The following is a 281763-nucleotide window of genomic DNA, read 5'->3' on the forward strand; positions in this document are numbered from 1 at the left end:
TTCTCCTGATGCTCTCTGGATGGGACTCACAGAATCCCAGTGTGGGGAGTGCTAGAGGATCTGGAGATCATCCAGTGCAACCCCTCTGCTTGAGCAGGACACCCACAGCAGCTTGCCCAGGATCACAATGGCCAGGGGGGATTGGAATCTCTCCAGACAAGGAGACTCCACAACCTCTCCAGGCTGCCTGCTCCAGGGCTCCAGCACCCTCACAGCAAAGAGTTTCTCCTTTGTGCTCACTGCTCCTTGAACTGTCACTGGGCACCACTGGGCCCCAGCCTCTTGCCCCCCACAGGTGCTTTAGCTCTCACTGAGCATTGATCAGAACCCTTCCCAGGCTGCTCTTCTCCAGGCTCAACAGCCCCAGGTCTATCAGCCTTTCCCCCTCACAGAGATGCTCCAGGACCCACAGTGTGTTCACAACCCTCTGCTGTACTCTCTCCAGTCCAGTTCTGGGAGCCCAGAAATGGGCTCAATACTCCACAACCACTCTGAGCTCATGAGAACCCTACAATCACTCAGGCTCACAGGGACCCTCAACCTCACTTAGCACAGCTTCCTTCACACCCTCTCACCCAGGAGACCAGCACCACAAAACTCAGGGTCCTGCTGATGATCTCCATTGCTGCTGATGGGGTTTCCTGGGACAGTCACCTTTTGCCCAGTCAGGCTGTGGCACTGGGAGTTCCTCACATCACACCACAAAGCTTTTGGCTGATGGCCTTTGAGAAAGCTCATTCCTGAGGTTTCAGAGAAAGGATGAAACATCTTCAGCTGCTCTGCAGCAGGTCAAGTCAAAGAGAGCTGTCTCAATGACCAGGACCTCAGTACCAACCATTTCCATTTCAGGTTGGATGTTAGGAAGAAGTTCTTCCCAGAAAGAGAGATTGGCCATTGGAATGTGCTGCCCAGGGAGGTGGTGGAGTCACCATCACTGGAGGTGTTTAGGAAGAGACTGGATGGGGTGCTTGGTGCCATGGTTTAGTTGATTAGATGATGTTGGGTGATAGGTTGGACTCAATGATCTCAAAGGTCTTTTCCAACCTGGTTTATTCTATTCTATTCCCAAGAAAAGGGAGTTCTCCACACCGGGTTTAGTGTCTGTGTTTCCCAAGGATCCCACATCCAAGCCCCGTGGTCCAGTTCTTCACTGGTGAAGCAGAAGTGTTTGATGCTCATTGCCCATTCCAGAGGGATGCCCTCACTCCCAGAAGAGGTCTCATGAAGCCACCCCTCCACTGTCAGCATGTAAGATGAGGAGATGTAGCTGAAATCAGAACAAAGCCCCTCGAGATCCAGGATAACCACATCACTGGCAGCAGACAGGTAACCCTTCCCAGGAGTTACCACCACCACTCTGGGGACCTTTATCCACCCTCAGCCCACTGAGATACACCTGCTCACACTAACCAATCCCACCTACTCCCACAGAACTCATGAATCTACCCAGACAAAGCCTCCTTGGGTTCTTCAAAGACAACCTTGACTCTTGTGCCAAAGCACTTTCCCTTTTCACCTCCATCTAAATTACTGTGTGCAAAACCCCAAGCCAATTAAGAGGGAAAACGAGTTCTGAAATATTTCCCTGTGCAGAAGCAAACCTCATTCTGGGGAGATTTGCAAGCTTAGCAAGAGCCACACAGAAGGTTTTCCACCCCACCGACTGCAGGAGCATTTGGGGAATGGGACACGTGTTGCTGTGCAGAAGGGGAAATGGGGACAGGAGTGAAGGTTGTGGAGGGGATAAAGAGGCTTTCTTCACTGCAGGAGTGCTCAGGCCTTGGAACAGGCTGCCCAGGGAGGTGGTGGAATCACCATCCCTCAGGGGTTCAAGAAATGTGTGGTCACGGCACTTTGGGACAGGGTTGGAGGCCATAGTGGTGCTGGGTTGATGATCACAGAATCACCAAGGGTGGAAGAGACCTCAAAGATCATTGAGTCCAACCTGTCACCACAGACCTCAGGACTACTAAACCATGGCACCAAGTGCCACATCCAATCCCCTCTTGAACACCTCCAGGGATGGTGACTCCACCACCTCCCTGGGCAGCACATTCCAATGGCTAACAACTCTCTCTGGGAAGAACTCTCTCCTCACCTCCAGCCTAGACTTCCCCTGGCACAGCTTGAGACTGTGTCCTCTTGTTCTGGTGCTGGTTGCCTGGGAGAAGAGACCAACCTTAGAGGTCTTCTCCAACCTTAGTGTTTCTACAAGTCTAAGCCTTGCACTTGCTCCTTTAGCCCTGCAGAGCCATTGCTGTGCCACATATCCCCATCAGCAGAGCTGGTGACAAGGGTTTCCACTGCAGGTTGCTAAAGCCTGAAGATATTTGAGGTCAGGCTCCACAAGGCTCTGAGCAGCCTGATCTAGTGGAGGATGTCCCTGCTGACTGCAGGGGGGTTGGACTGGATGACCTTTGGAGGTCCCTTGTAACCCAAACCAGTCTAGGATTCTATGATACTTCCCAGCCATTTTCAGTGGTAGTGTCTTAACTCATCATTTAGGGGCTTGATACATAACAACAAAGAGACAAAGCCCTAGGGACTGGCAGTGCCACCAACCTACCGAGCTCAACTCATCTGCAGACTCCAAAGGCTGCAGCAACCTCAGACAAACAGAGAATTACTCTGAATCCTGGGGCTTGCAACAAGCTTGGCCAAGAGCAACCTGATAATTTTCATAATCCCTTTCCCCTAGAGTTACCAGCACTGCCTAATTACATGAGTAATGAGAGACAACAAAGCCCTTCTTCTCTCACTTTGAGGGCTGTGGAAATGCTCTGCCATGCAGCAAGGAAGGGTTTACAGAAAATAATGAAGACGGACATCAATGAAAGCAAGAATGGGCATGAGCTGCAGGAAGTGTGCCAAACCACTGGGGCTGCTGGCAGAACATCCTGAACATCTGGGACCTGCTCCCTCAAACAGGGGTGTCAGGTACTGGAACAGGCTGCCCAGGGAGGTGGTGGAGTCCCCATCTCTGGAGGAGGTCAAGAAACCTGCAGGCATGGCACTTGGGGACGTGGTTTAATGGCCATGGTGGTGTTGGGTTGATGCTTGGACCTGATGATCACAGAATCACCAAGGGTGGAAGAGACCTCAAAGATCATCAAGCCCAACCTGTCACCACTGACCTCATGACTACTAAACCATGACACCAAGTGCCATGTCCAGTCCCCTCTTGAACACCTCCAGGGATGGTGACTCCACCACCTCCCTGGGCAGCACATTCCAATGGCTAACAACTCTCTCAGTGAAGAACTTTCTCCTCACCTCCAGCCTAAACCTCCCCTGGCACAGCTTGAGACTGTGTCCTCTTTTTCTGGTGCTGATTGCCTGGGAGAAGAGACCAACCCCCACCTGGCTGCAACCATCCTTCAGGTAGTTGTAGAGAGCAAGAAGGTCTCCCCTGAGCCTCCTCTTCTCCAGGCTAAGCAACCCCAGCTCCCTCAGGCTCTCCTCACAGGGCTGTGCTGGAGGCCTCTCCCCAGCCTCGTTGCCCTTCTCTGGACATGTTCAAGAGTCTCAATGTCCTTCTTAAACTGAGGGGCCCAGAAGTGGACACAGGACTCAAGATGTGACAGGTCCTTTCCAACCAAACCAGTTCTATGATTCTATGAGCATGGCAGCAGAAACACCTCATGCAGGTGATCAGTGACCACATGAGACTCCAGGACAGCAGCTGCCTCCTGCTGCCCTTCCCGGTTAGCTGGGCAGCTTCAGCTTGAAGGCAGCAATGGCAGAGAAGCTGAAAACAGGCAAGACAAATTCTGCAGCAAACAGCCCTGAGAGAAGCTACCAGAGATGCCCATCTGTATGTCCCAGCAATTGTGGTGGCTCTAGCTCCATCCTTCCACCTCTAGAAGGGCTCACAAAGCATGCCTGAAAACACAGGCAGATAGAGATGGCACTAAAAGTTGAGGTGTCCAAGAGTGTCTTGTTTCCCCCTACCCCCAAACACTCAGGTGAAATCAATGAGGAACAATCCAGCTTTCCTCTACCTGTGCCCTGAGATCACCATGGCTGCAGCAGCCTCCTGCTGCTCCACACCTCCACAATACCAACACCCAAAGTTTTCACTCCTCTTAAACCTACTGAAGGCAAATGATTGCCTTCTGCTCAGCAGGGAGGGCTGTAGGCCAGCTCCTAACTGCTTCTTGTGCCTCCCGGGAATCCCAGCTCATCCCTGGTGAGGGCGGAAAGGGAAAGAGACAAACGGTTCAGCCTGGATCCTCAGTGGATTTCCATGGGGTAGTGGTGAGTTAAAAGAGGAGATAATGCCACCAACAGGTCAGCCCGTGCTTGACTCACACCAGACACGGAGGAGATTCACCAGCAGCAGGCAAATCATCAGGGTGTGGATGAGACCTCCTCAGGTACCTGGTGACCTCAGGGCATTGTGGTTCTGACTGGTTGTGTGTGCTGGGTCCTGGGTCCAGCTTCCCAAGGTGTTTTGAGAAGAACAAGCATCCTTTCTACAAGCTCAGCTCCTTTCCCCAGGAGCAGAGCCTGCAGCACAGCCCCAAGCAGAAAGCACATTGAAGCCTGCAGCCGAGCTCAGGAAGCAGCTGCCGGAGCACACAGGTCTCCCATGCTCTATTCAGCCACATCCTGTCCCCTCCACAGCTCAGCTGAAGCCCCCACCCCAGGCTGCTCACTAAAACTGCAAGTCACAGACAGAACAAGAAGCAGTGGGGAAGGCACAGGAGGACTTCCCACCAGCAAACTGCAGCTTTCCACACCAAGACCATCCAGGAAACAACTGATACAAGATGTGCTCCTCAAAGCAGCTCCTCTTGCAAGCCCTCTTCAGCCAGCCAGCCACATCCCTTATCCCCTGCTGCCACCTCACCCCCAGCAGCTGCTGTGGATCCACTCCCCCCCAGGTCTGCCACCAAAGGCCTCTTTCACACCTTGGGTTTCCCACACCAGTGTCACCGTTCCCAGTACTTACTGGAATCCAGCAGTGCCAACCCACGCTCCTCCTGGCCAGCTGCCCGAGGCTGCTGCCATCTCCCACATGCTTTTGATCCACATCTTCAGCTCCTTTAGATCCTTTCCAGCTCAGAGCTGCACCACAGAAGCAAACTGTCCCGAGTCACCCCTCAGGGCTCTGGAGTTTGGAGAGGAGCCTTCCCCAGGTGAGCCCACTTACAGTTATTGGATGAATAAGACATTTCAGCTGGGGAGTCCCCCACCTCTCTGCTGCTCAGAACATTACCTGGCACCTGTGCCTGTTGCTGTGGGCTTTCCTCCAGCTCCACAGCACCAATTAGACCAGTTGGGCTGCATTTGAACCTCCACCTTGGCTCTGGAGCATCAGTTGTGAACCATGGACCGTGTAGCCCACACCCTGGTGTTGTTCAGGGTGGCTAAACGTGCAACATTCTTCCAAAGTGCTGAGCAACAGCTACTGAAAGGGCAAGAAGGCTGGTGAAGGGTCTGGAGAACAGGTCTGGGGAGGAGCAGCTGAGAAACCTGGGGAAAACTAGATGGTTGGACTGGATGATCTTCAGGAGTCCCTTCCAAATCCTACCATTCTGTAATTCCCTGACCCAGCCAGGCTGTGGCATCTCATTCCACCCCCCCATCCCTGAGCAACCTGATTTAGTTGGAGATGTCCCTCCTCCCTGCAGGGGAGTTGGACAGGAAGGCTTTCAGGGGTCCCTTCCCACCCCAATGCATTCTGTGATTCTGTGAACTTCTAGATCACTACAACTCCCTGACAGGAGTCACAACTCCAGCTGTGGCCTCACTAGGGCAAGGTAAAGGGGAGGAGAACCTTCCTCAACCCGCTGGCCACACTCTTCTTCATGCAGCCCAGGAGCCCATTAGCCTTCTTGGCCGTGCTCACAGTGTCAACACTGAAGGATTGCCAAACAAGCACTTGGTGTCACCAGCCCAGAGGGAAGGGCTCTGGGTAGGGCAGGACACAGGTCACCAAAGAGGGAGTCAGGAAAGGTTTGCAGGAGCTGTGCAGCTCCAAGGGCATGCCCACATAGAAAACACTGTTGGGGGGCTCTGCCAGCAAGCCATCCAAAATCAAAGGACTAGAAACCAGTGTTGGAGAAACTCACTGGAGACAGCTTGCCTTCTCCTGCTGGGTTTTCCGCGGGTGGGGAGTTCCAAGGGTGGGGAGAGTCTTTCCCCTCTCCCTTCCTCCACAAGAAAACCCCCACAAACCACAGAGTGGCAGTGGTGAAGGAGCCCCAGAGCTCATCAAAGGATTGTGGTGGATCCTCTTTCACTGTCAAATATAAACTGAGATCAGAGAACTTCCTAGAAATGAGGCTGAGTTTCAGGGTTTGGAGGAGAGAAGGCTCTGCGGAGACTTTGGAGCAGCCTTCCAGTACTTAAAGGGGGTCTGCAGGAAAGCTGGGGAGGGACTCCATCAGGGAGTGTAGAGACAGGTCATGGCTTCAAACTGGAAGAAGCTCCATTTGCATGAGAGATTAGGAAGAAATTCTTCCCCAGGAGGGTGGTGAGGCACTGAAATAGGTTGCTCAGAGAAGCTGTGGAGGCTCCAAGCCTGGCAGTGTTCAAAGGCAGGTTGGATGAGGCTGTGAGCAAACTGGTCTGGTAGGAGGTGTCCCTGTCCATGGCAGGAGGTTGGAACTAGATAATCTTGAAGGTCCTTCCCAACCCAAGTCAATCTATGAGTCTGTGATTTCACAATTCCATCATTAATCTGGGGAAGTCCATGTGCTGATGACCCCAGGTCCTTGGGCTGCCCTGGACAAGGTTTGTCCTGGTTGGCAGGCAAAGGTTGTCTTCTTGACAGGCAGAGAGGAGATGAGACATGGGAAGAGATGAGTATAGAGGGGGAAGGGAAAGGGAGGGGGTCAGAACACTGTGGGGGAGAGGTGCAGAAACACAACCTTGAACTGATAGCATCCTCCGTGGAAGAAAAGAAAGAGCTGAGAAGAACCAACAGGCTGGGGAGCAGAGCCTGTGAGCACAGAGCAAGAAACTGGACGCAGAGAGCAGCTGAGGAAAGCCAGAAAGGAGATGAGATGAGGGAAGAAATGGGCTTCGCCCCTGCCCCGAGCGCTTCCCGGAGGGAGAAGGGGCTGGACCAGGAGCAGTGGGTGGTCGAGACGGACCGTCGGGGCGGTCAGGACACGCCATCTAGTGAGGTGCCACCAGGCAGCCCCAGCAGCAATCCGCCCTGGGCTGCAGCTGCAGGTTTGGATGGACTGGGGGCAGATGGTTTGGGTTCTTTTGTGGGGGGCAGGGTTCTCTTTCGCAGCTTGCGTGCCGGTGTTTTCCTGTGGTGGGAACCCTGGGGGGATGCTGGTCCCTGTGGCCAGACAAGAAAACTCACTCTCCCTCTAGATGTCTGCAAAAGGCAGGTGAGATGCAGCTGCTTTAGCTGCCACTGGGACAGTGCTTGGTAAAAGGAAACACAGAGATAGGAGAGAGATGTCCAAGACTTTACCCTGCCCCCTTCAAGTGCCCGAGGTTCACCAAAGGCTTCAGCAGAACTATCAAGCCTGGTGGTACAACATCCCAGAATCCCAGCGTGGTGGAGCTTGGAGAGGACCTCTAGAGGTGATCCAGTCCAACCCCCTCTGCTAAAGCAGCTCACCTGCAGCATCTTGCCCAGGATCACAATGTCCAGGTGGGTTTGGAATCTCTCCAGAGGCAAAGACTACAACCTCTCTGGGCAGCCTGCTCCAGGGCTCCTGCACCCTCACAGTAGACTTTTTGTTATGTTCAGTTGGAACCTTCTGGGTTCCAATTCATGCCCCAACAATCTGGTGGCTTCTAGTCTGGAGCTGGCTGCAGATGCCCAGGCTGTCTGTGTAATGGCTTAATTCCCACCTTAATTTAATAAGCCTCTTAGAACTTTTCCAGTTATTCTTTTGGTTGCCCACCTCTCAGCTGGCCTTCAGCTTCTTGCAGAAGCTCTCCTTGGGATGGGCTCTGAAGCTCTCGCTCAACCAAGGGTCTGCAAACCCTAAAGGAAATGCTGAGGAAGGAACTGGGAGGGTCCTGGGGCTGGAGCCGAGACAAAAGGAGGGGGAGGGAGAGTCTGCAGCCGCTCGCAACGCAACACACACACGGGAGACCTGACATCTTGAACTGCTGCCTGCAGCATTTGCTGGGACATAAATCAGGCCAGGCACGGAGGGGTCTGCTCTGCCAACACCCATAAAGAGAAACACTAGAAGGAAAGAGGCAAAGCTGAATTAGATCCATCCCTTGCAGAGCAGAAATCCTTCACGCCACTCAGACGAGAGAAACTGATGTTGGAAAACCACAGAAGGTTTGGCCAAGGGTAAAATCTTACATGCTAATGAGCCCCCGAAGAATTCTGTCCTGTGAAGGATATTGAACTACTGAGAAAGATTTATTTCCAATAATGCACAGAAATGGAAGTGAGCACAGAGCAGAGGGGGCTGGAAACACACTGCAGAGATCCTCCTGCTCGCTGCAGAAGAACAGCAGAAGTGTTTTTCCCTCTGTAAGCAGTGGGAGAAGTCAGCTTCCTTGGGCAGAGAAACTGCTTGGTGTGGTCTGCAACCGCCTGCTGCAGCATGGAGAAGCCTCATCACTGCACAACAGAGTGCCAGGGTGAAAGGGACCCCAAGGCCCACCTGCTCCAGCCTTTCTAGGTGAAGGTGTATTTGCAATGAGCTGGCCCAGCACCCTGCCAAGATGAGGCATTAAACTGCCCAATGCAGGGGACTCTGCTGCTTCCCCTGGGAGCTGATTCCAATGTTCAGCTGTTCTTATGGGGAAACATTTTCTTCTGGAGCCCAATGGGAATACTACACCAGTGCAGAGGTGGAGTCCCCATCCCTGGAGGGGTTTCAAAGCTGTGGTGCTGAGGGACCTGGTTCAGTAGTGACCTGGCAGTGCTGGGTGAGCGGTTGGACTCCATGACCTGAAAGGTCTTTCCCAGCCAAAACAATTCTGTGACCTCTGTTTGGACCGGACCTCAACCTTTCCATTAGCTCTTTCCAGTGAAGAGTACACAGCTCTCCACCTGCACACTAGAAAGGATGGTTGAGCACAATTCATTGGTCTGGCCAAGCACTCTCACACTTGCTCCAAGCATTAATACCCCTCCAGATCCCACACCACCCACCCTGGTTTGAAGATTTGTCCTTCACTTGCCACCTTCTACCCCACACCACTTCACTGGTAACACTCAGCTCATCAGTGCCCATCTCTGTGCCTGGCATCTCCTCTGGACAGCACTAGTGAGGCCACACCTTGAGTACTGTGTCCAGTTCTGGGCCCCTCAGTTTAAGAAGGACATTGAGACACTTGAACGTGTCCAGAGAAGGGTAACAAGGCTGGGGAGAGGCCTCCAGCACAGCCCTGTGAGGAGAGGCTGAGGGAGCTGGGGTTGTTTAGCCTGGAGAAGAGGAGGCTCAGGGGTGACCTCATTGCTCTCTACAACCACCTGAAGGGTGGTTGCAGCCAGGAAGGGGTTGGTCTCTTCTCCCAGGCAATCAGCACCAGAACAAGAAGACACAGTCTCAAACTGTGCCAGGGGAGGTTTAGGCTTGAGGTGAGGAGAAAGTTCTTCACAGAGGGAGTTGTTAGCCATTGGAATGTGCTGCCCAGGGAGGTGGTGGAGTCACCATCCCTGGAGGTGTTCAAGAGGGGACTGGACGTGGCACTTGGTGCCATGGTTTAGGAGTCATGAGGTGTTGGGTGACAGGTTGGACTTGATGATCTTTGAGCTCTCTTCCAACCTTGGTGACACTGTGAATCAACCCTTAAAGAATCACAACTAACAAGAGAACTGGCAGAGAGAGGAGGTTCCAAAATGACATTTTTTTATTAGGACTAAACAAAGGACACAAAGCTCCAATTAACTTAAAAATTTGATGCTGGGTGATGGCAAACACAGGACCAGGATGCTCAGAGCACAGACACAGGATTCTCAACTGAAAGTTTACAACCTGGGCTGAAATTCTGCCAAGTGGGGGGGAAAAAACCAAAAGCAAAACCTGGGATCCACACAAAGGAAACCTGTTTTTAATTAAATGTACCCAATCATCTGACAGCAATGATTGGAAAGCATTGAAGTGCATTCTGAAGCAGCTCAGGGTTCAAGGCTTAGCAAGGTTTGCAGGTAGAAAGTTCCAAGGGTTTGGGAACTGTAGAAAAGGTGTTAACTTTTGCCCCCCAGACCAAGCCCAAGCAGAAGGGACTCTCCTGCCAAGAGATGGTTCTCCACCTGCCTGCAAGCCCTCCTGACAAAGCAGCTCTGACATGAGCTGGTTCTTAATTTGCAGGCAGCTTTCCTGTCAGTGACAGGAATCAGTGACAGGAACCTCAGTAAAAACAAAACAGCCTATTTGTTTTCTGTGCTAAGAGGAAATGGAAGCAAGGTTTTCCCCATCAAACAGACCCTACAACCTGCTTGTTTTGAAGGGGGGAAAAGAAACAGCATCCTGCTTTGCTTCTCTTCCCTGTTGATACATGGATTTTGTTAAAAGCTTTTGACATTTCCCCCCTCCTGATCAGTTCAGAATCATCAGCCTGCTCTGATGGGAACCTACAACTCCAGCTGCCCCTGGCCTGACTCTGAGCTTAGAGGCTTTGCCAGTGTAAGTCACCAGCTCACTAATGTCTCCTACACCCTTTAAATTATTTAAACAAATATTTACATCTCCTGCTGCAATCCTCACTCAGGAACAAGGTCTGAGCAGTTACTGTACACTCCAAGCCATCTCTCCTCTCAGAGTCCTGCAGCTTCTGGGTTTTTTTTGGTCAACACAAAAGACAGCAAAGCGTTATCTGAAGCCAGCCTCGAGTCAGCTGTTTGCTGGAGCTGCATCTATCACCTGGAGAGAGCTGCTCAAGAAGGTTCCAAAGGAAATGGGAATCACTAAGGGCTTCCAAAGCTTTTTCAGCTTGGAAAAGAAGTGTTGAAGGTTCAGGTCCAACCGTCATGGGTTTGCCTGCTTTCAACAGCAGGAGGAGAACTTTCCCTCATCGCTGTGGTTGAGGCTACATCCTCAGAACGCTTTAGTGACATTTGTGACTGATATTTCATGGAATGCTTTGGGTTGGGAGGGACCTTCAAGATCATCCAGTTCCACCCACCCCTGCCCTGGGTAGGGACACCTTCCACTAGCCCAGGTTGCTCGAGGCCTCATCCCACCTGGCCTTGAAAACCTGTGGGGAGGGGGCATCCACAACCTCCCTGGGCAACCTGTCCAAGTGTGTCCCCACTGGAAAGACTTTCCTCCTCATCTCCAGGTCATGAAATGTTTCATGCCACCTGGTGCCATTTCACAACACTCCACATTTCAAACAACTCCACCAGCCTAGAAAATGTTCAGTAAAAGGCATCACAATCATTTAAATCAGGACATTCTTCATTTACATAAAAAGCAGTAGGGAAGAAAAAAAACCCAAAATCAGCTGCTTTAGCTCCCTCCTTGTTCAATCCCCAGAAAATCTCAGTGGAGAGAGAACACAGAAAAGGAACAGCAGCAAAGTTTAGGGTTTAGTTTGAGATGAGCCACAAGGAAGAAATTCTTCCCCATGAGAGTGGTGAGGCACTGGAAGAGCTTGCCCAGAGAAGCTGTGGAGGTTCCAAGCCCAGCAGTGCTCAAAGCCAGGTTGTGGAAGCTGCTCTAGCAGGAGGTTTGGAACTAGATGGTCTCGAAGGTCCCTTCTAACCCAAACCATTCTAGGATTCCATGGCAATGTCTTAAAGTCTCCACTACTGCAAATCAGATCATTTTCTGTAAGGAGAGGTAAAAGCTCTGTAGAACTTCAATTAACAAATCCTTGAGAACAGCTTTTTCTGCTCCTTCCCTGGTTTCAAACTTGCATGCCCTCAAGTGCAGGCAATTCTTGGGTTGTTCAGGCTCCACGACAGGCAGCAGACAATTTGAGTAGCTTTCAGGCAGCAGTGTCAAGTCTTTTTGCTCTTAACACCTAGTTTTCAAGCTGAAGACCTGCAACTGCAAAAATTCAGTCTCCTTCAAAGCCCATTAGCTCTGACTCAGAAATTAAAAGTGGTGTTTTGGTGAAATGAGTTTTGCTCTGCAATTTTCACCTCAAAAAAGCACCCAGCCAAGTCCTGCCCTCAAAAAGCTACAAGGTGATTTCCATGCTAAAAAGTCTAAGTTAATCACAATTAGAGGAGAACAGGAAGGAAGAACTCGATCTAAAAGGTCTTTTGCAACCCTCATGACTGGAGAGGGACTGCTTCCAAAGGCCTGCAGTGATGGGATGATTTGAAATCAGAGAGGAGCAGATTTAGATTGGACATCAGGAACAAGTTCTCCACCATGAGGTTGATGGAACACTGGAAGAGGTTGCCCAGGGAGGTAGTTGAGGCCTCATCCCTGGAGATATTCAAGGTCAGGCTCGACAAGGCTCTGAGCAACCTGATCTAGTGGAGGATGTCCCTGCTGACTGCAGAGGTCCCTTCCAAGCCAAACCATGATTCTATGAACAGCTCCCTCTTTGGGGATATTCCAACTCCACAGCAGGTGCTGCTGGGGCATTCCAGCTGTGTCACAGCAGCTTCCCACCTCAGCTACAGGAGGAGCTGACTCAGGGTCAGCTGCTTTTGTTTTATGCAAACTGTACAGAACAGGAACTAAACACTGGAACCAAACACTGCTCCCTTCTCTGGAACTCATGGTGCTGTACATCTTGCTTTTTAAACAACAACTAAGTACAATGGTCCATCAGGCAAGCCATGAGACTATCAAACTCTTGGGTGAGGGGTTGGTTTGGGGTATTTTTGTTCCACTAAGTTCAAATAAAAGCTTTTTGGTTGTTTGGTTTGTTTTTTTTCCTGTACAAATAATTTAACCAATCTAGATAAATACTGACCATGGAATTCTGCTGAAATATGCTTGGGAGTCAGCATGTTCTACCCAAAACAAGCAACTGTGACTAAAAGCATCAAGTACTGACTGCCCACCTCAGGATCACTGTGTACAGTGCCACTGTTTGTGCACAAAAGATCAAATCAAGAAGGTTCAGTGACTTTAGGACACAAAAGAAAGATAAGAAGAGAAGCTCAAACCTCAAGCCTGCTGGTTCAACTCACACTGTGTGTGTCTCAGAGCAGGTTTTAAGGAAGAGTGGAAAAAACTCAAGACTACCAGGACTTATGGCACAGCTCAGAGTTGGTATTTTGGGTTTCAAACTGGAAAAAACAATCACTACTAAGGACAGATATTCATGGGTAAACCTTGACCTTTTAGGGTCTGGAGGACAGGTCTTGTGAGAAGCAGCTGAGGGAACTGGGGTTGTTCAGCCTAGAGGAGGCTCAGGGAGACCTCATTGCTCTCTACAACTCCCTGAAAGGAGGTTGCAGTGAGGTGGGGGTTGGTCTCTTCTCCCTAGTAACAAATGAAAGGACAAGAGGAGTTGTACCAGGGGAGGTTTAGGTTGGACATTAGAAGAAAATTCTTCCCTGAAAGGGTTCTCAAAGACTGGAAACAGGCTGCCCAGGGAGGTGGTTGAATGCCCACCCCTGAAGGTGCTGGAAAGAGGCAGAAATTTGGTGCTTAGGCCCATGGTCTAGCACCAGCCTTGACAGAGTTAAAGAACAGTTGGACTGGATGATCTTAAAGGTCTTTTCCAACCCAAACCATTCTGTGACTCCATGACCTACTGTCAGTGTTTGACCACACAGCTAAAGACAGTAACTACAAGCAATTACTGATGCAGTTGCAGCACTGGCACTACCCTTGGCACCACCAGCCATCACTCACTGACTGCACAGTGAGATCCAAGTATTGATGTCCTTTGACTACATCCCTTAGTGATTTTGAACCTGAGATGAAAACTGAGAGGTAATGGGGGTAAATCATCATCAGATGGACATCAACAAACATGTGAAGAAAACTCATTTGTAACAACTACATGGAAAGAGACCACAACTGACATTCCCTCTTTCTGCTATTGAGACAGACACTTCAACTCCCTTTCCTGCCAGACACCACTTGAAAGGCTCCTGTGATTCCAGTGCTTTCCTAACTCATGGAATTGTGAGTAAGAGCAACACCCTCTACTCCCTAGTCTTAAGAAATTTAAGGCACCCATAAGAAGCAAACTTCATGGGAAGTTTCCATTCTAGGGAAAGAAAAACAAGAAGAATCCTCATGAATCTATAAAAGTGATTAGAATGCCACATTCTCTGTCAGTGAGGCAACAGCTCTGTGATATTTAGCTCAAATAAACCTCAAAAAAAGCTACTACTGAAGCCACATGATCTTCACTGAGAGCTTACAAAACAGGTAATATTGAAGGGAAAGTTTGTACTCAATTCTGAGAAGCCTAAAAAAGTAAAGGTAGAAGCAGAGCAAGGTTGGGCCCCATGTAATGTTGAAAGAAAAATCAATGGGAAACACTTTTTTCCCCACCCCCTCCCCATGATAGCTACACTTAATTTATACAGCAAACTTACAAGTGTCATGGATCACTGTACCACAATGAGTGCAAATGGATGATTCTGTGGGCAGAAGCACTGCTAAAAGAAGCAGGGTTTGTTTTCATCTGTATGGAATGACAGTAAACCACTTCTCTGATGAGCAGAAATCTCATTCCATAAGTCAGAAAACATAGCTAGGATTTATTACTAGAATCAGCTCAAAACACTTCCCATAAATCATAAAGCTCAAGTCATATGTAGCCATTAGACACACAGAGAGATAGACAAGGTTTTGGTTACAGTTGGGATCAGCTTCAGATTCTGAAGCTTAATTCTTTGCTTCTGCAGCTTCTTTATCATGCTTTTCCTTTGCTTTCTCTTTCTCTTCCAGTTTTTCTTCTTTCTGAAGCAGTGCCATAATCTCAGCAACCTGACTGGTGCCAATATCAACATCTTCTTTGTCAATCAGTTCTACTACCTAAAGGAACACAAAAGGAAATGCAGAGCATTCAGTTTTTACATGATGGAGACATTTATGTGCTTGAGGCCAGCTTCAGCACAGGAGAGACCTGGACCTGTTGGAACAGGGCCAGAGGAAGGAAACAAAACTGATCTGAATGTGGAAGCCCTCTGCTGTGAGGCCAGGCTGGGAGAGTTGGGGTTGTTCAGCCTGGAGAAGGGAAGGCTCTTTGAAGGCCTTTCAGTGCTTAAGGGGGTTAATCAGAAAGCTGGGGACAGACTCCTTAGATGGTTCTGCTGTGACAGGACAAAGGGTGATAGTTTGGAACTAAAAGAGAGATTTAAGCTGGAGAGGAGGAGGAAGAAATTTTTATATAAGGAGGATGGTGAGATCCTGGCCCAGTGTGCCCAGAGAGGTGAGAGATGCCCCAGCCCTGGCATCATCCCAGCTCAAGTTGGTTGAGGCTCTGAGCCACCTGCTGTAGTTGCAGATGTCCCTGCTCACCTGCTGGACTAGGTGACCTTTAAAGACCCCATCCAACCTAAAGTATTCTGTGACTTCATAACAAGGACAAGACAAAAAAAAAGAAGGGAAAAAGGGGAAAAAAAACCCAAACCAACAGACTTCAGCTCTTTCCTGCTCAGGAAAAACCAGCCTTTATTTCTTCAATGAAACCAATTCAAACCACAATCAGTGCCTCAAACATACCCAGAGCATTTAAAACAAAAAAAAAAACCCCAACTAAAATTTCTAGTAAATCTCTAGAACTTTTTGGCCTCAGCACACAAGGACTCACATTTGAAGGCATTAGGAAAGCCAGACCCATTTATTGTGCCTGTTCCAATGGAAAGCTCAGATTCAGCATCTGCTGACATAGCATTCAAGAGGGGATTTATTTTTCTGGGCTTAATTGTATCCAAAAGAACCCAGTGTACTAAACAGGCACAAAGTGACAGAGCCTGCAAGGTAGAGGGGGTTTAGATCTTTCAGAAAGCAAGCTGAAAAAATAAATTCAGCAGGTGATTCCAAATTCCTTGATGCAGCTTTTCTGTGCAAATGGAGTTCCTGGCATAGCTCCTCCAGTTCCTAGAATTATTCTGTGTTCCATACAGAGTGCAGAAGGACATTTTACCTGTTCTGCAACATGTCCAGCTGCTCTGTCAGAGCAGGGAAATAATCACCACTGGAACAACTTCAGGAGAGAGAAAAAAACTTGCTTCAAAAGGTTTTTTCTATGTGCTCACAGTGTAAGAGTGACTTCTGTGTGGAGGAGGAAAATTGTTTGCAAGGAAGTAATTTCAGGGCATCTCTAAATTGACCAAGTTAAAAAGAAAGAAGAGAATGTATTAGAAATGCAGGGAAAATTATAGACTCTTAGAATGGCTTAGGTTGGAAGGGGTCTCAGAGATCATCTACTCCAAACTCCCCACCACAGGCAGGGACACCTCTCAACTAGGCTCAGCTGCTCAAGGCCTCATCCAACCTGGCCTTGAACAACCCCAGGGAGGAGGCATCCACAACCTCCCAGGGCAGCCTATTCTAGAGTCTCACCACCCTGAAGAACTTCTTCCTAAGATCCAGTCTAGCCCTACTCTCCTTCAGCTTCAAACCATTGCCCCTTGTCCTGTCAAGCTGAAGTCAAAAGAGGAACAAATGTTTGAAGGCTGGTTAGCTTCATTTTCTCCAGCTGCTCCACAGACTTACCTTTACAACATTATCTATGTCAATTTTGCCATCCTTGTTTTCATCCAGGGCCTCTGCAATCCTGGTTAGCTTCTCCTCTGGAATCTTCTGGATTTGCTTCATGGCGTTAATGAGCTCGGCGATGCTGATGAGATTCTCCCTGGAGGGGAAGCAAATTCTGTACATGGCAAGCAGTTACTCCAAAGGAGTACAGCTGACAAAAGGCATCACTGAAAGGCACTGCACTGCAGTTCCTTTCTAACAATATTCATTAGTTACTGCTCCAGAGTGGTTTGGCACTTCAACAGGCTGCCCAGAGAAGCTGTGGAGGCTCCAAGCCTGGCAGTGTTCAAAGGTGGGCTGGATGGGGCCTTGAGCAAGCTGCTCTAGCAGCAGGAGGTGTCCCTGTCCATGGCATGGGCATAGAGGGGAACTGGATGATCTTCAAGGTCCCTTCCAGCCCAAAGCATGCTAGCATTCTATGGTTAGACCTGTTCTCCCATTTTGAACTGGAGCAGGGTAGATTTAGACTGGACATCAGGAGGAAGTTCTTCACAATAAGAGTGGTGGAACACTGGAACAGGTTGTCCAGGGATGTGGTTGAGGCCCCATCCCTTGAGACATTCAAGGCCAAACTTCACAGAATCACCAAGGCTGGAAGAGACCTCAAAGATCATCAAGTCCAACCTGTCACCACAGACCTCATGACTAAACTTGATGTGGTCCTGAGCGACCTGACCTAGTTGGAGGTGTCTCTGCTGAGTGCAGGAGGGTTGGACAAGATGACCTTGGAGTGACCCTTCAAACCTGATGCACTCTGGGTGGTTCTGATTCTCTCCAGAGACACACCAGACTTTATTGTCCTTCTCCCCTCACTACTGACAAACACCAAACATGGAACCTGCTCCACAAAATGTTGCACATCTTCTGTATCAGGGCAAACGCACTGCCTGAGGAGCAGGGCTAAAGGCAGGATTTCACCTGCATCACTGTGAACAAGACAGTGAGAGATTAACTGACTCTGACTTCCAGAACCCCCCCAGGACTAGCACCTGGGGAATTGTATCTGCTTTTTGCCTTCCTCATTCCAACCATGTTTAACATACCTTAGAAGAGAGAAGCTCCACAGGACAATTCTGTGAGGTTTATTTTTAGAGTACATCATCCTAACATTTTAATCACAGAATTGTTTCAGCTGGAAAAGCCCTCTCAGATCATCCAGGCCAACCATCAACCCAACACCACCACAGCCATTAAATCATGTCCCCAAGTGCCATGCCCACTTGCACACCTCCAGGGATAGTGGCTCCACCACCTCCCCGGGCAGCCTGTTCCAACAACGACTGATGTGCCAATTCTTTTTGAATCACCTTGCCGGGAAAAGTGAGGCTGAAGATGAACAGTCAGACACAGAGTCACTGTGACACTTACCCAGCAGGAGGACTGGCCCCACTGTCCAGCTTCACATCCACTGTCTTTTGATTAGTCTCCAGTTCAGTAATAATTTTGTCTATCTGACCAATCATTCGGTTCACTCTCTTGGTCAGTCGCTTGCTTGCCTTTGACTCTTCCACTGCCTCTTCCTGGGCAGCTTTAGAGAGTTCTTTTATCTCTTGCAAATCCTACAAGAAAGAGAGAAAAAAAGCTTTTGTTGGGATGATGTCTTCACAAGCAGCACCACTGACTCCGACTGACACTTTGGGACAGGAGCCATTTGTAAATGAAATGCAAAGAAAGGCAAACTGGAACCAGGCTCAGACATTCTAACACTTGCACCTCTGTCTGTCTGTAATCAGAGGATCAATAAGGTTGGAAAAGACCTCAGAGATCATCAAGTCCAACCTGTCACCCAACACCTCATGACTACTAAACCATGGCACCAAGTGCCACGTCCAATCCCCTCTTGAACACCTCCAGGGATGGTGACTCCACCACCTCCCTGGGCAGCACATTCCAATGGCTAACAACTCTCTCTGGGAAGAACTTTCTTCTCACCTCCAGCCTAAACCTCCCCTGGCACAGCTTGAGACTGCATCCTCTTGTTCTGGTGCTGGTTGCCTGGGAGAAGAGACCAACCCCCACCTGGATACAACCTCCCTTCAGGTAGTTGTAGACACCAATAAGGTCACCCCTAAGCCTCCTCTTCTCCAGGCTAAGCAACCCCAGCTCCCTCAGCCTCTCCTCACAGGGCTGTGATGGAGGCCTCTCCCCAGCCTTGTTGCCCTTCTCTGGACACATTCAAGAGTCTCAGTGTCCTTCTTAAATTGAGGGGCCCAGAAATGGACACAGTAAAATCCTCCAGAGATGGTGACCATCAGAAGAGACCATCCCCTGGAAACTTTCTAATTGATAAACCATAGCTTTCTAATACATAAATTAACTTTCTAATCAATGAATTATAATTTACAGTATGCAAGAATTCTGCTTGCTACCTTGGATCAGCTGTCCTGGCTTTAGCCCCTCTGAGCTTTAGCAGCTGGCCAACTCAAAAACATTGAGTACTCTGAAGACTCAACCATGGCTGGCCACCAAGTGTCTTCCCAGCTTCGTTCTCACCTGCAGTCTTGCCAAACCCCCCAGCTTTCCTGAACAGAAAACTGATTCTATCCTAGCAAAACTAGGACAACCCCTTCAACGTTATTTTCCACGTGGAACCCTAGAGGAGTTTGGTTTGGAGGTCACCTGCAATACTGACATCTATGCTTGGTAAGAAAGAACTGCAGCATGCAGCAGTTACTCAGCACCTGTGGAGGAGTCCCTGGGAGTGACAAGATGCCCATCTGATGGGAACTACTCCAATGATTTTATCTTGGCTTTAAACATGTTCCACAAACAAGGCCCTGCATTGTCCCACACAGAGTTCATTCCCTCAGCTACCAGCTAACAGATACCCCAGCAAGGCAACCTTTGAAGTTTTGGGTCATTTATGCTATAACCTGACAGGAACTGAATTAAAAATGTAAATTCCATGCCCCCCCTCTTCACCTCATTGTACTCCTGGACATCACCCTTCAGCTCCTCCAGCTCCTCCTTTTCCTTTGTTAGTGCTTTCTTCTGCTCCTGCAGCTTGGTGCAAGCATCACTCAGCATGTCAATCTCCTCCTTGGTGATCTCCTCACCCTGTCACAGAAAACATTTACAAATCAGTGATTTCCCTCAAATATTTTGGCTCTTCCAACCAAACTGATTCTGTGCTTCTGTGGTTGCAAGGAGAGTACAGAAAGAGACAGGCAAAAAAAGGATGCCAGAAACACAGAGCAGGGGGGTGGTGACTCCAAAACAAAACCACCAAGTTCACAAAGCAGGCATCCAGCTTCTCCAACTCAGCTTCACTGCACTGTTAATACCAAGGCATCAACCTCACTTCTGATTTTAACACAATAGTTTGGTAAAAACCAAACCCAAGCAGCACAGTTTGAGAACAAATTCCTCTGCCTCAAATAAAAGCACACAGCTTCAAGAAGCTGGCAGCCTCACATTTTTCCTCTAAGAGGCAAGAATGCATTCCATGGGGTTTAAAACCTTTGGAAGCATCTTCTGGGGACAGATCACACTGTAACTTAAGAAATACCACTCTAATTCTGCTTCTTGTTTTCCTTCATCAGTTGGGGCTGCTGAAGTTCTGCTTGTGGCCTGGAGTCTGCCTCCCTCCCATGGCCCTCCTGATGGCTGCACTGTCACAGCTGACTCACCACAGAGCACTGAGAGTCCAGTGTGGATTAGTTCCATTTGCTTACTACCATTAAAACCTCCTTGGCAGCATTCTGAAGTAAACAAGGTTAGAACAATAGCAAATAGATCAGGATGCTGCCCAGGGAAATGGAAAGCATTATTTCTACTTAAAATGTTGTTGTGGATCAAGCCCAGCTGGTCACTTAGCACCACATGGATGCTTGCTTGCTTGCTCCTCCCTGCCTGCTGCTGAGGTGGGGAGGAGAGTCAGGGAACAAAAGTGCAACTTGTGGGTTAAGAACAGTGTAATAATTGAAATAAAATAGTAATAACAACAACAGTAATAAATAATAACAATAAAGAATAGCCAAAAATAAGAGTAATTATTAAAAGTACCAAATAAATACTGAAAGTACCAAATGACAACAAGAAGAATATAATCTTAAAAAGAGGGGAAGCCAGCAGCAGTGAAAATAGTAATGAAAAGAAGATAATAAAAGGAGAGAGAAAATAACAACAGTAGTAATGAAGGCAATAGAAAGAGGAAGAAATCAAACCCAAGGATGAAAATTGCTGCTGATTGTGCACCTCCTTACTGGCAGAGAATGGGGAACTGAGAAATCCCGGACTCAAGGTAAGCACCAACTAAACCAGCAGTGTGTGATCAGCTCTGTTCTCAAGCTAAATCCAAACCACATCACTCTGCCAGCTCCTAGGGAGAGAATTACCACTAGCCCAGTCAAAACCAGGACAAACATTTCCAAGTGATGCTGTTATTCTGCAGGTACACTGGGGCTGAGAGAAATGCTGACATCAAGCCTCATGGATTACCTTCAGACCTTCCAGCACTGGCGCTGTATCCTTCAAGGTCTCCGAGTGCATCGCCAGCTCTGCCCTGGCCAGCTCTTGCTCAGTAGCCACAGCTATTGGGCTTGTCTTAACTTGCAGGGCAGCTGCTTCGAGATCTACTGCTGAGTCCACCTCTTTCTACATGAGAAAACACCCAAGAAGTTTGAATTCAAACAAGGATAATATTATCTGTGTTATCATCAGTAAAGAATGACTTCTTCAAGCAGAACTAGCTGCTGAAGTAGGTGCAGACAGGAGAAGGCAATGTTAAAAGACTGCAGTCTAAAATGAGAGAATCCTAGAATGGTTTAGGTCTTGAAGGGGCCTTCAGGATCACCTGAGTTCCAAACCCCCTGCCATGGGCAGGGACAGCCTCCACTAGCCCAGCTTGCTCAAGGCCTCATCCACCCTGGTCTTCCAACACCTCCAGGGAGGGGACATCCACAACTTCCCTGGGCAACCTGTTTCAGCATCTCACTGCCCCCCACTGTCAAGAAGCTCTTTCTCGTATCTAGCCTCAATCTACATCACTGACATCTGTTTCTCAGTGGCTGAGAGCAGAACTTACCATTGCTGCAACCTGAAGGGTTTCTTTGGCTTTCTCTGCAGCTTCAGACAATCTCTCCATCTCTTTCTCCTCGTTTTCTTTCCTGATGGCTTCCTCTTCTTGAAGCGTCGCTTCCAGCCGTGCTTTGTTATCCACTTTTTCCCCTTCAACTTCTGCCACTTTGACTTGAGCCTCTTTGGCCTAAAAATCATGTTAAGAAGCCAATGAATTCTCTGTGTTTGCATGGTTTGGTGTCTTCATAAAGCAAGTAGTGCACATATCCTTCTTGAGACAGGTGCTACAGGTGTGCCAGTGGACACAACCCCCCTACCAGTGACCCTGCTTTTGTGTTTCTCAGACAAAGGTGATCCTCTCTCTTTGAGCACAACTGAAATTCCACCCTGAAATCCTACATTTCTTCATTATTTCTCTTTAAGACAACCACTCCTTTACTCAGATCTCCTCTTTCTCTCCACAACATGAACATTTTCATCTATTAATGTCTTTATATAGCCTGAGCATAGAGAATCTTTCATGTCAGTACAAAAGTCATTCTGTATCTTCTTATGCTACCACTCTCTGCTGTCATGCAAGGAAATGGTGCTTAGTATTTGCTTTATTTTCAGCTCCCTCCTCATATAACCCACTTCTGTGCTTGAAGGTCACTCAAATCTACCCATGGTTTAGCTGCCCAAGGAAAAGAAAGGAGCCAGGAACACCTGCATCTCTGAATGGACTTTGAGTGACGATGCTGAAAGTTACAGACCCTGCCCAGCAATACTCACAGCACTCTCTGGTAGAGTCTGAAGTGTTGTTTTGAGCTGATCAGCTGGAGAAAGGGTATCTGGCAGATACATGGCTCTGGATAAAATAAGCAATGATGTTGGGATTTCCTGGTTCAGGTGCAGATCTAACCACTAGAAATGAAACACAAAGCAGATCTTCAACTTCTGCACTGTTTTCTTCTTTAACAGATCAAGCCAAGCATAGACAAAAGAGTAAAGAAAGGATGAGGGGATCAAGTAAGTTTGCAGATGACAGGAGGCTAGGAGGGAGTGTTGATCTACTAGAGGGTAGGGAGGCTCTGCAGAGGATCCTGGTCAGGCCGGATTGATGCACCAAGGCAAACTGTGTGAGGTTCAACAAGGCCAAGTGCTGGGTCCTGCACTTGAGTCACAACACCACTATGAAGGCTCCAGGCTTGGGGCAGAGTGGCCTAGCAGAGGAAGACCTGGGGGTGTTGGTTGACATCAGGCGAAGATGAGCCAGTGTGGGGCCAAGAAGGCCAACAGCATCCTGGCCTGGATCAGCAATAGTGTGGCCAGCAGGACCAGGGCAGGGATTGTCCCCCTAGACTAAGTACTGGTGAGGCCACAGCTTGAGTGCTGGGATCAGCTTTGGGCCCCTCCCTCCAGGAAGGACACTTAGGTGCTGGAGTGGGTCCAGAGAAGGACAACTAAGCCAGTGAAGGGTCTGGAGAACAGGTCTTGTGAGGGACCTGGGGTTGTTCAGCCCAGAGATAAGGAGGCTGAGGGGAGACTTCTGCTTCTCTACAACTTCCTGAAATGAGGTTGGTCTCTTCTTTCTAGTAACAAGTAAAAAGGATGAGAGGAAACAGCCTCAGGCTGTGCCAGAGGAGGTTTAGGTTGGACACTAGGAAGCCCTGAAACAGGCTTCCCAGGGATGTGGTGGAGACTCCATCCCTGGAGGTATTTCAAAGTGGTGCTGAGGGACGTGGTTTAACACCAGACTTGGTAGTGTTGGGTTAATGGCTGGACTTGATGATATTAAAGGTCTTTTCCAGCCTCTGAGAGTCCATGAATTGCAAGCAGATATGTTTAAGTCTAAGCATCTAATTTGCGTCATCAAAACCTCACAGCCCAGCTAAAAGGCAGAAACCCACTGGTGCTATGTATTTACACAGCACATGTGACAACAGCTCATTAAGGAGGAGGACTATTTTAGCCAAGCCTCTAATGAAAATGGAAGCAAAATGACTTCTCAGAATCCTGACAAGAGTCAGAGCTAGGAAGTGAAGCTAGAAAGTGAAGTGGGGTCTGGGAGTTCAGGCTGGCAGCAGCATACCTGTTTGAGCTGCTCCTTGAGACGCTCCTCTGTCACACCAAGAGCTCTCATTCCTCGGGCACGACAGGCTGCCTGCAGTTCTTTCACGGTCAGGGTGTCCACTCCTTCTTCAGCAATCATCTGCACAAAGCATAGAACAAACTTCAGCATCCAACATCTCAAAGCTGAAGGCTCACCACCAACACACCCCCAGACATTGCTGTTTTCCCAGCGGCCACTAGAGGCTGCTGGGAGAACACAGAACAGTCTGCACTTGCCGAACAGTGAATCACAGACGGGCAGGAGTGGGAAGGGACCTCCAGAGATCATCGAATCCAACCACCCTGACAGAGCAGGGTCACCTAGGGCAGGTCACACAGGAACACATCCAGATGGGGCTTGAAAGTCTCCAGAGAAGGAGACTCCACAGTCTCTCTGGGCAGCCTGCTCCAGGGCTCCACCACCCTCACAGCAAAAATGTTTTTCCTCATGTTGAAGTGGAACTTCCTGTGTTCCAGTTTGTGTCCACTGCCCCCTGTCCTATCACAGAACATCACTGAAAAGAGCCCAGCCCCATCCTCTTGCCCCCTGCAACTTAGCTCTTGATCCCAGGCCTCTCAGCCTTTCCTTATCACACAGATGTTCCAGTCCCTTCATCATCCTCGTGCCCTCCATTGGGCTCACTCCAGTATCATAGTATCATAGTATCTGTCAGGGTTGGAAGGGACCACAAGGATCATCTAGTTCCAACCCCACTGCCATGGGCAGGGACACCCCACACTGGATCAGCCTGGCCAGAGCCTCAGCCAGCCTGGGCTTAAACACCTCCAGGGACGAGGCCCCAACCACCTCCCTGGACAACCCATTCCAGGGCTTCACCACTCTCATGGTGAAGAACTTCCTCCTCACATCTAGCCTGAATCTCCCCACCTCCAGCTTCATTCCATTCCCCCTAGTCCTATCACTACCTGAGATCCTGGGACATCCCTCCCCAGCCCTCTTGTATATCCCTCTCGAACTGGGATGTCCAGAAGTGGACACAATACTCCAGGTGAGGCCACACCAGGGCAGAGTGGAGTGGGAGAAAAACTTCCCCTGACCTGCTGCCCTGGTCCCCACTCTACTTCTCAATGCAGCTGAGAATACCATTGTCCTTCTTGGTCACGAGGGCACATTGCTGTCCTGTGGATAAGTTATTGTCCACCAGGACTGCAAGGTACTTTTCCATGGAGCTGCTTTCCAGCAGGTGAACCCTATATCTGTACTGGTGCAGGGGGTTCTTCCCCCCAGGTGCAGAACTCTACACTCAGTGCTGACAATGTCAGTCTCCCTCTAGTTAACATTTCTACCAGCTCCCTGCCAAGTGGCAGTTCCATAGCAGTGCTGCACATCAGCACTTCCACTGCAGTTAAGGGTAGACAGAAAAAGGTTAAGCTTTCTCTTTACAAATAAGGACCCTTCTGATCTGAAGCCTTTTCATTCCAAGATAGCTCCAAGAGAAGTCACCCAGCCATCCACACACACTCATTCAGGAGTGCCCACCAGAACGACTCACCTTGTCATCTGCTTTTATGCTTCTCAACCTCATGGTCAGCTGGAAGCGGAGAAAGTTGTTTGTCCCAATTGACTGAAGCTCCAGCAGTTTACAAAGTGCCACCAGCTGAGGTCTGGTTAGGTTGTCCAGAGTCAGCTCATCTTCAAAGAGTTTGGAGAACCTCAGGATCTCCTCGTTACTGGGTCGTTCACCGGTCTCCCTGATCTGGAAGAAGAAAACAGAGGCACACAGAGACTGTCAAAGCAGGTGATGTGGTTGAGCATAATCTGGAATGACATTCCCATCTGCCAAGCTCTTTGCATCAGTTTGGGGATAGGAAAGAGGGCACAAGGGAGACATGAAGGAAATTTCAATGAAACCAAACAACAGACAAACTTCTCGATGGTGCTGGTAACTTCCAACAACACTGCGTGACACAGGATCATAGGGTCAGCTGGGCTGGAAGGGACCTCCAAAGGTCATCTAGTCCAAGCCCCCTGCACTCAGCAGGGACATCCTCCACTAGATCAGGTTGTTCAGACCCTTGTCAAGCCTGACCTTGAGTATCACCAAAGATGGGGCCTCAACCAGCTCCCTGAGCAACCTTTATTTAGAATAAACCAAACCAGGTTGGAAGAGACCTTCAAGATCATCGTGTCCAACCCATCAACCAATCCAACCCACCCAAACAGCTAACCCATGGCACCAAGCAGCCCATCCAGTCTCCTCCTGAAAACCTCCAATGAGGGTGACTCCACCACCTCCTTGGGCAGCCCATTCCAATGGGCAATCACTCTCTCTGTATAGAACTTCTTCCTAACATCCAACCTGAACCTCCCCTGGCGCAGCCTGAGACTGTGTCCTCTTGTTCTGGTACTGGCTGCCTGGGAGAAGAGACCAACCTCTGCCTGTCTACAACCTCCCTTCAGGTAGTTGTAGAGCGTGATAAGGTCACCCCTGAGTCTCCTCTTCTCCAGGCTAAGCAACCCCAGCTCCCTCAGCCTCTCCTCATAGGGCCTGTTACAGTGTTCCACCACCCTCACGGTGCAGAACTTGTTCCTAACATGCAGTCTGAATATACTTATCCAAACCCAACCTCAGATGCATTTGCCCACTAATGAGCAGGCACTGCCACCAGATACCTCAAACAAAGTAGTATCTGAGCAAATAAATAGTTGCTAGAGAAGTCCCACTGGCAAGTATCCTTCCTGATGCTAACCTTACTGAACAAAAAAGCATGTTAAAAGCATCACCCTGTGAAGACAAAGTGAGAAGTCCACCTGATGGCCAAGATTTTGCAGTGTTAGTGTTCCTGTGAAACAGGGATTTGGACACTGACCTACCTACATTCTCCCCACACTCACATTTGTTCCAATACTGCTTTGTTTCCAGTTCCTAGCTGTTCTGCACCACCTCAATGCAAATGCACTTGGAAGTTACTGCAAAGTATGAATCACTTACTGGTGAGATCACAGAATCCAAACCCTACACAACTCAACAATCAAGTCCTTCCAGTCATAGAATCAATAAGGCTGGAAAAGACCTCAAAGATCATCAAGTCCAACCTGTCACCCAACACCTCATGACTACTAAACCATGGCACCAAGTGCCATGTCCAATCCCTTTTGAGCACCTCCAGGAATGGTGACTCCACCACCCCCCTGGGCAGCACATTCCAATGGCTAACAACTCTCTCTGGGAAGAACTTTCTCCTCACCTCCAGACTAAACTTCCCCTGGTGCAGCTTGAGACTGTGTCCTCTTGTTCTGCTGCTAGGTGCCTGGGAGAAGAGACCAACCCCACCTGGCTACAACCTCCCTTCAGGTAGTTGTAGAGAGCAATAAGGTCTCCCCCGAGCCTCCTCTACTCCAGGCTAAGCAACCCCAACTCCCTCAGCCTCTCCTCACAGGGCTGTGCTCAAGGCCTCTCCCCAGCCTCACTGCCCTTCTCTGGACACATTCAAGAGTCTCAATATCCTCCTTAAATTGTCACCTAACACCTTCAGGCTACAGTAAGAAGGATTGCCAGAAGTGTTTTTCACTTTCTACCTTTCTTTAAAGAAAACTAAGTGACATAAACCACAGCTATGAAAAAGTCTGATTTCTTCTGCCTGTTTTACTTGCCAGCTCAAATCTTGTAGTGAACATCTATCAAGTACAGGAAAAGTCAAAAATGCAGAAGACAAGATGGTCTTGAGTCCATTCACCTCCAAGATACTTGTGGAACAACGTTAACCAACATGGAGAAAGAGAGGTCAAAGGCCTTGTTGTTCCACTTCACCAGCTCCTTCACTGCAGGAGCCACAAATGGATCTTTTAAACTGCAGGAAGTATTTCCTTCCTTGTTTGCAGCTGAATCTTGGCACTCAGGCATGTGTTTGGGAGTGTAAACTGGAACTTTCTAGAACAACAACAGCTACAAAGCAACACAGCTAAAGCCAGGAATTCTGCAGCAAGCATAGATATAGAATGGTCTGGGCCGGAAAGGACCTTCGAGATTACCTAGCTCAAACCCCCCTGCCATGGGCAGGGACACCTTCCACCAGCCCAGCTTGCTCAAGGCTTCAGCCAACCTGGCCTTGAATACTTCCAGAGATGGGACATCCACAAACTGCCTGGGCAACCTGTCCCAGTGTCTCACCACCCTCACTGGAAAGAATTTCTTTCTTATCTCCAGTCTAAATCTCCCCTCTTCCAGCTTCAATCCGTCTTCTCTCATCCTCTTACTACAAGTCCTTGTGAAAAGCCCCTCTCCAGCTCTCCTGTAACCCCCTTCAGGTACTGGAAGGCTGCTTTAAGGTCTCCCTGGAGCCTTCTCTTCTCTGGGCTGAACAGCCCCAACTCTCCCAGCCCTGTCTGACTCCAGAGCCACTCCAGAAGGCAGCCATGAAGACGATCAGAGGGCTGGAGAACCAACAGACCAGGCCTCAAAGAAGTGGCTCTTGCAGCATCAAAAACTTCACTGCAGAAGCAGCTATAAGGGATCAGCAGAAGAGGTGTGAAACATGAAAGCTTTGACGTGTCTTGCTCTGACATTTATTATCTAAGTGAAATGAGATCAATGGGAGAAACACTTCACTGTGGAAAGCACACCCACACATAAGAAACACAGGCCTTGAAGCTTCTTTTTAGTCATCAGAGGAACTTGGGACTTCCTCCAGCACCTGTGCAGTGCTAGGGCACCAATTTCCACAGAAAGCAACTGCCAAGTGCAAGTTCTCAGAAGCAGTTCCTTCAGCACAAAATGAGAAGTTCCAAACCTGAACCACAGCAGTGGCCTGCTCCCAGGGGCTGCAGCTGGACTGCTTCAGCTACCAACCACTCTAACCAGTTACCATCATCTACAGGTGAACCACACTGATGAGGGTACAGAAGCTTCACAGTACAAGGACTCTGCAAGCACGTATCAACTGGTAAAGCTCACCAGGATCAGTATTTGAGGTCACCTACACAGCACCATCACAGAAGACCTTTGGTTGGAAGAGACTTTCAAGATGACCCAGTCCAACCCAAAAAAGAAATCCCCAAAAGCCCCAAATCTTCCAAAACCCCCAAATCCCCTCCCCCCACCCCCCCAAAAAAAGAAATCCCCCAAACCCAACCACATTCTGCTTCTAAGATCCAAGAGAATCAAGGGATCTGCTGATTCCCACAGTCCAAAAGGCAAATCCACCTTCTCATGCTGTTTACCTTCTGAAAGAACATTGAAAAGTCTTTTGTAGCATTTCCTTTGGCTGCTTTGTTTTTCAAGGCCATCTCCTCGATGGTGTCTTGAAGGAATTTGGCCAGTTCAAGCTTTACTCTCAATTCTTTCTTCAATCTCTCTTCCTGTTAAAAGAAACACCTGGGTGTAGAAGCTCCTTCCAGAAAGATGCAGACTAAAAACCTCCTCTTCTGCCCTCAGACAAATCACAAGGAGTCACAGGATTGTTTTGGTTGGAAAAGACCTCTAAGATGAAGTCCAACCATCAACCTAACACCACCATGGCCACTAAACTGTGTCCAGGGAGGTGGCAGTCTCACCACAGTATCATTCAGGGTTGGAAGGGACCACAAGGATCATCTAGTTCCAACCCCCCTGCCATGGGCAGGGACACCCCACACTGGATCACCCTGGCCAGAGCCTCAGCCAGCCTGGGCTTAAACACCTCCAGGGATGGGGCCTCAACCACCTCCCTGGACAATCCATTCCAGGGCTTCACCACTCTCATGGTGAAGAACCTTCTCCTCACATCTAGCCTGAATCTCCCCACCTCCAGCTTCATTCCATTCCCCCTAGTCCTATCACTACCTGAGATCCTGAGCAGTCCCTCCCCAGCCTTCCTGTAGGCCCCCTTCAGATACTGGAAGGCCACAATTAGGTCACCTCAGAGCCTTCTCTTCTGCAGACTGAACAGCCCCAACTCCTTCAGTCTGTCCTCATAGGAGAGGTGCTCCAGCCCTCTGATCATCCTTGTAGCCCTTCTCTGGACACCTTCCAGCACCTCCACATCCCTCTTGTAATAGGGGCTCCAGAAGTGGAGGCAGTACTCCAGGTGGGGTCTCACCAGGGCTGAGTAGAGGGGGAGGATCACCTCCCTCGACCTGCTGGCCACACTTCTCCTGATGCAGCCCAGGATCTGATTGGCTTTGCGGGCTGCAAGTGCACATTGAGAGCTCCTGTTGAGCTTCTTGTCCACCAGCACCCCCAAGTCTCTCTCCTCAGGGCTGCTTTCCAGCCAGTTACTGCCCAGCCTGTATTTGTGGCATCCCTAGAGGTGTTCAACTGGTGTGTGAACCTGGTGCACAGGGACAAGGTTTAGGGCTGACCATGCAGTGCTGAGGCAAGGGCTGCACTGGATGATCTTGAAGTTCTCTTTTAACCAAAGATTCACAAAACTGCTTGGGTTATAAGGGACCTTCAAGATCACCCAGTTCCAGCCCACTGTCATGGGCAGGGACACCTCACACCAGCTTCCTCAAGGCTTCATCCAACCTGGCCTTGACCACCTCCAGGGAGGGGGCACCCACAACCTCCCCGAGCAACCTATTCCAGTGTCTCACCACCCTCACTGGAAACAGTTTCTTTTTTATCTCCAGTCTAAATCTCCCCTCCTCAAGCTTCAATCCACTCCCCCTTGTCCTACCACTCCAAGCCCTTGTAAGAAGTTCCCACCTAGCTTTCTTGGAGCCCCCTTCAGGTACTGGAAGGCTGTCTTAAAATCTCCCTGAAGCCTTCTCTTCTCCAAGCTGAACAGTCCCAACTCTTCCAGCATTTCTCCATAGGAGAGGTGCTCCAGAGCCTTTTGATCTTCCTTATAGCCCTCTTCCAGACCCACTCCAGCAGCTCCATGTCCCTCTTATGCTAGGGGCACCAGAACTGGACGCAGTGCTGCAGGTGGGGTTGGCTCAGTGTTAAATACTCTGGGGGGGGCTGGTTCAGTGTTAAATACTCCGGGGGGGTGGGGTGGGGTTGGCTCAGTATTAAATACTCCGGGGGGGGTGTGTGGGGGGGTGTTGCCTCAGCATTAAGTACTCCAGGTGGGGCTGGCTCAGCATTAAGTACTCCAAGGGGGGGTGGGGTTGGGTGGCTCAGCATTAAGTACTCCAAGGGGGGGTGTGGCTCAGCATTAAGTACTCCAGCAGGGGGCTGGCTCAGCATTAAGTACTCCAGGGGGAGGTTGGCTCAGCCTTAAGTACTCCAGGAGGGGGCTGGCTCAGCATTAAGTACTCCAGGAGGGGGTTGTCTCAGCATTAAATACTCCGGGGGGGGGGGGGGGTTGGCTCAGTATTAACTACTGCAGGTGGCTCTGTGATTCTGTGGTTCATTATTAAATCTTAACAATGAGACCATCAAACCCACAAAGAAAACCAAAGCATTACCCAAATAGAGGAAGAAATAATGATCTGGGTTCCCCCCACCCCACCCCCAACAGATTATGAGCTGATAAATTCAGACTTGCTTACCTTTTTAGACTTTGTCTCAAATGTAGAGGGAAGCATATTAGGGAACAACTTCAGAGCTACTGGAAGCAAGAATTCCATGAAAGGGACAACAAGGAAAACCAGGAAAGGGACCAGGCGGAAAAGGTCGGCACAGATCCGGAGGAACTGGAAGGGAGAAAGAGAAAGGAGCTGAGGAGAACAACTTCAAGCACTCAGTTTCAAACCACTTTATATCACCACTACCACTTAAACTCACATGTTATTTTTATTTCTTTTTTCACCCAGCAATGAAATGTAAACCAACACAGCAAAATGCTGTGCCCAAGGGAGCTTGCAGGGTCTGCAGGCCGCTACACAGCAGAGTGCCACAGTTTCGGCACCTTCCAGCACTCCAGAAAGCATTTCCAAGGCCTGCCTCTGTCTCAATAGGATTATTGAACAAGTATCTCATTTAAACCTCTTAAAAGCACCTGAAAACAGGAGGTGGTCATTTGTTGTCCCTAAAGCTGCTTAACTCCTTTTGTTCATCTTTATTTGTGCTCCACCACTTCTTACATGCATGAGCTACTATGGACTAAGTAATCAAGAAGAAAATGAAAGCTGCCTCCCCCTCTGCCTCCTAACAGTTGCAATGGACTTTGAAATCCAGGGTAATGAGCCCAGCTTGCTGGATTCCCTTTGTTCACTCACTCCTTTTCCTGAGCAGCAGTCCTCTGAGGCAGCTACATGCCTTAGCTACTGAATTCTCAACTGCAAAAAACCCCCACGTCAATATTGCCCTTGGGGTCTCTCTACACCCACCAACTACAGAATCCTGCAAGGGTTTGGCTTGCAAAGGACCTTCAAGATTCACAGACTGCATTGGGTTGGAAGGGACCCTCAAAGGTCATCCTGATCTTCCTCCTGCCATGGAGAGGGACACCTCCTACTAGAGCAGCTTGCTCAAAGTCCCATCCAACCTGCCTTTGAACACTGCCAGGCATGGAGCCTCCACAGCTTCTCTGGGCAGCCTCTTCCAGGGCCTCACCACCCTCATGGCACAGAATTTCTTCTGTCTTACCTCAATCCAGCTTCTTCCAGTTTGAAGCCATCACCCCTCAGCCTGTCACTCCATGCCTTTGTACAAAGTCCCTTTCCAGCTCTCCTGTAGCCCCCTTCAAATCCTGGAAGGCTGCTCTAAGGTCTCCCCAGAGCCTTCTCTTCTCCAGGATGAACAACCCTAACTCTCTCAGCCTATCTTCACAGCAGAGGTGCTCCAGCCCTCTGACCATCTTTGTGGCTTCCTCTGGACCCACTCTAATAGTTCACATATTTCTAGTGCTGGGAGCCCCAGATCTGGACAAATTAGGCAGTAAAATCTCTAATCAACTATTTCAGCACCTGTTGGAAGTTGAACAACTTGGTTTATACCAGCAAGTGCAGATTTTAGTGTGGGGTGACCCTGCCCATGGCAGGGGGGTTGGAACTAGATGATCCTTGCGGTCCCTTCCAACCCTGAATGATACTATGATACTATTCCACCTCATTTTACACAGCAAAGAATCATTTCTGGGGAATTAAGTCAGCTTCTGAACCAGAGAGGGAGAGCTAGATGTAGAGCATCTACTGTCACCTCAATATCATGATTTGATAAACACTGGCAAATAAAACTGGCAACAGAAATGTTCTAAGAGAAACAAACACATCCCCTTGCCATAGCTCAGACCAGCCCAGGGGAACACCAGCAACAACCAGTATGGATTTCATGTCCCCAGGCCTGTTTTGCTGGGATACAAACCCAGTAAAACCTCAACCATGACTTTCTTAGCCTAAAAGCAGCCTAGTTCCTCAATGCTGCCTGAGGAATGCACAAAATCCACAGAGCCAAAGCTCAACATTTTCCTTTGTGTATAGAAGAAAATTCCGTTTCCCTGAAGGGCTGCTTTGGTCCATTGTTTCCAGACCCAAAGATTTTTTTCCATTCATTCCAACAACTGAAGGAAAAAAAAAATGGCTGCAGAGGCATTCAAAGAGATGTAGAAAAGGCTGGAAGGAAATTTGAAGGCAGAGGAACATTCTCCCTGAGAAAAGCCTCTCCAAGGTCTGCAGAGTGCTGCAAGGTTCCTATTTCTCTGCAGGAGTTGTTTTTTAGAGGGCAGGTGCAAGCAAAATGCAGACTTAAAGAGTAGTTTTACAACAGGACTCAGCTAACCTGAGACAAGGTATTGGGAGTGCTGAAGGTGCACCAGCATGGGGTGGTGTAGAATGCTCAGTATGCAGCAGCAACCACAACGTGAAGATGCACCATGGAGCCACCACAAGCTAACCCAGAAACACAGAGGGTCAATGCACACCAAGAGGAGCAGGGGGAACCCAAAAGCACTGTCCTGAAGAGGGTTACAGACACCATGAAACTTTTAAACCTTATTTTAGGTTTGTTTCACAGACTGAGAATCATTTTGGTTGGCAAAGCCCTTTAAGATCATCGAGTCCCACCATTCCCTAACTCTACCAAGGCTGGTGCTAAAGCCTCAGCATCACACCTCTACCTCTTTCTATACCTTCAGGAAGGGGGATACAACCAGCTCCCTGGGCAGCCTGTTCCAGCCTCTGGAAACCCTTTCAGGGAAGAAGTTTCTGCTAATGCCCAACCTAAACCTGTCCTGGGGCAACTTGAGGCCATTTCCTCTAATCCTCTCCCTTGCTAATAGAGAGAAGAGACCAAGCCCCACCAGGCTCCAACTAAAACAATCGGTTCCTAACAGCCTGGATCAGATTTGGTATGTTTTCACCTTCTCCTGCCTCCTCTCCCAAGTGCAGGTATGTGATCCAGATGACTCTAAACCACACCAGTAGCTGCAGAAGCACCATTTTGCAGGTACCTTTTGGTTACCATAAGCAGCAGCTCCCTCCCCAGCAGTAGCCAGGCTGCAATAGCTTGTTGATGCGGTTAGATTGCTTGGCTATCTTTCCATTATTGCCTCCAAAGAGGAAGGAAAGGGCAAACAGAAAGAACTCATTTGTCACTCTGGGGGAAGATGAGGTTTCTCTCTGTCAGTTCATGTGCAGTTTCAGACATTTACAGCACTTTGTACTGCCAGCTTTATAATTGGTTGGTTGGGTTTCTGAGTTCAGGAGCAACTTCTGCAGAGTTGCAGCTAATCTGGCATCCTGATTTGAAGACTTCTTTCCATCAGCCAGTGTAATACAATGTAAGGTTGAACTGTGCTGAAACAAGGCCTGTGAGGAGCACCTGAGGGAACTGAGGTTCTTTAGCCTGGAGAAAAGGAGGCTGAGGGGAGACCTCATTGCTCTCTACAACTCCCTGGAAGGACACGAATGGATGCTGCCTGCTGCTAGGCAAGAGGAAATGTATCAGGCATGAAGGGTCTACACTGCAGAAGAGACAAACTCTTCCAAACTCATTTTTTTCTCCATGAGAAGCATCATGTATTTTAATGCTTCATGTTGTTAAAATGCCCAACACAGCCTGACAATTTCTGTTCTGCAGGAGCCATGTCCCAGTTTGGATGCACACAGCTTGCCCTAGCACAAGCACCCAGCAGCAGTGCCAGCATCTCCTTGCTCCCTTCCCCAGAACCTCCTTGCATTTTAGGTTGGACATTAGAAGAATCTTCTTCCCTGGAAGGGTTTCTAAAGACTGGAACAGGCTGCCCAGGAAGGTGGTTGAATCTCCATCCCTGAAGGTGTTGAAAAGATGTGTAGATGCAGTGCTGAGTTTCATGGTAGGGTTGGGTTAATGGTTGGACTAAATGATTCAATGGAACTGAGAAGTAAGACTTAAATAAAGCAGTTGTGAAGGGTTTTGTTCAGCTGGTATTACTTCCACAGGTTCATGCCTCCTAGAACACAGTCCTGATCTTTCAGCAGGAATATTTCCATGCTATCTATTTTTTTTTACTACTGTTTGTGTTTTGGCTTGTAATTTCTCAGTATGGCTCAGTGAACATGAAGCAGGCAGGAAAGCCAAAGCTTCCAGCCTTGGCCTCTGCTGGGCTTCTTATTCTGTTTTAAAGCATGAATTAATTTGTTTCACTTGGTTTTGCAAGTTTCCCTCAGCTCTCAGTAAGCCAGCAGAATCCACAAGTGCTACTTGCAGAAGGCCTGCAGTCCTTATTCCCCCCTATCCTCAGATCCTCTTCCTTGGCGCTGCATAATCCCCTCTCACGTCAGCACAGACTCTGTGCTTATAGGTGAGCAACACTTCAGCTGGATCAGCTGCCAAGTGTCTGCCAGGAGCCTTCTCTTTTCCAGGCTGAACAACCCCAACTCTCTCAGCCTGGCCTCACAGCAGAGGTGCTTCAGCCTTCAGGTCATCTTTGTGGCCTCCTCTGGCCCCATCTCTAACAGCTCCTTGTCCTTTTTGTGATGAGGACTCCAGAGCTGGCCCCAGCACTGCAGGTGGGGTCTCAGCAGAGCAGAGGGTCAGAATCCCCTCCCTGCCCCTGCTGCTCACACTGCTGGGGACCAGCCCAGGACAAGGTTGGTTTCTGGGCTGTGAACTCACAGTGCCAGCTCATGGTGAGCTTCTCATCACCCAGTACCCCAAAGTCCTTCTCCTCAGCACTGCTCTCTGCTCAGCCTGGGTTTGTGTTTGGACTGGCCTAAACCACCTCACAAATGTGAGATAGCAGCACTAACATCTGATTGTCAATCACATGTTTCACCCTGCAGGGTTTTGTCTGTTTAAAATGAAACCAACAAAAGCCAACAGAACTGGCACAAATCCAATCTGTCCTGGATGGGTTTGCCCTCTCTTTTCCCAGTTGGAGTGAAAAGCAGAGAAAGTGACCATGGAAACAAGTACAGCATATGGATGGGAACTTGAGAACCAAGCACAGCTGTTGTCCACATGACAAAACAGAAGAATCCTCTGCTGTTCCAACTACAACATTACAAATTTGTCTTCAGTCACAGGGTACAAGAATAAAATGTTTTAGAGTCATATTCAAAATGACTACTGGCCACATTAGGAGAAGGAGGAGGGAAGAAACACCTAGCCAGGTTGGAACTAGCTGGTCCTTAAGGTCCTTTGCAACTCAAACCATTCTATGATTTGAATTCTAGGAAGAGAAGACAAGAAGAACCTTTATTTATTTAGAATAAACCAAACCAGGTTGGAAGAGACCTTCAAGATCATCGTGTCCAACCCATCAACCAATCCAACCCACCCAAACAGCTAACCCATGGCACCAAGCACCCCATCAAGTCTCCTCCTGAACACCTCCAGTGATGGCGACTCCACCACCTCCTTGGGCAGCCCATTCCAATGGGCAATCACTCTCTCTGCATAGAACTTCTTCCTAACATCCAACCTAAACCTCCCCTGGCACAGCCTGAGACTGTGTCCTCTTGTTCTGGTGCTGGCTGCCTGGGAGAAGAGACCAACCTCTGCCTGTCTACAACCTCCCTTCAGGTAGTTGTAGAGAGTGATAAGGTCACCCCTGAGTCTCCTCTTCTCCAGGCTAAGCAGCCCCAGCTCCCTCAGCCTCTCCTCACAGGGCTGTGTTCCAAGCCCCTCACCAACTTCGTTGCCCTTCTCTGGACTTGTCAACCTCCTTCCTAAACTGAGGGGTCCAGAACTGGACACAGGACTCGAGGTGTGGCCTAACCAGTGCAGTGTACAGGGGCAGAATGACCTCCCTGCTCCTGCTGGCCACACTGTTCCTGATGCAGGCCAGGATGCCATTGGCCCTCCTGGCCGCCTGGGCACACTGCAGGCTCATGTTCAGCCTACCATCAACCAGCACCCCCAGGTCCCTCTCTGCCTGGCTGCTCTCCAGCCACTCTGACCCCAGCCTGTAGCACTGCATGGGGTTGCTGTGGCCAATGTGCAGAACCTGGCACTTGGATGTGTCCAGTCTCATGCCATTGGACTCTGCCCATCTGTCCAGCCTGTCGAGGTCCCTCTGCAGAGCCTCTCAGAACCAACTCAGTTCAAAGAGAAGAGAGCCATTGCCAAGGACAGCCCAAAGCAATGGGTCCCCTGTCAGTACCTGTCTCCGCTCTCGACGGGACAAAGTGGTGCCGTGCAGTATCCTCCAGAGCATCCTGGCAGCTATCTTGGTGTCAATCCACAGCAACCTAAAGCCATGGTAATAGTGCTTCAGTTCATCCACAACCCTCTGCCCGAGGGACTTCTTTACAACTTCCACTTCTGTTGGGCTATATACAGGACCACCTTCTTCCAACTTCTTGTTCTTGTCCTTTAAGGACTTCAGGGACTTCTCCACTATGGAGTCGTCTTGAAGGGGCCGTGACGAATGCCACCATCTAACTGGAAGGTACTGGGGACCTAAAACACCCATGGTGGCTAGTGGTGTCCATGAGGCAGAAGGGCTGGTGAGAGTAAAGTGGATTTGTTGAGATCCTTTAGTCCAACAACAGTAGTGAGTTTTTCTGGAGTAGGTGTAAACAGGAGGGACGCTAGTGCAGTATTTGAAGTGTACAGTCCTGCAAAGGAAAAGAAAAACAGCCCAGAATTAGCACCAGAACACAGAGATTTGCACAGCTACAGAAACCTCTGCCATCTATAAAATGCATAATTTGAGATGATCTCTACCACATGGTGAAGGAAACAGCCCCAAACCTGTGGCTCTCCAGGTCGGTGTCTGTACCCGAAAAGAGTTCTTGGCTTTACTTCAGGACAGAAGAGGAACCTGCAGGGAATTCTCCATGAAACAACTGTATCAAGAAGCCTCTCCTAATGAATGATACAGTCACAGAGAACTAAGGTAACTAAGGATGAGCAGAGGGCTGGAGCACCTGTCCTGTGAGGACTGAAGGAGTTGGAGCTGTTCAGTCTGCAGAAGAGAAACCTCCGAGGTGACCTCATGATGGCCTTCCAGTATCTGAAGGGGGCCTACAGGAAGGCTGGGGAAGGACTTCTCAGGATCTCAGGTAGTGATAGGGCTAGGGGGAATGGAATGAAGCTGAAGGTGGGGAGATTCAGGCTGGATGTGAGGAGGAAGTTCTTCCCCATGAGAGTGGTGAAGCCCTGGAATGGGTTGTCCAGGGAGGTAGTTGAGGCCCCGTCCCTGGAAGTGTTTAAGCCCAGGCTGGCTGAGGCTCTGGCCAGGCTGATCTAGTGTGGGGTGTCCCTGCCCATGGCAGGGGGGTTGGAACTGGATGATCCTTGTGGTCCCTTCCAACCCTGACTAATTATATGATACTGTAAAGAGAAAGGAGTTAGTTTGCTTTGAATTCAAGGGTTATGTCTAGAGAGACATCCTGATGTTAAAAAGGAAACCCAGGAACCTGAAGAACAGTCACTGCTTCCTGAGCAGTTAGCACCATAAATCAGCCAGAGAATATAAATTCCAACATCCCTAGGAAAGGAGTGAGGAAATTCACATCCACGAGTATGCCTGTGAGCCATGGCAGGAGCAGAGAATAGATGCTGCCAACACCCAGCAACTTGGGCTCCACAAAGGCACACAGGGGCTGGATTTGTTCTCAGGAGAGGGCATCATCCCTTGGGAAAGCTCCACCCAAGGCTGTAATATCAACTACCGTGCTTTACTGAAGATCCAACTCAGATGATCTGCTTTCACGTGTTAACTAAGTCAACTACTCCCATGTCAACTATGTTTAACTATGTCAACTATTCCCATGTCAATTATGTTAACTATTCCCACCTCAACTGTGTTTAACTCTGTTAACTACTCCCACACTAACTATGGTTTCCCAACTAGCTGTGATTGGATGATTACTCACAGTATCACTAAGGTTGGAAGAGAACTCAAAGATCATCGAGTCCAACCTGTCACCACAGACCTCATGACTAGACCATGGCACCAAGTGCCCCATCCAATCCCCTCTTGAACACCTCCAGGGATGGTACTCCATGGAACTCCAGAGAGAAAGCATGCAAGAAGCCTACAACACCCCATGCTGTCACCTGGAATCCCTCAAGGACATCCCTCTATGGCTTGCAGACCATGAGACAGAAAGGGAGGAAGTGGGTGAGCAAAGGAAGGTCTCTCTTCTCCCATGCACAACCAAGCAGGTGAAGAGAAACTGCTCAGACTCCCTTTCATCTGTCAGTAACAGGAGCTGGAGCTGATGCATTCACACTTTGGAAGATTTAAAGCCCAGTTCTCTGAGAGCACACCAGCTGATGGGTCTGGATGGCTTGGAGTGTGGAAAGCAGCTCTAATGTACTCACATGTTGTTTGCCAGCCTCAGGGATGTACAGCTCAGGCACGCCCGGTCTCCCAGGTTCCCTAGAAGAAGACCAATAACGACCATGAATATTGGAAGTCACAGAGCCATTGTCTATCTCCTGATATGAGGGAGAAGAGACCAACCCTCATCTAACTCCAACCCCTTTCAGGGAGTTGTAGAGAGCAGTGAGGTCTCCCCTCAGCCTCCTTTTCTTGACTAAACACCCCCAGCTCCCTCAGGTGCTCCTCACCACCCTGTTCTCCAGGTCCTTCACCAGCTTTGCTGCCCTTCTCTGGATATGCTCCAGCACCTCAATTTATAGGACACAAAAAGACAAAACAGGTAGGAAGGAATCCTGTAATGTGGCTGCCATCTCCATGAGCATTCAAGCCAACCATCCATTCCTACCATGGAACTCTGGACGTGTGAGGCATTGCTGGCACTTCTCCAACTGCCTGAAGACAGCTTTCCAAGTCCCTCAGACAAGCAACTCTGTTACAGAAGAACATCACTGAAAAGCAGACACAGATTCTGAGAGACTCCATGACAAGATGGTATTAGATGAGCCAAATGCTGCACTGCCAAGTGTCTAGCAAGACATTTCTGCTGTTTTAAGCAGGGCAACAATTAAAACATTGGGCAGGAACCTAACATGCTTTCCTAGAGAGGTGGAACTACACCACCTCTTCAATACTCTGCTGTTTTGTTTAGCACCTGGTAAAAATAGCTCTGGCTCTGGTTCTCTCTGCAATGATGCAAATTGTCTTGAAGGGCAAGAGCCTGATCCAAAGGATGGGAAAGGTTCAGCTTTCCAGCAAATGCTCTGCTCCTCAAAGTGAATTCCACTTGGAACACTACCTCAGAATCAGCCCTAATAACCAAGTCCACAAGGAGGCCTGACACCCACATGCCAGCATCCTCTGTCCTACAGAGACAAGCAGAGGCCATTCCGGTAGCAAGGTGAGAAGACCATGAAATGATGGTCAGTTCACATGCTGCAATAAAGACCCATGCCTGAAAGAGCTTTAAGATTCACAGATTGCATTGGGTTGGAAGGAACCTTCAAAGGTCATTGTGTCCAGTCCCCCTCCAGCCAGCAGGGACACCTCCAACTAGAATAGGCTGCTCAGTGCCACATTGAGTTTGATCTTGAATGCATCCAGGGATGGGGCCTCAACCACATCCCTGGAGAGCCCTTCCCACTATCCAACACCACAGAAGACCCATCAGCTCCATAAAGTGCTATCAAGTGGCTGTGTGCAGCTTAGAGTCACTGAAAATCACCTCCCTAAAGCACTTAACCCCACTCCTGTATCAATGCCCAGCTGCAGTAACCCAACAGCCAGCCAGTATCAGAGCAAAAAGGCTTTGGACAGAATGAAGGAAGATCACAGGAGAAAGATCTGAAACTCCTTGACTGGTTTTGGCCAATCTTCTCAGAATTCACTGTAGCCAAAAGAAAAAGGGAAGGATGGAATGAGGAGGCATGCTGAGGTCTGTCCCTCCCATCTGCAACCTGCTATTTCTGGTCTCTCCTAAAAAGCTGCAGGATAGATCCTAGCACCACAGAATAGTTTGGGTTGGAAGGGACCTTCAGGATCATCTAGTTCCAACCCCCCCCACCATGGGCAGGGACACCTCCTACTAGACCAGGTTACTCAAGGCCTCATCCAAAGTGGACCTGAACACCTCCAGGGAGGGGGCATCCCCATCCTCCCTGGGCAGCCTGTTCCAGTGTCTCACCACCCTCACTGGAAAGAATTTCTTCCTCATCTCCAGTCTAAATCTGCTCTCTTGCAGCCCAAAGTCATCCTCCCTTGTCCTATCACTTCAAGGCCTTGTAAAAAATCCCTCTCCAGCTTTCTTGTGGGTTCCCTTAAGGTACTGGAGGCCACTCTAAGGTCTCCCTGTCCAGAGGTCATTTTAGGACAGACGTTTTTAGAGTTAGTGCTCATCTTTTCCATCACTGAAGCCAAGACACAGCCTACGAGAGAACCTGAAGCAGACAACTGTATCTAGGAAAGCACAGCACACAAAGCTGATCTCCAAACCCCTTCCCCAACAAACCAGCCTAAGTATTAGAGCAAAAAGGGATCCCTCCAAAATCAGGAGGGGCCATCAGAAGGTATGGAAAGTGGGAGGAGAAGAGGAGGGAAAGGTAAGTTATCAAAGACAGCTAACAATATTCAAGGGCTGTGCCATGCTAAGTAGTCTTTCATGCCATCACAGCAACAGAGATGACATGGAAAAGGATTTACCCACCTCGAGTCACACCAAACTCTCACAGGTACCCACTGCCCCTGCAAGAGCCAGGGAGAAAACTGTTCCTTTCTGCATCAAAAAATCAATCTGTGAATGCCTTCTGTAAATACTCCTCCAGAAAGATCAGCAGCTGAACTTCTGGACCCAGGAGGCCAGCATCTCAGAAGGATGTCCCTGACTGGAAGGAACAGCTGAACAAAGCAGAGAAGCACTCGGTCACAGAGCTCTCACCCAAGTGTCAGGAAGCACACAAACCCCTTGTGCCAAAAATGAGACTTCTATTGGTAGAGGACACAAGCCACAATGGCCAGGTGTCCCCAGAACAAAGAGGGATGGATGACCTGGAGATCAGACCTGACCTGGAATTTCTCAGCTAAAGCTCCCTAACAGCAAGACACTTCACTGATCTTTGACTTTTTTTCCTACCAGGCTGATGAATGCCAGGGAAGGGGCCAAAGAACAACATTCCAAGGTTAACAGAAGAAAGCAGGCCAACCCAAACACTTCAACAGATGACCTTTGAGGGTCCCTCCCAGCCCAATGCCATCTGTGAATCTGTAACCCTTCCTTTCAGCTTTGCCAGTTCTGAGAAGAACTCTTTATGTCCTGGCCTGGATCAGGAATAGTGTGGCCAGCATGATCAGAGGAGGGACTGTACCCTTGTACTCAGCACTGGTGAGGCAACACCTTGAGGATTGGGATCAGTTTTGGGCTCCTCACTCCAAGAAGAGCATTGAAGTGCTGGAGTGGATCTAGAGAGGGGCAGCAAAGCTGGTGAAAGGACTGGAGGACAAGGCTGGTGAGGAGCAGATGAGGGAACTGGGGGTGTTGAGTGTGGAGAAAAGGAGGCTGCAGGGAGACCTTGTTGCTCTCTACAACTCCCTGAAAGGAGGCTGAAGCCAGGTGAGGGTTGGTCTCTTCTCCCTAGTAACAAGCAACAGAATGAAAGGAAACAGCCTCAAGTTGAACCAGGGTAGGACATTAGGAAGTCTCTTTACTTCAAGGGTCCCCAACCCCTGGAACAGGCTGCCCAGGGAGGTGGTTAAATCCCTATCCTTGGAGGCATTTAGAATGTGTGTAGATGTGGTGGTGAGGGCCATGGTACAGCACCAGACTTGGCAGCATTCAGTTAGACTTGACGATGTTAAAGGTCCTTTCCAGCCTAAATGGTTCTGTGACTTTATGACTTGCAGTGTCTGTTCTAACCATGGAGCTAAGAGCAAGCCAGCCCTGAAATAAAATGCATTTTCTTCAGAAAGGAGCAAAGTCCACATCCTACAGACATCCAGCAGTGTCTAAACAGAGTGGATGCAGCACAACACAGCACTGTTCAGTTAAGACATCAGCTTTATGACTCCTTGCTTGGAAAGTACCAGGAAACTGGTATAAAGTCATCATGGAAGGCTAGGGGTTGGAGATCACAGAATCCCATGCCTTTGCAAAGCAGGATGGAAAAGAAGTAATGAGAAACTTTGGGTTTAAACTGAATGAAACACCAACCCCAAAGCTTTACACCCTAGGTTTGGAGGACATAGACCAGAAAAAGCTACCATGAAATAGGTCTCTAGGTTCCCAAGCACAGGCTTGCAGTACTTAACAGTCTGATCTCCACAGGAAGAGCATTCAGGACTCTTAGAGGCACTTAGCTTTAACCTAATCTCAGACTACTTACATGTCAAGCAAAGAAGATGAGCTAAGTAAAGCAAACCACTGCACACCAAAACATACACCACACAGCAATGTGTTAATACATTCACACTCCAGTCCAAAGCACAGTGCAGCACAGAAAGCATCTGAGTCCACCACAGTATTTCATCAGCTCAGAGTTTTCACATGGCTTAGGATTTAGAACATACAAACCTGTAGCACTCATCAGCATTTCTCATGTTAAGGCACAAGAAGAATCCAAGCTCCCAGCTAATCTGAAAGTACAAGGATGTGCTGCTTCCCTGCTGCAAAGAAACTGCACAGAATCACTGAATGGGTTTGGTTGGGAAAGACCTCCAAGATCATCCAGTCCATCCATTCTCTTAACTACCAAGGCTGGTGCTAAACCAAGGCCCACAGCACCGCATCTCTGCTTCTTTGAAACACCTCCAGCAATGGGGATTCAACCACCTCCCTGGGCAGCCAGTTCTGGTCTTTGAGAACCCTTTCAGCAACGGAATTTCTTCCAATAGCCAACCTAAACCTCCCTGGGGCAACTTGAGGCCATTTTCTCTGGTCCTATCACTTGTTACTACGGAGAATAGAATGGGATAGGAATAGGATAGGAATAGGATAGGACCGAACCAAACCACACCACACCGGAAGAGACCTGCAAAATCATTGTGTCCAACCCATCAACCAATCCAACCCACCTAAACAACTAACCCATGGCACCAAGCACCCCATCAAGTCTCCAAGAAGAAACCAAACCCCACCTCAATCCAACCTCCTTTCAGGAAGTCGTAGAGAGCAATGAGGTCTTCCCTCAGCTTCCTTTCCTCCAGTCTGAACAAACCCTTAGGTGCTCCTCACAGGACTTGCTGCAGCACAGTTTCATTTTCCCTCAGTTCAGCCTTACATTGCATGACACTGATTGATGGAAAGAAGTCTTAAAACTTGGGATGCCAGATTAGCTACAACTCTGCAGAAGTTGCTCCTGAATTAAAAAAACCCAACCAACAAATTACAGGCCTGGCAGTACATACCCCAAGGGTCTTGTTCAGCTCACTGTACAAGCTCAATCCAAACAAACAACTTTACAACAGCAGCTAGAAGAAAACATCACCTGGAAGAAGCTGCCACACTTTGAGGGATTAGTGGTAGCCAAGAAGACAGCTTGTTTATCAGAATGAAGGAGCATCCATGAGGCTGATCAGGGCTGCCAGAAGCTGAAAAGTGCACGCAGCCTGCTGCCACTGACAGCACTTCAGTGACAAGCCAGGGCTCAGTGTCAGAGCACTGCCTGCTAAGCTTTCCCTCATTCCTCACTAAACCCCTGCCACTCCATCTCTGGGACGTAAAAAGCAACCAGAGGGCCCTGTGCACGTCACAAGTCATCAGCTGCTTCGTGTCATTACATTTCACTAACCAAAGGTATTTATTTAAACTGTCAAATTAGCCTGATTGTTAATGGGGACAGGATCACACACTGTGCTCCATCTATGATTTTCACAGACTCATAGAATCCTAGGATGGTTTGGGTTGGAAGGGACGTTAAAGAGGAGCCCTGGGCAGGGATACCTTACACTTGACCTGGTTGCTCAAGGCCTCATCCAGCCTGGCCTTGAACACATTCAGAGAGGGAGCATCCACAACCTCCCTGGGCAGCCTGCTCCCCAGCCTCACTGGAAAGAATTTCTTCCTCATCTCCAGTCTCAATCTCTCCTCCTCATGCTTCGATCCACTCGCTTCCATCCTGTCACTACAAGCCCTTGTGAGACGTCCCTTCCAGGCTTTCTTTTCCCGAGGAAAAAGGCAAGCTCACATCTCCTGCCTATTACAGAGCAAGAAAACAACCTCTGGTACTTTGTGGAAGGGCATGGAGAAGTGCCTGGTGGCAACACGACTTCACAGCCGAGCTGCAGGCTGAACCGAGCGGTAGGAAGTGCAGCGCATGGAAACTGCACATGGTTTCCACTCCCTCAGCCCCTGACATGTAGCTGCCGCACGTGTCCTAACTGCCGGCAGGGCAAATCACTCCCTCCAAACACGCTGCCCGGGAAGCAAAGCAACAGAGGCGCTGCCCAGGCCCGGCCGCAGCAGGCAGCGAGTGCGAGCCCACCACGGCTGCCGTCGAGAGAAGGGCCGTGCCCAGCCCCGGTTCGCTGAACCCGGCCGCGGAGGACAGGACAGCACAGCCTCCGCCGGGCCTCGCCGCGGCCCTTCTCTCTCACAACTACCTCTCCGCCCACACCGGGAGCCCCCCGACGTCGATGTCGTCGCCGCCTCCGCCCGCCCTCCTTTCCCCCTCCCCCGCCCAGGCCTCCAGCGCCGCCGGCAGCACAGGCCTCACCGCCCAAGCGGCACCGCGACCGCGCCGCGCCCCAGAACCGAGCCGGGCCGCGGCGTGGCTGCGCTTCCCTCCCCGCACACCGAAGCCGCCTGACGGCCCACGGGGATCCTCACCCAGCTGGGGCTGGCGGCGCAGCGCTCGAGGCAGGCGACAAGCCCGCCGGCCGCAGGTCTGTAGCAGCATGGACGCCATCTTAGCGCTGGCTCAGGGCTGGGCGGCGGCAGCGGGCTAACGGCGGCGGCAAGCTCCCGGCCTGCTCATGTCCCGCCGCCCGGGCCCGGCGCTGCGCTCCCCACACGCCCAGGAGCGCCGAGCCGCGACCGCCGGGCTCATTTGCATGGCAACGCCCCTCCTCGGCGCAGAGCACGCCGGGAAGTGTAGTCCCCGGTGTCGCACGGTAAGCTATCCTCGGGCGCGTGGCGCGGGGCATGCTGGGGCTTGTAGTCCCAGAGGACGGGGAGTAACATCATCAGGAAGCGTGGAGGAGGGTGGGTGGGTTGGTCAGCGCGGTGCATGCCGGGACAGGTAGTCTTTTGTGCGGCGCGCCGGGCGCCTGAGCTTTTCTCTTGGCGGGCGGCGCGGAGCGGCGGGTGGGCAGGAGGCCAGCAAACGCGGCTACAGGAGGCTACGTGAGCTGCCCCGGAGGCAGTGCGGGGTCTGCAGAGCCGAGGGGACCGCGGAAGCCGGCATGCGGCGGAGCCGTGGCTTGCAGACAACGTGCCGGGAAGGTCACGCAGGGCGTGCGTGCTGAGGGGTCGGTGCCGAAGGGCAGGGCGAAGACACTTCCCGGAGCGGCCCTCAGCGGGTCAGGGCAGTGCGGGCAGCGAGCGCAGCACCGCAGCGCCAAGGGCAGCGCACCGAGGCGGGACCGCGTGTGCCGCGGCGCTCCCTCGCGTTTGGGGCCAAACTCCGGCATTTCCTCTGCTGTTGAAGCGCTGCTTAGCAGCAGCTGGTTTTTTTTCCAGCATGCATGTGTGTTGCGTGTGGATGTCTGGGTGAGGCGGAAGAAATACCTTTGTTGTGATTCCTTCTACGGTATTTTTGATGCAATAGATGCGAACCCACGGCAAATACTATATAGTGTGTTAAATAGCGTATACATCAGTTGCCAGATGTGCCTTGCCAGTGGTGGCAGCTAATCTGGCAGCAGGTAGCACATTCTCCTCCAGATGCCGGTCTGCTCCTGACCAGCATTAGCATCTTCGAATAAACAGTTAATCCAGCGTTAAATAGCACCATCAATTCTGCTTCGTTTTCAGCTGTAGAGACAGACGCAGGCAGTGACCAGAATCAAACTGCAGAAAGAAGAATTGAACCTGAGGATAGTGAGATATGAATAATGTATGGGTGTTAAATGCCTGCCTTGCCCTAAAAAGAGCCTGGGGGTGGGGGTGGGGGGGGGTGGGAAGGTGCTGGGAGCTGTTTCTCAACAAGATGGCTGACACCCCCTCTCTACAAGATGGCTGCCTCAAGGACAGGGCTCTAAAGTGACAAGGATGCCATGGCTTCGGACCGCTTCACCTTCCCAGCTCGGTTATAATGCCAGGCATTTGTTCAACCCCACACCAGACACCCACCTAAGCCCCCTCTGCAACCCTTTACGTGTAGCAGAAGCTTCGGGCTTGACCCCAAACATGACTCAAACAGCATCTCGTAGCAGGGGGAAAAAAATAGAAGTGTCTGCAGTCCTCCTTTCATGCTTGAAACTTGGCAAGATCAGGAAATCCATTAGTAATAACTTAAAGTTCTGTGTTTAAAGGAAATCCTCAGGGGTTCTCCAGTGAATGAAACAAAAATTAGATTCAATTCATGCTACTTTATATTTTTCACTGAAAGGAAGGTGAAGGTGGACGATTCAGTGACTGCATCTCCAATCGAGGCACCCTTTCCCCACATCTTTCTGACTGTGTGGTTTAAATGGAGTGATTGTTAAAAATAGGATTGGTGGTAATCTTGGTGTGTTTGTTGTCAGGGCTCCTCTGGATTTATTGGGAAAGCTCATTGTAACACGCCGAGCTTCCGGATCCACTGCGAGATTGTTAGCCGGCTGGGTTTGCTGCAGGACTGCTCAAAGCTGGAGTTCACTTAAAGGGTTAAAAATGACTGCAGTTGTGCAGTTTAACAGTAGTGCTTTCTGTTAATGTGATTATCTTAACAACAAAACAACCCAAACCACAATAAACAACACATCTTCCCACTCTACCTATTTCTTTCACTAGACTGAGTCTGGAGCTTTCTCTTGTTATTTCTTTTTCCCCCCTCTCCTTCTCTCTGTGATAACAAAACCCAAATGAAATGGGGCAACTAATGGCAGTTCCTCTGACAAAGCTGCTTAATTATGTAGAAACATTATATGAAGCCCATGGAAGGAGAAGAATATGCTCTGAAGTCATTAAACTATTGACAAGAGATTTCAGACAGCAAACAGATGATTACAGAGGTCTCAATACATTTATGCAGCCAAGTAAGCAGGCTTTCAATAGTTTCATTAAATTCATTAGCATTCAGGGTGGCAGACAATGCAGATCCAGGAGCCTTTTCAGAGCTGAAGCCGTTATTGTTTTTGTACAGTCTTTTGTTCCAGCTTTGTTTATACCTGGAAGCTCCATGGCTTGCTACTGTATAAGGAAAGGGATGAAAATACACTCTGAAGATTTCCTGAAGGGGTACAAAATGCCAACTGCTTCTGTGCATTTACCAAGCACTCTGAAATAAGGCTTAGGAAAAGACCAAGAATTAATAGTTTTGCAGTAGCTGTACCAATTGTGTCCCCCAGCACCCCCCATGGCAATGCCCAGTGTCCGTAGAAGGCTCGAGGGAGACCTTAGAGCAGCTTTTCAGTACCTGAAGGGGGCCTACAAGAAAGCTGGGGAGGGACTTTTGCACTGGCTTGTGATGGGAAGAGAGGGAATGGATTAAAGCTTTGGAGGGCAGATTTAGGCTGGAGATTAGGAAGGAATTCTTTCCAGTGAGGGTGGTGAGACACTGGAACAGGTTGCCCAGGAAGGTTGTGGATGACCCCTACCTGGAGGTGTTCTAAGGCCGGGTTGGATGAGCGACCTGGTTTGGCAGGGGGTGTTGGAACTGGATGATTTTGAAGGTCTTCCTCCCCAAACCATTCTATGAATCATAGAATCACAGAATGGTTTGTGTTGGAAGGGACCTCCAAAGGTCATCTAGCCCAACCTCCCTGTAGTCAGCAGGGGCATCCTCCGCTAGATCAGGCTGCTCAGAGCCTTGACAAGCCTGACCTTGAATATCTCCAGGGATGGGGCCTCAACTACCTCCCTGGGCAACCTCTTCCAATGTTCCACCACCCTTATGGTACAGAACTTGTTCCTAACATCCAATCTAAATTTCCCCTTTTCCACTTTCAAACCATTGCCCCTTGTCCTGTCACTGCAGGCCCTCTGCAGCCACCTCGTAGCCCCCTTCAGGTACTGGAAGGCTGCTCTAAGGTCTCTCTGGAGCCTTCTCTTCTCCAGGCTGAACAACCCCAGCTCCCTCAGCCTGTCAGCAGAGGACAGTTGTTCCAGCCCCCTGATCATTTCCATATCTTGTGAAAGTGGTTGTGTAACCACACCAAATCCTGCCAGCACCACCACGTCCATTACACAAGCCTGGCCTCGGTGTCCTTTGACACCCAGATGGCAGCAAAGGCAGCAGGGACCAGGCAGATAAGATTCAGTGGGTGGAAAGGAAGGAGGTGCAACACTTGATGCTCTTGGCTGTAAGCATGAGGAGGTGGGAGCATAATGAGCACTGGCTGAGAGGGCAGCCAAGTTTGCTGCTGCTCTGCTGCAGCATCATGCTTGTGCACACTGTGTGGCTCTGTGAGCTATGTAGTGGTCCAGGTCCCTATACAGTGTTTAAAAGGAGGATTATGCTTTTAGTCTGTGGAATCTGTTTCCATGGCAATCCCCAGGTTGTCTCCTTGAATAGGTTTAACACTGTGGGATTAACCTCATCTTTATTCACCGCTGCTCGGCGTCAATCTGAAGAAAGGCCGAGGGAAACCAGCAAGCTGCACTGGAGGCAGGAACCCGACAGATTAGGGTAGCTCTTGAAGAAACACTCCCATTCACCAGCACAGATTTTTATGACAGACTGCTGGGGATGCTGAAGCTTGTTGCTCTGTAGACGGTGGAGCCCAAAAGGTAAAAGTTCAAGTGGCTGCTGGATTACAGACTTGCTCTGTGTGTCCATCCAGGTCACGAGTTCACCCCTGCCTGTACCGTGCCAAACTCAGGCAGCAGCGGCTGAGAACAATCTGCCTTGGGTGCCTTTTCAAACAGTGCAGTGAAAAGCCACTCAGAGATTTCCTTGACAGTAAAATAACGTGCTGCAAACAGTCAGTCCAGAGCCAAGGCTCATTACCTGCTGCAATTCCAGCCCCAGAAGTGGTGGTTTCAAGGATTGCACAGGCTTGGCCCAAATTGGCAATACCGAACGACGTGTTGGGCTGTCCTTAATTACAGCTGACAGGCAGGCGGGGCGGGGGGGGGAGAGCACGGCCAGGAGAGCGCAAACAGACCACTGGGAAAAAGCTTTTCGCACCCAGGGGGAAGCAGCTCGTGGTGCAAAGCAGACAGCTCCGGGCCGCAACCAGCAGATGGGGCTTATGCGAAAGGAACACCAGGAAAGGATGCGGACTCCAGGCACAAAGGAGGGCCTTGGGGTGGCTGCGGGAGGGCGTGAGCAGAGAGGTAGAAGGTTCAGCATCAAGCAGAGCTGGCAAGGCAGGCAGAGTTCTGCTGTACATAGAGCAGAAGGGGAAGAATGTGGCTGCAATTCACAGATCCACAGAATGGGTTGGTTTGGAAGGGACCTTCAAGATCATCCAGGGGAGGTTTAGACTCGAGGAGAGGAGGAAATTCTTCACCGAGTCATTCGTCATTGGAATGTGCTGCCCAGGGAGGTGGTGGAGTCACCGTCCCTGGAGGAGTTCAAGAGGGGCTTGGACGTGGCACTTGGTGCCATGGTCTAGTCATGAGGTCTGTGTTGATAGGGTTGGACTCGATGATCCTCGAGGTCCTTTCCAACCTAAGTTATACAGTGATACTGTGATCCACTTCCAACATCCTTCCACCAGCCCAGGTTGCTCAAAGCCTCATCCAGCCTGGCCTTAGAACACCTCCAGGGAGGGGGCAGCCACAACCTCCCTGGGCAACCTGTTCCAGTGTCTCACCACCTTCACTGGAAAGAATTTCTTCCTGATCTCCAATCTAGTGAGTAAACTGATTTAGACCTTGAGAAGTACAGAGGATAGGAGGGAAAAGGACAAAAGGAGTTCCTAGTGTTACAAATGCAGCTGCTAGTGCCAGCTGGTATGAGAAGGTCTGAGATGTTGATAAAAGATAAGCTCTTATGCCTCCATGATTTTGTTTTATGAATGACAGGCTTTAAAAATAGAGATTTAGAGTCACTCTTTGCCTCAAGGGTTGTTTTCTTGCGTGTCTCTAAGGTTTGCAAGTTCCTTTCTGCAGCAAGAAACACAGACAGCTAACAATCATAGGCCATTATCTGCCTCTCAGAGTTAGGCCTTTAAGAAAACACCAAATGTGGTGTTACTGTCAACAAAAGCCCTAAATCTGCCACCTCTGCTCTTAGAAAGCCATCAGGAAGCAAGAGAAGAAGCATACATGAGCAGAGAAGCCATCCCCTGATCCTGCACTCCTTATTTATCTCCAAACTCCTGGTTGGAGTCAGCCACTGTTACAGGACTGCTGGAGAAAATAGGAGGTCCCTGCAAACCTTTCAGTTTATTGCCATTGAAGAAACTGCTCAAGGTCAGCACATGACTTCAAGAGAATTTTAACCCTTGTGTTCTAAAAAGAAGAAAAATGGGGCACTTCCAAGGGTCATCTCAGAGGCAATAACATCACTGCCCTTGCAGTTTGCAAGGCTGAGGCTGCATGTGTTAAGTGCTGGTGGAGAGGGATTACAGCAGCACATGCAGGCAGCTGGATGAGTTGGTAGCAGGCAAGATGCTGGGTAGCCCCTTGTCCCCCAGGCAGATTTGGGCTTTGTCTGCCTTAAAGAGGGAGGCAGGACTAAGCATTTCTTTCAAAGGAGCAAACAAAGATGCTGAAGACGGAGAGAGGTTGATTTGCTGAAGCCTGATGCTTCCAATTCCTGTGCAGGATTGACCCCTCTCGGGCCTCAGCCGTTGTCACCTCCTTCTTGCTGATTTTGCTGCTGATCTTATCACTCCTGGCCCATGTTTTGCCCTGACAATCATCCCGAAGGACCCTCCCTGAGCACATCTTTCCAACCTGCACATCCCTCTCACTGGTTTACCTTCCAGCTTTAAACTTTCTACCTTACATAATCCAGACCGAGCCTGTACCACAGATCTCACACTTCTGTATCCTGTTCTCCTTGACCTAACACTCATCTGCTGCACTGCCACACAGTGACCTCCCCATTCCAGCACGCAAGCCCACAGCCCCTCCTTTATTCAAGTCAAAGAGCTGCTTTTCTCAAGAGGCCTCCCCACAGAGATAATGAAAAGCAGATTAAGAGATTTAAACCCGGAGCTGGTTCCTTTGGAATGGTCACTGAGCTTTCCCTTTCTACAAGCACTCTTCTACTGTACTGTAAGTTTTCTAGAATCAGTGCTTGTCTGGATGTCTCTGCCTTGACCTCAGCAGGACTTAAGCTGTTGGGCCCCAGTCCTGCACATGCATATGCCATGGAGTGTCCCAGTGCTACCAGGGACATTCACAGACAGAGAGTGCTGCAGGAACAGGCACAGTTAGGTGTTTGCAAAATCAAATCCTGGCAAATAAGATCACTGAAGTGCTGGAAAGGGCTGAAAATGAAGATTTTTAATCTTTCTTCCACTGCAAGTGAAACAGCTGCTCTGTTGGTTTGGAGTGGTTTGTAGGCATATGAGAATTTTGAGGGGAAATACCTGGTAAAATGTGAGGTGAAGCTATAAAAAAAATAACAAAGAGCCATTAGGAAAAGCACATCCCAGCAGTGCTCTGCCAGTATCCTGCCTTTTTCCTTCCATGGCTGACTTTCAGGCATCAGAAACAGAAGAGGCTTTGTCTGGGCTCTCCCATGTAATCATCAACCTCTCTCCTGCCTGTCTCAGGCCTCTCTCTTCATTCCATGACTATTGTAGCATCCCCCAGAGACAGCCTTGGGAGCCATTTACCCCCAAACATCCTGGTACCTTAAAGCAAAGAGCTATTTTCTCAGCAGCACAGTTCATGCTTCCATCCTGGTTACACAAGTGGCTAGCAAGCTACACACCTAAGTAAAGGTGTGTAGCTGTTCCAGTCTTTCACCACTGCCACTGTGCAGAACTTCTTCCTAGTGTCCAACCTGAATCTCCCCTGCTCCAGTTTCAAACCATTGTCCCTCATCCTCTCACCACAGGCCCCTCTAAACAGTCTCTCCCCAGACTTCCTGTAGGTCCCCTTCAGATATTGAAATGCAGCTCTAAGATCTCCCTGGAGCCTCCTCCTCTCCATGCTGAACAACCCCAATTCTATCAGCCTGTCCCCACAGGGGAGGTGCTCCAGCCCTCTGATCATCTTCATGGCCTCCTCTGGACCCACTCCAACAGTGCAGTGTTCTGAACTCCCAAAGTGAGGTCTCAGCAGAACAGAGTCATCTGAAAGTGACTTCAGGAGGGAGCTTTGTGGAGAGACTGAGGCCTTAGCTGGGGGTTGCAATTACCTAGCAGCTCACAGAGTGAGGGTGACTCCCTAGGACTAACGTGAGCCACAGGTAGAAGTAACCCACCCAGACTGCCCAACCCCCAGGGTGACAAGCCTCACGCTCATCCCAGCACAGAATGGATCAGCCCTTTTCTTTCTGAATTACTAATGCAGCATCTCAGAGAGGAAATACACCCAACAGATAGCAACAAAAAGACTCCTTTCCCCTTTGGCTCATCCAGCAGTGTTTCCCTGTGGTGCCAAGGGAACAACCTCCTCCCCTCTGCGAGGCCTCTCCTCCAAGGAGCAGCCCTTCAGCTCTCCCTGAGTGGGAAGCCTCTTTCAGTGTGCCAGCTGGGAACCAGCGCCCTGGGCTCCAGCCCAGCACCTGTGCCTGGCTTTCTTAGAGCACAGCCAGCTGCTCTGCCAGGTCTGTAAACGTTCTCTGTATCTATTTCCTTCCCTTTCTGTGTATTTGTTTTGGATGAGCAATGCAAATCTGCTGCTGGTGTTTGGACTTTTGCAAATGCACTGTTTTACATTCACCTAACCCTGCTGTTTGCTAAGGATCAACACCAGGGCACTGACACATGGGAGCCAGCCATGGTTTCCCTAATCCTTAAGCCCCAAATCCTATACTATTTCTGAGGGAAGTGGAAGGTGAGCAGGATAGAACCGCAGGCCGCTTTGGAAACTAGTGACATGGAGTGTGGGAGGAAGAGAGCAGTGCTGAGGAGAAGACTTGGAGGTGCTGGGTGATGAGAAGCTCACCATGAGCTGGCACTATAAGCTCACAGCCCAGAAACCAGCCCTGTCCTGGGCTGATGCCCAGCAGTGTGGGCAGCAGGGGCAGGGAGGGGATTCTGACCCTCTGCTCTGCTGAGACCCCACCTGGGGTGCTGTGGCCAGCTCTGGAGTCCTCATCACAAAAAGGACAAGGAGCTGTTAGAGATGGGGCCAGAGGAGGCCACAAAGATGACCTGAAGGCTGAAGCACCTCTGCTGTGAGGCCAGGCTGAGAGAGTTGGGGTTGTTCAGCCTAGAAAAGAGAAGGCTCCTGGCAGACCTAAGAGCAGCCTTCCAGGATTTGAAGGGGGCTACAGGAGAGCTGGAGAGGGACTTTTGACAATGGCCCTGAGTGATAGGACGAGGGGTGATGGCTTCAAACTGAGAGAAGCCAAATTTAGACTAGACAAGGGGGAGAAATTGTTTCCCATGAGGTTGGTGAGGCACTGGAACAGGTTGCCCAGAGAAGGTGTGGAGGCTGCAAGCCTGGCAGCATTCAAAGGCAGGTTGAATGAGGCCTTGAGCAACGTGGTCTAGTGGAAAGTGTCCCTGCCCACAACAGGGGGGTTGGAACTAGATGATCTTGAAGGTCCCTTCCAACCCAACCCATTGCATGATTGTGTGAAGAAGTGTTTCTGATGGCTGGTGTTTGTCAGTGAACTTTTCTGGCATGGCACATGGCAGCAGAGAGTAGGGCTGACCCCGGGGGGGAGCTGAGAGGCATGAGATAACTGCTTTGGCTCTGACGTAGTTCCCAGCACGTTAGAGAAGTCATTTCTGTCTGCCACACCAAACTATCAACTGCAAACTTCCTGTGTGGAAATAATGATGCATCTTTTCCGAGGCTGCTTTCTGTTCTTCTTTATCCAGCAGTTCTTGGGCAGAGAGGCAGAGTTAGGGTTAAGAGGAGACCACTGCCACTGCTAATAGCTTGGCTCTGAAAAGCCTTCGCATCGTTCCAAACTCCCAAGCAGGAGCCAGAGTGGGGCTTGCATTCTGCCCTGCAACAGGAAGGGGATACAGAGAGGTCTGGAAAGTGATGGAGGTGGGAGGAAAGTAGCTATAAAATGGTTGTCACTGCTCCTACTGTCACATGAACCCAGGCAGCTTCTCTGTGAGCAAGGCTTTACAAAGAACAGAAGGAAATTCATATCAACTCCTTGCCTCAAGATATTCAACCCCCCCAAATATAAATAAAGAGCTTCAAAAAGAAAACAGACAAATTGAAGGGAGCCCAGCTTATCAAGTCCTCTGACACATGCTCATCTAGATGCAGTGTCTGGTTTAGAAGAGAGGAAGTCCCTGAACTGCTGATTCTCACAAGCAGGAATGACACAAGTGGGTAAGGGCTGCTTTTCCAACAGCCTGTCTCTAGTTCTGAGCATGCCTTACTGCTTGCCTTCTTGGTTTCCCTGGAGGAAAGGACATGCCTGGGCCTGCTTTGAATTTTAAAAGCTTTCTCATTTCTGCACAGAGGTGAGAAGAAAAGACCACAAATGATTACCCACGGGCAGCTAATGAAACCCGAAGGAAGCAAGGCCTAAATTGGCAACAACTTAGTGTCAGAGGTGGGCTGAAGGGTCACTGCTGCTGGGCATCAAGGTACTTGACTTGAGGCCTGTATGGCTCACCCCATGCTGGGGGACTGTGGCATTTCAGTGAGTCCTAGACAAGCATGACACTCTTTCTCCCAGCCTTACAGCTCCAGGTGTTGCTGTTACCAACAGAAGAACAAAGAGGTGGGTGGCAAAGAAAGCCAGCAGGATGCTGGGTTGCATCAGAGGGCATCACCAGCAGAGATAAAGAAGTCATTGTCCCATTCCATTCAGTGCTGATCAGACCACACCTGGAGTACTTGGTGTACAGAAAAAAAAGATGTGGATAGGCTGTGAAGTGTCCAGAGAAGGGCCAGGAGAATGCTCAGAGAATCCCTGCCACATGAGGGAAGGCTGAGAGAGCTGGGGTTGTTCAGCCTTGAGAAGAAAAGGCTTATCACCATGGACCAGTACATAAAGGGTGACTGCCAGGAGGATGGAGACTCCCTTTCGGCAAGGAAAAAAGACAGGGGGTGAAGGGGACAAGTTACTGCTGGGGAGATTCTCACTGGGCTCCATAAGGAAATGTTTCCCCATGAGCACAGTTAGACAGTGGATTCCCCTACGTGGGACAGTTTCAAGACTCAGCTTGGCAGGGTGCTGGGCCAGCTCATTTCAACTACACCACCACCAAGAAAGGTTGGACCAGGTGACCCTCAGGGTCCCTTCCAACCTGGCATCCTGGGATTTGTGGACTACAAGTGTAATGAAAGGCTGAAGTCCAGCTGGCACCTTGCACAGAACTTTGCAGCACAAGAACTCTACCAGGATGGTGAACTTGTGTCTTTGGCTGCCTTCCTCTTTGGACTTTGTGAAGTCCAACCTCTGCCATCAGCCACCTGGCCACAGCTTACAGTCTATCTCCCTCTAGTGGGTGATGACCTGTGAAAGCCAGGAGAAGAGTATTACAAACTTACCTTCTGCTTCCTTCCCATCATTTCCTTTCTTCAGCTGGCTTTTTTCCTTTCCTCTGCAATCCTTCTCACAAACCCTTTCCATGGACAGATGGGCAGAGTCCAACGGCATGAGATTGAACACATCCAAGTGCCGGGTTCAGCACACTGGCCACAACAACCCCATGCAGTGCTACAGGCTGGGGTCAGAGTGGCTGGAGAGCAGCCAGGCAGAGAGGGACCTGGGGGTACTGGTCGATGGTAGGCTGAACATGAGCCTGCAGTGTGCCCAGGCGGCCAGGAGGGCCAATGGCATCCTGGCCTGCATCAGGAACAGTGTGGCCAGCAGGAGCAGGGAGGTCATTCTGCCCCTGTACACTGCACTGGTTAGGCCACACCTCGAGTCCTGTGTCCAGTCCTGGGCCCCTCAGTTTAGGAAGGAGGTTGACTTGCTGGAACGAGTCCAGAGAAGAGCAACAAAGTTGGTGAGGGGTTTGGAACACAGCCCTGTGAGGAAAGACTGAGGGAGCTGGGGCTGCTTAGCCTGGAGAAGAGGAGGCTCAGGGGTGACCTTATCACTCTCTACAACTACCTGAAGGGAGGTTGTAGACAGGCAGAGGTTGGTCTCTTCTCCCAGGCAGCCAGCACCAGAACAAGAGGACACAGTCTCAGGCTGCGCCAGGGGAGGTTCAGGTTGGATGTTAGGAAGAAGTTCTATACAGAGAGAGTGATTGCCCATTGGAATGGGCTGCCCAGGGAGGTGGTGGAGTCACCATCATTGAAGGTGTTCAGGAGGAGACTTGATGGGGTGCTTGGTGCCATGGGTTAACTGTTTGGGTGGGTTGGATTGGTTGATGGGTTGGACACGATGACCTTGAAGGTCTCTTCCAACCTGGTTTGGTTTATTCTAAAAATGTTTGCTTGATGCCTTCTAACCACCATGTCTGTTTTCCCTTTCTGTGTCAGGAGTTGGGCTGTTTGAGAGTTTCCTGCTTGAATCTGATGTAGGTGGAAATGAAAGTAAAGGGGCTGCCCAAGAATTAATTTCAGAGTAAATATTCTAGAGATTGGTGTTCGTTGCAGAGAGGCATGGGAGCAATCCCAGTATGCTGGAGAGGAAAGAACACCCTAAGACCTACCTTAAATGGCTTCCTGCAGTTTGTAATTGATTTTTTTCTTCAGCCTGGGTTCTGCCAAAAGAAATACACAGTTGGGTTTTCTTATCCTTAAAGCTGATTTGTTTGGGTGGAAAAATCTGCTGCACTCTGCTTAGTAGTTTGTTCTTTTTGCATTTGTTGTTGCATTACCAAAATATTAGCAGCAGAATACATAAGCCAGCTGTGCTCTGTCTAAAGTTAGCTCCCTAGCAGCAACAGTTAACTAGCAGAGAGTATTCCCAGAGGGGGGCTGACATTAATTGAGAAGGATGGTGTGCTAAGGCAAGATGCTATGGAAATGGATGCAACCAGACCATGTCTTTTGGCTATTGACCTGCACTTCTCTCCTGTGCAGAGCATGCAAGCATTGCTGTTAGTCTGCTAAGATTGATGGAAATACATTAGGGGTGAGTCTCATAGAATCATGGATCGTTTAGGTTGGAAAAGACCTTTAAGATCATTGAGTCCAGCTGTTCTCTAGCTCTACCCAGGCTGGTGCTAGGCCCTCAGCATCACCTCTCTGCCTCTTTGAAACACCTCCAGGCACAGATTCAACTACCTCCCTGGGCAGCCTGTTCCAGTCATTGAGATCCCTTTCAGGGAAGAAGTTTTTTCTGATATCCAGCCTAAACCTGCCCTGGGGCAACTTGAGGCCATTTCCTCTCATCCTATCACTTGCTTCTAGATAAAAGAGACCAACCCCCACCTGGCTCCAACCTCTTTTCAGGGAGTGATACAGAGCCAGAAGGTCTCCACTGCTTTTCTCCAGAATTAACAGCCCCAGGTCCCTCAGCTCCTTCTCAAAGGTGTTTCCTTCCTCTGACTGCTCTGATGATTGTTCATCTGGTTACTCATACATCAAAAAAAGAAGATGAACAAGTCAGTATTGTCCAAATAAAATCAAACAGGTCTGCTTGAAAGAAGTTTTGATGTCAAGCTTTGATAATAATGCATCTCTTGGTCACTGTAGGCGACATCGAGACTCTTGAACGTGTCCAGAGAAGGGCAATGAGGCTGGGGAGAGGCCTTCAGCACAGCCCTGTGAGGAGAGGCTGAGGATGCTGGCATTGTTTAGCCTGGAGAAGATGCAGCTCAGGGGAGACCTTATTGCTCTCTACAACTACCTGAAGGGTGGTTGTAGCCAGGTGGGGTTGGTCTCTTCTCCCAGGCACCTAGCAGCAGAACAAGAGGACACAGTCTCAAGCTGTGCCAGGGGAAGTTTAGGCTGGAGGTGAGGAGAAAGTTCTTCCCAGAGAGAGTTGTTAGCCATTGGAATGTGCTGCCCAGGGAGGTGGGGGAGTCACCATCCCTGGAGGTGTGCAAGAGGGGATTGGACGTGGCACTTGGTACCATGGTTTAGTCATGAGGTGTTGGGTGACGGGTTGGACTTGATGATCTCTGAGGTCTCTTCCAACCTTGGTGATACTGTGTGATTATCTGTCACCTTTCTGATTAAAACCTTGACTTACCTAAACAAACCATCAGGAAAGACATTGTCCTCCAGTCCAAGTGTTTTCCAGCTTCCTTGAGACGCTGACCTTGTTCTCAATTCACTGTGGCATTGCTGCTTCTCCAAAGCCACTAATTAGAACCCCAGCAGAGTCCTTCTGACGGCAAACTTCAGCGTCGGGCGGAGGACGAACGAAACGAAGATGAACTGGAATTCAGCTGGAACAAAATTAAGATCATGGGCGATGTGTTCTGAGCCAATTCTCCTCCTGCTGACACTGGTGCAATCCATATATTTACATCATTTTCTGCCATGCCATCATGCAAACCTAATTTCTGCTGTGCAGCAGTTCAGGATCATCAGCAGAGTTGTTTTACTTACACGGGTAGAAAAAGATTGTAGCTTTCGCTGCTTTTATAGCGGAGATGTCAACAGAAGTGATTGCATTTCACTGTAATAAAGATGAAATGAATTCCAGTCCTTCTCCTGGATCAGTAATAACATATTTTTATTCAGCTGAGACATTTCTCAGACCTGCTGAAGGCAGGAATTGTGGACGGTGCTGAGGCAGGCTGTGGAGGCAGGGAGAAGGCACTGCACAAGAGCTGTGCCTTCTGGAGCTTTGCTTGCATGGACAGGACAAAAAGGAGCCACTGGCTATCAGCTTTCAAGACCAGCTTGTAGAGCTGACAGAAAGGAAAAGTTCTTCTGCTTCCAAACTGAGGACATTTGTTCTAGGATTTGTGAAGACTCTGTAAACAAAGAAACCTACAGTGCCACTCCTGTTCTTTATTTAAGACTTGGTTTGGCATTAGGGAAAATAGGAGGACTGCAGTGGGCTAAACCAAGTCCTGTGAGTCCCTTTAGCCCCCCTCTGGTCATAGGCAGAAAGGAGTGCTTAAGGAAGGGCTATGAAAAATAGGGCATAGAGAGCATTGCTGCCACCAGCCTGCCCTGCCTGCAGCACTGACCACTCTATTTCATGGCTGCTTACAAGGAAACACAGGAAGCAGTCCAGTGGTCTGAGCACAGAGCTGGGAGCCAGGGATCTGTGTGCTTGCCCTGCCCCTGTCACCAAGGTTACTAATGCGTTGCTGTGTCCCAGCTCCCATGGCCTCTGTGCTGCAGAGGTGCTCACAGCCCATGCCCACATTCCTGCTGTAGCTGGCCAGGTCTGGTGTTAGGGTTTGGAGAGAGTTGAGCCTCCCTAATGAGCTGCTTAACATCTGTGAGTAACCTCCCCTATGAAGACAAGCTTCCCCCACATGCAAGGACACCTCCCACCAGATCAGCTTGCTCAAGGCCTCTTGCAACCTGCCTTTGAACACTGCCAGGCTTGGAGCCTCTGGGACACCTGTTCCAGTGCCCCACCACTCTCATGGGCAACAGTTTCTTCCTCAGGTCTCCTCAATCCAGCTTCTTGCAGTTGGAAGCCAGTACCTCTCATCCTGTCACTCCATGCCTTTGTACAAAGCCCTTCTCCAGCTCTCCTTCAAATCCTGGCAGGCAGCTCTATTGTCTCCCCAGAGCCTTCTTTTCTCCAGGCTGAACAACCCCAACTTTCTCAGCCAATCTTCACAGCAGAGGTGCTTCAGCCCTCAGATCATCTTTGTGGCCTCCTCTAGACCTGCTCAGGGAACTCCATGACTTTCTTGTGTTTGGGGCTCCAGAGCCCCCAGATGTCCTCGTTTCTGCCAGCTGATCCAAGCTGGCAGGATCATAAGGCAGATTTGAGGTATTCCTCCCCAAAATCTTGCACCTCAGGTTGAGCAGAACCCTGGAGAGCTCCTCCTCCATCTCCCTGCGGGCTCCAGCTGTGCCTCTGCGCAGGGCAAGGTTCAGTGCAAATCAGGGTTGCAAATGAGGGTTGAGTGGTAACCAAATATGTCTAACCCAGGGGAAAACTGGTGGGAAGAGCAGAGTCAGAGGGAAGGATGAGAGCAAACAGGCTGGAATGTGCAGACCCTGGAATATTGGCACGTCAGTGGTGTGTGGGAAATAAATAAATACAGGTGCTCTAGCTGTGCCCCCAGGGCAAAGGGAGTTCACAGAGCAGTGTTTGTTTCATACTGTTCTGTGAGCACAGGCCCAATAGCAGAGAATCCTAGAATGGTTTGGGAGAGAGGGGACCTGCGAGATCATCTAGTTCCGACCTCCACTAGCCCAGCTTGCTCAAGGCCACATCTAACCTGGCTTTGAACACCTCCAGGGAGGGGGCAGCCACAGCCTCCCTGGGCAACCTGTTCCAGCGTCTCAGCACCCTCACTGGAAAGAATTTCTTCCTAATCTCCAGTCTCAATCTCCCCTCTTCCAGCTCAAAGCCATTGTCCCTCATAGTATCACTGCAAGCCCACATAAGAAGTCCCTTCCCAGCTCTCCTGTAGCCCCCTTCAGGTACTGGAAGGCTGCTTGCTCTAAGGTGTCTCTGGAGCCATCTCTTCTCCAGGTTGAACAACCCCAACTCTCTCAGCCTGTCTCCATAGCAGAGATGTTCCAGCCCCCTGCTCATTTTCATGGCCTTCCTCTGGACTTGCTCCAGCAGGTCCATGTCCTTCTTATGTTGGGGGGCCCAGAACTGGACAGAGGAGTCCAGCTGAGGTGTCAGCAGAGCAGAGGGGGCAGAATCACCACCCTCCACTTGCTAGCCACACTGCTTTCAATGCAGCCTCCACCCTCAGAACACCACTGACTGGTGTGATATGAGATGATTTTCTTCTCCATTTCTACTGCCAGCCCTTTGTTATTACTTCATTTATTAGAACTCTTTCTGCAAGCAAGAGGATTCAGTGATTTTGCAAGCCAGCCTTAGCCCTGAAATGTTATAACTTGACAATTTCAAGGCTCTTTTTCTCCAAGGCAGACCTTTGCATATATGTCATACATCGCATTGCAGATTTCATCCACCAGCAGAAAATGTTCTCTGAATGCAATATCATCTTATCAGTATTCCAGCACCATAAGCCTCCTCACTGCAAGCAGGGCACTGTTCATTACAGTGAAACTGAAAATGGAAGAGCTGCAGCATTGATTTATACGACCTTCGCTCAGGACTGTTCTAATTCTGACATAATCCCTCTGACTCAAATCCTAAACACTGTGCAATTTTGATTTATTACAGCCTGGAAAGAAGTAGCCTAGGTCTACAGCTCATCAGAATACCTTGGGTGGGGAAAAAAAAAAAGAAAGAGTGGTGTGCCAGCTCAGGAGGGCTGCAAGGAAATGCAGATGGAGCACGTGACTTCACTCCAAGCGTTGTCTCAGGCAGCAAAGCCAAGAGTGGGGCTGGGAGGGAGTGGGGAAACGTCGTGGGGCTGTTGGCACAGACCCACTCCACCACTCCCCAACCTCTCTTGATGATATAGGTATTTATAACAAGGATAAAAGCATGTTAAGAATTTAAAGCACCAACCAGTCTGTTTACTGAAATTCATGGGAAGTGTTTATGAAAACAGCTAGTCTATGGCCAAGCAGGGCCAGAGCTCGGTTCCTGATATGCTGCACAAATGGCTGCCCCACCAGGCAGCAGTTTCCCTCCTGCACCAGCAGCATAACCTGTCCTGTGCTGTTACTATTTCATAGTATCAGTCAGGGTTGGAAGGGACCACAAGGATCATCTAGTTCCAGCCCCCCTGTCATGGCCAGGGACACCCCACACTAGATCAGCCTGGCCAGAGCCTCATCCAGCCTGGCCTTAAACACCTCCAGGCACGGGGCCTCAACCACCTCCCTGGACAACCCCTTCCAGGGCTTCACCACTCTCATGGTGAAGAACCTCCTCCTCACCTCCAGCCTGAATCTCCCCACCTCCAGCTTCATTCCATTCCCCCTAGTCCTATCACTACCTGAGATCCTGAGCAGTCCCTCCCCAGCCTTCCTGTAGGCCCCCTTCAGATACTGGAAGGCCACAATTCTGTTCTGTCCCACCATGCACTTGGCATGGGGGCCAGGAGAAGGCTGCTCTGTGGTGTGAGGGTGTGTTGGACCTCTCTCTGCTAGCAGCTGACAGAGCAGCCCTACAGTGTGCTGCCATGGGCAGGGACACCTCTTAGCAGGCCATCTGGCTCAAGGTCCCATCCAACCTGCTGTTGAACACTGCCAGACTTGGAGCCCACACAGCTTCTCTGGGCAACCTGTTGCAGTGCCTCACCACCCTCGTGGGGAAGAATTTCTTCCTCATGTCTCATCTCAATCCAGCTGCTTCCAGATGGAAGCCATTACCCCTAATCCTGTCACTCCATGCCTTTGTGCAAAGTCCCTCTCCAGCTCTCCTGTAGCCCCCTCCAAATCATGGAAGACTGCTCTAAGGTCTCCCCAGAGCCTTCTCTTCTCCAGGCTGAACAACCCAGGCTCTCACAGCCTGTCCTCATAGCAGAGGTGCTCCTGCCCTGGATCTAAATCAAGTAGAATCTTATTGAATTGAAGAGTCCCTTCTTGGCTTTTTAGGTGAAGAGAGGAGTTTTAAAATGATAGATACAAACTCTTCACAACTAAGTGGTTGATAAATGTACATTAAAAGCTCAGTGATCACAGTTTTAATACCTTCCAGAATTGAAATCAACAGTCATTTAATGTTAAGCAGCAGAGATCTGCCTGCTGCCCAGCCTTTGGTCTGTTAGCAGTGGTGGGTGAAATACACACTTGCCACCTCCTCTCCCACACACTCAGCTCACAGGTCCCACTGAGCCACCTCCCAGTCCTGGATTGACAAATCTTTATCTTATCATCTTTGTATTTCAAATCCTTCTCTAGAGCATTTAGCATCTTCCTCTTAAAACCATCCACTGTTTACAAGGGAAGAAGAAAAGGGAAAGGGGAAAGAAAAATGGAAAAGGGAGGAAAAAGGAAAATGGAACAGGGAGAGGGAAGGGAGAAGAGCAAAGCAATGGGGTGGGATCAAAGTATTCAAAGTTAGGACATTTATTCCCTCAGTTTTCAAGAGTAATCAAATGAATGCTTTCTATCAAACCCTGTGTTCTACTCCAATGACATAAGGGCCTGCAAGCAGTGGACAAAAGAGAACAAACTGTCATAATTTCTACAAGCAGCACCAGAATCATGCATGGTGCTTATCAATTTGATACAGTACAGCCAATATTTGGTCCTTTGGACTGGAAAACTGCATGTAAGGCCCAGCTCTGCAGAGCAGTCCTAGTGTGCTTGATTTTCAGCATGAGCTATTTATTGAATCCTCAAATGAATGCATTTATCAGTAGGAAAATCAAACCAGCAGAGGAAGCAATGAAGTCTGAGATTTCCCAGTGGTGAATTCGTGAGCAGAATCAGTCCTGGACTCAGTCTGTATCTTACCCACCAGACAACACTCACTGTCCAGTGCAATGACAGCTGATTGTAAAAGCTCCAAAGTGTTGTGCTGGTCAAGGAGATATGGATGGGAGTGAAGAGCAGCATGGCAGCTTCTTCAACCAATGGCAAAACACCAAGTATGACAGATTAAGAAGCAGACTTGATTAGGGTGATCATCATGACTCTCAACAACTATAAAAAGTTAAGTCAAACACATCTGACTCACTTGTTGAAGGATGCTAGCATCTGTGGAGGAAATTCAGCATATGGGCTGTCACCAGTGGCTAATCCCTCTGGAACAGGTGTGCAGCACTTTGCCAGGCCCACATCACAGCTGGGCTGGGAGCCAGGGGATCCAGCTCCTAAAAGAGATGCCCATTTGGAACAGTGGTGGAACGAAACAAGAAAGAGCACTGCCTGTCTTGGCATCTCTCCTGAGTGGCTTCCACTTGTGAATGTTTCGGTTCACAGGAGAATTTGGAAGCCTCTCTCCAGTCACTGCATGTCAGTGGTCATATCCTACTTCTTCCCCAACGTCAAGTTTTCCTGGGCCACATCAGCAGCTCTTGGGTGAAATACTTTTGCAGCCTGAAGAAAAGGAAGCAGAGGGGAGAGCTCATTGCTCTCTACAACTCCCTGAAAGGAGCTTGGAGCCAGGTGGGGGTTGGGCTCTTCTCCCTAGGAACAAGTAACAGGACAAGAGGAAATGGCCTCAAGTTGCCCCAGGGGAGGATTAGGTTGGATATTGGAAGAAACTTCTTCCTTGGAAGAGTTGTGAAAGACTGGATCAGGCTCCCCAGGGAGGTGCTTGAATCCCCATGCCTGGAGGTGTTTCAAAGAGGCAGAGATGTGGTGCTGGGAGACAAGGTTTAGCATCAGCCTTGGTAGAGTTAGAGAATGGTTGCACCAGATGATCTTAAGGAGCTTTTCCAACCAAACCCATTCTGAGTCTGTTTGGAATTGTAAATTCTCTACAAACTGGGGACTTAATGTTTAAAAATATCCCTAGAATGCACAAGTAGCAGATCAGTGTAAACCTGAGCATGTATTGAGCCCTTTCAGAGCAGAAAGCAGAAACACGGCAAACATGATTTCCAAATGAATGAACCAGGAACAGGGACTCAGAGTCTCTGCTCTGGCAGATGCTGAACCCGGAGTCATTTGATCTGCAGCAGCACTTGGACATATCAGGAGGTCAGCTGGAGCAGGAGGGAAGTTTTCCCTGAAATTATTGCTCTTGTTCAACTGATCCAAAGTTGTGGCTTCTGAGTAAGAGCCAAACATTTTCTTCCCTTATGAGTGTCATTAATAAAATAATACAGAGTCTTTTTACTGATTCAAATACACCTATTAAAAACCTATGTTGCTTAGGGATGATCTTATTACCAGACCTGCCCTAGACAGACAGAACATCCTTTTCTGGAAAGGATTTTGGCTAAAATCTGAGCCACCACAGCAGACCTTCCAGTAGATCATTTCTGCCTGATTAAAGTCACTCCACTTATCATAGTATCATAGTATCATTCAGGGTTGGAAGGGACCACAAGGATCTTCTAGTTCCAAGCCCCCTGCCATGGGCAGGGACACCCCACACTAGATCAGGCTGGCCAGAGCCTCATCCAGCCTGGTCTTAAACACCTCCAGGGACAGGGCCTCAACCACCTCCCTGGACAACCCATTCCAGGGCTTCACCACTCTCATAGTGAAGAACCTCCTCCTCCCCTCCAGCCTGAATCTCCCCACCTCCAGCTTCATTCCATTCCCCCTAGTCCTATAACTACCTGAGATCCTGGGAAGTCCTTCCCCAGCCTTCCTGTAGGCCCCCTTCAGGCCCCCCCTTGATGGAGAGTCTGTCATTGTTTATGATTACAGCATATTGTGGACTCACTGTAGTTGTCATTAACCTGAGCTGTAAAAACATTGATACCAGCACTCATTAAGCAGGTTAAAACAATGGGATTCAAAGCAAACAAACCAACCCAACAAAACCCACAACCAACCAACAAAACAAAGAGGATAAAGAAAGGAAAGAGGGAAATGAAGCTGATGAAATGTCTGGCTCCCATTGATCGCCAATAGCTGCTGGTGTTAAATTAAGAGGTAATGCTACTGTCCTCTGCAGCCAAGCTCAGCCCCACTCCATTCAATAACCAATAATTTCGGTCTCTGAGTTCATAACAATTACAATAAAAGTATTCCCTGCTTTCTGGCACGCTGTGTTTATTTTAAGATATTAGCACAGCAATCCAAATACAACACGTAAGACTCCCTCAGGGCATTCTGTCTCACATCCCAGACCTTCTGTTTCTTTATAAGCGTTAACAGCCACAGTTCTAAGAGATATAAATAGTCTGAAGCAGAAGAGAATCTCTCTTCCCTGACAGAACCTTTATTTACAAGCTGTACAAACCTCAGCAGGTCAAACAGCCCCTTGCTGGCAGGTTACTAAGGCCCACCTGCCAAACAAACCCACCAGTGAACTCCACAGAGCCAACATAAATCCAAACAGCTCGGACAAGGGAAGATTTTCTCCCTGGGAATCACACTGAGATGGGATGCCTACAGTTCAAGAGGGGTTCATCTTTCAGTCTCAGAGTGTTTGTCTACTTGACATGCAGTCAGGAGCAAAAAAAACCCCATAGTTCTCAACTTCAGAAGACACCATTATTTAACGTTTACATCCTAATGCTGCTTACAGGACATCTACGTGCTGAGGGCTCCTGCACTGGTGCCATACAAGGATGGAAGAATTTAAGTCTTTAAAAGGCATGTCTAGTTGGGTCATAAATCTTTGAAATGATGTAAGACTTAACATACATTTAATTTGCCTACAATGCTATGGGAAGGAGATGGAGGAATAGGACAACTGATTCGTTAAGCTGACCTAGAGATTAATTCTCAGATGCCACAGTAAACTTTAAATCAAAGCTGAATTCTCTTCAGAGACCCAAGCTGTGCAAACACTCCTCTCAGGTAAATCTTCCCCACTGGATCAATAAGTTGTTTATGTCTTTTCCTGAGTCAACTAGGCCCAGCAACTGTGCCAGTGTGGGCTTCTCCACACACCTGGCAAGAGGCCTGGTGACAATGTTTATTTTGCATTGTAAAAACCATCTCCAAAGCATCCTTCAGAAGTCTATTTGCCAGCAAGCTGGTGCCTCCTGATTTACTGCATGTTTAGGGTGGCATAAGGCTGATGAAGGCAGACAGCTGTGCAGCACCGGATTGTAGGTGAGCAGAAGTTCTCTGGCCCAAAGCTCTGATGCAGGAACTTGTGAGCCATTCATAAAGGGAGGTAGCTCACATTTGCATACCAGGGTAACTGCAGCAGTGCCTGAGCTGATTCACAAACTATCATGCCCTAGAGGTAGTCACAGGAATCACAGAATCCTACAATGGTTTGGGTTGGAAGGGACCTTCAAGATCTAGTTCCAATCCCCTGTGATGGGCAGGGATACCTCCTACCAGACCAGCTTGCTGAAGGCCTCATCCAACCCAGCTTTGACAACTGCCAGGCTTGGACCATCAGCAAGTTCTCTGGGCAACCTGTTCCAGTGCCTCACCACCTTCATGGGCAAGAATTTCTTCCCCATGTCTCATGTCAATCCAGCTTCTACCAGTCTGAAGCTGTCAGCCCTTGTTCTGCAACTACATGCCTTTGGAAAAAGTGTCCCTCCAGCTCTTCTGAAGGCCCCTTCAGAAGAAAGCTGCTCCTCCCCCAGCACTCCCAAGTCCTTCACTTCAGCACCGCTGTCTTAACTGCAGCACAGCTCCTGCAGGCAGCTCAGCAGCCTCCCTTCCCTGCTGGAGCTTGCTCACCCAGCCAGGGCGTCTCAGGGAACACTGCTCTGCAAAGCGTGAGCCCCGGCTGGTGAGCAGTGAAGCCAACAAGCACAGCTTAGAGCAGCGAGTGTATTGAGCTCAGGAAGGGTGTAAGAACATGGTAACGTGCAAGAAATGGGTCCTACTCCTTTCAGCTTCCACATCAAAACCAGCACAGGTGAGAATTTAGCAAACCTTCTCATCCCAGGCCTCAAATCCAGCTGTTTCAGCCCTCATTTGTCAGGTACACTGGCATGTTCTCAACACCAGTATAAAACAAGTGCTGAGCACCTCCTGTGAAGTCTCCAAAGAGTTCTCAGAATTAGTGGCTCTTTCTGAAAACATCTGTCCATGAGCATTTTTTCCCAAGGCACACAGACTGAGTAGATGGGAGATGATCACAGCTACCATTCCTCAGTACAGGAAATTGCCAGCCACCACCGTAATTAGAAACAGTTCAGATGATCAAATTAATCACTCACAAAAAGAGCAATTACTGTTAACAGAATAATGGCATGCCTTAAAAAAGAATGAAATTAACCTTTAGGACTGACATAGTTACCCTCACCATCCTGGGCTGAGGCAGCAAAGATTAATCTATGTGCAAAATAAGGCACTGCCTTAGCATCTGCTGCAAACAGAAGTGGCATTATCTGTCTGGCCTGGGCAACCCTTAACAAACTTTAGTCTTTGGCACTGGCACAGAGAGCAAATATCAATAGTCACTTCTCTGCCAAAATGAAAAGCCACACAAACACCCCAACTTCAGGGCTTCCCTTGCTATTTAATTTAACCACAGTGGGTATCAGGCTGAACAGTAATTAGATGAAGATGCAGCCTCAGTCAGTAATTTGGAATGCAGGGGGAATGACCACTCAAACCTACTTTATGGCTCCTCAAAAGCTGTAAGAGTTATGGAGTTGAGCTTTAGCCTGTGCAAGCTTGAGATCTAGAAATGCAAACCAAACATATTGCCAAAGAAATAATGAGAGTAAATAAATGCAGTTTTGCTCTCTGGTGCAAAGCATTAATTCTGATTGTGACTGAATGTCAGTGTTTCTACTTACAAACGAGATTAAAGGCAACATTTATCAACACAGTGATATACTCTGCTATCGATAGATAAAAAGAGTTAATGTGTTTTGAATCCTCAAGCTGTGTTTCTGCAGAGATTCAATTTATTTTATTCTGAATGTCAGCAATGTTTAAATGAAGTCATATTGATGGTGAAGATAATTAAAGACACAGAACTTCTATGGATAAATTTGTTTGGGCACTGAAGTTACTTATACCAGGCTGGAGCACATGAGCTGCTTAGAATTGGTATACAGCTGGTTTTTGTCATCCCAACACTGGCAACAGCGTGGACATGCTCTTCAGCTTTCCTTTCTCCTGGCCTCTGCCTTCCCCTGAAGATGTAGCCCACTCCATCACATCTTCAGCCTTTCCTTTTGCTCCCTCAGTGACACTTTCCTTCTGTCTGCTCAGCACAAATGATGCAAGCAGGGGAAAAAAAAGTATTTGCAGGGAAAGTGACATTTACTCCATTCTTCTCCTACCTGAAAGTTTCTCTAGTGAACAGCCTGGTGTGCAGCACAGAATGTGATGAAGATTCGTGTTTAGCTGCAGATTTTCTTCAAGGTTGCAAGCAGTATTCAAGCTATAAGGTAGAATTAGGATGTCTCTTATAGAATGGTTTTGGTTGGAACAGACCTTTAAGATCATCCACTCCAAGCATTCTCTAACTCTGCCAAGGCTGGAACTAAACCACGGCTCACAGCACCACATCTCTGCCTCTTTGAAACACCTCCAGGCATGGGGATTCAAGCACCTCCCTGGGGAGCCTGCTCAAGTCTTTGAGAACCCTTTCAGGGAACAAGTTTCTTCCAATATCCAACTTAATCCTCCCCTGGGGCAACTTGAGGCCACTTCCTCTTGCCCTGTTACTTGTTCCTAGGGAGAAGAGCCCAACCCCCACCTGGCTCCAAGCTCCTTTCAGGGAGTTGTAGAGAGCAATGAGGTCTCCCCTCTGCCTCCTTTTGTCCAGGCTGAACAAACCCAGTTACCTCAGCATGGTTCCTCACCAGACCTGTTCTCCACACCCTTCACCAGCAACAAATGCCCCCCTCTGGACCCACCTCAGCACCTCAATATCATTCTTGTAGTGAGAGGCCCAAATCTGAACCCAGCCCTCAAGCTGTGGCCTCACCAGTGCTTAATCCAGGGGGACAATCACTGCCCTGGTCCTGCTGGCCACAGTATTGCTGATCCAGGCCAGGATGCCAGTGGCCTTCTTGGCCACCTGGGCACACGGTGGCCTATCCTCAGCTTGTGTAAACCAACACCCTTAGCTCTTCCTCCGCTGGGCAGTTTCCAGCAACTCTGCCCCAAGCCTGGAGCCTTCATGGTGGTGTTGTGCCTCAAGTGCAGGACACAGCACTTGGCCTGGTCTTGGCCCATTGATGCAGCCTGGCCAGGTCCCTCTGTAGAGCCTTCCTACCATGAATCACTACAGTAGTAAGCACTGAATAAAAATCTGTTTCCTTTTTCTAAGTCATAGCAGAATTTATATCACTGTGTCTGAGAGAAAGTAGAAGACACACTAGTAGCATGTCAGTTACTGATAACTAACCTGGGTCCTTATGCAAGGTGTTTCAGGGGAGAAAACAGCAAGACCCTTCCTACACACCATGCTTTGCATTTTCAATGTTAGCTTTACTGTTCAGCTGTGAAAGAAAAGCACATCTGTATCTGCCTTTATGTAGCAAAACAACAGGATTCACATGTTTGTATTTATGTGTTTGGTTTTTTTAATTGATAATGATATGTCTCTTTTTTTCATTAGAAAACATCCCCTTTTTTGGGTAAATGGGTAGAACTGAACCTCAGAAAGCAAGCTGGAAAGAGAGAACTCTTGTGACTCACTTCAAATTGGCTATTTTAAAATGGGATGGCACTTTATCTTCCTTTTTAATGCTGTAAATACTGACACCCTGTTTGTCTAACACCCTAAAGATAGTAGGTATATTCTTTTTTACAGGAAGGCTGTAAAACAAGCCAAAGTACCTTTATCACTACAGCCAGATTTCCTTCAGCCACCTAGAGATTAAGGTTTTAATCAACCAATGATTTTTTTTTTCCTTCAGTACTAAGTAATTAAGTTTGCACTGCTCAACAGTTAATTGCCATGCTGAGAATGGTGCACCCCCCATTAAAGACACATGTAAAAACACCAACAGACCCCACCATATGAATTAAGGATTAAATAAGAAGAATAATCCAAGCCTTTCTGTAACAGATGGCATCATTTCACCATTACCCATAAAGTATGATGCTGGTGTGTGCCCCTCCTCCATTATCATCTGTTTACCTTCCACAGTAGTTCTGTTAGGCCCTTAGCTACCAGGTTAATGCAGTATCCATAGCACCAAGAAACTATATGCTGGGCTGTGTCCAGAAAACAGGTTCTGTGGGCTCAGCCTTGCACAGAAAACAGGCTCTCAGCCTTGTACTGAAACCACAGGCTCTCAGGGCACAGCCCTGCACAGAAAACAGGCTCTCAGCCTTGTACTGAAAACACAGGCTCTCAGGGCTCAACCCTGCACAGAAAACAGGCTCTCAGGGCACAGCCCTGCACAGAAAACAGGCTCTCAGCCTTGTACTGAAAACACAGGCTGCTCTCAGGGCTCAGCCCTGCACAGAAAACAGGTTCTCAGCCTTGTACTGAAAACACAGGCTCTCAGGGCACAGCCCTGCACAGAAAACAGGCTCTCAGGGCACAGCCCTGCACAGAAAACAGGCTCTCAGCCTTGTACTGAAAACACAGGCTGCTCTCAGGGCTCAGCCCTGCACAGAAAACAGGCTCTCAGGGCACAGCCCTGCACAGAAAACAGGCTCTCAGCCTTGTACTGAAAACACAGGCTGCTCTCAGGGCACAGCCCTGCACAGAAAACAGGTTCTCAGCCTTGTACTGAAAACACAGGCTCTCAGGGCACAGCCCTGCACAGAAAACAGGCTCTCAGGGCACAGCCCTGCACAGAAAACAGGCTCTCAGCCTTGTACTGAAAACACAGGCTGCTCTCAGGGCTCAGCCCTGCACAGAAAACAGGCTCTCAGCCTTGTACTGAAACCACAGGCTCTCAGGGCACAGCCCTGCACAGAAAACAGGCTCTCAGCCTTGTACTGAAAACACAGGCTGCTCTCAGGGCTCAGCCCTGCACAGAAATCAGGTTCTCAGGGCTCTGCAAGCCCTGTACCAAACCATTCAAAGCCTTTAGTTGTCCATTACCTGCTTCACATTATCTGGTGCGACAGCTCACGAGAGCATTTGTTCCTGTTATAGCATGATAGATATTTAACGATTTGGCCTACAAGAAATATCCCTGCTTTCAATGGGCAAATTGCAAGCAGGTGTACTTATTGTGATGCAAGCTTTAGATAAAATGAGACACAGTAACCCAGGCCGTGCTTCCAGGAGGGACAGCCTGGGTAATTCGCGCACTCGGGTTCCTACAGCTATTACAGCCTCAAAATTGCCTGCAGTTGTACGGGAAGGCAAAACATTTGGCTCACATCAGGGTTCTCAGCCGGCACACGTGTAGGGCTGCTGAGGCCGGCGGGTGAGGAGGGCGATTTCGGCAGGCCGGTGCTGAGCGTCCCTGCCCCCGGGACGGATATATCTAACAATATTGAAGACGTAGCTGTTTAAAAATTAAGTGTTTCCCACCGATTTCCGCGGGGCCGGCGCGCCGTCTATGCGCTCTGGCCCACCTGAGGACAGCACCGCAACCAGCCAGGCGCCCCTCGGAGCAGGCCGGCTCCCGCCTTCAGCCCCACCCTCGTACCACGGCCTTTCCCTCCCCTGGCAGCCGGCCCACCTTCCTCCTCTTCTTCCCCGCCGGCAGCGGCCCCGTCGGGGCGGGCGGTCCCGCTCCTGCCGTCCCCTCTCGCTCAGCGGCGGTGGAGCCGGCACTGAGGCGGACTGGAGCGGAGTCAGGGACCGGCGCTGATACTGGTGTTGAGCCTGGGGCAGGACTGAGTCTGAGAGAGGCTGGGGACTGGGACTTCGCTGAGACTGCTGCTGGTACTGTGGCTGGCTTTGGCGACTGGCGCTAAGGCAGCTCCTGACCGCTGATGCCAAGGCTGGGGACTAATGCAGGGACCTAAGGACTGATGGCAGAGGATGAGGCTGATCCCGGCGCTAAGGCTCCTCGCAGCCGCTAGTGCGGAAGCCGAGGACCGGTGCCAACCCTGGAGGCTGCCTCTGAGACGGCTCCCGGCGGCCGCCGGGCCGCGCGTGCGGGCGGCTCCGTGCGGGGGGATTTGAAACAGCCGCTCCGGGGGCAGCGCAGCGGCGGCGCCCAATCAGCGGCTCGGATTTTTCGCGCTGGTTCTGGCCGGAGGAGGGGGCGGGGCCGCCGCGCAGGATCGCCGCCGCCGCCGCCGCCGCCACCGCCGTTGCTGTTGCCGTGCCGCCTCAGCTCCCGCCGCCGCTCCCCCGGCACCGAGCTCCCGCCGCTGCCTCCGCCCGGCTTTTGGGGGAGAAGGATGCACTAGGGCACAGGTCAGTAGGCCGAGAGCGCGGCTGGCTCTTCCCTTTACCCTCCGCCTCCCTGGAGAAGGGAGGAGGCACCCGGGGCACGTTCCCGCAGGCCCCGGGCGGGAGGCGGGAGCGGCGGCGGCGGTGGGGGGGAGGATGCTGCCGCTCGGCTCCGCGCCTCGCCGCCGTCACCCGGAGCCCCCCCTTCTCAGGTTGGGACCGTGGGCCCTGCTTGGCAGAGGCTGTAGACGAGGCGTGGGGGGCTGGGGGTCCCGTCGCGGGGCGTCCGCTCCCCCTCGCTCCGGCTTTTTCTATGGCGACTCCCCCTCTGCCGGGGCTCCGCGCCCCTCAAACTTACCGCCTCCATCGCCCGCCCCTGCCCGAGCAGCCTGCCGCTCCCGTTTCCCCCCTTTCCCAGAGGAAGGCTTTTTTGTTCGCTCCCCACTCTCCCCTCCCTCTCTCCCTCCCCCTCGGTACCTGGCCCTCGCCGAGGGGCCGCGGGTTCCCCCGCCGCCCCCCTCACCGCTTCTCGGCCTCTTCCCCCCCTCCCCAGCCCCCTCTCTTGTCCCCCCCTACGGAGGCTGCCGCAGGATCTCCGCTGCTGGCTGGGCCTGACTCTTGGGTGGCGGAGGAGCGGAAAGGAGCGATGCCGAGCCGGAGTCCCGGCTGTTGCGGCTTCATCCTTTTCCCCCCCTCCCCCCCTACTGCCCTCCTCCTCCTCGGCGCTGCGGGAGGTCGAGGGCAACATAAAGGGGTAAGGGAAAGGTGCCCACCCGTCCGACCTCCCCCCTTCCCCCGGGGAGGGGGGGATCAATCAGTGCAAACCAGAAAGAAAACTGAAAGGAGGTGGAGGCTGGTGGGATGGGGGGGGGGGGGGAAGCCTCCCCTAAGGTTTAAGCCGCCTCTTTAAGGGGTGGGGTGGTCGCAAATGTGTGTCCCCCACCGTGGCTATGAGAGTGTGGGGAGGGGGAGGCTGCTCCTGCCCCTTCCCTCCGGGTAGGACTGGGATTGTACGGCAGCAGGAGTGAATGTAACTCTGGAAATGTATGGAGGGGGAAGCCATGTTTGATTTATTCCTCCACTAAACACTGGTGCGATGATCCTTCTGCTTAGACCCTTCTGCAGTCCATCCTGGACCTGGATGGGAGGAGAGCCTTGTTAGGAACATGGAAAGCAAACATTCCTGCGAAGGCATACGGGCTGGGTGCCTCAATCTTCATTAAGTAGAAGGGGAATAGGGCTCTTGTAACTTGAATTGATATTTGTGTGGTAAAAGAGCCTGGGGAACTTGTATTCCCAAGGCCACAGTTACAGCTCATCCGCTGTGGCTTTACTGCTTTGGGGGGGGTGGAGAAGGGAATTTGCCACACTTCTTGAACGTATTTATATTTGTGTTTTTGGTGGTGGTTAGGGTTGTTTTTTTTTTTCCTTGTTGTTTGGGTTTTTAATATGTCGGCTGAAAGGAGGAGTAAATACTAGCAGAAGTAGGGAGACAGTAAACACGGTATTTAAGCAGATTTCAGCGAAAATGGGCCTCCTGCTAACAGGCGTTGAGCGGGCAAGAGGCTGGTATCAGTCGCTGGCCTGTGTATTTTGTACGTGTGAATAGTTCCCTTATTGGCATTTGCATCAAAATTGGGTGGTAATGATTCTGAAATTTCAGGAGCTAGTGCTGCCTGAGCTGAGTGAGCTAAAGGAGGTCTGGTTTAAAAGAGGGGGAAAAAAAACAAACCCAAACCATCCAACACCACACACACCAAAAAAAAAAAAACCCAAGGAGGATATGTTTGGCATTTAGCCCTTCCAGACATCTGAGGAAGGTAACTGTAAACACTGTGGGGTGGCAGTGAAGTTTGTAGTAGATTTTGCAAAGAGCCCTCGCTAGTGGTTTGTGCAGATATATATATATGTGTGTGTGTGTGTGTATATATGCTTACTGAGATGCCTTAAACATGGAACGTGTGGCTTCAGTTGCAGGAATAAACTGGCTCTTTACTCAAATGTTTGTGCGGGAGTAGAATCTCTGCACATTTATCGCTGAAGCTGCTGTGTGCTTGCTTTGCTGGGGGAATTTTGCTCAGGAAATGCAGGCTCTCAACCTTAAAAAGGGAAAAAAAAAAAACCTCCTCGATTTCACAGTGTGCTGTGTTATTTGGCTGTGGGATATACAATCATTGAAGAAAACCATTGGTTTGCAGGACTACCCAGGGCTCGGTGCTTCGAGTGTATGCAAATTTCGGTTGTTTCAGTCAGCATCTCTATCCCGTCTATTAAAACATGCTCGGATTTTCATCTAGCCTGCAGCCAGCAGGAAATATGGCAGATTTTTCACTACTGGGCTAGAAAAGCTGTGGATATGCCTGGAGACTATATGGCTAGTTCTCGTGAAGGTTATAGGAGCATCCATCCACCTTCATCCGCACTCAGGAAAAATTCAGCTATTAAAAGTACAGTAAAACCTCCTGGTTTATCCAGCATGATTTGAAAATGTCAGGAGGAATGAGGTCATTATGCTGTAAAGGTGTGACTTTAAAGTGGTTTAGAAAATGGAAATTCAAACAGATTTCATTTTAGTTCGCTACAAATCCAACAAACGCCCGGGAAGAAGAAAGGAAAACGTGGTTTAGGGTCTGTAGGGCTGTGTGCTTTCTCTGAAGGCAGTGGCTGATTTTGCAGATGAGGCTGTTACATTTAAATTACTGCCTGCCTGCAGTAGGCTGGGTATTACAACCAAACCAACCCTACTTTGTTGTAGGCTGGAAGGAGAGGCTTGCTGTCTTACATTTGGGTGGTGAAATGGATGTGCCTGGGTGTCCATCCGTGTGTGTGTGTTTGCGTATCGAGAGAGATACTGCACCAACAAACCAGCAAAGGAATGGGAAAAGGAGATTGCTTTTCTGTGCCCTATTGTCTGTGACCCATTCACCTCTCACTTCTGCACCGAGCCTGCTTTTTGTTCCACTGGTGTCACTGTAGTTCCCAAGCAAGGCCTTAGTTCTGCAGGCTGGTCAGTACGTGTCTTTCCTTGGGGTCAGTCAAAGCCTGTTAACTGCATCAGGACTTCATTTGTGTGTTATGTACAGGTCCACCTGCTCTGGGCAGATGACTGGATTGAGGATGTGGTTTATGATGAGGAGAAGACACCAGCATAATTCTGGCAGTGTTTTGGTCACCTCTGGTCATTCTTGCTTCCATAACTCTCAGATTGCCCTTAGGTTTTAAGCAGAGAAGATGGTTGAGTGCATGAAAATGGCAAGTATTTTCTCTGTAAGGTGAAGTGCCTAGCCTTTCCTTGAGGAAAAAACTTGTCATCTCTCCTTGAGAGCACTGTGCTGCACAGTGGGAAGCATCCACTGAGTGGTACTGCTGCAAACAGCGGATACCCAAACATTTAGTAATCAAACATCAATAAAGAAATGCTTGGTGGCTCAGGAAAAAAAAAATGCAGTAGATGATGATGGCTGTGAGTTTTGATCTAATGTTTGTGGCTCTGCTGGTTGAGCTCTGTCACTGCTTTTCTGCAAAGACAGATGAAATGGCCTTATGGTTGAGTAAATATAGACCTGCTGTAATCCTTAAGTCTAGCCTTTGGATGGAGGAGGAATGGAGATACTGAAGTGGATGTAAGTGGATCATAGAATGTAGAATGATTTGTGTTGGAAGGGACCTTCAAGATGATCTAGTTCCAACCCCCCTGCCGTGGGCAGGGACACCTCCAGCTTGCTCAGGGCTCCACCCAACTGCCTTTGGACACTTGCAGGGATAAGTAAGTCTGTGTTTCTAGGAAGCATCACTTTCCAGTTGGGATGTATCTTTAAGAAGTGTCTTCACTGAGGATATGCTGTAATCTCAGTGGTGTAAATGAGAAGGCAGATGTGGAATGGTGTCAGGATAAGCAGTGGGGTGGTATCACAGTATCACAGTATAACTAAGGTTGGAAATGACCTCAAGGATCATCGAGTCCAACCTATTAACACAGACCTCATGACTAGACCATGGCACCAAGTGCCACATCCAATCTCCTCTTGAACACCTCCAGGGACGGTGACTCCACCACCTCCCTGGGCAGCACATTCCAATGACGAATGACTCGCTCGGTGAAGAACTTCCTCCTCACCTCGAGTCTAAACCTCCCCTGGAGCAGTTTGAGACTGTGTCCCCTTGTTCTGGTGCTGGTTGCCTGGGAGAAGAGAGCAACCCCTTCCCGGCTACAACCACCTTTCAGGTAGTTGTAGAGGGCAATAAGGTCTCCCCTGAGCCTCCTCCAGGCTAAACAATCCCAGCTCCCTCAGCCTCTCCTCATAGGGCTTGTGTTCAAGGCCTCTCCCCAGCCTTGTTGCCCTTCTCTGGTAAAGTGGAGAGGGAACGATTTCCCATCAGAGCATGTCATAGGAGTCCAGATTTCCTTTGGTGCGTGCTTGTGGGAGAGTTGGGAGAAAGGAGGTGGATGAGCAGAGCCTCGGTGATGTGCAGCAGCCATGCTGCAGCTGGTAAATGTGTGTAACTGGCTGACTGGGTCAGTAGCTGCTTTGTAAAATGCATGGTTCCTTGGGAGGCTTTGCTTCTGAGAACGTTTTTGAAGGCGAAGAGAGAAACTACTTAAATTCTCTTTTCACTGCACCTTCAAATTAGCTTCTCTATGACCCGCAGTTATTTGAGGTACTAAGGCAGCCAAAGAAATGTATTTGCTTTTTTTCCCTTTCATTTTGTACTGCCAGAAATTACAACAGCAGTGCACCCAGTGCTGGTTTAAATGTTTTTATCAAGCTGATGGTGTCTAGCGTCATTCTTGTGTATTTTCTAGCATGAGCAGGAAGGGGAGGCTTTGGCATGTGTTGCAAGGAGAACTTAAACCATGCTCTGTTCTGCTGTTGCTGCTCTGGTGAACAGCAAGCTGCACCAATCAGCCAGGTTCCTGGAAAGCAGATCACCTACAGTCATACCTTGTGTATGGTGGTGAGGGGTTAATGCATATTCCATCATGCATTACTGTGCTGACAAGCAACTCTAAGCTTCAGCACCAAATAATCTATTGACAGTCTGGCACATTTGAAAAGCTGCTTCTGCCTGAGACAGGTCATAGGTTTGACCATAAACCAGTTGGTTTTTTTTAAACCCATTTTGTGTGCAGTAAACAAATACCTGTTAATGGTGGCTGAAGCCAAAGCAAACTCTCTACTGTCCTTCTTGCTAATGTAAAGAGATAATCTAGATGATCCTTGTGGTCCCTTCCAACCCTGACTGATACTATGATAATACCATTACATGGCAATTGTGCTGATCACAGAATCACCAAGGTTGGAAGAGACCTCAAAGATCATCAAGTCCAACCTGTCACCACAGACCTCATGACTACTAAACCATGGCACCAAGTGCCACGTCCAATCCCCTCTTGAATACCTCCAGGGATGGGGACTCCACCACCTCCCTGGGCAGCACATTCCAACAGCAAACGACTCTCTCTGTGAAGAACGTTCTACTCACCTCAAGTCTAAACTTCCCCTGGTGCAGCTTGAGACTGTGTCCTCTTGTTCTAGTGCTGGTTGTTTGAGAGAAGAGACCAACCCCCTCCTGGCTACAACCACCCTTCAGGTAGTTGTAGAGGGCAATGAGGTCACCCCTGAGCCTCCTCTTCCCCAGGCTAAGCAACCCCAGCTCCCTCAGCCTCTCCTCACAGGGCTGTGCTCAAGGCCTCTCCCCAGCCTCCTTGCCCTTCTCTGGACACATTCAAGAGTCTCAATGTCCTCCTTAAACTGAGGGACCCAGAACTGGACACAGGACTCAAGGTGTGGCCTAACCAATGCAGAGTACAGGGGCACAATGACTTCCCTGCTCCTTCTGGCCACACCATTCCTAATGCAGGCCAGGATGCCATTGGCCTTCTTGGCCACCTGGGCACACTGCTAGCTCATGTTTAGGTGGCTGTCAATCAGCACCCCCAGGTCCCTTTCTGTTTGGATAGTGCAGGTGGTTGAGAAGCTATGTGGATAGGAGAGGTTTGAAAATTCTTCTGAATGCTTCATAGCAATCCAAATGAATTTCCCAAGTATGGAAAAGTGAAGCACTATCCCATGCATACTTCAGAGTATTTTTATGCTGGGCAAAATCACTTTGCCCTGGGCCACCATTGGTGTAGGTTCTCATATTTGACATAATATGCAAGTAATAAAATATTGAAGTGACTTAAAGCAATGGTTTAAATTGCAAGGGTTAGTCGACAGGTGATGGCTCAGTTTCTGGTTTTATCTCCATCCTTTTAAGCTGTCCTATTTTTATCTTCGTGCAAGGCAGCAATTTGATCTTGTTTTGAACTTTGGTGTTCGCCTGGCCAGCACAAATTGGAGCTGTTTTATCTTCGTCCATATTTAGACTTACAGAAATAATTTGGGTTGGAAAAGCCTTTTTTAGGATCATCCAGTCCAGCCATTCTCTAACTCTCCCAAGGCTGCTGCTAAACCATGGCCCTCAGCACCACAGCTCTGCCTCTCTGAAACACCCTCCAGGGATGGGGATTCAACCATTAACCGTCAACCCATTTGGGGCAAGGATCAATATGTGGCAAGAGAGTCAAACTGTAGTGTGATGTGCTATCAAAATGGGCTTGGGCTTTCCCAGAAGCTTGTAACATTTCTCCTCTGATGGCTGTGAGGGACACCATCAGGACAACATCAGTTTCCTTTGGGGCTCTTTGGAGAAGCACCAGGTGATCTTGTTCTGTTCGGTGACAGAGATGGACATGTAGCTGTCCTTGTAAAACCTTCTTTGGCCTGTGCCTCATCTCAGGCTGCTGAAATACCAACATTTTGCATCTGTGCTAAAAGATGCTTAAAAATAAAAGAAAAAGCAACACTGTCATCTTCAAACATCCTTGGCCTTGAGGGCTGACATCGGAATTCCACGTTTCCATTGCTGTAGTCGGAAACGGAACAGAGAGAGAATGTTGTCCTGTTCTCCCAGTTCTGCCTTGCTAAATACGAGATACACCGAAGAGCAAAGCTTACATGTTTTGTGGTAACAATATTTTAAAGGGAGCAGGCTGAAGTTAGGGGAAGATTTTATTAGAAATGGGATCTAAACACCACTGGAAATGTTTTGAAGAGCTACTGCTAAAAGGAGCAGCAGAGACCCAGTAGTGCAGGCTCCTATCGTGGTGTTTGGGACCCACATCCCATTAATTTCTTCATTATAATATGTTGGAGTGTACATGTTACTGCTGTGGCTTGTGGTAGTTAGTGGAGCTGAGGTTCCCAAGACCCTGTGTCAGATAAATCAGTTGTGGAACTTGCCAGCATTAGTGGGTTGCCATTGGAGTGATAGAACCTGACTGTACCGGCACTCAGAAACATCTAAAGTGGGAAGTTGTTTCTCTAGTGAAGAATGCCTAGATTCTAGTCTGATAAGAAAGCCAAATGGAGTTAAGCCAAGGCATGAACCTTGAAGAGCAGTGTAGGATGAAAGATATGAATATGGATCATTTGGCTGTATGGAGAAGTTGCCAAGAACTTTCAATCAGATACTTCAGAATGAAATTAATGTTGTGACTCCTCTGCGGATGCAGAACTCGGGCCCTCAGAAGCTGTTTTGCTGTAGCACCTCTCAACAAACCAGAAACAAATGCTGTGATTACATGTGGAAGATGACTGAAATTCAGCCATGGTGCAAAAAACTGAAAATGTGTAGCAGAAAGTGTGTGTGTAATAGCTGTTCATCAAGTGAGTGCTTGGCTTCAAGATGGTAACAACAACTGAGTCCTCAGAAGCTCTGCAGGTAAGGAGAGCAACTGCAGTTGCTTAACACAGCTTATTTCTACAGTCAAAATGTAGGTTTGCCCAGAAGCAGACACAGCTAAAGACACCAAGCTGTGTGGGCTGATTGACATGCTAGAGGAAAGGGATGCCATCCAGAGGGACTTGGACAGGCTTGGGAGGTAGACCTGAGCCAACCTTGTGAAGTCCAACAAGGCCAAGTGCAGGGTCCTGCACCTGGGTCAGGGCAATCCCAAGCACAGACATAGGCTGGGTGAGGAGTAGGTCAGGAGCAGCCTTGAGGAGAAGGACTTGGGGGGGTGCTGGGTGATGAAATCAACTCTGTCCTGGGCTGATCGCCAGCAGTGTGGGCAGCAGGTGGAGGGAGGGGCTACTGCCCCTCTGCTGAGACCCCATCTGGAGTCCTGTGTCCAGCTCTGGTCCTCAGCACAACAAAGACATGGAACTGTTACAGATCTGCCTAACAGAATCTTGAAGGTCCCTTCCAACCCAGGCCATTGTAGGATTCCACATCTTACGTTGCAAGCCTTGGGCCTCATTCAGTTCTTCCTAGCAAACATCTGCCATCTGGGTGTGTAGCATATATATCCCAGAATAAGCAACATAGTTGCATGCATGTAGTTGCAGTCTGTGTTCAAACAGCCCTGGATTAGCACAGTTTGGCCAGGATTTCCTTCTGGAGACGGTTACATTGATCAGATCTGTACAGTTCTTCAGGAAAGCTGCCAGTCTCTGCATTCAGTTCCATAATGCCCTTGAGTCAACATTAACTGCTGCTGAACTTTACCTTCCAGTCCTTCACAGAACGTTACAGGGTGTGCAGTTGAATGTACTGGCTGAAAGAACTTGGATTTCTTTTTCCACATTACCTGGCCACATCAGAGAGCTGCATTATCACTGCAATGGCAAGCAGAACAGAAACCATGGCCAAATACTGCCCCATAGGAAAGATGATGCTCTGCCATGTGTACATCTAGCTGGGGTTTGGGACTACTGACCAGGCCTCATATAGCACCAGTGTCACAATGATTCTAGTGATGTAAGTGTGCTTCTGGCACCTGCATCCACCCACCTGGGTGAACTGGTTGCAATGCCATGATAGACAAAGACAGCAGAGTTTTAAGGTCCTGTGCAAAATGATTGACACAAGTCAATGGCACTAAGCTGGGAGGCAGTGTTGATCTGCTTGCAGGTAGTGAGGCTCTGCAGAGAGATTGGACAGGCTGGATTGATAGGCCAAGGCCAATGTGTGAGGTTCCTGCACTTGGGTCACAACAATCCCTTGAAGACTCCAGGCTTGGGGCAGAGTGGCTGGAAACTGGATCTGGCCCGCCTGATCTAGTGTGGGGTGTCCCTACCCATGGCAGGGGGGTGGAACTAGATGATCCTTGTGGTCCCTTCCAACCCTGACTGATACTATGATACTATGAAACTGCCCAACAGAGAATGACCTGGGGATTCTGGTTGACTGCTGGCTGAAGATGAGCCACTGTGTGCCCAGGTGGCCAAGAAGGCAAACAGCATCCTGGCCTGGATCAGCAGTTCCACCCTTAGTGATGCTGTGATACTGTGTAGTGTGGCCAGCAGGACCAGGGCAGTTATTCCCCTGGACCCAGCACTGGTGAGGCCACACATGCTGATGAGTACCTTTGTCCTCAGCTGCCAGGCTTGGTGGGGAAAGATTTTCTTGAGGAGGAACAAAAAAGTCAAGTCCATCAGTTTTGTAATCTTGCTTTCTGCAGCAGCAAGGAACAGTTGAAGTTCAGAAAATCTTGACTTGCCATTCTAAGTTTCCTTGCTCCACAAGCTGGTGTTGCCAGTTGCCTCAGTGAAAAAAAAAGAAGGCGGCAATAAATGCTTCTTTGAGCTGGTAAAAATACAATTAAATAACAAAATTACAATTAAGTAGCAATTAAGTTCTGAAATTCCATCCATTAGGTGGGGGTTGGGTGGAAAGGAAACCCAAAACAAATTAGAAAAGATCAATACTAATTTATTTCACAGATACTGGGTTGTAAAGAAGTGGAGGTACAGCTAAGTTTATGAACCTTTTCCACACCATTCTCCAAATATCCTTGCTCTTTTTGTGCAGGCAGATGTTGTGTGTCTCTACACATGTTGTTGTCTACTGAAAATGTGAGGAAGTGGTCAGATACTCATTTGAAAATACTTCCAGGTCAGTCTTGCCAGTTGACTGGTTCATAGAATTCTAGAATCACAGGATGGGTTGGAAGGGACCTTCAGGATCATCTAAGTCCCACTCCCTGTCTTGGGCAGGGACACTCTTAGTAGACCCTCTTCCTCAAGGTCCCATCCAACCTGCCTTTGAACACTGCCAGGCTTGGAGCCTCCACAGCATCGCTGGGCAGCCTGTTGCAGTGCCTCACCACCCTCATGGGGAAGAATTTCTTCCTTGTGACTCATCTAAATTGAGCTGCTTCTAGTAATTTTATAGGCTGAAGGAGCTGGGGTTGTTCAGCCTGGAGAAGAGAAGGCTCCAAGGAGACCTTAGAGCAACCTTCCAGTACCTGAAGTGGGCTACACAGAGGGACTGCTCCCAAAGGCCTGCAGTGACAGGATGAGTGGCAATGGTTTGAAATGAGAGAAGAGCAGATTTAGATTGGCTGCTAGGAACAAATTCTGTACCATGAGGGTGCTGGAGCACTGGAACAGGTGGCCCAGGGAGGTGGTTGAGGCCCCATCCCTGGAGATATTTCAACCCAAACCATTTTATGTTTCTATGATCTTTAGGGGGAGGTGGGGGGGGATGTGTGATCCAGGGCAGTATAATAATCCTGCTCAAATGTTGCTTTGCTGACCTCTTCAAGTATTTTGTCTCACTGTGATCTGAAAATAGGAATAACCTTTGGTCTTAAGTCTTCTCCATTCTCCCCTCAGCTTTATCAGAAAGTTGTTATTGCAGGAAAGAGCAGCAGCCACCTCTCAGCTTCTTTTCTGTGCCAGCCAAAAGCCTGATTTGTAGCTATCAAAAATGGATTTTGTGGATGGAGTTCTCTTACTGTGAATTTGTATTCAGGTGAGGCATCTTCTTTCTCTTCCCCCCCCCACTTCCCTGAGGAACTCACCTGAGAAATGGCTTGAAGAAAACCCTTAGAGCAAAAGTGGTGTTTCATAGTGGTGCTTTGGGTTGGTTACTGCTTCTGTTCAGTCCCTTTGGCAGAACTGGGAGGATTGGGCTACTCCATTATTTGTGACACAAGAAAGGCATCTCTGAAGTTGCAGGAGTATAAATATCACAGAAATGGTAGGTAGTGGCCTGGGGAGTGAAGGAGGAATCTGACATGGCACACTAACTGTGTTTGGCTCATAACTCCTGTTAGGTGATTGACCTTCTAGTCATTAATAACATCATTTGAAGCCTGCAAAGCAATTTGCTTGCTGCAGAACCTGTGTTTTTCTCCTATGAAAATGTTTACAGAACCATTTGCAAGGTTTGTCCATTTGTCTTTGTCCAGTTAAATTATCTAGAGACCTTTCTCTGATAATCACAGACTGGTTTCGTTTGGAAGGGACCTCCAAAGGTCACCGAGTCCAACCCCCCTGCAGTCAGCAGGGACATCCTCCACTAGATCAGGTTGCTCAGAGCCTTGTCAAGCCTGATCTTGAATCATCTCCAGGGCTGGGGCCTCAACTGTCTCCCTGGGCAGCCTGTTGCAGTGTTCCACATCTTCTTCTTCTGCTTCCTGAGAACTATTTGTTCACCAAAACACCATGGTCATTCAACAGTCTCCTTGGCTGTCATGTTCTTTTCTTTCTGTTAGGGCAAATGGTTCTTGTTGCATCACCAGACAGCCAACACGGGATGATAGGAGCTTAAGCTCATTAGCTGCTCCTAGTGTGTGGTGCTTTTGTCCTTTTCCTTTGCCTACCTTCCCCTTCCCCCAGTTTCCTTTTCTATGGATACAGAGTTATTTCACAAAAAGATAAGGGATTGCTTTTGCTTCTGTGTGATGTGGTGATCTGGTGTGAATGCACTGAACTACCAAATCTAATCACATGCTCAGCTGCTTCAGAACCTTACTCTTACAACCCTGATCAACCAGACCTTGTCTGGGAGCCATCACACTTCATTCTTTCATGTCCTGTCTTCCAGATTTCCTTGCATTAATTCTGAGCTCCTAGTCCTGCTTGGTTATCTGGTGCTGATCATTTTCTTTCCTTGCCTCTTTTCTTCTTTGCTGCTCTATTGTTCTCTTCTCACAAAGAGCCTAGTCCTTTTCCTTGCTTCTGGTATTGTGCTGCCATGAATTTTAGATAGCAAAGGTTGTGCAAAATTTAACTAGCATCAATTTTGCCCTTCTCTGTTGAGAGCCTTTGTTATCCCTGCATGTAGATTTGCTGCCTTCTTCCATTGAAGCGGTTCCCACACGTAGCTTGTTTTTCACAGGGAGATCTGAGGTGCCTATCAGCAGCTTTCCCTCTCTTGGTTGTCCTAGAGATGCTGACTGACCTGCAGGTTGCTCTCCACCAGTCTCAGCTCTCCAGTGAGATTCTGTTTGCTTGTAGGTGCTCACACCTATTATCTTTGCCCATTATGCTGCCTCTTCCTTTAAGCCTCTTCTCATTTGGCTCCATTAAATCTTCATACAAGCACAGTCTATTTTCCATTTTCTGTGACCTGGTCTGGCAGTCTGACTGGCTCAAATTTCTGCCTTTGTCTGCATCTTCCCATTTACTCTTGGCCTGGGTACACTGGCTTCATTTTACCCCTTGTGCTCCTGGATTTGTTGTTTCTCTAGGCTCCAGAGATTGGAGGGGCCTTCTTCAGGGCTTTCATCTGGTTTTCAGTGATCTGTGTTAGTGAGAAGCTTCACTCACTGAGGTTCTAAAATCTGTGTGCTGTGTATCTTCAGATGGCTAAGGCAAATCATGATAGACCCCTAAAAGATTAGGGTCTTACTATTCTTCAAAGGTATTATCCAAGTACAGCCACTTTGCTGTATAGGACCTGAAGAGGGCTACAGGGAAGCAGTGCAGGGACTTTTTACTTGCAGTGACAGGATGAGGGGCAATGCATGTGAGCAGGAAAGGGGAAATTTAAACTGGAGATTAGGAAGAAGCTCTTGACAGTGAGGGTGGGGAGACACTGGAACAGGTTGCCTGTGGAGGTTGTGGATGCCCCCTCCCTGGAGGTGATTGAGACCAGGCTGGATGAGGCCTTGAGCAGCCTGGTTGTAGTAGAAGGTGTCCCTGCCCATGGCAAGGGGTTGGAACTAGATGATCTTTAAGGTCCTTTCCAACCCAAACCATGCTTCCAGTATCTGAAGGGGGCCTACAGGAAGGCTGGGGAGGGACTGCTCAGGATCTCAGGTAGTGATAGGACTAGGGGGAATGGAATGAAGCTGGAGGTGGGGAGATTCAGGCTGGAGGTGAGGAGGAAGTTCTTCCCCATGAGAGTGGTGAAGCCCTGGAATGGGTTGTCCAGGGAGGTGGTTGAGGCCCCGTCCCTGGAGGTGTTTAAGCCCAGGCTTGGCTGAGGCTCTGGGCAGCCTGATGTAGTGTGGGGTGTCCCTGCCCATGGCAGGGGGGTTGGAACTAGATGATCCTTGTGGTGCCTTCCAACCCTGACTGATGCTATGATACTATGCTGTGATTCTGTGATCTGTATCTTTGTGACACTGAGTTAATATCTTCAGGTTCATCAGCTAGAAAATGTCTTGATTTCTTTAATTTAGGCCTTTCCACTTAGTTATTTGCTGGGCATTGCCTGGAGCAGGCCCTCAGCAGTTTGATCTCAGTTGGCAGAGGGGTGGAATAGATGATCTGAGGAAGTCCTTTCCAGCCTGAGCTATTTTGTGACTTGGATGGTCTTTATGTTCTGAAACTCTTCACCTCTCACTTTATTTATTTATTCATGTATTATGCATCCAGTGTTTTGAGGTTGAGTGTAGCAGGAACAGTCTGATGGGATTACTAGGTGCCTTTTTTGAGTTGTGATGCTCTGGCTCATGCTTGATGGCTTTCTAGGTTGAAGAAAGAAGTGATGAGAGCAAGAGTTACTATTATTAACTGGACAAAACCTCCCAAACTAGTAGAATTAAGTTGGGCAGGAGTGTTGATAGCTGGGGGTGGCTTGGGGGTGTTGGTTGAAAGCCAGCTGAAGATGAGCCAGGGTGTGCCCGGGTGGCCAAGAAGGCCACCAGCATCGTGGCCTGGATCAGCACTAGTGTGACCAGCAGGATCAGGGCAGTGATTGTCCTCCTGGACTCGGTGAGGCCATGGCTTGAGGTCTGGGATCAGTTTTGGGCCACTCAATACAGGAAGGACATTGAGGGGCTGGAGCAGGTTCAGAGGAGGGCAATGAAGCTGGGGAAGGTTGTGGAGAACAGGGCTGGTGAGGAGCAGCTGAGGGACCTGAGGTTGTTTTGTCTGGAGAAAAGGAGGCTGAGGGGAGACCTTCTGGCTCTCTGCAGCTCCCTGAAAGTAGCCTGGAGCCAGGTGGGGTTTGGTCTCCTCTCCCTAGTAAGAATAGAATAGAATTAACCAGGTTGGAAAGAAGTGGTAGGGTGAGAGGAAATAGCTTCAGGTTGCATCAGGGGAGGATTAGGTTGGACATTAGAAGAAACTTCTTCCAGGAAGGAGTTCTCAGAGACTCAGGGAAAGCTCAGGTTCCTCAGGGAGGTGGTTGAATCCCCATTACTGGAGGTGTTTCAAAGAGGCAGAGCTATGGTGCTGAGGGCCATGGTTTAGCACCAGCCTTGGTAGAGAGAGAGAATGGTTGGACTTGGGTATTTTCCAGCGAAAAAGGTTGTATGAGTCTGTGATTCTAACTATGGATTAAACAGAGTTCCAGACTGCAGATGTCCCAGTCCAGTCCCTGGTAAGCAGCTAATGGAGTCACATTAGAAAGCATTTCTTCAGCTGCACCCTGTGGTTGATGGCCAGGAGGAAGTGACAGAGTCTTTCTCGGTGCTGGCCCTGCTGGGAGGGGCTGTGGCTAGCAGCAGCCCGCCAGGCAGGGCAGGGGCAGCTGCGGCTCTGGCAGGGGCAGGCCGCCGCTGGAGGGCGTCTGCAGCCCCGGGAGAGCTGCTTGAGATGGAGGGGGTTGGGTGCCCAGATCCCATCTCTGCTGGGCATTCTGGTTTGCTCTGTTCAGAGTCTGTGGGAAGGCAGGACAAGTTCCACAACAGTTCGGTGTTTGGAGTGGTTTGGTTTTCTTATCTGAAGGCATTTTGCTGTCACCTCTGTGGCCATCCGTGTTACATGTTCCATATCAGGTTTGCCTTTTGCCTGGAGATTTGTAGAATTTGTCATCAGTTGCTGCTTAAAATAAACATGATTTTAGTGAAATCTGCTGAGTCACAGCCTGAAACATTGTCATACTATTCATTGGGCTGAGAGTGTCTTGGAGAGAGCTGGTGAAAGCACAAGAGCTGACTTTCAGTTTGGCGAGATCTTCTGTCCTCTTCTGGTGGAGCTTTAAGTTTCTTTTCACTTCTGACTCCTCCTTAACACAGTTGGGGTGGGTTTCCCTCATCTTACAAGAGACTTTATTGGTAGCTCAGACTTCATCTGGCTAAAGCAAGACTAAAACCTTGGCTGTCACAGATTTGCTTGGAGTTCAGGTCTGCTTCCTCCTGTTACCTCGTTTAATGCCAGCTGTTTGTTGCTTGAGGTTTTTCATCTCTCAGACAAGTCTGCATGGAGATTCATAGAATCCTAGAATGGTTTGGGTTGGAAGGGACCTTGAAGATCATCTAGTTCCAACTCCCTTGCCATGAGCAGGGACACCTTCCACTAGACCAGGCTGATCAAGACCTTATCCAACTTGTTGAACACCTCCAAGGAGGGGGCATCCACAACCTCCCTGGGTAACCTGTTCCAGCGTCTCACCACCCTCACTGTAAAGAATTTCTTCCTAATACTTCCCTTGAATCTTGCTGGTACCTTAGAGCAGCACCTGGAGGGGGAGGCTGAGAGCATTTGGCATGCAGTGACTGAGTTAGGATTTTAAAATGTATCATTTTATTTCCCCTGCATCTTTGTGCATGGCAAGGTTCTGTGCTTGCCAGTTGCTTTGAATCAGAGCTTGCCACACTTTCATAGTTTCATAGTTTCATTCAGGGTCGGAAGGGACCACAAGGATCATCTAGTTCCAACCCCCCTGCCATGGGCAGGGACACCCTACACTAGATCAGGCTGGACAGAGCCTCATCCAGCCTGCTCTTAAACACCCCCAGGGACGGGGCCTAGACCACCTCCCTGGACAACCCATTCCAGGGTCTCACCACTCTCATGGGGAAGAACCTCCTCCTCACATCTAGCCTGAATCTCCCCAACTCTAGCTTCATTCCATTCCCCCTAGTCCTGTCACTACCTGAGATCCTGAGAAGTCCTTCCCCAGCCTTCCTGTAGGCCCCCTTCAGATACTGGAAGGCCACAATTAGGTCACCTGGGAGCCTTCTCTTCTGCAGACTGAACAGCCCCAACTCCTTCAGTCTGTCCTCATAGGAGAGGTGCTCCAGCCCTCTGATCATCCTCGTGGCCCTTCTCTGGACACCTTCCAGCACTTCCACATCCCTCTTGTAATAGGGGTTCCAGAAGTGGAGGCAGTACTCCAGGTGGGGTCTCACCAGAGCTGAGTAGAGGGGGAGGATCACCTCCCTCGACCAGCTGGCCACACTTCTCCTGATGCAGCCCAGGATCTGATTGGCTTTGCGGGCTGCAAGTGCACATTGAGAGCTCATGTTGAGCTTTTTGTCCACCAGCACCCCCAAGTCTCTCTCCTCAGGGCTACTTTCCAGCCAGTCACTGCCCAGCCTGGATTTGTGCCTGAGATTGCCTCGACCCAGATGCAGGACCCTGCACTTGCTCTTATTGAACTTCATGAGGTTGGCTTGTGCCCACCTCTCCAGCCTGTCAAGGTCCCTCTGGATGGCCTCCCTTCCCTCCAGCTGTCTGCTGCACCACACAGCTTGGTGTCATCAGCAAACTTGCTGGGGGTGCACTCAATGCCACTTTATGCTTGCCCAGCTGGAGGAATGCTCAGTTAGCAGCATTTGTGCACTTCTATTCCTGACCTAGAGGTGGCAAATACACCAGTTGTAAGCACTGTGGCTGTGGGCATTAATAAACAAGGTGGTGAGATTCAGAGATTTCTTCCATAGCAATTGGCAATTCAATAGTTATTCATCATGGTTTTCATTGCACTTCTTTGGAGAAGTATATGAGACTAGATTTGATGAATTTCTGATTCAGTGTGACAGTTCTTGGACTTAATCATGTCTAAAGTTGGTTACCTAGAGCATGGCTATGATGATTTCTGTGCTGAGCTTTCATATCTACGATGGTGGATTTCTTTATGTCATGACTACACTGGACCTGGTAGCAGGAATAGTGTTTGCTTATGTGCTTTAAAAATGAAAAGGCTCATCCTGCCTGCTCCAGCAGCACAAAGGAGTCATTCTGCCCTTCACTAATTCACTGTGATAGTTAAATGTAGAGATCATAGAATCAATAAGGTTGGAAAAGACCTCAAAGATCATCGAGTCCAACCTGGCACCCAACACCTCATGACTAACTAAACCATGGCTCCAAGCACCCCATCCAGTCTCTTCTTAAACACCTCCAAGGATGGTGACTCCACCACCTCCCTGGGCAGCACATTCCAATGGCAAATCTCTCTTTCTGGGAGGAATTTTCTCCTCACCTCCAGCCTAAACTTCCCCTGGAACAGCTTGAGACTGTGTCCTCTTGTTCTGGTTGCCTGGGAGAAGAGACCAACCCCCACCTGGCTACAACCTCCCTTCAGGTAGCTGTAGAGAGCAATAAGGTCTCCCCTGAGCCTCCTCTTCTCCAGACTAAACAACCCCAGCTCCCTCAGCCTCTCCTCATGGGGAGGGTTACCTTTCTGCAACCCTCAGAAAAGCTCTCTAGGGCACATGATGGTGCAGTTTTAGCTGGGTTTGTGCCTTCAAATTTCTGTAGGAAAAAAGAGTGTTAGATGATCACCGAATCCCAGTGTGGTGGGGAATGGAAAGGACCTCTGGAGATCACCCAGTCTGATGCCAGTCCAGGGACACCCACAGCAGGTTGCTCAGAATCACAATGTCCAGGTGGGTTTGGAATCTCTTCAGAGAAGGAGACTCCACAGCCTCTTTGGGCAGCCTGGGCCAGGGCTCAGGCATCCTCAAAGGGAAGAACTTTTTTGTGGTGTTTACATGGAACCTCCTGGGCTCCAGTTAGCACCTCTTGCCCCTTGTCCTGTCACTGGGCACCACTGAGAAGCGTCTGGCCCCATCCTCTTGCCCCCACCTTTTAGCTCTTGCTGACCACTGAGAAGATCCCCTCTCAGGCTGCTCTTCTCCAGGCTTAACAGCCCCAGGTCTCTCAACCTTTCCTCCTCAAAGAGATGCCCCAAGCTCCTCAGCATCTTCATCGCTCCGTGTAGGACTCTATCCAGTAGTACTCTGTCTCTTGAACTGGGGAGACCAAAACTGGACTCAGGAGTCCAGCAATGACTTCACTAGGGCAGAGTAGAGGGAAAGGAGAACCTCCCTTGGCCTGCTGGACACAGTCATTGTAATGCACCTCAAGATACAATTGGTCTTCTTAGCCACATATCCTGTATCTGTCCTGACTGAGGGGATCTTATGCCCAAAATTAAAATGTATATATCAGTGCCCAACTCAGTCTGGGGCAAACCACAGGGAGAAAGCACAACCCAAGTGCTGGTGACACCAGAGCTCTCCATTTCCACTCACTGCTGCAGTGGTGGAAGGTTGAGGGCCTGTTAGTAGAGCCAGGCAGAGAGCTCGTGGTGCTGCTGTCCATGGTGTAGGTGCTACAGCAACACAGCCTGTGGGGGTTTGACTCTGGCACTACCTCTTAGAAATCATCTCCTCTGTGTGAGGTTGTTATTAATGATATTTTCTTCCACCTCACTCTGACCTGTCTTAAACAGTGCAATACCTGTGAGTGGCTAGTGTGGGCAAGCCTCCTGCTGTAGGCTGTTGAAGGACTGCTGAAATGAAATTGAGCTGGGATTTTGCTCTCTGCTTTTGCTCCAAGAGAGCTGATGATTCAGCAAGCTATTTTACTTGACCTTTTAAAATGAATATTAAGAGATGTTGAAGTGTTTTGATTATGAAGTTTGGTAAGCAACACTTTGGAGTAAAACTTGAATAGAGTAGAATAAACCAGGTTGGAAGAGACCTTCAAGATCATCACATCCAACCCATCATCCAACACCATCTAATCAACTAAACCATGGCACCAAGCACCCCATCCAGTCTCTTCCTAAACACCTCCAGGGATGGTGACTCCACCACCTCCCCAGGCAGCACATCCCAATGGCAAATCACTCTTTCCATGAAGAATTTCTTCCTGACATCCAGCCTAAACCTCCCCTGGCACAGCTTGAGACTGTGTCCTCTTGTTCTGGTGCTGGTTGCCTGGGAGAAGAGACCAACCCCCACCTGGCTACAGCCTCCCTTCAGGTAGTTGTAGAGAGCAAGAAGGTCTCCCCTGAGTCTCCTCTTCTCCAGACTAAACAACCCCAGCTCCCTCAGCCTCTCCTCACAGGGCTGTGTTCCAGCCCCTCACCAGCTTTGTTGCCCTTCTCTGGACATGCTCCAGCAAGTCAACCTCCTTCCTAAACTGAGGAGCCCAGAACTGGACACAGGACTCAAGGTGTGGCCTAACCAGTGCAGTGTACAGGGGCAGAATGACCTCCCTGCTCCTGCTGGCCACACTGTTCCTGATGCAGGCCAGGATGCCATTGGCCCTCTTGGCTGCCTGGGCACACTGCAGGCTTATGTTCAGCCTAGCATCAACCAGCACCCCCAGGTCCCTCTCTACCTGGCTGCTCTCCAGCCACTCTGACCCCAGCCTGTAGCACTGCATGGGGTTGTTGTGGCCAATGTGCAGAACCCAGCACTTGGATGTGTTCAGTCTCATGCCCTTGGACTCTGCCCATCTGTCCAGCCTGTCGAGGTCTCTCTGCAGAGCCTCTCTACCCTCCAGCAGATCAACTCTTGCCCCCAGCTTGGTGTCATCTGCAAATTTACTGATGATGGACTCAGTGCCCTCATCCAGATCATCAGTAAAGATGTTAAAGAGCACAGGGCCCAGCACTGATCCCTGGGGCACACCACAAAACTTGAGTGAAGTGCACTGCGTGTTGCATCAGTGGGGGCATCTGTCTGACTTCTCAGTAGCTTTGGGCTTTTCTGTGTTACTAAAACTGTTTCCTGTCTTTTTGTCTTCATGCAGCAGTGTAAGACTGGAAACATCTGGGCTGAATGGACTTTAGCATCAAAAGAAGTTCTCAACTCTTAACTCGTAAAATTAACTACATCAAAATGAAGCAGGTGCCGGAGATCCTCGGCAACACCAACGGGAAGACTCAGAACTGCGAAGTGAACCGGGAGTGTTCTGTCTATCTGGGCAAAGCACCGCTTTCTGCCACCCTCCAGGATGGGGTCATGCAAAAATACAACGGCCACGAGGCTCTCCCGTTCATTCCAGCTGACAAGTTGAAAGACCTCACCTCTCGCGTCTTCAACGGCGAGTCCGGGGCCCAGGATGCCAAGCTGCGCTTCGAGCCCCAGGAAATAAAGGGAGTTGGAACGCCACCCAACACTACCCCTATCAAAAATGGCTCTCCAGAAATCAAGCTGAAGATCACGAAAACCTACATGAATGGAAAGCCTCTCTTTGAGTCTTCCATTTGTGGAGACAATGGTGCCGACGTGTCTCAGTCCGAGGAGAACGAACAGAAGCCAGCGCACAAGGAGAGGAGAAGCAGAAAAAGAAGCATAAAATATGACTCCTTGCTGGAGCAGGGGCTGGTGGAAGCAGCCTTAGTATCAAAGACTTCAAGCCCCACTGAAAAGAAGGTAGTGCCTTGTTTGACATTTCTCCTTCTCTTAGCTTTGTTGTTTGTGCTGAGGTCTCATTCGTCCGTGTGCAAACCTTCATGGCAGGTGTTGCAGTTGGGGATTCCCGCAGCCAGGTCTGACGTGCTCCCTTGTGTCTCAGTGATAGGCAGATGCACTCTAGTTCTGTCCCTGTGCCTTGCCTGGGCTAGGAATACCCCATGAATCCTGTTCCCATACAAGTGAAGTGAATCTCCAGAGCAAATCAGGGCATGTGGTACTATGGGAGGTATGGAACAGAAGCTTGCTCCAGACAGGAAGCCAAGGCCTGGTGATGTGCACCTGGGCAAGGAGCAAGGGGACCTCTGAATTTAGAAGTGACCTTTAACTACTGGAGCATGAGGCATTCTGGCTTCCTCTAATAACCAGATGTTTCAGAAGAAAAACAAACTATTTCTATAGTCCTGGTTCTGAATTAAAGAAAGATGGAGACAGCTGTCAGTTGGCTGATAAGCAAGGCTCTTCACCTTCAGATTCTGGCAGCTGGAATGTGGTCCCTACCCTTATTTGTCATCTGCAAAGAGCTGCATTTCCTTGCTATAACCTAGTGAGTTGTATTCACTAAAATCAGCTGGATAATTTTGTTGAATGTTGTTAAGGCTTGTGGTCAAGCTTGCCTGCTTTTTGCTTCTTTTAAACATGGGCAGAAAGGGAAATCTCACCTTTTTTGTGTGTGTTTTGCTTTCCTAAGCTGTAAATAAGAACACTGCTGGGATGCCTTTCCCCCTTTTATTTAGTTTGTGTTGCTGGTCTCCATCTAAAGGAATGTGGCTTGCAATCATTTTGTCTCAGAGGAAGAAGCCTAGATTGCAGGGGTGCTCAGTGTTCCTCAATGATCAATGCTGTGGAACAATTGTAGATGTTAGTGAGGGCTTTGGGTAATGATCAGGCCCTGGTTTTGCAAACCTTAGACCTGAGATGGTGTTAGAGTCACAGAGCAGATAAACCACCTGCTTGATCTCAGGCTTTGCAGTATTCTGACCCTTGTCTTTTCAGAGCACTCGAAGCAGGGTCATGCTTCTGGCTTTGTTTTTTCTTGCCTAGCACACTTTAGAGCACAAAGGGCAAAAGGAAAAGTGCTTGAAGGTCACAAGATAGTGTTTTATGATCTAACCCCTTGACTGTAAATGTCTAGGACTGAGAGACCTGGGGCTGTTTAGTCTTCAGAAGAGAAGGCTGAGAGGGAATCTTATCAATGTCTATAAATATCTGAGGGTTGGGTGTCAAGACGAAGGTGCCAGGCTCTTTTCAGTGTCCCAGGGATGGCACAAGGAGCAGTGGGCACAGGCTAGAACACAGGAGGTTCCACCTCAACTTGAGGAGAAACTTCCTTACTGTGAGGGTAGTGGAGCCCTGGAGCAGGCTGCCCAGAGAGATTGTGGAGTCTCCTTTTCTGGAGACTCAAAACCCACCTGGATGTGTTCCTGTGTGACCTGCCCTGGGTGATCCTGCTCTGGCAGGGGGGGTTGGACTCCTATCTCTAGAGGTCCCTTCCAGCTCCTAACATTTCTTTCAGGAAGGGTTTGCAACTCTGCAGATTTCAAATCAAGGAAGAAAAATGTAGTTGTAGGGAACATGCTGAAGGAGGTTTTTCAGCTGTTTATATACACTACACATGTGTTCTCTGATCACAGCTGTGGTGTCTTGATGTCAAAGATTCATAGAATGGTTTAGGTTGGAAGGGAACTTGAAGATCATCCAGTTCCAACCCCCCTGCCGTGGGCAGGGACACCTTCCACTAGCCCAGGTTGCTCAAGGCCTCATTCATCCTGTTGTTGAACACCTCCAGGGAGGGGGTATCCAGCATGTGTCAGTGTCCTTTGGGTTCAAGCCCCTGCTCTGGCTGTTATTTTATCACCAACATCCCAAAGCCTTCATGTTGATGCATCCCACTGTGGTTTTCTGGAGCTGGTTGTGGCTGCAAAGTGCAGGTTGGAGAAACAGCCTCGGAGTGAAAACGGATTCATTTTGCACTTGGATGTCTGTTTATTGTAGGTTACAAGTAAGTGTAGAACCTGTTTGTCTGGTTTTATTTCTGGGCTGGTTTCTTTTTGTCCAGGCTCTTGCTCTTTTGATTGAGCAGAAATTGCCATGGTTCAAATGCTGCTTTTTTGTGTGAGGTAATTATATCTCTGCTTGATGGACAGAGCAGATTGCTATCTTGCTGAGGTGAGAGGCAGATCGTTTAACAAATGTTCCAGTGCTCGGTTGCTGGCTTGTGCTCTTGTTTGGGAATGTTTTGTTAAAATCAGAGAAGGCTGTTTAAAACCTTATCTGCAGCCAGAGTGTGGCCAGCAGGACTAGAGAGGTCATTGCCTCCCTGTACTCAGCACCGGTTAGGCTAAACATTGAGGGCTGGGTTCAGTTTTGGACCCCTCACCCCAGGAAAAGCATTGAGGTGCTGGAGTGGGTCCAGAGAAGGGCAGTGGAGCTGGTGAAAGGTCTGGAGAACAGATCTGGTGAGAAGCAGCTGAGGGAACTGGGGTTGTTCACCCTGGAGAAGAGGAGGCTGAGGGGACAGCTCATTGCTCTCTACAGCTCCCTGAAAGGAGGCTGAAACCAGGTGGGGGTTGGCCTCTTCTCCCTAGTAAGAAGTGACAGGAAGAGAATAAATGGCTTCAGGTTGCACCAGGGGAGGATTAGGTTGGACATTGGAAGAAACGTCTTCCCTGGAAGGGTTCTCAAAGACTGGAACAGGCTGCCCAGGGAGGTGGTTGAATCCCCAGTGCTGGAGGTGTGTCAGAGAGGCAGAGCTGTGGTGCTGAGGGCCATGGTTTAGCACCAGCCTTGGTAGAGTTAGAGAAAGATTGGACTGGATAATCTTAAAGGCCTTTCCCGTCTTTTCTTCTATGATTCCATGACATACAAGATACTTTTTAATTTGGAATGACCATGGTCTGCCAGCTCAGAGTTAGAATTCTGTTGATAACCACCACCTTGCCCAGGCCTCCAAGAAGCAGTTGTGCTGCTGTCACTTTCCCAGGGTAAAGGAGTGGAAGTGGCACAAACTGTGGCTGTTTCCTCTCTCCCCTCCCACCTTTCACCCTTCTTGCCCCACCCCTGCTATCTCTCCACCTGAGGACTTGACTTTACAATGCAGGCCTCTTCTGATAAGGCCTGGGTTAGCACCTTACCTGCCAAGGCACTATGCTGATAGTGGTGCGACACCACCTCCCAGTCTGCTCTGCAGTTGGTGGTAGGTATCACATGTCAATGTTTGAGTCCATGCCAAGCCCATGGGCACTTGATAGTGCAGCTCATGGGAGGGGCAGTGGACTGGTGGCTTTAGCAATAGATTCTGTGGTGGCTGCTTTTTGACTTCCTGCTTTTGTCACTTCTTGCAGCTTCCAGCTAGGAATCAGAATCCTAGCATGGTGTGGGTTGGAAGGGACCTTCAAGATCATCTAGCTCCAATCCCCCAGCCATGGGCAGGGACACCTTCCACTAGCCCAGCTTGCTCAAGGGCCCATCCACTGTGGCCTTGAACACCTCCAGGGAGGGGGCAGCCACAACCTCCCTGGGCAGCCTGTTCCTCAAGGTCTTTCCTAGAGTTTTCTCACTTGAGGCTTATGTTAGAAGGGCAGCAGTCCTGTCTGGAGGAGGATGGCAGAGGTTTTCCTCAGCTACTGATGTGAAGCAATCCAAGTCTGATCCCTAGAGCACCCCAGAGTTCCTGTATGGGAACTAAAGGAAATGTATCTGCAGCTCATGCTGGTGGTCCCAGAGGAGGGTTGTGCTCTCTAACCCCAAGACCAGCTCAGTCTGTGACACTGGCACACTTCAGCTTGTTCTGTATAAGCTGGGTTTGGCCTACAAGTGGCACTTTGCCCTTTGGCATGGCTTCCTGGCATGATTCCCCAGCATGGGTGCAGTAGCTCAGAAATGCAGCAGGGCTATATCCAGGACAAACCTGGAAGTCCACACACTGCTCTGCTTGCTTTAGGGACTGCAGCTAAGGTGTAGGTGATCCAAAAGCTGTGCCTTCCACATAGCTTCCCTTCCAGTCTTGTTGTAGTTCTCTTTCATTATGACAGCAGAAACTTGGCAAGCTGTGACTCTCTGCTTGGTGCAGGCTGTAATGGAGTGGGAGTGGAGTCACCATCCCTGGAGGTGCTCCAGAAACATGTGGCACTTCAGGACGTGGTTTAATGGCCATGGTAGTGTTAGGCTGATGGTTGGACTCAATGATCTTGGAGGTCTTTTCCCACCACAATGATTCTATGACTCCACAGCAGCTACACAGGGCCAGTTGTTAAGTTCCTGGAGATGTTCCACCAGTCCTTATGTGTTTGTATTGCTATAAACAGAGGAAAACTCTTCACAGAGGAAAACTCCTCTGGCCAACTCCACTCTGAGACCTGCAGAATGTTGGGGTGCCTGTCACAGTCAATGGTAATGAGTTCAACATCCAGTAAGGGGGGAACAGAAGCAGTCTGAGGATCATTTGCTGCTTTTTATGCTTCTGTGCTAACAAAATACAGGACTATGGGGACCACTGAGGCTGGTGATGTTGCTTTGGTGCTTGCATCTAATCAGTAGAAATGAGCAGAAACCAAGAACTTGCCTCTGTAAGACTGGAGAGCTGTGCTGAACAAATGTTGGCTTTTCCTGTTACAGCCAGATCCTCAGGTGACTGTTTTAGTTTCAAAAGAAGCAAAAAGGGAAAAACAGAGTCAGATAAGTGTGTGGTTTTCAGAAGGAGGATGGGCTTGATTGGTTTTCCTCATCAGTTATTAGGAAATGCTCAGGGAGGTTGTGGATGTCCCCTCCCTGGAGGTGTTCAAGGCCAGGCTGGATGAGGCCTTAAGCAAGCTGCTCTAGTGGGAGGTGTCCCTGCCCATGGCAGGGGGTTGGAACTGGATGATCTCTGAAGTCCCTGGCAACCCAAATCCTTCTGGGGTTCTATGAACTGCTGGTCATGAAATGCACTTCATACAATGTGCAGCTGAGCTGCCATGGGAATCAGGATCTGTAGCTGTAGGGTGAAATGGGCTTTATTAACTGGCTGCCCTTGATGTATCAGGTCTTTGGCAGGCAAATGCTAACAGACTGAGTGATATCACCAGAATCCCAAAGGGGTAGGAGTAAACCTGAAAACTTCTTCTGGGTGATGCCTTCAGGAAGAGGAGAAATACCTTGTTAGCCTTTTTGGAAAGGTTCCTGAGCTACTGTTCTGCCAGGAGTAAAGGTTTCTGTTTAGGAGCACCTTGGAAACTCATTTGTGCTCAGCAGCTCCCAAGGAGCATTTGCAGTTGTGAGCCTGGAACTTCAAATTGTTTGTTCTTAATGCCTCATTGCAAAAGGATCTGAAAGAACTCCTTGTAGGTTAAGAAGCACCACCAGGTGTAGACAGCCTCAAGAGCAGCCTGGTTTGGGGGCACTTGAGAAAGCTCTTAGTGGTCTCAGAGTGGCTACAAATTGATTACAGAAAGCTGAGCTATATGTGCAGTGCTCTCCATAGCAGGCTTGCTCTTGGATGGAGAAGAGGCTGAATTAAGCACTTCCAAATGGAATATCTAAATATATCCTCCCCACCCCTCCTCTTCATAAACACACTATTTGGAGAATCCAAATCAAATATGTTGACCAAAATACTAGATAAGAATCATAGAATCAATAAGGCTGGAAGAGACCTCAAAGGTCATCAAGTCCAACCGGTCACCACAGACCTCATGACTAAACCATGGCACCAAGTGCCACGTCCAATCCCCTCTTGAACACCTCCAGGGATGGTGACTCCACCACTCCCTGGGCAGCACATTCCAATGGCCAACAACTCTCAGTGAAGAACTTTCTCCTCACCTCCAGCCTAAACTTCCCCTGGCACAGCTTGAGACTGTGTCCTCTTGTTCTGGTGCTGGTTGCCTGGGAGAAGAGACCAACCCCCACCTGGCTACAACCTCCCTTCAGGTAGTTGTAGAGAGCAGTGAGGTCTCCCCTGAGCCTCCTCTTCTCCAGGCTAAGCAACCCCAACTCCCTCAGCCTCTCCTACCAAGCTGGATCTAGGAGCCCTTTAATTCAGCACCTCAGCTCAGGGCTGAGGTTATCTAATGGGGAGCAGAGACGTGGCAAACCATGGAGAGATGCTCACTTTGAGGACATCCAGCCCCCAGGAGTTTGTGACTCACAGGTTTCTAGAGCTGGTGACTTTGTGTTTAGTAGCTGTAGATGGCTAAATCCATGGAATTCAGTTTCTTTTGGAGTCAGGGTCGACTCTTAATGCCATGAATGCAAGAGAGCAGCTCTTTTTCCTTTCCAATTTACCACCTGCTTGTTTCACTTGAGTCTCTCATAATTCTAGGATGCAGGGGTCATGGACAAACATCTGCTGCTGACAGTTTGACAGACTTCTCACAAACCTGCTCAGGTTTTCAGTTCAGCTTGAAGAGTCCTGTGTGGTGTTCCACATACAGAAGCCATTCATAGAATCCTAGAACAGTTTGGATTGGAAGGGACCTTCAAGATCATCTAGTTGCAGCCCCTCTGCTGTGATCAGGGACACCAGGTTGCTCCAGGCCTCATCCAGCCTGGCTTTAAACACTGCCAGGCTTGGAGCCTTCACAGCTTCTCTGGGCAACAAGCTGTCCCAGTGCCTCACCACCCTCATGGGGACTTTTTGTGTTGTTTTCTGGTTTGGTTTTATTTGGTTGGTTGGTTTTCATTTAATTTTGGACACTGGTGGTCATGCCAGATGATAAGAAATGGTGGTGAGGAGGCCATCTTCTGCAAGAACTAACTTCCTTTGCTCTGCACAGCAGATTGTGTGCTGTTACACAGTCAAGAGGTTAAGGATGCTTTTGGGTTTAGTTGGGTTTTTAAGTTGACCAGGTTTAGTCTTAAGACTTTAGATGTGGTGCTGAGGACCATGGCTTAGCACCAGCCTTGGTAGAGCCAGAGAGTGGTTGGGCTGGATGGTCTTAAGGGACTTTTCCAACCAAAATGATTCTGTGGTTCTGTTCCTACTCTGTTAGTCTCATGATTGACACTGTCATCTCAGCATCTCCTTTTCACGTTCTATTGACCAGTACTGGTTGGTGTGGCAAGGAATGTGCTCATTTTTCACTGCAATAGAATAGAATAGAATAGAATAGAATAGAATAGAATAGAATAGAATAGAATAGAATAGAATAGACTAAGTTGGAAGAGACCTTCAAGATCATCGTGTCCAACCTGTCATCCAACCCACCTAGTAACTAACCCATGGCATCAAGCACCCTGTCAAGTCTCCTCCTGAACACCTCCAGTGATGGCAACTTCCCCACCTCCCTGGGCAGCCCATTCCAGTGGGCAATCACTCTCTCTGTGTAAAACTTCCTCCTGACCTCCAGCCTGAACCTCCCCTGGCGCAGCCTGAGACTGTGTCCTCTTGTTCTGGTACTGGCTGCCTGGGAGAAGAGACCAACCTCTGCCTGTCTACAACCCCGCTTAAGGTAGTTGTAGACAGCAATAAGGTCACCCCTGAGTCTCCTCTTCTCCAGGCTAAGCAGCCCCAGCTCCCTCAGCCTCTCCTCACAGGGCTGTGTTCCAAACCCCTCACCAACTTTGTTGCCCTTCTCTGGACTCGTTCCAGCAAGTCAACCTCCTTCCTAAACTGAGGGGCCCAGAACTGGACACAGGACTCGAGGTGTGGCCTAACCAGTGCAGTGTACAGGGGCAGAATGACCTCCCTGCTCCTGCTGGCCACACTGTTCCTGATGCAGGCCAGGATGCCATTGGCCCTCTTGGCCACCTGGGCACACTGCAGGCTCATGTTCAGCCTACAATCGACCAGTACCCCCAGGTCCCTCTCTGCCTGGCTGCTCTCAGCCACTCTGACCCCAGCCTGTAGCACTGCATGGGGTTGTTGTGGCCAATGTGCAGAACCTGGCACTTGGATGTGTTCAATCTCATGCCCTTGGACTCTGCCCATCTGTCCAGCCTGTCGAGGTCCCTCTGCAAAGCCTCTCTACCCTCCAGCAGATCACCTCCTGCCCCCAGCTTGGTGTCATCAGCAATTTTACTGATGATGGACTCAATGCCCTCATCCAGATCATCAGTAAAGATGTTAAAGACAATGTTCTGTCTAAGGTACAGCCAAGCTTTGCTGCTGCTCTGCTCAGTGTTCTCCTTAACCCCAGCTGATGCCTGTCTGACTGCCATGCTTAGCTGAGTCAGAGATGCAGTTCAGGGCTATGTTACTTGGATGCATGTACAAGCAGATTTTTGGGAAATCAGTGATCTGTCCCAGATGTCATTTCTGGCCCCTGCTGCCCCCTTTTGTCAGGAAAGAAGGAAGCTTTAGTAACCCTCAGGCAAAGTAGCCAAAGCAAAATATTTTGATGTGTCTTGGAACAACAGCTCTGTCAGCCTCCTTTTTGAGTTCCCTTGTTCTGGAGTGGGTTAACTTTAGGACCACCAAAGAGTTCCTTGCTCACAGTAATGTTATCAATGTCTATCACCATGTTTTATCATCTTCCTATTATAAATAAAGAGGCCCTCCTCTGGACCCCTCTCCAGCAGCTCCACATCCTTCCTGTGCTGAGGGTTCCATAGCTGGACCCAGCACCCCAGATGAGGTCTCAGCAGAGCACAGGGGTAGAACCAGCTCTCCATCTACTGGCTATGCTGCTTTTGATGCAGCCCAGGCTAGCATTGGCCTTCTGGGCTGTGAAGGGCTCATGCCCAGCTTCTCAACCACTCGTCCCCCCAAGCCCTTTTCTGCAGGGCTGCTCTCAATCTCATCATCCCCCAGCCTGGATTGATATGGAGAGTTGCCCTGAGCTAGGTACAGGACCATTCACTTTGCCTTATGAGATTCTCCTCAGCCCAGCCTGTCCAGGCCCCTCTGGATGGCACCCATCCTGTCCTTCAGACTTACCAACCACACCACTCAGCTTGGTATCATCTGCACATGCAGTATGGGCAGTAGTTAAAAGTGTGTCCTTCTGATTTAGCTTTCATTCTGCTATCCTGCCTGAAATTCATGTGGGAATGACTCTGAAATAGCTGCTTCCCATGCCAGACTTCCTCCAGGCTCCACACTCAGGATATTCCACACTTCTGTACCTTCCACACCTCTCTAGATCAAAGGTCTGATGGGGGTGGGTGAAGGTTAGAGGAGTTGGATATCCTTGGAAACATTTTTCTAGTAGTCAATATCAAAGCAGGTTTCATTCTTTCTGATCAAGCCTTATCTAATTTAAGCTCCTGAAGCGTGGAACCTTTCAATAGCAAACCAGTAACTCAGAGTTTAAGAGGTCATCTAAATGTAAATGTAGAAATTCAATAGAGCAGCTGAAAGAAACTCCTCTTCACATTTTTAAGTAAGACTGAGGGTTGGGAAGTCTTCCAGGACTTGCATCTTCCTGCATCTATCTGTTACTGATTGAATCTGTGTCTCTTTAACTCTTCACTCTGGGGAAAAAAAAAGGTTGTGTCCTACTTTACTGCAATACTGTGTGAAGTTTATTGCTAAGCTACTTGCTTATCTAGTGTTTGTGTAAAGGAAGGTTGTGGGTTTGGGTTTGAAGATGTAGAAGAGTCTTAAATATTCTCCTCCACTGGAGTCTTCCTAATGAGGGAGCCAGAAAAAATCAAGTGTAACCAGAAACACAAATTTGAGCTTGTGTCTGGGTTTAGGGGAACTGGGGGCAAGGAGGCTGAGGGGATAACTTCTGGCTCCCTACAGCTCCCTGAAAGGAGCTTGGAGCTGGGAGGATCTCTTCTCCCTGTTAGCAAGTGATGGGGCAAGAGGAAATGGCCTCAAGTTGCACCAGGGCAGGTTTAGATTGCACACTAGAAGAAACTTCTTCCCTCAAAGGGTTCTCAAAGACTGGAACAGGCTGCTGGGGGAGGTGGTTGAATCCCCATGCCTGGAGGTGTTTCAAAGAGGCAGTCAGTGGTGCTGAGGGCCATGGTTCATCAGCAGCATTGGTAGAGTTAGAGAATGGTTGGATTGGATGATCTTAAAGGTCTTTGCCTGAGGACCAAGAGGTGATTTGTCTTTTGTCAAATGAAATTCCAGGAAGGGAGAGCATCTCTAAGAGCAGAACTGTGAGGCTGTGTTTTCAAGGAAGATCCATTGGAATTGTCTTTAGATACAGTTTGTTTGCTTGTTTATAGTGTCCTGAATTCTTGGTGAGTTCAAATGACAAAACAGCTCCTTTCTTCTGTTGCTCCCTTTTCTCTGCAGACAAACCTAGCACCTCTCCTGAGCCTTTATTTAGAATAAACTTTTATTTAGAATAAACCAAACCAGGTTGGAAGAGACCTTCAAGATCATCGTGTCCAACCCATCAACCAATCCAACCCACCCAAACAACTAACCCATGGCACCAAGCACCCCATCAAGTCTCCTCCTGAACACTTCCAATGATGGTGGCTTCACCACCTCCCCAGGCAGCCCATTCCAATGGGCAATCACTCTCTCTGTGTAGAACTTCCTCCTAACATCCAACCTGAACCTCCCCTGGCACAGCCTGAGACTGTGTCCTCTTGTTCTGGTACTGGCTGCCTGGGAGAAGAGACCAACCTTTGCCTGTCTACAACCTCCCTTCAGGTAGTTGTAGAGAGCAATAAGGTCACCCCTGAGTCTCCTCTTCTCCAGGCTAAGCAACCCCAGCTCCCTCAGTCTTTCCTCACAGGGCTGTGTTCCAAACCCCTCACCAACTTTGTTGCCCTTCTCTGGACTCGCTCCAGCAAGTCAACCTCCTTTCTAAACCGAGGGGCCCAGAACTGGACACAGGACTCGAGGTGTGGCCTAACCAGTGCAGTGTACAGGGGCAGAATGACCTCCCTGCTCCTGCTGGCCACACTGTTCCTGATGCAGGCCAGGATGCCATTGGCCCTCTTGGCTGCCTGGGCACACTGCAGGCTCATGTTCAGCCTGCCATCAACCAGCACCCCCAGGTCCCTCTCTGCCTGGCTGCTCTCCAGCCACTCTGACCCCAGCCTGTAGCACTGCATGGGGTTGTTGTGGCCAATGTGCAGAACCCGGCACTTGGATGTGTTCAATCTCATGTTGTTGGATTCAGCCTCTGAGAGGAATGGAGTTTGTTTTGCAACCACTTCCCTAGTTCGCCGTTTTCCCTGCTGGAGATGCCAGAGGAGACAAAACATTTTCACTTCTGTTTTTATGACCCAGGTCCATGACAGAAAACAGGAGTAGTGGTGGATGAAACCCAGCACAAGTAGATAGCAGGAGCTGAACTATCTGTGGTTGTGGTCAGCAAGTGTTGCTCTTTTCCACAGTGAAGAGATGTGGTTGAGTGCCTGAGTTTGTGTGCTCCAAGTCTGATTCCAAGCACATCTGCATAGAATTTAATTGTGTGGTTTAGGTTGGAAGGGACCCTTCAAGATCATACAGTTCCAAACCCTTCCCATGCACAGGGACACCTTCCACTAGACCAGGTTCCTCAAGGCCTCATTCAGCCTGGCCCTTGAACACCTCCAGGGAGGGAGCAGCCACAACCTCTCTGGGCAATCTCTTCCAGTGTCTCCCCACCCTCACTGTCAAGAATTTCTTTTAATGGCATTTAGTTTGTTTAGGGACCTGGATTGTTTTGCTTTCATTTCTTTGTAAGGCTGGTAGGTTTGGGTTTGTTCTGGAGTCGAAGTGGATCTCCAGCTGTCTGTGTGTGTAATGTGGCTGCCCATGGCAGTGCAGCCCAGTTGAATCCCTATCACCAGAGGTGTTTCAAGAAGCAGAGATGTGCTGAGAAACATGATTTAGCAAGAGCCTTGGTAGAGTTAGTGAATGGTTGGGCTTACCTTAGACATCTTTTCCAATCCAAACTCTTCTATGATTCTTGGAACTCACAAACTCCTACTGCTAGAACTGGAAGAGCAAAAAGATTTGCTGAAGGACTGGGGAAGGGTTCATGAGACAGATCCTCAGTGTGGAACAAGACAGCTGAAAGCTGCAGAGTTTGGGGCTTTAACTGGTTATTTCTGTAGTTCCTACTCAAACATCAAGGCCCTGTTTCAGTCTGGTCTAGTTTGAGGGGGCTGTATCATCTTAAATCTAGGAAGATATTTATGTGTCCAGTGCTTAACTTGATGAATTATATTTAATACAGAGGAAGGTTGGCTCTTCCACAGTTCCTGGGGTTGAAATCAAAGCAAACCTTCCTGATGGTCAAAATGATGACTTTGAAGCTTTTACTGCACATGGAAACATAATTATTGCTTGTTAGCAGTTTATTCTGATCCCCTATTTCTGATTTCCCTCCTTCCATTAGCCCTCTGTGGTTTTACATCTCATGAGAAGGTTTCAACAGGATACAAACTGTAGCTTGTTTATGTTTGTGTGCTCTTTAGTAATCCCAGTGCATATCTGAAGAAACATGGTAATAGTTCTTTGGGGTTTCCCCCCCTTTTTTTTTTGGTTATCTTTTAAAGGTTCCTGCTAAGAGAGATCCAACTCAAAGCACTGTCAAAGAAGACAAAGTCCATCTCTTGAAGTATAACATAGGAGATCTCGTGTGGTCGAAAGTGTCTGGTTTTCCATGGTGGCCCTGTATGGTTTCTGCTGATCCTGTTCTCCATTCCTATACTAAACTAAAAGGTAGGTCAGTGGTGCTGCAGCCATGCAGATTTCCTCAGGTACACGTGGCTGTTATGTGGGGGAAAGCTCTGGGCTTCATTTTATCTCCTCAGTTGTATCAGCAACTCGATCAGCTCCTTGTTGTCAAGAGGAAAATTAAACCCACGTAAACCCTCCTCTGGAGCATGTAACAAACAGAACATTTCCACTGCATCTTTTTAACTCTGAGCAGTCTCTGGAAGATATCAAAATTGAGATCTCTGAAACTGTGGGGAGTCTTATTAAAACAAAGTTATCTGATGGTCCTGTCTATTGTTTTTCTTCTGGAGATACTTGGACAAGGGTGTGGGCTAAAAATCTTATTGGCAGCTAATGGGAATGAAATACTCCTGAGGATGATGTTTTACTAAAAGCAACCCATAATTCAGGCAGCTAGACTTGCTGTGGTTCATAGAGTCAGTGCTGTTATCTGCAGACAACATGAGCTGATTTTAACTGCAGGGATCACCAAGTGTTAATTAGATTTTTAAGCAAGGTCTCCACGATTGCTTAGTCTCATTTGCAGCTTTGTTCTCTGCTCTGGTACCTGAAATTGCTGAGGCTTATCTGTGCTGGTGGTAGAATGATAAAATAATATGGGTTGGAAAAGACCTCTGCAAGTCCTGTGGGCTCCAAAGGAGACCAGGTTGTTCAGGGCCTTGACCAGTCCAATGTTTCATGTTTTCAAGGCTGGGGAATTCACAGCTTTCCTGGGCAACTTGTGACTGGCAGGCTTTATATTGGCTTCCACCTACCATTTACCATTGGGGCACTATCAAAAGTCTCCTGTTGAGGACAGAAGAGTTCTTTTATCGGAGAGTTGCAGAAACACCCAGCTAGGACTCTCTATTTCTCATTTCTAGGATTAGGATCAACAGTGTTTATAAATAATCTGAGTTTCTGGATGCTAATCCTTGATTTCATCATTCCAGATGGTTAGGCTTGAGAAAAGCTTGAAACTTTCAACTTGTGGGGTGTGCAAGTTCATGTAAGAAGGCCTGTACTAAGTCAGGATAAAGCTCCAACTCATTCAACCTACTGTCTGTGATCAACCAGAGATGCTAGCATAGAGAAAGAGACAAATAATGGTGGTGGGTCCCCAGTACACTCTCCCACACCTTCAGTAATGAGTGGGAAGGGTAGGGTAGGGTAGCGTAGGATAGGATAGGATGGGGTAGGATAGGATGGGATGGGATAGGATAGAATAGAATAGGATAGAATAGAATAGAATAGAATAGAATAGAATAGAATAGAATAGAATAGAATAGAATAGAATAGAATAGAATAGAATAGAATAGAATAGACCAGACCAGACCAGGTTGGAAGAGACCTTTGAGATCATCAAGTCCAACCTATCATCCAACACCACCTAATCAACTAAAGCATGCAACCAAGCACCCTATCAAGTCTCCTCCTGAACACCTCCAGTGATGGTGACTCCACCACCTCCTTGGGCAGCACATTCCAATGGGCAATCACTCTCTCTGTGTAGAACTTCCTCCTAACCTCCAGCCTAAACCTCCCCTGTCACAGCTTGAGACTGTGTCCTCTTGTTCTGGTGCTGGTTGCCTGGGAGAAGAGACCAACCTCTGCCTGTCTGCAACCTCCCTTAAGGTAGTTATAGAGAGCAATAAGGTCACTCCTGAGTCTCCTCTTCTCTAGGCTAAGTTCCACCATTCCATGAATCCAAAATCCTGGGCTTGTATTAAACAATCCACAATTAATTCCATTATTTTATTCAGGAGCATCAATAGCCATTCAGCCCACAGAGGGGCTGTGAAGATTCACAAGGAGGTTCAATGATTCTAGTGGCAGGCACTGTTATTTGGACTCCTTAATTAGGCAGTTACAGCTCTGCAGCATGATACTGTAAAAGTAATGAAGTGTCTGTGCCTGCTTGGAGCTGGGCTGTGGGCTGCTCTGAGGCAGATCTTTACAGGTGGTTGTAAATGCAGTCTGTGCTGTCTGTCTGCAGCTAGGACATCCTGGTAAAATAACAAAAATAGCCTTTATTTCATCTCAGACAGATGAAGTCCTCAAAGCTCAGTGTTCCCTAGATAAGCAACAAGGACTAAGTAATTGCTGTGCAAGACAATTGCTCCTGAATGTCCTTGGTCTCTTTTCCCGAGGTTGAGAGGAAATGGCCTCAAGTTGCACCAGGGCAGGTTTGGGTTGGACATTAGGGCTGTTCAGCCTAGAGAAGAGGAGACTCTGGGAGGAACTTAGAGCTGCCTTCCTGAAGGAACCCCACAGAAAGGCTGGAGAGGGACTTTTCATAAGGGTGTCTAGAGACAGAGCAAGGTAGGATGATTTGAGTGGTGAGACTGGAACAGGTTGCCCAGGGAGGTTGTTTATACCTCCTCCCTGAGGGTGTTCAAGGCCAGGTTAGATGAGGCCTTGAGCAGCAGAAGCTAGCTGAGAGGCATCCCTGCCCATGACTGGGAGGTTGGAGTAGATGATTTCTGAGGTCCCTTTCAATCTAAGCCATCATGTAGTAAGAATAAACTTCTCTGTAAGGGTTCTCAAAAACCAGAACAGGCTGCCCAGGGAGGTGGTTGGATCCCCATCCCTGGAGGTGTTGAAAAGAGGCAGAGATGTGGTGCTGAGGGACATGATTTAGCAGCAGCCTTGGTAGAGTTGGAGGATGGTTGGACTCAATGATCTTAAAGGTCGTTTCCAACCAAAACAAGCCTCTGAGTCTCTTAAGCTGTGATTGCTGAAGTGTCTCTCTTCAACAATACGAAAAGACCAAGTTAGGAGGATCAGAAGTGAGGCTGAGTGCACAGGCTACCCAGGCTTGGCACCCTTTTCCAAACCTGGTATTTTTAGGAACATCCAAGCCTACCTATGTAAGGTATTAGACATGGAAAGCACAGACAGATGATTGTAACCTTCACACACGTCCTCGTTTGGAACTAAACCATTGGGCTTTTGTGTTAAGCTTCATCTGCCTCAGTTCAGAGACTTTCAGGCTGGTTAAGTGGGGTTCTGAAAGGTTAACCAGTTGTGCTGTGCTTTTGTCAGGACAACTAAAGCAGCTCATGAAAGACTTCAAGTCTGACAGTGCAGAGCACAAGCTGAGTCGTATCTTAACTGCCTTTATGCTTTAATTTTCAGGCCAGAGAAAGAACTTCCGTCAATATCATGTCCAGTTTTTTGGAGATGCCCCAGAGCGAGCCTGGATATTTGAGAAGAGCCTTGTGCCCTTCAAAGAAAAAGACCAATTTGAACAGTTATGCCAGGAAAGTGCAAGGCAAGCCCTCACTAAAGCAGAGAAAATAAAGGTAAGAGGCTGCCGCATCAGGCAAGATTTGCAGCTTTTGCTTTCACTGTTCCAGAGATGTACAGATGGGAAGAGTTCCTCTAGAAAGCTTTACAAACAGCTTGGCTTGCAGAGCCTTTTAGCCTTACATTTCACTTGCAGGTGCCAAGAATGTGATGATTTTACCACCCTTGCTAAAGTCAGTACTGTTCTGCTTTGTCATGGATTTGTGCATGGTATCAGCACCACCAGATACAAAGTCACTCCCAAACACAAAACCACTGTCAAATCAGCACCATCAAATACAAACCCACTGCCAAATCAGCACCATCAAATACAAACCCACTGCCACATCAGTACCATCAAATACAAACCCACTGCCACATCAGCACCATCAAATACAAACCCACTGCCAAATCAGCACCATCAAATACAAAACCACTGTTCCATCAGCACCACCAAATACAAAATCACTCCCAAACACAAAACCACTGCCAAATCAGCACCATCAAATACAAACCCACTGCTCCATCAGCACCACCAAATACAAAATCACTCCCAAACACAAACCCACTGCCAAATCAGCACCATCAAATACAAAGCCACTGCCAAATCAGCACCATCAAATACAAACCCACTGCCAAATCAGCACCATCAAATACAAACCCACTGCCAAATCAGCACCATCAAATACAAAACCACTGTTCCATCAGCACCACCAAATACAAAATCCCTCCCAAACACAAAACCACTGCCAAATCAGCACCATCAAATACAAACCCACTGCTCCATCAGCACCACCAAATACAAAATCACTCCCAAACGCAAACCCACTGCCAAATCAGCATCACCACATACAAAACCACTGCCAAATCAGCACCATCAAATACAAAACCACTGTTCCATCAGCACCACCTAATACAAAATCAGTCCCAAACACACAACCACTGCCACATCAGCACCAACACCAAAATCACTCCCGAACACAAACCCACTGCCAAATCAGCACCACCAAATACAGAATTACTCCCAAACACAAACCCACTGCCAAATCAGCACCACCAAATACAGAATTACTCCCAAACACAAACCCACTGCCACATCAGCACCACCAAATACAGAATTGCCCCCAAACACAAACCCACTGCCAAATCAGCACCACCAAATACAGAATTGCCCCCAAACACAAACCCACTGCCACATCAGCACCACCAAATACAGAATTGCCCCCAAACACAAACCCACTGCCAAATCAGCACCACCAAATACAGAATTGCCCCCAAACACAAACCCACTGCCACATCAGCACCACCAAATACAGAATTGCCCCCAAACACAAACCCACTGCCACATCAGCACCACCTAATACAGAATTATCCCCAAACACAACACCGCTGCCCAATCAGCACCATCAAATCAACACTGTCAAAACCCAAATCACTCCCAAACACAGTTCCATTTGAGTGTCTGAATTCCAGCTATCCCTGACACTGAGTGCCTTGGGAATGTTTTGTGGGGTTTGTGGCATGTTGAAGTCCCAGGTGGGCGCATTTCTCACCCCTTTTGGGGCCTCTCTCTTGCAGATGCTAAAGCCCGTTTCAGGGAAGCTGCGGCCGCAGTGGGAGATGGGCGTTAAACAGGCAAGCGAAGCAGTGAGCATGCCAGTGGAAGAACGGAAGGCCAAGTACACCTTCATCTATGTTAGGGACAGACCTCACCTCAACCCTCGGGTGGCCAAGGAGGTTGGCATTGCTGTGGAGCCACTGGAGGAGCTGGATGAGTCATCCTTCTCAAACGAGGAGAGCACTCGAGAGCTGAAGGAGTCTGGCATTCCTACCAAGAGGAGGAGAAGGACAGCAAAATGGTCTGCCGCTGATGATATGCAAGAAAGCAGTCAGTTGGAGACTAAGAATGCTACTCCTCAAAAGTCACCTGAACAGGCAGAATCCAAAAGAGGGCTAGGCTCCCCTCTCAGTAGAAAGAAAACCGCAGCGTCTACTCCGCGAAGCAGAAAGGGCGACGCAGTGTCTCAGTTCTTGGTCTTCTGTCAGAAGCACAGAGATGAGGTTAGTCTCTCTTAGCTGTAAGTGTTGGTGATGTCCTCTTCTCCCTTCTGTACCTCAAGAAACTTCTTGACTTGACAAAAACTAGGTGTTGCTGGGGAATCAGTAATACTCTGGGCTTGACTAGGTGTGCTTGCATCAAATCTTAGTCTAGGCAGGAACAGAGAATGGAAGGAATGTAGCTGAATATAAACAAGGTGGTGATAAAGCCATTGCACTTCTTAGCAATGCCATTGTACTTTAAGCAGAAGTCATGTTAGTATCTTGTATTAGGCATAGTATTTCTTTAATGTACCTAAAATACAGTAGATAGGCATACCCATGCTCAGGCAAATAGAACAAAGTTATGCTGTTGATGGCACATCTGCTTGTAGTTAGCTTGGATGTTCAATCTCGAGATGTGGCTCAGTTCCTTTGGTGTGTTCACTTGTCTTTGAGCTCCTCAAAAGCAACCTGAGACACTGGAACAGGTTGCCCAGGGAGGTTGTGGATGCCCCCCTCACTGGAGGTGTTCAAGGCCAGGTTGGATGAGGCCTTGAGCACGCTGGGGTGGTGGAAGGTGTCCCTGGACATGGCAGGGGGAGTTGAAACTGGATGATCTTGAAGGTTCCTTCTAGCCCAAACCTTTCTGTGGTGATTTACCTACCTAGAGTCAAAGAGGAGTTTCAAAAGCAGCTAGTTACAAAGCTTGTTAAATTGCTGTCAGAGTGCAATATGTTGGGACAGAAGTTAGGTCCTCTTGAGAGGAACAAACTCCAAGGCAAGGTAGAATAAATAAATACCTTAATACCAATGCTTCTCTTAGAATATAAAAGCAGTGCTGCTCTTCTGGCTCATTACTTTAAAATCATTGCCATCATTTTGCTTCCTTCCAATCCTCTGCTCCACCTGCAGTGTGATTCCATGTGCTGAAAGAAGCCCCAGGTGTCATGTTTCCTTGGAGTTGTACCATTCCATAATCCAGAAGGAGCAAAAAAGTTAGTGGTGACTTCACCACACTCTTTAGCTACTGAGTGGTTGACATCATTAGGGGATGTTTGTGTTAGAAAACAGGAACAGACAAGGACTTTGTACAAAAGACTTGAGAAGCAGATTCTGTTGTGTGGAATTCAATTAGTTGTGCTTCAATTTAAGAGCATTTCAGAGCTTAAGCTAAACTGAAAATGAACACAGTGTTACCTGGACCTCTTAGTGGCTTTGGTTAAATTGAGAACAACACTGCCAGGTCAGTCTGCTGGCTCCAGAAAGGAAAGAGGTTTGTAGCCAGGCTATCAGATACAGGTGTTGATGTGTTTCTTATGAATAGCTGTATGGGTAAATCATTTGTCTTGTGTTTGAGAGACCAGAGTTCTATTTCCAGTTCTTCTGCAAGTGATCTTCTCTCTTGGGTAATTGCAACAGGGAGTTTTCTTGGCCTTTAACCTAGGTAGCAAAAATCACAGAATGGTAGGGGTTGGAAGGGACCTTGAAAGATCATCCAGGCCAGCTCCCTTGCCAGAGCAGGGTCACCTAGGGCAGGTCTCACAGGAACATGTCCAGGTGGGTTTTGAACGTCTCCAGAGAAGGAGACTCCAAAGCCTCTTTGGGCAGCCTGCTCCAGGGCTCCAGCACCCTCACAGTGGAAAGGGTTTTCCTTCTGTGCCCATGGAACCTCCTCTGCTCCAACTTGCACCCATTGCCCCGTGTCCTATCACTGGACATCACTGAGCAGGGCCTGGCTTCATCCTCCCAACGCTGCCCTGCTCATCTCTATAAACATGAATGAGGTCACCCCTCAGGCTCCTCTGCTCCAAGCTCAAGAGCCCCCAGCCTGTCCTCAGCAGGCAGATGTTCCACTACCTTCAGCATCTTTGTGGCTCTGCTCTGGACTCTTTCAAGCAGTCCCCTGAGGCTCTTTTTGAGATGAGTGGCCCAGAACTGGACACAATTTTCCATATGCAGCCTCACCAGGGCAGAGCAGAGGGGGAAGAGAACCTCTCTGCTCGGTGTACACTAGCCACAGCCCTTCTGATACACCCTGGGATGCCATTGGCCTTCTTGGCCACAAAGGGCACATTGCTGGCTCATGGTCATTCTGTTGTCCACCAGGACTCCCAGGTCCTTTTCCCCAGAGCTGCTCTCCAACAGATCAGTCCCTAGCCTTTGTCTTGTGCTATACTGGGCGAGATGAGATCATTTCTGTGTAAGTCTGGGCTTGTGGACTTGTAGCCGAACATCTTCCCACAGAAGAGAGATGCTGAGTCTCTGATGTTGTGTTTGCATTTTCTGTGCCAGTTACCAAGCTCCCTACTATGGTTGTACTGCAGCTCTTAAATTAAGAGATGGAAAATCTAAAGGTTGTGACAGCACTGACCACTGAGGAGTTGCTTTGTCTCCACTGTCATTTTGGGAGACACTGCTGCAAATCTTGAAGATCACACTGGTGGTAGTGGCAAACGTCACGGAGAAGTAGAAGGAAGCAAGGAGACATTCTGCCACTTCTGCCTGAGGACCTTCTCATAAGATCACTCCTAAAACCCCAGATCCACCTGATGGTGTGATCCATTCCCATAAGCACAGAAGCACTTCTGTGGAGAGAACAGAGCGAGGTTATGAAACCTGTGAGTACCAGGGAGCTGCAGATAACAGCCCCTCAAACTGATCAGGGCAGCAGAACCTGGCTTGTCTCTGCCCTTGCTTTGAAATTAACTGGCAGAGTGGGGAGATAACTATTTCATATGTCCATCCTTCTTGCCCAGAGCCTGAGTGACCTGAGTTCATTTAGCACTGGTAGTCTGTCATGGTGCTTTGCAAGTGGCAGGTTTGTGCCTTTGGAGGATGATGGACACAGAATTCAAACTAGGATCTGGAGTTTCACCTTCTCTTTGGCTTATTTACTTCAACTTGCATGGTTTACTTTCCATCCAGGAGTTTTGTTTTGTTGCTGTTGGAAGTGTTTTGATGCTTTAGGAATGGTAGCACTGTCTGAAAACCAGACCTGGTTTTGAGCTACTTGGTGGCATCTGAGAGCTTAGTGTGTGGCTACTGTAATATTTGCTATTACTTAGAGGAAAGGCAAACTATAGACCCAGAAAAAGCTCTCTGACCCCCCCAGACTTGGGAAGGGATGGAAGTGGATGGCAAGGAATGACTGAAGACTCCTCTCAGGAGCCTCTAATAATCACAAACTCCTCTAGAAGAGCTGTTTCTGCTGTGCCTTGTGTGGAGTCTGACTTTGTGCAGCAGGAGTCATCTGTCAGTTCGCTTTACTTAATCTCTACGTTTTGTGTCGGTTTTGGGGGGAGATAGAAGAGTGAAGAATAGCTGGGAGTTTTGTACATGAATGATGGCTGCTGGAAGAGTGGATGAACTGCTGGCAACTGTTTCTAATGATTTAAGAGCCAAGCTTCCCTGAGGGAGGTGTTGAAAGCTTGGAGCACTTTGGTGGTCTAGCGATGCATTAAGTGTTTTGCGCTGTTACCAGAGGAGTAAAGCTCTGTTATGGACTACTGGAATTGTTCTGGCCTTCCTCTGGGGAGTCTAACCAGAGGAATCACTGGAAGGGGGTGGCTGACTCGAGGTAAAAGTGAGTGTCAGGCAGCTCTGCTGATGTTGATTCATTTGATGTGGGCCTGGCATCTGGTTTGAAGTAAATGAAGAAAGAATTTCACTAGTAGGGTGTGCAGCTGAGGATTGCCATATGTGTAGGGAGCTGGTGAGCATCAAGACAAGTAAGAGTGATGGAAATGTGCTCAGCCTGGGTGAGCTGGGATGTGCCTGTTCTGATTGCCATGTTTTCTGCACCTACAGTGATGTTAATTCCCAGATCCAAGAAAACATCTTCCACATGTTCTGTAGCATAGTTAGAATAAGGACCTGGGGGAAGTGCTTGATTTTCATACACATCCAGGTGCCTGAGGCATTGTTTCTAGTAGGTATCCTGGGAATTGATTTGGGAGAATACTGCTGGGCATTTGCCTTGGAGATTCAGAGAATGGTTTAGGTTGGAAGGGACCTTAAAGATCATCTAGTTCCAACCACCTTGCCATGGGCAAGGGCACCTTCCACTGTAGCGGGTTGCTCAAGGCCTCAGGATCTTGCTCAAGATCTCTTTCACAGACATCAGATGTGGTTTTCCTTAAGTAGAAGTGTGGAAATTAGGAGCTGCTGGAAATTTGGAGGTATTCCAATACCTGAAGGGATCCAACAGGAAGGCTGCAGAGGAACTTTTTATAAGCGTGTCTAGAGACAGGACAAGGGGGAATGGTTTGAAGCTGAGGCAGAGCAGGGTTAGACTGGCTCTTAGGAAGAAGTTCTGCAGTATGAGGCTGGTGCAATAGGCAATAGGGAGGTTGTGGATGCCCCCTCCCTGGGGGTGTTCAAGGCCAGGCTGGATTGAGGCCTTAAGCAGCCGAGTCTGGTTGAGAGGTGTCCCTGCCCATGGCAGGGAGGTTGGAGTGGATGATCTCTGGAGTGGATGATCTCTGGAGTAGATGATCTCTGAGATCCCTTCCAACCTGAGCCATTCTGTGGTTCCTAATTTATTTTTAATACTGCTGTATTAGCTTCCAGCAGCTCTCTTAAATCCCATGTTGATAGCTTCTGTGTGTCATTCTTGCCTTCTAAAGAAGAGATGCACAGCTTCTTGAGTTCCTGATATTCATATACATGGTATGAAATGATGAATGAAGACAGGAGAATGTTGCATCAGATGTGAGCTTGCTGTAAATCTCTCTGCTAAGCAAAGAGCTCTGTCTTTAAATCAGTTCTCCAATGAACTGATGGGTGTTTTTATAGGCAAGCATGCCTTCCAGCATTGCTTGTTTGCCTTTTGTGGTGTAGATTTCAGCTTCATCAAGAAATAATTCAAATATTTCATTTATTTAATGGCCACAGCACAAGATTTACACTTACTCCATTTCTTTCTTTGGCTGTTAAAAGGCAAATAGGTTCTTCCAGAGTGATTCTTAGTGCTTCTGAATATGCTGATAGATTTAGAGAGACAGAAGTGGTTATTCAAGCTAGGAGGGAATAGAACATCCCCCTTCTGAGGAAAGGCTGAGGGAGCTGGGGCTCTTGGAGCTTGCAGCAGAGGAGCCTGAGGGGTGCAGCGGTGGGAGAGCAGAATCAGGCTCTGCTCAGTGATGTCCAATGCTAGGACAAGGGGCAATGGGTACAAGCTGGTGCAGAGGAGGTTCCATGGGAACATAAGGAAAACCTTTTTCACTGCGAGGGTGCTGGAGCCCTGGAGCAGGTTGCCAAGAGGGATTGTGGAGTCTCCTTCTCTATAGACATTCAAACCCCACCTACTTGTGTTCCTGAGTGACCGTCCCGGGGTGACCCTGCTCTGGCAGGGGAGTTGGCCTGGATGATCTCTAATGTTCTGTGAAATAGATACCTCCAAAATGATTCTTGATAATTCTGACTGTGCTGATAGATTATTTTTCTTTTGAGAGAGAGAGAGAGAGGGGGAATTGGTTATTCAGAGCAAAAGTGGGTACAGAAGGTTTGAACCTAGTGGTGTCTGCAGCAGAAATGAGAGCTGACGTGCTCGCCTCCAGCTTTCCAGAGCAAAACGTTTGTACACCTTTTCGCTGGTCACCTCCTGTCTTTGTTAATACAACCCTATTTCTGCATGTGTAGGTGGTTGCTGAACATCCAGATGCTTCAAGTGAGGAGATTGAAGAATTGCTGGAATCACAGTGGAACATGCTTAGTGAAAAACAGAAAGCTCGCTATAACACAAAGTTTGCCATAGTGACCTCTCCCAAATCTGAAGAAGACTCTGGTAAACGTAAAACTGTGCTAGTGTACTCTAACTAAATTTGATATCCCTAGTGGTGTTAAACTAAGCACACCTTGCAGAGCTGTAGGGAAAACAGCTTCCCCTGTTTTCCACTTTTAATTCTTGGTGGTGTTTGTGCCAATAGCAAAGGAATGCCAATGGTTACAATAAACGCAACCCTTCAAGTCTACATTTTCTTGCTCGTTGTTCTGAAAAGTTGTTCTATGTAAACCTGCTGTTTAGAGACTGCTGAATTCTCATTCTTCTTCTGCCCATAAGCAGCTGCCATTGCATCCACTGCCTGTTAGGAGTGGATGGTGGGAAAGGGAGACCAGGAAAAATCTGAGTTGTTGTGGGGGTTTTTGTTGGTTGGTTTGTTTTAGGGACTAGTCAGGCAGCGGTTAAAAACGTTGAAGCAGTGCTCCACCTTTTGGTCCAATCTCCCCAAAGTCTATTCCCTCCTGTCACCAGCCACTCAGGAAGAAGCATTCCAAACTGCCTTCAAAAACTTTTTGATCTGTTTGGCATTTTATTGCTGCTGCTCCCAAGTTTTTTCAGGGCATGATACCAGATTGCAAACACCTTTCTTTTGTCTTTCATTTTCCAATACTGTTTTTTTTTTTGGGGGGTGGGGTGGGTTGGTGTTTCCTTTTTTTTTTGTCCTTTTTGTTTCTCTCATTATTATTTTTTCTTTTGGTTGCTGTTGTCTTTAGAGTTTGGTTTTGCTCAGTCTCAATTTGCAAAATATTTGGAGGGGGCTTGGAGTCATTTATTTGGGAAAAGGAGGAAGCGGGGGGGAGGAGATAGTTTGGCATTTGCATGGTGACCTCTGGATCAAATTGAAGTAGCTCTAAGATTTCAAATTGCCAATGGCTTTACAGCACTGTAAGAGGATGTCCCTGCTCTCTGCAGGGAGAGGGGGAGGGGGGAGGGCTGGGGCTGGACTAGATGACCTTTGGGAGGTCCCTTCCAACCCAAACCACTCTGTGCTACTGGAAGCATTAGAAGCCAAGAGGTGCTGCTTTGGGCAATGACAAGAATGAGAGGGAGTGTTTGAAAGTTTGTGAGACCTGGAAATACTTGTATAAAAAAACCCCACCCCCCCCAAAACCCCCAACAACTGGCAGTCAGTTTTGTTAACTCTTGTGTGTGTGCGTGTGAAATAACCTCATTTTGTGGAAAAGTTGCAAAGTTTTTAAGCTTTTAAAAGTGTCAAATATTTGGATCTCAGTTTTAAAAACGTTCCCCCCCCCCCCTCCCCCACGTTCTGTATCTCTCAAGGTTCATCAGTGAAGAATATTGGAGAGGCCAAACGTAAAGTGTTTCAAGACTCACCTAAAAGGAGATCAAGATCCAGAAGTAATTGAAATTTGTGTTGTGTGCAAATAGTTCATCATTATAAGTAGCTCTTGAGTGTATTTTTTGACATGTATAATCACCCACCTATCATAATCTCTTTTCTTTTCTCTCAGCTGTTGTCTTCCTTGCCGTTAGCCTTTTACTGGATCCCCGATTAAATATCTAAACGCTGTAGTGCTGAATTTTGTTTCACCTTCCTCAGTGTCATATTGCAAGAAATTGTAATGGAAATTGTACCTGTACCAGGTGTTTCTAGTTACATATATTGTGTACCTTGGTAAAAAACATCTCAGTTTGATCATTCCCCTCCCCAAATCCTCTGCTCTTAAACTTGGAAGAATATTGTGGGAATTGCATTTTTTGTTTCCTTCTGCTGGCTTTTTGTAAGTAGCAGGTTCTCCTGGAGCCATTCAGTGGGTTCAGACTCTGATGACAGCCTCTGTCCTAGGTCATTTAGATGAGGATGTTCATTTGAAAAGGATCCCTATTTCAGCTTGAAAATGATCCCTGTTTCCAGGTTGCTCTAGTTTGAATCCTGACAGCTATTTGTTCCCACTGGAATAGAACGCTTGTAGCTGTTAGGGCAATCTTCAGCTAACAGATTTGTGCCCTTGGAGCTTGTAATCTTTGTACTGCTGAGCTTCAGAGCCTACTGGAGAGCACAATAATGTTGTGATTTCATCCTGATTGAAACAGACCACTGCCTAAAACTTCACCTGGCTTTTTGAGGTAGAGTGAGTGCAAGCAACCTGTGGAAGGGGTGTGTAGGTCACCGACCTTCTGCAGTTCAGCAGCTGCTTGAGCCTGACAGTGGGCAATTGTCTAAATACCTGAATAAGTCCATTGGTTTACAGTGACCAATGGGATCTGTCCTTAGGATTTTGGTTCACAAAGGAAGGGGATCTTACCATCTCCAGTAAAATTAGAAGTCAGCTTGATAGAGTCTGGAACTGCCATACTGGAAAGAGAAAATGAATCTCCACTGTTGGTGGTATCTTGTCTTTTCCAGAGGCCCCTTAATAGGTGTCACAAATACCTTCATCTGTATCATTTGAAGAACTTAAAGGAGGCTTAAGAGGAGACTTAAAAATCCATTTTAGTGCTATAAGACACTGTTCCAGAGTGACAGGGGAGTTAAAAGCTCTATAGATCAATCATGTGCAGCCTGCCCAGGCGAAACAGCTGGTGGGCAGTAACGTTCAGATCCTAATCGAGCGCTTGGGTAGATTCATCTTTCTCAAGTGACTCATCTGAAGCAGTTGATGTGTCCTAGAGTTAGTCTTCAGCACCAGAAACCAGCCCTTAAGCACTGAGAGGTCATCAAACTGTTTTAATGTTTAACCATGTGTTTAAAATAATGACTGCAAGCAAAGTAACTTTTAACTAAGTAGATCAGTTCAAAAATAACTTGAAAGCGGGTCTTAGATTATTTTTCATGTAAGTTTCCCCCATCCCCCATCCCAAGGTAACTTACATGGAAATAAAAGAAACCCAAAAAAGAGGACAAAGGAACCTACAGAAGATTTTGAAGTTCAGGAAGCTCCTAGGAAAAGACTCAGGATGGATAAGCAGAATAATCGGAAGGTAATTATGTCGGGGGCTCGTGTGGGTTGATTTGTAGCAGCACCGATCACAGTGCTGTAAAGTTTGTCAGCATTGCCATTTCCAGGAGCTAAAAAAGAAGAGTAATGTCTTTGTGTATCAAAGCAGAGGGTTTGAAATACGCAGAGGTACGTGTGAGCTCGTGGCTGGGGGGGGGAGGTGGGGAGGAGGGGGGGGAAGGCGTTTAGTTCGGAGGATGGAGCTGTGACGAGTTGCACTTTGTTGCTGAAACGGTGGTGAAAGTGTGTGCTGAGGAAATCTGGGTGCTGAAGCAATGTGCAGGGGCATCACCTTTCTGTGTTCTTGTGCTTTGCAGTTCTCTTACATCTCTCAACTCCAGGAGGGAAGAATGCAAGAATGTAAAAAAGAAAAACCCTATCTTTAGTCAGTACTTAGTTCAGATACCAGGAGGGGGGGGGGGAGAGAGGAAAGCAAAGCAGAAACCCCAACTTTTTCACAGCTGGAAGCCTGTAGGGCATGTGAGGGTGACATGCTGGCCCATTTCTTCAGTTAGGAAACTGCAATGACTATTACAGCATATTTAGTGCACAAGTCACAGGTTTCTTTTCACTTGAGCTGGCTTGTGGGAAGGAATTTTCTTTCCAGAGGTCACTAAAACTGTGGATATGGACGCAGCTTAGGTGTTGTAGAGATGTAAGTGTGGGGTTGCTCAGTCATGCCTAGAGAGCAGTGAACTTCAGGGGTTTTACTTGTGCAGAAAGCTTAGCTGACAGTGTTCTCAGCTCTGCTTTGAGAGGATCACACTGCAGTGTGAGTATTGCAGGACTGGAGTGGTGCAGCAATGAAATGAACCAAGCCAATGCAAGGAAAGGTGGAGGGATGGCTTCTTAAATCCATTGCAGAGCTCACCTTGGTAGCTGCCAGTTTGTTTGGTAGGCTGCATGTTTTAGTAGCTCTGTGCATATTCAGGCAGCTTGGTTAGAGTTCAGTATAAAAAATAGAGTTTCAGCTTGTCAGGCTTAATGAGCTAATTAGCAAGGGGCAAAAATAATCCTTAGAGAAGGGTTGTTGCCTTTGTCAAAAGACCAAAACTGGGTTTTGCACCTCTTGCTCTAACAGAACAGGTTAGTCATTGGATATTCATCTCAGATTATAGGAGAAGGGTTTAGACTTCCCAAACTTGTCTAATTGATCTAAATTGATCTAAACACTGGGTCCCTGGAATAATGAAGTTTGCATAATGTAATTAATTCTTGCTGCAAAGTTCTTGTTCTGTCTGTCCCTGAAGTTGTTACTTTCCTGTCCCACCAGCATTTCTCCGCTGCCATTAGCCCACATTACCCCAAGTGGAATGAAAGGTGGCTGCAGAGGAGGTTCTGGTGTCTGTGTTGCTGTGGTGCAGTGGATAGTAACAGGGAAATAAATAAATGAGAGGAAGGATTCCCATAAGATCCATACCACTAACAACATTGATGTACTCAGGTGCATTTGAAGAGTGTTGTCCTCTGTGGGATCTGTTGAGCAGAGCTGGTCAGAAGGAGGCTGCTGTGTGTAAATATTGGGGGGTTGGGGAGCTCTAAATGCATGTAGCAGTGTTTGTGCTTCTGTCCCCTGAAAGGACAGGTGGTGTAGAGTGGTTGCTGCCTTCTGCTTCCTTTTATGAATTATCTCTTATTCTTTTTCCTGCCTTTACCAGCCCAGAGTGCTTGTAGCTGTACGTGCTGCTGCTTAGTGAAACAATTGAGTGGGTGTCAGTGGGGATGCCTGTGTAATGATTCAGACAAGCAAACACTAACCCTACACCTTCTTTCTGCTCTCCCCAGCTTACCTGCAGGCTTGTGTTACCATCAGTTGGGTTAGGAGGAGCTTTGATGCCTTCACTTTTTAATGACATTTTACTTCTTGCATGAGAGTTGTGCCTTATCCTCTTCTTGTTAACAATACTTTGTCCTTAGTTCTTGTTTGCAAAGTCAGAATGTTTTCACACAAAGCAACCTGAAGTCAGAAGTACCCATCTGGAAGCTTTGGAAAAGTAATACATTCATTAGGTGCTTTCATGATGGGTATAAAGTGCCCATGAAATTAGAGAAGAGGAGATTTAGATTGGATGTGAGGAACAAGTTCTGCACCATGAGGTTGATGGCACACTGGAAGAAGTTGCCCAGGGAGGTAGTTGAGGCCTCATCCCTGGAGATATTCAAGGTCAGGCTCACCAAGGCTCTGAGCAACCTGATCTAGTGGAGGATGTCCCTGCTGACTGCAAGGTGGGGGGTGAACTAGATGACCTTTGGAGGTCTCTTCCAACCCAACCCATTCTGTGATCAACAAAAGGGGGGTTCTAGAGCAGGTTTTGAGCCAATTAGGCTGTAGGTTTCCTATCATTTTAACACAGCAGGAAAACAGAAATCTTCACACCTGATCTGGGGAGCCTGCAGTTGCATTAGTGGTGTGGCACCTTAGCCTGCTGAGAAGTCAAAGCACAGTGTATCACCTCTGTAGCACAGCAGCCATTCATCTTTGTTTTTACCAAGGCAAGCAGTTCTCTGGTCTTTGAGGTGTACACTGCACACCATTTCTGAACCTGAGTGTCAGGTGAGGAATCTGAAGCCTGGGTGAAACCTTCTGTTGGGTAGAATTACTGAGCAGGTGAGCACTTGTCAGGGTTAAGCATTGTGGGCTACAATTTTAGTGACTTGAGTGAGTGTGACATAGAAAAAAGGACAAGAAAATGTGGGATGTGTAAGGAACAGCACCTCATGATGGCAAAAACTCCCTTGGTTTTCTGCCTAAGCTTGTCCTGAGAAAGTCTGAGTCTGGAGCCAAGTGTATCTTGTGGTTGTGCTCCCTTGAAAACAGGGAGGTTCACTTTGGAAATGCTGAAACAACCTTAACCATAGTAATAAGACCCCAAAAAAATGGCACTGCTGTAAGTTGTGGAGTTGAGAGCCAAGGCTCTCCCAGCCTTAAACATCTGCCCAGGGTTTAGTCTCAGATTTCTTCTCCTCATCCTGCAGTTTAATAGTCGGAGGCTTTGACTCCACCAGGCTTATCCAAGCACTAGCAGGGATGATTTCCATGTGTTGTGTTCATTTAGAGCTCCCCCTTTTTTGTTTTGCTGTGACTTTGGGCTGGGTAAGTGGGATGGTGCAATGGTGTGGGCTCTTTAGTTCTTCTCATTGGTTGCTGGGTTGGTCCCCTGTGCTGTTGAAAGAATCACTTAAATGGGACCAGTTTAACTGCATTTCCATTCAGCTAATTGTAAAGCCCACTTTTCTTTTGACTAACCCAGAGGTAACTGCCAGTTTTGTCCAACCACTCTTACATTAGGAGGTGGGTGGGGTTTTTTATTTTATTTTATTTATTATTATTTTATTATTATTATTTCTTTTTGTGACAGAGGGAGACAAGCAATGACAAAACAGCCAAAACAAACTCTGCTAAGGTCACAGAAACCTCCTCTTCACAAAAGAACCAGTCAGGTAATGTGGTCAGAATAAGTTTTGATGTAACTTTTTCCACTGCAATCACCTTCAAATAACCAGGCTGTCTAGAGGCAGCAGGGGAACGTTTTGCTGGCAGTCACCAGGTAACAGCCACTGTGCCACAGGCTGGGGAGGGGTGGGGGGAGCATGCCCTCTTCCCTCACCACCACCATTTGGCAGCCTTTCTGGCCGGCTGAAGTTGTGCCTTGCTGATTTCGAGCAGCAGTTCACAATTTCATCGTGGGATGGCACCAAATCCAAGCTGTTGCCCTGCAGGGATAACAAATCCTGCTGCTCCACTTCCTCCTTGTGCATCATCAGCCCAATAGAACAAGAGCAGTGCCCAGCCACGTGATGGGATTGTAGTCCTTTGCAGTGATGCTTGGTGGGGGGCAGTCTGGAGAGCAAGAGGGGGGATTCTAAATAACCTTGGACCAAAAGTCAGACTTGTTCATGATGCTCAAGTGTAAGGTAACTTTTACAAGAGCATATCTCTTTAGGTCTTATAAGAGGAGTCCACTTCAGCAAGTTCTGCTCCCTGTAGAAGTGATGTGGTGCCAGAGATAAGGCCTGGTACCTGGCTCCCGTGTATCCTGTCTCTTGAAGTGTTAGTGGCACTCAGATTGTGATGAGGAAATAACTGTTACCTCTCCCTTCAGGAGGTGACAAGTTGTTTGGATTTTAATAGAAAATGAGCCAAAACCCCACCCCAAAACACCCCCAAACCCCCCTGGGTAAACATTCCTTAGCCAAAGGAACCCCCTGGGCAAACCTTGCTTAGCCATTTGTAGTCCGTATTGGACTCGCAGACAAAAATCGAGCATCCTGTTCTCTCAGCCCTGCCTAGGTGCCCAGCAGACCTTACCCTAAATCATCCCTTCCTTGGCCTGAAGGAATCATTTCAGTGGCTTCAGGGAGATGACTTTTTGCCAGTGCCAAACTTCACTTTGTAAACCCGAATTATTTTACAGCGACGAAAAGTCTGTCCGATGCATGTAAGCCTCTGAAGAAGCGAAATCGGGCTTCAGCAGCAGAATCTTCAACTCTTGCTTTTAGCAAGAGTTCATCTCCTTCAGCTTCCTTAACTGAGAATGAGGTAAAAAACAAAAAGTGGTGTTTGCACACAGCCATTTAATGCCAGAAATGTTCAGGGGTGAGTCTTGTTGCGAAGCAGAGCCCCCCCCAGGCGGATTCGCTTTTAACTGTTCGGTGCTCTAGACCGGTGACAAACTCTTTGGCCTCTGTGGAACCTGTTGATGTGTGCATTGCAAAGTCATTTCTTGTAATCCCAGAGTCTCCTTTAGGGGACCTCAAGGTATATTCTTGTGGGGTTTTTGTTTTGGTTTGGTTTTAAATGTATTTACCAACGAGGTTTTAGAATTGTAACCTCCTCTTAGAGGCACAGTAAAATGCCAGTGTGTTCTATATTTCCTCCTGCAGACTTTTCTGTGAGTGTACTGCATTAGTGACATGATGTAACTCAGTATTATTGTCATGTTGCCAGAGCTTTTTCCTCTTGAGGCAAGTTTCCTAATCCTCTCTGTAATCTAGAACTGGACAGCTTTCTGAGCAGAGAGCCCCCTTCAAGCTTAAAGTTAGTGCTACTTCCTTGTGATGCAAATAGCTTCGTCCCCAGGAGAGTGGAACAGGCAGTGAAGGATGTATCTTTTGGATACTTACTAATCATAGTCTTAGCTCTGCATATCTTGAACTGTAATTCTGCTTGATTGACATACAATAAATGAAGTGGATGTACCAGAAGTGTATCCATCCAATCCATTAAACTTCCCCCCCACCCCACCTCCAGTCAGCTACACCTCTCAAACCAGACAGACAAAGAGTTGGCAGCATGAGGGTGAAGTCAGCATGCTGGTTTGCAGGTGGGTTGAGAAAGGTGGTTGATAGGATTTAGTCAAACATCCCTGGACAAACAGCTTCAGGCAGTTTGTGTTACAAAGCTGTAGAGAAAATCCTAGCCTGCTAAGAGGGGAGTTGGGTTTCCAGCTGTCCTAGAGACTTGCACCTCCTCTCACAAACACACAAGGTGCTTAGACACTGCAAGGGATGGAGTTAAAAGTATCTAGACAGTGTTCAGTTAATGGTAAAAGGTGGCATGTTAATGGCTCTGTGCCCTGCTGTCACTGGAAAAGTAGCCCAGCCAAAACCTCCAGCAGATTCTTCCTCCCAATGAAACAAGCAAAGGAAGTCCCAGAGAAAGTCATGTCCCTAGCAGCAGCCAAGTGAAGGGATGTTTGTTCTCATTTTGTTCACTCAGTTGAGAGAGAACATTTGGCCATTGGTAAGTCATCTGTTGGCTCTGCCAGCTTCTGCTCTTCTGGCTTGACTGCTGGGACTGGCTGTGTGTTTGGGGCCATCTGTCCAGCCAGACCGGCTTAAGGAATATACGTTTTGAGCTCTTAGACATTTGTCATCTCAGGAGAAAGATTCTTCTGTTTCTAACATGAAATCTCCAGAAATCTTTCTCAGAGGACTCAAAAGTTTGTAAGATTTAGGGTTGGGACTTAAAGGTTCACACATGGGGGAAACTAAAAAGGATGTGGTTAACTCAGGCTGGGATGGGAAGGATAAAACTTAGCTCTTCATTTACTCAGCTGCTGTGGAACAGCAAAGGATGTGAGGAAAATTACCACTGGACACTGCTCCCAGAGCACAGCTATGCAAACTAGAAAGTGAATCGAATTGTTTTCAAGGGTTTAAAAGGTGTTAAAGTTGCAAACCAGTCCCCCTCAACGTGACATAAACTATACCCAGGTAAATAACACAGATCTGGGTGCAGGTCGGAGTGGCTTAGTGGGCTGGGTCCTTAAATAGTTTACAGCTACATTGGCCTGAACTTGGACCAGCTAAGGACTGGACCCAGTTTGTTTCCTATGATACCAGATACATTTTGTCTTTAAAACAAAAGTATCAGGCACCTGTTTCTGAGCTTCCTGTGGAGCTGTTCTACCAACCAAGGAGCTGGGTAAATCATTTGTGATTGTGAGTGGCTTTCAAAAGCCTTGTCCCTTTTCTGTTGCTATTTAGCACTTGTCTAAATGGCTAAACATGTGGGAATGCTGATCCAGAGAAAAACCTTCTCCAGAGTGTTAAGGGAAGGAGTTTGTAAGGCAAAGCACAATGATGGCAGTGCTGAAAGCCTTGCCCAGCTAAGGGATTAGGATCTGATTCCTCTCAACAGTGAGTGCACTTCTTGATTAACTTTTGGATTGCTGTGTTCCCTGTAGGACTTCTAAATGTTGGCTTAGATGCTCTTAAAGCAAACAGTCTGTGGATTCTACAAGCACACACACCTCCACAAGCAATGCTGAGTGGATTCTGGCCTTTGGGTTTCTACCTTTCTTTTCCCACCCAACACTTTTTGTGTGGCTCCAGAATGAAGCCTGCCTATGCCTGTTGTTTGTGAAGGACTCTTGCTGCCTGCACAACTCTTCCTTGAATGTCAGCCCATTGCAAATAAGGCCCAGGAAAAGCTGTGTTCAGTAGGAAGGCTGTGCTCTGGTTTTTCCTTGCTTGAAAGGTGCACCTTCTTTGACCTTTTTTCAAAGGTATTTTGAATGCTTTTTGTTGTTATTTGGGATATTTTATTTTTCTTAATGGGGTTTACTTGAACTGTCATAAAATCAGTCAAAGCCAACCTTTCCCTTGGTAAAATACTTTGGGTATGGAATTCTTGACAGTAAGACAGGCTGCCCAGGGAGGTTGTGGATGCCCCCTCCCTGGAGGTGTTCAGGGCCAGGCTGGTTGAGGCCTTGAGCAAGCTGGTCCAGTGGAAGGTGAGCCTGCCCATGGTAGGAGGGTTGGAACTAGCTGATCTTGAAGGCCCATTCCAACCCAAACCATTCTAGGAGTCTATGAATTTACAGGTGTGGGGGTGTGGATGCCTTAAGACCAAACCAACCAACATTTGTAGTCCTGCCCATTTGAAATGTAAAGGGCTGCCTTTCCCTCCCTTCAGCAGACTGGGCTGTGAGGTTGTTTTCAGGTGGATGAGCAGCAGCAGTGAGGTGATTAGAGGTGAATACCTAAATTCCATACCTGCATTTAATCTTGAAACAAAGTAACTTGACTTCCAGGCACTTGCCCTCAGTAATCATTTCCTCCAGTACTCAAGTCAGAGGATTTGGGGGTTAAAATTTGTTTCTTAATGAGGAACTGGTAGGACCAGGTGTGAGGAAGATACTCAACATTGCCAAGGCTGCAAAAGCTTGGAGCAGTTTCTTCCTGCCTGGGTGAAGATTTGGTGTAACCATTCAAAAGCCTCTATGTGGGAGAAGAGATCCAGGTGGTACCTTCTCATGTCTTCTTTAACCTTGGCCCTCCTCCACCTCCCAATAGTGTCGGAGGTGCCAGCAGAGCAGAAGCAGTATGTGTTACCCCATGAAAAAAGGCTTTACATTTGCCTCACTGCTGGATCATTGGCACACTCCTGTGTGCTTGCACGAAATCAGATCTGCTTTAGACTTCCAGGTTTTGTGGTTATTGGCTGGCTTCATGCAACTGGATGGATTTGCTGACAGCAGTTAAGTGTCTCCTTAAGATCCTACTTCTGAACTGTGTCAAAGAAATTGGAATGCTTTTCCTAAGTGAGGACAAAAGGAAGATGATGTAAGACTGTAAACTCTTAGCTAGCCTCATTCATCAGACCCTCCTGAAGTGTGAGCTGACCAGCAGATGGCACTTGAAAGAAGCCTGTGAGAGCTTTTGGAGGTGTTGCTTGTACCCGAAGTTCCTTATGTCTTCTCTAGAGGGAGGAGTTCTTCTTTCTTTGATCCTGAGGCAAACCAAGCTCAGCTGCTGGTTACAGCTACAACTTCTTGCACTCCCAAGGCCTAATAATACAAGTTAGAATGATGCAAGCCTTAAGTTTTGCTCTTTTTCTGCATATTAAACAGTTGGGGTTTGTTGTTCTTTTTTTCCTCATGGCCAATTTGAGGCAGATGTGTCAATGGGTGTTAGGATGTAGATGCAATGGAGAAAACACTTTCAGTTCTTAAAAGGTAAGGTATTTGATTGAGGAGGCAGTCATGAGACATGCACAGCTTGCAGCTAAAAAAGTCCCTCAGCTCCATTTATCGACCCTGGAGCCTAGTTGTCCTGCAGTACACAACTAAAATGCTCCAGGCATGCACACTGAAGGTAAAAATAACTGTCTCTGAGATGCTCAGAACAGGGAGGGAGAGAGGAATTAATCTTGGGTTAAACTACTGCCTTAAAAAGAGAAACAGTTGAACTGGAACAGGCTGCCCAGAGAGGTTGTGGAGTCTCTTTCCCTGGAGACTTCCAGAACCTGCTTGGATGTCTTCCTGTGTGACCTGCCCTGGGTGACCCTGCTCTGGCAGAGGGGTTGGACTGGATGATCTCTGGAGGTCCTTTCCAACCCCTAATGTTCTGTGATTCTGTGAAGCCAACCTTGGCAGGTTGTTAAACAGTCAGCATCCTCCTAGCCTTTCAGTTTAGCTCCCTTCAAAGATCACTTTCTCCTCAAAACCCTCCTTAAGGATAATTTCCTAACTCTTTGCCCCTTCAAATCCTGTGGCTGAGCAGACAGTTGTTGTTCCCTGTGTTGTGTTTCTGTATGCCTGTAAGATTTGGGTTGTCTCTCCCCAGTGAGCAGGCGGGGGAGGGGGGGACGTTTTCATGCAGCGCTGCGAGTAGTTGGATTGGTTTGTTGCTAAAGCCTGAAATGACCTGCATTGCCCACCAGACCATACAGTTCTGTTCTCAAGCTTCTACTTCCAAATGGGAAAACAAAAGCACTAGGCTTGACTCTTGTTCTTTGGCAGCACGTTCTGTGTGGAAAATGAAGGCTCTGATGTAACTTTCTCCCTCCTCTTGTGTATCCCTAAGGCTTCAGAGTGCAGAGAATCTGTTGAACTGAATGTTTACATGCTGTAGCTTTTTATCCCCCCCCCCCCCCACCAAAGCCTCCTGAGTACCTGTAGGCAATTTTGATCATGTTTTCAAATGTTCTCTCAAGAGTTTTAACTAACTTGCCCAGCAAATTCAGGAATGCCAAATACCCTCATCTGAAACTCCTGCTAATAACAACAACAATAAAAACTAAACTTGTCCCAGGCCGTCTTTTTTTTTTTGCTCTTGTAGTACTGTGTACACTTGTGGCACTGCATTCTTAAAGGAATTTCTCTAGTCTAGCAGTATGGGCCAAAATATTCTTCCTTCAGTTGAGGCATTCTGATACTGAAATAAAGGAAATGTTAACTGTAACTCAATTGGCTCTGTCAGTTCTTCTGTCTCTTGTGTGGGTGCACGACAGATTGTCCTTGGAATACAGTCTGACCTGTTGTTTGCATGTCTCTTACTGACATACATGAAAGTTGTGCTTAGGGTGGAAAAAAAAACCCAACCCAAACCCAACCCTCTGGCTGCTGAGATTTGCTCAATAAGGAGCAAAAAAAAAAAAACCCTAAAGGGCAATTGGGGTTTGCCTGTAGAAAGACGAAAGAGTTTGCTTATCAGAACACGCAGGCTCTAAGCTTTCTAGTGAGAGCTCCTGGCCAAACCAAACCAAACTAAACTAAACCACTTCCTCCTGGATGGCTGTGGTGTAGCAATCACCCACTCTGAAATCAGGTCAGGAAGTCTGAGGTTGTAGCAGTGTCCTTAGTTTGTAGCAGAGTGAAGCTTGCTAGGCAGCAGCATTCAGAAGTCATGGAAACATGCTTCTCAGGCGCTTCTAAGAAGATGCTGTGTGGCTGTTAAAAAGAGCAGATGACCTGAGAGAGGGTGCCCCTGAAGCCAGCGAGTGCCTTAAGACAACTCTGAAGGAGTGGTAGATCACTCATTGTGGGCCCTTCCTTTCCTGGATCCTGCTGATCCTGCCGTGGAGGTGACTTACCTGCCAAACAAACAAACAAAAGGCTTTTGTTCCCTTTGCTGCCAAGGCTTTGTTTTCGTTTCCGATAGCCCTGGCTCCCCTGTAAAGATGCATCATGGACTTTGCCTCCATTGATGTCCTGCAGCTGGGATTCTAAAAGGAGGGATGCTCAAGTGAAACAAGGGGAAGTGGGAGGGTTAATTTCTTATTCTTTTTTTGGCTCTGGAAAAAAATTTGCCCTTCAGTTGCTTTTCTAAGTGCTGAAAGCACAACATGACAGAACACCATTGTCTCCAGCGTGACTAAGACCAAAGCTTGGCTTCCCAATGCTTAAGAAATGCTTTTAAGTGACTAATAGAAGAAGTGGTTTTGTTCAGGCTGAAGGAGCTAATAAGCAAGCAGGCTTCCTGAGGAAGAATGCTTTCCTGCATGAAAGTTGCACCTTGTTAGCTAGAAGGGGCTGAAAGGGTGTGCGACTGGTGGGGGAGTTTGCAGCGTGGGCACCGTAAGTGTTAGCAGCTTTGTCACTCAGAATCTCCAAACTCATTTGGAACCTTGAAACACCAGGCAGAAAAAGCTTGTCTGAGCTGGATCTAGGAGAGGAGTCCTAGTGAAGCTGAGGAGGAGCACAGAAGTGTGGCTGGTGTGCACTGTGCAGTTGCTAACACACAGTGAGTAGCATTTGAAACTGGCTTCTGCTCCCAGGCACCAGGGCTCGCCTTGCCAAATGCTGATGCTGTAGCCCTTCAGGACATCCTTGAGCCAGGAGATACTTACAGGGAAGGGAAACAAGGCACCACCCCCTCCCCACCCCCAGATCTGAGCCAGCAAAGATGCTTTCATGGATCATCTTTTAAAAATGAAGGCTTAATCCTAAGTCTTAAACAAAAAGTGCATTTAATAACCAGGTCAGCAGCTGATGGAGGGCCAGTCCGGACAAGGAGAGCAGTTGCATTTTTATCTTCTTACTGTGGTAACTCCTTAAATTCTCAGATGGGATGAGAGCAGCCCTTTATTTGCAGACCTAGAATTGCTGAGCCTCTTTTTCCTTGGTTTTGCAGTTTAATGTTTGTGGTGGCACTAGTGTTAACTGTTTGATTTTGGAGCTGTCAGAGTAGGTAGAAGATTTTTAAAGGGGAAGGGAAATGAATGTTTCCTCAGGTGAATGGATGGACATCTATTGGCAGGGGGGGGTTGGACTAGATGAGCTTTCAAGGTACCTTCCAACCCCTAACATTCTGTGATCCCCAGAAGTCTTTGCTTCCCCTCAGTTTAGGAAAGATGTTGAGTTGCTGGAAGGTGTCCAGAGAAGGGCAACAAAGCTGGGGAGGGGTTTGGAGCACAGCCCTGTGAGGAGAGGCTGAGGGAGCTGGGGTTGCTTAGCCTGGAGAAGAGGAGGCTCAGGGGAGACCTGATTGCTCTCTACAACTCCCTGAAGGGAGGTTGTAGCCAGGTGGGGGCTGGTCTCTTCTCCCAGGCAACCAGCACCAGAACAAGAGGACACAGTCTCAAGCTGTGCCAGGGGAGGTTTAGTCTGGATGTTAGGAAGAAGTTCTTCCCAGAAAGAGATTGGCCATTAGAATGTGCTGCTCAGGGAGGTGGTGGAATCCCTATGACTGGAGGTGTTTAGGAAGAGACTGGATAGGGTGCTTGGTGCCATGGTTTAGTTGATTAGATGGTGTTGGGTGATAGGCTGGACTTGATGATCCCAAAGGTCTTTTCCAACCTATTCTATTCTATTCTATTCTATCCTATCCTATCCTATCCTATCCTATCCTACCCTCCCCTGTTTCTGTTAAACCCAGCATCATTCAAATTTTTGAATTCCAGGCTATCCTTTCCTCTGTGTGTGGCAAGCAGTGCAGCTGGATGCCAACCCAATGGCAGTGCCTTGTTTTGCCATCCAGCTGTGGAGCCACGAGCAGGGTTCAGCCCTGTGCCTCTGGAAAGGCGCAGGCTGAGTGTGCAGAGCGGCTTGCATCCAACTGCAGGCCGGAGGGAGCGAGGCATTGGCTCACATTCCTGCTGAGGTGTGTGCCTGGGACTGGCATCAGGTACCTGCCAAAAAAAGTGCTTAACAAGTTGTTGTAGAGCTGAACAGGACTGAATGCTGCTGAATGTTTCCCTTTCTCAGTGCTTATTCAGGAGGACCTTAGAGCTGCCTTCCAGTGCCTGAAGGGATCCTACAGGCAGGCTGCAGAGGGACTTTTCCTAAGGGGGAATGGTTTGGAGCTGAGGGAGAGCAGGGTTAGACTGGATCTTAGGAAGAAATTCTTTAGTATGAGGCTGGTGAGACTCTCAACTAGGCTGCCCAGAGAGGTTGTGGATGCCTCCTCCCTGGGGCTGTTCAAGGCCAGGTTGGATGAGGCCTTGAGCATCTGAGTCTAGCTGAGAGGTGTCCCTGCCCACAGTGGGGAGATTGGAGTAAATGATCTCCGAGGTCCCTTCCAACCATAGCCATTCTGTGAACTACCCAAACCAAACTCAACGTTGCAGCAAAGCCATGCAGTGAGGAAGCCCTTGAGAAGTGATTTTGTGCACAGTGCTTCTGCCAAATCATCTTCCTACCCCTGCCACCCCTTGATCTTTTTGGAGAGCTTCAGTGAGAAGGCAAAACTCAGAATGCAGGCATAGAACCTCACAAAATAGGAAGCATGGAGCTGACTCAGTTTGATTTCTTTTAATAACCTAGTGTCTTAATTCTTACTTTAAATGTATGGAGTTGCACATTTCCTCCTCTTTGCTTACTCTGCCCAGCGGCCTCCACCAACATTCTGTACCCAGGATCACCATGAGCAGGCCCCTCTGCTACTCAGCAAACAGTCCTTGTGCCTGCACACACCTCCTGGATCCCTTTCTGCACAAAACAAGGGAGAAGTAGCTTGGGAAACAGTCCCAAAAAACAGCAAATCTTGTTGTTATATTGAGCAATTCAACCTTCACCCAGTGTTCAGTGGTGGCTGCTGGTGTCATCTGGCTTCATATGGATGCAAAACCTCTTCATTCAGTGGAGGACTACTGCTGAGGATTGCTTTTGGAAGCCTTCTTCTGTAGTCTTTCTAAAGAGAGATCAGTGCTCATCTGGAAGAATCCATGAAGCCCTTCTTTGGGTTATTGTGAACAGGGAATTGTAGCTTCTGGTTCAGGAGAAAAGCCAAAATGCTTTGGGGATACCAAGTGTGGATCTGCTGGTTCCTGCCACCACTGCAGACCTGAGGTACCGCTGTTGCAAGGTGGATGATCAAAGCACCTTGAGATGAGTAGATGTGGCACTTGGTGACATGGTCTGGTGGTCATGGAGGTGTTGGGTAGAGGGTTGGACTTGATGATCTTAGAGGTCTTTTCCAACCTTAGTGATTCTATGTTAGGTTTAGGTTGGGCTTGATGATCTTAGAGGTCTTTTCCAACCTTAGTGATTCTATGTTAGGTTTAGGTTAGGCTTGATGTTCTTAGAGGTCTTTTCCAACCTTGATTCTATGTTAGGTTTAGGTTGGGCTTGATGATCTTAGAGGTCTTTGCCAACCTTAGTGATTCTATGTTAGGTTTAGGTTGGGCTTGATGATCTTAGAGGTCTTTTCCAACCTTAGTGATTCTATGTTAGGTTTAGGTTGGGCTTGATGTTCTTAGAGGTCTTTTCCAACCTTAATGATTCTATGTTAGGTTTAGGTTGGGCTTGATGATCTTAGAGGTCTTTTCCAACCTTAGTGATTCTATGTTAGGTTTAGGTTGGGCTTGATGTTCTTAGAGGTCTTTTCCAACCTTTATGATTCTGTGAGTAGGCTCAATTCTTAATGAGCCATTGTCATAATTTGTATGTCCTTACAGATAAAACAATGCTAAATCCAAGGAATTCACAGTGATGCCAATTTGGTTCAGTAACAGATATTTTCCCAGTGAGGAAGCTGTAAAGGATTTGGGAGGATGTGCCCTTGCCTGTTCCCTTCCAGTCCTACATATGTGAATAGTGAGTAAGCATTGGGACAGGTGAGAAAGGAAGGATTGTCCTGGGAAGCTGACTGAGAGTCTGCTCCTTCTGCAAGCTGCTGTAATCTCAGCCTCACTAAGCCCTGAAGTGAGTGCTGGCCCAGCCCAAGAGCAAAGCTCCTCATGCTGTGGTTTCAGGCCCTTCTCCCCCCTCTCACTTGTGTGCAGTTTGCAGTGGAAAGAGCTGGAAGGGGGTTGGTTGCTGGAACAGCAGCTGGATGCTGAGGGGTAGTGCAGTGTGAAAGCTTCTCCAGGCAGGTCCTCCCAAGCTAATGGTGTCATTGAGTGATGACTGAAGGAAAGGGGAAGGAAGGCCTGGCTGAGGTGTGAGGTTGGGTGGTGCTTGTGGTGAGTTCAGCAGGAGAAGGGTGGCTTCTGTGCTGCAGCAGCACTAATTGCTGCTGAGGAGTGAAGATAGTGGTAGAGTTCTGGTACCATTTCACTGCACAAGCTGGTCACTGGCTGCAGGTGTGAAGTGAGCAGCCTTGGCCTTTCTTGCCCTTCAGTTTGCACTCTTAAAAATGGTGTTGTGCCTGGATGAGAAATAAGAAATTGCTCAAAACATAAAGCAGCAAAGCAGCAATTGCTACAAATTGCTCATTAGCTGAGTTTGCCACACTCATCTAAGTGCTGATTGCTTTGAACCTTGGCCTGAATATCAAAAGAGTTAATTACTTGCAGTTTACTTTGCCAAGGAGATTATGTTACAAAAGTCAGGACAAGACAAGCTCTGGCATGATCACAAGGGAAAGATTTACGTTTGTGACTCAATTAAAGCAAAAAGTTCCACCCCCCCAGGAACCTGTGCTGGCTTTTGTGGGATGCTATGGTTTGGATCTTCAAGCTTCCAGTATGGAAAGTTGTGTGTGCAGACCACAGCAGTGTTGTGTTGGATTTTAGAGGTGGTCATGGTTCATGTCAGCAGGAGCTGATCTCCAGCAGCTGTCTTGGAAATCGTCTCCAGTTAGTGATTTGTTTCCAGCTGAAGGTGGTGGTGGTGGTGTGACCCACAGCTGAGCCTGGCAGTGCCACTGCAGCTTGCTTGGGGCACAGAGACACTTTTCCCAAGCATCTCATGCTCCACCTGTCATGAAGTTCTAAGTCCTCTCTGAGAAACATCAGAGGAAGGTTGCCTCAGCCTCTTCTGCACAGACCTGAAGGGACAGATGCTCATTTCAGTTCCTTGGCTCACCTTTCCCAGGAGAACTTCAGGAGTTGAATTGAATTCTGGCTCTCTTCACAGAGAGAGCTTTCCTAAAAGATGGTTAAGGAGAGCAGGGCTTGTCTGGAAAGAGAGGTGGCTGGTAGAGGGTTTTTCACCTTCTATGTGGTGTAAAGAAAACAAAGTTAAGGTCACACTCTGAATTATCCTGGATAAATTCAGAGTTTGGGATGCTTCCCTCTCTTTGCACAGGGAATCTCCTAAGCCCCCTAAAATTAGCCCATGTGAAAGTTCCTAGCTGCTGGTAGGAGTGGGTGTGAGCTGTACATAGGTTACACCTAAGGAGGGTGCTGGATGTGCTGGCATCAGGGGGAGAGGTCTACCACTGAGCTGCTTCTGAATGCACTGCTTCTGAGGAGCTGCAGCAAGCATGAGCAGCTCCCCAGGCTTGGCTGTGCAGAGCAAAGCTGGTGGCTAGCAGAGCATTGGAGCTGTGAGGGGTGAGAGGCTCCTGACAGAACACTGGAGCTGTGAGGGGTGAGAGGCTCCTGACAGAACACTGGAGCTGTGAGGGGTGAGAGGCTCCTGACGGAACACTGGAGTTGTGAGGGGTGAGAGGCTCCTGACAGAACACTGGAGTTGTGAGGGGTGAGAGGCTCCTGACAGAACACTGGAGTTGTGAGGGGTGAGAGGCTCCTGACAGAACACTGGAGCTGTGAGGGGTGAGAGGCTCCTGACGGAACACTGGAGTTGTGAGGGGTGAGAGGCTCCTGATGGAACACTGGAGCTGTGAGGGGTGAGAGGTTCCTGATGGAACACTGGAGTTGTGAGGGGTGAGAGGCTCCTGACAGAACACTGGAGTTGTGAGGGGTGAGAGGTTCCTGATGGAACACTGGAGTTGTGAGGGGTGAGAGGCTCCTGACAGAACACTGGAGTTGTGAGGGGTGAGAGGCTCCTGATGGAACACTGGAGCTGTGAGGGGTGAGAGGCTCCTGACAGAACACTGGAGTTGTGAGGGGTGGGAGGCTCCTGATAGAACACTGGAGCTGTGAGGGGTGAGAGGCTCCTGGCTGCTGCAAAGAAGAGATCTTGGAAGATCCCCTCAGTGGTAGCCACTCAGTTGATGAACTAAAGGTTCTCTGTTGGTGCTCTGTCTGTTGGTGTGTGCTTGAAACCCAGCAGTGATCTGTAGCTGGGAGCCAGTTGCCAAGTTTCACCTTGAAGGGACTGCTGGAGTATTTGGGGGTTGTTGTTTGTGTTTGTGCTGTAGGGTTTGACTCTTGCCAGCACTGCTGCTTTTTGGCTCAGTCACCACGTGAGGTAATCAGAAGGGCTTCTGCACTCATTCTGAGGCAGCAAATCTCAGTCCTGTAGGGAAGTGCCAACTTCTGAGTCACAAATGGCTGGGATTTTGTGACCTGTATCTAAGAGCTCTCTCCTGCCTGTAGGGTTACCTTTCTATGCAGGGGTCTGCATCCTTCACAGGAACATTTTAGACTATATCAAGCACAGCAAAGCTAGGAAACCACTGCTTTGGGAGCAACCTTCTTCTCTTGTGACTGAATGAATGTCTCACTGGGTAGATTCAGAAGCAGTGAGCTGGGAGGAATGGGTTGCCCGGGGAGGTGGTGGAGTCGCCGTCATTGAAGGTGTTCAGAAGGAGACTTGATGGGGTGCTTGGTGCCATGGGTTAGCTGTTTGGGCGGGTTGGATTGGTTGATGGGTTGGACACAATGATCTTGAAGGTCTCTTCCAACCTGGTTTGGTTTATTCTAATAAAGGTTCTAATAAAGGAGGAATGCTTCCCTCAAGGGCTAGACCATCAAGCTTTTGCTGCTGGAAGGAGACCATCTTAACTCCTGAGGTGTGCTGCAGAGCTGGCTTTTCTCAGGGCTTTAGGTACTTCGGGGTGGGGAAAAGATGGGGGATGTGAAATCACTGAAAAGCTGGGAAATTACTAAAGGGCTGCTTGTTTTGTTCCAGCAGAGAGTAATGTCTTTCTTTTGAAGCAGAGAAGAAATGCAGATCTAAGGCCTTCCAGCCTGCTTCTATGTTGTTTTCTCTTCTCTAAACGTGGCTAATTGAAGCTGGTTGAAACAGGAACATAATGAGGCACTGAAAATGTTAGAGCAGCGCACTGCTTGCACTAATTAATGTTCTGTGGGAACAGTTACAGCAGAAGTAAGGATGTGTGTAAGCTCACTTAAACCACAAGGGAAGAGGGGGTTGTGTTTTTTGCTGAACTCTCAGGCTACCTTTCTTGGTCTGCCTCTCCCCAGCAAGAACTGCCTGTTCCTGGCTGTGCATTCAGCTGGTGTTTGCAGTCTGCTGTTTGACAGCTCCTTCCAGGGGGCTGAGGTTTCCTGGTGCCTGAGCACAGCAGTGATTTTACACCTGATTTCTTTTAACTGCTTCCAAAGCAGCCGAGCAGAATCTCCAGATAACTGCAGGTGTAGAAATACTCAGAGGCACAATGCAGGTCTGAAGGGCTTTGACAGTATGTATTTGCCAGAGAGGAAATGCATTTGCCTGTTGCAAGTACACTGGTGGGGAGAAAACCCCACCCACAACCAGCCAGCAGCTGTCAGTCTGCTCCCATTTACAAAATGTGTTCAGCCAGGGCCAAGGAAAGCCAGTCTGAAGTGGAGGAACATGAGCAGTGCTGAGGAGAAACCACTCCAAACCAGTGCTGCTAAAGGGAGCTGACAAAGGCTAATGCTAGACCTGGCTTAGCTTTATATTTTTCTCTCTGATTTCAAAACAAATCACTTCTAATGCACTTCCATGCTGCAGGGAGGTCAGCTGAGGGGAAGGTTGCACCCAGGAGTTGGTAGGCTGGGCCATTTCTGACAAAATATGTTGTGCCACAGAGAAATCAGAGATCCTGTCTCTGAAAACAGCAGGCAAATGCTTCCCAGAAAGTGGGGTGTCTGTATCCTGACAAATGGCTATTGGCAGGACGAGCCCTGCTGTGATTTACAGTGGCTTTCAGTGACCTGGGGAGATCCTCACAGAAGAGAAGCAGTGAGGAAGAGCAGAGCAGCACTTTGGTTTGCTTTGGATATTGTATTGAGGAGACCTGAAATGGGCTGTTGCCTCCAAGCCTCATGTCCTATTTCCCAACAGCCTTTTAAAGTAGGTTTAGAGAAGACTCACCAGAATTCTCTTGGGGCTGGCACCCCAAGGTTCTCTTGGGGCTGGCAGCCAGAGTTTGAAGCTGTCCCTGTGTTGTTGTCTAGCTAACTGAGTTACAGAACTGGTGGCAAATACAATGCCACCTTGCAAAGCTTGGGCGGCTTCTTTTGGCTGCTGGTGAGTTGGGGATGGTTCCCTGGCCAAGCTGGTGAGGGGGATGGTTCCCTGGCCAAGCTGGTGAGTGAGATGGGTGATGGCTATGCAGTCCTGTGGGTGGGACTTCCACGAGTGCATACTCTGCTTGTATTCAGGTGGGGGTTGGTTGGTTGGTTTGTTTTGAGGTGGGGGAAACAAAAGCAAAAGAGTGCAGCCTCTGCTGCTGCTCTGAATTGTGGCCTGTTTTCCTCCTTCAGGTGATAAACCTCTGCAAAAGTGAGCACCCCTGAGTGCTTTCTCTAACACCTCTCTTTAATCTTCAGATCTCTGATGGGCAAGGAGATGAGCGCTCCGAGTCTCCCTATGAAAGCGCCGATGAGGCTCAGACTGAAGTCTCCATATTGTCCAAAAAGTCTGAGCGAGGAGCAGGAACAAAGAAGGAGTATGTGTGTCAGGTGAGAGCATTAGCTGGGCAGAGCTGTGATTCCTGAGCTTCCCTGGAAAAGCTCTTTTTTGAATGTGATCATAGAATCCAGGAATGGTTTGGGTTGGAAGGGACCTTCAAGAGCAGCTAGTTCCACCTCCCCCTGGCACTGGCAGGGCTGCCTCCCACTAGACATGACAATAGCAGGCCAGAAATAGGTTCAAGGATGCCTGAGATGGCTGTCAGTGATGAGGGTGCCATGTCAGTAAAAGAAATTCCTCATTCCTGATGAGTTCTTTTTTGTCTTGACCTTCAGTAAGTGACTTGCTGCTTCAGCTTCCAGATCTCTAAGATAAACAGAGTTTGTGCCTGAGTGTTGCCAGGTAACTAGGGAAATGGTAGAGAAGAGCTGCCCAGTCCTCTGGTAATAAAGAGGAGCAGGTGAAGCCCAGTGGGCTTTGTGCTTCTGCATGCAGCAGAGGTTGCAGTGGTGCCATGGTAGCAGCGTGTGGCATGGGACCTGCAAGCAAAAAGCTTTCTCCCAAAGCATTCCAGAAGGAGCCTTTGATTGTGAACTGCTGAGCCAATGCAAGTGGACAGCTCAGATTTGTTTCCACAAGACTGGGCAAGCAGTTTCATTTCCATTCCTTGGGCCTAGTGCTGATGAGGTTATTACCTGTCTTCAAATGCTGGCCAGTCCCTTCAGTGCTGGCAGCATCACTGTTTTCAGTCCTGCACGTGGCACTGCTAACCAGACACAGAAACCTCCTGCTGCCACCTAGGTTAATGACCTTTTGCCAAGGAGAAGGAGAACAGGGATGCTCTTAACCTGCCTCAGATGCCTCAGTGTGCACAGGGCAATGTTCTTGAAGCCTTTCTGTTCTTTTCCTGTTTCCTGCCAGGTTGTATCCCCTCCTGAGCTGTGGCTCTGTGAGGGTTACTTCTAGCAGTTTAATGGCTATGCCCCATGCCAGCTGTGAAGATTAACTTGGAAAGTGATCTTTCACTCGTTACTGTCTTCCACTTGCTCAATTTGATTTCAGCAAGGGGGAAAGAGATTTCTTGAGGAGCAGTACACTGAAAAGGAATAAACAGGGTTGGGGGGTTTTGTGTTTTGTTTGCCACCTGTGAGGCTTTTGTTTAACATTGCATGCCTTTGTGTTGTAAAAGCTGTGTGAAAAAACAGGTGATCTCCTGCTGTGTGAAGGACTCTGCTATCGAGCTTTTCATCTGAGCTGCCTTGGGCTCTCTGGAAGACCAGCAGGAAAATTCATTTGTAGTGAATGCACATCAGGCAAGTGTGTCCTTTCTTATTTAAGAAACCAAACAAACCCCAAGTTGTAGCTTCCCCACACCCTGGGGTAGGAAATCCTCCTGGACAGAGTGTGTCTCTTTGGAAGAGCCCTCTTTATCCCTTGGTGCCTGCCAGGCTGGGAGGTCACACAGCACCACGGGCTCAGAAAGCTCACTCTGTTTTCATGAGATCTCTTCTAGCTTGGCTGCTTCAGTCTGACTTCCATTGCTTTAATACCTGAGGAACATTTGCTCTCTGATTACAATTTAAGCTGTCTCCCAAAGACTTAAGAGATCCTAAGGAATAAAAGCAAATTTTAGGGCCTTTTCAAATCCTTTGTGTGTCTATAGCAATCTTTGGCTTTTCCTATTAAGAGACTGCCTTATTGCTCTTAATTTCAGTGGCTTCTAATCCTATAATCACTGCATGGAAATTCTTCATCTTAAAGCTGCAGATGAAAGATTGGTGCTCTTGCTCATAAGGTCAGGTCACTACACGTGCTTAAACCTTGTTGGAACAAGGCTGCTTCAAAACAAAGCTTTTCCAAGCAGCCCAGAGAGAAGATTAGAGGTTGCTTGTCCTTGGTTTGTGAGCCTGCTTCAAACTGCACAGGATCCCAAAGAACCCAGGGACCTATTTCCTTGCTTTAAAGACTAAATGAAACTCACTGTTGTGCTGAGGCTCATAAATAAGAATGTACAAGGAGGCTGGTGAGGCTTTGGGAGGTGGTGTGTGCACTTCAGCTGCAGTGGGTTTGCCACTGCAGTTTGATTTTATCTGTATCTGAGCAGGCTAATATTTAACAGCAGAGATTTCAATAGGTGGCTGCCTCGAAGACTAGGATGTGAGTTTGAGTTAGTTTCAAAGCACCAAACCCACCACAGAAAAGCAAAGTCCCACCCCCCACATAACAAACCAAGAGAAGTGTTTGCACTTCACTTGCTTGGATTGAAAACTGAGTCACCTTCTTCTTCTTGTGTTACCTTTTGCCCCCCAGGTGTCCATACCTGTTTTGTGTGCAAAGAGAGGAAGGCAGATGTGAAGCGCTGCGTTGTGTCCCACTGTGGGAAGTTCTACCACGAAGCCTGCGTGAAAAAGTTCCACCTGACTGTCTTTGAGAACAGGGGCTTTCGGTGTCCTCTCCACAGCTGCCTGAGCTGTCATGCCAGTAACCCCTCACATCCACGAATTTCAAAAGGTAGTTGCATTTTGTGTTTCTGGGGCTGAGGAAGTCAGCCTCTCTGCGCTATGGGAGGGGAAGGAAGCTGCCCACGTAGTAGCTAGCTGCTGGCTGCAGTTTTTCAGGGGTGGGAGGACTTGTGATTGCTGCAGAACTGAGTTCAAAGGATAATGATTGAATCATTTTTAGTCAGCCTTAGGTATTTATATGATCAGAGGGCTGGAGCACCTCTCCTATGAGGACAGACTGAAGGAGTTGGGGCTGTTCAGTCTGGAGAAGAGAAGGCTCCCAGGTGACCTAATTGTGGCCTTCCAGTATCTGAAGGGGGCCTACAGGAAGGCTGGGGAAGGACTTCTCAGGATCTCAGGTAGTGATAGGACTAGGGGGAATGGAATGAAGCTGGAGGTGGGGAGATTCAGACTGGAGGTGAGGAGGAAGTTCTTCCCCATGAGAGTGGTGAAGCCCTGGAATGGGTTGCCCAGGGAGGTGGTTGGGGCCCCGTCCCTGGAGGTGTTTAAGCCCAGGCTGGATGAGGCTCTGGCCAGGCTGATCTAGTGTGGGGTGTCCCTGCCCATGGCAGGGTGGTTGGAACTAGATGATCCTTGTGGTCCCTTCCAACCCTGACTGATACTGTGATACTATTTACCTTGTTTGTGTTCTTTTTTCACAATTAGCTTTCAATTGTCATAGGATTCTGTCCTAAGTGGCAAAAGGAAAGAGAACACTGTTAAGAAACCCTTCATGTAGGATCTGGAAACAAATATTTGGAGTATTGTGTTGAATCAGATGATAGAATACTAGAATGGTTTGGGTTGGAAGGAATCTTCAAGATTACCTAGTTCCAACCCCTGCCATGGGCAGGGACCCCTCCTGCTAGAGCAGCTTGCTCAAGACCTCATCCAACCTGGCTTTGAACACTGGCGGGCTTGGAGCCTCCACAGCTTTTCTGGGCAACCTGTTCAGTGCCTCACCACCTTCCTGAGGAAGAATTTCTTCCTCATGTGTTATCTCAATCCAGCTTCTTCCAGTTAGAAGCCATTACCCCTCATCCTGTCTCTCTATGCCTTTGTACAAAGTCCCTCTCCAGAATGATCTGTACTTAACCACATTAAATCTAGAATGCTTATGTGATGAGACAGGCTGAGCAGAGTGAGGGCAAGACCTGTGCGTGCAGAACTGCTGTAGGAAGGCTCCCCAAATGTAGAGACATTTGGTTCTTTGCACAGTTTTAGCTTTGGGCAACATCTGCAGACAAAATTAGACAGCTGAGGAAAGCTTGTCTGCCCTGGTGTGAATAGCTGGAGCCTTCACAGTTAGAACCATAGAGTCATTAAGGTTGGAAAGGACCTCCAAGATCGAGTCCAATCATCAACACCACCACCACTACTGAATATGACAGTGTGAACAAAACACCTGTGCTAATTCATTATCACAGAATCATTGATGTTGGAAAAAGACCTTTAAGATTATTGAGTCCAACTATAACCCAACTACCTTGACCACTGAGCTGTATCCTGAAGTGCACCACATCTACAGCTTCTTGAACCCCTCCAATGATGGTGACTCCACCACCTCCCTGGGCAGCCTGTTCCAATCCCTGACCACTGTTGCAGCAAAGAAGTTTTTCCTAATCTCCAACCTAAACCTCCCCTGGCACAATTTCAGGCCACTTCCTCTCATTCTATCACCTTGCTGGGGAGAAGAGACCAATCCCCAACCTTACTGCAACCTCCTTTCAGGGAGCTGTGGAGAGCAATCAGGTCTCCCCTCAGCCACTTTTTCTTCAGACTAAACAACCCTAGTTCCCTCACCTGCTCCTCACCAACCCTACTCTCCAGACCCTTCACCATCTTCACTGCCATTTGAGCCAGTCTTAATTGCTACAGAGAGTGTCACTAATTAAGGGTGCTCTGCTTGGAGTCGTAGTGTCGCTAACCGCAGGCCATGAATACGTAACTGATATTTTGGGGGTGGGGGAGATACTTCTCTAGGCTACATCAGGTGATGATGGGGCTGGGGGGAGGTCTGTTGGTTTAGCTCAAATGCTGACTCATTTTGTTCCCCAGTTTAACATGGCAGTGTTCTGCTTTGCTAGGAAAGATGATGCGTTGTGTCCGCTGTCCCGTCGCGTACCACGCCGGAGACGTGTGCATCGCGGCGGGCTGCGCCGTCATCGCTTCCAACAGCATTGTCTGTACCAACCATTTCACTGCCATGAAGGGGAAAAGCCATCACGCCCATGTCAATGTCAGCTGGTGCTTTGTGTGTTCCAAAGGTAACTCTTCAGCATCGACACCCAGCGGCCAAAACAGTTTTCTCTCCCTCCGTCTGCCTTTTGTTCCGCTGCTGTGCAGAGGATCGGTGGGAGCGTGGTCGTTCGGAGAAGCCTGCGGTGGGTTGGGTTGGAAGGGACCTTCAAGATCAGCCAGTTCCAAATTCCTTCCACCTCCCACTAGACCAGGCTGCTCAAGGCCTCATCCTGCCTGGCCTTGACCACCTCCAGGGGGAATCGTAGAATCAGTAAGGTTGGAAAAGACCTCAGAGATCATCAAGTCCAACCTGTCACCCAACACCTCATGACTAACTAAACCATGGCACCAAGTGCCACGTCCAATCCCCTCTTGAACACCTCCAAGGATGGTGACACCACCACCTCCCTGGGAAAAACCAAAACCTCCCTGTGCAACCTGTCTCACCACCCTTAGAGGAAAAGGCCTCTTAAGATCATCAATTCTAACCATCAACCCAACACCACCATGGCTCTGGACAGCCTGATGTAATGTGGGGTGTCCCTGCCAATGGCAGGGGGGTTGGAACTAGATGATCCTTGTGGTCCCTTCCAACCCTGACTGATACTATGGCCACTAAACCATGTCCCAAAGTGCCATGCCCACAAATTTCTTCAACTTCCCCAGGGATGGTAACTCCACCACCTCCCTGGGCAGCCTCTTCCAATCCCTGACCACTCTTGCAGCAAAGAAATTTTTCCTAATCCCCAACCTTGACCTCCCCTGGTACAATTTCAGGCCACTTCCTCTCGTTCTATCACCTGATACTACGGAGAAGAGACCAACCTCCACCTCACTCCAGGGTCCTTGCAGGGAGTTGTAGAGAGCAATGAGGTGTCCCCTCAGTGTCCTCTTCTCCAGGCTAAAATAACCCCAGTTCCCTCAGCTGCTCCCCACCAGACCTGTTCTCCAGACCTTTTGCCAGCTGTGTTGCCCTTTGAATCAGTCTTACTGTTACTGAGAGTGTCACTAGCTAAGGGTGTTGTACACAGATTCCTTTCTTCCTGACCACCCCAAAAGGCAGAGGGCTGGTTAAGCTGCAGCAGTGCCAGCTTCCCTGCTTTATGAACACATTCACATGCAGCAGAGCAGCTTTCAAGCTGCAGCTGAATTCCCACTTGATAATTCATGGAGCAAACTCACAACCCCTTTCCCTCTCCCCGCTAGGAAAAGCAATATGAGAGCCATGTGTGGTTGCTAACATTTAGCATGCAGTGAAACACAGATTAAGCTGTTGTCATTAAAGTGAAGCAAACAGCCCTGATTTGCTGTGCCTTGTTCTGCCTTTTTCCTCACTGGCTTCCTTGTTGGTTTGTGTGTCTTGCTAATCTGAGTCTGCCAGGCAGACTTACAGTGTCTGTCCACAACCAGTTTGTGTCTGTTGCAGGCCACCGTGTGTTAACCATTTCTTTGCCACCTGAACCTACCCTGTGTGTGTCACACTGCTTTGAAGGGGTTGGGATGCAGAGCTTTGGGTTTTATCCTGATGGTTTTCACCCTCTTTATTGTGTTTTGTTTTTCTCTCTGAAGGAGGAAGCTTGTTGTGCTGTGAGTCATGTCCTGCAGCGTTTCACCCAGACTGTTTGAACATTGAAATGCCAGATGGGAGCTGGTACTGCAATGACTGCAGGGCAGGGAAGAAGCTCCATTTCCAGGATATTATTTGGGTTAAACTGGGAAATTACAGGTCTGGTGAACAGATTGATTCTTGGCTTGCATTACTGACATGCTTAATTAAGGAGCTTAGTGAGTTGCTTCTGTAGGCCAGCCTTGCTCTGCACTGATTTCTTATTCCTCTGAACTAGGGACCCCACCTGCTTGAAAGCTTCAGATTCACAGTCTTGGAGCTTCACTGTCGCTCTCAACCAAATCCTTATCCATACAAGACTCCTTGTAGTCTTCTGACATCATAGAACCACAGGCTGGTTGGGGTTGAAGGGACCTTTCCAGCTCATCTGCACTCTCCTGCACTTAGCAGGGACGTCTGCAACTAGAGCAGGTTGCTCAGAGCCCCAGAAACCAGACCTCAAATGGTCCTAGGGATGGAGCATCTGCCACCTCTCTGGGCAGCCTGGGCCAGTGTCTTACCAATTCTTCCTTCTCTCCAGTTTGAATCTCCCTCTTTTAGTTCAAAGCATCACCCCTTGGCCTGTCACAACAGGCCCTGCCCAAAAGCCTGTCCCCAGCTTTCTTATTCAGCCCTTTTGAGCACTGAACAGCCACCAGAAGGTCTCATTGGAGCCTTCCCCAGGCTGAACAATCTCAGCAGCCTGTCCTCCTAGACCAGCAGGCTCCAGCCCTCAGGTCAATTTTGTGGCTTCCATTGTATGAGCCTTCAGCCCCTTTTGTTTCAGCGCTGACTTCAAATGCTGGAGCTGGTGTGTAACTGGCAGCTGGCTCACCTTGCAGGCTGGGAGATCAGCCACTCTGTTCTGTCAGTGTTTCACCCTTCCTTGAGCTTTGAGTGAGAGAGAGGTGGGTGAGGTTTATCCTAGGAAGCATTAATAGCTGTTGATCTTTGACAGTAACAGTGGCAGCAAGGCTTGTTGATAATGGTTCTTCTAACCAGGTGCAAGGAGCTTGCTGTGTCTGTGTCTCCTTGCAGGCAGGAGAAAGTCCCCCAAAGGCTTCTCCTGTTGCCTAGTGAGTTGGGGGGAGGGTTTTAAATCCATTTGGAGCTTGGAAGTAGCCATCAGTTACTGCTGTTGAGGGTGAGTTTGTTCAGGTGTCTTTTGTAACTCAAAATGCTGTGGTTTGTTATGTTGTTTGTCCTTCTGTGCTAGATGGTGGCCTGCAGAAGTTTGCCATCCCAAAAACGTTCCCCCAAACATCCAGAAAATGAAGCATGAGATTGGAGAGTTTCCTGTGTTTTTCTTTGGTTCCAAGGATTACTACTGGACACACCAGGCACGGGTGTTCCCCTACATGGAGGGAGACAGAGGGAGTAGATACCAGGGGATCAAAGGCATTGGAAAAGTCTTCAAAAATGGTACACCACTGAAAATCATAGACTTAATCTTCCCACATCCATGAGTTTATTGTCTTCACACATCACTCTAGGACTGGCTTGCATGTTTCTTTTGCAACACTGATTTGGCTGTGCTGGCAGCAGCCACTAAAGATTTGCCTTCATGTCTATGAAATAGAATAGAATAGAAATAGAATAGGAATAAAGTAGAATAGAATAGAGTAGAGTAGAATAGAGTAGAATAGAATAAGGATAGGATAGAGTAGAGTAGAGTAGAGTAGAGTAGAATAGAATAGAATAGAATAGAATAGAATAAATGGAATAGAATAGAATAGAATAGAATAGAATAGAATAGAATAGAATAGAATAGAATAGAATAGAATTAACCAGGTTGGAAAAGACCTTTCAGATCATAAAGTCCAACCTATCACCCAACACCATCTCATCGACTAAACCATGGCACCAAGCACCCCATCCAGTCTCTTCCTAAACACCTCCAGTGATGGTGACTCCACCACCTCCCTGGGCAGCACATTCCAATGGCCAATCACTCTCTCTGGGAAGAACTTCTTCCTAACACCCAGCCTAAACCTCCCCTGTTGCAGCTTGAGACTGTGTCCTCTTGTTCTGGTTCTGGTTGCCTGGGAGAAGAGACCAACCCCCACCTGTCTACAACCTCCCTTAAGGTAGTTGTAGAAAGCAATAAGGTCTTATAAAGAACCAGCAGCTCATTGGGATTGTATCTGATGATTCTTCCATAAAGGAAATGGTGAGTGTAGCTGGGAGAGAGAATAGAACAGATCCATCTGTTAGGAGTATTAACACTGCAGGAGCATTGTTAGCAAGAAAAAGGCATGATGGGACTAGGGAATAGGAGGTGAATCTTTGTTTAACACAAAGAATCCTAGAATTGTTTGGGCTGGGAAAAAGCCTCCAAGACCATAGAGTCCAAGCATCAACCCAATGCCACCATGGCCACTAAACCATGTCCCCAGGTGCCATGGCCACAGGTTTCTTGAACACCTCCAGGGATGGTGACTCCAGCACCTCCCTGGGCAGCCTGTTCCAATGCCTGACCACTCTTGCAGCAAAGAAATTTGTCCTAAATCTACAGCCCAACCCTCCCCTGGCACAGTTTCAGGCCATTTCCTATTGTTCTATCACCTGATACTAGGGAGAGGAGACCAGTTCCTACCTGACTCTAACCTCTTTTCAGGGAGTTGTGGAGATCAATGAGGTCTCCCTTAGCCTATTTTTCTCCAGGCTGAACACCTCCAGTTCCCTCAGCTGCTCCTTGCCAGACTTGCTCTCCACACCCTTCCCCAGTTGTGTTGCCCTTCTCCCCAGCACCAAAATGTCCTTCTTGTAGTGTGGCCTCCCCAGTGCTGAGTACGAGAGGACAATCCCTTCCCTGCTGCTGCTGCTGGCCATGCCATTGCTGATTCAGGTCTTGGCTACTTGAGCACACTGGTGGCTGGGGGGCATGAATGCTCTTTGGAGCATTTCTGTTGACACAGCAATCTTTCACAGCTTTGCAAGAGGCCGAAGCTCGGTTCCGAGAAATCAAGCTGCAGCGAGAAGCCAAAGAAACGCAGGAGAGCGAACGTAAACCTCCACCATACAAACACATCAAGGTAAAGTTGGAGGAAATTACTCTGGGTACTAAGCCTAACACAGCTCTGGAGAGGATGAACTGCATGGTGAGATGGGGAGGGGAGGGTGTAATGACTTCTACAGGCAGGATGTTGACCCGAAGCTGGGTTCCTTACCCAGCCTGCAAAATCCCAGCTACACACAGAGTCCAGATAGAACCACAGAATCAATAAGGTTGGGAAAGACCTCAAAGATCAAGTCCAACCTGTCACCCAACACCTCATGACTACTAAGCCATGGCACCAAGTGCCACATCCAATCCCTTTTTGAACACTTCCAGTGATGGTAACTCCATCACCTCTCTGGGCAGCACATTCCAATGGCCAAAAATTCTCTCTGTGAAGAACCTCCTGCTGATGTCCAGCCTAAATGTACCCTGCTCCAGTTCTGACCAGGCCTGGTTTCTAACAGGCCTGGTTTCAAACAGGCCTGGTTTCAAGACATGTCAGCCAAACTCTGACCATCCAGTTACCAATGAGATGGTGAAACTTTCCTTCTACTTGACCATCTAGTGTTGGAAGACCAAATGAGTAACCCCTGTAATACCTCTTGCAGCGACTCCAAGTGCTCCAAAGTGACGTTTGAACTATTTTAATGTGTCACTCAGGTGAATAAACCTTGTGGTAAAGTGCAGATCTATACTGCTGACATTTCTGAGATTCCCAAGTGCAACTGCAAACCCACAGATGAGAACCCTTGTGGCTTTGACTCTGAGTGCCTGAATCGGATGCTGATGTACGAGTGCCACCCACAAGTGTGCCCGGCGGGCGAGCGCTGCCAGAACCAATGCTTCACCAAGCGCCAGTACCCCGAGACCAAGATCATCAAGACCGACGGGAAGGGCTGGGGCCTGGTGGCTAAGAGGGACATTAAAAAGGTATGAATCATTCCTGCCTGGCAAAGAAGAGTGTGATGGCTTGTGCAGCTGTTTGTGGGCTTGGTGCATACTTGACTAGTGATGCTTGGGTGTCTTGCAGGGGGAGTTTGTCAACGAGTACGTTGGGGAGCTGATTGACGAAGAGGAGTGCATGGCAAGGATCAAGTATGCACATGAGAATGACATCACCCACTTCTATATGCTGACAATTGACAAGGTACAGTATTTCACTTCTATTTTCCCCCCTCCATTATTTAGCTGTAACATTGTCTTGATCTCTATATACTTGCATTTGATAGGTACAGTATTTCACTTCAGGTCTCTTCCAACCTGGTCTCTCCTCCCCTCTCCTCTCCTCTCCGAACCTCTCCTCTCTGAACCTCTCATCTCCTCTCCAAACCTTTCCGAACCTCTCCAAACCTCTCCTCTCCTCTCCGAACCTCTCCTCTCCGAACCTCTCCAAACCTCTCCTCTCCTCTCCAAACCTCTCCGAACCTCTCCAAACCTCTCCTCTCCTCTCCAAACCTCTCCTCTCCTCTCCTCTCCTCTCCTCTCCTCTCCTCTCCTCTCCTCTCCGAACCTCTCCGAACCTCTCCGAACCTCTCCGAACCTCTCCGAACCTCTCCGAACCTCTCCGAACCTCTCCTCTCCGAACCTCTCCTCTCCAAACCTCTCCTCTCCTCTCCGAACCTCTCATCTCTTCTCCGAACCTCACCTCTCCGAACCTCTCCAAACCTCTCCGAACCTCTCCTCTCCGAACCGAACCTCTCCTCTCCGAACCTCTCCAAACCTCTCCTCTCCTCTCCGAACCTCTCATCTCTTCTCCGAACCTCACCTCTCCGAACCTCTCCAAACCTCTCCGAACCTCTCCTCTCCGAACCGAACCTCTCCTCTCCGAACCTCTCCGAACCTCTCCGAACCTCTCCTCTCCGAACCTCTCCGAACCTCTCCTCTCCAAACCTCTCCTCTCCGAACCTCTCCTCTCCGAACCTCTCCTCTCCTCTCTTCTCCTCTCCGAACCTCTCCTCTCCGAACCTCTCCTCACCTCTCCAAACCTCTCCTCTCCTCTCCAAACCTCTCCGAACCTCTCCAAACCTCTCCTCTCCTCTCCAAACCTCTCCTCTCCTCTCCTCTCCTCTCCTCTCCTCTCCGAACCTCTCCTCTCCTCTCCGAACCTCTCCTCTCCGAACCTCTCCTCTCCGAACCTCTCCTCTCCTCTCCTCTCCTCTCCGAACCTCTCCTCTCCTCTCCGAACCTCTCCGAACCTCTCCTCTCCGAACCTCTCCTCTCCAAACCTCTCCTCTCCTCTCCGAACCTCTCCAAACCTCTCCTCTCCTCTCCGAACCTCTCATCTCTTCTCCGAACCTCACCTCTCCGAACCTCTCCAAACCTCTCCGAACCTCTCCTCTCCGAACCGAACCTCTCCTCTCCGAACCTCTCCGAACCTCTCCGAACCTCTCCGAACCTCTCCTCTCCGAACCTCTCCGAACCTCTCCTCTCCAAACCTCTCCTCTCCGAACCTCTCCTCTCCTCTCTTCTCCTCTCCGAACCTCTCCTCTCCGAACCTCTCCGAACCTCTCCAAACCTCTCCTCTCCTCTCTTCTCCTCTCCGAACCTCTCCTCTCCTCTCCTCTCCTCTCCGAACCTCTCCTCTCCTCTCCGAACCTCTCCGAACCTCTCCTCTCCGAACCTCTCCTCTCCAAACCTCTCCTCTCCTCTCCGAACCTCTCCAAACCTCTCCTCTCCTCTCCGAACCTCTCATCTCTTCTCCGAACCTCACCTCTCCGAACCTCTCCAAACCTCTCCGAACCTCTCCTCTCCGAACCGAACCTCTCCTCTCCGAACCTCTCCGAACCTCTCCGAACCTCTCCGAACCTCTCCTCTCCGAACCTCTCCGAACCTCTCCTCTCCAAACCTCTCCTCTCCGAACCTCTCCTCTCCTCTCTTCTCCTCTCCGAACCTCTCCTCTCCTCTCCGAACCTCTCCTCTCTGAACCTCTCCGAACCTCTCCTCTCCAAACCTCTCCTCTCCGAACCTCTCCTCTCCGAACCTCTCCTCTCCTCTCTTCTCCTCTCCGAACCTCTCCTCTCCTCTCCTCTCCGAACCTCTCCTCTCCGAACCTCTCCGAACCTCTCCTCTCCGAACCTCTCCTCTCTGAACCTCTCCTCTCCTCTCTTTAGCTTGGAGGAAATTCTTCTCCAGGAGGGTGGTGAGGCACTAGAACAGCTTGCCCAGAGAAGCTGGTGGAGGCTCCAAGCCTGGCAGTGTTTAAAGGCAGGTTGGATGGGGCCTTAAGCAAGCTGGGCTGGTAGGAGGTGTCCCTGCCCATGGCAGGGGGTTGGAACTGAATGAGGTCCCTTCCACCCCAACCCATTCTAGGATTCTGTGGACAGAACCAGTGTTTGACTCTTGCTGTGGTCAGTGAACACTCAGTGTGGTTCTGCCCTGCAGAAATGCCTGTGCCATGGTGAGCTGAGCTGCAGATGCCTTTGGAGTGGCTGGATGCCGTGCACATGGGCATGACAGCTGTACATCTGCATTACAGAAATCAGTTAGGAGGAAGCTGCAATCAGGACAGGTCATAAAGAAGCAAAGCTTTCTGCAGCAGCTGTGTGAAGGAATGCAGCTCTGGCTATCTCAAGACTTTATTTTGTTCATATTTGGTATGTTTGGTGGAGAGGGAAGTGAAAAGACAGTTGTGTACAGGGATGGGGTTGGGGTTTCTTGAGTTTACCAACAGCATATTTGAGCTTAAACTGGGCTGATTTGGGCAAAGCAGGCTGGTGAGAAACTGGTAGTCTCTGCAAGTTACCCTACAGTGAGCTGATAAATACCACAGCACACTGTTTGTTAATGCACCACAGCTTTGTGAACCCAAAGTAAATGAGGCTGGCTGGAGGGGATGGGGTTCTTCAAGCTGACCACCACAGTGCTCACAAGAACACTTCTCCTGCCCTGTGGCAGTGATGGGTGCTGGCAAAGTGTGAGCTAGAGCATGAGTATTGCTTTGGGAGTGTCACATTCCAGACCACATGAGACACTACAGTTTTCAATACCACATCTGCCACCAGTTTGCTTATGTGCTCCTGGGTAGCAACACCATGGCTGCTTTGAGTCCAGCCACTGAAATCGGGTATGGAATTTATGCTGATCAAGGCTGGGTGTCAGGAGGATGGGACCAGGCTTTGGTCAGTGGTGCCCAGTCAAAGGACAAGGGGTCATGGGCACACTTGAACATAGGCCACACCTTGAGTCCTGTGTCCAGTTCTGGGCCCCTCAGTTTAGGAAAGATGTTGAGTTGCTGCAAGGTGTCCAGAGAAGGGCAACAAAGCTGGGGAGGGGTTTGGAGCACAGCCCTGTGAGGAGAGGCTGAGGGAGCTGGAGTTGATTAGCCTGCAGAAGAGGAGGCTCAGGGGAGACCTTGTTGCTGTCTACAACTACCTGAAGGGAGATTATAGCCAGGTGGGTTGGTCTCTTCTCCCAGGCAACCAGCACCAGAACAAGAGAACACAATCTCAAACTGTGCCAGGGGAGGTTTAGGCTGAATGCTAGGAAGAAGTTCTTCCCAGAAAGAGAGATTGACCATTGGAATGTGCTGCCCAGGGAGGTGGTGGAGTCACCATCATTTAAGAAGAGACTGAATGAGGCACTTGGTGCCATGGTTTAGTTGATCAGATGGTGTTGGGTGATAGGTTGGAGTCGATGATCTGAAAGGTCTTTTCCAACCTGGTTTGTTCTGTTCTATTCTATTCCATTCCATTCCATTCCATTCCATTCCATTCCATTCCATTCCATTCCATTCCATTCCATTCCATTCCATTCCATTCCATTCCCATCTAAACATGAGGAGGAACTTCTCTAATGTAAGGGTGACAGAGCACTGGAACAGGACACCCAGCAAGGCTGTGGAGTCTCTCTCTCTCTCTCGAGTCATTCCAAAGCCATCTGGATGTGTTCCTCTGTGACCTTCTTTAGGCGAACCTGCCGTGGCACAGGGGTGGGACTCAATGATCTCCAGGGGTCCCTTCCAACCCCCTAACATTCTGGGGATTTGTTCTGGTTGTTTCCTTGGGAGGCAGGGAGGGAGGGAGGGAGGGAGGCAGGCCACTCAGCGTGTTGCTGGTTTGCTCCCCAGGACCGTATCATCGACGCTGGCCCCAAAGGCAACTACTCGCGGTTCATGAACCACAGCTGCCAGCCCAACTGCGAGACGCTGAAGTGGACAGTCCACGGGGACACGCGGGTCGGCCTCTTCGCCGTCTGTGACATCCCTGCAGGTAGAGAGCTGGCTGCTGCCCTGCCTGCCCGCGCCGCGGCCCCCCGCGCCTTACCGGGCGCGTGGCGTGACCCGTTCGGGGCAGCGGAGACGAGCCTGCAGCACCTCCCCTGTGGGAGCTGAGGTTGTTCAGCCTGGAGAAGGCTCCAGGGACACCTCAGAGCAGCCTTCCAGCGCCTGAAGCGGGCTACAGAAGAGCTGGGGAGGGACGTTTTACAAGGGCTTGCAGGGATAGGATTGAGAGGCAATGGCTTTAAACTTGAGGTAGGCAGAGTTAGACTGGGGATTAGTGAGAAATTCTTGACAGTGAGGGTGGTGAGACACTGGAACAGGTTGCCCAGGGAGGTTGTGGATGGCCCCTCCCTGGAGATACTCAAAGCTGGGCTGGGTGAGGCCTTGAGCAACCTGGGCAGGTGGGAGGTGTCTCTGCCCATGGCAGAGGGGTTGGAACTGATTGATCTTGAAGGTCCCTTCCAACCCAAACCGTTCTATGAATGGTCATGGTTGAACTGATACACTGCAGAGATCTCTAGAGCTCAGCACACCACAGAGATGCTTCATCATCTTTTACTTTAATAGAGAGTCCTATGACTGCTTTTTGTTGCTTCTAGGGGAGCACCAAAGAGCTCCTCATGAGTGTCCTTGCACTCACTTTGTGTTGTAGAGATCTCAAGCAGTACTTCTGCCTCTTTACAAGTGAAGATAATAAGCTCAAGGTGTGGATGTAGGAGGCTGTTTGAAAGTCTCTCTGTTCTGGTTTGTCTGCACAGCCCTATCTACCTACCCATAGCTCGGTGAAGCTGTGTAGATGCAGAGGTACATCACATGTGTGTGTAGAGCAGACACATGCACAGTTTTGTGAACTCCAATTAATGCCTTAGCTGATGGAGTCACCATCCCTGGGGGTAAAGACATGTGGATGTGGTGCTGAGGGATGTGGTTGAGTGGTTGTAGCTTAGCAGGAGTGGTGGGATTGTGAGCTCTAGGTGAGCAGTTGGATGATCTCAAAGGTCTCCTCCAACCTCAACAGTTCCATGACTCTATAAAACACAATTGCTCAAGCCCTGATGCTGTCCTGGCATTTAGCTGATTACTATCAGTGCTTGTGAGCAGTAAAGAAGGGGAAAATCCTGTGCTAACAGATCAGCAAGTACCAAACCAGAGCTGAAACCTTCACTTGTCTGTCACCACCTTGAGAGCCTCTGTTGCTTTGGCCTTCATCACAAAAGGATCTCTCTTCTCTCCCTCAGGGACAGAGCTGACTTTTAATTACAACCTTGACTGTCTGGGCAATGAAAAAACAGTCTGCAAATGTGGTGCCCCAAACTGCAGTGGATTTCTTGGGGACAGACCAAAGGCAAGTAATAATCCATCAAGTTTTGATGGTATCTGCTCTACTAACCTTGGGGTTTTTTTCCTTCTGGCACACGCTGGGGTGGATCAGTTTTGTGTTGTGATAAAGGGTTCATGGTGCTTGGAGAGATGCTAGCTGTCCTCTGAGGAAATGCTTAACTGTTTCCCTGGCTGGCAAGGTGGAAAACACTCAACCAAACACAACCATGGAGTATATTCCTATGCTGTCATAGTTTTGATCCACACAGATGGGGATGGTGAGGCCCAGGACAGCTCTGCACCAAGCCTGTCTGCATGGTCTGCCAGGAGTGCCAGTAGTTTTCCTAGGCCCTGTAGGGTTGTTTTTCCTTTGCAAAACTGACACTGACAGGTTTGCACCTGAACTCTTTCAGAATTCCTCCACTAATGCCTCAGAAGAGAAAGGCAAGAAGACCAAAAAGAGAACAAGGAGACGCAGAACGAAAAACGAGGGGAAGAAGGAGTCTGAAGATGATTGTTTCCGCTGTGGGGATGGAGGACAGCTGGTGCTGTGTGACAGGAAGTCCTGTACTAAGGCTTATCACCTCTCCTGCCTTGGCCTGGTGAAACGTCCTTTTGGTGAGTCAGCTTGCCTCTTAGGGACACAAGCAGCCTGAGCAGGTGCCTCATCTCTTGCTCGGGACCCTTGTCGAGAGTGGCGTCTTGAGAGCATCGCCTTTGTGTGGTGAGGGCTCCTGCATCGTAGGAGCTCTTGGGTATGGAGACCAACAGTGGCCTTTCTCCTGCCTCTCTGGCACAAAAGAGCCTTTTGTGCTGCAGCTGTAGGGAGCTGAGTGCAGCACGGGGCAGGAGCACTGTGGCCCTGTCACAGAAACCTTGATTCTATCTAGGAAATACACGAAGCCAGCTGAGTTCAAGCCAAAAGAATAGCAGCAGCGTCTGGAACAAGGCAAGCAGGAGAAGGTTAAGGGCAGCAGGCATCAGGTTACAGTCCCAGAACCACAGGAGTTACTGGTTGCAGTCAGCAGTGTCAGGTTTAATTTGGACATTAGGAAGAAATCCTTTCCAGTGAGGGTGGTGAGACACTGCAACAGCTTGCCCAGAGAAACTGTGCCACCTTATCCCTGGGAGTGTTTCAGACCAGGCTGGATGGGGCCTTGAGCAAGCCGGTCAAGCAGGAGGTGTTCTTGCCCATGGCAGGGGGGTTGGAATTTGATCTTGAAGTTCTCCTTCAAGCCAAACCATTGCAGGATTCTGTGAGATGGGAAGTGGAGCAGTCCAAGCTTGCTCTCCCAGGCACAAGTGAAACTATGGCTGGTGAAATAGCTGGGACAAAAGGGCATCTGTAGGCAAAGTACCCCAGATGTCCTGGAGCAAAACCTGAAAGAGGCAGCAGTAGGCTGGGTGTTTGGATGCTCTACCCCTGCAAGTTCTGTAAAATGCTAGTGAGTAAAGCCTGAGTCATTTCTTCTAGCTGGACCTTGATGTATTTAAATGAAATGAAGTCAAGTATCCAGCCCTGCAAGCATTCAGAGGCAGGGTGGATGGGGCCTTAAGGAAGTTGGTCTATGGAATGTGTCCCTGCCCATGACAGGGGGTTGGAACTAGGTGATCTTGAAGGTCCCTTCCAACCCAGACCGTTCCAGGACTCTGTGTAGCCTGCTACTTCCTGCTGTGAGTTGAGCTGTGGAAGTCAACAAGGCTGGTGAGAGGCCTTGAACACAAGCCCTGTGAGGAGAGGCTGAGGGAGCTGGGATTGTTTAGCCTGGAGAAGAGGAGGCTCAGGGGTGACCTCATTGCCCTCTACAACTACCTGAAGGGTGGTTGTAGCCAGGAGGGAGTTGGTCTGTTCTCCCAGGCAACCAGCACCAGAAGAAGGGGACACAGTCTCAAGCTGCTGGTTCTTTACAAGACCTTATTGCTCCCTGCAACTACCTGAAGGGAGGTTGTAGACAGGTGGGGGCTGGTCTCTTCTCCCAGGCAACCAGCACCACAACAAGGGGACACAGTCTCAAGCTGTGCCAGGGGAGGTTTAGACTCGAGGTGAGGAGTAAGTTCTTCACCGAGCGAGTCGTTCGTCATTGGAATGTGCTGCCCAGGGAGGTGGTGGAGTCACCGTCCCTGGAGGCGTTCAAGAGGAGATTGGACGTGGCACTTGGTGCCATGGTCTAGTCAAGAGGTCTGTGTTGATAGGTTGGATTCGATGATCCTTGAGGTCCTTTCCAACCTTAGTTATACTGTGATACTGTGAAGTCTGCTGAAGCATTTTGGTCTGAGATGAGCTGCCTCATCTCGCCCTGTGGCGCTTTGCTCAGCTGCTGGACCGCAAAGCTTCCAGAGCCAGCCCCGGGTTCCCCCCTCCCCGTAACCAGCTGTTTGTTTTCCGCGGCAGGGAAGTGGGAGTGTCCCTGGCACCACTGTGACGTTTGTGGCAAGCCCTCTGTCTCCTTCTGCCACTTCTGCCCAAACTCCTTCTGCAAGGAGCACCAGGATGGGACAGTACTGAACTCCACGCTGAACGGACAGTTGTGCTGCTCGGAACACGTGCTCGGGGCGGATTCTGTTGAGACTCAGAAGCCTGAGAGACCCCGGAGGAAACTCAGCAAGTTGAGGGCCAAGAGAAAGAGGAACAGGTGGATGAGAGCTGACCGCAAATAAAGCTGGACTGCAGTTCTTGCTGCCAACACTATCCTGTAGATAAGTTGTGAATATGACCAGGGAAGGACACAGTTTTACATATATTCTGTAAAGGTTACGTGGGGAGAGGGAGGGAGGGAAGGAATTGGGGAGGGGGGAAGGGAGGGAGGGGAGGGGGGGAGTGTTTTGTTTTGATAAATCCACTGAGCCAACCACAGCAGTCTTCTGCTGCTTCTGCACTGATAAGGAACTGCATAGTTCAGAGCATTTCAGGACAAGCCAAACTGATTCTCCTCAGCATTACAGTTACACTTGAATCGTGAACGAATGTAAAACCTGCCCTCCAAAAGGCCTGCAGCTTGGAGGTGGCTTAAAGTCAGCCCAGGGAGGTGTAAGCATAGGGGTTGAAGATTAGTCTTTGCCCACCACCAGAGGTTTAACTTAGTGTATCCTTGAAAGAAGTTAGTAGCTCTCAAGTCCCTTTAGCTAAGAGGTCCTTTCAGACTTCCTGCCTAAAGGACTGGCTAAGCCCTTGTAGGTAAGGAACAGCTCTGTCTGTGGTCCCAATGAGGTTTGCTTGCCTTGTGTGTTTGAATGGCACCCATCAGCCAGCTGTGTCCCTGGCCCTCACCACACATGTGACCCTTTCCTTGTGCTCTTAGCTCTTCCCCAGTCGTTTTTAAACAGAGATGGTTTTAAATACCCTGCAGCGTGGTGGGAAAGGCACAGCCTGCACCAGGCAGGGGAAGTCTTACCTTGGAAGAGAGGTGGGGGGTTTCTGTGCTGGTTTTTTTTTTCCTGTAGGAATTTGGGGTCCTGTAGGAATCCAAGGGATTGTAGGGACAAGATCTGCTTTTAGCTGACCTTTCCCAAGGGTCAGGGTGGGGTTTTCATCAAGACAGATGGGTACGGTGAGGCACAGGACAGCTCTGCACCAAGCTTTGTCCCTCCAGTCCCTGCAGTCCCAAAGAGCAGTGGCTTGACCCTGCAGAGCTGTGCAAGTCTGGGTTTGCAGTCTGGCCCCAGTACTCTAGGATTTTTGTGTTTTAATACAAATCAATCTTAAAAGCCTATTATTTGCCCTTCCCCCCCCCCCCCCCCCAGTTACCTTTTTACCTTTTCCCTTAATGCCAAGTAAAACAGAGAGGCAAACTTTTCTTTTGGAGAGCTTCAAGTCCAAGCATTCCCCAGAAGGAAGACAAAAACTCACCCCATGGCTTAGAACAAAAGGTGAAACTTCAGTGCTAAAACATCAATTAATCTGAGGTTAGGTGGAGTCTGGAAGCAGCACACAAAGAGCAAGTTGAGTATGAAACTGCAGCCCAGCTCTGCTCCTTTGGATCAGCTTTGTAGCAAACTGGCCAACAAGGAACAAAAAAAACCACCCCACAACCCATAACCCCAGGGGTGGAACAAGAGGTGGAATGACTTCAGTGCTCCAAACCAATCAGTTCAAAAGGAGCTGGGTAGCTGAAGCAGCAGGGAAAGAGCAGTGGTGATGTGAAAGGTAGCCCAGCTCTGGGCCTTTTGATCCAGCTTGTATCAAACTGGCAAACTTGCAGTGAGGCTTCACTTGTTTAGAGCTCCTGCTCTCCACCCTCTCCTCACCACCACCTTGTGTCTGCAAAGCTGCTGGGAATTCTTTGCCCCCCCCCCCTCCACACACATACCCCTTCCTTAGGTGCTCACACCCTCCACCTCTCCACACACACACATCTTCCTTAGGTGCTCACACCCCCACCCTGTCCACACACCCCCCCCTTCCTTAGGTGCTCACACTTGCACTGAGGGAAGAAAAACTGCACAAGGTTTAGTCTTGATGGAAATATTAGAAGTGGGGGGGTGGAAATTGTAAAAGAAAAAGCTTTTTACCTCTTTTCTTCCCCAGTGCCTGTCCTTGGTGTGTGAGGAGGCAGCATTGCAAGCCTAGGGAAGCACACTGTGCACCTTCACCTCTGGGTAGCAACTCCTGTGTGTTTCTAGCTTAGTTTGCCCTGGAGCAGTGCAGAAACTCTGTGTAGCCCTTTGGAACGAAGCCTTGCTGTGTCATGGAAGTGTGTCTCCTCTTGGGTTGGGGGTGGGTTGTTTTGGTTTGCTTTTGGTTTGTTCTGTTTGGTTTTGCTTTATTCTGTTTGGTTTTGCTTTGTTCTGTTTGGTTTTGTTTTGTTTTGTTCTGCTTTGTTTTGTTTTGTTCTGTTCTGTTCTCTTTTGTTCTGCTTTGTTCTGTTTTTCCTTCCCCAAGGTATCCCCCCTTCAGGATTTGATTGCAGAGTTTAGTTTGTGGAATGCTGGAACTCTTCCCCCCCCACCTCCCTTTTGTCCCCCAAGGAGTCAAAGCTTTTTGGTTTTCTATTAGAAGATAAGGATGGGAAGAGGTTTGAAATGTGGCATTGCCCTACCCCTGAGCTCTCTTGGGGTTCTCCTTTTGTTCCTTGAAGCAAGTTTTCTCCACACACTCTTGGAAGGTTGATATGACTATGGTTTCCCCAGCTGATTCTTTCCTGAAGCCATGGCACAGCTGACAGCAGGGGGAAGTGCCCCAGGGTGGCACTGCCTGGAGTGGTGTGCCCAGCCTCGCCCTCCAGCCAAACCCCAGCATTTCCCCATAGCTTTTTTGAGAGGAACTTTGCCTCTGCTGTAAGAACATGCTGCAGGAGGACTGAAGCACAGGGCCTGTGCCCAGAAGGCCACCCAGGAAGGGGCACTGTGTGTGGCTCTCTGCTTCTAGGAGTTGAGGGGAGGCAGGTGAGAGCAGGCTGTCAAGCAGCAAGGTTTCCCTCGGGTGCTTTTAAACCAAATGAAGGAATTTGATGTCACTGGGACCATTCCTTGACTGCTCTTCCATGGAAGGAAGGCCTTAGGAGAATACCTTTGAATAAGTGATTGTAAAATGTTGCCCCTTACATTCCATTGCTGTTAGACTTTGTGAAGCTTACTTTAGTTGTTGTGTTGCTTTCTCCTCTTCGTCCAGAGGCCTAACAGCTCTGGCCCCCTGGAACAGTTGCAGCCCAGGGCCTCAGAGGCAGATGCCCACTTCCAGAAGCCACCACCTCAGACAGTTACTGACTGGCACTGCTGCAGTAGCACCTCCAGCTCCCTGCCTGCCTCACTGGTGGGCTGACAAGCACAGTTAGTATGGCAGGATGCAGGACAGCCACCCCTTGTGTGTCTCTCTGTGGGTGAATAACGACTTGGGTGTGCAAAGCCATCCCTCAGGGCTTTCCCCACCACCTTCAGTTCACACCCACAGGTCTGAGCAAGTGGCTGTTTGACTTTCTGCTGCCTTCTACCTCTTCTCTGCTCTTTACTACTCAGCTCCTTGGGCCAGTGAAGGCTTGCATCACTGAGACTGCAAAAGAGGAGCTGGGAGTTGCTTGGGAACTTGTTCCTTCTACTGATCATGGACTTTGGGCTCTGAAAGAAAGGTGGATCATGTTCTCCCTGAGTAGGTACTGACCATGCAACCCCACGAGCTCAGCTAAGTCACTCAGGTGGTGATCTGGTAGAATTGTAGTTTCTGACCTTTAGGTTTGTAGGTGTCTTTTAAATGAAGGCTTCTGTACCTTACTCTGCAGCACTGGGGGAAAACAAACAAACCAACCAACCAACCAACCAACCAACCAACAAAAAAAGGCTGAAGCTTTATTGCAAAAAAGGAAAAGCACCACCAAAAACAAAGACATCAAAGGCTCAACTCTTGCCCTTCTCCCACCACCCAAGAGACAACCACCAGGAAAGAGAGAGGAAGCTTGCTCATGCTGCAGCTGGAGGCTGTGTAGCATCCAACAGGAAACCTTTTCCAAAGCAGCTTGTGTGGCATTAAATTGATGTCCTGCCCAGCAAGGTAGACAGATCTCTTTCCCTCTCCAGCAGGCTCTTCCCAAGCTGCTGCCCAACAGCCAGCCAGCCCCAGCAGCAAGCAGGGGACCCCTTTCCCAGTGGCCTGTGCTCGCTGCGTTCTCCTCCAGGCCAGGAAGAGTGAGCAACATGGAATGTCTGCTTTGGTCAGTAGCTTTGTGGTCATGGCCAGCTTCTGTAGGGTCTGCTTTGAGTTTGTAATGCCTTGGAACAGCAAAAATGTCTTGAAAGCCTTTTTTTTTCCCCCCTTCCCCTGGTGTTGAGTCACGTTATCCCATGTCTGACTGCTTGAGAAACTTCAGTGTCTTATGAGATATTAAAATTTATTCCTAGTTATTTAAGAACCTGCTCCTTCTTCATTTGTACTTGGGGGGGTTATATGTGTACAACAGCTCCAGGCACTTTTGGCACCAAGTACTTCCTTTTCTTTTCTTCTTTAACCAACAAAGGGGAATGAAAGGTTTGTCCTGGTTGGCAAGGACCAGCCAGAGCACCAGGTCCTGTGAAATTGAGGCTGAACACATCCAAGTGCTGGGTGCTACACATTGGCCACAGCAACCCCAGGCAGTGCTACAGGCTGGGGGCAGAGTGGCTGAGAGCAGCCAGGCAAAGACGGACCTGGGGGTACTGGTTGACAGTAGGCTGAACATGAGCCTGCAGTGTGCCCAGGTGGCCAAGAAGGCCAATGGCATCCTGGCCTGCATCAGGAGCAGTGTGGCCAGCAGGAGCAGGGAGGTCATTCTGCCCCTGTACACTGCACTGGTTAGGCCACACCTTGAGTCCTGTGTCCAGTTCTGGGCCTCTCAGTTTAGGAAAGATGTTGAGTTGCTGGAAGGTGTCCAGAGAAGGGCAGAAAGGCTGGGGAGGGGTATGGGGCACAGCCCTGTGAGGAGAGGCTGAGGGAGCTGGGGTTGCTTAGCCTGGAGAAGAGGAGACTCAGGGAGACCTTATTGCTCTCTACAACTACCTGAAGGGAGGTTGTAGCCAGGTGGGGATTGGTCTCTTCTCCAGGGAGCCAGCACCAGAACAAGAGGACACAGTCTCAAGCTGCACCAGGGGAGGTTTAGGCTGGATGTTAGGAAGAAGTTCTTCATAGAAAGAGAGATTGGCCATTGGGATGTGCTGCCTGGGGAGGTGGTGGAGTCACCATCACTGGAGGTGTTTAGGAGGAGACTGGATGGGGTGCTTGGTGCCATGGTTTAGTTGATCAGATGGTGTTGGGTGATAGGTTGGACTCCATGATCTCAAAGGTCTCTTCCAACCTGGTCTGGTCTCTGCTATTCTAAATGCCATTGTGTTGGGTTCTCAGCAGGCCCAAGAGCCAGCTCACCCAGCAGTGGGAGAGGATGGGGAGAGCTCTGCCCATGGCATGCAGTGACCTCTGGGGGGTGGTTAGAGAGGTACTGGGCATGTTGCTGCTGAGCCAGAGAATGGTTGGGGGTGGAAGTGACCTTCTGGTTCCAAACCCCTGCCATGGGCAAGAACACCTCCTACCAGCCCAACTTGCTTAAGGCTTCACCCACCCTGCCTTTAAACACTGCCAGGCTTGGAGCCTCCACAGTTCTCTGGGCAACCTGCTCCAGTGCCTCACCACCCTCCTGGGGAAGAATCTCTCCCTCAAGTCTCATCTAAATCCAGTTTGAAGCCATAGAATCATAGAATCAACAAGGTTGGAAAAGACCTCCAAGATCATCGAGTCCAAGCTGTCCCATTACCCATTGGGAGGTGTCCCTGCCCAGGGCAGGGGGGTTGGAACTAGCTGATCTTGAAGGTCCCTTCCAACCCAAACCCTTGGCTTATTTCTCAGCACTTCAGCAATGCCAAACAGGTTGCTGGTGGCTCAACATCTTGCCTGCAGGCCCAGCTCTACCTGGCCCCAGAGGAAAGGGAAGTGGTGGGATGTCCAGTGCTACCAGCCAGCGTAGACTGGTTCTGTGTGCTCCATCCCACCATATGTTGGGTGTTGTCCTGAGCCTCTGGGCAGCAGGAGAGCCTTGAAGGATTCCTTGCTGTAGCCTTGTTGTCTTCTCAGAATTGCCAGAAGGGCAGCAAGGACTCCACCTGGAAGGTAAGGCAGTGTGAGCTGGGGGGAAGGGGAGGTGGCAGGTGGTGCTTGCTTCCCAACCCCAGCATTCTCTTCTGCTAAATGAATGGGTGACCCTCCTCCCACATCCCCTGCACACAATAGGGTTTGGCTCACTGGAATAACACAAGCCTGGGCTCAGGCCTTTCCCTTTTGCTCTGGAAGCTGCAGACAACACCAGCAGGGTGTGATGAAGTCAGTCACTAACCTGCTCTCCCCCTCCCTTTACCCTCTGCTCTGGGGAGCAGCTGCTTCCCACTTGGCTCTGTGTCCATTGCAGTTGCCACCAAAGGATGCTGTTGAGAAATGAGTTTGCTCTGCACAGCCCTGACACTGAAGCACAAGAACTAACTGGCCCAGACTGACTTGGGAGTCTAGACTGAGAGCAGGGCTGTCAGGAAAAACTCCCTCTGGGCTGGGCAGGGAGCTGGAAATACTTGGCCAGGGCTGTTGATTGTTTCTGGCAGGGAAAAGTGATCTGAGCAGAGGAGCAGGGATGTGTCACTGTGCTGCAGGCTGGCCAGACAGACGTGGCCACAGCTCAGCTGCTTGAGCAGACAGCCTCATGGTGAAGCCACCTGCAGCACTGCCTCCAGTTCTGGTGCCCCCAACACAAGGAGGACATGGAGCTGCTGGAGTGAGCTCAAGAGGAGGCCATGAAGATGATCAGAGGGCTGGAGAACCTCCCCTGTGGGGACAGGCTGGGAGAGTTGGGGCTGTTCAGCCTGGAGAGGAGAAGGCTCCAGGGAGACCTTAGAGCAGCCTTCCAGCACCTGAAGGGGCTCCAGGAGAGCTGGGGAGGGACTTCTGAGGAGAGCCTGTAGTGACAGGACAAGGGGCAGTGCATTTGAGCTGGAAGAAAGGAGATTGAGATTGGAGCTTAGGAAGAAATTCTTTCCAGTGAGGGTGGGGAGACACTGGCACAGGTTGCCCAGGGAGGCTGTGGCTGCCCCCTCCCTGGAGGTGTTCAGGGCCAGGTTGGATGAGGCCTTGAGCAAGCTGGGCTGGTGGAAGGTGTCCCTGCCCCTGGCAGAGGGGTTGGAACTGGATGATCTTGAAGGTCCCTTCCAACCCAAACCATTGTAGGACTCTGAACTGCTCTGCCAGACCAACTGTTCCCCTTGAGCTGTCCCCTTCACCCCTCTTGGTAGGCAGCTCTGGGCTTGGCTCCCCTGTGCCCCTCAGCCCTGTTCCTGGGCTGTGTCCCTTGGACAGCCTATCCATGCACTTCATTATACTCTGCTCTTGCTAATCAATGCTCACCTCAGCAGCTATTTGGGCAGAAGTTTGGCCTCCAGCCTGGCACAAGAGGTGGAGAGGCAGTCAGGCAGCTCCAAGCCACAGCTTGCAGGACCAGCCCTTGTTCACTCCCACCAGGACATTTCAGCCTCCGGAGATGAGCAGTCAACCAGTGCTGGTAAAGCTACCTCTCCTCCAGCCCCTGCTGTCCTCTGTAGCCAGAGTCCTCTCCTCAGGTGCCAAGAGGGGAGTTTGATGGGAAGAGCTGGCACTATGCTGCTGGCAGAGCACCTTTGCTCTCCATGGAGGGGAGTCTCTTCTCTCCTCCCTGCCTTTGGACAGCAGTGAGCTGGACTGGAGTGAGGGCCTTTGGCAGGCACTCAGCTGCTGCACTGACAGCCCAGGAACCTGTGGGGGTGAGGCTGTAATTCCTCATCCTCTGAGGACTTGGAGGTGAGCATCTTGTGGCAAGAGAGCTGGTGGCACTTGGAGTGAGGCTTCTGTGCTTGTGCAGAGGAGATGAGTCTCACAATCCCAGAGTGCCAGGCTGGGAGGGACCCAAGGCTGGTCTGGGCTACCCTTTCTAGGTGAGAGCTGAAATGAGAGCTGGCCCAGCACCCTGGCAAGCTGAGCCTTCAAACTGTCTCTTGCCAGCTTGCTCAGCTGCCCTTCCTCACAAGCCAGAGCAGCAGGAGCTGCTTGTTTGCATCATGACTGTTATCTCTGGTTAGAGCTTTGATTAAAGCCCACAGAACCCTTCCTGCTCCCCTTTGCTGAGGCTGCAGAAGCTTGCTCATTGCTTGGCCATTGACTGTTTCTGGGGTGGCTTCCAGCTCCACCCAGGGGCTTGCCCTGAAGAGCTCAGGCCAGGGGGTGGCATCTCCATGCACTCAGGAGGTGCTGGTTGGCTTCTGCTGCTTCACACAGCATCACACAACCAGCACTGCACAAGCTGCCAGCACCCCAGCCTGAGAGTGACAGGGGGGAGCAGGACCCTGGAAGTCTCACACCAAAAGGAAATTGTCCTCTTCCCTACTGCTGGGCAGCTCCAACTCCTGGCTGGAGCCCAGGACAAACAGCAAGGTCCAGGGGATGTTCAGCACTGGGGTGGCCTCCCTTCAGAGCACACACACAGCACTGGCCCCACTTACAGAGGGGGAGAGGATCAGCACTGGCATTGAGAGCAGCCAGGGAGACCTTTGGTGCAGGTCCAGCTCTCCAGAAACACAAACCACCAGAGAACACCGCTGGGGCAATGAATGTGGCCAGCTGCAGAGGGGGGGTTAGGTCTGCCAGGGGAGAGAGAAGAGCAAGGCTCACCTGCTGAGAAGACAGCCATGAGGGTGAGCAGCAGGGGGGTGAGCTGGCAGGAGTCCCCTGCCTTGTACAGGAAGAGCTCCATACAGTAGGCCGGCACCGCGCTGCCTGCGGGGCAGAAGGCATCAGCAGGGCACCTCACAGGGGTCACATCCGGGCTCTGCCCAAGAGAAGAAGCAATTCACTCAGCACCAGCACACAGGGCAGGCTGCAGAGGGTAGCTGGTGTGAAGGGAGGTGGCACTTCAGCAGGGAGAAAGGAAAACCAGATGAAAACCAACCGAGAAACCCCAGCGTGCTGGGTCAGAGGGGACCCCGAGGCCCACCTGCTCCAAGCTGCCTAGGTGATGGTGCAGGTGAAAGGGGCTGGCCCAGCACCCTGCCAGGATGACTCTTACAACTGTCCACTGGAGGGGAATCCACTGCTTCCCTTGGGAGAGGATTCCAATGCCCAGTTGTTCCCCTTTTCTTCTGGAGCCCAACGGGACTCTCCCCAGCAGTAGCCTATCCCCACCAGCCCTTGTCTCTCCCATGGCACTCCTTGCACAAAGGGAGTCTCCATCCTCCTGCTAGCCACCTGTTATGTACTGGTCCCTCAGCTCTCCCCTGAGCCCTCTCTTCTCCAGGCTGAACCACCCCAGCTCTCTCAGCCTCTCCCCACAGGGCAGGGCTTCTCCTCTCAGCACCCTGCTGGCCCTTCCTGCTGTCACTCAATTCACCCTGTCCACCCCGGGGTGTTCCTCAGAGCAGGCTGCAGAGCAGGTGGTGTCATTACACACCAAGTCCAGACATCAACCCCTCCCCCTCCTTCAGAACCACCCCATCCCCTGACACTCCCCTGAGTGAGGGCCCCATGCCAGCAGGCTGCTTCCAGGGTGGCATGAAGCCAGACTCCTGCTGCCATAACTGTAACCATCCCCTGCTCTCAGGGCTCTGTGCTGAAGAAGAGGAAGGGGACTCAGATCCAGTGGAGGGAGGTGTGGCACAGGACAGCAGTGGATGTTCACCCAGGCTCTCAGCCCAGCTGATGGAGACTCACAGGGCAGTAGTGGTTCTCTGGGCACAGGTCACAGCTCTCCTTGCCCCACTGTAACTGGTACTCTCCTGTCCTGCAGAGCTGGCACTTGCTGTCCCTGGCACCTCTGAACATACCTGAAGCCAAGAGACAAGCAAAACATCAGCCCCTGGGGCTGGCCCCCGCAGCCTTTGCACCGGGCTGTGGTGATTCACCCCACAGAGCAGGCCCATGTAATACACTGTGTGCACAGCAAGAGCTGAGCCTGGCCTCTGGGCCTGGCCGGGTGGCAAAGGGACAGGACAGAAGGAGCAGGGACAGGGGGACTGGGGGGGAGCTGGGGCTGTGATGGAGCCAGGCTCAGGAGCGAGCTCTGGCTCGACAGCAGGGGGAAGGCTGGAGCTCGGCAGGGCTCATCCTCTCCGGGTCTGGATGCACAGGCCTCCCCCAGCTGCTGGAAGCTTGCTGAGCAGAGCTTCCCAAGCTTCATGGGACTGGTGGGGCACAGGAGTCCTGGCTCTCAACATGGGAAATGCTTTGCTGCTTGGTTGAAAGCAGCCTTGACTAAAGAAGTCCCCAGAGGGGAGACTCCATCAGCAGCTGCAGAGCTCTGCCCTCCCACTGCAGCTGGGTGGCATTTGAGATGTCTGATACTACTGAGGACATCAAGGAAAGGGGCATAATTATTCCCTCAGTCTCCCTCACTGAATGTTCCCCTTGCCTCTGGTGCCTTTGGAGCCTCCCCCAGCCTGCCAGCAGTTCCCTGGTCCCTCAGCAAAGCAGCCACCACGGATGGAGATATTTGCTGGAGCTGTATCTAGCTGCAGCTTTTGGCAGCCCTGGCATGCAGGGCCCCAGCCTTCCTTTCAGCCACTAACCATGCTGGTGGGAAGCTGTGGCAGAGGCACAGCCTCCAGCAGCAGGCCCTAGCAAAGCTGGGAGGGCTGAGAACTCTCAGCAGCTTCCCCTCAGCACCACGAGGAGGGCAGCTGTCAGCTGGGACACTGATGCTGGCAGGCAGAGTGTCCTCTGGGTGAGCAGGGCCTGAGGAATGAGACCTGAGAGCAAAGCTGAAGGCCTGTGGTCCCAGCTGGGTGCCCCCCAGGCCAGGGCACGGGTTACCTGGCAGGCAGGGTGAGCACTCCTCCGATGCCTCCTGCAGAGCCTCCTGCCCACCCGGGCAGGGCTGGCACACTGTGCAGCTGGTGGTGCTGGAGGGGAGACAAGGCAGACAGGGCTGCAGGACAGGCACTGCCAAGACCAGAGCAGCCCAACCAAAGCCCTCTTACATAGGGCCCTGAAGTCTCCAGGGTCTGCCTTTGGCTAAGCCTTTGCCACCCTGTGGGTGCTGAGGGTGTTTCTCTCCAGCCTGGCTCCTCTCATGCCCACCCAGGGCACAGGAAGGCATTTCTCTCCTGCCTGCTGACTTCCATGGAACTCACAGCAGCTTACTGCCCCAGCAGCTGCTCTGCCTTAGCAAAGCTGGCAGGAACTGGTCAGCAGGTGCTGAAGGGAGCTGGGAGAGAGACCTGTGGTGCTGCCAGGCTCTGGGTCCAGGCTGGTGGCAATGTAGTCAAAGCTCAGCAGAGCTCTGCTGCACAGCATGGGTCAGACAAGCTCAGGGCAGAAGGAAAGCATCTTACAGCTGTTCAGGGGCAGGCTGGATGGGGCCTTCAGCAAGCTGGGCTAGAAGGGGGTGTCCCTGCCCATGGCAGGGGGCTTGGAACTAGATGATCTTGAAGGTGCCTTCCAACCCAAACCATCCTATGATTCTCTAAGTCTCCAGGGGACAATTCACCTGCCTTGGCCACAATTCCCACAGCCCCCTGCAGGCATCCCTACACAGCAGGGTGTGAGCCCATCAGAAGGTGTGCCACCAGCACCTCTCTGGGCCCTCTCTCCCACCACAGAGGTGACAGCTCAGCCAGCATCCTTTAGCTACTGCCTTCTGCACATCTCAGCTCGGGGCAAACCAAGCAGCAGCTCAGCTTGACTCTGCAGACCCCAGGGTGATGCTCAGCTGGATCCCTGTGCCAGCACAGCTGGCTACAGAGGGTGGCAGAGGTGGGCTGCATGCTGATGCTTCACCACCTCACCCCAGGGCACCTCCACATGCAGCCAGGAGGTTCCCCTCCATCATTCCACTCCTTGCTCAGCAGGGCTCAGCATCCCTACAGCTGCAATGACAGGAGCTTGCCTGTGGCCACTGTCAGGTCTCTGAGCTCAGGGGCTAATGGGACCCTCTCCTCCTGTCCACCTGAGAGGCAGCACCACCAGCAGAGCTCTTACTTGCAGAATGATCCAGGCAGGCAGGGCAGACAAAAGACTGCCTTGTGCTGGGAGCTAAAATAGCCTGGAAAAGAAAAGAGAAGGTGTCAGGAGCTCCCCTCACCAGCACTGCCCCACACCCTCCTTGCTTTGCTCAGCTCCTTTCTAGAAGCAACCAAACCAGCTCCCCTCAGCACACTGGGAGGGGGGTGCATCTCATGGGCTGCTTCAGGGTGTTGGTTGGGCCTCAGTCTGTCAAAAGCCCTGCAAGAGCAGTAAGAAGCTCCTGATGGCCTTTGCCATGCTGAGGGAAGCCTGGGCAGGGGGGTCAGGCAGATGGCCCTGGTGTCATTCTTGCTTGGGGACAGAGACCTGCCAACCTTCCCAGCAGAAGTGCCTGATCTGGGGTGCAGCTGCAATAGGACATCCCAGGAAACTCCTGGGCTATGCAGCTGGAGCAGGTGCCTGGGCAGGGGAGACCTCTCCAGCAGCTCCTTCCTTACAAAGGGAAGGCCACAAGCCCCACCAAGCAGGCTCTCTGCTCAGTGCAGCAGCCTGCTCTCTGCTCTCCTTCCCTACACCACCAGGGGCAGCAGGACACCTGCAGACCCTTTGAAAGCAGAGGTGGCTTAGACTCATTTGTTGCCACTAAACCCAGGGCAGTATTTCATTCTCCTGACAGCCTCACCTCCTGTGCTAAACTCACCTTTCACAAACCTCCTTTCCTAGCTGGAGAAGGCTTTTCCTGCAGTGTTAGCAACCCCTGGGTGCACACAGGGGCATAGCTCTCAGCTCTGATCTTTGACATCTTAATGGGGGTGCCCAGGGAGGCTGTGGATGTCCCTTCCCTGCAGGTGCTCAGGGCCAGGCTGGATGAGGCCTTGAGCAAGCTGGTCCAGTGGAAAGTGTCCCTGCCCATGGCAGGGGGTGGGAACTAGGTGGTCATTAAGGTCACATCCAACCCAAGCCATTGTGTGGATCTAGAACTAAAACCACCAGCAGCAACAGAAGGGGGAAGGGATCTGCTCTTTTCAGCCTGGACACAGCACCCTGCTTACTCCCTGGTGCTTTTAGTTGCACCTGGCCACAGGCAAAGGCATGCAGACAGCCTAATGAAAGGAGACTGGGGTTGGATCCCACCCCACACCTACCTCTCTGGCACACTCTGCAGGCTGCAGCTCCAGACTCATTGGTGTAATGGCCAGGTGGGCAGGGAAGGCACAGGGTGCTCCTGGTGAAGCTTGGAGAGAAGGGAGCAGAGGTGAGTGCTGGTTCAGGGCACCACAGCCTCTACCCACTGCACAACTCTCTGCCCCACTACCAAGGCTGGCAAAGGCATCCCTCTAATGAAAGGGCTCAGGCAGGACTACCAACCATCCAAACTCCCCTGAATATTAGAGCTCCACTGGAAAAATAAAGGTGTTCCATGAACAGCAGAGATGACCTGAGCCTGGGGGCTGCATGCACAGAGAGGTCAGACTCAGGTTTCTGAGACTGAACTCTAGGTCTTGAAAAACAGGTTGTAGCCAGGCTTAAACCCCCCTTGGTGTAAAGTCAGGCTCTAAAATCCAAGCTTGGGAGGGGGACTGAGTTGGGAAGTGGCTCCACGTTGGGTGTCCATCAGCAGTTTCCAAGGGAGCTGCTCTGCTGTTGGAAGTCACTGAGGAGAGCTAAAAAAAGGAGCCAAGGCACAGGGAGTGATGGGAGAGTCCTGACCTTAGCTAAGAGAGCTGTAGGAGAGGGGATGTGGAGTGTCAGAGCTGGGGGAAGAGGGGGTGGAAGAGAGGGAAAGGCAAGGAAAGAGGAAAGCTGCTCCATGCATCAGCACCAGAGCCAAATCCCAACCAGCAGCACGTGGCTGTGAGAGTTTAGCACACTCAGGGATGCTTGGAAGGAAAAGAAGGACATGGGCTTTAATGCCTTCAGAAGCCCAGGGGCTGGGCAAGATCTTGGGGGGGAAGAAAAGGGGGGAAAACCAACTGGGAACATAGCAAATGCCTTGCAGAAACAACACCCCCCAAATGGTCAGTGCTGCTGCTGGCTGGGAAGGGGTTGGAGGAGGAGCAGCCCCCCACCCCCATGCCCAAGCCCAGGGGTCAGTCACTCACTTGCTGTAATGCCCCTGTGGGCATGGCAGGCAGGAGGGTTGCCCACTCTGGGGCTGGTAGTGGCCCAGGGGGCAGGAGGTGCAGGCAGTGGGCTCTGTGCAGGAGCCCTGCCCACAGCACGAGCAGCTCGAGGTGCCTGCAATGGAACACAAACCACTCAGCACCAGGACTGAGGCTTGGCCTCAACCTCTGTGCTCCTCAAAGAGGGCAGTGCCAGGAGGGCTGAGCTGCTGCTCCTCCAGCAGGACAGAGGGCAGAGACTGCAAGAGTAACGCTGATGGTGCTGCTCTGCAGCCTCAGCAAGCTGCAGGCCAGCCAGAGGGTGATCCAAGGCCTCAAGTCTGTCAATGGACAGGTCTATCAAAGGAGCTTCTCCTACCCCTCTCCCAGGGACCACAGCTGGAGCCCACTCCTGGGCTCCCCACTTGAGGGGGCACAGGGAACTACTGGAGAGTGTCCAACACAGGCTGTGAGGATGCTGATTTGCCTGATGGGGAAAGGCTGAGAGCCCTGGGGCTGTTTAGCCTGGAGAAGAGGAGACAGAGGGGATCTGATCAGTGTTCATCAATGTCTGAAGGGTGGGTGTCAAGAAGGTCCAGGCTCTTTTCAGTGGTGTCCTGTGTAGAACAAGGGGCAACAGACACAAACTGGAACCCAGCAGGTTCCACCTCAACATGAGGAGAAACTTCTTTGCTGTGAGGGCGCTGGAGCCCTGGAGCAGGCTGCCCAGGGAGGTCGTGGAGTCTCTTCTCTGGAGACCTTCAAGACCCCTCTGGATGTGTTCCTGTGGGACCTGACCTGTGTGCCCCTGCTCTGGCAGTGGGGTTGGACTTGATCTCTGGAGGTCCCTTCTAACCCCACCACCCTGTGATTCCAGTGCAATCCCATGGCTGCTTTTTGCTCTTCCACACTTGAGGGGCCAGGCAGGTCTTCCTTGTTTTCCCTCCAACACACAGACATAAAACCAGCCCTCCCAACCCCCTCCTTTGGGTCACTGATAGCTCAGGCTCATGGGAAGCAGAACAGAAGAGTAAAACCCCAGAGCAGCCTCCTGCATCGAGCAGCACCAGTTTGTCTCCAAGCACAAGCACCATGGCTTCACCACCAGGGACAAGCTCCAGCTCCCTCTGCTCCACAACACAACTTCCAGCTGCACAGAGGAACACTGTGGGGCTTGCTGGGGCTGCACACACCAGCCCTGGCATCCAGCTTGCAGGAGCCAGCCCTTGGTGCTGCAGCAACCCCAGGCAAGAGAAGGGCCTGTGGATGAACATCCTGCACACAGAGGAGCTGGGGATCACCTCTGTCCTCTGCACCTGTACTCTAAAGCATCAGAGCTTATTCCTCTTTCAGGAAGGTGCAACAAGGTCTCCCCTCAGCTTCCTCTTCTCCAGACTAAACACCCCCAGCTGCTCCTCACCTGCCCTGTTCTCCAGACCCTTCACCGGCTTTGCTGCCCTCCTCTGGACATGCTCCAGCACCTCCATGTCCTTGTGCTGAGCAGCCACCTAACAGGAGAGCTGGGTGAGCAGGGACCCTACCTTCACTGGGAACTGTCCCTGGAGGGCAGCTGGCACAGGCTGTCACATTCACTCTGCTGCAGTTCCAGGGCTTAGCAGTGGTGAGGAATGGAGCTGCTGATGGGACCCCAGCAGATGTGGCCATGCCTGGAGGGGACGCTGGGGCGCTGCTGGCCGCTCCTGCAGGTGCCTGGGAGGTGGTTGTGCTGCCAGAGAGGAGGATGGTCACACCCGTGGGGACAGGCAGAGTCTGGGCAGGCTTCTCTGTGCTGGGAGCAGCAGGAGATGCTGCTGTGAGCACAGCAAGGTTTGGGCTGGCTGATGCCACTCCAGCTGAGAGCATGGCAGTGGCAGCTGGAGGAGCAGAGGCCACACTTGTGGCTGCACTGGGAGGTGCTGGGGTTGATGCAGAGGGGACCTGGCTGATGGCTGCACTGGGAGGTGCTGGGCTTGGTGCAGTGGGGACCTGGCTGATGGCTGCACTGGGAGGTGCTGGGGTTGATGCAGAGGGGACCTGGCTGATGGCTGCACTGGGAGGTGCTGGGGTTGATGCAGAGGGGACCTGGCTGATGGCTGCACTGGGAGGTGCTGGGCTTGGTGCAGTGGGGACCTGGCTGATGGCTGCACTGGGAGGTGCTGGGGTTGATGCAGAGGGGACCTGGCTGATGGCTGCACTGGGAGGTGCTGGGGTTGATGCAGAGGGGACCTGGCTGATGGCTGCACTGGGAGGTGCTGGGCTTGGTGCAGTGGGGACCTGGCTGATGGCTGCACTGGGAGGTGCTGGGCTTGGTGCAGTGGGGACCTGGCTGATGGCTGCACTGGGAGGTGCTGGGCTTGGTGCAGTGGGGACCTGGCTGGTGGCTGCACTGGGAGGTGCTGGGCTTGGTGCAGTGGGGACCTGGCTGATGGCTGCACTGGGAGGTGCTGGGCTTGGTGCAGTGGGGACCTGGCTGATGGCTGCACTGGGAGGTGCTGGGGTTGATGCAGTGGGGACCTGGCTGATGGCTGCACTGGGAGGTGCTGGGCTTGGTGCAGTGGGGACCTGGCTGGTGGCTGCACTGGGAGGTGCTGGGGTTGATGCAGAGGGGACCTGGCTGATGGTTGTCTGGCCTAAAGCAATACCTAGGAGAAGAAAAAGAAGACAAGACATCATTAGTGGCTGAACTGCTGTTCTCCCTGCCATGGAACCTTCCCACTGGGTCTTTATCAACTGCTTAACCCATGTGTCTTTGTCTGATGTGCAGAAACTCCCCTGCAGGGCAATACAGAAGCAAGGAGGTGGACACTGGCAGCATCTGAGCAGTCCTGGCACACCAGAAACTTATCAAGGAAAGAAATCAGCAGCTCCATGAGGCCCCAACTCAGCAGCTGCCAAGGTCCAGGAGGTCTGACTCTCCCAGATCAGAGGATGTGAGAATTGCCTGAAACATTTCATTTCTGCCACGACAGCTTCTTGAGACACTTCAGCCTGCTGACAGTCGGGTGTAAGATGCTTGTTAGGCAGCTGGCTGCTTTATCCCACCTCCACTAAAGGGATCAGCAAAGTCATGGGGCTGGGATTTTGGTTTAAGCTGTCCTGGAGATCCATCCAGCAACCAGAAGTGTGCCAGCTTTGACTCTGAAACCCCCCCTGCCAGAGCAGGGACAGCTGTCAGGCCAGAGCAGGGGGACTGCTGCAGTTCAGCTTGTTTTGTTTCAGTGGACTCAAACCCTGCCTGCTGGTGAACAGGCAGAGTATCATAGTATCATAGTATCAGTCAGGGTTGGAAGGGACCACAAGGATCATCTAGTTCCAACCCCCCTGCCATGGGCAGGGACACCCCACACTAGAGCAGCCTGGCCAGAGCCTCATCCAGCCTGGGCTTAAACACCCCCAGGGATGGGGCCCCAACCACCTCCCTGGACAACCCATTCCAGGGCTTCACCACTCTCATGGGGAAGAACTTCCTCCTCACATCCAGCCTGAATCTCCCCACCTCCAGCTTCATTCCATTCCCCCTAGTCCTATCACTACCTGAGATCCTGAGCAGTCCCTCCCCAGCCTTCCTGTAGGCCCCCTTCAGATACTGGAAGGCCACAATTAGGTCACCTCAGAGCCTTCTCTTCTGCAGACTGAACAGCCCCAACTCCTTCAGTCTGTCCTCATAGGAGAGGTGCTCCAGCCCTCTGATCATCCTCGTGGCCCTTCTCTGGACACCTTCCAGCACCTCCACATCCCTCTTGTAATAGGGGCTCCAGAACTGGAGGCAGTACTCCAGGTGGGGTCTCACCAGGGCTGAGCAGAGGGGGAGGATCACCTCCCTTGCCCTGCTGGCCACGCTTCTCCTGCTGCAGCCCAGGCTCTGGTTGGCTTTCTGGGCTGCAAGTGCACATTGAGAGCTCATGTTGAGCTTCTTGTCCACCAGCACCCCCAAGTCTCTCTCCTCAGGGCTGCTTTCCAGGCACTGAGCACAGGAGGCATCTGCAAAGCCAAGCATGAAAAGCAGCAAGGAGGGTTTGACGCAGGAGCTTCTGAAAACACCCAGACTTGCCACAGCATCAGGATGTGGCTGTGGCCAGTGGGTGGTCTCCATGCTCCTTCAACCAGCACACATCTGCTGCTAGGCCACCACAGCAAGAGGGCCTGCTGGAACCAAGTGGTCCTTGGCATGGGAAGCTACGGGAGTCCTTTAAGAGACTGCTTTGTGGCTTTCAAGGGGCCCAAAGGGTGCAGCTGACACCCAACAGGGGCATGGGGAAGGGCAGGAGCAGGATGAGAAGTTTGGGAGCCAGAGGGGCAGCACCACAGGTTCCTCAGGGGCTTTTCTTCAGGCCCACTTCTCCTCCAGCCTTTGAGGCTGGTAAAACCTTGGCACAAGTTGCCTGTGGATGTGGTAGAAGCCCCATCCCTCAAACCATTCCAGATCAGGCTGCATGGGGCTCTGAGCAGCCTGAGCAGGTTAAAGATGGCCCTGCTCACTGCATGGGGCTCTGAGCAAGTTAAAGATGTCCCTGCTCACTGCATGGGGCTCTGAGCAGGTTAAAGATGTCCCTGCTCACTGCATGGGGCTCTGAGCAGGTTAAAGATGTCCCTGCTCACTGCATGGGGCTCTGAGCAGGTTAAAGATGTCCCTGCTCACTGCATGGGGCTCTGAGCAGGTTAAAGATGTCCCTGCTCACTGCATGGGGCTCTGAGCAGGTTAAAGATGGCCCTGCTCACTGCATGGGGCTCTGAGCAGGTTAAAGATGGCCCTGCTCACTGCATGGGGCTCTGAGCAGCCTGAGCAGGTTAAAGATGTCACTGCTCACTGCATGGGGCTCTGAGCAGGTTAAAGATGTCCCTGCTCACTGCATGGGGCTCTGAGCAGGTTAAAGATGGCCCTGCTCACTGCATGGGGCTCTGAGCAGGTTAAGGATGGCCCTGCTCACTGCATGGGGCTCTGAGCAGGTTACAGATATCCCTGCTCACTGCATGGGGCTCTGAGCAGGTTAAGGATGTCCCTGCTCACTGCATGGGGCTCTGAGCAGGTTAAGGATGGCCCTGCTCACTGCATGGGGCTCTGAGCAGGTTACAGATATCCCTGCTCACTGCATGGGGCTCTGAGCAGGTTAAGGATGTCCCTGCTCACTGCATGGGGCTCTGAGCAGGTTAAGGATGGCCCTGCTCACTGCATGGGGCTCTGAGCAGCCTGAGCAGGCTAAAGATGTCCCTGCTCACTGCATGGGGCTCTGAGCAGGTTAAGGATGGCCCTGCTCACTGCATGGGGCTCTGAGCAGGTTAAAGATGTCCCTGCTCACTGCATGGGGCTCTGAGCAGGTTAAAGATGGCCCTGCTCACTGCATGGGGCTCTGAGCAGCCTGAGCAGGTTAAAGATGTCACTGCTCACTGCATGGGGCTCTGAGCAGCCTGAGCAGGTTAAGGATGGCCCTGGTCACTGCATGGGGCTCTGAGCAGGCTAAAGATGTCTTTGCTCACTGCATGGGGATCGGACCAGATGACCTTTAAGGGTCCCTTCCAACACCAGACTCCATGATGCTCTCTCAATTTTGGCTGCAGTATGCTGGACACAGCTGGGCACCATGAGTCCCACTGCTCAGCACCACAATAACATGCAGACCCAGCTGACCAGTGACTCTGGGCTAAATTTCTGCCCTAAGATCAGGACACTGAATAAAAGAGTCCTTATGAAGTTGTGATCACATGGAGAGAGCTTCTTGGGAAGGCTCCCTCCTGTTGCACACTGCCTGCTTTGTACTCCACTGAGTGCAAAACACATCTTCAGTAGCTCTCCTGGACTGAAGCTTGAGGAGAGCAGAGTTAGATTTGAAATGAGGAAGAAGTTCTTTACAAGGAGGGTGGTGAGACCCTGGAACAGGTTGCCCAGGGAGGTCATGGATGTCTCCTCCCTGGAGGTGTTCAAGGGCAGGTTGGATGGCACCTTGAACAAGCTGGGCCTGCCACAAGCAGGGGGTTGGAAGTAGATGATCATTAAAATCCCTTCTGACCCAAACCAGTCCAGGATTCTGTGATGCTATGAGTGCCAGACCAGGGCTGGAGCCTTGGTGGGTGTTCACAGTACCACCAAGGTTGGAAGAGGTCTCAAAGATCATCAAGTCCAACCTGTCACCCAAGACCTCATGACTAAACCATGGCACCAAGTGCCACATCCAATCCCTTTCTGAACACCTCCAGGGATGGTGACTCCACCACCTCCCTGGGCAGCACATTCCAATGGCTAACAACTCTCTCTGGGAAGAACTTTCTCCTCACCTCCAGCCTAAACTTCCCCTGGTGCAGCCTTTTGACTGTGTCCTCTTGTTCTGGTGCTGGTTGCCTGGGAGAAGAGACCAACCCCCTCCTGGCTACAACCTCCCTTCAGATAGCTGTAGGCAACACTGAGGTCACCCCTGAGCCTCCTCTTCTCCAGGCTAAGCAACCCCAGCTCCCTCAGCTTCTCCTCACAGGGCTGTGCTCAAGGCCTCTCCCCAGCCTTGTTGCCCTTCTCTAGACACATTCAAGTGTCTCAATGTCCTTCCTAAACTGAGGGGCCCAGAACTGGACTCAGGACTCAAGGTGTGGCCTAACCAAAGCAGAGTACAGGGGCACAATGACTTCCCTGCTCCTGCTGGCCACACCATTCCTAATGCAGGCCAGGATGCCATTGGCCCTCTTGGCCACCTGGGCACACTGCTGGCTCGTGTTTAGGCAGCTGTCAATCAGCACCCCCAGGTCCCTCTCTGGCAGCTCTCAGCCACTCTGACCCCAGCCTGTAGCTCTGCCTGGGGTTGTTGTGGCCAAAGTGCAGCACCTGGCACTTGGACTTGTTGAATGCCATCCTGTTGGACTTTGCCCTTCTGTCCAGGTCCCTCTGCAGAGCGCTTCAGCCCTCTAACTGACCAACACCTGCCCTGTGTGCACACAGCTAAGATGAGGCTGCCCAGGTCATTGCTCTGAGCAGTTTCTCCCCCTTACCAGCGAACCCTGAATGCAAATTGTTCCAGCAAAGATAATGGGTTCACACCCCAGGGCTGCAGGACCCTCAGCAGCCTGAGACCCTCCAAAAGCAGGTGTGCTGCAATGAGAGGGAGCAGGGCAGCACCCTGCCCCAGGGAGGTGCCAGGGGAGGTTTAGGCTGGATGTTAGGGAAGAGGTTCTTCATAGAGAGAGTGATTTGCCATTGGAATGTGCTGCCCAGGGAGGTGGTGGAGTCACCATCACTGGAGGTGTTTAGGAAGAGACTGGATGGGGTGCTTGGTGCCATGGTTTAGTTGATCAGATGGTGTTGGGTGATAGGTTGGACTCGATCTCAAAGGTCTCTTCCAACCTGGTTTCTTCTATTCTATTCTATTCTACATGGGAGCTGCTTCTGTAAGAACACAGATTTGGTTTGGGTTTTTTTTTTGCTAGCTAAGCAGCACAACAGCGAGAACAAAGAGAGGAGCAGGGGGGGGCATGGCCATAAACCTAGGCATTTTTATCTGTGCCCCCTTACACAGCCCCAGTACCCAAACACCCCAAGAAAGAGAACATCCCTTGGAGTTTAGGAGAAGGCCATGAAGAGGGCACTGCAGATGCTCAATAAACAGAGCAACACAGCTCCAGTTCTGCTTTTCTGCCCTTTTACTGGTTTTGTTCTTGGAAAAGCAAGTTTCTGTGTGCACCCCATTCAGCCTGCTTCCAGCACTGCCTGTCTTCCAACCCAGCCTTCCTTCCCTTCTCACCTTCTCCCTGACTCTCTCCAGCACCCCAGGAAGGGGAAGCCCAGCTGCAGTGAAGCCCATCGCAGCTTTGCCCAGGCCCAGCCAAAGAGAAGCAGCACTGCTTCAGGGAGCACTTACCTGTCAGCCAGGCTGTGGTTAAGCTCCAGAGCAGAGGAGAGGGCCAGGCACTCATTTTTGCAGCAGCACAGCTCCTCAGGAGGCAGGACCAGCAGCTGCTCTCCACCACCCCGCTGCTCACTCTCCTGCAGTTCTGTGCCCAATGTAGTCACCTGACTCTGATCATGCGGCTGGGCCAAGGCAGCCTCCCCCCACCACGGGGGGGTGTGTTTGTGTCTGTATATTCAGAGGCTATAACAGGTCTGAAGACATGGGTGGCCTTCTCCAAGCACAGTGCAAGCTGAGCAGCAAAGAGAAGAGCAGAGCAGAGCTCAGGCCCTTCGTGCAGCACGCAGAGGCAGCTGCAGGAGCAGTGGCCTGGAGGAAGCGATGAGGAGCTGCAGGAGTGCTGTGCTGGGCTGCTGGCCAGCCCCCCGTGACCTCGTCAGGGGAAGGATTGCAGCTCCCAGACACTCTGGATTTCCTGCAACAACAAAACCCCAGGAGAGTCCTCAGCTCAAAGCAGCTCCCCTTTAGCTAAAAGCAACCAAGCTGTAACCAGAACCTCCCCACTGGTGGTGGCAGAGCCAGGCCAAGCAACAGTTAGCTCTCCCCTCATCACCTTCAAGCTGCCAGACTTGAGACACCACAGAATGCATTGGGCTGGAAGGAAGCCTCAAAGGTCATCTTGTCCAACCCCCCTGCAGCCAGCAGGGACACCTCCAACTAGAGCAGGCTGCCCAGGGCACCATCCTGCTCTGCATCAGGAACAGTGTGGCCAGCAGGAGCAGGGAGGACATTGTGCCCCTGTACTCAGCACTGGTTAGGCCACACCTTGAGTCCTGTGTCCAGTTCTGGGCCCCTCAGTTTAAGAAGGACACTGAGACTCTTGAACATGTCCAGAGAAGGGCAACGAGGCTGGGGAGAGGCCTTGAGCACAGCCCTGTGAGGAGAGGCTGAGGGAGCTGGGATTGTTTAGCCTGGAGAAGAGGAGGCTCAGGGGAGACCTTACTGCTCTCTACAACTCCCTGAAGGGAGGTTGTAGCCAGGAGGGGCTTGGTCTGTTCTCCCAGGCAACCAGCACCAGAACAAGAGGACACAGTCTCAAGCTGCACCAGGGGAAGTTTAGGCTGGAGGTGAGGAGAAAGTTCTTCCCAGAGAGAGTTGGTAGCCATTGGAATGTGCTGCCCAGGGAGGTGGTGGAGTCACTGTCCCTGGAGGTGTTCAAGAGGGGATTAGATGTGGCATTTGGTGCCATGGTTTAATAGTCCTGAGGTGTTGGGTGACAGGTTGGACTTGATGATCTCTGAGGTCTTTTCCAACCTTATTGATCCTATGATTCTAAGTCTGACCCTGAAAGTCTCCAGGGGTGGGGCTTCAACCACCTCTCTGCTCAAGCTGTTCCACTATCTCCCCTCTCTCATTGTGAAGAACTTCCATCAAGCTGTTGTGAGTAGGATCAAACAGTGGTCCTGATGATGAGGAGGATTTTGAGGCAAGACAATCATGTTTAGCAAGGTCACATCCCATTTCCCACATTATCCAGTGGTTATCCCACTTGCTACTCATGCCCTGTGGCCAACTCCTCCTGCCTGTGTCCCTGCTGCCCAAGCACACCCATCCCCATGGTTTCATAGAACCACAGCATGGTGGGGGTTGGAAGGGACCTCTGGAGATCACTGAGCCCAACCCTCCTGCCAAAGCAGGGTCACCTAAGGCAGGTCCCACAGGAACACAGCCAGAGGGGTCTTCACAGTCTCCAGAGAAGGAGACTCCACAAGCCCTCTGGGCAGGCTGCTCCAGGGCTCCAGCCCCCACAGTGCATTAGGTTTTCCTCATGTTGAGATGGAACCTCCTGGGTTGTGCTCATTGCCCCCTGTCCTATCACAGGGCCTGGCACCACCTCCCTTCTTTTAGCAACCAGGCAAGTTGAGGAAACTCTTCTGCCAGGGGAAGTTTGAAGCCACTGCAGGGCAGAGCAGTACAAACACATTCATTTCTGCACTGCTGCCCTCTCTCTGGTGAGATTAAATGCTTTTGCTGGCTGGTTCAGAGAACATAAAAAGCAATGTCATGGCTGATCAAAACCAACATCCTAGGCTAGCACAGGGTCCTCCTCTTGTCAGTTTGGTTGCTCTTCCATGGGTGGTGTCCCCAAATAAACCAGACATTGCCCTCAAAGCCTGTCTGGCTTCTGACAGGCAGAGGCAGCAATGTTTGTCCCAAGAACAGGGTGTCCTGCTCCAGCAGTGCCAGTTCCTGTCAGCTCTCATGTGCTGCCCAGCCCAGAGAGGACAGCTGCTGTCTGAGGGGGCCCAGAATCACACCTCCATTCAAGCTGGGCAAGTAAAGGTCTCAGCTCTGCTGGTGCAGAGCAGGAAAGAGGCCAGCAGGAGTTTCCTTCACTTGAGCTAAGGTGAGAGGTTCTAGCACAGTGTGCTGCTCCTGGATGATACCAAAACCAGCTCTGTGACCCAGAGGACAGACAAGACCAACCCAGGGAAGGAAACAGAAAGCAAGCAGAAGCCATCAGCGCTGCTGAAGGAACACCCCCAGCTTTGTGCTCTGGCCATCCAAACCTGCACACCTGACCAAGCAGCCACTTGATGGCACCACAGCTTTGGGCAGCACTGCAGAGCTGAGACTATAATGCTCTCCCCCTGCTGCTCCTCTCACCAGCATTACTGTTACTCCATCATTGGAGTAACACAACCCTCAAGAGGGAGCTGAAGCAAATTCAGCAATGAGAAGAGGTATGACAGTCACTGGAACAACTCAACATCTTCTCTCCCACTGTACTCAGCACTGGTGAGGGCACATCTTCAGTACTGGGCTCAGTTTTGGGGCCCTCACTACCAGAAGGACACTGAGGTGCTGGAGCAGGTCTGGAGAACAGGTCTGGTGAGGAGCAGCTGAGGCAACTCAGGTGGTTTAGTCCAGAGAACAAAAGGCTAAGGAGACACCTCATTGCTCTCTGCAACTCCCTGAATGGAGGTTGGTCTCTTCTCACACACAAGAAGCAAGGGGATGAGAGGAAATGGCCTCAAATTGCACCAGGGGAGGTTTAGTTTGGACATCAGAAGAAACTTCTTCACTGAAAGAGTTCTCACAAACACTGGGACTGGCTGACCAGGGAGGTGGCTGAATCCCCACCCCTGGAAGTGCTTCAAAAGAGGCAGAGATGTGGTGCTGAGGACCATGGTTTAGCACCACCCTTGGTAGTGTTAAAGAATGGTTGGACTTGGTGGTTGGAAAAGACCTTTCATGCCACCAAGCTTCTATGATGCACTTGGGCTGCTTGGTCCCAGGCCAGTGGCACTCCTCCCCAGCTCACCTCTCTTTAAGCTTTAAATGGCAGTTGATTTTGAAGCAAGCAGCAGAGCAGTTCCTTAGAAAAATCTAGATCTTTATTATACATCCTGTATGACACTGAAAATACGTACCCAAAGACAGGAGATTGGGAATTTACAACTGTACAAAACTCAATAGAAAACACAGGGGCTGTGCTGGAGAGGGGACATCTTACAAAGGACACTCCTGGAAGGCACCAGAGCCCTGGGGGCCTCTGGCTTCACATAGCTTAGTCTGGCCTGCTTTTGCTCTTTCCAGCCAGGTCTCACTATGAAAATGTGATTCACCCATATCAAAGTCTCAAGCTTCCTTTCACAAGTGGTGTGCTCCGTGACACAAGCTAGTGAGAGGAGCCACCACCTTCCCACTCAGATGTTGAGGCTTCTCCCCATTACACCCAGTGTCCTATGGCATTGAACTCCAAGATGAAGTGTCAAAGCTACCAGTGAAAAGAGAACCCACTGGCCACATGCTAGTGCTAACCATCCTAAGCCTAGCCTGCTCTGCACAGGGGCAACTACAGAGCATTAGAGGAGGATACAAATGCTCTGGCACAAAGGAAGATGAAGTCCACCATCAGAACTCCCCAGCTCACCTTCACCCTCACTCTACTCCGCTTCTTGCAGCACTCATGAATGAAAACAAAGCCTGAGGAAACCACTCCCCTTGCTGTAGGACAGGTTGTTAAAGCAGCCTGGGTTGCATGCACGTGCTTTCTCCCCCAGGAAGAAGGTTGGGCAGGGAAAACACAAGCTACTTTCATTGCCTCAGAATTCCACAGGCTAGAAATCAAACAAATCACACCCAGGCTTGCACAGACAAACAGAAGCTGAGACATGAGCTCTGGGCAACCTGACTTAGTTGAGGATGCCCCTGCTTGCTGCAGAGGGAGTTGGACTAAATAACCTTTGGAGACCCCTTCCAACCCAGACCATTCTGTGACTCTATGCTCCTGCCTTGCAGAGCTGCAGCTGTGCACTTCAGAAGTTTAGGCTTTCCTCAACCTTCATGCTTGGATAAAGGGGAAGAGGCAAGGACATTACACAAAGCTTTAAGCAAGCTCTGAACTACTTCCCTGATCCATTTGTCAGTACATCTGCAAACCATTTGGGAGCCAACAAATGGTTTTGTTCAATCTTCTAGCACACAATGAGCCTCACTGAGGAGAGAGCAGCCATGGTGGCCAGCCCATGCACGTGACTGAACAGTCAAACAAACCCAGCAAGTTCCAGGGCCAGATTTGATTCTGAATGCAACAAGCCCATTCTGGTGGCTTTGAACTGTTGACCTTGCCCTTGAAGTGTCTGGCACCACCCCAACCTCCAGACCAGTGGCTGGATTGCTTCATTCTCTGAACCCAAGAGCTCTCTCTACTTTTGCTTCTTGCTCTAGCAAAAAAGTTTCCCTTTCTTTAGGCATTTAAAAAGCCCCTTTCTAGCCCCACAGCTCAGGCTGCAGTAATGCTCTGGTGTTCAGGGACATAAAGTCACCTTAAAAAATAAATTACCTTTGCAGTGTGCAACTGCCTCAAATCTTAATGCCTTACTGAAATTAAAAATATACTCTCTCTCTCTATTTAAAAGCTTCAGTTTATTGCATATGACTGACTTTGGACAGACAGGCCTGGAGACCAACTTTATTATGCAGCAAGTACAAACAGCAGCATGGTTAAGCTTCCTACACACTACTGCACTCCAATGACTGCACTGCATTCTAGAAGGGCTTGTTCAAGAGGAGAGGGACAGCTGTGTCCATCCCAACACCATGGCTCTGACATTCTGCAGACTAAGGAAGCTGAAGACCCCCAGGGTAAACCAGGAAAGCCATCACACAGCACCTCCTGCTCACTAGTGGGTGGCAAAAGAATCTTGCAGCAACAGTTTGCATCTCCCTCAGGTCAGCCAATTTGCTAAAATTCCTTAAAAGAAAATCCTATCTGGTGCCAGCAGCTCACCCAGCAGGCAGGGCCAGGGAAGGCAGAAGTATCATCTGTGATGGCAGCAAACTGCCCAGCACAAGGAAGCTTGAAAAGTCTGAGTGCAGCCCAGAAAAGGAATGTCACTTTCCTCCCAGCCTGTCTGAAGAGACAAAGGCTTTCCTATGCTCCTCACTGCCTAACACTACCAGCAGTCTATAACCACAAAAATGCTTCCTACTCAATTCCTAACAACTAAACCCCACTAACTCATCCTCACCTCTCAGGCTGATTTCTAACTGTTTAAAGCAAAAAAAAACCAACATGGCAACCACTCAATTGCCACTGCTTCTGAAACAGGCTAAATGGGTTAGGGGAGAGCCCCCAGTGTGACAGTTACACACAAGGAACTTCCACACTACTACATGCATAACACACTGGGATGGTAGCAGGAACCATCCAGTGACTTGCCCACCACAGGAGCTAAAACATTCCATGCATTTGCTCCAATAAAGTTCAGAAACCTATGCTTTTGGTCACATCTTCATACACCATAGGATACAGATTTCCTCAGTATTTATTCTTGGCCTGTCCTGTTGGGTTATTTAGAACAAAAAAAACCACAAATACAAAACAAACAACTAAAAACACAATGTCATAAAAACTTCCCCAGAACTCAGGACTACTCTGTCATTACCTAAACATTTTGGGTAGTCCAAGTGTTCTATGGGGATTTGGTCTGCTCTCTTTTCAAAAGAAAAGCCTCACTTTTGTCCTATGAATTCCACTGCACCTCCACTCAGCCCAAGGTACCTCCCCCCCCCCCAGCACCAACCAGCCATTGGACTACTCAGCTTGGGGTTCCTTCCTTCTAAGCACAGCTCCCAACCAAGCACAGCTCCACATGAGTCCAGCTGCTGAAGTCTCCTTCAAATGATGAATCCAAGTCTGCAAAGGATGAGTCCTGACCTATGTACAAAGCCCTCCCAAGAACTGCAAGCTTTAGTTGTGCTAGGAAAGCTAGATCATATGAGTGGTGTGCACACAGAGATGAAAGTGTGCTTCTACAAGGAGTAAAGGCACACTGATATGCCAGTGCAACTGTGGCCACAGCATCACACTGGTATAACCACACTGGTGAGAGCCACAGCTACAGTCACTCACAACTCTTTGGATCAGGGCTTGGCAATCAAACACATTACAGCTGCTCAACCAAACAGACATGAACACTGCCTCAAGACAACAAATCTTCCCAGTCATCTATGTTCAGATGTGTGTCACTCAACCATTTCTAGAGCCACTTTAAAAACAAAGCTGCAACTGGTCTTGAGATGTAATAGCTTGACTTCCTCCCTGCTGAAGTTATGCTGTTCCAAGGGCTTGCTATGCAGGAGCCCTAGCTCAGCTTGTACTCTAAGACTTTTATGGCAAAGAGCCAAAACTCCCTGGCAGTGACAAGCCACCTCTATCTCCCCCCCCCCCCCCCCCTCTGATATGTTGTTTTGGGTTTTTTTTTCCTCTTCACAAAGCTATGATACTGAAGTGTCTCTCAATTAATGCCAAATACAGATTAGCTCATGCTGGGCATGGACACCCACAAGGCAGCCAGTAAAGAAAGTTGCTTAGTCTCACCCTGCGACCCAGGCATCCATAAGCTAAACACAGAGTGGGCACCATTAGACACTGGACATTCCCACCTGCCATGGTTATACTGCAGCTGAATTAAAATAACCAAGCACTGTCCCAGGTTGCTTTTAAATGTCCCTTCTCACAACAGACCCCATGTCCCAAACGAAATACATTGATGCTAAAAACCTGTGCTCCTGCTCAAGGGCAAACCAGGCACGACAGCAGTGTCATCTCTTCTGGGGCTCAGAAGTGAACTGCTCCTGTCTGCAACCTTTCTGTTGGGATCTCCTTTGCTGGCATCTTCAACTGTAGGAAAGCAAAATCACATCAGCAACTCTCCCCACTAAGCTCACCCTTCCCCTCTCTCAAGATTAAAAACCAAGCAAGTTTGCCACCATCTTCTGTTTAGCAAGCCCACTTCAGGTTGAAGAGCCACGACTTTTACTCTGGAGGGTAGTAAGAAATGTACAAAATGGCATTCATGTGTACAGTTGACATATTCTATGAGCTGGTTGACTCTAAGCTTGATTTGGTCCAGTCTGCTGCTGCTGCATCTCTTAGGAAACATTAGTGATAGGTTTGTACTTCTTGAATCTGGTCCATTCCCCAGTAGCATAGTTCATTTCAAAGACAGTGTCAACCAACATGGTGGTGCTGCCAGTGCCATCTGCCTTTGGCAAGTCTTCTGTATGCTCACTGAGTTTGATTTGGATGATGTCACCTTGCTCTTGGCAAGGATTCTCTGTGAAAACAAGAACAGGAACAAGTTATATACTTCAGTGCTGTATTATCATAGTATCAGTCAGGGTTGGAAGGGACCACAAGGATCATCTAGTTCCAACGCCCCTGCCATGGGCAGGGACACCCCACACTACATCAGGCTGGCCAGAGCCTCATCCAGCCTGGGCTTAAACACCTCCAGGGATGGGGCCTCAACCACCTCCCTGGACAACCCATTCCAGGGCTTCACCACTCTCATGGTGAAAAGGTGAGGAGCACTTGGAGACTCTAATGCTGAACAAAATACCCTTACACACAACAAACCAACCCAAAACTGAGCAAGTTGGCATGGCAAGCAGCCACACAAAGATCTTTCCCTCCAAACAGCACAGACTGACATAACAAAACCAGGACCCAAGGCCAAAGTAACTGGAAGAGAAACAAAAGGGACAGTAAAGTATGCCAGTGTCATTCCTGCCTGCCTCAGGAGTCAGAAGAGAAGCTTAACTTGAAATGGGAGTTGGGAAAGAAACTTCAGCTACCAGGGTTGTTTTACCTGGGATGCCTTTGGTCACTAAAAGCTTCATTCAGCAATCTCCAGCTGTTCTGGAAGCCCAAGCAGTTTTTACCTTGTATTCCAAAAAGCTGTCCATGTAGATATTCAAGCACACCCACCTCTAGCAATTTGAAGCAGTATTTAGTACTAAAAGCACCATCATTACTGCAAGATAGACAAAACTTTCTTGGAGCCCAGGGATCAGAGTAACTCTATCCAGCTCATCTTCAATGTTCAGCTGCATTTAGGCTCCAGCCCTCCAGTGGCAAGAGCCTTCAAATACCAAATTAGAAACCAGAGCTAGTGCAAATGATAGAGTTCACTTAAGGTCTCTTAAGCTCCTTCTCATCTTACCTCTGATAATCTTTCAAGTAAGACAGCCTTGTTCTACCAGGGCCAACAGAGGACAGGATCTAGCAGTGAGACAGCTTCTTTCCTGTGATTCACAGCCCCTGTGGTTACCTGCAGTCTGAGTCTACAGTCACTCCACTTGCAATGCTAATGACTTAGAAAGGAGGCTTGTACCTCCACCTACCAAAGAACTTACATTCAGTGGTCTTTTAAACAGACTACCAGTACCTAACCAGACTGTTCACTGCTCTGACTGGCTGCCTATTTCTTTCAGCCCTCAAGTCCTGCTATTACAGGTGTTTAGTTATGCATAGGTTGTGTTTAGCAGATGCTCTGATGGATTTAGAGTGAATATTAGGAAGAAATACTTTACAGAGAGGGTGGTGTGACACTGGACCAGGTTACCTAGGGAGGTTGTGGATGCCCCCTCCCTTGAAGTGTTGAAGGCCAGGATGGATGAGGCTTTGAACAACCTGGTCTAAGTGGAAGGGGTCCCTACCCATGACAGGGGGGCTGAACTAGATGATCTTTAAGGTCCCTTCTAACCCAGACCATTCTGGCACTCTGTTTTTACTTATTGGAAGACCCACTTCCAGACAGAACTACAGCCCACAAAACTGGGTACAGTCCTGAAGAAAGAAAAGAGTTCAGGACAGAGCAAAGCTACACCAAGCCTTGCATTCATGTGCATATTCAGAAATGCTAGGCTGTAATTCATGTTTGGGTATACAAAAGCAAGGCTAAATTAGTTCCAACACATGCCTCTGGATCCAGCCATGAATCCAAGGATGAGAGCCTTCTCTGGCCTTGTCACTTTGTTTGCAGTCTTGAACATCTCCTGTGCAGCATACATTTGCTCCCTCTGCAATAGAAAAGCAAACAGGAGTTCCAGTGGAGAACACATGGCTAGCAGTCAATACATCAATACCCACATACAAGCATGACAGAATAAGGTGCAAGTTAGTAGGCCTACAAGGGGGGAAAAAAAAGCTTAACCTCAAGGCTGTAATGGTTACACCTAACAGTGGGTTCTGAAGCTGGGGAAAAAAAGGACTCCTACCTTAACATGTGTTTCTTTAACTATTGAAAGAGATTTAATGTTTACATTATCAATTTCTGTGTTATTAAAACACTCTGCTGATTCCTCTATGTGACAGTTTTAAGGGGGAGAATTGAACTCCCTCACTACCACACTCCACAATCCAAACCCAGCTTGCAAGGAATTTGTTTTGCCTTCAGTGAACAAAGGAAGGATACTGAAAAAGCCACCCAGTTTCTTCAGGTTCAAATCTTGCAAGCCAGGCTTAGACATGTGCTCAAAAATCTTCCAAGCAGGTGCATCCTGAAGGAGTTGCTTGCTTGGCTTCAAGCATGCACCTAGTATCTAGCAACACAGCAGCAACAGGAAGCTGGAGAGTCCTCACTGCTGTTGAGTTTAGATCCTTCCCCACTTTCAGGCTTTAAAAGACATGAAATGGCAGGGTGAGGGGGTCAAGACATAAAAGGGTTTTGCCTTAGAATAACCTATTGATATCTTTTCCAGCACAGCAATGACAGCATCCTTAACCTATAGGCAACTTCAGTTATATGCAGTTTGCTGGGCAACAGCCTTTCTCCCACAACTCTTTGTAAGGAATGCAAGATTTCACACACCAGATAGCAGCAAAGGCATTTTACTGGACATTAACAGCACAACTAACAACATTGCTATTAATACTAAGACAGCAAGGCTAAGTCACAAAACATGAAAAAAACCCTCAAAAACCCCAGCCTCAGCCATTCTGTGACTCAGAGGCCAGGAACTGCCAAGAGAGTACAAGGAGATCAGCAATAAGAACTGATATTTTCCATTCTGCATCAACAGGAATCCAAAAGAACCTGGTTTTACTTACTGTGAGAGAGAGGCTTTTCTTGGGTGGTGGCTGTTGCTGAGGTTGGGGGGCTGCTTGTGGCGCTTGTGCCGCAGGGGAGATGGCAGGAGGGGTGGTAGGTGTTAGGGGTGAGGTAGGTGTAGTTGCAGGTGGATTAGAGTTACTATTGTACATGGGTGTTCTCTGTTTGAACTGTGCAGGGAGAGTGGTGGTGGCATTTGGAGCTGCAGGCTCTTCAGTCTGCCTGTTGGCCTGCAAGGCCTCTCGTGCAGAGCCAGCTACAAGAACACAAAGCAGGCCAATTAGAATAGAATAAACCAGGTTGGAAGAGACCTTCAAGATCATCGTGTCCAACCTATCACCCAACACCACCCAACCAACTAACCCATGGCACCAAGCACCCTGTCAAGTCTCCTCCTGAACACCTTCAATGATGGCAATTCCACCACCTCCCCAGGCAGCCCATTCCAATGGGCAATCACTCTCTCTGTGTAGAACTTCTTCCTAACATCCAACCTGAACCTCCCCTGGTGCAGCCTGAGACTGTGTCCTCTTGTTCTGGTGCTGGCTGCCTGGGAGAAGAAACCAACCTCTGCCTGTCTACAACCTCCCTTCAGGTAGCTGTAGAGTGGAATAAGGCCATCCCTGAGTCCCCTCTTCTCCAGGCTAAGCAGCCCCAGCTCCCTCAGCCTCTCCTCACAGGGCTGTGTTCCAAACCCCTCACCAACTTCGTTGCCCTTCTCTGGACACGCTCCAGCAAGTCAACCTCCTTCCTAAACTGAGGGGCCCAGAACTGGACACAGGACTCGAGGTGTGGCCTAACCAGTGCAGTGTACAGGGGCACAATGACCTGCCTGCTCCTCCTGGCCACACTGTTCCTGATGCAGGCCAGGATGCCATTGGCCCTCCTGGCCACCTGGGCACACTGCAGGCTCATGTTCAGCCTACCATCAACCAGTGCTCCCAGGTCCCTCTCTGCCTGGCTGCTCTCCAGCCACTCTGACCCTAGCCTGTAGCTCTGCATGGGGTTGCTGTGGCCAATGTGCAGAACCTGGCACTTGGATGTGTTCAATCTCCTGCCCTTGGACTCTGCCCATCTGTCCAGCCTGTCGAGGTCCCTCTGCAAAGCCTCTCTACCCTCCAGCACTGCAATCCCCCAACAGGCACCAGCATCACCAGTGGCCTTTAAAGAACAGGACAGAACAGATCACTCCACTGCAGCACCAGGACTCCTAATGCTAATGCTCCTTCCACCCAGTTAGCTTGAGCAGGAACCAGACAACTAAGTGATCAGCTGTCCGTGTGGGACTACACCTGATTTGATGTTTAATGGATAGCACATCTAGTGCTTTGAACCTGCTTCCTAGGGGCTTCACTTATGTTGTTATAACAACTGTATTCTGGCCTTAGCAGGATTAGAAATCACAGAATCAGCAAATTGCTTTGCTTGAAAAAGCCCCTTAAGATCATCCAGTCCAACTATTCTCTAGCTCTACCAAGCCTGGTGCTCAACCATGGCCCTCGACACTGGATCTCTGCCTCTCTGACACACCTCCAGGGATGGGGATTCAGCCACCTCCCTGGGCAGCCTGTGCCAGTCCAAGAACCCTTTCACAGAAGTTTCTTCTGAAGTCCAACTTAAACCTCCCCTGTTGCACCTTGAGGCCATTTCCTCTCATCCCATCTCATTACTAGGGAGAAGAGACCAACCCCCTACCTCACTCCATTCTCCTTTGAAGGAATTGTAGAGGTGGGTGGTCTCCCTCAGCCTCCTTACTAGGGAGAAGAAACCAACCAGGAGGTGGGCCTCACTCCAGCCTTCTTCCAGGCTGTACAGATTATTGCTGTACTATCACAAAAGGCCAAAGCCATAAAAATATTCATCATTTTTTACCCAATGCAGCCCAGCTTCCAAGGAAAATGGAAATGAAGTCTCAGCCAGTAACAAATACTGAACATACACAAATGCTTAACCAGCTGACAGCATTAGATGTAGTCTCCACAATTCACTCAGACACTAACTGCTGAGAGGGTTAAGACCTGAGGGTTGACAAGTCCTGACTCAAAGTTGACTCATTCACCTGTACTTAAGAGAGCTGCCATCCCAAACCTAGCTGCAAGGTAGAGGTTACAGACAGGATCCAGCTACTGTGATTTCCTAAGTTACACCTGTCTGGACAGCAGCAATTACCCAGTGCACACTGAGGCCACTTCCATTCTTGTGCAGCTCTTAGGCACAGCTGCTTAAACACCTTTCATGCCTCTCCTGAGGTTTAAGCAAAGGTTTCATGTTGTGTTCACAGCAGACTGAGGCAGATACAGACCTGAACTACACTGGTGCCTCTCAGGTCAGATTTTAGAGACTGAAATGTCTACCACTCCCCAGCTAGGCACAGAGACAGCAGTATAGCTGTTATCCAGCAAGATATGGAACAGGGCAATGCACACTTGAGAGGATCAATTAGTTAACCCAACTTCATACAGACCTCTTCAGGTTTATTCCTGGTTTCCTCATGTCAGAATAACTGACTTGCATAAAGTAAGAATTCTTAATTACCACCTCAGATTACACCAGGCCAGATCTGTGGATCACAGAATCCTAAGGTTGGAAAAGACCTCCAAGATCATCAAACCCAACCTTCTACTCAGCACCTCCATGACCACTAGACACCTTGTGTGCATCTTCCATCAAGGAAACAGTTTGTATTATAGACAAGGAATATAAAACTGACTCCCCATGCACCAAAAAGACAGAAAAGGGAGAAGACAGAACTTTAAACTAGGCTTTCCCTGCTGCTGCATACAACACCAAGGCTCTGGAAAATGATACTAGCTGCTGACAACAGTGATGTGCTCTTGGCTGCAAGCCTTCTTGGAGATGCCAATTTTCTGCCAGAGAAAAATTTGCATGGATCTCCAGCTAGATTCTGAACTCCTTCAGGGCTGACTGATCAGGTTTTGCATGTGTGTTTTGGTACAGTGACCAACATGACAGTTCACCAGGACAAACACTGCAGCACCCAGCTGCAGCAAGCAGGAGTCAAAATAGTGCACTCAACTGAAACCTTGACTGCAGCTAACTGCAAGGTCTGGTGATGAAGCCTGGTTGGGCACATCTGGTAGTGCAAACTGACACAATCCCTTTTAAGCCCTGAGTTGCAGCAGAGAAAGAACAGCAAACCCCAGTGTGGTAAAATAAAGTGTGCCAAGGGCAACTCCTGCCTGACCAACCTGGTTTCCTTCTATGAGCAGGTGACAAAATTAATAGCTGAGGGGCGAGCAACTGATGTCGTTTACCTGGACCTGAGCAAAGCCTTCAGCACTGTCCCACACCACATCCTGGTCTCCAAACTGGTGACACATGGGTTTGATTGGTGGACCACTAGATGGATAAGGAACTGGCTTGATGGCCGCACCCAAAGAGTGGCTGTCAATGGCTCCATGTCCCAGTGGAGGCCAGTGACAAGTGGAGTCCCTCAGGGATCAGTCCTGGGACCTGTCTTGTTCAACATCTTTGTGGGGGACATGGACAGTGGCATTGAGTGCACCCTCAGCAAGTTTGCTGATGACACCAAGCTGTGTGGTGCAGCAGACAGCTGGAGGGAAGGGAGGCCAACCAGAGGGACCTTGACAGGCTGGAGAGGTGGGCACAAGCCAACCTCATGAAGTTCAATAAGAGCAAATGCAGGGTCCTGCAGCTGGGTGGAGGCAATCCCAGGCACAAATACAGGCTGGGCAGTGACTGGCTGGAAAGGAGCCCTGAGGAGAGAGACTTGGGGGTGCTGGTGGACAAAAAGCTCAACAGGAGCTCTCAGTGTGCACTTGCAGCCCGCAAAGCCAATCAGATCCTGGGCTGCATCAGGAGAAGTGTGGCCAGCAGGTCGAGGGAGGTGATCCTCCCCCTCTACTCAGCCCTGGTGAGACCCCACCTGGAGTACTGCCTCCAGTTCTGGAGCCCCTATTACAAGAGGGATGTGGAGGTGCTGGAAGGTGTCCAGAGAAGAGCCACGAGGATGATCAGAGGGCTGGAGCACCTCTCCTACAAGGACAGACTGAAGGAGTTGGGGCTGTTCAGTCTGCAGAAGAGAAGGCTCCAAGGTGACCTAATTGTGGCCTTCCAGTATCTGAAGGGGGCCTACAGGAAGGCTGGGGAAGGACTTCTCAGGATCTCAGGTAGTGATAGGACTAGGGGGAATGGAATGAAGCTGGAGGTGGGGAGATTCAGGCTAGATGTGAGGAGGAAGTTCTTCCCCATGAGAGTGGTGAAGCCCTGGAATGGGTTGTCCAGGGAGGTGGTCAAGGCCCCATCCCTGGAGGTGTTTAAGCCCAGGCTGGATGAGGCTCTGGCCAGGCTGCTCTAGTGTGGGATGTCCCTGCCCATGGCAGGGGGGTTGGAACTAGATGATCCTTGTGGTCCCTTCCAACCCTGACTGATACTACTATGAATAAAGGATTTTTTCACAAATGCTGGGTTTCACTGCAGGCAATTTGCTGGAATTGAAAACAATGCAGCACTTGTCAAAACACGCAGGAGCTCAGTTATTATCTATCAGACTGTTAGAACAAGATAAAAGGGAAAAGGATGGCTTGATCCCAGCCTATGTGAAAGCTAATATGTACTTGTCTCCAGAAATGTAGCTGACTCCTGGAAGCCAGTGTTTTGCAAGTGCATGCAGATGAATTTGTGTATGGAACATCAGGTGCATTGCTGCTGGCTCATCTTCTGTTACTGAGTAAGGAAAAACCAAATTGCTTTGACTTAACCAGCAAGCTTAAGGCTTAAAAACAAAAAGCTTTGTTTTCTAATACCTTAACAGGATCTGAAGTAAGCTACAGTAGGGTTAGAGAGGGACTTTGTACAAAGGTGTGGAGTGACAGGATTAGGGGTAATGGCTTCAAACTGGAAGAGGCTGGATTGAGGTGAGACATGAGGAAGAAATTCTTCCTCAGGAGAGCGGTGAGGCACTGAACAGGTTGCCCAAAGAACCTGTGGAGGCTCCAAGCCTGGCAGTGGTCAAGGCCAGGTTGGATGAGGCCTTGAGCAAGCTGCTCTAGCAGAAGGTGTCACTTCCCATGGCAGGGGGATGCAGCTAGATGATCTTGAAGATATCTTCCAACCCAAACCATTCTAGGATCCTATAATCAGGTTAAATAACACATCTGGCTACCCCAAACCCTGAGGCTGGGTCCTGCAATGGATTTTTCTATTGCTACAGTTACACTGCACCTGAGTTGAGGGACAGTTGAGTAGTTAGAAGAACTGCAGAGAGTTGGAGGTATGTCCCAAAGCAAAAAGAAAAGTTTTTACCTGGCTGTGTTTCAGAGCTGGGGATATAGGAGGAAGATGGCACCACGCTGGGGGTTGCAGGTAAGTAGCTTGTAGAAGGTAGTGCAGGCTCATTGTTCAAGGGGCCAAGTTTCTGGAACAGAGCAGAAACACCTGCATGGATTCCTGTGCTGCTGCTGCATTTTAAACAGTTTCAACATTACTTCTGATATGGTATTCCTTTTGGAACTGAATGATGGACTCCCCTGTGAGGCAGCTTCACCAGTTCAACTCTAACTCCCAATACAAGCTTCAGACATTAGTATTACCCTGGGACAATAAAAGCAGCCTTCATTTTTCCCAATTCAGATAAAAAACTGCCTCCAAAGGCACAGTCTGAGCCAAGAGAAAATACTTTATGGAGAAGGTACTTCTGCAGAGAGTCACAGAAGCACACAGTTTTTCATCTGGAAGAGTCCAGCAGTTTGCCCTGCACTGTAAGGGCATCACTGAAGCCTGTCCCTCATGACAGAGGTCATCCAGGAACAAGCCAATGAAAATGCCACAGGTGCTATTCAACTGGAGACAGCCTTGCACACAGTGTGGTATTTGTGAGGGTGGGGTGGGGGTTGGGTGGCTTTACCTGTGTAGACACGAGGCCAGCAGCATAATCTGGGGTAGCGTTTTCTACTACTGTTTCTTCTTTGGCTTGCTTTTCCACAACTTCTGTATCTATTGCATGAAAACAGAAGTCAGCTCAAGGAAGTCTTCTGAAATACTGACTTGAATAGAATTTCAAACAGAGATTATAAAACTGCAGTTCCCAGCCTGCTACAGCAAGCTTTAAGAGGGGCATGCTGGTAGGTGCACTCTATCTTCATACACAGTTTTATTATCCACCCCAATATCAACTGACCCTCAGTGCATATCCACCAAGCTACAGTAACTGAGTCAGTTAAGCAGAACTGACTAACTTTGTGATATTAGAGAGCATCAAAATCCAGCTGCAGTTACAATTTTGTTCTGTGATGGTACTTTTGGTGACAAAAAGGTTGTTTTGAGGCAAATAACCTGATATGCTGAAGTGGAGCACTGCACTCACTCCAGAGCAGTCTGTCAGCCACAATCTGAGAGCACTATATGGTTTTTTTTTAACCCCCCAACCTTAGTTTCAATTAATTTTACTTGGCCACAGAGCCAGCAGAAATAAGGCTACCAAAACATCTCAGAACAATTCCAGTCCTGAAACCACCCCACCTACATGCTGTCCAAAGCACAGCTGCTTAGTGCCACCTTTTCATGCAATCTGAATTGAATTATAACCCACACACAGCAGGAACAATGAAAACTAAACCAGACCAATTAAAAATCCTCCCTTAAAGCAATTTGGGGCTGGGTTTTTCCACACCATTACCTCCTCCCCCACCTTTTAACCCTTTTAAAAGTTTAGCTGATGAGGAGTTTCAATAAATGAAGAAATAAGATGGGGCTCCAAATCCAGCTCCTAGCTGCAGGTAAGTGAATAGCCTTTGTAGGCAGCATGCACTACCAACCTAAAGTCTTTCTTCTTCTCTTTGCTTCACGGCCAGCACCAACCATATCCAGCTCAGAGATGTCTAGAAGCTAAAACAACCAAATCAATAAACAATTTAATGATGATCAGTGGTCTGAACAAGGGGGTTGAGGGCACCCTCAGCAAGCTCTTTTCCAGCTAAAATGATTCCAGAATCATTTTCAAGCTTAATGTAGTTGGCCTCAAAGTATTGCCCTCAGGTTTATTTTTCCCCCTCTTTAATATATTGATAGTTTATTCAAACCATCATCAGAAACTCCCTTTAGATCAGGGAGAGGAACTGAGCAGCAAGAAAAAGAGAGTAAGGAAGGGTGAAGCTACCTTGACTCCTCTTTCTTTGCGCAGAGTTGTTCTTGAGGGAGGAATAGGAGTTCTGTTTCCAGAAGGACTGAACACACTTGGTGCTGAAGTACTCCTGAAGGGAGCTTGTTTTGGTATTCCTTTGAGTGGTGCTTAGGGAAGATCAGAAAAGGCAACAGCTGTGATATTTGTCTTTTGTAAGCAATTAAATATTAGTGAGGAGTTCTTCAGCTTCACACTCACCCCAGTTCCCCTTTAACTCCAGGAGTTTCTAACTTGGAACTGCCTGTAATACACTGAATGCAATCCTTCAAGTTCAAAGAGCCACTCTGGCAACATTGAGTTACTTGGGGAAACTATTTAATCAGACTTAGCCAAGCTTCTGCAGAGCTAAGGACTCACCACCTCTATCTATCAGGGCTTGAAACTCTGGGGTCTGCACAAGGAGCAGGACCAAATTTGGGCCTATACAGCAGATAAAACCTGCCGCCTCAGTTCTCAGCAGACACAGAGAAGCTGTTTCCCAACTTTACACTGTTACCCTTCCACCTCATGCTTAATCCAAGTGCTGAAAACAGCATTCTTCCATCAACTGCTAAATCAGGGGGACATACATATGTATCTATACCTATCAGGTCACTGAACTTCCTGACAGATACAATTTGAAGATTTAAATGAGAGGCTCAGAAGTTCTCCCTCCAGAGGGTAGTGATGAACTCAAACAGCTTGCACAGAGAAGTTGTGGAGACTCCAAGCCTGGCAAGGTTCAAGGCCTGGTTGGATGAGGCCTTGAGCAAGCTGCTCTAGTAGGAGGTGTCCCTGCCTGCGGCAGGGGGGTTGGAAATAGATCTTGGAGGTCCCTTCCAACCCAAACCTTTCTAGGATTTTATGCTGCACTGAAAAATGTTCCCCATAAGACAACCCTCTCTGACCAATGCAATCACATTTCAGCAGAGTAAATCCCAGTGGGTCCCACAACCTGCATTTCTAGAGGCAAAGTCCAAAACCCACTTTATTAGTTCAAAGGCTAAAAATAATGCCAAGAACTAATGGTCAGCTTCTATTCTGGGCCAATTTTTAGTTCACATTACAGCTACACTCCTGCTGTACATTTCCTTCATGAACACATGGCACAGCTTCAGTGCTCAAAACCACATCTTTAATAACATCAGCCCAAAGTGCTTCATAGCTTCCAGACACCAAGAACTCACCCAGGTTTTACACCTCAGCATTGTATTGGTGCCCAGAAATGTCATGCCTGTGCAGTGATTTCAAGTTAATCAACTTTGACCCCACTCTTCCTCCTAGTCAAAAGCTAACTTGGACAACTCAAGCATTTCAGAAGCTTCAAACAGCTGAAACCTGTTAACACAGGGCTGAAGAGCAATTAGACATCTTTGTTGCACCCATTTAACATAAGGCACTATACAGCCTTGGCTGCAGAGAGCACACTGTCCCCCTCTTCTTCCTCCACACAACTACATAAACAAGATATTTTCAGGCTACCTCACAGCATTTTAGAAAGCACAGCAGACTGCTGTGATCTGCTCTGCTCCCTTTTGGAGCAACATGGCTTAGTCAGGAGTTATTCCTGGAGTGATGCAAATTATTTCTTACCAAAGCCTACAGCAGCTCTAGCTGTGTACAGCTTTGAGGCAGAGCAGCCATGCTTGCCATTTAAGACAAAACCCACACTCTTCTTCTGACATGTCAGAAACATTTACATATCAGGAGAGAGAGGCAGAAACCTTTTGCTTCAAAAAGAATTGAGTTTTAGTGGAAAAACTAGACAGCCATTGTATTCCTCATCAAGGCTGTTGATGAGATTTTCTTCCCAGGAGTGAAGAAGGTGAGCCATACTTGTTGTATCTATCTTCTTGACTAGTCCCCTGCCTTTGGCATGGAAAGGCACTCCTGCAGTCTTCTTGAGCTGCTGTGCAGTTTCTGTTGCTGAAAAGGGGGGGGAAAAAAAGGAGTTTAGTTATTACAGAACCTGTGCTTAGAAAATACAATACACTGCTTCTAAAAAAAAAAAGAGTAATTAATACATAAAGATTTGTTTTCATTAAACCCAAGGCAAGCAATATTTGGAGAAAGTGCAAAAACAGTAACTATGCAACTGACAAGATGGTCTGAGCTAGCAGAAGTTATCAGAGCAGACAACTTACTCAAAGATTGAAGTACTTAAAGCTCTTTTTACCACCACCAAAGGTTCCAAATCTTGCATCTAATCAGAGCAGCTGCTCAAGTGACAACAGACAAAGCAGCAAGCTGCTGCACCAGAACAGCAGGTACGGCAAAACTAGCTCCAGATCACTTCATTCAGGTGGCTACCAATAGCTACACATGCACACGGATGCTGCCTTCTGTTAGCAGAAGCTCTCATGGGTCCATAAAGCCATCCTGAGCACAGGAAACAACTGGCAGCTCTTGCTCCCTGGTGCAAAAACGTTGTAAAATAAAACCAGGTTTCTCCTATCAGTTTTGTTTCAGGAGCTTGAACCAAAGCTGCCCTTTGGTTCTTCACAAGAGACTGTTAAGCCCATGAGAGGATGCATCTATGCTTAAAAGAGGCTACAACTTTTTGTAGGCTTTGAAATCTGAAGAGCCTTTAAATCAACATGAGCATTTTGAAGTCATCATGGCTGGAATGACTTGGAGACCTGTCCTTCCACAGGTTATCAGTCCATCAAAGGAAAAGAAACAATAAAATCAGAGGACTAACAGAAAATTTTAATGTAAGCCTCTAGGATGGGGATAAAGCCTGTAAAACAAATGGTGAGAAGAAAACACCTATTTAATCTTATCAACCAGTTGTAACAGTACTTACACTTCTGCAAGAGTTCAGCTCTCAGAGTGGCACTTTTAGGTTTCCTCTTCAGCTGGAAGTGCTTCACTGGGGGAGTGAGTGGCCCAGCCAGTGTTGTCAAGGCATTTTTGTTTAAATATTGGCATTCCAACGGCAACATAGCTGAGGTTTCACATTCACTTACTGCATGAAGAGTTAACACAGTACACAGGGGTGTTAGCACCTCTTTGGCAGCTAATTACACAGCATTTTACAACTGGACTGTACAGCCAGGGGTAAGTTTTAGATTCCTCCTTTGCACACTGAGTAACTTAGTTGTAATTATCACTCAGCATATAACCAGTTATTAGGATGTTCATAACAGCTGCCATGTTAGATACACCTAGCCAAATTATGGGCATCTTAAACATGCTGCTGTTGTCAGGAAGAAAAGGAAAGAATTATCAAATTCTCAGATTCCTTAAAAATTACTTAAAATGGAGAAGTACTCCAAAAAAGTCCAAATCAAAACAAATCATCACTTGTTTTGTCTTCTCACTATAAAGACTTCTGCTTCCAACTTGCTTCCTTATTGGTCTGCTGCAATTCCAGCTCCAAGACCATGCCTGTCCCTTGTTGCCCAAGGGCTTTTTCTAGGCACTGTGGTAAATCAAATCCACTGAAGTAAGAGTGGATTTGCATCACCATTTACTCCAGTGTTTGAAAGCAGCAACTGTGCAAGTGCCTGAGCCAATATATTCAGCTGCCAGGCAATCCCCAGCTAACGGACAGCAGCAGCATAACTCTTGCTATCAGCCTCCCCCTCAACACCTCATTTCCTCCAGAAAAAGACCTGGGAGTGCTGGTCAACAGCCAGCTAAAGGAGCCAGTGTGTGCCCAGGTGGCCAAGAAGGCCAACAGCATCCTGGCCCAGATCAGCAACAGCATGGCCAGCAGGGTCACAGAAGTGATTGTAGCACTGGTGAGGCTCCACCATGAGAAGCAAGGTGGGGTTGCCCTCTTCTCCCACATGGCAAGTGATAGGAACAGAGGAAATGGCTTCAAATTGTGCCAAGGACGGCTTAAGTTGGATATTAGGGGAAAAGTGTTTTCACTGAAAGTGTTGTCAAGCCTTGGAAGAGACTCCCTAGGGAGGTGGCTGAGTCACATTCCTGGAGATATTTAAAAGTAACAGATGTGGTGCTGAGGATGTGGTTTAGCAGTAGACTTGGTAGTGATGGTACACAGTTGAACTCAATCTTAACGGCCTTTTCCAGCCTAAACAATTCTATAGTTCATTACCTAAAGGAGGACACCCAGCAGAGATGCACCCCACCTGCCCAAGAGAATGGTGGTGCTCCCACACAAGCACTGCAGAATCAGCCTTACTGCCTTCTCTGGTACTACACATCCCAAACAAAGCAACCTGAGACCTCTGAACTGACCATCAAGTCAGTTCTCAGCCACCAGTGCACATACAGCCCAGCCACTAGCAAACCCACATTCACTTAGGTGCTGCCCTTCAACACACACTCAGGGTTAACTTCACCTGACATTTAAGTTCTGATGATGTGTGAAAAGATCACTTAAGAAGTTAGCATTCCTCAAAGATCACAGGTCCCAAGCCAGTAGCATGTCAGGTCATGAACTGTTAAGAGACAAGACATACTGCTTGTCCTGATACCAATAAGAGAGCAGAACTGCCTGGGCAACAAGAAGCTATTTCTGAAACAAGGCACCACACTTTGGCAATTCCCCCTCCTCCCCCCCAACACCAAAGGCTTACCTTTTTCTCTAAGCTCTCCTAAAATATCTTGAACATTGGGATTCTGCTCTTCAAGATCAAGGTTAAGGGAGCCAGTATCTGGAAAGGATTTTAAAATATCAGCTACCATTAAGACCCAGGGGTCTGAATCCAAGGTAGCGAGCTGGATAATTTCAGTCAGTGCCCCTTTCATCTACCAAAAAAAGAGAAAGAAAATCAGCCAATTGGAAACAGTTTGAAGCAGGTCACAGGTGTTCTTATTTTACTTTAAAAGAGACACTAGCATAAACATGCACAATGTTTCACTACTGGGGAGGGGAAGAGGGAGATTGCTTCACCACAGTTACACATTAACTCAACTAAGTAAAGAAAGAGCCAAGATAGGATTCCCCCCCTACACACACACATTGCTTTCAATCAATCCAAGCCAGGTTTGTTTCCAGCTTCTGGCAGCTGGAAGCTTTGTTTAGCAATGAACATTTCTGCTACAATTAAAGACCACATCCATAAGTCATTGTCTCCTCATACTCTTTTACACTTGTGCTCCCAGTCTACCCACACCTGGCATTCAGGAAGAATATACAAGACCAGGCTGGCTGAGGCTCTGGCCAGCCTGATCTAGTGTGGGGTGTCCCTGCCCATGGGAGGAAGGTTGGAACTAGATGATCTTTGTGGTCCCTTCCAACCCTGAATGATACTATGAATACAAGTTATTTACCACAGGGATCTAAAAGAAGCTGTGCCCCTTTCTGGACAACAGACTACATCTGCATCACATCAACAGAAACCAACTCCTCCCAAGTGTACTTCAGCTTGGGCCATAACAAGCAAGTCATGCTAATCAAAACTGTACTGTCTGACAAAACCCACGTGTTACAGAAGCAGACCCAGCCCTCTGAAATGCCAGCAACATGATTCTGTCATCTAGCCAAAGTTTCTACAGTCAGAAAAAGCTATCTTTCTGTAAGGATCTACCTTGGAAATGGGGAAATAATGTACAAGATTAATTAAAATATGTCATGATCACAGTAATTTTAATTCCTGAGCATGCCTGTTGGCCCTATCAAAGAAATAAAAGTTAAGGTGACTAAGGCCAGGGGTTTAGAGTGAATCTCTTCAATTACTTGCCTTACTGCATTTACAGGTAAGCTTAAAACACCCAAATAAAGACTGAACACTTCCTTTTTTTTCCCCTAAGTAAACTTTCAGGTAAACATTAAAGCTGCAGAGAATGAAGCCCTTCCAGAATTACAGTGTGTCTATCAAGCCACAAGACAGAACAGTAACACTGCCTGTTTAGACATACTGTATCTGGATGCTATTAACAGTTAAACACTTACAAGTGCAAGCAAAGACTTGAATTTTGATTCTTCACAACCCATTATGGCATACAGAGCTTAAAGCCTCTGTTTCTGAACACAGGAAGACAAGCAAGAGATGATTCTTCACCTTCATGCTGCATTTCATAGAATCCTAGAACAGTTTAATGTTCTAGGATTCCAACAGTTCCAACTGTCCAACAGTTTAGGTTGGAAGGAACCTCCAAGATCACCTAAATCCAAGCTCCCTGCCCAACTTGCTCAAGGCTTCATCCAACCTGCCTTTGGACACACTGCCAGGCTTGGAGCCTCCACAGCTCCTCTGGATGACCTGTTCTAGCACCTCACCACCCTCATGGGGAAGAGTTTCCTCCCAATGTCTTTAAATGGCAATTTAAGTGTGTTTCCAGCTTGCTGCTGGAAAAACATCATCTGTGGGTTTAGAATGCACAAGATGCAACCCAAAGTAACAGAATCCCAGTTACAGGGTGTTTGATTTTCCCCCTGTTACTTTACAGGGCACAGCCATCATCTCAAGCTCTTAATTGTCTAAGATTGTAACACTGGGTCACAAAGAGTCCCATCAGCATCTTGTTAAGCATGAATGTCAAGATCTGATGCAACATGCTCTGGCATTTCTCTCATCTAAAACTTCAGGATCTTAAGGATTTTTCTCAGCCTGCTGGCACACAATGAAGAAAAAAAAAACACACAAACCATCAGGCATGACTGAAAACACCTAACAAGGAAAGATCAGGCAGGATGGAAACAAGTCTGGGAGCAGAGGCAAAGGGAGATGAATGATGGCTGTGCAGGAAGAATACCCAAACAGCACCGTGGGAATGGGTAGAAAGGAAATGCCACTAGAAAAAACACAGTGATATTTCCAAGATGACTTCTTGCACAGGATTCCCATTAATTTAGGCATAATATAAAGCAAATTAATACTTGCCTATCCCTTTAGACCTTTCCATCAACAGTTGGCTAAAAGCCAGTCAAGTTTAACTCTGAGGGGCCGCAGAGAACAAGCTATTGAGTAGGTATCTGTAATATCATAGAGCATTTTCATTAAGCTAAAAGCACTGGATGGAAAGCACTGTATGAATATTTATGGGATACAACACTAGGGTGGATCAAGTATCACTTCTGTGCATGTTTTGTATTTTAATCATGAAAAAAAGTAGGAGCAGCCAGGAGCAGAATAGAATATACACTGTCACAGCACAGAATAATTACGTGCAGGCCAGAGATGCTCAGCAGCCTGCCTGCTCTCAGCACAGGGGGAAAGGCCCCCTACTCCTCTGCACTGCAACTCCCACTTGCAGGGACTCCTGATTCACAGCAGCAAGAAGAATCAGGCCTGACTTTCACACTCACGTAGCTACTTTGACAGGCTCTGCTGGGATGGGGATTTTCCCCTTCAGACAATTCATAAGGCTCAGAAGCACACCATCCTCATTCCAGACTTGGTTGGAACATTCACAGCCTAACCCTGAACAAAGAAATGTTGGCACAAAGGGAATTTGGAATTGTCACTGTGAATCAGGTGAACAGGACTACAACAACAAATAAATAAATCAACAGGTGTAACTTAATCATCTTGAGGAAGAGGATTCTGCCCTTCTGCTGAGACACTGCCTGAAGTCCTGTGCTCAAATGTGGAGAGCCCAGAACAAGGACACAGAGCTGTTAGAGCAAGTCCAGAGGGGACCATGAAGATGTGCAGCTCTGCTATGAGGACAGGCTGAGGGAGCTGGGGTTGGTCACCCTGAAGAAGAGAAGGCTCTAGGAGACAGCTCTTAAAGCAGCCTTCCAGGATTTGAAGTGGGCTAAAGGAGAGGTGGAAAGGATGGATGAGGGGTAATGGCTTCAAACTAGAAGAAGCTGGATTGAGATGAGACATGAGAGGGAAGCTTTCTGCCATGAGGGTGGGGAGGCACTGGAAGAGGTTGTCCATAGAAAATGTGGAGGCTTCAGGCTTGGCAGTGACCAAAGGCAGGCTGGATGGGGCCTTGAGCCAGCTGGGCTGGTAGGTGTCCCTGCCCATGGCAGGAGAGTTGGAACTGGATGATCTTTAAGGTTCCTTCCAACCCAAACCATTCTAGAATTCTACAAACTGCTCTGCCTAACTCATAATTGAAGCTGGTCAGCACAACACTGAGCATCATTTCAAGCAGGCACAATTATCCAGAAAGGATTTAGCAGGTGACAAGCTGGGGGGCTGGGAGATTGAAGAACCAGCAACTTCTGCCCAAAGAATCACAGCAGAAAAGGCTATTCCTGATAACTGCCTATGGAACCTTCCAAAGGAAAGTGGGAGCCAATTACTCTCATTAGTCAGCAAGAACAAATGAGCAGCAATTTGGTTCACAGCATGATAAAAAATTAGCTTTATTACCTAGCCCACACAAGTATTATGAGGATTAAGTCACTTAGAGATATATGGTTCTAGTGTTGAATGAAAACATGATGAAAATTGAAGGCTATTACATTTGAGACAAAACCCACTTAAGTAAAGGGCTGAGCTTTCAAGAGAGCTCATTGAAGCTTCCTTCACTTGTCTAGACTGAAGCTTTCACAGAGATTGAGGGGACCAGCAGCAAATTCCACTCTAAACCAAACACTACCACAGTTGTCTTGATTCCTCCATAACTTTTTACTAGATGTCTGCTCCCATGTGGTTCTGCATCTCAGTGAAACTGCTAATATACAAAAAAGAGATGGGGTGGGGGAAATATTCAAGAGGAAATAACTAAGTCAAATGTTATCTAGAGAGGGGAATATCATTACAGTACCAAAACTAACATCTCCTGCATCTGCTACTGAGAATTCCAGAGCTTTACAGAGCTGCTGCAATCTATTTTCTAATACTACTAAGTTCCCCAATGCCAGCTCAGTGCTTCTCACAAGCAATCAATACAGACTGGCATGTGGCATGGAAAAGAGAAGCCTTTCCAAAGTGACTAAGGAAGTCCCTTCACAGTTGGGTTTAACCCTTTTTAGGCAAGTCAGTCATTTTCAAGCTGCCAGTATAGGTTACTTGTGGATTTCTACAAGCACAAAGACACTCCACAATCCACTGAGGGTACTGTAGAGGGGCACAAAGCACACATGCTGGACACATATATATATATGCATATAAGGTACCCACTGCCAGTTAAAATAGCCAAAATCTTGACAGCAAGTTACATAAATCTTCACAAATTCAACCCACTTCAGTAAACTCACCACAAATGATGAGCATCCCATTAGAAAACAACAACATCTGCCAGCAATCTGCTTACAGCAGCTATTTTTACCCTCTATAGAAGGAAGTCTGTGATGGTACTAGCAGACCTGCTAGCAATGTTAAGGGTTTCTGCCTCATAAGGTTTTCATTGGCAGGTTTTTAAACCCTTCCTCTCCAAAGGAAAAAAATATCAATCACATGAAATAATGTTAGAGGTACTCTGCAATGGAAAAAAACCCATGAAATTATGGTAAATCCCCAGACCTCAATCAGCTCTGCTTGCTGTGCAATGAAAAATGGGAGTCTAACTGAATGCACAAATTCTGCCAAAGAAGTGAAAAACCCCACAGTTTGGGTTTTTAACAGCAGTAACAAGAGCTGGTTTGTATCTGGCATACAACTGATCACTTTCAGGCCACAATGCAACTGACTTGCTCGTCCTTGATACACTTCATCTCCACAGCCACATCAGCACAGCCCAAGCTGCTGGCTACAACCTTCCTTGGAATCTGCTTTAAAAGTTTGTACCCACCCAGCAAATGCTCTTCCAGCATCTCCACAAATTATTCTGGCTGCCTTGGGTGGGCATAAGCATCATTTATGAAGGGCCCTAGGCTTTTTAAAAGCTCTCTTCTATCTAAGCACATCACTCATTTCTTAGCTTCCACTACACAATGCAACACTAATTTCTTCCAGGCTACTTGGATTTTTCACACTACTACAGAAGGATTTTGCATACTCAGTTCACAGGAGCTTATGTACAGCTTCCCATCCCCCTTTCTGGCCTTGGCTGGCTGTCCAAAATACAGCTGCATTTGTCACAGACAAGACTGACAGCCTGTGCACAGGACAGGCACTGAACAGGAATATTATGTTTTAAAGATTAAACATGCTGAACAAGATTTTTCACTTCCCCCCCCCAAAGTGACACCAAATTCAGATGACAATGAACAATCACAGAGATGCAGGTGGCAAGACAGCCACCAATAAACACTAAACTATTGCTTCAATGTGATGCTTCAGCTTAGAAGTAGACTGAGCACACAGTAATCCCAGTCACATACCATCTCCCCACACCCTGCCTAGGATAGATGTGCATTAAGCCCAAGCAGCAGCTGTGTCCTAGCCAAGGGAGAGACTGCTGCAAGCACAGCTGAGGATACTCTATCCCAGAAGGTGAGGATTAACTATGCACTACCTCAGTGATTGTTACCAGGATCCCATACCATGCACGGTGGTAGCAGCAGGAAAGGAATTCCTCAAACCTGGCTGAAGAAATACCAAGCTTCCCCAAACATTCTCCAGCTATTTCCCCAGAGACCAGTAGCTGCCTACTGGTAAGAATAAGCCAGCTGCAGATGAGCTATGGTCCAGGGCCAAGTGAATAAGCTTGCAGAGCCAGCTCAGACTCGAGCCAGCCAGCTTATTAGCTGGGGGTAGCACAACAAAGGACAGAACTAGCTGTTCCCACAACGGCAAGGAGAAGCAGGGGAGGGGGGTAAAAAAAAGGTCAGTTTTCCTCAGGCAAGACCTGACTGCAAGAAGGTGGGGGACAGCAGCGTTCAGTGCAGACCCCAGATCTTCCATTCCCAAAGTTTCAGCACTTGCTGCTGTCCTTCCCACAGCCGAGATGTTCGCCTTGGGACACCTACACAGCTGCCAGCGTCGAGGAAGGAGAGGGAAGGAAGCCTAACGCACGGGACTGCTGCTGAACGATGCCCTCGCTGTCCTAAGCCCACACCAACCACCGCTTCAGAACAGCCCTCCTGCCCAAAGGCACGCAAACCGTAACGAGTACGGGTCCGTGGGAAGGCAGAGGCGAGCCTTTGAAAGCCCAGAGCCGGGGATACCCCGAGGAGGCGGCGCGGCAACCCTTCCGCTCCCTGCCTTATCAAGGGAAATCTGAGCGCCCTGGACCCAGTCCTCCGAGCTGGGCCTCCGCGGACCGCTCTGCCGGCCCGGGCTTTCCTCCCTCTGCCCGCCCAAGAAGGGCTGCTGAGGGCGGGGGCCAGCCTCACCACGCATCTCCTGCCCTTGAGGAGCAGCCACTGCTGGGCTTCCCCCGGGCAGGGCAGCGTGAGGCCGCGCCGCGGGGTCTCCCCTCCCCACAGACTCCACGGGAAAAGGCCGGAGGGGGAGGTGGTGCCGGCGCTGCTCCCTCTCTACCCTCACGCCATCACAAACCGAACTCTCCCCCTCATACACGAGCACCGCGCTTCGGTTAAGCTTCCCGCGCAAGCTCCCAGCTCTCACCTCATCCACAGCCCGGCGGGGCAGGTGCAGCATCCCCAGGAGTAGCTTAAGCTTGACGGCCGAAGAAAGGCCGTGGAAACAGAGGCGGATGTTGTCGATCACCGAAGCCGTGAGCAGCGAGGCAATGCTCGGCGGCGCCCACAGCTCGTCTGTGGAGCCCAGTTTGTTGTGCAGCCACAGGCCAGTGTCGCTCTCCCGCATCGACGCCATCTTGGGAGCGGGGCGAAAAAAGAGGGGATTCTCCACGGGCATTTTATAAAGACACCTAAAGGGAGGAAGGGAGGGGGTGAGGACCCCTGCGGGTCGCCGTCTCTTTCGTCATCCAAAATGGCAGCGCCCTATTGAAGCCGCCTAACAAAAGGTGGAGATTTTGCCGTAACCTAAAATGGCGGCGCCCGCGCGGCGAAAAAATAGCGAGGCTCGTCTCATCTCTTGTTCAGAAGCAAAATGGCGCCCGCCATGGCTCTTCTTCCGTATTGCAAGATGGCGCCACATCACCAAATAAGCGCGTCTCTATCAACCCCGAGTCGTTGTTCCGTATAATTCACGCTAATTGCTCCGCGGCTCTCCTGGGCAGAAAAGGGCCGAGAACCAGAAGCGGGAGGTCGAGCCACGGCAGGGCCAGGCGGCACAGCTCGGTGGCAGGCCGGGGCCTGCCCCTCCCCTACGCGGACGCAGGTCTCCCCCAGCCGACGGCTCCCACTTTCCCCTTCCTGCCCGGAAGCCGCTCACTCGCTGAAGGCGGGAGAGGCGCTGAGGGCCCCGCTGCCAGCCCGCCCTTCCGTTCCCCGCCTCAGCGTTCGGCGGAGCGCTAGCTCTGCTTCTGTAGCTTTATAGCACGGTTTAAGTTGGAAGAGACCTTCAAGATCATGTAGTTCCAACCCTCTGCCACGGACAGGGACACCTTCCGCTAGCCCAGCTTGCTCAAGGTCCCATCCAACACGGCTTTGAGCACTTCCAGGGAGATCACCCACAACCTTTCTGGGTAACCTGTCCTAGTGTCTTACCACCCTCAATGGGAAGAATTTCACCCCCCCACCCCCCAAAAATCTCTTGTCTAAACCGACCCTCACAGCCCCCGTGTCCCAGACAGGCACACCAAGCCCCTACTAGCATCCTCTTTACTCTCTCCTCAGACTGCATTAAAAAGGCCTCCTTTTACCCCACCCATCACCATGGGGAATTTATTAGCGCTAATAATGCCTCCAGGTGCACCTACCTCTGATTTCCTCAAGTTCTTAGCCGTCTCACCTAAACCAGCTGAGGCAGCTTGCTTAAGCGGCGCTATGTGGTGCAGCCCCTGGTGCTGCTAGGATTTTACACGAGGTTAGTGTTGTCGTCGTCCTCGTTTCCCCCAGAGACTTCACTGCTGGGTACTTCAGAGGTGTAGGAGGCTGCCACAGTGTCTGCAACACTCGCAGCAGGCACTCAGAACCCGGGGGTGGGTGGGTTGGTTGGTGTGCATGCACTCATATTCCCTGGTGATTCAGCTCTTTGTTACTTAAATGTGAAAAGTGAATCAATTGCCTTCATCCCAGAGGACTTGAGAGTTTTTCAACTGTGGCATAAACAGTTCATTTCAGTGTCTGACTAACTGAAATCAAGGCACAGGAGCTGTAGGAGTGCAAATTCACCTCAAGGTTTTTGAATGAAAATGTTTTCTGTGCAATGTTCTTCCTGTAAAGGGGGAGGTTTGCAACCCCATTTCCTCTAAGAGAGCAGAGCAATTGTAGCTGAGGTGCTTTATTGCCTCACTATGGCTTTGTGTGGAGTGTTATTCTTGTTCCCAACCTTTACTAATAGCCAAAATACTGAGTGTATGTTAGGAGGAAATTCTTCCCAGAAAGAGAGATTGGCCATTGGGATGTGCTGCCCAGGGAGGTGGTGGAGTCACCATCACTGGAGGTGTTTAGGAAGAGACTGGATGGAGTGCTTGGTGCTATGGTTTAGTTAATAAGATGGTGTTGGATGGTAAGTTGGATTTGATGATCATTTGAAATCTGTATGCCTGCAGTTTGTTGGTACTATCAATGCACACTCAACTGTGATTTCAGACAAAACTTGTGTATACAGTCAGCTCATGGTTTAGAGCAGCTAAATAGGAGCTGAGAGGGACAGTTTGTCTAGCACCTAACTTGCTCTATCCAGGATTTTACCTGACCTCTGTCTCTGCATGTTAGTTCAGTACACAGTTGTGAGAGAATTATTTATCCATAAGTAACTATTTATCTGTTAGTTTGTACACGAAAGGGGGGAGGGGGAGAAGTGAGTAGGAGACTGGGATAAATGATTACATTGAAAACAGACTTGGAAATGCATTAAAGGAAAAGATTAAGTTGTAAAGGAATGGTATTAGTTTAGATGTATAATTAACACTGATAAGCTTTACTCTCCATTAGTTATATCCAGCTGTTTAAAGTAGGCACCAGTAATGATAAGATGTAGGTACATGCTTTAATGCAAAATTCCATCATGCTCCTTGAAACTGTTTCATGGCAGGAGAGCAAGCTTTGGATTACACCTGGAGTAGGGAGAATGCATGTTCCTGTACCTTACATAGACCCTCAGAGACTTGTGTCTAATTTTGCTTAATCATAGAATCAACAAGGTTGGAAAAGACCTCAGAGATGACCAAGTCCAACCAAGTCACCCAACACCTCATGACTAACTAAACCATGGCTTCAAGTGTCATGTCCAGTCCCTTTTTGAGCACCTGCAGGGATGGTGACTCCACCACCTCCCTGGGCAGCACATTCCAATGACAAATTACTCTCTCCGTGAAGAACTTTCTCCTCACCTCCAGCCTGAACTTCCCCTGGTGCAGCTTGAGACTGTGTCCTCTTGTTCTGGTGCTGGTTGCCTGGGAGAAGAGACCAACCCCCTCTGGCTACAATCTCCCTTCAGGTAGTTGTAGAGAGCAATGAGGTCTCCCCTGAGTCTCCTCTTCTCCAGGCTAAGCAACTCCAGCTCCCTCAGCCTCTCCTCACAGGGCTGTGCTCCAAACCCCTCCCCAGCTTTGTTGCCCTTCTCTGGACACCTTCCAGCAAGTCAACATCTTTCCTAAACTGAGGGGCCCAGAATTAGACACAGGACTCAAGGTGTGGCCTAACCAGTGCTGAGTACAGGGGCAGAATGACCTCCCTGCTCCTGCTGGCCACATTGTTCCTGATCCAGGCCAGGATGCCATTGGCCTTCTTGGCTGCCTGGACACACTGCTGGCTCAGGTTTAGCCTACTATCAACCAGTACCCCCAGGTCCCTTTCTATATATTACTTTTATTAAGCCATGCTCTTGGGGTTTCCTAGCAAATCCTACCCTGTTCTCCCAAAGCCTCTCCTTTCTCTGTCACAACAGTAACACCAAGCAGCCTAACCAGTACTGAGTACAGGGGCAGAATGACCTCCCTGCTCTTGCTGGCATGGACTTTGCAGTGAGGAAGTTGTCTGTAAATAAAAATGAAAAAAATCCCAACAAAAACCAACCCCAAAGTGGCACAACTGTGACAAAATTCCCCAAACCTACTGATGAGGCATGGCTTAATATTTCACCCTTAATTCTGTTTTCTGCTATCTGCTGCTTTTGAAAATGCATGCTCCATGAGATTACAGAGAGACCTCCTGAAGGGAAACCAGCAATCTTCTCACCCTCAAAGGTGAGGAGCAAAGTGACCATCCCCTGCAGAGGTAAATCAGAGAACATGTGGTGGTTTGCACAGCTGGTTGTCTTCAAGCAGTAACTCACACAGAGAGCAAAGCTGGTTCCATGAGGCGGCACAAGTGGGATTTAAGCATCAGGCCTGAGGAATGCTCTACAAACTCCCCAGTGGCAAGTGTGCAGCCTCACTCTCTCTGCCAGGTCACATGGACTGCATGTCTCTTGAGTGGGATTGGGGGCTGGCTGTCTCAGGCAGTGCCAAAGTGCACACTGATGGCCGAGCCCAGAGAGTGGTGGTGCATGGTGCCACATCCAGCTGGCGGCCAGTCACTAGTGGTGTGCCCCAGGGATCAGTGCTGGGCCCCATGCTCTTTAATATCTTTATTGATGATCTGGATGAGGGCATTGAGTCCATCATCAGTAAATTTGCTGACAACACCAAGCTGGGGGCAGGAGTTGATCTGCTGGAGGGTAGAGAGGCTCTGCAGAGGGACCTCGACAGGCTGGACAGATGGGCAGAGTCCAAGGGCATGAGATTGAACACATCCAAGTGCCACGTGCTGCACATTGGCCACAGCAACCCCATGCAGTGCTACAGGCTGGGGTCAGAGTGGCTGGAGAGCAGCCAGGCAGAGAGGGACCTGGGGGGTACTGGTCAATGGTAGGCTGAACATGAGCCTGTAGTGTGCCCAGACGGCCAAGAGGGCCAATGGCATCCTGGCCTGCATCAGGAACAGTGTGGCCAGCAGGAGCAGGGAGGTCATTCTGCCCCTGTACACTGCACTGGTTAGGCCACACCTCGAGTCCTGTGTCCAGTTCTGGGCTCCTCAGTTTAGGAAGGAGGTTGACTTGCTGGAGCGAGTCCAGAGAAGGGCAACAAAGTTGGTGAGGGGCTTGGAACACAGCCCTGTGAGGAAAGACTGAGGGAGCTGGGGCTGCTTAGCCTGGAGAAGAGGAGAGTCAGGGGAGACCTTATTGCTGTCTACAACTACCTGAAGGGAGGTTGTAGGCAGGCAGATGATGATCTCTTCTCCCAGGCAGCCAGCACCAGAACAAGAGGACACAGTCTCAGGCTGCACCAGGGGAGGTTCAGGTTGGATGTTAGGAAGAAGTTCTATACAGAGAGAGTGATTGCCCATTGGAATGGGCTGCCCAAGGAGGTGGTGGAGTCACCATTATTGGAGGTGTTCAGGAGGAGACTTGATGGGGTGCTTGGTGCCATGGGTTAGCTGTTTGGGTGGGTTGGATTGGTTGATGGGTTGGACACGATGATCTTGAAGGTCTCTTCCAACCTGGTTTGGTTTAGTCTAAATAAATAAATGAGTTTATTCTGATGGAAGAAGCTAATGTGTTTTCTTTGCTTCTCTGCTTTCCTCAAGGAATCTATTTTTGGACGCTATCAGTTGTCGGAGCGCTGAGCTGCACGGCCACCTCATCTGGGCTGCTGTAAGTACTTCTGTGTTCTTATCTGAAGTGTGACTTGAAAAGGGAGCCAATTCTGTGATGGGGATCTGGAATGGAAGGGTTTCCTTTTTTTGCATAGCCAATTTGGCTCCAGTCCTATCACCTGCAAATTTGTCCCTATCAGCTGGTAACTGAATGGGCCTGCAGATGCTGTGGGGATTAAGTGCTAGCTAGCTGTCAGAGCAAGCTTTTGTCCTGCCTAGTTACTAGTACCTTAATTGCTGTTTAAATATCATAGTATCATAGTATCAGTCAGGGTTGGAAGGGACCACAAGGATCATCCAGTTCCAACCCCCCTGCCATGGGCAGGGACACCCCACACTAGATCAGCCTGGCCAGAGCCTCATCCAGCCTGGGCTTAAACACCCCCAGGGACGGGGCCTCGACCACCTCCCTGGACAACCCATTCCAGGGCTTCACCACTCTCATGGTGAAGAACCTCCTCCTCACATCCAGCCTGAATCTCCCCCTAGTCCTATCACTACCTGAGATCCTGAGAAGTCCCTCCCCAGCCTTCCTGTAGGCCCCCTTCAGATACTGGAAGGCCACAATGAGGTCACCTCAGACCCTTCTCTTCTGCAGACTGAACAGCCCCAATATAGCAAATCTTTATTTATTGTATAACCTTGATTTTGTTTATCTGGATAAGTGATTGTCAGACTAATAGGGCAAAGAGAAAAGTGCTCATTTCTCAGGGGATTCCTGAAGCTGAGATAACTGCCTGCAGATGTTTTCTCCTTTAAGTTGCACTCCATTACTCAAAGTTGGTTGAGTATCAAATTGTTGAGAAGAGTTGGAGATAGGCTGGGTGGAGACACTTTAGATTTATTTGCCCAGTTGTGACAGTATTCAAAAACCAAACAAAACCCCAACCAAACAAGCAAAAACACAAACACAAAAAAACCCCAAACCAACCAAACAACAAAAACCCAAACAAACCCCCTCCAGACATAGGTGAAAAATCATCTCTTTGAATCAATTTTGTAACTTATTTAAGAGAGTGAGTCCTGCCACTATGCTAAACATGAGCCTGCAGTGTGCCCAGGTGGCCAAGAAGGCCAATGGCATCCTGGCCTGTATCAGGAACAGTGTGGCCAGCAGGAGCAGGGAGGTCATTCTGCCCCTGTACTCAGCACTGGTTAGGCCACACCTTGAGTCCTGTGTCCAGTTCTGGGCCCCTCAGTTTAGGAAGGAGGTTGACTTGCTGGAATGTGTCCAGAGAAGGGCAACAAAGCTGGGGAGGGGTTTGGAGCACAGCCCTGTGAGGAGAGGCTGAGGCAGCTAGAGGTGCTTAGCCTGGAGAAGAGGAGACTCAGGGGAGACCTTATTTGCTCTCTACAACTACCTGAAGGGAGGTTGTAGCCAGAGGGGGTTGGTCTCTTCTCCCAGGCAACCAGCACCAGAACAAGAGGACACAGTCTCAAGCTGCACCAGGGGAGGTTTAGGCTGGATGTTAGGAAGAAGTTCTTCACAGAAAGAGAGATTGGCCATTGGAATGTGCTGCCCAGGGAGGTGGTGGAGTCACTATCAGTGGAAGTGTTTAGGAAGAGGCTGGATGGGTTGCTTGGTGCCATGGTTTAGTTGATTAGATGGTGTTGGGTGATAGGTTGGACTCTATGATCTCCAAGGTCTCTTCCAACCTGGTCTGGTATTCTATTCTATTCTATTCTATTCTATTCTATTCTATTCTATTCTATTCTATTCTATTCTATTCTATTCTATTCTATTCTATTCTATTCTATTCTATGCCAGGGGCCAGCCCAAGAAGGCAGACAAAGCAGCTGGTTGGGTATCACCATAGAATACCCCCTCCTACTGACCCCAACATTTCCATGAGGGTGGCTAACTGAGCTTTTCTGCAGCTTTAGTTCTCCTTTCATATTTGTAACTGGAATTCTAAGCACTGCAGCTTTTTTTAGTGCATTTAATGTTTTCAGTGTGTCTCTGTACCAAAAGGAGGAGCTTAAATAGTTATGTGAAACACACAACTATGAATGCAGAGCTCAATTAGCTCCTCAATTACCTCTTAATAAGCAAGAGCACAATCCCTGGGAGCAGTACAAATATCATTAATCAGACATAACAATGTGCCAAATTGAAAACCATTAGGGGGTTTAGAAACCCACTAGGACCTGAAAAGTGCTGCTCACAAATAGACTTGCTCTTTCAAAATCATGTAGGTGTGGATGCCTGGTGCCTCAAATCATCTCTGCTTAGGATGATAGGACAGAGGCAGAGGCCTTGCTTTCCACATAAGGGGTTCAAGGGAATCTATTCATAGATTCACAGAATGGTTTGGCTTGGAAGGGACCTTAAACATCATCCTCCTGCTAGACCAGCTTGCTTATGGACTCATCTAGCCTGCCTTTAAACACTGCCAGGCTTGGAGCCTCCACAACTTCTCTGGGCCACCTGTTCCAGTGCCTCACCACCCTCCTGGGGAGCAATTTCTTCCTCATGTCTCATTGAAATCTAGTTTCTTGCAGTTTAAAGCCATTGCTTCTCATCCTGCCTTTCCATGCCTTTGTCAAGCATCCCTCCCAGCTCTCCTGTAGCCCACCCATGGCTTTGGTCTGTAATGATGCTGAACATGTAGGGTAAATGGCTAAAAAACCCTTGAAAGGTGGGTAAAAAAAACTTTGAGGTGTGTGGAAGATGGATGCTGAGAGTGGGAGAAGGCATCATGGTTGCCAAGGGGCTTAGGGGAATTTACAGGTAGGAAAAGTGGTCAGATTGACCTCTGGAAGGATGTCTTAGTGTTTCCTACCACTGACCCAGACTGCTAACGGCATGTCCTGACCTGTGGAAAGTAACAGAGCACCTTCCACCCTGAGAGGTTAAGCATGACACTGCATGGCAAATCAATGCACCACTTCTCTCCTCAAAAAGAGCAAGATGAAGTCAGTTCTGCTCTTCCTTTTCCTGATGGGTGATGTATCACAGTGTCACAGTGTAACTAAGGTGGGAAGAGACCTCGAGGATCGTCGAGTCCAACCTATCAACACAGACCTCAGGACTAGACCATGGCACCAAGTGCCACATCCAATCTCCTCTTGAACACCTCCAAGGACGGTGACTCCACCACCTCCCTGGGCAGCCCATTCCAATGACCAATGACTCTCTCGGTGAAGAACTTCCTCCTCACCTTGAGTCTAAACCTCCCCTGGCGCAGCTTGAGACTGTGTCCTCTTGTTCTGGTGCTGGTTTCCTGGGAGAAGAGACCAACCCCTTCCCAGCATCAGCCACCTTTCAGGTAGTTGTAGAGGGCAATAAGGTCTCCCCTGAGCCTTCTCTTCTCCAGGCTAAACAATCCCAGCTCCCTCAGCCTCTCCTCACAGGGCTTGTGCTCAAGGCCTCTCCCCAGCCTTGTTGCCCTTCTCTGGACACCTTCAAGTGTTTCAGTGTCCTTTTTAAACTGAGGGGCCCAGAACTGGACACAGGACTCAAGGTGTGGCCTAACCAATGCAGAGTACAGGGGCACAATAGCCTCCCTGCTCCTGCTGGCCACACTATTCCTAATGCAGGCCAGGATGCCATTGGCCCTCTTGGCCACCTGGGCACACTGCTGGCTCATGTTCAGGCAGCTGTCAATCAGCACCCCCAGGTCCCTCTCTGTTTGGGAGCTCTCAGCCACTCCGACCCCAGCCTGTAGCTCTGCATGGGATTGCCATAGCCAAAGTGCAGCACCTGGCACTTGGACTTGCTAAACTCCTTGAAGAAGTGGGGGTTGTTTTGCCTCGAAATTTCTGCCTACCTTCTTGTAATTCTTCTTCAGCTTCTTGATCCTTATATGCTAGTGTCTGTGAAGCTGCTGAGTGCTGGGACTGTCAGTGCCTAAACAAGAGAATTCTTAGTGGTTTTCTCATATCTGTGGGCCTCTGGATACTCTCCCAAGTGGAACTCCTCAGGGTGCAGGGGTGCTTTTGTGGAGTGTGGCTCAGCAGGTGGTGTGGGGTGGCACCGTTAGCACGTTGGTCTGCAGGTCCTTCCTGAGACAGGGGACATTTTGCATAAGCACCCATGTGTGACAACAGTCTGGTGTGGCATAAGGCCCCAGCTCAGGTCTGCTGCACAGCTTTGCTCATGCTTGAGTGACTGAGGCTGCTCCAGGTGGGAGATGCACCACAGAGCAGCCTGCACAAGTTGCATGAGCAGTGTCACAGTATCACCAAGGTTGGAAGAGACCTCAAAGATCATCAAGTCCAACCTGTCACCACAGACCTCATGACTAGACCATGTGCCACATCCAGTCCCCTCTTGAACACCTCCAGGGATGGTGACTCTACCACCTCCCTGGGCAGCACATTCCAATGCCTAACAACTCTCTCAGTGAAGAACTTTCTCCTCACCTCCAGCCTAAACTTCCCCTGGTGCAGCTTGAGACTGTGTCCTCTCTGTCCTCCGTGTCCTCCAAGGTGATTTCGTGGCCAGGCACTCTTAGGGTATATTCTCCTAGTTTTCCACCCAAGGGACCCTCAGCTATAAGTACTCCAGAGCCATATCTTGCAGACTATGAAGGTCTCAAGGACCAATGTCTCACTGGTATAGGGCATTACAGGCCTATCAATGCTGCTTCGGTGGTGGCTGGGGAATTCCTGTCCCTTCTGCAGTAGAGGCAGATGTAATCCCCCTTTACATTACCTGTATGCCAAGGGCAAAGGCTGAGACCTCAGTGGCAGCACTGAGAAACAGAAGGTGAAGTGTTTGATGGACTGTTGTGCCCAATCCTGCAGCACATTCAGGGAATCTGTATGTGCAGCAAATGTACAAATCCTCTGGCACATGGGAGCTGAGAGTAACATTCAGGGACTTGAGCTCATAAGCTCCCAGAAGCCTTCACCTAACTGAGGCTTCCCAAGGCTTGTCACTAGGCCCAAATGTGTGCAGTCACTCACAGGAGCAGTGAGAAACACATCCCTGACAGAGAGAGTTGAATTTTGAGACTCTGCCTCAAACTAGAAGGGTGCACAAACATTTTAACAGAACAACCTTGCATGTCTTTTATTGAGATGGATGCTCTTCCATCTCTTCTCTTAGAGAATAAACAAGCAACCAAAACATCTCTCAAGGCCCTCAGCAGTCAGCCAGCAGAGAAAACCTGGCTCCAGCAGCTAAGGTTAGCAGTTGTAACATGCTGATTAATGAGCCTAATAATGCAAGTGCCAGGCTGCTTTCACTATGTGTGTCCATACCAAGAGCCAAACAGGAGTACTGCCATGCAGTAACTTCTTTTTGCAGCTGCTCATCCATGGGATCTTGTACCTTCTCTTTCTGCAGCAGTCTTCCTCAAATCAGTTTGGAATCATAGAATCTAGAATCTAGAATCATCTAGTTCCAAACCCTCTGCCATGGGCAGGGAGATGCAAACCATTAGTTTTTAGTGATGAAAATCATTAATTTTAGGTGTGAACTCAACCCTATATTATTGACTGATAATTAATCAGCCCAAACAAGACTGAAGAAGCATGTACTGTGTGAGCTAAGCTCATAGGAACAGTTTAGAACACGGAGGGATGCATCACACACTGGATGGACTTTCACAGAGTCACAGGTTGCACTGAGTTGGAAGGGACCCTCAGAGGTCATCTTAGCATTTCACAGAATCACAGAATGGTAGGGGCTGGAAGGGACCTTGAAAGCTCAGCCAATCCAACCCCCCTGCCAGAGCAGGATCACCTGTACCAGATCACACAGGAACACATCCAGGCAGGTTTTTAATATCTCCAAGGAGAGAGACTCCACAACTGCCCTGGGCAGCCTGTTCCAGTGTTCCATCACCCTCACAGTGAAGACATTTTTCCTCCTGTTTCCATGGAACTTCCTATGACTCAGCTTCCACCCATTGCCCCTTGTCCTGTCACTGGGCATTGCCAATTCCAACCAGATCAGGCTGTCCAGGGCCAACACCAAGTCCAATCTTCAATGTCTCCAATGCCTCAACCCTGGGCAAGCTCTTCTTTGAGGTGGTTGTGTTACAGCAGACAAGCACAAATGTCCTTTCCTTGCCAGTGGAGAGGGCTGTGCAGACAATACCTGTTCTCGTTGCTGTAACCAAAAGGTGGCAGCATGTTGTCTGCTTTCCATCCATCCTAACTCTGAGCTCCTAAATAACCTTCCTGGCTGCCTTTGTTGGGATGCCAGCAAGCCCAGAACAATCATGCTGACTAAGGAATACTGATGAGAACTTCTGTGATATCAACTGTTTATCACCTTGAAATAGAAACAGGAACAGATGAAGGACTGATGATTTTATTCCATTGTTTCAATGACAGCCTGAATGACTTCTGGAAATGGGAGGAAGGGTTAAATTTCTTGTCAGTGGTGTCACTTCACAGGGGACACCTAACTAGATGAAGGGCTCAAAAGCACCCTCAGTAAGTTTGCAGATGACACCAAGTTGGGTGGGAGTGTTGACCCACTTGAGGGTAGGAAGGCTCTGCAGATGGACCTGGACAGGCCTGTATGAGGTTCAACAAGGCCAAGTGCAGGGTCCTCCACCTGGGTCACAACAACCCTGTGGACAATCCAGGCTTAGGAGAGAGTGGCTGGAAACTGCCCAGGTAAGAAAGACCAGCAGGGGAAGTGATTGTCCCTCTGTACTCAGCACTGGTGAGGCCAAACCTTGACCTTGGGTTCAGTTTTGGGGCCCTCACTACAGGACAGACATTGAGGTGCTGGAGCAGGTCCAGAGTAGGGCAATGAAGCTGGCAAAGGGTCTGGAGAACAGATCTGGTGAGGAGCAGCTGAGGGAACTGGGGTTGTTCAGTCTGGAGAAGAGAAGGCTGAGAGGAGACCTCTCTGAAAAGAGGCTGGAGTGAGGTGGGGGTTGGTTTTTTTTTCCCTAGTATCAAGTAATAGGATGAGAGGAGATGGCCTCAAGTTGCCCCAGGGGAGGTTTAGGTTGGATATTAGGAAAAAAATTCTTCACTGTAAGGGTTGTCAGGCCCTGGAACATGCTGCCCAGGGCAGTGGCTTTGAATCACCATCCTCTGGAGGTGTTTAAAAGCCAGGTACAAGTGGTGCTGAGGGCCATGATTTAGCACCAGACTTGGTGGTGGTAGAGCAAGGTGTGGCTTGGTTATCTTAAGGATCTTTTCCAACCAAAACAATTCAGTGAGTCTATGATTTTGTGGAGCTTAACACTTCTATTAACAGCAATGACTGTCAAGAAGCCTGAGCCAATAGCACCTGGCAGATGCTTCTGATCTGTCAGACTCTAACTCAGTTGTTACTGCTTAGGTACTTCCTACTTTGGTACATAGACAAGAGGCCAGGATCAGCCAAGGTAGGGCAGGTACTTTATGTAGTACAGACACCAAGGTGAAAAGGACATGAATGCACCAGTTGAATTTTGCTGCATGAGTGCAACAGTTCAGAGCCCTCTGGAAAGATGCCCAGAGACTCCCATTTCCCACTTTGGCTGGTAAAGAGAAATATTTCTGTTCAGAGCTTGAAAGATAAAGGACTGAGAGCACCTCACTATGTTCTCTCCCTCCCTCAGTGTCTGTGCAGCTGGGAAATTGTCTTGACTAGTGAATCTCAGACCTTTTTAGACCTGGAGTAGACATTCAGCAGAGGTTCTGTTCTGAAGGGGAATCTCTTTTGCTCTATCCCTCCCTTTCAAAGCATCTGCAGCTCACAGCTCCACTCTAAGCTGACACGTCTGTGTGTCAGATGGAAATGCCAACATAGTCTGGTGTGCCAGGAGTACCACCCAAACATTTCCTTAGGGCTTGCTTTCTGCTAGGGCAGCAAAGGTAGTTTTTAACATTAGTCTGGCCAGGTGAGGCTGGGGCATCAAGACAATGTTTTTTACCTTGATAATCATGAATTTGCTCTTGAGTCTGGGAACCAGGTAGACTCAAAGAAGATTTAAATCATATAGCTCAAACCTGGCATTCACCATGTGCTGCTGCTTGTTTACAGAGCAGCTTTGCTGCACACTACAGAATCACTGCTTCCCTCAGGATGCCATGATGGTGTATCTGAAGTATTCAGCCATGAATAGAATAGAATTAACCAGGTTGGAAAAGACCTTTGAGATCATCGAGTCCAACCTATCACCCAACACCATCTGATCAACTAAACCATGGCACCAAGCACCCCATCCAGTCTCTTCCTAAACACCTCCAGTGATGGTGACTCCACCACCTCCCTGGGCAGCACATTCCAATGGGCAATTTCTCTTTCTGGGAAGAACTTCTTCCTAACATCCTGCCTAAACTTCCCCTGGTGCAGCTTGAGACTGTGTCCTCTTGTTCTGGTGCTGGTTGCCTGGGAGAAGAGACCAACCCCCTCCTGGTTACAACTTCCCTTCAGGTAGTTGTAGAGAGCTGGTTGCCTGGGATGAGGAAGAAATTCTTCCCCAGGAGGGTGGTAAGGCACTGAAAGAGGTTGCAAAGAGAAGACAGGTTGGATGGGGCCTTGAGCAAGCTGGTCTAGTGTAAAGTGTCCCTGCCCGTGGCAGGGGTTTGGGACTAGATGGTCTTGAAGGCTCCTTCCAACCCAAACCATTCTGTGATTCTGTGATTTTCTTTATTCTGGACTTGCCATTTCTGTCCCTTTATGCCCTCCTCATTATCTCCAGTGACATTTACAACTTAACACTGACTAGAAGATGGGAGAGCCAGCACTCACTGGTTCAGAAGCAGCCCACCCCACACTATCTGGTTTCTTTTGCACCTAGGTAAGAAGCGCTAGCAAAAAAAGGAGCACAGCCTGCAGCAGCCTGCAGTGGCTGATGTCAAGATAGAAGGTGACTCATGGCATAATCAATTTGCAAAGCCCATTTTCACACAGAAGGTGACAGCTGAAGTCTCAGTTAATTTCTGTGTTTGGAAAGAGGCAATTTTCAGATCCCTCTTGGAAGGAATTCATTTCCAGGCACAGCAGCACTCTGCAGCGCGAGGATGGGGATCGCTCGGCCGAGTGTTTGCTCTTGCTCTTCAGGGCACTTCCACACTCAGAGCTAGGCCTGGCCCATAAAACTCCTGGTTTGGGTGGTTGCTGTTAGTTGATCACAGTATCACTAAGGTAGGAAGAGACCTCAAAGATCATCAAGTCCAACCAAGTCACCACAGACCTCATGACCTCATGGCACCAAGTGCCACGTCCAATCCCCTCTTGAACACCTCAAGGGATGGCGACTCCACCACCACCCTGGGCAGCACATTCCAATGACCAATGACTCTCTCAGTGAAGAACTTTCTCCTCACCTCAAGCCTAAACTTCCCCTGGTGCAGCCTTTTGACTGTGTCCTCTTGTTCTGGTGCTGGTTGCCTGGGAGAAGAGACCAACCCCCTCCTGGCTACAACCTCCCTTCAGGTAGTTGTAGAGAGCAATGAGGTCTCCCCTGAGCCTCCTCTTCCCCAGGTTAACAACCCCAGCTCCCTCAGCCTCTCCTCACAGGGCTGTGCTCAAGGCCTCTCCCCAGCCTTGTTGCCCTTCTCTGGACACATCCAAGAGTCTCAATGTCCTTCCTAAACTGAGGGGCCCAGAACTGGACACAGGACTCAAGGTGTGGCCTAACCAATGCAGAGTACAGGGGCACAATGAGTTCCCTGCTCCTGCTGGCCACACTATTCCTAATGCAGACCAGGATGCCATTGGCCTTCTTGGCCACCTGGGCACACTGCTGGCTCTTGTTTAGGCAGCTGTTGATCAGTACCCCCAGGTCCCTCTCTGGCAGCTCTCAGCCACTCTGACCCCAGCCTGTAGCTCTGCCTGGGGTTGCTGTGGCCAAAGTGCAGCACTCGGCACTTGGACTTGTTGAATGCCATCCCATTGGACTCTGCCCATCTGTCCAGTTGGTCAAGGTCCCTCTGCAGAGCCCTTCTGCCCTCTAACTGACCAACATCTGCTCCTAACTTGGTGTCATCTGCAAATTTGCTGATGACTGACTCAGTCCCCTCACCCAGATCATCAGTGAAGATGTTAAAGAGGATGGGGCCCAGCACTGATCCCTGGGGGATGCCACTGGTGACTGGCCACCAGCTGATGGCACGCAGCAGGCTTTTTGAGTGGTCTCATGACTACTGCCTGGGCTTAATTACAGCCATTGAACAAATCCATCTGACACTTTCTCTAATAAATTAAGCAGTTGAGTGAGTAGCAACAGTCCAACTAATAGAACAATTGCTAGTAAAGCAGGAAATCTATTTTCCTTTCTCAGAGTGCTTACATTTCAGCATATTCATATGCTTTTATTTCTTTCTTTTTCCACCAAGCCTAGAGCAGAAAAGCAGCTTTGCAGGTCTAAGTGCTAACAATGAGAGGCACTCCAGAGGCTCAGGATAAAGAGGGATGCACACTGCTGGTCTGCAAGTGCTTAATTCTGCTCTCCTCAAAAAGGAGGAGTGTATTCCTGCAGAAACCTGGCTGGAACCACAATGCTTCCTAACTCCCAGAGGGATGCTGAAAGATTTGACCTCAGTTTAGCATCTCATCCAAAAAAAACAGTAAGTAGTTCTGACAGTGCAGGTCTCCCCAGGAGCCATGTGGAGAAGTCAGACTTGGACATGAGCCCAGCCCTAGTGCTGCACTGAAACTCAAGACTGGAATGATTTCAGATGAGCCCTGCTCTGACAGATAGGGACTGCAGGAATTTCAGACACCAGCAAGGAAATTACTCCTGAAATTATTGGTGAGGAGAGTGGAATGTGGAAAAATGGCAATTGCTTGCTGCTACCAAGACAGGCAAGGCCTGTTCAGGGAACAAAGGGAAGCTTCACTTCTTAATCTGGGCACTCTGACACTTCCCAAGAGCTTTATATTAGAAGGAAAATAATAAGAGGCTTGCTCCATGAATAGCTCATATATCAGGGTGGGACAATGTGATCAGCTGCAGCTAGTTTGACATTATTATTATTCACCACATATGCCTGAAGACTTCAATCAACACTTCAGCCTTGTGGTGCTGTGCCAAGCAGTGCAAACACACCCCTGCCCTCAAGCCATCACAGCCTAGGATTACAAGGGCTGGCAAGTGGGATGACAAGGTGGGGGGCTCAGCAGAGGTGTAAGGCAGTGAGATACTGGTCTGAGGAGCACATTTCCATAGCAGCAGCAGTCACAGCCAGCTTCCTCCCCAGGCTCTGCCAGGCAGCAGGGCTTGGCAGCATTTGTGGCAGAGGTAAAGCTTAAAAGAGGTTTTGATGGAAGACAAGCTGGTACCTTGTGGGGACATTTTTACCTTGATTTAGAGGGCAGGCTGTGAGGAAGCATAAAAGTGTCTGCAGGAGAAGTGACAGAATCTGTTCTCTTCAGTGAGGAAAGTTTTCTGCTGTGACAGGAGTATTAAATTTAAGAGCCAAGGAGAGAACAAGCAGCGAAGAGGCTTAGATGTAAAGCCTTGAGCTTTTCTCCAAGCCCCCCCAGAAATATTTATAGTATCAAAATGTGCTACCAAGATGAAAAATGGGGATTTCAGAAACAGGGCTTTGGTGCTTTGTAGCTGGTGGGGATCTTGGAAAGAAATAATCCATTGTGTTTGACTTCATTGTGAAAAGAAACCATAAATTCTCTCTGTTTACCTCAGCAATGCTCTCCCAGAGCAGCTGGGGAGTCAGCATGTCCCAGCTCTCACCCAAATGTCCCTTTTCATGCTCAGCCTGAGGTGCCACATGGCCCCCACTGCAACTTGGGGGCACATCAGTGAATTGCTGGGCTCTTGTGCTGGTTGCTGTGGAGTCCCACTTCTGCTCTGTGCTCCCAGTTTTGGGGTCCCTGGGCTTAGCATCTGTACCACCCACGCTTTGTGCAGGAGGGAAATAAGAGAAGGAAGAAAATGATGTGGTTTGTAATGTTCTGGTGGGGATGTGTTCCAATACCCTTGACAGTTGCTCCCACTCTGCAGCTCCATGAGCTGAGCATGAATTTTGTTTTCACTCTGTTCAGCTTAGGCTTAAAAAGGAAATAGTTTTGAAGCAGAAAGACAAAAATTACCAGTTTTAAAACTCTCCTAAAATGGAACCTTTACCTCCCTTGTGGGGTCTTCTCCTTAGTGGACTGACATTTTTCCAGCTGAGAAAAGAATAGCTCCAGTGAAAAGAAAAGCTGGTGTTTGCAGAGTGGGGATAAGGGAATCAAGAGGAAATGTGGTTAAAAATGCTAAAAAGGAAGTTGTTCCTTGCAGGAGAAGTTGTTTGGACACAGGAAGCTAACAGTGGCTGGTATGAGATGCTTGGAGCAAAGAATTTGCCAGCTGAGAACGACTGGAGAGTTTTAAGTTGTATTTGATGGAGTCAAAAGACAATTGCATGGGTCTAGAGGAGTGAATCAATGGTAACACCCAAGCTACCAGGGCTGGCTGCTTGGTGTTACTGTTGTGACAGAGGAAGGAGAGGCTTTGGGAGAACAGGGTAGGATTTGCTAGGAATCCTCAAGAGCATGGCTTAATAAAAGTAATATATAGAAAGGGACCAGGGGGTACTGGTTGATAGTAGGCTGAACATGAGCCTGCAGTGTGTCCAGGCAGCCAAGAAGGCCAATGGCATCCTGGCTTGCATCAGGAACAGTGTGGCCAGCAGGAGCAGGGAGGTCATTCTGCCCTGTACTCAGCACTGGTTAGGCCACAGCTTGAGTCCTGTGTCCAGTTCTGGGCCCCTCAGTTTAGGAAAGATGTTGAGTTGCTGGAACATGTCCAGAGAAGGGCAACAAAGTTGGTGAGGGGCTTGGAACACAGCCCTGTGAGGAGAGGCTGAGGGAGCTGGGCTTGCTTAGCCTGGAGAAGAGGAGACTCAGGGGAGACCTTATTGCTGTCTACAGCTACCTGAAGGGAGGTTGTAGCCAGGTGGGGATTGGTCTCTTCTCCCAGGCAAGCTGCACCAGAAGAAGAGGACACAGTCTCAAGCTGTGCCACAGGAACTTTAGTCTGGGTGTTAGGAAGAAGTTCTTCACAGAGAGAGATTGGCCATTGGGATGTGCTGCCCAGGGAGGTAGTGGAGTCCCCATGACTGGAGGTGTTTAGGAAGAGACTGGATGGGGTGCTTGGTGCCATGGTTTAGTTGATCATATGGTGTTGGATGATGGGTTGGACTTGATGATCTCAAAGGTCTTTTCCAACCTGGTTAATTCTATTCTATCCTATAGAATATAGAATGTATACCAACAGCTACATGTGTGATATCTGAGAACATCTATGTTATATTTCAGGAAGAGAAGCCAAGGCATCAGATCAGATGGCTGAGAATGATCATGAATAAAGCTTTGCATTTGTAGTTTGGGTATTGGCAGATGCTTAATGAGACCAATTCCTGTGTGGTTCTCTCTGCAAGAAATGCTAAATCGTGTTTGCCCAGAAGAACAGACTCTAAAACTTATTTTCCTCTTCTTTCTATTCCTGTGATGTTTAAGGGCAGCAGTTCTGTAAATTAATCCTCTCTTGACTCTGCTCATGGATGCTGTAGCTCCTCACACCAGCTTAGTTGGAATCATGGAATTACAGAATGGTTTGGGTTGGAAGAGACCTTCAAAATCATCTAGTTAGAATAGAATAGAGTAGAGTAGAATAGAGTAGAATAAACGAGGTTGGAAGAGACCTTCAAGATCATCATGTCCAACCTATCAACTAATTCAACCCACCTAATCAACTAAACCATGGCACCAAGCACCCCATCAAGTCTCCTCCTAAACACCTCCAGGGATGGTGACTCCACCACCTCCCCGGGCAGCACATTCCAATGGGCAATCACTCTCTCTGTGTAGAACTTCTTCCTAATATCCAGCCTAAACCTCCCCTGGTGCAGCCTGAGATTGTGTCCTCTTGTTCTGGTACTGGCTGCCTGGGGGAAGAGACCAACCTCTGCCTGTCTACAACCTCCCTTCAGGTAGTTGTAGTTCCAACACTGCTGTCATGGGCAGGGACACCTCCTACCAGACCAGCTTGCTCAAGGCCCCCTCCAGCCTGCTAGGCTTGGAGCCTCCACAGCTTCCCTGGACAGCCTGTTCCAGTGCCTTACCACCTTCCTGGGGAAGAATTTCCTTCTGGTGTCTCATCTAAATGGAGCTTCTTCCAATTTGAAGCCATCAACCCTTGCCCTGTCACTCAATGCCTTTGTGAAAAGTCCCTCTCTGTCTCTCCTGTAGTCCCCTGTGACTTTGGTCTGCAGTGATGCTGTGTATAGGGCAAATGGATAAAAAAATCCCTTGAAAGCACTGTTAGTGATGTTTGGAGCTTAATGAGGCACTTGAAGGATGCAGGCTGTAAAAGGGGGGTGAAGGTGAAATTTACTCTGAGTTCAGACTCAAATTCCCACTTGAGTTCAAGTGTCTGTACTCCTGCAGCTTTTCCTGGCAGCCCTGAGGCTGGGATCACAGAAACAGCCAAGAAAGCAGGTGTGGGTGGCTATGATCCCTGTACCTCAGAATCACTCAGATGGCAGGCTGTGGGCTGAGTTAAGTCCTGGCCTTCACCCTTGCAGGGCCTCCTGCGGCCCCTGGGCGCACCCCTTGCAGGCTGTCCTGCGGCCCCTGGGCGCACCCCTTGCAGGGCGTCCTGCGGCCCCTGGGCGCACCCCTTGCAGGCTGTCCTGCGGCCCCTGGGCGCACCCCTTGCAGGGCCTCCTGCGGCCCCTGAGCGCACCCCTTGCAGGCTGTCCTGCGGCCCCTGGGCGCACCCCTTGCAGGGCGTCCTGCGGCCCCTGGGCGCACCCCTTGCAGGGCATCCTGCGGCCCCTGGGCACACCCCTTGCAGGCTGTCCTGCGGTCCCTGGGCGCACCCCTTGCAGGCTGTCCTGCGGCCCCTGGACGCACTCCTTGCAGGGTGTCCTGCGGCCCCTGGGCGCACCCCTTGCAGGGCGTCCTGCGGCCCCTGAGCGCACCCCTTGCAGGCTGTCCTGCGGTCCCTGGGCACACCCCTTGCAAGCTGTCCTGCGGTCCCTGGGCGCACCCCTTGCAGGCTGTCCTGCGGCCCCTGGGCACACCCCTTGCAGGCTGTCCTGCGGTCCCTGGGCGCACCCCTTGCAGGCTGTCCTGCGGCCCCTGGACGCACCCCTTGCAGGGCGTCCTGCGGCCCCTGGACGCACCCCTTGCAGGGCGTCCTGCGGCCCCTGGGCGCATCCCTTGCAGGCTGTCCTGCGGCCCCTGGGCACACCCCTTGCAGGCTGTCCTGCGGTCCCTGGGCGCATCCCTTGCAGGGCGTCCTGCGGCCCCTGGGCGCATCCCTTGCAGGCTGTCCTGCGGCCCCTGGGCACACCCCTTGCAGGCTGTCCTGCGGTCCCTGGGCGCATCCCTGGCAGGGCGTCCTGCGGCCCCTGGGCGCACTCCTTGCAGGCTGTCCTGCAGTCCCTGGGCGCATCCCTTGCAGGCTGTCCTGCGGCCCCTGGGCGCATCCCTTGCAGGCTGTCCTGCGGCCCCTGGGCGCATCCCTGGCAGGGCGTCCTGCGGCCCCTGGGCGCATCCCTGGCAGGCTGTCTGCGGCCCCTGGACGCATCCCTGGCAGGGCGTCCTGCGGCCCCTGGGCGCACTCCTTGCAGGCTGTCCTGCAGTCCCTGGGCGCATCCCTTGCAGGCTGTCCTGCGGCCCCTGGGCGCATCCCTTGCAGGCTGTCCTGCGGCCCCTGGGCACACCCCTTGCAGGCTGTCCTGCGGTCCCTGGGCGCATCCCTTGCAGGGCGTCCTGCGGCCCCTGGGCGCACTCCTTGCAGGCTGTCCTGCAGCCCCTGGGCGCATCCCTGGCAGGGCGTCCTGCGGCCCCTGGGCGCATCCCTGGCAGGGCGTCCTGCGGCCCCTGGGCGCATCCCTGGCAGGGCGTCCTGCGGCTCCTGGGCGCCCCCCTTGTAGGCTGTCCTGCGGCTCCTGGGTGCATCCCTGGCAGGGCGTCCTGCGGCTCCTGGGTGCATCCCTGGCAGGGCATCCTGTGGGCCCTGGGCGCATCCCTGGCAGGGTGTCCTGCGGTCCCTGAGTGGAGTCCCGTGGTGTTTCCTGGTTCAAAATAAAGCAGGTATAATTTGTCATGGTTGTTTTCAGGTGCTAGGGAAGCAAGTTGCTTGCATCAGGCACCGCATCCAGCTTCAGGAAAACCTTTCGGCAGACTTCAAGGGAGATGAATCAAAGGGCCCAGCTTTAGAAGGCTTGCCTAGAGCAGGTAGGTTGCTGCTGGCACTCACATTTCAAAGCAGAGATCCTTCCCCAGCCCTGGAAGAGGCAGCTTGTTCCTCTTTAAATCTGTGCTGTATGCTGCAGTGCTCTGCATTGTTGCCATGGCAGAAATCTCCCCATAGTAATAACCTCTTTCAGAGAAGGTTAAAAAGAGACAGTGCACATGCTCAGAAATGCTGCACTTGTTCTGGGAGCAGTTTGCAGCGGCCATTTCAAAGAGACCATCACAAAGACCAGGCAGAGATCAGGTACTGGCATTTTTTTCCTTTGTTAGAGGGGGTGACTTTTCTCTTTCACAGAAGTCGATGCGCTGCTCTGTGTCTGCTCCCAAGTGCACTGCAGGGAGAGACCATCCTGGCATTCCTCACAGGGACTGGGGGCAGTAGTTAGATGAGGTCTGAGGTGGGAGCAGTTGCTGTGTGCAAGGGCTCACATCCAGGGCTTAGCTCTTGCTGGGGTGGGTGTTGTGTAAGGTGCCCTGAAAAAGTTTAACAGCAAATCTGCTTTGTTTGGTTGAGCCTTTGCAGCACTCAGAGTCAGCTGTGAGAACAGCCCCTGCTCTGCTGTGCAGGAGGCTCCTGCCCTAGGTGCTCTTGAAGGAGCCTGGTGTTATCCTCATTTACTGTTACTTGGAGACACTCTGCTGCATCCCATTGCAAAGCTGGGTGTCTGATGGCACTTGCTTTGATTGCAGATCACCATGAAGTACAACAGAAAAGCCAAACTGCTTGGTCTGATTTTAATCTATTTTAAGGATTGTGGAAATCAGCAAAAGGATCACATCAGATCACTTGTAAATGGTAGGAGGAATAGGAAACACCATTCTGAGGTTATAGGAATTACATGAGCAGGGCTTTTTTTGGTTTGATGTGGGTCCAAATATAGCTATGACTCTACATATGTGTGTGTCTATTGCTTCTGACCCCTCCCCTATTCCTCTGCTTAGGTTGAGGTGCAGATTAAGGAGCTGGGTGTGATGCTGCTCCTTCCCTGGATGCTGCAAGTGCTTGTGCAGAATCTGCAGCCTCAGATTAGCTGTGTCTGAAATGATGGCTTGCAGATAGTGAGGAGCAAGCTTGTTCTCTTCTGTGTTTGTGGCAAGATGGGGAAAACCTTTTTTTTTTCCCTTCCTCCTTCTCTTGCCCTTCAAACACAAACTGTGCTGGGCAGTGCTGTACTCCTGCATTCAGTACATAGAATGGCTTAGGTCAGAAGGGACCTCAGAGATCATCTACCTCATGCAGATTTGATGCTCTTATGCAACATCCTCTGCTTAGTGTGCACCAACTTAGAAGTCAAGAAGAGACAGATTGTTATCCTGTGTTCCCAGCTTTAACTAAAGAGAGATTTTTGTGTGCATTTTACTGTGCTGCTGCAACTTAACCTTATTAGATTCTTTCTCTCTTCCATGGGAATGGCCAGGGCAGAAGGTAAACTTGGCTGAACCAAGGGCCATGCTAGCAGTTTACCAGCAAGCTTGAGGCTTGGATTGAAATCTCTAACAGACAGTTGCAGCTTGAGCCAGTCCAAGTTCCCTGTGATCTGAAGAGTTTACCTGTGGGATCAAGAAAACACTTCATCTGCAACCTGTGTACTTACCCAAACACTGTACCTCTGTGTGAAGGGGAGTTGTTGCTGCACCAGGCTGTACCTACCTCCATGGTGTGGCCTGGCTTGATGCTCAAGAACAAATGGATGGCTGGTTTGAAGCCCAGATTACAAGGGGAAACAAGGTCTAAGAGTTTTGTTTTACCACAAGAAGTTCTAGCTATGAATTTTTGGAGGTTTAACAACCTCCAGCTATTTCATGAGGGAGTAAGGGTTGATGGCCAGTGTAATGTGTGGTTACCTTTGGTTATAATACTTGTGAAAAGATGGTGCATCACTAAAGAAAGCCAGAGGTAAAAGCCTCCTTTCCAGGCTCTGGTCTAATTTGGCCAGCTTTGTAACCCCTGCATTTCTGACCTCAAAGCCTAGCAGTGGAGCAGCTGCCCAGATTCATGGACTAGTCTGGGGCTGAGTAGTTAGAAAAAAGCCTGGAGACACAGAGCAGGCAAAGTTGCTGGCATCCTGCTGTGGAAGTGAAACCAAAAACTGTCTAGGGACTTCCAGTCTTCTCCTTCATGACTAAGGGCATTCTCTCCCAGCTGGGGTTTATGTGCACTGCTGCAAAATTACAGAGAACTTTTGTCCATGCTCTACGTCTTCTGATACATTTTCCTCTCTCAAGGGAAGACTGCCAATGCTTCCATCAGCAGGAACATGAAGTTCTGTGTAACACAGCCCTTGTATCTGTGAAGCTCCTCACTCACTTGTTCATGTCTCTTGATAAACAGAGAAGCACCCAATCCCAAGATGCTGGCACCCTGCCTGCTGAGAAGAGTGGTCCTCACAGTTCCTTTAGTCCTTCTGGTTGCACTGCTTCTCGTGGAGCCTCTTAGATCTGACCAAGAAGCAGGAACAGCCATACCAGCTGAAAGTATGTACCACCCCCCTCTCCCACCCAGATGAAAGTATCTACCACCCCCCTGTCATCTCCTACAGCTTCTGCTGTTCTTCCAGTATTGCAGGAGTTCATATGTCCAAATAACTCACACTATTTTAGACATATCATGCTCATGTTGTTCTAACCCCTTAATTTCATAACATATCAGTGCTGGTTTTCTCCTGCATCCAAGGCTTTTCACTCTTACCTTTGTTTTCTACCTGTTGAAATCTGCCACTGCTTTGCACCTGTTCCTTTTGTCCAGCTCTTTCATTGTGTTGGTCCTTTCTGTGCCAGGAATCTCTCTGTTTGCCTTTCAGAGACACTGAGATTTGCCTTTTTTCAACTGCTATTGACTGTTGATGTCATCTTTCATTCTTGGTAATAACCACAGGATTAAAATCAGTAGGTCTCACTAAAAATGCTCACAGTGAAGATGCCACTTTGTCAACACCTAGCCTTGCAGCCTCCAGCCACCTAATTCTCCTCTGCTGGTCTGTGTTGAGTTTGTTTTATGTCATGAACATAAGGACAGGGCCTTGCACCAAGCTGTCAGTGTGGAGAATGCTGCCCTCTCCTTTGGGCTGGTGTGAATGGGACAACACTAAGGTTGGGTGGTGGTACAACAATGAGAGAGGAGGCCTTTAATTCTGCCCAGGGTTTATTTTTTAATCTCTTTGTTTTTCTTAGCCAGTTGAAGAATTTGACAGGCTCCTCTTCTCCAGCAGGCAGGATTCCTGGCTGCTGGTTAGCACAGAGATGATGAGCTGGGAGTAATGAGTCAAATATCAAGGAGTTGCAAAATAGGCTGATAGACACTGCAGGGTTTTCCAGCACCACTCTAGCTTTCATCCTTTCTTCCTTACCAGACCCCAAAGAACAACCTAACACTGTGCTCAGAAGTTCTCACTTGCCAAATATGAAGTTGTCAGGGAGGCAGAAGGCACCAAGGAGCAAATAAGAGCATGTGCAGAGCCTGCTGATTTGAAGGCATTCTGTCATGTCTGTATTTGTTCTCACTGCTACTATCATCCAGGGCACAGCTTTCTGCTAGGTGATGATCAAGGCAGAGCAAGCCTCGTGACCTTCAGTCTGGGTACCTAGATAGGGAGTACTGGCTTCAACACTGCAATTAGTCCAGCATGCAGCAGCTCTGCTTATCAGCAGTGCCTCCTAATGACAAGGCATCATGTTTATCTGCTGCTTACTTCACTAGCTTTGGACAAAGCTGTCTCAGCCAAATGCAGAGGGTAAGTGATCTGTCTGTGATGTGCTCAATTTCATTCCCTTAGCTTTCTATGTAGAGCTCAAGTGTGTGAGATTAGGAGACAAGATTTTGCAGGGAACAGGTTCATGGATTCCTAGGGAGTTTTTGACAGGCTGAATCACAGAATGTTAGGGGTCTCTCTAAACCACAAATAATCTGTCAGCACATTCAGAATTATTAAGAATCATTTTGGAAGTACCTGTTTCATAGTATGTTAGGGCTTGGAACAGACCTTTAGAGATAATCCAGTCCAAACCCCCCTGCCAGAGCGGTATCACCCAAAGCATGTCACACAGGAACACATCCAGGTGGGTTTTGAATGTCTCCAGAGATGGAGACTCTGCAGCCTCTCTGGGCAGCCTGTTCCTGTTCTCCATCACTGAAGATCAGGTTGGAAATGCTTCACCAGGGTTGGTGGAGCAATATGAAAGCCTTCAATTATGGGTTTAGTGTTTCCACACTGTGAGCTGTGACAAGAACAAGGGGAACAGCAGTAAAGGAGGAAGAAGGTTTTTAATGCAGATTTGTTGAAGTCCTTCCTAAGCCATTGAGAAACTGAGTCTCTGTGGTTGCTGTGGTCCATCCTGTTGGTTGATGCTGCAGCCATCATGATAGACCATTTACAATACCCTGGGCTGTTGAAGAGTCCTTGCATCAGTGCTCACTCTGTGGACTATTTTCAGTATCTCTTCCTCATACTCACTGTTTATTCCTTTGACTTACTACCTGATGAAATATTGCCTTGACAGTTTCCTAAAGGCTCTACTAAACCCTCTCCTAGGTCGCCCCTGTGTTGACTGCCATGCATTTGAGTTTATGCAGAGGGCTCTGCAGGATTTAAAGAAGACAGCCTACAACCTAGACACACGGGTGAGGAATCATTCCTTTTCTCTTTGCTTGTTGTTAATATGGGAAACAAAATGCTGTGCATAAAGTTACAGCATCACAGGACGGAAGGTGTTGGAAGGGACTTCTGAAGATCATTGAGTCCAACCCCCCCCATGCCAGAACAGGATCACCAGGTCACACAGGAACATGTCCAGATGGGTCTTGAAAGCCTTCAGAGGTGGAGACTCTACCACCTTTCTGGGCAAGCTGCTCCAGGGCTCTGACACCCTCAAAGTAAAGAAGTATCTCTTCATGTTTAGATGGAACTTTCTGTGTTCAAGTTTATGCTCATTACCTATTGTCCTGTCACTGGGGACCACTGAGAAGAGCCTGTCCCCATCTTCCTGACACCTACCCCTCAGATATTTGCAAGCATTAATGAGACCCCCCTCTCAGCCTCCTCCTCTCCAGGCTAAACAGCCCCAGCTCTCTCAACCTTCTCCCACTTGAGAGATGTTCTGGTCCCCTCAGTATGTTTGTAGCCCTGTGCTGGACTCTCTCTAGTAGATCTTTGTCCTTCCTGAGCTGGGGTGCCCAGACCTGGACCCAGTACACAAGTAAATGTCAGCTTAGTTTAGTTTAGTTGATAGGTGGTGTTGGATGATGGGTTGGACACGATGATCTTGAAGGTCTCTTCCAACCTGGTCTGGTCTGGTCTGGTCTGGTCTGTTCTATTCTATTCTGTTCTGTTCTATTCTACTCCTGTTCTGTTCTGTTCTATTCTATTCTATTCTGTTCTGTTCTGTTCTATTCTTTCTATTCTGTTCTGTTCTATTCCTATTCTATTCCTGTTCTGTTCTGTTCTGTTCTAGTCTATTCCTATTCTATTCTAAATAAGACGAATAGATTTTGCAGGAGCCAGTTAACTGTGCTGTCCTCTAAGGTGAGGTTGGCTAATTACATTCCATCTCTTCATGCAATCATCTGTGGATATTGGGGTATCAGGGCCACTAGAAAGGTTAGGTAAGGGTGGACTGAAAGTCCTCAGCCCTCTGTCCTTCTCCTGCTCAGTTCCAGCCCTTAGCACTGCTGCTCATTCCAAATGCTGAGTACACACCTTTGTTTTTGTGTTAGGGAGAGGAAGGGGAGAGCATCATTTATATTTATTACCTAAAAAGAAACAGCCAGTTCAAACAAAAAAACCTGCTAAAATAAAACCCTCCCTGCACATGCTTCTGCCCCTGGGGGGAGGCTAAGGGAGGAAAAGTCACCTCATAAGGATTTTTTACATTGCTCTGATTCTATAAGGATGAAAAATACCACAAAGTAGAGCAGCACAGGGAACAAAACTTCCCTGGCTTGCAGTCAGCGTAGAGAGTTTGCCAAGGTTTGTATCTTCCTTCTGTGAAGGAAGTTGACTCTGTCTCTTGCTACTGCAACCTGCAATCTGTGCCTAGCTGTATCCCAGCTGCTGTCAGATAGTGGTGTCTGAGGGGTGGCATTTTCCCCACCTCCTGGGTGTCCTTTAGCTGAAGGGCTCTGTCTACAGTCCTGCACAGATCTGGCAACAGAAGGCACTCCAACTTCCTTTGCTTTTCTAACCTATGGTCAAGGTTGTTCACAGTTCAAAGCCTGTGTTCTGACTTCTTTGAGGAATGGTTTGAGGTAGCTCCAAGCAAGGCCTGTGAGCACCTTCCACATGGGGACAGGCTGAGAGAGCTGGGGCTGTTCAACCTGGAGAAAAGAAGGCTCCAGGGAGACCTTAGAGCAGTCTTCCAGTACCTGAAGAGGGCTGCAGGATAGCTGGAGAGGGATTTTTTACAAGGGCTTGTAGTGATGGGATGAGGGGCAATGGATTGAAGCTGGAAGAGAGCAGATTTAGATTGGCGCTTAGGAAGAGGAGAAAGTTCTTCCCAGAAAGAGGAACTGGCCATTGGAATGTGCTGCCCAGGGAGGTGGTGGAGTCACCATGACTGGAGATGTTCAAAAAGGGATTGGATGTGGCACTTGAAGCCATGGTTTAGTAGTCATGAGGTGTTGGGTGACAGGTTGGACTTGGTGATCTTTGAGGTCTTTTCCAACCTTACTGATTCTAAGAAATTCTTTCCTGTGAGGGTGGGGAGACACTGGAACAGGTTGCCCAGGAAGGTCATGGATGCCCCCTCCCTGGAGGTGTTTAAGGCCAGGTTGGATGAGGCCTTGAGCAAGCTGCTCTAGCAGGAGGTGTCCCTGCCCATGGTGGGGGGTTGGAAGTGGATAATCTTGAAGGTCCTTTCCAACCCAAACCATTCTAGTATTCTGGGATGTTTAGGGGAAACTAGAGGTGCAGGAATGAAGATGCTTTGCATTGTGACATGTTACAGCAAACAAACAAACATTCCAGCAGAGCCAGCTTGGTGGGTAGCACATTTACAGTTAAACAAAATCTGTTCAATAATTACAGGTCAAATGACTTCTTCATGAAGAAATCTCCATAATGAATACATCTGCTGAGCACTGTGTTGCAGCCCAGACAAGCTGTGCAGATGGTGCTGTGAAGTGGTTCTAGCACAGCTTTTCCTGCTTTTACAAATCTATGAACCTTGCACCAGGATTTCTAAATCTTGAGTCAGAAATATCTCAGCCACTAAAAATCTTCTCTTGTTGCCTGGCTGTGGCAGTGGCCTTTCTGATAGCAGCTACAGCTGGCAGACCAAGAGGAGATTTATCCAATACAGCTCTTCAAAGCAGGATCCCCACTAAAAGCCCAACACAGCTAAGAATTCTGCCTACATATCCCAAAGACTTCTACAGAGTTTCAGTTCTTTGTTTTATTATTCAGCTGTGGCCCAGTTGGATGTAAAGTGTGACTCTTAAGACAATTACTTGCAGCCACAGACATATTTTACACTTGACTGTTTCAGTCTGTTTTGCTGCTTAGTGGGACAAATGTTTCAGCCCCTGAAAATACAATTCCCTTTGTTAATATTCCCACTGGAGACACTAATTTCCTTGAAAAACTCTCTTTTGTTTGCAGGCAAGATTTTGAGGTGATGACTAAGCACTGCTAAAGTGTCTTGGAGGGGGAGGGATTCCCAAAAGCTTAGAGAGGAAATTGCCATTTAATTCCTCCTGCAGATCTTAGCCTGCACTTCTGTAGAGGGGAAAACACAAGGGCTTTGTTGCACAGGTCAAGAGTTTTCACACTTCATTTGGCCCTGTGTTGATCTACCTGGTGTCTCACAAAGCAAACTGACTCGAGCATGGGGCACATACCTTTGATGGGGGCCATAAGACTGTGTCTGGTTTGGGTTAGAAGGGATCTTAAAGATCATCAAGGTCCAAACCTCTGCCATGGGCAGGAACACCTCCTACTAGACCAGGTTGCTCTAAGCCCCATCCAATTTGGCCACTTTGTTCCTTATTGCTTTCTGAACTGCCAGTGGTTGTTAGGGATGTTAAAGCACATTAAGTTAGATGCCCCTATGAAGGTACCAGCAGAGGCTTGAGAGTGTTATTAAAGATCTAGAAGATGGTAAGCAGCCCTGGGGCTTAGCTCCAAAGCTGTTGGCACTCTGTCAACCTCCCTTATTCAGACCATTACGAACGTCAAGGAGATGGTTAGAGGTTGGTGACTGAGTGTCCTTTAGGTGATTAGCAAAGTCTGATCAGATCTTTCCAGTCTTGCAGTGTGCCTGAAACAATCAAAAGTGACACCTGATTTAATACAGAACCACAGGGCTGTGCCTACTGATTTATCATCTGGGAGAAAACATCCTGACCGTCTGAGCTTTTCCTCTCCTGGGAAAGCAGGTGGTGAGCAGGATGCTTCAGCCCAGCTCTGCTCTATGTGCTTTTAGCTGCTGTGGGTCAATGGATAGCACAGCTTTTAAAGCACAGCTTTAAACACATGGCAATCCCACCTCATACAAAAAGCCACAAGGCAGGCAGATGAAGGATGGATTTCACTGGTGTTGAGAGCTGCTAACCTTCATGATTCATAGAATGGTTTGGGTTGGAAGGGATCATCCACTTCTAACCCTTCTGCCATGGGCAGGGACACCTCCCGCTAGCCCAGCTTGCTCAAGGCCTCATCCGACACCTCCAGGGAGGGGGCATCCACAACCTCCCTGGGCAACCTGCTCCAGTGTCTCACCACCCTCAGTGGAAAGAGTGTCTTCCTCATCTCCAGTCTAAATCTCTCCTTTTCCAGCTTCAATTCATTCCCTCTTGTCATGTACAAGCCCTTGTAAAAAGGCCCTTCCCAGCTCTCCTGTAGCCTCAGTCAGGTACTGGAAGGCTTCTTTAAAGTCTCCCTGGAGCCTTCTCTTCTCCATGCTGAACAACCCCAACTCTCTCAGCCTGTCCCCACAGGGAAAGTTCTCCATCCCACTGATCATTTTTGTGGCCTCCTCTGGACCCACTCCAGCAGGAGTCCTTGTTTAGTGTAGCTGGTTACACTGGTGGGGATTCATTTAGTGAGGGCACTTCACACAGCTAGTGCGTCCCACGGTGATAAGGAGAAGTCCTCTCTTGGATCAGACTGGTTTCCAAATACAGCTGCAGCTCACAGTAGACAGTGGAGATCTGATATTGGTGTCAAACAGCTCTGTTCTCTATCATACATCTGTTGAGGATGATCTCCTTATGTTGATGAACCCCACTTCAACTGAGGGACCTTGCTTTGTTGAAAGTCTCTAAACACAACCAATTTCAAACCTTAGGACAAAAGTACAATGGCATTTTCTTTGGCTCCTAATCAGCTTTACAGTGCTGACCCTTATCTCTTGCTGCTGCTTTTGCTCTCCCCCTCTTGCAGACAGAGACTCTGCTTCTTCAAGTGGAAAAGAGAAACCTTTGCGACTGTGTCACTGCAAATCTGCTGAACTGAATCCTGGAGGCCACCTGAGGAGCATCACTGCTGAGTGGTTTTTCAAGTGCAGCTGTATAAAACACAGCCTTAATGGAGTTCATGTGGCTAGCATGTATGCCCTGAGGGAACTGGGGGGGCTGTGTCTTCTGTATTTGTCTGTTGTGCTTTGGTGTTTTTTTTTAAGAGTACCCTCTTTTCACACCCAGTGGGTTGCCAGGAAGAGCTCAGGTCAGTGAAGCTGTCACTTGTGGGGGAAACATTTGCCTGCTTTAACTTTATATCAGAGCCAGGTGGAACCCCCAAGGTAAATGTAGCCAGTGGTGCTCTGGAGATACCTGCAGCTGGGTTTTGTCTCTAATATGAACATCTCTCTGTAGCAACTCACCCAGTTACACTGAGACAGGGAACTGTGCTCTCTGTAGGCTTTGCCTGTCTATTAAAGATGATGGAAGTCCTTTCCTGTCTGTTGTCTGCACTCTGACCACCTTCAACCACACTGCAGTTCTCCCAGCTCTAAAGAGGTACATCAGGAGTTGGGTGGTGCTGACATTTAATGTCAAATCCAGAGCAGCTTTTGAGCAAACCTGAGTTCAATTAGGCAAGTGATACTGGCAGCATCTGCCCTTTGCTGTGGCTTCTGCACTGAGCCTGGTGAAATGCAGCAGTTTCCTTTCCATAAATCCCAGCAGACTTTAGGTTGCAGTGAGGTTGGGGGTCAGTCTGGTGTCCCTACTCAAACTTCTCAGCCTAAATCAGACTTGGGAGGGAGAGAGTATGTTAGAAAAAAGCAGTAGAAGAGAAGGGGTTGGTCTCTTCTCCCTGGTATCAGGTGATAGAAGGGGAGGAAGTGGCCTGAAGTTGTGCCAGGGGAGGGTTAGGTTGGAAATGAGTTGAAATTTCTTTGCTGCAAGAGTGGTCAGGCATTGGAACAGGCTGCCCAAGGAGGTGGTGGAGTCACCATCCCTGGAGGTGTTCAAGAAACCTGTGGGCATGACACTTGGGGACATAGTTTAGTGCCCAGGGTGGTGTTGGGTTGATAGTGGGACTCAGTGATCTCAGAGGGCTTTTCCAACCCAAACAGTTCTATGATTCTATGGTACCAGGTTTAGTGAGGTTCTAACTATTCAGCTCTTGATCACAACTTAAAAAGATGACCATGGTTTCATAGTTTCATAGTTTCATAGTTTCATTCAGGGTTGGAAGGGACCACAAGGATCATCTAGTTCCAACCCCCCTGCCATGGGCAGGGACACCCCACACTAGATCAGGCTGGACAGAGCCTCATCCAGCCTGCTCTTAAACACCCCCAGGGACGGGGCCTCGACCACCTCCCTGGACAACCCATTCCAGGGTTTCACCACTCTCATGGTGAAGAACCTCCTCCTCACATCCAGCCTGAATCTCCCCACCTCCAGCTTCATTCCATTCCCCCTAGTCCTATCACTACCTGATATCCTGAGAAGTCCTTCCCCAGCCTTCCTGTAGGCCCCCTTCAGATACTGGAAGGCGACAATTAGGTCACCTCAGAGCCTTCTCTTCTGCAGACTGAACAGCCCCAACTCCTTCAGTCTGTCCTCATAGGAGAGGTGCTCCAGCCCTCTGATCATCCTCGTGGCCCTTCTCTGGACACGTTCCAGCACCTCCACATCCCTCTTGTAATAGGGGCTCCAGAACTGGACACAGTACTCCAGGTGGGGTCTCACCAGGGCTGAGTAGAGGGGGAGGATCACCTCCCTTGACCTGCTAGCCACACTTCTCCTGATGCAGCCCAGGATCTGATTGGCTTTGCGGGCTGCAAGTGCACACTGAGAGCTCATGTTGAGCTTTTTGTCCACCAGCACCCCCAAGTCTCTCTCCTCAGGGCTATCCTCCAGCCAGTCACTGCCCAGCCTGTATTTGTGCCTGGGATTGCCTCGACCCAGATGCAGGACCCTGCACTTGCTCTTATTGAACTTCATGAGGTTGGCCTGTGCCCACCTCTCCAGCCTGTCAAGGTCCCTCTGGATGGCCTCCCTTCCCTCCAGCGTGTCTGCTGCACCACACAGCTTGGTGTCATCAGCAAACTTGCTGAGGGTGCACTCAATGCCACTGTCCATGTCCCCCACAAAGATGTTGAATAAGACAGGTCCCAGGACTGATCCCTGAGGGACTCCACTTGTCACTGGCCTCCACTGGGACATGGAGCCATTGACAGCCACTCTTTGGGTGCGGCCATCAAGCCAGTTCCTTATCCATCTAGTGGTCCACCAATCAAACCCATGTGTCACCAGTTTGGAGACCAGGATGTGGTGTGGAACAGTGTCAAAGGCTTTGCTCAGGTCCAGGTAAACGACATCAGTTGCTTGCCCCTCATCTATTAATTTTGTCACCTGCTCATAGAAGGCCACCAGGTTGGTCAGGCAGGATTTGCCCTTGGCAAAGCCATGCTGACTGTTCCCAATCACCTCTTCACTATTCTTTTGAGCGAGTAGTGACTCCAGGAGGATCTGTTCCATGATCTTTCCAGGCACAGAGGTGAGACTGACTGGCCTGTAGTTCCCTGGTTCCTCCTTCTTGCCCTTTTTGAAGATGGGGGCAATGTTTCCCCTTTTCCAGTCTGTGGGGACTTCACCAGACTGCCAGGACTTTTGAAATATAATAGAGAGGGGTTTAGCAACCTCATCTGCCAGTTCTCTCAGTACCCGTGGGTGTAACCCGTCGGGTCCCATGGACTTGAACACTTTCAGGTTCTTCAGATGATCACGAACCTGATCTGCACTTACAATGGGCAGTTCTTCCTCCCCGTCCCTGGCTTTGACTTCCATAACATCAGGAGTGTGGCTAGAGGCCCTTGCAGTGAAGACTGAGGTAAAGAAGTTATTAAGTACCTCAGCCTTTTCCTCATCACAGGTGACCGTGTCACCATTTTCCTTTCTGAGGGGGCCCACACCTTCCCTAGTCTTCTTCTTCCCATTAATATACCTGTAAAAGTTCTTAGTATTCCCTTTAATCTCCCTGGCTAGATTCAACTCAAACTCTGCAACTTTCCAGTTTCATACAGGGGGCTCTGTTGGGACAGCAGCAGTGTCTGAAAGCCTCAGAGTCTGACCCAGGTTTAGCTTGTGGTTGGATTCTTGAAAGCTTTTCCAGGAAGCTCTCAGTTGAGAAGCTTGTCAGCCAGTGACCAGAAGAAATTTGTCATTTGGTGAAGGAAACTTATTTTCTTCTCACCAAACCTCTGATTCAAAGAGGATACTGAGCCACCAAGCAAAGGGGAGCCATCATCTCATGGTATGAGGGACAAGATAAGTATAGGGTGCTTTGATTTTCAGTCCCTTTCAGGGCCTGAGGTGGCTGCCAAAAAGACAATACAATTTATCCTGATTATGGGCTGAAAGATCCACAGTGCCTCAGCTTCTCACCTCTCAATTCATCTGCAAGACTGTGAAATAATTATTTCAAGTGGGATTACTTAGATTTAGAGAGGAGATTAGGAAGAAATTCTTTCCAGTGAGAGTGATGAGACTCTGGAATAGGTTGCCCAGGGAAGCTGTTGATGCCCCCACCCTGGAGGCATTCAAGGCCAGGCTTCATGAGGCCTTGAGCAACCTGGGCTAGTGGAGGTATCCTTGCCCATGGCATTGGGTTGGAAGTAGATGATCTTGAAGGTCTCTTCCAGCCCAAACCATTCCAGGATTCTATGATTCAGAAGCTGTGGGCCCTGGCAGCTGCCCTGCAGCCAAATGTCCCTGACCCATCCCAAACCAAGAATATTCTCTGGCTGTAATGCTTGTTTAGTGCAGAAAAACATTGCCTTTGCCCTGATAGCTGGGAAAGGAGAAACAGTCTGAGCTGCAGATGCTGCACAAGGGCAATGCATTTCTCCCAGGGGTGTCTGTGTTTATGCTGGGATTACAACAGAGAGCTGGGAAGGGACTGCTTGGGAAGCAGAATGAGTCTTGTGATCAGGCACTCATGAAAACCAGGAAGGGAAAGGTATCCCTAAGAAATCACCCTGGTCTTCATGAAGGGCTGTCTATCCCAATGCTATTCCCAAATCATGTCTATTTTATGCCTACAGCCTTAAGTGTACAGTCTTAGAATCCTTCTGATTGGAAAAGACCTTTAAGTCCAACTATTCTCTAACTCTACCAAGGCTGGTGCTAAACCATGGCCCAGAGCACCACATCTCTGCCTCCCTGAAACACCTCCAGGGATGGGGATACAGCCACCTCCCTGGGCAGCCTGTTCCAGTCCTTGAGAACCCTTTCAGAGAAGAAGTTTCTTCTGATACCCAACCTAAACCTGTCCTGGTGCAACTTGAGGCCATTTCTTCTCCTCTTATCAGGAGCTTTGGTGGCACCTCCCTGATGCAATTGAAACCTCTGGTTATTTCTGCTGCTGTTGCTGCCTCAGCCAGTTCCTACTATTGCAGTGACCAAACCAGATGCAGTCCTACAGCTCAGGCCTTCTGCTGAAGGCACTCTAAGCTCTTGCACTGTTTAAATCCCAGGATGATTGCATTTCTTTTGGCAAGGAGAGAACACTGGGGACTGATTTCAGCTCATGACTCCCTAGCTCCACCCTAAAAGTGCCACTTACCCTGCTGTTCCATGTTCTAAATACAAGCTGTTGATTATTCCTGATGAAGTAGAGCACTTTGTTCTTATCCTAACATTTCATTCTGGTTTTAGACCCTTTTTTCTGGTTTTTTTTCCAACCTGTGTGACTTAGAATTCTAGTCCTCTTCCTTGGCATCACTCATAACCTCCAGGCTGATGTCCATCTTAATCACAGAATGGTAGGGGTTGGCAGGGACCTCTGCAGATCATCCAGTCCAACTCCCCTGCCAAGGCAGGCTCACCTAGAGAAGGTCACACAGGAACACATCCAGACAGGTTTGGAATGTCTCCAGAGATGGAGACTCCACCAGCTCTCTGGGCAGCCTGCTCCAGGGCTCCGTCAGCCTTAAACTAAACAAATTCCTCTCCATGGTTAGATGGAAGTTCTGCTGTTCAAGTTTGTGCCTGTCACCCCTTGGAACAACCAAGGAATAACTCTGTCTATTCATTATCCAGCTGACCACTCAAATGTGGGACAACCCTTGAACTGAGTAAGTCTCTGCAGACCTGGTGTGATACATCTTTGCATGGTGACAGTGACCCTTTGCTAACTCTCAGCAGTGTTGCTGGCCTCAGAGCAAGTTTCCTTAGTTTGCTTCTGACACAGCATCAGAAATCTTCCTGGAATTGATTACATTTGGCTTTCCCTACTTGCAAGGCCTGTTACCATGTCACAGAAGGAAACTAAACTGGTCTGACTTGACTCTTGACAAATACCTCTTATTTGCAACTCCAGCTCTTGTTTTCCCAATGCTCACAAACTGCTGGGTGGGGTCATTGCTTCCAAAGCTTCTCAGAGATTGACATTAAACTGGTTTGTGTGGCATGTTCCAGTTTCTCTTCCTCCATTTAAGGACAGTCACTGCATTTACCCTTTCCATGGCTCCCCTGAGCTCTTCCAGTAGTTGCTGAGATGATTTCCCCCCTCTACTCTGCTCTCAAGAGACCCCACCTGGAGTCCTGTGTCCACCAACACAAGGAGGACACCTCATCAGAGGTTGCTACATTTGTAATCTCCTTTCTGTCCCCTTCATGAAGGTTGTGTGTGAGAAGTGTGACATAACTGGAGGACCATAATGAGGGTGAGCACAAGAAACATATGCCAGGAGGAATGGAAGTGCAAGGTTTGGATTCTGTGCCAGAATTTCCATTTGGTGTTATTTAAAACTGCAGATCAGGGCTAGACAGTGTGACCAGCCCCAGAGGAGTGTACACTCAGTTGTTGTTCCATATATCCCAACCATTATGGAGCTGCTCCTTTAACAGGCATCTGAGGCCTGCAAAGAGACAAACAATGTGAACTTGGGACATCTTAATCAGTGTTAACTTGGGGCAACAAAGCTGGGGAGGGGTTTGGAGCACAAGCCCTATGAGGAGAGGCTGAGGGAGCTGGGGTTGCTTAGCCTGGAGAAGAGGAGGCTCAGGGGTGACCTTATTGCTCTCTACAGCAATTGTTGCTGAAGGGAGGTTGTAGCCAAGTGGGGGTTGGTCTCTTCTCCCAGGCAATTAGCACCAGAACAAGAGGACACAGTTTCAAGCTGTGCCAGGGGAGGTTTAGATTGGATGTTAGGAAGAAGTTCTTCACAGAAAGAGATGATATTGGCCATTGGAATGTGCTGCCCAGGGATGTGGTGGAGTCCCCATCACTGGAGGTGTTTAGGAAGAGACTTGATGGGGTGCTTGATGCCATGGTTTAGTTGATTAGATGGTGTTGGGTGATGATCTTGAAGGTCTTTTCCAACCTGGTCTGGTCTATTCTATGCTACTCTACTCTACTCTACTCTACTCTACTCTACTCTACTCTATCTCACTTCATGCATCTGACTTCAGAGCTGGGATTGGGAGTCTCAGCTCCTCAGAGTCAGCAGAGCCGTTTTGGTGGATGTTTGCCCTGACTCGCTTTATGGTTGCACTCAGTGGTCTTAACATCTTTTCCATTCAGGCAATTCTATGATTCTATGAAGACCTCATTCACTGAGACCTTCATTTGGACTTTCCACACAAGGGGAGTTGAGTTTCAGTAGCACTTTGGGCTGAAGGTTTGCTCAACATGTCACTCTTGTAGGAACTGCTTCCACAGCTCTGGGCTGGGGCTGTCCCCCTTTCTTGCATGCACAAGGTAATTCCACTTGGGCAGAAAATAGTCAAGAGCCTGGAGTTTTATAAGATGACTTTTAAACTAACCTGATCCAAAAGCATAAGCACTGAAATGTTTGAGCAACCTGGTCTAGTGGACAGTGTCCCTGCCCATGGCTGTGGGGTTGGAACTAGATGATATTGAAGGCCCCTTCTGACCCAAAACATTCTAGGATTCTATGAAATGAGGCACATAAGAGGTGATTCTGAAGACACCACAGGAACAAGTGAAAAAGAAGCAGAGGATGCTGCTGGTGACAGTCCCAGGGCTGAAGAAAGCCTGGGATAAATGATGTCTCAGCTATCAGGCTGATGCCTCCACAGCCTGGCAGGTTACTTGGTCTGTACAGAGCAGGAAGGCTGGAGCCTGCTCCCTGCTGAGAAGAGGCAGAGTGTCCTCCTGTGACAGAAGGACAAAGCCATGAGTTGAACAGGTACGTGTCAAGATGACTCCCTGCCCACGCTCTGGGGCAAACAGGTTTTGAGAGAGTGTCCCTCTCTTTTCCAAGGGATCACCTCCACTTTCTGAAGGCTTGATTTCAGCCAGGTCCTTGCAGAGATCCCCCATCCAGGAGGACTCACGCTTGAGCCATGTCAGGACACAGCCTGTCGGTGCAACCCTGGAGCAAGAGCTGAGCCTGAAGTGAGCATCCTTAGGCTTTTGTGGTGGGTATGTTTTGGCTGGGCTGTTAACTTGGTTACCCAGTGTGATGCTGTGTAGGATCCATGTTCCCAGCTGGTTTGTGTGCAAGTGGGGCCTGTTGTCCACGAGGCTTTGTTTTCAGTGTGGTTAAAGAATGCCCATGGTGGAGTCTTCCCCAGAGTGCAGGGTGCCATTAGCAGGCCCTGCATCTTTAGTTGTCCAAGTGTACTTGTGAGCTTTCATTTCATTTGACACCTCCTGGAAAACAATGTCACTCTGGCTGACTTACAGCTTAAGGGCAAGGGCTGGGGGTTGCATATTTCAGCCCAGTCCCATTGGGAGCAAAAGCAACAGACACAAAAATTGCCTAAGACCCTCTTCTGTGGGTGTCAGCAGCCAGTGTTCACCGAGGAGAGGACACAGCCCTCGAGGAGCAGAGGTGGAGGAGGTGACCATCCACCACATTGTGGCCCCTTTAAATCTTCTTCTCCACTTGGCAGCTCCAATTTTTCAGTGTTGCTATAGCGAATCTCCATGGCAATGACCCTCATCAGGGAAGGGGGGTGGGGGGGGATGCAGGGGGGACGCATGCTCAGAGTGACTGCTGGAGCTCTCCTGCTTGCTACAGCTTCTCCAAGGCTCTGGCACACACGCAAGGAGAAAGAAAAGGTACTTGGCAAACTGCTCCTGGGGGAGCCCAGCGAGCCCGGGGTGCGTGGTGGCAGCAGCACTGTGTGCATGGGGGCGTTGCATGGGCATGTGGGGCTGTGCTTAGCACATCTCACCCACTTCTCTGTGGGGAGCCAAGGGCTGGTGGTGACTGTTTCTCCTTCATGCAGGCAGGGAAGAGCTGCTGCTGAGAGCCATGGCGTGGCCGCCTGCCCGCAGCACCATGCGTGTGGCCATCCCCTTCATCTGGCTGCTCAGCCTGCTCAGCATCGGGCTTGTGGGGGCTGCCCAGGACTCTGGCACTGTCATCCCTGCAGAAAGTACGTACCTGCCCTGGCACTCGTGCCCTCCTGGTGCACCACTGCTGGCTTGCTGTCCTCCTCCTACCCCACGGCAGCCACACAGACCTCGTCTCCAGGGGAGCATTGCATCGCCTGGTTAGCGAGGGAGCAGCGATGGATGTGTGAGGGGTCAGCAGTGGAGGTGCAAACACTGCCTATAAACCAGCAGGCAAGCTGGTTTATAGGCTCAGCTATTGAGATAAAAAACCAAACAAGTGCAGGCTAGCATTTTCATGGGAGCTTCTTTTGAAGCTCTGTGCTTGTAGGTCTTTAACATCTGCTTCTCAAGAGTGCCTTTCCCAGGTTTGCCACTCTCTAGATGACCCCCCTGCCAGGCTGGATGTCAGGAGGAAATGTCTGTTTACTTCTGCTAGCTCCTAACAGTTTGTTTATGTTAGTGTTTGGTTGGAACAATAGGTCAAGTTCAACCTTGTTGTAACTGCTACAGCTGGAGGGGAGGGGGGGAGTTTACACAAGCAGGGTGTTTGTAAAGCAGATGTAGGCTTGTGAAATCCTCTTACTCTGCAAAGCTAAAAGTTAATCAATCTAACCAGCTGGCTTGGGCACATCATAGAGCTGGGAGCCCTTGCCTTTGCATCTCAGCTCCAGCTCAGCTTCTGTCATTTTCAGCAAGTCTCTAGTTAAACTTGCTCAGCTCCAAAAGGAGGTAAAAGTTTAATGACGCCAGGGGATGGAGTCAATGTTCTCCAGGGTGTTTTGGTGACAGCAAGCTGGAAGTAGCCACTCTTTAGAAACTTAAAACATCCTCTGGGAGGGGAAAAAAAAAAAAAGGAAATAAAAGGCAAATAATTGCACACAAACCAATCTCTAGTTCTTAGTCATGCTCACCTTGTATCACAGCTGTGTTTTAGCATGACTACCAAAATATTTAATCCAAGACCTGATTCAGGCACTGCATTTTCTTCTCCTGGAATTCCATTACCAGCTTTCAGACACATCTCTGTGTGGTTGACTTTAAAGCTGAATTCTCTTCTTGTTTTCCCATCCTCTTCTTTCTTTGCTGGTGCTATGTTTGGGTCTGTTCTCAGCCAGCCCTCGTCTCTGTTTTATCTGTTTGCCTTCTAAGCATGTATTAATTTCAGTAAGTTTTGTGACAAATGGTTCATTTTGTCTCCTCAAGGAGAAAATCATGCTTGAAAAATTAATTACCCATGACCTTTCTGTGTCTCTGTGAGCAGAGGCAAGTCAACATATTTGGGGGGGGGGGGGGCAAAAAGTACATGCTGGCTCCTTCTGCTTCTGTTGTGGAATCTCCTTTTTCACCTGCAGAACAAATCTCTTGGCCAGGCTTTCTGACCCCAGTCTCAGGAGTTAACTTCTTGATATCCTCTGGCCAAGCTGAGTGCCCTGAAGAGCCCTTGAGGAAGGTTCCTTCTCTTGTCTTACTCCTGCTTGTGAGAGTGAGGAAGGAATAAAGGGCAGGTCAGAGTGGTTCTGTGGCCAGGCTTGCTGCAGAGACATGCTGCTCTGTCCTGAGTAAGGGAGACTGGTAGCAGTGCCTCCAGTATTGATGTCTGAGGCCAGGCCTGGAGGAAGATGATTTTGGAGTTAATTGTTTTGTGCTGCTGTAGGGGCAGAGTTTTAAGGCAACAAGGAACTCAGGATGCTTCACTTGTTGGGAAAGTGCTGCACAGCACAGAGATGTGGTGCTGAGGGCTATGGGTTAGCACCAGCCGTGGTGGAGGCAGAGAATGGCTGGACTGAAAGGGCTTTTCCACCCAAACTCTGGCACATATTGCTGACAGGGATATATGATGTACAGGGACCTTCTACAGGGCTGATCAATGTGGTGCTCCATGCTTTTCTTTGTTCCTAGGTGTGTGACATGGAACTGGGAACATGCCCTTAGCAGGAACAATCCCTCATGGAGCACACAGCACTACAGCGTCTTTCTTCCGCTTGGTGGGGGGAAAGTGTCCCTCCTGCAGCACTGTAAGCAGGAGAGGGGCAGCAGTGCTCCTGTGCAAGTGAGGGAGGTGCAGGAGGCACAGGACAACTGCCTGAGAGTGAGTCAGAGTTCTTCCTAACCTGGCAGAGAGACCTTGCCCTGCATGTGGCAGCAGTATCTGGCTTGGTGTACCATCAGCAGCTCTCCTCTTGGCAAACTTTCTGCCAGCCAGGGAGCCAGGCCCAGCTTTTTATGAATAATGCTGATTAGCAGGCATTAATCATGTCCTTGTACTTCACAGACAGCACTTTGCCTGCACAAAAATAAAGACTGTTCAGGTCTGAAGTGATGTTACCAATGTTTGCAGATTATTTCAATTCAGTGCAATCAACTTAAAAAAAACCAACCCCAAACCAACAAACCAAACCAAATCATTTCCTCAGCTCCCCATTGCATTTACAGCCTGGATCACCCACTGTGGAAGCTGAAACCTGGAAGCTGAAGAGCAGAAGCTGGTCAGTCTGTTTCCATCAGCCAAGGTGCAGGAAACACAAAGAGCAAACACCCTGTGCATGTGGTGGAACATAAATTAGTCTTCCACAGTGCTTTCAGTCCCAAGAAGCCAAGGAGCATATTTTAATCTCTCCTCCCCCACTTCTCCACACACACAAAGACACAGGCAGTCAGTCTCTGTGCTGACAGGACCCATTTAAAGAATTATAGCTGACTCCTGATAATTCTCATTATGTTAATCCACAAACCTGTTAAGTCTCCCTATGAATGATAGTCTGTTCCCAGCTGTCAGCAAGGAATTAATAGCACTCTGCTGTACTTTGCTAAGATGTGACTTAAGGTTTGGTTTCACGGGTGCTGTAAGCTGCTGTAAGCCTGCTGCTGCCTCTGCCCTTCTCCTCCCCAGAACCTGTGCCCCTCTTCTTGCCCTCTTTCTTCTTGTAGCTGCAGAACTTGAGCATTCAGGATCTGATCTGGAGGGAAAACTAATAAAAACCAGTGATCCAGATGGCTAAAAAACTGCATGGTCACTCCTGTGAGCTAGGGAAGGTGTGGCAGCACAAGGGAAGCTGTGGGAGCACAGAGCCAAGGACAGAGGGCAGGGTGGGATTGCTCCTGTTGGCAACAGCACCTTTAGATTTGGTTCAAAGCTTTGAAAACAGACCCTTAGACAGCATTGAATTGGGGAAATGTCCATGAGCATCCTACTGAGAACACTGTGGAGCAGGAGAGATGAAGCCCAGCTAGGTAGGGCCATCTTACCATCTTCAGCCTGCAGGGAGTGATGGAGAGTAGCAAAGTCATAAGTGGGACCAAGATGGTGAATATTTAATAACTGTCCCTTCCACTGCACAAATGAGAGGCAGGAAATGAAAGCAGCAGATGTTAACTGCAGAGCAGACAGGGATGGTGCTTTCTTCACTCACTGAAAGCTGAGTTGTGGACCTTATGGCCACAGGATGCTGTAGAAACTAGAAGTTTATGTGGATTCAGGAAGCAATGGGGCAAATCCATGTGAGCAAAATTAATGGAGGGCCTGTCAGACATGGAAACAGCAGCCAGACCCAGGACATGCTTCAGTATCTTGGCAGCCTAGAAGGACATTGCTAGAGGCTTATTCTTAGATCCTTAAGTATCTGCTAGTGGCTGCAACCACTGCCATAGGCTCCCTGGGAAGCCTGTTCCCATCTCCCACATCCCTGGAATAAAAGCCCTGGCTTGATCCCTGGGTCTCCCTGAGATGCCTGCTTTGTGGGAAGGGAGATGAAGGAGCATGGGTGGGAGGGAAATATCTCCTTTAGGTCAAAGCCCCCAACAAGTTTGCTGGGGACCAAGAAGCATTCTGGCTGCTCCCTTCCATCAGGCCCAAGTCAGAAGTCCCTGTTGGCAGCAGGGTGCCAGCCACAGGGTGCTCCAGTGCTGCACAGGAGGTCCCTGGCTCTGAGCAGCTCCCCAACTGTCTTGGCAGGACCTTTGCACCCTCCTTGCTTTCTCAGGTGGCTGCCTGTGGACAAGGATTTCAGCACCCTCCTCAACATGGGGGGTCTGTGATCAGTGTGAGCTGTCCTCTCTCCCCATTCCTCCTGCAGTTCCTCCAGTACTGACCTCTCTTCTTCTGAAACCCCACCCTTCATTGACTCTGTGACTGAGTGAAAGGGGCTGAGATCAGTGCAGGGTGACTCCTGGCAGAGCAGCACTGCCCAGGTCCAGCAGTGAGCCATTTTAGTTGTTGTCAAGTCCTCTCCTCTGCCTTTTCCCTGCCCTGCCTCGCTGTGCACACACACTGGCACCAGCTGCAGAGCCAGTGGGATGCTTTGCATTCCTGGCAGAGGAAAAATACAGCAGCAGGTGAAAGGAAGCAAAGACAGAGCTGGCACTGTCCCCTGCCAAGCTGCTCTGTAAGAGCTCCTGTGAAAACAGACCTGCCTGTCTGATTCCTGAATCACTGCAAACTGCTGGTTTTGGTGTGAATGAGCATGTGTCTGAGGAGGGCTGAGGATTGCAGCTCTGAGGGGAGGGGCTGGGGGCTAAGGGCACCCAGCACCCAGCAGAATCAAGCCTGGCCTATGTTTAGAAGAGTACACCCAGCAAAATCGTAGGATTGTAGAATTCTAGAACAGTTTGGGTTGGAAGGGACCTTAAAGACCATATAGTTCCACGAGACCAGGTTGCTTAAAGCCTTGACCAGCCTAGTCTTGAACACCTTTTGTGTCTTTGCTGATCCTCACACACCTACACAAGGATAGCTGCATCCCTGTGCACAGGCAGCCCAAACTCCGGGAATTAAATGAGCTTTCTCCTGGCGTTAGGAGTTCTGTGAGTATTCCCCTTCCACACTTCATCCCCTGACAGTGATGCCTTCCTCTGTGTTTTGCAGGTCGCCCCTGCGTTGACTGCCACGCGTTTGAGTTCATGCAGAGGGCGTTGCAGGACTTGAAGAAGACAGCCTACAGCCTAGACGCTCGGGTATGTGCTGCTCCGGAGGGCTTGCACCCAGCCCTCAGCGCTGCCTGCCTGCCTGCAGCAGGCGTGACATCTCTGCTGACTCACTGCCAGGGCAGCAAATAGGATTGTGCCCAGCACAGATTATTTCTCGCAGGCTGGAGGGGTTCATTAGAGATAATCTAGCCTGACTCCTTGCATAACAGGCTGAAGAATTACCCCAGACAGTCCCTGCATCAAATCGAGAGGGAAAGGAGATGTATGAAGGGAGAGGAGAACAAGAAAGATGATTTACTCTTTATCTGACAGCATTGCTTCTGAGCTGTGGGCTGAGTGTTGAGTGGGCAGGAGCAGAAAGAGAGCTGGAGAGCAAGAAGGTGGCAGGCAGGGCTGGCAGAGATGAAAGGCAAGCACATCTATTCATTCCCTCCTCATGGGTCAATACTCTGTGAGAAAGGAGGAAGCACACCTGCTGGGGCAGCTATGACAGCACACAGGGCATTTTGCAGCTGCAGACGCTGGTCTTGTGCTACAGAGGTCCCACTGGACAATAACATGAGGGTTAGATGCCCTGATGTTAGCAAGGCACACTTATGTGGGCTCATAAATACACAGGGACTCTGACTGGGGTAGGACTTGCTCCGGTGGTTCCCATGCTGGCTGAAGTTTGCAAGGGGCAGGAGGTCCCTCATGGCTAATAAAGCAGCTCTCAGCTATATCTTGGTCTACCTCTCCTTCCCTAACAGCACCATGGATGCTGGCAGCATGGCAGTAAAACAACTGATGGGGACTGAAATCAGTTCACAGCCACATCTCCCACTTCCTTCAGCTGCCCACTCAGTGCCTGTGGCCAGTGCTGTCTCTGCTGCTAGGTGAGGAGGGCTTCTTGTTCCTCTGAAGTCACACTCTGCTCAAATTGTCTTTCACAGCAGGGTCAACCAAAGAGCCCTGAATCAATTCTCTGCCTCAGAGGGCAATTATGTTGGTTTGTCTTTGGTTCCTTCTGACCTTGGGCAATCATGCAGGGCCCCACACGATAATGCTGGAGTGACTTTAGCTTTCTTGTGAGCTATCAATAGCAAACTGATTAGGGCAGAGCTCTGGGTTGCATTGCAGAACTTTTCCATACTCAGTAACTGAAGTCAGAGTGGGAGCAGAGGAGCTTTACCTCCAGCAGCTTTGCTGGGCCTTGCTGGTGCACAGTGAGATTTCACCTGCATGCATCAGGTTCAGCTGAATCTTTTGTGCCTACAAATGGCATGACAAGACCACATGTAATCACAGCTGTGGTGGCTCTTACACCGGCACCAGGCTTTTCATGGAAGGTTCAAGGAGGTGCCCAGCTCCTGGGCTGCACTGGGAAGAGTGTTGTGAATGCAACAGAGGCAGCAGAACTTCTTAATCCCACTGGCAGAACTCTTCAGATGTATCCCTATCAGCTATTCTGTTTGGAGAGTGGAGTGAGAACCCAACCCACCAGAGAGCAGAGGCAGGAGATAGGTGGAGAAGCTGGACCCAGAGCCCTGCAAGTGAGCTGCTGTTCCTGTGAGCACTTGGGCAGGCTGGGGCTGCCCAGGCAGTAATTCAGACAGCTCTCAGCATTGCAGAGCAAAGGGCAGAGGAGCAGTGCATCACCAAACCACACACAACCAGTTATCTGGAACATCAGCCACCCTTTGACAACTGACACAGGGTCCATCCTTGTCCAGCTTTTCCTGCCTTTGGGTTGAGACCCCAAAGCCCTTTCTGGATGAGATGCTTTAGTTCAATACAAATTGCTGAATGATGCAGAGATACTGAAGTGAAATGCAGTGGCCAGGGCCCTACAAATGGCACACTGTGGCCTTCTGTGCTCTGAAAGACAGAGTCTCCATAGCCTTACCCAACCACTGGTGCTTAGCTCACACTGATCATCTCCACTTTCTCAAGTCTTACACACAAATACCTTCATTCAACAACTCCTGACTCTTGGAAGTTGTTGTTACAAGGGCAAGCCCTATGCAGGACTGTTCCTATCAGGGACTGCCTAAGCCAACAGAACCACAATTAATTTGTGTCATTGATGTTACTCTGCCACAGCCTTCCAGTTTGCAACTCAGTGCTCCCAGCGCTGCTCTTCCTGCCTGTGAATAGTCACGAGTGATGTCTAGGCAGGGGTTGTGGTACCAGTGACAGCTTGTTTGAAATCCAATAAGCCAGTCTGATGTTAAGATGATTCTGTGACTTCTGCTGGGCTCCCAACAATGAGAGCATTCACTCATCCAAGATTTCATTCCAGGAGCAAAGAGCAGTGTTTAATAACCCCTGCCATTGCTCTAAGCCGATAAGTGAGAGCAGACAAGGGAGGTGAACAAGTCCTCTTTAATGCAAAGGTGGATGTCAAAAGCTGGGAGATGAAAAGGATAGAGGGCTGTGAAGGGAAGGAAAAGCAGTTCTCAAACAGCCTCTCCCTGCAAAGGCTTGCTTCTGAGAACAAGAAATGAGTTAGAGAGAGTGGGAAGTGCTGGGGGACAGAGGTACTGCTGGCCAAGCCAGGCAGAGCTCGGTGGAGCTGGTCCCCATGTGGATGTGCCCAGCTACTCCCTTGGAAACTGTGCCTTTTGTTAATTAGTCCTTTGCTGTTTCTAATTTGTCAGGAGGTGCCATGTCAGAGAAACACCAGCAGGCTGAAGACCTTATTGTTTCAGAGACTTGGAGATAATTTGTTAACAAGTGGTTTTCAAGCTTTAATGCTTGGGGCTTCATTTTTCCCTCCAGCGCAGATGGGAAACTTATTCACACAGAAATAAAGCTTGGAAAGATTTTTTTCTCTCCCCTCCCCCCTAAAAAACCTCTTCAAAGTCAGTTTACCACAGGGACCACAGGGTGAAAACCACAAGATGTGCTCAGGAAGAAGTTTCTCTTCAGTCACTGTTGCACTTGCTAATATGAGCTGCTTGCACCAACAGCTTTGTTCTGAAGCTTCTGACAGGGTGGTGCCATTTAAACAAATGCAGCCTTTGCTTCTCAAAAAGTGAGCCACAAGACCCACAAAATGTTTAGGTGGTTTGATCACAATGAAATAAATGATACTGAAGATATTTTCCACCCTCCCCACCCCGCCCTGCCCTGGGTACAGAGGGAAAGAACCCAACACAGTAACTTGGAAATGCTTTTCCACTAAGGCACTCCAAAAGCCAAGTCACTTTGAATGATGTGCATCTGGGGAATGGATTTGCAGGTTGTGGTGGAGTTCTGGAGGCATGGCTCCAAGTGGAGATGATAATAAGGCAACTATCAGTAAATTAAATCATGTTGAAAGAGGAGCCACAAACTTAAGTCTAGAACTAGCCTGAAAGCTTCTGAGTTTCAGACAACAACAAGGTTAGACTTGTTGGATTCAAGACGGCTGGAGTCAGGCCAGAGTTACTCTAAAGAGCCCCTCAGAGGTTGATTGTGTCCCTCAGCAGTTGGTACTGGGACCAGTGCTGTTTAACATCTGTCAGCAGCATGGACAGTGGGATTGAGGTACCCTCAGCAAGTTTGCAGATGACACCAAGCTGTGTGGTCCAGTTGACACAATGGAGAGGGGCTTGGACAGGCTTGAAAGGTGGGCCCAAGCCAGCCTCATGAAGTTCAACAGGGCCAAGTGCAAGGTGTGAGAAGGGGATTGATGTCAGCTTCTTAGTGTGTGAATCTTTATCTTGGCATCTTTGAAGTCTTTATCTCCTTTCACTCAAGGCCTCACCATTATTTATGTCTTGAAGCTAATCTCTTAGCTGTTGGGAGAGTCTTCTTAACAGACAGAAATTCTAACAGAAAGAAAACCATCTCATCAAAAACAACCAGGGAACTTCCCCGCTTCAGGTCCTATGCCTGGGGCAGGGCAATCCCAAACACAATCCAGACTGGTTGAGCAGTGGCTTGAGAGCAGCCTTGAGGCAAAGGAATTGGGGGTGTCAGTTGATGATAAACTCCTCAAGAGCCAGCAGTGGGCACTGGCAGCCCAGAAGGCAGCCATGTGCTGGGCTGCATCCAAAGCAATGAGAGCAGCAGGACAGGGAGGGGATTTTGCCCCTCTGCTCTTCTCTGCTGAGACCCCACCTGCAGCACTGCATCCAGTTTTGGTGCCCCCAGCATAAGGGACATGGAGCTGCTGGAGTGAGTTCAGAGGAGGCCATGAAGATGATCAGAGGGATGGAGAACCTCCCTTATGGGGACAAGCTGGGAGAGTTGGGGCTGTACAGCCTGGAGAAGAGAAGGCTCCAGGGAGAACTTCAAGCAGCCTTCCAGTACCTGAAGGGGGCTGGAAGAGAGCTGGGGAGGGACCTTTGACAAGGGCTTGTAGTGACAGGATGAGAGGGAATGGATTGAAGCTGGAAAAGGGCAGATTTAGGCTGGAGATTAGGAAGAAATCCTTTCCAGTGAGGGTAGGGAGACACTAGCACAGGTTGCCCAGGGAGGTCGTGGATGCCCCTTCCTTGGAGGTGTTCAAGGCCAGGCTGGATAAGCTTTGAGCAAGCTGGGCTGGTGGAAGGTGTCCTTGCCCATGGCAGGGGGTTGTAACTAGAGGATCTTGAAGGTCTCTTCTGGCCCAAACCATTCTATGAAGCTATGACTCTATGAAGCTATGACTCTATGAAGCATCAGTGTAACTGGGAGCACCAGTGGCTCCTCAACACTTGCTCTGTGGTGCAATTAAATGACAGAGCACCAGAGGCATCGTCAGCAGGAGGGAATGAAGAGCAAGGCAGTTGAAGGTGGAATTTTTCTCAGCCTTTATAAAGGACACTTTACAAATTCTGACAGCCTACCCCCTGGAAGTTAACAGGGAAAATGAAAACATGCAAGCTATAAAAATACTCCCTATGCCTCTCCCTTCTGAAGGGACTTATTTCATCACTTCTCCTGGATGAAAACCAACACTAATAACTATGATTTCTGGGGTGTTTTTTATTCACTCAGCGAAGCAGCCCGGCTACAGCTGTGTGGAGGGATTAGGTCTAATCAACTGTACATGCTTTTGAAGTGATAGATTAATTTCTTTGATTTCAGGTTTGTTATTTTTGGTCTCTTTTCTGATTCTCTTTGCAGACAGACACCCTCCTCCTGAGAGCAGAAAAGAGAGCCCTGTGCGATTGCTTTCCTGCGGTGCACTGAAAGCAGCCCTGGGACCTGGCCAGTGGACATTTCTCCAGTTTTAAAATGCTGTCCAATAAATTACAGGGAGATATAAAAGTGCCAGTTGTGCTCCACTTTTTGTTTTTCATCCAAGCAGGTACAACTCAGATTTCACTTCTGCTTTGATGCCTTTGATCATCGCAGTAGGCCGTGTTGCATCTGCTGAGATGTCAACAGAAGAAGCGGTGCCAAAGTCTCACTCCTGGGCTTTATGCAAGGATAGAATCTCACTTTTCTGGTACTTTAAGCCAAAAGTTGTTCTTGGACTCTCAGGCCAAGTCCTCAGCACATGTGGGTTGCCAGAGATCTGTGAAGGTCAGTAGAGCTGAGTTCTTTAATAGCTTCGTGGCAGACTGCATCCCTAACAGGAAAAGGAAGCTACTACAAAGATGGTCTGAGAGAGCTGGGGTGGTTCAGCCTGGAGAAAGGAAGGCTCCAGGGAGACCTTAGAGCAACCTTCCAGGATTTGAAGGGGGCTACAGGAGATTCAGAGAGGAACTTTTGGACAAAGCCATGGAGTGACAGGACAAAGGGTAATGGCTTCAAACTGGAAGCAGCTGGATTGAGAGGAGACGTGAGGGAGAAATTCTTCCCTGTGAGGGTGGTGAGGCACTGCAACAGGTTGCCCAGAGAAACCCTGGGGGCTCCAAGCTTAGCAGGGTTCAAAGGCTGGTTGAGTGGGACCTTGAGCAAGCTGGTCTGTTAGGTGGTGTCCCTGGCAATGGCAGGGGGTTGGAACTGGGTGATCTTGAAGGTCCTTTCCAAGCCAGCCCATTCTGTGATTCCCTGATGATTCTTTGCAGTGATGCATAGTGAAACATTTACAAACAAGCAGTCGTGGCTTTATACAGAAATTAATAGTTGTCACTGCCTGCTTGGCAGGCCAGGGAGGGTCTTTGTTCCCAGTTGGTATCCACAGTCCAGTGCACAGCAAACACAGCAATCTGTATCACCATTCTAATTCCTTCAGAGCCACACAGCAGCTATGATCTTTTTTGGAGAGATTTATTAAGTATCTAATGTGATCAGTAACATTTGTAATCACATGAATACTGCCTGGCAATCGAACTGATTGCATCTGCCAAACTCTTCTGGAGAAGTGTCTTTCATTAAGCAAATCACAGACTGGATTGAACCACTCAAACTGGCCTCCACTGAGAGTTTTGGCAGAGAGCCTGCAGAACGCCTGCCTGTCCTGCAAGCTGTGTTTTGAGCTATTTCAGTGCTTCCCAAATGGGCCACAGCTCTTGCATGGACTTTGCACTCCACAGCAGTGCCTTACCCTGCTGCAGTCAGTGTGAGACAAGAGAGGACAAAACAATTCAGGCAGTGCAGTAGTGGTAGGCAGGTTTGCTCCTTGGAAAAGCATCCTTCCTCCTTTTGTTCCCTTGTTTCAGGGAAGGAGAACAGGAAAATGTTCTCCAGAGCTACAAGTGGAAAGTTCTTGTAGATATTAATAATGCATTTCTTTTTATCCATAGGGCTTAAAATATCAAACTGTGATGACTAGGGCTTTATCTGGCAGCTGGAGCATCCATGCACAGAAACTGTCATTCAAACAGGAGTATGGGAGCAGCATCAACAGCAGTGGTTTTCAAACTCATGTTACCGACTCCTATTAATTAATGTGTCAGACTTCCTCTAAGAGGCTGATAGTTTAGTGTCAGGATGCTAAGTTATGATGGGACCTCTCTGTAAGACTCCAAACTGCTTCTCTCCTGTTTTATCTACCACATCAGCCCCAAGGAAATAGAGAACTGTGACCCACTGCCAACTTCTTCTGTGTGCTGTCATAATAACACAAAGGAATGTGTTGCTGTGTGAGCTGCAAAAGCTGCTTGTCAGGCATGTGGTTCTCAGCAAGGAAAAGCTTCCTTGCCCCTGCATCTGAAGCAGGAAATTTGCTTTATCTTTAGCAACACTCTAGAAAGACCTTTCACAGGTCATCAAGACCCAGTTTGTATAGAAGAGAAGCAGCATGACACAGCAACACATTGCCTCTGGTGGCATTACACTCCTCTGAGGCACTGCTGACTGGCTAGTGGGAATCAACAGAGGTTCTTATCACAGAGTGGAACCATAGCATCCTTTTGGTTGGGAAAGCCCTTTAAGATCATTGAGTCCAACCATTATCTAACTCTACCAAGCCTGGTGCTAAGCCATGGCCCTCAGCACCACATCTCTGTCTCTTTTCAACACCTCCAGGGATAGGTATTCAAGCAGAGCAGTGCAGCCTGTTCCAGTCTTTTGAGAAGCCTTACAGGGAAGAATTTCGTTCTAATGTCCAACCTAAACCTGCCCTGGGGCAGCTTGGGGCTGTTCCCTCTCCTCCTACCACTTGTTACTAGGGAGAAGAGACCAACCCCCACCTCACTCCAACCTCCTTTCAGGCAGTTGTAGAGAGCAATGAGGTCTGATCTCAGACTCCTCTTCTCTGGACTAAACAACCCCAGTTCCCTCAGCTGCTCCTCACCAGCCCTGTTCTCCAGACCCTTCACCAGCTTCATTGCCCTTCTCTGGACTTGCTCCAGCACTTTAAAGTCTCTCTTGTAGTGAGGGCCCCAAAACTGACCCCAGCACTCCTAGCCCACATTTGCTTTTATGGAGAGGACAACATGTTTAACACAACTTCATTGCAAAACACCAATGGTAGATTCCTTCAGTCTCACTCAGATTTGAACTAAAGTGATGCAGAGATTCTGAGTTGGCTTTTTGCAGGAGATGGAGTTGCAGCACTGAAGCTGTGAGGTTTCCAGCCCAGCTCACCTCTTTCAAGGGCCTGGGGGTTTGTATTGCTCTTGTGCATGCTTATTCTGCTGGGTATGCAAAGTCACAGCATTACAGAATCAGAATTAACCAGGTTGGAAAAGACCTTCAAGACCATCAAGTCCAACCTATCACCCAACACCAGCTAATCAACTAAACCATGGCACCAAGCACCCCATCCAGTCTCTTCCTAAACACCTCCAGTGATGGTGACTCCACCACCTCCCTGGGCAGCACATTCCAACGGCCAATCTCTCTTTCTGGGAAGAACTTCTTCCTAACATCCAGCCTAAACTGCAACATTGTTTAGAATCATTGAATTGTGGGAGTTGGAGAAGACCTCAAGGATCATCCAGTTCCAACCATGTGAGGACATGCCATGGGCAGGGACACCTCACACTGCATCAGGTTGCCCAGAGCCACATCTAGCCTGGCCTTAAAATCTCCCAGGGATGAGGCTTCTACCACCTCAAAGCATTCCAGTGTCTTACCACGCTCATGGGGAAGAATTTCTTCCTAACATCCAATCTCAATCTACCCATTTCTACTTTTTTTCCATTCCCCCTATTCCTATCATTACCTGACACCATAAAAGTCCCTCACCCATCCCCTTTGCCCCATTTTTCCCCTCAAATCCCAGAGCACCTGGGCTCTGTTGGAGTCTCCTCCCACCCCAGGTGTGGCCACTTGGCCCTCCCCACCCACTCCCCTATTTAATCCCCCCCCAGGAAAGGCAGAAGCCCCAAGCTGAGCCCATCTGGGCTGGAGGATCCTCCTCTCATCACTGGTGAGTGCCCCTGGTGCACACTGGGTGATGGTGGTGGTGACAACAAAGGCCGGGGGGCCTGGTGGCCCCCCGGTTGTTAGGAACAAGATTGATGACCACACCAATATCATCCACAGGTGCTGGCTGGGGCTCCTCACTGGGGCTGAGCTGCTCTGTGTGGTATCTTGGCTGGTGAGGGTATTGCCCCCAGCCCTGGGATGGGTGCAACAATGGTGGTGGTGGAGCAGGAGCAGTTTAGCCATAATGATATTATGCTAATGACACTTTTTTACCTGGAGACCCCTTGAGTCTGCTCTCATCATTCAATAAATCTCTGCTTTTGTGCCTCATTTGCAGACCATTTCTTCCCCCTCACTGCTCCTTTTCAGAATTAAGGCAGGAAGGAAAGGAGGAATAAAAGCAATAAAGGATACCTGGAAAATGCATTCACTTATCAATCAACTCTGAACAGGAAGCCTCCTGGAAGAGGGGCAGGTTGGAAAGTGAGAATCACTTCCTAGGATTCACAGGACAATCTTCATGAAGAACAGCCAGGACAAGACTGCATCTTCTCCAGGGTGGTGAATGCAGAGGAAATGAAAGTTCAAGCTGGCTTGGAAATCTCAGTCACACTTCTCTACAGAAAGAATCACTGAGAAAGGGACATTGTGACAAGTGAATCCCCATCCTTCATACAGAATTAACCAGGTTGGAAAAGAGCTTTGAAATCATTGAGTCCAACCTATCACCCAACACCATGTAATCAACTAAACCACAACACTAAGTGCCTCAGCCAGTCTTATTTTAAACACTTCCAGTGATGGTGACTCCACCACCCTGCTGGGCAGCACATTCCAATGGCAAATAAATCTTTCTGTGAAGAATTTCTTCCCAACACCCATTCTAAACCTCCCCTGGTGCAGTCCTGTTAACAAGAAGAAGGGAGAGAAGGACAATGAGGCTGGTGAGAGGCCTTGAGCACAAGCTCTATGAGGAGAGGCTGAGGGAGCTGGGATTGTTTAGCCTGGAGAAGAGGAGGCTCAGGGGTGACCTCATTGCTGTCTACAACTACCTGAAGGGAGGTTGTAGCCAGGAGGGGGTTGGTCTCTTGTCCCAGGCAACCAGTACTAGAACAAGAGGACACAGTCTCAAGCTGTGCCAGGGGAAGTTTAGGCTTGAGGTGAGGAGAAAGTTCTTCCCAGAGAGAGTTGTTCGTCATTGGGATGTGCTGCCCAGGGAGGTGGTGGAGTCACCATCCCTGGAGGTGTTCAAAAAGGGATTGGATGTGGCACTTGGTGCCATGGTTTAGTAGTCATGAGGTGTTGAGTGACAGGTTGGACTTGATCTTTGAGGCCTTTTCCAACCTTATTGATTCTATGATTCAAGGACTGGGTTTGGGCTGTGTTTTTATCTAGAAGCATGGTCCCTCCCAGCTGAGTTTTGATACACACAGCTTGCTAGGATCAAAAGGTGGAATGAATGACAAGTGGACTGAGTTCCAAAGGGATCAGAGTGACACTGCAACTTCATGGCTGTGGACAGTGCTTGCTCTGTGTGTACTCTTTGTCTGTAATTCAGCACAATAAAAAGGGCCAAGATGCAGTCTTTGGTGTGCTTGCTTCCTGACTTCCTGAAAAATGCTTAGGCATTAATAAGTATCTGGTCTTTAATTAGGTGGAAAATCCACAGAGGGGGGGTGGGGAAAGAAGGTAATTCTCCTTGGAATGGGAAAGGAAAGAAATCTTGCATGTAGGCTAAGTTTATGGATGCATTATTAGCTGAAGTATAAACCTGAGCTCACTCTTACTTGAGACTGGAAGCACTGCAATGAGCTTTATGGAGGATCCTGCACTCTGTACTTGGTGGTTATGATAAAGCTCCTTATAATTGTTGGGTGGCATGAAGGATAAAAAAATTAAGCCAGCTCGTTACAATCTGTTATTGCTCATGAAGGCAATTTAAATTCAGAACCCTCCTGAGTCTCCACTTACTGGAAGAAACTGTGTTTTACAAAAGGATTTAATTGCAGGAGGCTTTAAAGCAGAGCAGCTGTTTACCCACCCAACACTTGTAGTACTCCTTTGCTGTGGAGCAAGGCAGTTCTTGTGACCTTCTGAAACCCAGCTGAGTCTTTTCTTTTGGTGCAGTGCTGCTGAAGGGAACCCTGGGTGCTGGGGGTTGTACACAGGGTGGTAGGCTGTAAAGATTCAGAGAGTGGCTTGGGTGGGAAAGGACCTGTGTCCAGTTCTGGGCCCCTCAGTTTAAGAAGGACATTGAGACACTTGAATGTGTCCAGAGAAGGGCAACAAGGCTGGGGAGAGGCCTTGAACACAGCCCTATGAGGAGAGGCTGAGGGAGCTGGGGCTGCTTAGCCTGGAGAAGAGGAGGCTCAGGGGTGACCTCATTGCCCTCTACAACTACCTGAAAGGTGGTTGTAGCCAGGAAGGGGTTGGTCTCTTCTCCCAGGCAACCAGCACCAGAACAAGGGGACACAGTCTCAAGCTGTGCCAGGGGAGGTTTAGGCTCGAGGTGAGGAGAAAGTTCTTCACCGAGCGATTCATTCGTCATTGGAATGTGCTGCCCAGGGAGGTGGTGGAGTCACCGTCCCTGGAGGTGGTCAAGAGGGGACTGGACGTGGCACTTGGTGCCATGGTCTAGTCATGGGGTCTGTGTTGATAGGTTGGACTCAATGATCCTCGAGGTCCTTTCCAACCTTAGTTATACTGTGATACTGTGACCTTCAGCATTATCCACTGCCAACCCCCCTAGATCAGTTTGCCAAAGGCCTCATCCAGCCTGGTCTTGGAACACCTCTAGGGAGGGAGAGGGCAGCCACAACCTGCCAGAGCAACCTGTTCCAGTGTCTCACCACCCTCACTGGGAAGAATTTCTTCCTAATCTCCAGCCTAAACCTGCCCTCCTCAAGCTTCAGTCCACTGTCCCTTGTTCTGTCACTACAAACCCTATAAAACCTCCCTTCCTGGCTTTCTTGTAGCCCTCTTGAGTTACTGGAAGGCTGCTCCAAGGTCTCCCTGGAGCGTTCTCCAGGCTGAGCAGCCCCAACTCTAAGCCTGTCCCTAGAGGGGAGGTGATGCACAGCTAAGTCCTCCCTTTAAGAGAAGTGATATAATCACATTAGCATGGTGTTATCTCTAGGTAGGCAAGGTGATGGATAAATCCTGGTAACGATCTCCAGAGCTCCTCATACCTGAGCTAATTACTTCTTTGGCTGTAATTCTGTGTGTATTCTAAGTTGGCAGTTTTGAGCTGAGCCTCAAGACAGCTCTCTGAAGATATGGCTCTGGATTGCATTCTGAAAAATGGGAGCTCATTTTATCTTGCTTGTAACGAAGATTCCTGCTGGGTAACATAAAAAAACCCCAGACCTAAGTAGTGTTATTGCTAACTGAGTCTGGCTAGTGTATGGGCTGGTGTTCCTAGCCCCTATTTTTGTGTGGAATACTCCAAAAGCTTCATAGAATCAATAAGGTTGGAGAAGAACTCAGAGATCATCAAGCCCAACCTATCACCCAACACCTCATGACTACTAAACCATGGTGCCAAGAGCCACGTTCAATCCCTAATGGAATACCTTCTGCAGATGGACATCTCCTATGTAGGAATCAGTTCTTTCTTTGTACCCAGAACTAGTCTGTAGGTACCTCCTGGGTTGCCTGAGCAGCACATACACATTCCCCATCCTCTCAGCAAGAGTTATCAATTGTTGGCAATTCCCTTAAGAGTCACCACGAGGTTTCTCTTCCCCATCCTTCACCTGCCCTAGGCTGGTACCTGGAGACAAGACAGCCTCCTGTGTCGGTGGGACTTGTGGAGGGAGCTGATGCTGGCTGTTTGCTACCAGAAGGCAGACCTCAGTCCCCAGAGAGAAAGGAATCTAACAGAGTTTCAGGCTAGTTCAGAAGTAGTGTAAAAGAAGAAAGGCTCTGAGGCTGTGGTGCCTTTCCTGAGGCAGAGAAGCATGAAGGAGTTTTTTTTCTTTGGAGCTGGCACAAAGTTTGCCTTTGCTTCTCTTGGCAGACAGGAAAGAGATCCCCTTAGAATCATAGAATCAATAAGGTTGGAAAAGACCTCAAAGATCATCAAGTCCATCATCTGCCATCACAGACCTCAGGACTATTAAACCATGGCACCAAGTCACAGAATCGACCAGATTGGAAAAGACCTCAGAGATCATCAGGTCCAACTTACTGCCTAATAACTAACACCTCATGACTACTAAACCATGGCACTAAGTGCCACATCCAAGCCCCTCTTGAACACCTCCAGGGACAGTGACTCCACCACCTCCCTGGGCAGCACATTCCAATGGCTAACAACTCTCTCTGGGAAGAACTTTCTCCTCACCTCCAGCCTAGACTTCCCCTGGCACAGCTTAAGACTGTGTCCTCTTGTTCTGGTGCTGGTTGCCTGGGAGAAGAGACCAACCCCCACCTGGCTACAATCTCCCTTCATCTAAACTATGCTCTGCATAGCCCTTCCCTGGCCAGGCTTCAGTGAGTGAGAGAAAAGGGGAGCAAGTGTGAAGAGGGAGAAAGAGAAACCTGCTGAATTCCTGGCAAATCAATGCTCCTGAGTGAGAGAGCTGAGCTGCAGCCTCCCCCAGCTTTGCACACTGTGCAGGCTGAGTGCAGGCTGCAGCCCCTTGCAATGAGGGCAGTGCTGCGGACACAGCCAGCACGGCAGCATCGGGGACAGGCTCTGAGCTGGGCAGTGCAGGGATGTTCTGGGCACTCATGCAAGAGAAGAGATTATTTTCCTCACTCTCATCAAGCACAGCAGGGGAATTTTTGCAGGCTCTCCAGAATCTGCTTTAGAGAGCTGTGCCATGAGATGTCAATGGGAGAGGAGATTGTGAATAATCAGCATGCTCCTCAGCTGGAGCTGTGCAGAACATGGGGAGGCAGGGAAGCTTTCTGCTCTGCTTGTTCCCAAAGCAAAAAAGCAGAAAAGGTGGAGGCATCTCTTGCAAACATACTTGCTGATTTGAGAATTAAGGGGGGACTAATTTGCAGGTGCTTTTTGCCAGCCAAAGAGAAAGGCAGCACTCACTACAAGAGTGTTCTTGGCAGCAGAAGTTGGGCAGAGGTAGAAAACTAATTGCAAATGTATACACATATATCTTTATGTACAGAGGTATGAAATATTTAGACTCAATTTTGCTCCAGTAAGCTTCTGACAGTGATGGATGAAGCAAGCTGGGTCTGTCTGCTGAGCTTTGGAAAAGACACTGCGATTTCCTGAACTCTGATTCTGCCTCTGCCTTCAACAGGCTGCCTGGCTCTGTTCAGAGCACGCACGCAACGTCTCTGCATCCCCGCATGGGCACAGGAAGGAAAGAATTCTCTCCCTCTCCCCCCCCCCCCCCATATGCTCATGCAGATTTGTTGTATTAAGCCTGCAAATCTGATAAATCCAGAGAGCTGAGAGTTTTAATGGCTTGCTTTGGTTGTTGCAGTAGATAGAGCATGAATCTTTGCAGCAGATCTGCTTCTGCAAAGTCCCCTGCAGCACAGAGCCAAAGAACTCCTTCCACTGGCTCAGAGTGCAGCTACTGATGAATCTGCCCTGGTGAATCCACATCAAGTCATCCAGTACGTTTTGATGTAGGCTTAGAGTCATGGAATCATGGAACTGTTGAGCTTGGGAGAGACCTCTGAGGTTGGGAGAGACCTCTGACTGCAGGGAGGTCGGACTAGATGACCTTTGGAGGTCCCTTCCAGTCTGGACCGTTCTATGATCATCATGTTGAACTGCTCACCAAAAGCTCACACTCCCACCACTGCTGCTAAGCTGCAGCCACTAACCCATGTCCCTCAGCACCACATCCATGCTTCTTTTAAAGACCTTCAGGGCTGGTGACTCCATCAGCTGAAAGATTAGTTTGAATTTGCAAAACTGTGCCTGTGTTTGTTGTGTTGCCTTTTGCTGTGCCTCATAAATCAAAATCAAATGTGGCTTTGGACACACAGATAGCTTCTGAAATGTTTGCTGAAGGTTGTGATCTTAGAATCAGTTCCATTTTGAGGTGCTTTAACAAGTCTTGCTTGAGAAGCAAGGCAGGGTGGGATACTGGTGAATAAAGGTAGAGAGAAGGGCCAGGTGGCCTGGATGGAACAGTGAGCCAAGGTGCAGTGCCCCAGATCTCATAGACTAGATACACTTTCTGCAGCAGCTGTTTCAGTTCTGCAGGTCCCAGGAATCGATATGAGCCTTCAGAGCACAAACAATAACTCTTACAAGGTGCTACAGTAGCAGCTTGCTTACAACAACACACAGCCCTGGTTAACAGCTTCGCAGAATGGGGCCTCCAGGGCTCAGGGATTCATCACCTGGTGCGTTCTGCTCTCTGTTTGATGATGCCATTATTCAAGCCGTGATAGTTTTGTTTCTTTTCCATTGTGTCTCCATGTGTTTGGAACTGCTGAAAAAGAGAACTGCTGCAGGTGGAAGTGCAGCATCCAGACGGTCCAAGTGCTACTTCTGCAAACAGCACTTCAAGTACAGTGGGGTAGGACTGTGCAATATGGGCACTCACCAGAACAGGGGATTTGAATGTGGCTTCTGGCAGCTTCTTCCCACTTAAAGACAACACCGTGGGGCCCTTCATTTTTTGCTGTCACTGAGCTGCTGAGTTAGGATGGCTAAAGCCAGGGAACAACTCTAGCAAGTCCTCTTTCATGGATTGTCCCAGAGGACAAGAGCCAGAAGAGCATAAAGCTCAGCCTCAATAGGTGGTGAACTGGGAACCCCAGCAGGAATGTTTTAGGAAACCCTGCTCCAAGCCAGAGGGTTTTGAATCATAGAATCATCACAGTATCACAGTATCACAGTATCACAGTATAACTTAGGTTGGAAAGGACCTCGAGGATCATCGAGTCCAACCTATCAACACAGACCCCATGACTAGACCATGGCACCAAGTGCCACATCCAATCCCCTCTTGAACACTTCCAGGGACTGTGACTCCAGCACCTCCCTGGGCAGCACATCCCAATGACGAATGAGTCACTCGGTGAAGAACTTCCTCCTCACCTCGAGTCTAAACCTCCCCTGGCGCAGCTTGAGACCATCATAGGATGGTCTGGATTGGAAGCGACCTCCAAAGGTCACCTAGTCCAATCCCTTCTGCAGTATGCAGGGGCATCCTCAACTACATCAAGTTGCCCAGAGTCCTGTTGAGCCTCATTCAGAGGCATTATCAATTGGTATTGATAATGCCTCTGTAAATAACCTCCAGGTCCTGCTGAAAAAAAGTAATGCTTTGGCTAGGAAAGTTTGAACGAAACAGAAAAGGCTCCAGCCTTTTTTGGGGGGTGGTTCTTAACTTGGAGGTTTTTAAGGCCAGGCTGGATGTGGCTGTGAGCAGCCTGATCTAGTGCGAGGTGTCCCTGCCCATGGCAGCGGGGTTGGAACTGGATGATCCTTGAGGTCTCTTCCAACCATAATGATTCCATGATTCTATGATTCTAACTTGGAGAAAGTTGGGGGTGAAGCATTTAAAGATGAATCTTAATAAATGAAGAGATAAGCAGATGCTGCTGTGCTGAGCAGCCCACATTTCTCCATCAGGACTGTCTGAGGAGGTGTGAAGGGGCAGGGCTGCCAGCTGACCACCATCAAACTCAGGATGCAGGACTGGAAACAGAGCCCGGAGAAGCTGTGGTAAGAAGCTGAACAAGCCAACATCTGACTGCAGATTTCATAGCTGGAAGGGACACTCCACAAAATACTTCTAGGGCACGGAAGAGATTGTGGATGAGGGCAAAAAAGGGGGCTCCAAGCAGATCACAGTGGGATTTAAGCTGTGTTAGGCTGGTAGGTTTTCTTGGGAAAGAAGAGCTTTTGATATTATTGAAAGTTGAAGTGCTGGCATTTTTAGCTCTGCAGGAATTTAAGCCATTTATTTCCTTTTAGAGGAGGCTCAGGGGAAGCCTTATTGCTCTCTACAACTACCTGAAGGGAGGTTGTAGCCAGGAGGGGCTTGGTCTCTTCTGTTAAGCAACCAGCACCAGAACAAGAGGACACAGTCTCAAGCTGCACCAGGGGAGGTTTAGGCTGGAGATGAGGAGAAAGTTCTTCACAGAGAGAGTTGTTAGGCATTGGAATGTGCTGCCCAGGGAGGTGGTGGAGTCACCATCCCTGGAGGTGTTCAAGAGGGGCTTGGATGTTGCACTTGGTGCCATGGTTTAATCCTGAGGTCGGTGGTGACAGGTTGGACTTGATGATCTTTGAGGTCTCCTCCAACCTTGGTGATTCTGTGAAAAGCATGACTAGGCCAGCACCATTTCAGATTGCTTTGGGATGCTGGGGAGCGGTCTGGGATGGATTAAACTGTGCTGTGAATCAATTCCTTCACCTTCCTTTTGAGATAATTGTAGAGGAGTAAGCTCCTTGGAGACCCCCCCCGAAACACGAGGAGCTTCCAGCCGAAGTGCAGACATATGTGATCACCCCAGCCTACAGCACGTGTAAGATCACTCAGGAATTTGAGCTACAGGAGGAGGGCTCGAGGCTGTGAATGCATAAATTATGTTATCAGTCATGGGCTGGCTTAGTTTTGTTTTGCAGCAATTCATTTTGTCACTGTCTTGAGTACATTTGGGCCTCCAAGCCCTTCCGGTACTTGTTGGCTCCTTGCCTGCCACATATGTGTAGGAAACCGAGATGAAATTGCACATTTGGTGACTATTCTTTTTTGTTGTTGGGGGGTGGTTTCTGTGCATCTGTTAACTTTCTGCAGTTCCACATTTCCCTCTGAGTTTTTTGCCACGCTAAAGTTAGAATTTGCTTCCCTCTGAGGCAGTTGGGAAACCTGGTTCTTATGAGTTCCTGACAGGAAATAAGCAGGCAAATCTTTTACCTGGCGTTCCCTTTCCCATCCTTTTAACTGACTGACAGGGGCTCATCGCTGTGTGAGGCCTGGGGATTGTTGTCTTTCATTAATGGCAGCTTCTTGATCAGTTCTCCTTGCCAGATTCCAGCAGAAATCATAGAATGGTTCAAATTGGAAGGGACCTCAGAAATCATCTACTCCAACCTCCCCACCATGGACAGGGACACCTCTCAACCAGATTCTGCTGCTCAAGGCATCATCCAGTCTGGCCTTGGACATCCCCAGGGAGGAGGCATCCACAGCCTCACTGGACAGTGTGTTGCAGTGTCTCACCAGCCTGATACTGCAGAACTTCTTCCTAAGATCCAGTCTAACCCTGCTCTCCCTCAGCTTCAAACCATTCCCCCTTATGAAAAGTCCCTCTGCAGCTTTATTAGAATAAACTTTATTAGAATAAACCAAACCAGGTTGGAAGAGACCTTCAAGATCATCGTGTCCAACCCATCAACCAATCCAACCCACCCAAACAGCTAACCCATGGCACCAAGCACCCCATCAAGTCTCCTCCTGAACACCTCCAATGATGGTGACTCCACCACCTCCCCAGGCAGCCCATTCCAATGGGCAATCACTCTCTCTGTATAGAACTTCTTCCTAACATCCAACCTGAACCTCCCCTGGCACAGCCTGAGACTGTGTCCTCTTGTTCTGGTACTGGCTGCCTGGGAGAAGAGACCAACCTCTGCCTGTCTACAACCTCCCTTCAGGTAGTTGTAGACAGCAATAAGGTCACCCCTGACTCTCCTCTTCTCCAGGCTAAGCAGCCCCAGCTCCCTCAGCCTCTCCTCACAGGGCTGTGTTCCAAATCCCTCACCAACTTTGTTGCCCTTCTCTGGACTCGTTCCAGCAAGTCAACCTCCTTCCTAAACTGAGGAGCCCAGAACTGGACACAGGACTCGAGGTGTGGCCTAACCAGTGCAGTGTACAGAGGCAGAATGACCTCCCTGCTCCTGCTGGCCACACTGTTCCTGATGCAGGCCAGGATGCCATTGGCCCTCTTGGCTGCCTGGGCACACTGCAGGCTCATGTTCAGCCTACCATCGACCAGCACCCCCAGGTCCCTCTCTGCCTGGCTGCTCTCAGCCACTCTGACCCCAGCCTGTAGCTCTGCATGGGGTTGTTGTGGCCAATGTGCAGAACCCGGCACTTGGATGTGTTCAATCTCTTCTGTAGGATCCCTTCAGGTATTGGAAGGCAGCTCTAAGGTCCCCCCAGAGTCTTCTCTTCTCCAGGCTGAACATCCCCAGCCCCCTCAGCCTATCCTCACAGCAGAGGTGCTCCAGCCCTTGGATTATCTTTGTGGCCTCCTCTGGACTCGGTATGACAGCTCTGTGTCCTTCTCATGCCGGGGAAATGTGGGCTGAGGCTGGAAGACTCTGTCACAGTTGTTCAAGGCTGGTTTTTCCCTTTGGGTATTTTCTAGAATATGTCCTTATACATAATGCATCTCTTTGTCTGTAGGCTTCTCTTTCATAGTCCTCCAAAGCCTTGGTTCTTCCTTGTTAATAAAGCTTGGCACATTTTCAATCCCAGTGCTTTGGAGCTGGAAGAGTCACTGCTAGGAAATGCCTGAGGAAAGCACAGCTCTAAGTGATAGTGAAGGTTTATGTCATTAGAAAGGGAAGCTTATCTTAAGTAGTTTCCCCCACAATTCCAATAATTAGTTTTCACTAGGTATTGACATCTCTTTTTAAGAAGAAATGGTGCTAGGGACTGATTTGGAGAACAGAAATGGAAGTGCAGCAAGGAAGTCACAGGGGTCTGCTCAGCTTACTGGTGGACAGAGAACCTGAAGAGGAAAACTTGGTCACATATTTTAGCATAAATAATGTGTTTCTACACAAATAATAGTTAATAATCTCAGTAATAGACTCATTCATGACCTAGAGTGGTTGAGAGGGAATGGAAATGTCAAGTGAGGAGCAGGCTGAAGCAGTTGCACCCACATAACCCAGGTGCCAACCTGTTCCTGGGGAGAAGTTAACATTCAGGGGTCAAAATACCAGGAGGTAGTGAAAGTGCTAGAAATTACTAAGAACAAAGACTGGAATGAATCCTAGAGTGGTTTGGGTTGGAAGGGACCTTGAAGATGCTGGGGAACAGAGCAGCAGCAATGGGGCTGGTGAAGCCTAGCACCTCAAGACATCAAATCAGGCATCTCTACATGTAACTGTGGTAGAGTAGAGGCTGAAGAATCCAAGATATCCACTGCACAGATGGCAGTGCCAGCCTGGAACACAGCAAAATCCAGGGACAGGGAGGTGGAGAAGAAAGCACACAGGCATCACTGCTGTCCCCATGTTGCCAATGTTCCCAGCACTGGGCAGCTGGAAAGGAAGAAGGTCACTCCAAGAGCCATGGGGCTGCCACCCAGGCAAAGCACTCAGCCAGTGCTACTCTGGACTCTCCATCCTGATCCCTCCATGGCCAACACTGTCCCTACAAAAGCAGGAGAAAGGAGAAGGGAGAGCTCAGCAATCCAGAGCATTCCTCCCTCTGAGCTGTTCCTTTGGAGATGTTTAGGAGGAGACTGGATGGGGTGCTTGGTGCCATGGTTTAGTTGATTAGATGGTGTTGGGTGATGGGTTGGATGCAATGATCTTGAAGGTCTCTTCCAACCTGGTCAATTCTAATTCTAATTCTAATTCTAATTCTAATTCTAATTCTAATTCTAATTCTAATTCTAATTCTAATTCTAATTCTAATTCTATTCTATTGTATTCTATTCTATTCCAACCTGAGGAAGAGAAGGGAGCAGCTTTTACAGGTTCAGGAGAGAAAATCATCCCTGTTGATGGTGAGGAGGGACAGCATCTCACATGCTGGTAGGTTAGGTTATTCCAGTGCTTCCTACTGTTTATTACCATTGCAGAAGATGTACCTCAGCTAAGAACTGCTCCATCTGTTGCTCTCTGAGAAGTGAACTACTTTTATGACTCTGGCATCCAAAAAGATGAGCCCTTATGGACCCATAAGGAACAACTGCAGGGCTCAGATCCTGCTATCTCAAGGCAGAACAGGGGGTAGGGAAAGGAAAAGAGAGTGGATCTCTAGCCAGGGCTGACCTCTGTGGACTTTTGAGGTGGGGAGGGACTTGGGTTGCTTCTGTGCTTAGCCTCAGAGAGCCAGCAAGAGCAAAGAGATAGGTAGAAGGACGTGACAGTAAGTACTCCTCGGGGTGCTTGTGGATCTGGTGAGCATCTTTACAGAAATATCACTCAGCTGGTGGAGATTCACGGGGCATTATTTTTAAACCTATTATCTCCTCTGCTTTTATGACCTCCTCCTGTTTTCCTGCAGAAGGAGGGGTGCTTTCTCCTCCACTTAAGTCTCTGCTTCAGGGCCATTAGCACGCTTGATACAGTTGTAAATGCACTGAGCCGCAGTTCAGACTTCATGATAAGCTATTTATTTCCTTCACTCTGGGGATCTTTCAGACATGGAAGTGTGATATTCAGCTTCACATTTGAACTCTTGAAGTAATCACTTCTATTTCTTTTTTCTCCTAGCTGGAATGACACTCTTGGCAGGCTCTCTGTCTCAGAGTGCAAAGCAAACAAATTAATGGGCTGATAGCTCTTCCATTTACAAATCTTACACTTCCTGTGTTTGTTTTAAGGAAGAGAAGTACCCAAACAGGTGTCTCAGCCAATCACTCTCACCTCAGTGTACTGCTGCAGCTGCTATCTCCAAGTCAGCAATTGCAGGTAATTAGATTTTGGCTTCTAAGAAAATCTTTGATTTGATCTCTGAATTTCTACTTCTGACTTGCCAATATTTGAAAGCCTTCAGGGGTTTTGCCTTTTGAAGGGGAAAAATGGATGGTCAAGGTCAGGCTTTTCTTGGATGCAGTCCTGTTTACTTACAAAGCTTGTCTTTTATGTGCTTCCTCACTGAGCTCTGCTGCACTGCTGCAATTCAAGGCTTCTTCTCTACTGCTGTCTTTGAGCACCACCAGCTCCACCACTGCCTGTTCCCTGGCAAGGGAGATCTGGTCATCTGTGAAGTCAGGCAGTAGTAGAAGGCATTCAGTGGGTTGATGAACCCTTAGAATAAAGGCACACTTGGAATCTGCTCCTTACCTGACTTTCATGCTGGGAAGGGCCACAAGGATGATCGGAGGGCTGGAGCACCTCTCCTATGAGGACAGACTGAAGGAGTTGGGGCTGTTCAGTCTGCAGAAGAGAAGGCTCCGAGGTGACCTAATTGTGGCCTTCCAGTATCTGAAGGGGGCCTGCAGGAAGGCTGGGGAAGGACTTCTCAGGATCTCAGGTAGTGATAGGACTAGGGGGGAATGGAATGAAGCTGGAGGTGGGGAGATTCAGGCTGGATGTGAGGAGGAAGTTCTTCCCCATGAGAGTGGTGAAACCCTGGAATGTGTTGTCCAGGGAGGTGGTCGAGGCCCTGTCCCTGGAGGTGTTTAAGCCCAGGCTGGCTGAGGCTCTGTCCAGCCTGATCTAGTGTGGGGTGTCCCTGCCCATGGCAGGGGGCTTGGAACTAGATGATCCTTGTGGTCCCTTCCAACCCTGAATGAAACTATGAAACTATGAAACTATAAGGTTGCAGGAAGGCTGCAGCAGAAGGCAAGCCTGGCAAAGATAAAACTGTTGACGATTCAGGAGCAAAATTCACCACTACAAAAGATCCCCCATGAATTATTTATAGGGCAGGCTGGCACTACTGCTTTGAAATCACTCTGCTTGCATGTTTTGGCTGCTCTCCTGTGAGTCTGCAGAGAAGTGGGAGACAAGATGATGCAGCAGAAGGAACGTGTGAAGGCCTGGGCAGAAGGCCATTTAGATGGGTTATGTGAATCAAACGACATAAATCCTGGATGTTCCTTGTGCACTTCCCTGAGAGGTTTTTCCTGAGGTTTAGATGAGGTTAGCTGGAAATATTCTGTTTCCTGCAAATGAGGCTACAGCAGAGCTAGAAAGTTGCTTTGCCCTTCTGTGCAGTAAGGACAAGTTCTTCGTGCAAGTTGCTCAGGGAGGTTGTAGATGCTCCAGTGAGATGAGACATAAGGAAGGAATTCTTCTCCACAAGGGTGGATTCTCCTTCCTGGAGGTGTTCAAAGGCAGGTTGAGCAACCTGATCTAGTGGAAGGTGTCCCTGCCCATGGCAGGGGGGTTGGAACTAGATGATCTTGAAGGTCCTTTCCAATGCAAACCATTCTAGGATTCTATGACTCTCACTTTCTATTTCTCTCATTTCTCATACTTCTCATACTTCTCTTCTCTTCTCTCTTCTCTTCTCTTCTCTTCTCTTCTCTTCTCTTCTCTTCTCTTCTCTTCTCTTCTCTTCTCTTCTCTTCTCTTCTCTTCTCTTCTCTTCTCTTCTCTTCTCTTCTCTTCTCTTCTCTTCTCTTCTCTTCTCTTCTCTTCTCTTCTCTTCTCTTCTCTTCTCTTCTCTTCTCTTCTCTTCTCTTCCTAACCTAACCTAACCTAACCTAACCTAACCTAACCTAACCTAACCTAACCTAACCATTCCATGCAATGAGTTGAGTATGTTCTGAACTCCCTGCCAATCAACATTTTCACTGAGCTCAGTCACTTCACACACTGGAGCTTGCCACCTCTGTTGGGAGCTTGCTGTGTAGCTCACACGCGCAGAGAGGCACAGCCTTTGGCTCCCTTGCCAGCAGCATGTACCTGCCATGCACAGCCCTTCCACTTGCTCCCCTGCCTCATTTCTCAGCTGAACTCTTGCTGTTGTTGACTTGGAGCAGTTATGGAGTTTCCTGCCAATTAGAAAGTGGAGATGATCAGTGATGGGCTCCCAAAGTGGCATTCAGAGGCTCTGGCTGCTCTGTGCACTGCTGAGCTGCCGCAGGCTAGCGCAGAGCTGTTGGCACCGGCAAACTGGCAGATGAGGTTGCTAAACCCCTCTCTATTATATTTCAAAAGTCCTGGCAGTCTGGTGAAGTCCCCACAGACTGGAAAAGGGGAAACATTGCCCCCATCTTCAAAAAGGGCAAGAAGGAGGAACCAGGGAACTACAGGCCAGTCAGTCTCACCTCTGTGCCTGGAAAGATCATGGAGCAGATCCTCCTGGAGTCACTACTCGCTCAAAAGAATAGTGAAGAGGTGATTGGGAACAGTCAGCATGGCTTTGCCAAGGGCAAATCCTGCCTGACCAACCTGGTGGCCTTCTATGAGCAGGTGACAAAATTAATAGATGAGGGGCGAGCAACTGATGTCATTTACCTGGACCTGAGCAAAGCCTTCGACACTGTCCCACACCACATCCTGGTCTCCAAACTGGTGACACATGGGTTTGATTGGTGGACCACTAGATGGATAAGGAACTGGCTTGATGGCCGCACCCAAAGAGTGGCTGTCAATGGCTCCATGTCCCAGTGGAGGCCAGTGACAAGTGGAGTCCCTCAGGGATCAGTCCTGGGACCTGTCTTATTCAACATCTTTGTGGGGGACATGGACAGTGGCATTGAGTGCACCCTCAGCAAGTTTGCTGATGACACCAAGCTGTGTGGTGCAGCAGACACGCTGGAGGGAAGGGAGGCCATCCAGAGGGACCTTGACAGGCTGGAGAGGTGGGCACAGGCCAACCTCATGAAGTTCAATAAGAGCAAGTGCAGGGTCCTGCATCTGGGTCGAGGCAATCCCAGGCACAAATACAGGCTGGGCAGTGACTGGCTGGAGGATAGCCCTGAGGAGAGAGACTTGGGGGTGCTGGTGGACAAAAAGCTCAACATGAGCTCTCAGTGTGCACTTGCAGCCCGCAAAGCCAATCAGATCCTGGGCTGCATCAGGAGAAGTGTGGCTAGCAGGTCAAGGGAGGTGATCCTCCCCCTCTACTCAGCCCTGGTGAGACCCCACCTGGAGTACTGTGTCCAGTTCTGGAGCCCCTATTACAAGAGGGATGTGGAGGTGCTGGAACGTGTCCAGAGAAGGGCCACGAGGATGATCAGAGGGCTGGAGCACCTCTCCTATGAGGACAGACTGAAGGAGTTGGGGCTGTACAGTCTGCAGAAGAGAAGGCTCCGAGGTGACCTAATTGTCGCCTTCCAGTATCTGAAGGGGGCCTACAGGAAGGCTGGGGAAGGACTTCTCAGGATATCAGGTAGTGATAGGACTAGGGGGAATGGAATGAAGCTGGAGGTGGGGAGATTCAGGCTGGATGTGAGGAGGAGGTTCTTCACCATGAGAGTGGTGAAACCCTGGAATGGGTTGTCCAGGGAGGTGGTCGAGGCCCCGTCCCTGGGGGTGTTTAAGAGCAGGCTGGATGAGGCTCTGTCCAGCCTGATCTAGTGTGGGGTGTCCCTGCCCATGGCAGGGGGGTTGGAACTAGATGATCCTTGTGGTCCCTTCCAACCCTGAATGAAACTATGAAACTATGAAACTATTTTTCTTCTGCTTTGCTGAGGGCTTTTGGGTCAGCCTTGCAGCCTCACAAAATCTATTCCAGGGAAAAAAAATTAAGGTTGAAATGAAGTTCTTGCATAAGAGTAATGGAGGGGGGAAAAAAAAGGAAAAGAAAAGAGGCAAAAGCCCCACATTCTCTGTAGCAGTTGTTTGGGTTAACAGCTGTCCTGTGGCACACAGAGCTCGGCAGGAGCAGGGTGACTCATTTCAGCTGGTGGTCAAGACTCTCTTTCAGTAATAACACATGAATTGAAGTGTGGGCAGCAGGCTGAGGGAGGGGACTCTGCCCCTCTGCTCTTAGGAGACTCCACCTGGTGTCCTGTGTCCAGCTCTGGAGTACCCAACACAAGAAGAACAAAGAACTGTTACAGTGGGTCCAGAGGAAGCCACAAAGATGATCACAGGGCTGGAGCACCTCTGCTATGAAGATAGGCTGGGAGAGTTGGGGTTGTTCAGCTTGGATAAGAGAAGGCTCCAGGGAAGAACTTAGAGCAGCATTCCAGGATTTGAAGGGGGCTCCAGGAGAGTCAGAGAGGGACTTTGTGCAAAGCCATGGTGTGACAGCATAAGGCATAATGACTTCAAATTGGAAGCAGCTGGATTGAGATGAGGCATGAGGGAGAAATTCTTCCTCATGAGGGTGGTGAGGCACTGGAACAGGTTGCCCAGAGAAGCTGTGAAGGCTCCAAGCCTGACAGTGTTCAAAGTCAGGCTGGATGAAGCCTTGAGCAAGCTGCTCTAGCAGGAGGTGTCGCTGCCCATGGCAGGGCTTGGAGCTAGGTGATCTTGAAGGTCCCTTCCAACCCAAACCACTGTAGAATTCTCTGATTCTATCATCACTGCTCTGCCCCTTTGGCTGCTTCAGCAAAGGCAGTTCATGTTTTAGCTAAGTTCACATCCCATAATACCTGAAGAAAAATGCCAGCAGGACAGCTTGTAAGTGCCTGCAAGAACTGGAGAAGCTGGCTGTAATCTCAGGCAGCACACAGAGACAGGGGATACACATCCACTGTGCCAGGTGCAAGCAGGAGAGGACTGAAGCTTTGCTCAGGTCTGAGGGCAAGTGCACAGCTCCAGCACAGAAGTCTGGTGGCTGTCTGGCAGCAAGAGCTTGATCAGGGCACTGTCAGGTAGCTACAAAACAAACAAAGCACCAGAATCTTTGGTCCAGTTGCAACTGGCCCACACATTTGAGACATCTCAGCTTTGTGCTTCTGTTCCAGCTCACAGCACCTGGCTGTTGTGTAGCTGGAGGCACAGGCCACTGAAGGCAGGGTCACCAGGACCTCTCTGAGTTCTCATGTCCATGCAAGATTAGGTAGCACTGAAAATTGGCATGAGTGCCAAGCTAGCACACCCATGCACGGGGCTCAGTGCAGCATGGAGCCTCTCTATCCTTCCTAGAATCCTCTCAACAACAAAAAGCAACTGCTCTGCTTCAGAGGTGGCTCCAAGTATCCAGCTCCAGACAGCTTCAGAAATGCAAGATGATTTGGGTTCATCCTCCTAGTGTGAACATTCCTCACTTTGTGATGCCAAGAACCAAGCCAGCACGTCTGCAATAAACCAGATCTAACGGAGACTGCTCCTGGCGATGCTCTGCTGTCACACCAGCACCAAATTTCTCTTTCATTCTGTTCAAATCAGTCTCATTATTTCAGTCAGGCTTCAGCTTTGCAGTGCTTGGGGCCTTCTTGAAGTCAGGCACATTAACTTCATCTTGATTTATAGCCCAATGGGTTGGTTTCACTGGTTTGTAAACTGAACTCCTACACATTTTTCCTTCCTTATGGCTGTATTTTCTGTCCTCTTCCCTCCCAGAGCTGCCTGACTGATCAGCCCATGTGCTGTGTAGGCTCGTTAAAGGAGTAACACAGCAAATTGTGGCAGTGCAAAGCTTGAGCATGCACAGGAACAGAGAAAGCAACTTTGCAAAGCAAGTTACACAAGTGCTACTGCTCGTAAGATTCCTTCCTGTGAGTTCTGTTTGGTTCTAATCTCAGTCAGTGCACAAAGTCTGGGGCTGTTTGCAGTTCTGCCTTCTTGTGATGAGGGTTAAAGCTAAAACACCTCTTGAGAGACCAGGCATTGGCCATTCTGCAGGAGAAGAAAGGTCTGGGAGCTTGTGTTTCTGCCCAGGCTCCCAAATGACCTCAGCCATTCGCTTACACTTGTTCTCTGTCAGCAGTGGTGGGGATGCTGGAGTTTTCCTGGTTTGTGAGGGCAGGTTGGGAATTCCAGGGAGAAATCATCTCATTAAATGACTCTGTGTCCAGACTCTGGTGGAGTGAAGGCCATGGACAGGCCCATGGGTGGAGTTGCCTATAAGCCTTGTTTGCTGTGGCCACACTGCTGCCCTTGATGATTTCTCCCTTGTGTGCACAGGTCCAGCCTCACTGCAGCACTCTGGGATGAGATGAGTCCTATGGTTTTATGGCCAAAGCTGAGAGGATCACCCCTGGGAGGGGAGCTGACTGCTGTATGGTTCAGATCTCTTGGACTGGGTTTGCACTGTGGTGTTAGTTAGCTTTGGCTGCTCCAGAGGACACAGGAAAATGACATAACTGCACAGCCAGCGTAAGAGTCACCACAGCTTCTACCTTCCACCCAGAGGTGCCCTGTGCTGGGCAGAACACTGAGCTCCAGCATTTCCAGGATCACTTCAGCCTCCTTGGCAGAGGTCATGGTGGTCACTAGTCAGAAGAGGAAGGCAGGAGAAAGGATCAAACCAAGCTCTTCTTCCTCCCAGACCTGGGGGCCGCTCACCCCAGACACATTTGCCCTCTAGTCAGCTTGCACCTCATGGGATCTTCACCACAGCCTCTCTGGGACCCAGTCTGGATATCTGCTGCAGTCAGGCAGCTTTCCTGGTGATGTGTGTTCAGCTTGGGAATCTTCTGCAAATTGCCAGTTTATTGTAGCAGAAGGGAGGATGCCAGTGGGATGGATGCTCCGTGGGGATGGACAGTGCGTGCCACACACTGCGGGAAAGGAGGGAGGGACCAGGCAGGGATTTGAAACCCCAAGGACAGGGACTGCCATGAGGCAGGGGTAAAACAGGGATGTAAAGAGATGCCAGCTCTCTTCAGCACCCAGATGGGGACCAGGGGAATTGATGTTTCTATCATTTCAGGCACTGTCAACTACAAACAGAGAGGCACAATCATCAAAATGCTGGTGGAGACCTGCAGCTTTCCAAAAGAAAAAGCCCACAGCCAGCTCTCTGACAGTGGCAGCACAAATATGAGGAGTCTTACTGTGTGCCAATCTCTTCTTAAATCTCTTCCCTCAGGGAGCTGAGTGCTTAGAAAATATTTAGGGGGACTGGAAGCTTGCCGACCGCTTGGCTAATGTGGGTCTTGAAATCTCTGCTGATGCTCCAAGGAGAGTCGAGCTGCAGTGATGGGCCAAGTCCCTTCAAACCAGGCAGAAGATGGTGTTTTGGCAAGAAACCCAGCAATCCAGCTCGGTGCCTCTGGAGAAGGAGGGGATTGTACTTACAGCGAGTGTCACAAATCCAGATAGGGCCATCTCCAGGACCGGGGAAATGGCAAATTCAGCCTGAAAGCTGAGAGCAGCAGTTAAGTGC

The 281763-nt window shown here is 49.3% G+C and overlaps 6 protein-coding genes and 1 non-coding gene across 16 annotated transcripts; 4 read left to right on the forward strand and 3 right to left on the reverse strand.

Annotated features, from left to right (window-relative positions):
* Positions 1-9770: 9770 nt before the first annotated feature.
* On the reverse strand, positions 9771-45838 carry LETM1 (leucine zipper and EF-hand containing transmembrane protein 1). 2 transcript variants are annotated; one of them, XM_068149585.1, is made up of 14 exons: positions 45646-45838; positions 39272-39329; positions 37101-37557; positions 31126-31269; positions 28870-29007; positions 25202-25405; positions 23668-23787; positions 22368-22499; positions 21604-21783; positions 21018-21173; positions 19500-19634; positions 17946-18136; positions 16536-16692; positions 9771-14849 (listed from the first exon to the last, which is right to left on the reverse strand). In XM_068149585.1, the coding sequence occupies exons 1-14, from the start codon at positions 45722-45724 to the stop codon at positions 14700-14702; spliced, it is 2301 nt and encodes a 766-aa protein (XP_068005686.1). In that variant the 5' UTR covers positions 45725-45838; the 3' UTR covers positions 9771-14699. The 2 variants fall into 2 exon arrangements, with proteins under 2 accessions (XP_068005686.1, XP_068005687.1); XM_068149586.1 differs by having other exon boundaries at positions 16536-16674; positions 45646-45837.
* Positions 45839-45852: 14 nt separating this feature from the next.
* On the forward strand, positions 45853-158811 carry NSD2 (nuclear receptor binding SET domain protein 2). Of its 5 annotated transcripts, none has more exons than XM_068149581.1 (23): positions 45853-45929; positions 93751-94376; positions 106794-106959; positions 110095-110261; positions 111823-112305; positions 117925-118069; positions 119348-119425; positions 120891-121009; positions 124386-124467; positions 125442-125566; positions 140087-140218; positions 141358-141481; positions 142479-142679; positions 144757-144936; positions 146480-146636; positions 147733-147938; positions 149448-149551; positions 150178-150447; positions 150548-150664; positions 154583-154724; positions 155974-156080; positions 156469-156673; positions 158448-158811. In XM_068149581.1, exons 2-23 carry the CDS (start codon positions 93780-93782, stop codon positions 158711-158713), a joined length of 4173 nt encoding a protein of 1390 aa, XP_068005682.1. In that variant the 5' UTR covers positions 45853-45929; positions 93751-93779; the 3' UTR covers positions 158714-158811. The 5 variants fall into 5 exon arrangements, with proteins under 5 accessions (XP_068005682.1, XP_068005681.1, XP_068005685.1 ...); XM_068149580.1 differs by lacking the exon at positions 45853-45929 and adding an exon at positions 73638-73774; XM_068149583.1 differs by lacking the exon at positions 45853-45929 and adding an exon at positions 73900-73962.
* LOC137446785 (small Cajal body-specific RNA 23) lies at positions 153377-153507 on the forward strand. The gene has a single exon (XR_010988715.1). It is a non-coding gene; the product is annotated as a small Cajal body-specific RNA 23 (non-coding RNA).
* Positions 158812-162310: 3499 nt separating the features above from the next.
* LOC137446691 (tumor necrosis factor receptor superfamily member 9-like) lies at positions 162311-180697 on the reverse strand. 4 transcript variants are annotated; one of them, XM_068149589.1, is made up of 9 exons: positions 180418-180697; positions 174121-175221; positions 172580-172715; positions 171623-171702; positions 170493-170556; positions 169326-169414; positions 168228-168340; positions 167193-167349; positions 162311-164611 (listed from the first exon to the last, which is right to left on the reverse strand). In XM_068149589.1, the coding sequence occupies exons 1-9, from the start codon at positions 180470-180472 to the stop codon at positions 164460-164462; spliced, it is 1947 nt and encodes a 648-aa protein (XP_068005690.1). In that variant the 5' UTR covers positions 180473-180697; the 3' UTR covers positions 162311-164459. The 4 variants fall into 4 exon arrangements, with proteins under 4 accessions (XP_068005690.1, XP_068005692.1, XP_068005691.1 ...); XM_068149591.1 differs by having other exon boundaries at positions 171623-171711; positions 174121-174305; positions 180418-180695; XM_068149590.1 differs by having other exon boundaries at positions 171623-171711; positions 174121-174368; positions 180418-180695.
* Positions 180698-183785: 3088 nt separating this feature from the next.
* NELFA (negative elongation factor complex member A) lies at positions 183786-209986 on the reverse strand. Its single transcript, XM_068149592.1, has 11 exons — positions 209283-209986; positions 202503-202674; positions 200759-200920; positions 199789-199878; positions 197950-198080; positions 197609-197678; positions 196699-196787; positions 196098-196209; positions 190811-191067; positions 189681-189780; positions 183786-188033 (listed from the first exon to the last, which is right to left on the reverse strand). The coding sequence occupies exons 1-11, from the start codon at positions 209532-209534 to the stop codon at positions 187849-187851; spliced, it is 1620 nt and encodes a 539-aa protein (XP_068005693.1). The 5' UTR covers positions 209535-209986; the 3' UTR covers positions 183786-187848.
* A 20392-nt stretch (positions 209987-230378) lies between these two features.
* LOC137446765 (NELL2-interacting cell ontogeny regulator 1-like) lies at positions 230379-240384 on the forward strand. 2 transcript variants are annotated; one of them, XM_068149720.1, is made up of 4 exons: positions 230379-230483; positions 232834-232976; positions 235031-235119; positions 239876-240384. In XM_068149720.1, exons 2-4 carry the CDS (start codon positions 232853-232855, stop codon positions 239945-239947), a joined length of 285 nt encoding a protein of 94 aa, XP_068005821.1. In that variant the 5' UTR covers positions 230379-230483; positions 232834-232852; the 3' UTR covers positions 239948-240384. The 2 variants fall into 2 exon arrangements, with proteins under 2 accessions (XP_068005821.1, XP_068005820.1); XM_068149719.1 differs by lacking the exon at positions 230379-230483 and adding an exon at positions 230668-230745.
* A 5222-nt stretch (positions 240385-245606) lies between these two features.
* Positions 245607-258400, forward strand: LOC137446779 (NELL2-interacting cell ontogeny regulator 1-like). Its single transcript, XM_068149738.1, has 5 exons — positions 245607-245612; positions 247810-247978; positions 248149-248298; positions 253119-253207; positions 258257-258400. Exons 1-5 carry the CDS (start codon positions 245607-245609, stop codon positions 258320-258322), a joined length of 480 nt encoding a protein of 159 aa, XP_068005839.1. The 3' UTR covers positions 258323-258400.
* The last annotated feature ends 23363 nt before the right edge of the window (positions 258401-281763 follow it).

Source organism: Melanerpes formicivorus, unplaced genomic scaffold (assembly GCF_026170545.1).
Source record: "Melanerpes formicivorus ecotype bairdi unplaced genomic scaffold, bMelFor1.0.p_v2 SCAF_18, whole genome shotgun sequence".
Lineage (NCBI taxonomy): Eukaryota > Metazoa > Chordata > Aves > Piciformes > Picidae > Melanerpes > Melanerpes formicivorus.

Excerpts from the sequence above, each read along its gene's own strand:
- LETM1 (XM_068149585.1), bottom strand. The coding sequence starts at position 45,724 with ATGGCGTCCATGCTGCTACAGACCTGCGGCCGGCGGGCTTGTCGCCTG. Across the intron at positions 23,788-25,201 it reads GCATAAAAGCAGATGACAAG|ATGATTGCTGAAGAAGGAGT; the intron begins GTGAGTCGTTCT and ends TGCTTTGTGCAG. Across the intron at positions 16,693-17,945 it reads GGGGCCAGTCCTCCTGCTGG|AATTTGCTTCCCCTCCAGGG; the intron begins GTAAGTGTCACA and ends TGCCATGTACAG.
- NSD2 (XM_068149581.1), top strand. The coding sequence starts at position 93,780 with ATGGACTTTAGCATCAAAAGAAGTTCTCAACTCTTAACTCGTAAAATT. Across the intron at positions 118,070-119,347 it reads CAAATCTGAAGAAGACTCTG|GTTCATCAGTGAAGAATATT; the intron begins GTAAACGTAAAA and ends GTATCTCTCAAG. Across the intron at positions 124,468-125,441 it reads TTCACAAAAGAACCAGTCAG|CGACGAAAAGTCTGTCCGAT; the intron begins GTAATGTGGTCA and ends ATTATTTTACAG.
- LOC137446691 (XM_068149587.1), bottom strand. The coding sequence starts at position 180,472 with ATGAGTGCCTGGCCCTCTCCTCTGCTCTGGAGCTTAACCACAGCCTGG. Across the intron at positions 171,712-172,579 it reads CCACAGGGGCATTACAGCAA|CTTCACCAGGAGCACCCTGT; the intron begins GTGAGTGACTGA and ends CTTCTCTCCAAG. Across the intron at positions 167,350-168,227 it reads CAGAGAACCACTACTGCCCT|AGCCCGGATGTGACCCCTGT; the intron begins GTGAGTCTCCAT and ends TCTCTTGGGCAG.
- NELFA (XM_068149592.1), bottom strand. The coding sequence starts at position 209,534 with ATGCCCGTGGAGAATCCCCTCTTTTTTCGCCCCGCTCCCAAGATGGCG. Across the intron at positions 199,879-200,758 it reads AGCTGAACTCTTGCAGAAGT|CAACAGAAACTGCACAGCAG; the intron begins GTAAGTACTGTT and ends CCCCCTTTTCAG. Across the intron at positions 198,081-199,788 it reads CAAGAAGATAGATACAACAA|CACCACTCAAAGGAATACCA; the intron begins GTATGGCTCACC and ends ATCTTCCCTAAG.
- LOC137446765 (XM_068149720.1), top strand. The coding sequence starts at position 232,853 with ATGCTGGCACCCTGCCTGCTGAGAAGAGTGGTCCTCACAGTTCCTTTA. Across the intron at positions 232,977-235,030 it reads AACAGCCATACCAGCTGAAA|GTCGCCCCTGTGTTGACTGC; the intron begins GTATGTACCACC and ends ACCCTCTCCTAG. Across the intron at positions 235,120-239,875 it reads CCTACAACCTAGACACACGG|ACAGAGACTCTGCTTCTTCA; the intron begins GTGAGGAATCAT and ends CCCCTCTTGCAG.
- LOC137446779 (XM_068149738.1), top strand. Across the intron at positions 247,979-248,148 it reads CACGCAAGGAGAAAGAAAAG|GCAGGGAAGAGCTGCTGCTG; the intron begins GTACTTGGCAAA and ends TCCTTCATGCAG. Across the intron at positions 248,299-253,118 it reads CACTGTCATCCCTGCAGAAA|GTCGCCCCTGCGTTGACTGC; the intron begins GTACGTACCTGC and ends TGTGTTTTGCAG.